This window comes from Melospiza melodia, chromosome 8 (genome assembly GCF_035770615.1).
Source record: "Melospiza melodia melodia isolate bMelMel2 chromosome 8, bMelMel2.pri, whole genome shotgun sequence".
NCBI classification, from domain to species: Eukaryota; Metazoa; Chordata; class Aves; order Passeriformes; family Passerellidae; genus Melospiza; species Melospiza melodia.
The window spans coordinates 31,143,063-31,431,420 of NC_086201.1; the positions used below are offsets into that span (position 1 = coordinate 31,143,063).

General features: G+C 38.4%; 2 protein-coding genes and 1 long non-coding RNA gene across 7 annotated transcripts; 2 read left to right on the forward strand and 1 right to left on the reverse strand.

Annotated features, from left to right (window-relative positions):
• Window positions 1–46,156: 46,156 nt before the first annotated feature.
• On the forward strand, window positions 46,157–99,527 carry TFPI (tissue factor pathway inhibitor). Of its 5 annotated transcripts, none has more exons than XM_063162551.1 (9): window positions 46,157–46,261; window positions 76,987–77,106; window positions 84,397–84,597; window positions 87,752–87,790; window positions 91,066–91,254; window positions 92,324–92,521; window positions 92,998–93,090; window positions 98,629–98,811; window positions 99,166–99,527. In XM_063162551.1, the coding sequence occupies exons 2-9, from the start codon at window positions 76,992–76,994 to the stop codon at window positions 99,276–99,278; spliced, it is 1,131 nt and encodes a 376-aa protein (XP_063018621.1). In that variant the 5' UTR covers window positions 46,157–46,261; window positions 76,987–76,991; the 3' UTR covers window positions 99,279–99,527. The 5 variants fall into 5 exon arrangements, with proteins under 5 accessions (XP_063018621.1, XP_063018623.1, XP_063018624.1 ...); XM_063162553.1 differs by lacking the exon at window positions 46,157–46,261 and adding an exon at window positions 67,218–67,361 and having other exon boundaries at window positions 91,078–91,254; XM_063162550.1 differs by lacking the exon at window positions 46,157–46,261 and adding an exon at window positions 67,219–67,361.
• Window positions 99,528–104,798: 5,271 nt separating this feature from the next.
• On the forward strand, window positions 104,799–169,833 carry CALCRL (calcitonin receptor like receptor). The gene is made up of 13 exons (XM_063162555.1): window positions 104,799–105,168; window positions 137,999–138,098; window positions 139,115–139,259; window positions 140,748–140,858; window positions 141,775–141,887; window positions 143,939–144,030; window positions 149,014–149,140; window positions 150,486–150,639; window positions 151,835–151,895; window positions 152,009–152,075; window positions 159,665–159,883; window positions 160,241–160,282; window positions 166,044–169,833. The coding sequence occupies exons 2-13, from the start codon at window positions 138,048–138,050 to the stop codon at window positions 166,263–166,265; spliced, it is 1,404 nt and encodes a 467-aa protein (XP_063018625.1). The 5' UTR covers window positions 104,799–105,168; window positions 137,999–138,047; the 3' UTR covers window positions 166,266–169,833.
• A 1,643-nt stretch (window positions 169,834–171,476) lies between these two features.
• Window positions 171,477–215,096, reverse strand: LOC134421507 (uncharacterized). The gene is made up of 5 exons (XR_010028608.1): window positions 215,069–215,096; window positions 187,347–187,405; window positions 183,188–183,433; window positions 171,895–172,064; window positions 171,477–171,798 (listed from the first exon to the last, which is right to left on the reverse strand). It is a non-coding gene; the product is annotated as an uncharacterized LOC134421507 (long non-coding RNA).
• Window positions 215,097–288,358: the final 73,262 nt, after the last annotated feature.

The following is a 288,358-nucleotide window of genomic DNA, read 5'->3' on the forward strand; positions in this document are numbered from 1 at the left end:
GTTCTGTATAGCTGAGAAGTCCCCAGTGCTCCAGTCTACTCTTCACAAATTCAAAAAAGATTGAACTAGATAGGTCTGTTTGTGAGAATATAATCTGGTTTTACATGTGGGCAATTTACAATAAAATGGGAGATGGAATCCTATTTTCTCATGTTCTTTGAAATTATGCCATTAGACTCTACAGGAATCTTGTTTCGTGGAATAGAATGAATTCTCAGTTATGATGAAATTTGTATCAAGTTCAAGCTTGTAGCTATTTTGGTCTGTACTTCAGCATCTCTCAGAGTTTTCTGAGAATAAGAGGGGCGGTGGTGATATATTATTAATGCTATCCCAGTGCTTTAGTTTGTGGAGGTTTATTTTACGTTTCATATGTTGATGGGCCTGTGTGGGCTGTAAAAAAAGAAGTTCTGATGTTAAAAAAAACCACAAATATCCAAACCCAAACGTTTTCATCCTTTGATTCCAAGGCAGCTGGTTGTGAAATTTGGAGCTGCTTCCACAATCACAGTTACAAATCCAGAGGGTACAGTCAAACTACTTAAATTGCAGTGAGACTTATAGAATATGTATGGTTTTTTCCATTGAATATGAAAATCTCTGTTATCAGCATTTCATCTCATATTGGTTGTTCTCTATACCAAAGAGCCCTTCTATTTCAGCTTGTAGGCTAGGTAAAAAAAAAAAAAAAAAAAAAAAAAACATAAAAACAAATGTGTCACAGCAGTTCTTAAATGATTCTATTTGGATTTGTATTGTTTTGTTTGCCAAGAATTTGCATTGGAAAGAGCAAAAGAGTCGGGAAGAAAACCCTTTATTTGGCTAGGTTCATTCATGCTGATCCCTTAGGAGGTTTCCTACTTTCTTAGCCAGATTTATTTTGTCAGAGGTCTCTGCTCTGACCCAATTCTGTCTCAAGCTGGTTGAGAACCTCAGTGAGATCTTCTCCAGGTTTGTGCTGTCTTTTCTTCTTTGCTGCCATTGAGCAATCCCATATGGAGCCTAATCCAAGTGTCTCATCTAGTTGGAGTCAAGGGCTCTTTGATTCCCGTTAGTTTCTGAGAAACTGATGATTTTTCATGTGAAATGATTTCAAAACAAGTTTTGTTTGTGTGGTTAAGAACATGGACAAGACAAGGCTCATCTTGTCCAGAATGTGCTTGTATGGACCTGAGATTCTCTGAAAATTCCAGTCACAGAAAACATATTTCTTGAGTGAATGTAACCCTACTGTTCATCTGTCTGAGAGAATGTCTGTTATAAATAAAGGCTAAACAGTGCAATTTTTCTTTCTTGTCAATAGACACCTCATATTTTTCAATCCTGTGTGTTAAATACTTCAGAAGAGTTATAGTAAAAAAGTTGCTCTTTGCATGTCATGAGCACAAAGATTTACTTGAAAAAAATTTTGAAGGAACTTAGTCTAGGCATTAGTAGAAGAGGTTTGGCGGTTTTTTGTTTCTCAAATGAAAATTTCATAATTTTCACTCTGAAATGGATGTCAAATTTTTATGAGTTTGAAGTTCCCCATTTTATAAAGAAACTTCTGCCCTGGCCTGAAAATGTCTTTCTTAGTTAACTAAGTGGCTTAATTTGAGTTGGAAAAGGAAGAATAAGTCTGAGGGACTATCCAGTTGTGAGGCTTGCCACAAAAGTGGGAGGAAAAGCATCTAACTAAGCAATAAAAGTCTAATAATGAAATGTGTTTGTGTACTACATTTCTGCATGGCACTGTAAAGATGTAAAACACTGTGTAATTGCTGTGATTTATTAATGCATTTGAATACTTTTGTAATAGCTCTAGTACTTTCTATTAACAACCAATACATATATAAACACGTTGTTGGCAAAGCTGTTTTAGTCAACCAACCGCTTCTGAATTTATCTAATTCTTGAGCCATAATTTTAGTATGCACTTTGGAGTTTTCTGCATATAAAAAGCTCCTAATTTCTTTTAAATGGGACCTTGAGGAATTCAAGCCTAGGAACAAGTTTATTTAATGGCTTAGTGAGTTGCTAACACACACTGGTTTATAGCTACTTGAAAGTAGTAGATGATTTCCCTTCTCTTTTATGAGATGGATTTCAGTTGTTTTCTCGTGTGGAACTCAAGGTTTAACAACCACCAGGTATCTTCTCCCAAAGTGTAACCTCAGAAAGGGGAAATTGTTCAAGTGGAATAAACCCTGTATTCTGCACAGACTGAGCAGAGTTGCTTTGCCCAGTTTCTCAATGGAACTGAGCAGGTTTCAGGCTGCTTTCCATTTCTCAAGCCCAGCAGGTTCAGCCTGGCACCAAACCCTGCTGTGGCAGCTGGAGGGTTTGCCCTGAGATGCCCAGCAGCTCGTGACAAATCCATTCCCATCAAAGCTGTGGTCACAGCACAGAGAAAAGAGCCAACTCTTCAGTATCTTCTTTACCAGTGAGTTAAATTTAAACAGAAGAAAAAACAATACCAAAACATTTTGGCATGAAAAAATGGAAGCAATATTTCTGTTTTGAGCATTAGCCTTATTGAGAGAATCTGATTAATGCATTTGTCAGGTGTTCCTGGTGGTTTTTGCTGTCATGTTTATTTTTGGTACCTCTAGTATCTCCTTTCTGTAACATTTCAAATCTTGTTTTTCCTATGCAATATTAGCTTTAAAACATGACCCTATATTTCTACATTTAATCTCATTGCGAACTCCTCCTGTGATAGAGAAAATCCCTTTCTTCCCCAACAGATCTCTTGTAGAAGAACTTATACATTTTTTTCCTCTTGAAAAATAGATTGATGCTTCCTAAAGCAAGTTTACCAATCCATTCTTCTTTGGTCTGTGCTTTATGTTTTGTTTTTGGGTTTTTTTTCTGGGGAATGGGGTTAGCAGGATGTTAACAAAAGCTTAAATATTATCTCTAAAGGCACTTTAACCTAGAGATTTAGATCAAAGGACATTGTAGGTTTAAAAGGTGTATTGGAGTTGTGTTTTGACTCTTAGCTTGGCAATATGTAATAGGCTTATCAAAGTTGAATCCAAGGAAAAATATCCAGAGGCCCATGTGTCTCTCTTTAAATATTTCAAAATGAGTCCTATTTCTTTTCACATAAAGGTTGAAATGGGAAAAGAATTGAGTCTAGATGGGAAACTTGATTTAGACCATAAATTGAGATTTATTTTTTTGTTCCTCTCCCTCTGTTCAAGATCTTGAATGTTCAACTACATTTGCTACAGGAGGCTTTGATTACTCTCTTTCACAATAGGTTATAAAGAATGGTAAGGGAAATGGGATGTGATGTGTATCACAAATTATTTAGAAATGTGAAAAGCAGAAACCATTAGAAAATTCAGCCTAAATTGTCAGCTAGAGAGGAAAGAAGCTGTCCCAAAGCTGAGAATGATCTGGGGTTGACAGGCATGGCAGATGCAGGGGGGCCTATCAGCTGCAGTGTGCCAGTACAAGTTGCTAATTCTAGGTAGATTAGTCTGGAAGAGCAAAGGGCTGTGAAGTGCTAATTACACTCCAGGACACCTGCTCACACTCAGATAACTTCACCCCATCCCCATTTGTGGGATGTCTTTTTGCTGCTATGCAAGTGTGGCTAAACATTGTCACAGAACATTCAATTGCTGTTTAGTGCTACCTGACATGATGTCATCTGACAGGATCTCCTTTGGCCAAGTGAGGATTTTCTGTGTTGCTCAAGCCTCAAAATAAAAATTCATCCTGTGTATGTGCTGTACCTGCCAAGTTGGCTCTTCAATCTGCGTTAATAGTCCCTTCATACATAGCACAGTAACCATTCCATTTCAGAGACATTGGAGCTGGAGCCAAAAGTTAATGCATTTAAATTACATAATGATCATTTTTCAGTGTACAAAAATGACCTTAACGAAATGGGATGAGTAAGGAGTCTCCTTAACACAGTCTGTTCCACCCCAGTTTCCTGCACAGGGCCCAGTGGAGGGCCAGCACCCCAGGATGGGATCCCCAGGGCCAGGTGTCTGCCCCAAGGAGGGTCCTGGCAGCTCCCTGTGCAGGGATACAGAGGGTGTGGAAGTCAGTGCCCTGCTGAGATTTCACCTCCACTCCAGCAGCAAGAGCGGGGATATTTACCCCCCACCTCTGGCAAGGACTCCCTTACTTGAAGGCTCATCTCCTTTCTTCCAAAGTAGGTGGTTTATAACCCTGCTTCTGAAGAAGATGCAGATGGAGAAAGAGCAGAACTCTGGGATGAAAGCTCTATTCCAGAGTGGAGGGAACTTGGCTCCTGCACCCACTAGGGGTGCTCAAACCAACCCCTCCTGGCCTCTGAGCCGAGCCCAAAGGGCTGGATGCTCTGCCTTTAGAGTCGAGCTGGGGTAAAGAGGTGCTGTTTGCTTTCTTTATACTTTTGTGTCTCGAGAACATTTCTTGCAAATGCATTACTTTAGAAATTTCTTGTAAAAATATGCTGAAGATAGCCTGAAGGCTCTTGGCAGAGACTATAGCTTTATAATAAATTATTTTTAAGACAAGAGGTGATATTGAATGCCATTTTAATAAATGTCAGTGAAGGCACAGCATCGTGACAGAGGGGCTCTCTTGAGGTAAATGCTTCACCCTATGGAAATGTTGCTGTAGGAGTCCTGATGATTTTCTGCACTCTGGAGGGACTTGCAGGCAGTTCTTTAGGGCTGAATGTCTTTTCCAGCCCCAGTTAGTACAAGCAAAGGTTTTCCTTAGCCACAATTATCATGTTCAGACTGCAGTGTGATGATACTTGAAGCTGCTGATACACTGAAATATATTTTCACTGATGAATTGCTGAAAAAGCTGAGCAGGTGGGTGGGCTCCAAACTTCTCTGTGTCAACAGGACTGACAATAGGATCAATAGGATGTGACTAGGACAAGAAAAAATAGTGTACAGAGCTTTCCTTGGAGTATTTAGATAGTATTTGGTAGCAGTCCTCCATTTATTTTATGTATTTCAGGTTCAAGAACATTTAGCTCCTGTCTTTGTGAGCAGAGGGCTCTTCTGCTTTTTGAGCAATGCCTGATGAAATGGTGCAATGGTTATCACAAAATGATAAAAAGCACTAGCCATTGCAGAGCCCCAGACTCAGTTAATAAATGGAACTGTGAATAATTACAGCTTTATAAATGGTTTCTCAAGAAAAACAATTGTCAGAAGAATGAATGCAGGGAATTGCAGCAGAATATTCAAGCGTGTTTTCAATTTCTTTAGAAGTTATGATTAATAGAGTCAGCCCACAGAATCTTTTATATCTGCTCCTGCAGAAAAGCACAAGGCACCAGCATTGTCTGAAGCCATTTGAATTATGAGAACTGAACTTTGCATTTTACAAGACAAATGAACTTTACTTTTTAAATTGCTTTCAGTCTGAACTTCTTGTGTTTAACCACTCACTGCAGTGTCAGGGAAACAGGATATAGAGTTTGCTTCTAGAGTGACACCATGAATTTAGCAGAATTAGGTAGAGATTTGATTTGGTATTTCAGTATTTATCCTAAACTTGCATCTCCCAGTGGTTTTCTCCACTTTTCTCCCCTTGTTTTGAATTGTTTTGAAATTCTGAGCAATTCCCATTGATAGAAATTTGAGTTTCGAATGCTTCTTTTTTTTTTTTTTTCCCATAATGTTTTGCTATTGACAGATAAAAATGAAAGAACCATTTCCTAAAATATTTTGTTTCATTTCTATTACTGAAAGGCTGAAGGGATTTGATTTAAACTCAAAAAAATTTAAAAAGGACATTGGACCAAAATTTTCCCTGTTCAACCATGAGGTATAGTTTAGAGAAGAGTAATATACAGTATAAGTTTGTACATGCTGAGGAGGAAGTTATTTCTTTTTCTTCATTAAAATCAAGAAGAGACTTTGTTTATAGTCATACGCTTGATTCAGAGACTGAACTTCCTTCCTGATTAAATCACTGGGATTTGGCAAGTATTTGCAATTTCTTATCCAGCAGGTCTGTAATATTCAGAGCTGTATCAAAGTAATTAAAAATAAATGTGTCTGAAGCTCAAGTGCTGCTATGTATACCTGAGTGCATGCACACTCTCAAAGTGAAAAACAGGTCATGAAAAACATCTTTTACACAAAACTCTTGGTTATCTTGTATCTGTGTCAGTTTTGTAAATCTTTTTTTCTATAACTTCAATGAGAATATGGAGCAGTCTACTATGAGAATGTATTCATCACTTACTCTGTACACAGAAAAAGAAAAACAATCCTAATAACTGATAGCCTGTTATTCTCAGTGGCAAAAAAACAGGGTACCTGATTGATTTCACTCTATAGTTTGCTGATCTTTCTAAAATGAATGAGCACTTTGGGCAATGTGCTGGCTGTTTAATGCATTTGGAAATGATTATGAATTGCAGCTTATTTTGCTAAAAGAAACAAGCTTGTGTAATTCTGTTCAGATTAGAGTGATCCTAGACCCAGTAGTTTCCAGTTAAGGAATTCACAGAAATGTTTTCTTAGTTTTGGTTTCCAAGCATTGCCTCTATTTATCCTTCCCTCAAAGTTTATGTGAGTTATGAATTCTGAAAAAAAACAAATCAGAAATGGGTAAAAAACATAATTCCCTCTTCCAAATAGGTAAGTTCTGTTCCTCCCCATCTTCCTCCAGGATCAATTCTCTCATACTCCTGATTTTCTATTCTGATTTGGGCTGACCTTTTCCTTCTGTTCCTGGCTCATGTGGACAAACAGAGCCCCAAACATTGCCCAGCTCTAACAAAATGCTGGTCCTGATTGCCTCAGAGATCAGCTTTTCTCCTTGCTCAACCAAGAGCCCACAAGGCTAAGCAGGCAAGCTTGGTGGCTGTAAAATGGGACAGGAAAGAGGGCTGTGACAGTCCAGGGACTTCACTGAGAGCATTGAGCTCCATCCTCTTCTGCATCCACCAAAATCAGAACAGTTCCTGCCTTGGGTACTGCCCTCCTGGCCACACCACTTGTTCCCTTCCACCAGGATTTCACACAATTTCCACAAGTCCAGATCTTGGTTTACACTTCTCCCTGCAGTATTTAGTCAGGACATCAGTGGTTTTTTGAGCAGTAGCATCAAAACCAGGTGTCATTTCTTGTCATTTAGTGTACGCTTAGTGCCCTGAGCTAGAAAATCTCTAGAAAATCAGCAGCAGGTAACAGAAGTCAGCAGCTCCTGGCTCAGGGAGAGAACCTCAATGGAGAAACCCCACCCTGCAATGCTCTGCCCTAGCCCAGGGAGCTGAGTCACTGCCTTCAGTCGTTCCTGCTTTTCATTTATATTGTTTTCCTTTGTAATGCTGCTTGAATTCTCTCTCCCAGATGGGTTTTGAGACACAGTTTGGAAAACCCTGCTTTCCCAGCTGTTTGGCACTGCGGGAGCAGAACTATCTGCCCTGGGGCTGCCTCTGTTCATCTGTCACAGACCCCTGAGACCGTGAAACTGAAAATTTCCATTCACACAGACTCTGTGTGGGGAATGCTCACATCAAAAACAAGAAAGAAATCTGGAGGAAAAAAATTAATTTAGCCTAATGGTGGCTGTTTATGTGAAAGGAAAGATCAATATTTGTTAAAGACACAAGCTCACAGATGTCAGGTGAATGGCAAAAAGATTATTATATTTAGGATATTTCTGCCTTTCTTGACCCTTGCCACAACAGTAGGTTTTCTAAACCCTTCTCTCTTCTTATTTACTTCTTCTGAATCAAATGAAATTTATTTAGTTTCCTAGGTCTCCAGGCATTCCCAGGGCTGACTTTGTATTAAGACAGATGCATTATATACAAAAAAAATCTTGGGAATGAATACAGATGCATGAAACACTTCCTGTAATACAGGATCCCCTATGCCAAACCAACACTCCTTTAAAACTCTGAAATATCCAATTAAATAGCCTAATTCTGTCTAGTTTCTGTCTCAGCCTCGGGTCAAAACAGAAATGTCATTGGAGTGGCTTTTCTTAAGATAGTTAATATTCCAGTTTATTGGAGTAATGAAGCTTGATACTGGGTATAAATTAAACCTTAATTCACTACCTTTTAAGCTAAAGAAAACAGTTCTGAAGTTTTTAAAGGCTTGTTTCGCCTTTTTTTTCCCTGTTATTCAAGAAATCTGTCTTCCCCTCTCCTCCAGAAAAGAGAATTATTTAAAAGAGAAATATTTCTCTTTTTGGCATATTTCTCCACATTTTTATCATGCATACAAAGCTGAAAAAATGTATGAATGAATCCTCTAGTAAGGAATATCCAATTTTTTTCTGGTTGACTAAAATATATGAATCTGTGAGCTGTTTATTAGTGTCTAGTGTGTGTTGAATGTGTGCCCAATAGGCTTCTTTTCAGTGTCCTGCTTTTTGGAGCAGATGGCACTGTTTTCATTTTCCCTTTAAAATAAATGAAGAACAAATTTGAATGTAAAAAATTGGTTATATTCTCATAACAAATTAGTATAAATCATCCTAGGAGGTATATTTTCAGTTTTTCATTACATAGCTTTCTCATTACAAATCAGACAGGGATAAGATAGCAGTAGGATAATTTTCTTTTAAAAAAATACTTAGGATTTCTGTACTTCATAGTCTTTTGATCTGGGGAAAATTAGAAACAGAGATTCTTTTCTTGATGTCTCTGAAGCAAACTGATTTTGCAGGGAGCTCTCTCAAGGTATTAGTACTGTGTTGCCCCATCTCTTGAAATTGCTGAAGGTGTTCTGGTGAATTTTACTTTGCCATGGGCAAAATTAAATGCACTTGCCCACCCTGAGGCTTTAGAAATACTACCAGTATTTTTTGGTTCAGTGTTCCCTGTGGCAGATATATTTAAGGATAGTACCTAAAACAGGTACATTTGTCACTGTCATATTTTATGAAAAATCCCTTTGCCAGGAATTTTCTTCTGAGAAGCTGAGAAGCTTCAGAAAATAAATGAAAACAATAATTATCTGATTGCTTGGAATGTGGTCTGGAGGTTGCTTACCAACAGGTACATCTTTGATTGGTTCCATATGAACTGTTTTTATTTAATGAACAACCCCAGTCCCGCTGTGTTGGACTCTCTGAGTCTGTGACAAGATTTTATTATTCAGTCTTGTCTAGCCTTCTGATGTCTCCTTTCTCTTTCTTTAGTATAGTTTTAGTGTATAATTTTCTTTTAATATAATATAAAATAGTAAATCAGCCTTCTGAGAACTTGGAGTCAATTCTCATGTCTCACCTCGTCCTGGGGACCATCATATCACTGCAACAATTAATAGCCAAACATTTTGAAAAAAAGAAATCTATGATTTTATCAAGGGCTGGACAAAACTCCTCTGGAGTCAACAAAATTCTTTTGTATAGCTCAATGGGACAGCAAGGTCAGGCCTTCAAAGAATAATTTGAATTTCTTGCATGGCCAGAAAGGCTCAGGGGGACCGTGTTCTGCTCAGTTAGGTTTAATGGGGGATGAGTAACTCTCCTGTTTTGCAGCCAGATATCTGAGAGGATATTACAAACTGTGGTGTTGCAGTGGGATGGGGAAGTTTCTGTGGAGCATGTGATGCATTCCAGGACATCAGTGCTTCCCAGATATGCACAGATATAATTGATGCTCTTTCTTCTGTGGATTTTGTAGCTGTGGTGCTGCAAGGGAGAGGCTGAGTGTGTCTTTACTTCTGACCTTGCAGAATCTGCTCACAGTAAAGAGAGGGAAATGGCAGGGTCAGAGCCCGGGGGAGCCCTCTGTGCAAGAGTTGCTGAGGAGCTGTTTCCTTAGCTAGGGGACAGAAGCAATGGAGCAGCAAGGGCTGGAAGCAAGGCCAAAGCACTGGAGACTGCAGGATGGAAATCCTTCACTGCCTGACAGCTTCTGTGCAGACCTAATGCTCAGGACAGCAAGTACTTTCAAGGATGGTTTCCTTACAAAAGAAGATTTGATATCACTATAGATAACTTCTGCTGAGATCAGTTCTGACATGAATCGGTGTTGGCTTTTCTTTTTCCATACCAGCAGGTTTCCTTTTTTGCCTCTATTGTTTAAGAGCAAAGTGCTGCTTTGGGGGATTCAGTTAATGCTGGCACTAAGAGCTCACCATATGGCAGTTCCATCACAGTTTACATTCCCTCCTACAGAACTCTCAGAAGAGGTGTTTTAAAAATTCAGTATTATGCTGTTATTCATCCCAAACAGCATTTTATTGTGTTGTCATGATAGTTTAAAAGAAGATATGTGTTCACTTATAATTAATGAAGAATCAAATTAATTTTTTAGCAGCACAGCAGTGAGAATCTTTCCACAGACTGCAAAGTTCTCTCAAGCAATTCCACATTTCAGTACTAGTTTGTGGTACTAGTTTTGCCATACTAAACCTAATGAGCAATAAGCAGCAGAGAACTGAAATTTTTATAAAGCAGATCTAAGCCATCTGGTTCCTCAGACTGGGAGAAAATGAGCATGGAGCACTCCTGAAAATTTGTTATTCACAGAGCACAAGAAAGCATGGGCTTTTCACATTCTAGAGGCATGAAAGGTTTCATAGTGAAACCTTTCAGAGGTTTTATAATGAAAAATCTTCAAATAATTACAGCTTCTATATACACTAAATTATTGCAAAATGTTTTTCACATAAATAAACCTCTTGTGCATGCTCTGTTTGCTTCAAATCTCCTTGATGGAAATACTGATATCTTGAGGCCTAAATGTCCACTGATGTGCTGTAGCCTTATCATTCACAGAGAAATCTAATGGAATCCAAACCTCAACCTCTTATTTAAAGAATCTACCACAAAGTTAAGGCAGCAGACAGAAGAACATTTACACTGTAGAGAAACTTCATCTGTCACATACAGAGCAATGTGTATTTCATTAATTTAACACAATAGTTTTCAAAGACATGATAGTCCTTTATTGACCATAAAACTTGGTGTATATGTTTTAAAAGGGTAAATCTATGATTTATTTTTATCTCGCTTGGTTCCCATCGTTTCTAAAGTACATGGTTCTTTTGTGGGTATTATTTTTCCTGAACATCACTATTGGATATGATCCATAAGCAAAACATATGTAAATTAAAGCAGAGCGTGTTCTGAGGTGTGTATGGTTTCATGCAGCCTTCTGAAATCAGGAATATACACTTAGAAACTCTGTACTAGGCTTTTAATTAAATATAAATGCTTTAGAGTAACTAGGAATAGCTGCTTTATGTAAAAATGAGAAAGTCCATGATGTAGTTAATTTGGTTACAGGGCATATCAAGTGTGTCTGTAAATCAAAAGAAAAAATTGCTAAAGCACATGTATGGACAGAACTTAAATCACAGGGAGTGATCAGGTTTAGAAAGTTGATTTCTCTCATTTTTGTGTTATGTGTACTCTGTTGTTTGCAAAAAAAAACCTCCAAAAATCTCTTTTCATTCAAATAATTTACTAAAAACAATATTTCTCTAAAGTCTTGGCCAATGCTAATGGATGGGTTATGTAAATTGTCTAGGGAGGAAAGGGGGGATTGGAAATTTATTTGCTTAAAATATGTTGAGGATTGAGACCTTGACAGGTGGTGTTATGATCTGGATTTATTTGCTGGTCTTTGCACATATATCAGTGATCAGAACCAAAACAACTTTAGAGTAAACTACACTTTACAAAGCATTTCACTCTTTAGAGAAAGGCCAAAGCATAAACTGCTGCTATTCCATGTTTTTCAATCAGATTTCCACATACAGGGTTAAATCATCATTTCACACTGGCTTCCTAATTTTAGAATGATGGAGTGAGAGGGGGGTGGAACTGGATGTTAAACAGAACTGGGGGTAATTTTTTGACAGCTGTGTACTTTCATCTTGAAGCCTTTTCAAGTGATCTTTCATTTCTTCTGCCTCTGATCTTGAATTTAAATCTGAGTAGTAGAGTATTAATACATCACATTTGCAATGGTAGTGTCCAAACTTTTGCATCAAATAACCCTCACATTAATATTGTTCATTTATATATTTGCCCTTGAGGCTATACCATGAGAGATCCATATGAGTCAGTGAAGCACTTTTCAAAGTATTTTTCAGATTAATGCTGAAATTAATTAGCAATTAATAATGAGATCTCATTTCCAAGGTTTCAAACAGCAGAAAAGAAAGAATTACACAGAAAAGAGGAAAGATTCAAAATTTTATAGACACAGAAACCTCTTTGTTTCCACAGTGACATGGCAGTAGAGCAATCCAAAAAATAAGGAGTGTTAGACTAAAAGAAATGAATGAAACTGGAAAAAAAAAAATCCACAGAATGTAAAAAGGGTAGTAAAATAGTTATATAGAGCCTTAGCGTAACATCATCCCACAAGAGTCCAAAATTTAGTAATGCAATAGGTGCTTAAACAGGAAAAAAATCAAGCAACAGAATAATATGAAACCAACGCTCTGATTCATGTTATGCTTGTAAGCAGTGACTAAATTTGTATGAACATCTTACTTGGGTGTCATTATGTAATAAATCATGAATTTGTCTCCTTGGAATTACATGATGATTTCTAGATACAGCAGAATCCCCCTTGTGTTCAGGGGAAATAAAATCCCCAATGAGCCTCAGATCCAAACCATCCCAATCCACCACTTTTAACCAGGTGAGTCTGAAACCAATTAGGAACGACAGATATAATTGAGTAATTTAAGGTTTGCCCAGAAATTTAAGGGTAGGATTAATGAAAACAAAGTTTAATCCTTTGTTTTAGAAGTGACTTGGGTATGAATGCTGTAAAATAAGGAAAATATAAAGGCATGAGTTATATTTGAAATAACCAAGAAATTTTAGTACAGCCTTCAGGGAATTGTGACAGCCTTTTAGATTAGCAGAAGTTGTCTAAACACTGAAAACAAGACTGGATTTTAAATTCTCCATCTGAGAGCACAGCGTTTGTGCATCATCAAGAGGATGGCCAACCAACCAACCAAAACCCCCCACAACCAAAATGAAAATAATATTCTAAATCTGGAGATAAAAGTGATAGTGTACCTCAAAAATGTAATTTCTTTCAGTCAACCATTATTTAGTAAACTAAAATCAAGAAAGATGTAGTTAAATGTCCTTTAAATGTAAGGATTGTGGAGGAAAAACACCACCAAAAAAGAATGTTATTCTTTCCAAATAGAATAGTGCGTGCTTGTTTGAAGAGTATGGCACCCAGTAATATCCTTCTGGGAAGGCAAGTGTTGTTGCCCAATTTAACAGAAGGAAAATAAAATCATTTCGTCGCAGAGTGCACTAATCCTTTATTCAAGCACTAATTCCAAACCCACAAGAACAATTCTTTTCAGTACATACTAAAACTTGGAGTCCTAAAGTCTTTGTATAGTCTGTGCTACATAAGCCATAAAAGCATCCCTTTTTTCCATGCTTGTGTTTTTTCTTAGCACATCCTGCAACTAAACAAAACTGAAAGTATTCTCCAAATGGAATTCAAGCCTGACTCTTTATTGACATTTTCCTGTCCTGTATTTATTCAGCAGAAATCCTAGAGAAGCTTTAGAGCTGAGATGTTTAAATTGAAGACAGTTCCAACTTCCAGGCGTTTTCCTATGAAATGGTGTGTGTTTATGCTGCTGCCCTCTTGATTAGGCATGGTTTCAGAAGGATGAAAAAACTTCCCAAAATATTCTGATAAGAATATTTCAGTGCAAATGTTGCCAAAAGCTGACACTAAGGCTATCAAGTGTGAAATGAAAATTAGAAAGTCATTGGACATTGATTTGAATTAACTCATAATGACCTGGTTTATGTTTTTGGCCTCTGGAAAGATGATTGGAACATAAAAACAACTTTCTGTGAAGGGCATAGGAGTATTAATGAACTATTCATATGAATATGAGCAGGAAATGTCTTCTGTTAAAGTCCTCAGGAAACAATCACCTTGCTAAAAAGTTGAAGTGGACACTGGAATGGGATGGAAACACCAGAAGAGTCTAAAAGGCAAATGCTTGAATTTCAGAAGCAGGAACAGTGGCATATCTACATCAAAAGCTTTTTCAGCTTTTAAAAGTGTAACTTAATCATAAACTGGGAGATAAAGCAGCATATGGTATTGTGGATTGTGTCATGTTGGTGCCTCTGCAAACTGACTGAAGGTCAGGTGTAGGAGAGAGGCAATGAAATTCAGTGGTTTTCCATTTTAACACTCTTGGGTGCCCCAAATAAACATTTGTGTTGTCAGTGGAGCTGTAACAGTTGGTATGGACTGAAAATCTGTTATGTCATTGTGGCTGTGAGAATGTTATTCTTTGGATATGTTTTGTAGGAATTAAAAGCTGAAAATCATTATGTACTCCTGGAGGTATTCTCAAGAACTAAATAGGAAATTGAGGTTTATTTATGGGCTGCACCATAAATTGCATTTCTTCAGTTTCATTATCTTTGCATTTTTGTAAAAATAACCAGCCTGAATGTAATGATAATCTAACTCCAAGGGCAAAGTGTCTAAACTGGATTTCTTTCTTCCATAGTATTCTAGTTTTGAGATGATAATGCTCTCAAGAAAGGGAGAGACAATGGAGAATTCAAATGCTGAAATAAACATGTAGTTCTGATTATTTAAGTAGTGTCAAGCTTAGTTCCTTAAAAGCACCATCAGTTGTATTCTTAGCTTCTTGTTTGAGGGATGTTACCCTAATTATTCATCAACAGATTCCATGAAATAAGATTTTATACAGACCATATACAGGCATTTTAGAATTCTATACATATGAATGCTTTCTTCTGTGTTTTTGGTGGATTTTGATGTAGTTTTTATAGGATTTCTTTATAAAACCTATATATTTCAGGAAAAAAAGAAAATGTTTAAATTAATTTTAAATATGTGTAATATTTAAAAGAAAACACATTATGGTATGTGAGCTACAGTATATTTTGAAGGAAAAAACCCAGCAGCTTTGAAAAGCAAGCCAATCTTTGTGGGATATTTCTGTTTAGATATTTGGCATTGAATATGCTGTCACTAGGAGGGTCTTTATTTGAAAGAAGAAAAGTTTGGAACTAATAGCCAAAACCTCTCTAATTGACCCCTTGTAATTATAATATTGATTGAATGTTAGTCATGTTAGTCGTTCTGCTCTTCTTTTATTCATGAGTTGTATGGTGAAAACAAGTGTGCCGTGTAAATTTCTCCTTAAATGACAGTCCTTAAGGTTGAAGAATTTATATCTTATTAAGAGCATATCTTTTTAGTACTTGGAAAGGATAAAAGCCCTTAGCTGGCAACACCAGCTGGAGTTTTGATTCTTGTGCTCTATAATCCTGAAGACCTTCTGAAATATTTCCTCTATGTCACAATTCCCAACCAGAGCACTGGTGAGAGAACTGTAAAAATCCAGGGGTATTGCTGAAGCTTCACTCTATAGTGAGCTGGTAAATCTGCCCTTCCTGTGATCAGAGCATCTTTAATGGACTAAATGATGTTTTAGAAAAAGTACCTGGTTTAAAGTGACGAGAAGTTCTGATATTGGGGAAGTTCTTACCTGCAATTTAATGAGATTTGTGCCTTTAGCACTTGGGGTAGAATGGAGGGAGCAGGTGATTTGTAAGAGAAAGGATGACTATACAAACATTCCAAATTTGGATTGAGAATGTTTCTATCTTGTGCTTTCCTTCTCTGGATTCAGATTATGGCTCAGGATCTCTAGCAGAAGCTGACAAAATAATTTTACAGGTGATAAATGTGGCTTAGTTGCAGTAAAGTCAGTTAGCTTAACTCAAGCTGCTGATGTGCATTAAATGAACTAATCCAGCAGGATTTTGCATTGTTGTGGTGCTCTTGTGTTCTCCACTGCAAGCCTCACCTGTGGGTGTTGTCAGATTGATGAGCAAGTAAATCATGAGCCAAGTTCTCATTTTTCTACCTAAATACTGCATAAAGCATCTATAAATGCTATGATATTTAAAACTACTTTGGGAATGTCTGTTCTAAGAAAAAAAACATCTTTTGAAGGCGAAGTCAAGATTTTAAAATTTGTTTCTTTTGTGCAAGCCTCCTAGAAAAGAACATTCCAAATAATCACAAAAATAGAAGTAAGTATGCATTATGAATATTGGAAAATACGTGGAAATACACACACATAATATATATATATTGTGTGTGTACACCAATACATGTTGAGGATAGTGTTATGTGATGGGGCATGAATTTCTCAGTGTAGCATTGTAAAATTAAAATTTCTAGAAGGGCTATTGGGAAAAACTATTCTCAAAACCAAGAAAATTTATTACAGACTGCACAGGATATTTCCATATACAAACATTACTGCAGAGTCTATCTAATCTTAGGCTCACTGTGCAGCATTTTATTAGACTTCTTTTAAAATGCGTAAGATCTTGAAAATGAAATCTTATTTCAAGACCAGCCAATGGTGCTTTGTTTGTGATAAATAGGAGAAGAACACCCTGGGATTCTCTTTCTAGCACAATTTCTGAAGATGTTGTGGCTGAAATTAGCAGGTGAGGTGCAAAGGTGGGCTGGACAGGTGCAGGGTGCCCAAGAGCTCTGAGGCAGCAGCAGGGCTGCCAGGGCTGCAGGCATTTTGCCTGCTTGATGTCTCTTCATTAATAATGCCCAAAAACTTAGGGAGATTCTGATTTCTCAAAGGTGAAATTTGTTACAACCTAGAAATTTCTGCTCTGTAATTCCTCACTTCTCTTTTTGGTGATCCTTTTCTCTTTTTAAAGATAATAATAGGAAGCTGATCTCTATTTCTAGTTAGATTTTTTGGGTGTTCATTTAACAATGCAAGATGGCAAACTCTAAGAAACAAAAGCAATTGTAGGTACATCTTTGGGGGTTTATTTAACCTCATTTTCCATGGTGTTAACTCCTTAGTAAAGGCATCTCACCCAAACAGTGTACCTTGAAGAGAAGTTTTCAGAAAGATATAATGTAAAAACCAAGTTTCTCTATTAGAGCAGTGACAAGGATGGGTGGAGGAGGTAGTTTTGTACTTTGGTTTGAGACCAGTAGAGCTGACAGTTCCTAGGGGTCACTGTTCAACATGAGGGACCTTTAAAGAAATTCCTAGAATTCGCCTCTATTTACTCATATGGCATGTATTTAGATCATGTCCTTGGATATTTATCTAGGAAATTTCCTCTGATTTTTTTTTAGGTATTTTCCTTTGCTGTTTATTTTAAAAATGTATAGGCAATATTTTTTCTTGTGGTGCAGAACTGCATGTAAGTCACAAATATAATGTTTAAAATGGCAATGGACGAATAACCTGAACAACCTTTTTCCCTGCTGTGCTAGTCAAGGTTTTGTACTTGGACAAAACTGAAATAAATACTGAATGTCTGCTATGAAATGAGGTCTAGGACCTAGAAGTACTTGCAGTAAAATATAAATTCAGTACAGTCTAAATTATGTTCACACGAACTTCTCTTACTCCAGATCTTCTCGCAGTGAAATTTCTTGTGCATCCTGGCTGAATTTCTCTTGAGAATTTGATCAAGCAACAAACTCACTAGAAAGACCATGAGTTCAAACTGAAATGGCACCTTCTGTGCAGATGTTAATGCTGATTCAATTTTAAGATAAACTGCCTGTTACATTAAAATAGCTGAGGGATATTTGGAGGAAGCAAAATACAGGATTTCAGCCAGGAGGAACAGTTGGCTGCAGCATCAGGTGCGTGATGGTTCAGAGCTCTTGGCCCCGTGTAGGAAAGGCAGAGGCACTCCTCCAGTGTGAAATAACAAAGGTGGAGCTCTGAAGATGCAGCTTCGAAGAGTGATTGTGGCTGAGAATACTCCTAACCCATCAGGAGACTCTTCCACTGCAGGTCATGGCAAAAAATTGGGGTTTTCTCATTTTACGTGCAATAATGCTGTTTGTGCTCCTTAATGGACACCATAAGGATACAGCCCCTGCACAGAGATTGTTCTCTGAAAGAGAAATTTCTATTTAATATAAAATACAACTGTTCTAATGAACACTTGGGAAACTTTCCAGGTGCAATTTACTGTCTTTATCCTGATGCAGGGAAAGAGAGCAGCTGTTTAGTCTGTAGATACTATTTGATCTGGCACAGCTGGGAAAAGAAAGGTCTGCAAACATCTATCCTTATTTATTGATAAATTCCTGTCCTTGATAGTTATTTTCTTTTCAGAAGTCATAGTAGTATTATAGCAACTTTAATCTGAATACTGTTTTTCTACAAAGTGAAAAATTTAAGGGAAATCTTGTTTGCAAAAATGGAAAACATTATTTTAAAAAAGACTTTTCATTACTGAACCTTCCAAATGCAGCCAAGAATTGTTAACTCACTGCTGGATGTTTTATTCCTCCGAATTCTTTAAAAAATATATGTTGTCTAAATTATGGTAATTTTTTTGGTGTGATGGATGATATTGAGGTATCATTCTTTTATTTTTGTTTGGCTATTATTTCAAGGAGTAGACTTTAAGTAGTTCTCCTTTTTCTCTTTTAGAATTATTCAGTTGTCCAGTCAAGAAACTTAGAGGGATTTTGCAACTGCTATGAGTGACTCATGGCAAATATTTGTGGTGGGAGCATAGCACTGAAAATAACCCATTTTGTATTGTATTCCAGAAGGGAGTGGGAAGGCAATGAAGGGAAAGGAACTTTGCCTGAAGGGAACTTTCCCTGAGGGGCAGAGTGCACTGAAAAATGGAATGACTGTCTCAGAAAGGATATAAGGAAAAGTACAAGCAGCCCACAGAGAAAGATGTATCCCATAGAAAGCTAGATCTTAAAGGTTGAGGGACTATCAGACTTAAGCAATAATTGTCAAGAGAAAAACACAATTGTATTTTAGGAGGGAAATTAAAACTGGTTAAATGATATTTTAGTCATAAGAAAAAATGATGAGTTCATGTTTGGACAATAAGGGTGAAATTGGAGATGATCAAGATATTGTGCCTGAACTAAAGGAATACATTACCTCAGTTTCCAGCCAGGGTAATAATGTGGAACATGAGGATGGAGGCAGGAAAACTGCTGAAATGAAAATAAGCATATCTGGAAAAAATAGGAAATTAAGTGTCATAATAAGGATGAAGAAGAGATAGACAACTCCTATTCCAGAATACTGAAACTGCAATAAAACTGCTCTTTGAAAAAGATAAAGAAATTAAATAAATCTATCAAACTCGATATAGTATTAGATAAAAATTTACTGAGGTAGGAATTTATTGACCTGGCTTATTGAAACCTGTAATACTATAACAAATACTCCAAGAAAGAAAACTTAAAGACTGCAGTAAAAGATGAAAAGAGAATTACTGGAAGCTGATGATACAAGACTGCATGGATTGTAGATTGGACAGAAAATTAAAAAGTATGAATCTCATGCCAAAATACTTGACCTGCATTTTTCTGCTGAGATTGACTCTACCATCTAATAATATCATCAGCATACAAATCTGAAGAGAGGAATTCATTACCTAAGTAATGCACTATTTCATGTATACCTTCTCCCCCCATGTCTTTTAAATTATCTTAGGCTGAAAAAGAAATAGGGCCTTAATATAGTTACATTTATGAGTTGTTCTTATGGTTTGCAACTGTAGAACATAAATTTGTTCTACATTTTAATACTGAAACTCTTTAGTTATTAAAATTATTTTAATTTTTCCAGGCTGTACTTATATATTTTTCTTTAGCACAGAGGGACTTGTAGTTCTCAGAGCTGTGCTAGTGTAGAACTATCTGCAATTATTAATTGATGCAATAATTAGATTTTTTTTTTTGGGTCCCCATGTCAGTTTAACAAGTATGAAAAATAAAAGTGGTTTTCTGGGGATTTGTAGAACAAGTGTAGTACATAACATGCAAAAGCTATTTTACATTTTTTTGTCAAAAAAGGTGGTTCCTCTCCAAAGGGAACAATTAGCACTCTTGTAACACAGAGCCAAGAGCGAGTCAGGCTTTTCAAACGGAACACAGCTGACTGCTGTATTTATTGTAAGAAGTATTTTCCAATTTTTTCCTCTTATTTTATTATTAAATCCACATTTTTTGCAGGAAGCTTTACTTTTCTTCAGAAAGAGAAAACCAAAGGAGTGTATTTTCTTGATTATATCTCTTCTCTTTTATGCTTGATCTTACAAACGCTGATTTTCCTTGTTTTGCCTTACAGCTTTTCTGTTTTGAACAGACTTGTGGATTTTGTTTCTTTCAGAAATTAAGATTTTACTAGTCAGAACAAATCAAAAGGGGGTTTAGCTGTCTGATAGTATGCAATTCTCTCCTTGGATATTTCATGTACCCAAGTGCTTGATTTTACGGTACCTTGGCATGTTGCATTGGGCACTCATGGAATTAAACCTGTGGGGAGTGCTGTGTGTCCAGCACATCAATGCTTCTCCCAGGCTCTCATTCCAGAGCTGTTCATTTAACCATTCCATTTGCTTTGAGCTGCTGCTTGTTTGTCTGAGAGGCTCCAGCATGAGCCACTGCAGTCAAACATTTTCAGTTGACCTTAAACCACATCACTCCTCATACTCCTTTTCCCTAAATATGTGGTATTTTATTTCTAGTTGTGCTCAGTGTTCAAAGAGAGCCTAACTCTGCCAACCACAACACTTCTGCAAACATTCTGCTGCACAGTGCAAGGCTCTGGTCCTGCTGGAGCCACCACCACGGTGGCAATTAATGGCCCCGTGATGTTGCCTCAGAATTTGCCAAAAGGTGGGCTCACAAGGGCCCAGGACTGAGATATGGTGATGCACAGCTAAATATTTAATCTGCTCAATAGTTTATGCCTGCTGCAGAGCAATGGTTGTCAAGCAGACTCACTGCAGAGCAGAACTGCTGGACACTTCCAGTATATTCCTGGCATTTGTATTCATTTCAGCTCTCTGCACAATTTTTATTACATTGTCACCTGCTGTTTTTCAAATGACAATTTATTGGTAAGAAATTCATGTCCTGCTAAGCACCATGTCTCTCTCTCTTCCCCCTCCACACTTGCACAACTTGTCATTTTTTTAATGTATCTTTTGCTGTAATTTATAAGTTACATGTACATGTTTGGGAGAGACAAACTGAAGTGGCTACAAAGCAGCAGCTGTAGCTGCAGCTGTTTCTTTCCTTATTTACTATTGGTTTTTAATCTAGTGGAGTTTAACTCAAAAAAATTGACAAATTAAATTAAATCTCCGTTAATGAGTGCTGTATACTCACTTTCTAGTTCAGAAGGGTACATAAATATTCCAGCACATATTTTAAATTACTGCCATGCATTACTTTTTAATTAATGACTCTGCAGCTGTTTAAATTTGAAACATCAGGTTCATGATTGTTTGATAGAAGAGTGTTAGCTTCAAGAGAGAGATCAATACACAAACAAGATTAGCCAAACCCAGTATATCAGCCTGCTGGTGAAACCAAAGTGGCAGCTGGTGGCTGGGTTGATTAGCAGTGTTCACAAACCATGACTCCAGAATGTGTGTAAAAAGGATGAAGAAACCATCCACGGGGCAGATGACCAAACAATTAAAACAGGTTTTGGTTTTTTGTTTCCCTCTGAAAGAAACCCAGATGAATATTGAATTATATCTGTTAGACAGAGGGGGGAACAAGGGGAAACAGGAGTTTATTTTTGTTTTTTACCATATGTGCACAGAGGGACAGCTGACAAGGTGCTCACAGGATCTCTGTGTAAAGCAATCCCTCAAGTTATGCTTTTACTCAGTTATTTATACAGGATTACTAAATCCAGTGTCTGAACAGCAAGAGAGTATCAGGGAAACTTCCAAGTAAAATACAGACTACTTATAAATAGCCAAGTTGTAGGGGTTGTTATCCATCTAGAAAAATCTTAGGAAAACGTTTGTTTTGTGTTTTCCTAATGCCACTTCCCATGCAAGTGCAATTCCAAAATTCTTATACTCATATGGGAGATTGCCACAGTCCTTGTCCCAACCTAGTTTTTAGTGAAAAACGTATCCAAGTAACTCAAATATCAATATTTTTCTGCAAAGAGTGAGCAATAGGAAAAATTATTAAATCTTTTAATGTACATATGTAGTATTTCTATTCTTCCTGGATAAGATACCATGAAAATTGAACAAATCATGAAAGTGCAGTTACCTGTTCAACCACCATGTAATGTGTGTCAAGTGAAGAGACTTTGTTCCCATTATCACGAGCTTGCAGAGATTCTATGGCCCTGCCTAATCTGTGATGCCTTCAGTTTTCAAAACAATATTCTAGACAGATAAAGATTTGCATTCCTACTATAAAGAAAAAGATGGCCTAAGTGTTCTTGTGGTATTTATTTTGCTCGCCACATTTGTTCCAGTTGAATACAAAACTGAGGAGAAGGAATGGGATGTAGATTTTGGGGATCCAACCCCCATATCCATCCATACCATAGAGAGCATGAGACCATGCAGAGGCTGAAGTTTTTGGTTTGTGGCTTTATAGAATTAAAATCCATTCCATTTTTTAGTACTGCTTAGACACAGCTCTCCAAGCTACCTTCAGTCTATAACACGGGATTCTAAAGGGACTGAGTAAATGTGAATTGAAGTAGGAGAATTTGAGTTTGGTTTATTACAAAATATTAATGGAAACCAGCTCATTTAAGAATTTGCATATCATTAGACTAGTGCTTTCCTCTAGGCAATAGCCTGATTTTGCTGTGGATTAATAGCACAGGAAGCCTCTGCCAGTTTATCCCTGTTCCAAGTACCCCAGGTTAGATGAAACACCAGTCATATGCAGAATTATAAATCAGTACCTAAACATCTTCAGTTTAAAAAGCCTAAGTTAACTTTAAATTTAAGTAACGCATTATTCTTTTTAGAGTTAGAATTTGAAAAGGGGAATAACATGATAGAGTCCAACAATGTAATGTGCATCCCAAGAGGAATTACACAAAAATTTAAATTGTGGAAAAAGCCAATCTGATGAATTGTTTAGGTGCCTGGGTTCCATCTCTCTGCAGCTGTGTGGGTTAGATGGCAATTTCTATCTTCTGATTCAGATGCTGATTCCTATGGCCTAAAGTGTGAATTTAGCTACAGTTTTTCTCATGTGGATCAGCATGAATCACCAGCATGAGTAAATTAATACTTATGGCAGAAACACTCCAATTATCTACTGTGTGAGCTAAATATTTAATAATATCATCTGTCAGTAAAGGACTGCTGTATCCTCACTGTGGAGTAGCCTAGAAAAATTAATATATAGGATGTTAATTTGCTGAGTAAATTCACAGATATAACTTAGTTTCACAGCATCATATCTGAGCACAAAGGTAAAACAATTACTTCTTAAGAAATTAAAATTAAACTGGTAAATCTACAGACGTTACATAGCAGATACCAGGTATATATTTTTGCTGGAATAAATGTCAGTATGCTTATTCCTTTTTCTGTACCAAAATTATCAGTAGCATCTTAATGTCCATTAAAAGAAACGGAGAGAACAGGAAACTGATAATTCTTGTCTTAGATGAAGTAGATAAGAATTTTCCTAGATTATAACCAGTGAGATTTAATGATCTGATTAGTTTGCCCTACACTTACACCAATTACAGGGAAAGTGTCATGTGTTGAACACCACTGAAATCAGTCTGAAAGCATTAAGCCTTAGACTTTGGTAATGTTTTGTTTCAGAAGTATTACTTTTGCTCTACAGGCAAGAAACAATCCTTAGAACCACAATGTGGGAATGGTTATATGTAAGGCTATATCTTAAATGTAACAAACAAACTTTAAAATTACTTTATTTGACTTAACTAATCAGTACTAAGATGATATAGAGTTTTTGTAACCTTGTCATGGAGAGATAGGATGTGTCTTTCAATGCATGAAAAATTACTCTGCCCTGGTTTGGTAATAAATGTTATAGCTTTACTGTTTTCTTGGTATAGCTCAGCTATAAATGCTTTCAGCTTACCTTAAGCTGTTAAAAAATGATTGTCTTCCAGGGTTGGTAATCAACCCTGAGATTTCCTGCAGCTTTGGAACATATCTCATGGAGTGGAGATTTGATCACATCCACCTGGGGTTTGCTGCTTCTGCAGGTATGGACACAGGCAGTAAGGCCACAGAGAAAGGGAATCCGGGGTACCTTGCAGGGAACAAATATTTTTGGTTTGTTTGTTGTGGTAGGGTGTCCCTTGGCTGCTATGTAGCCCTTGACATGCAGCTGTAGTTTTGTTTTGATTAAGATTTTTTAAGCTTTTTGATGTTTAAATTCTTGTAGCAAACTTTCTTGCACACTTTCTGTAAATAACTTATTGTTTTGCATTCTTTTATAGAAGAGGAGAAATTTGATAGGCTGTTAGTTTGTCCAGTGTCATTGGAGAGGTGGCACTTTCACCCTCCAATCCACTGTCGCTTTTGGAAAACCATAAATGTCGGAGTCAGAAAATAAACTTCCCTTTTTTCTTCACCTTGAGAGCAGCAGTGTGTGCACTTGTGTTGTTTCGTGTCCTATAGTGACACTGTAGTTCAAGATGAGCCCAAGATCCAAACTCTGTGCAAACTTGCTGTGTTGGTTTTGCACTGGCCTTGCAGCAGCCCCAGCTTCCTCTGGCTCACTGAATCCATCAGCCTGCTGCAGCACAGAGTGCCCTCAACACAGCTGAATTAATTGCAAAATTCAAATGATTAGTTCTGTTTACAGCAAAACCAGAAGAGTCTTGCCCTTGGTATGACTCTGAGTTCCCAGTGAAAAACAAGATTGATGATTTTGTAGAAAGGTTGAGTGTCTGAACAGAAGTGGTGGCCTGTACAGACACTCTTTTTAAGGAATATCTCTTCTGCAGACCAAAGCACATATCTGGACTCTTTTACTCAGAAGAATTATTAGCTTGTTCCTGGAGTGTAGTTATTTGTTTGGAATGTGACTGCACATATATTACATATGACACCTGCCAGTTTCAGGTCCCTGCTGGATGTTCACAGCCCTCAGAGCCTTGGAGTTATGGTACAGATACTGAAGTGAGAGGTGTGTATTATTTCTCCATGAGGCTCTTCTGATCCACTGTGATGACAGGAACATTAAATTAAATTCTCCTCTCACTTTCAGTTTTCTGAAAGCTGTTTGAGAAACCTCAGTTATTGTCCAGAAAATTGGGGCTCAGCAGACAAGGAGCAGCTACAACACAAGAACATGCCAGAAGGTTATTTAAAAGGAAGCTTGTGATGGAGGATTTTATTATTATAAAGTACTTGCCTCAGAGATTTTTCTCAGCTCTCAAAATTGCAAAAAAAGGGACTTATGCTTGAGTTCATCCAAGGTAAAAAAGGACAGCTTTGTGCACTTTATTTGCAAATAGTCTCCTTTTCCAGCTTGAAATTTGGTCAATAACCTCATTATTTTTTTTATTGTGCCCACTTTATACTTTTACTCATACCTTCTGTTTAAAGTGCTGTGTGGAAAGACTGCTATTTATTTGGAAAACTGCATGGAATATAAATGTGGTAGTCCAAACTCAAAGGTTATTTTTAAACTACTGAATACATGTATTTTCAAACAGATATTGGTTTCACAATATCTGGCACAATTACACACAGAATTTCCAGTAAGCAAGTTGCACTGGTGTCACAAACTGTAGTTGTATGTGGGCATCAAAAAATTTCCAAAGCAAAAAGTCTCTTCTGTAAACTTATGTTCCATAGCAAAAACATTTTACCACCATTACAAGAATATGACTTGTGGAAAAGCTGTTAACACATATCTGGAAGAAAAATTTGCTCTTTAAAACTGAAGGAAAAAAAATAGTGCTAAAGGACTTTGAAAGCTTAAGTGCAGCAATACATCATCCAGCTTGCCTGCATATTCTCCTTATTTAACGAAGGAAATGAGAAAAAAAATAGATCAGTGTAAACAGGAAGATGGGAATTCTCATATATTTCATGCAGGAAGTTTGTAGAGTCATTCCCAAAAGCATTGTGGGCATAATTCTGTCTATCTTTTGTGATCAAAAAATGTAGGCACTTCAGTGAGAGATTTGCTGGCTCACAGCACAGGGCAGAATCTGCAATTGTATAATTTCAATTTAAATAGTAGATATTTTAATCTTTGTGTATTTATGGTTCAAGTTTTTTTTCAGAACCAAAACAAAATGTGTCATTTTCCCAAATAACTTGAAGGACCAGCAATTAAAACAGTCATAGAGCTTATGGGAGGAAAAAAGTGTTGTCTCACAGGGTGTTTTGGGAGTGAGAGAGTCATACCAGCAGGGATTCTGGCATTTCCTTTGATATGTTTGTTTTGTTTGCATTTAAATACATTTTAAACAACCTATTTTTTCTATACCTAACTATGTTTTTCAGTTTGGGCACTGGGAGGTGAATAATGGGCTGAAATTAAGCAGGTTTTCTATCCTAAGCTATCTTTTTTGAGTCATAAATTGCCTTCTTGTGTATAGCAGTTTTATATAATTTGAATAGTTTGTTTTCTGTGCATGACTGTTTGCGCACATTTTGTAGGTCAAAAAATTCAATTTTTTTCTTTTTTTATTTTGTCTAAGTTTGATTTCATGTGCAAGCCCTAGTCTTTTATGTTGTTCTGTGTTCTTGGGATAGACTTGGATATGTGCTCTCCCTGACTTCATGGGAAAAGTTCAGCTTGAAAAGTGAGAGCTGCCCACACGTCAAACTTTGCCCTTCAGGCAGGCAATGTGAACACAGCCTTTTTCAACCTCCTGAAAAGGCTATTTCCACAATCACAGGAAAGAATGAAACCAGCACATTGGGGTATTTTTCTTATATTTTACTTTCCAACTTTCACGTTAGTAAAATGAAATCTTCCCTTGTGAATTTGACAGATTTTTTTTTGTTTCTTTTAGGACCGATTTTCTCTTCTTAACCATGTGTAAATACTGTTCTCTGACTCTTGACTTGAAAGGTGTTACTTTTCTTATTTAAGCCGAGGTGCTATTTTCAGAGAACTGGAATAAGTGCTGTGTCTGCTTATGTACTAGTTTGAACTCCTTTAAGAATATTCCAGGCTGACGTATTTTCAGAAATAATAGAAATCTATGAGGAAAGCAGTTGCTGTTTTGGTACATGGGTGAATTGGTTGTGTTTTTGTTCTAGCCACCAATCTGCCTTGTTTTACAGAATTGTGGAATGACTTGGCTTGGAAAGGACCTTACAGCCCTTCCAGTTCCAACCCCTGCCATGGGCAGGGACACCTTCTGCTATCCCAGGTTGCTCCAAGCCTGTCCAACCTGGTCTTGAACACTTCCAGGGATGGAGCAGCCAGAGCTCCTCTGGCCAACCAGTTTCCTGAATATTTCTCAGAAGTCTGACCTACTTCTCTTCTTGAAGAGGTTTTTGCACCTTTTGTGTGTTCTGTCAGCTCAAATTGATGCAATAACTCTCTGTAACCTAAAGTATTTATATTTTTTTAAGGTTTTTCAGCTCTTAAGGCAAAGTAGAAACAAGTCTCCTCTGAAATGACAGTACAACTAGGCAAACTCATAGAGTAAACCTCTGGCTGCCTAAAAATAAATAAATAAAATAATTAAATAAAACTGCAAAATGGAGAGCTGCATGGTGGTGCTGATGAGCCAGTTGAGTGCAGTGTTTCAGCACTTGTGTGCTGCAGATGAACCCGATGACTTAAGGCTTTTCTCAGACTTGCAGCTCTTCAGCTCTATACAACTTTTTCCAGTAGCCCAAGACAATCTTTGTACAATTTATAAAACTGCTCTAAAATACTTCTGTGTGCCACACAAATAGGGCAGTTGCTTAACTGTCTCATACGGATTTCCACCAAAATCTGGCCCTGAGATTAGCTCAGCTGGTTAAAGCATGGTGCTACTAACAGGAAATTTGTGAGTTTTTGTATATGGGCTATTCACTTAAGGGTTGCACCTGATGATCCTTGGTAATCCTTCCAACTCAGAACATTCTGTCATTCTCTTCTGTACCAGCTGGGCTGTGTTTGTGGGTTTGAGCTTGAACAGCAGCTCCTGAAATCCCTACCAGTTAGAGGAAAGAGAGCTCCATTTGCAGTGCTCGAATTTCATTTTCATGGCCTGTCAGCAATGTTGTTCAGTCTCACTGCACACAGTACATGTTGCTTTGAGAAAAAGGCTGTAAAAGCTTCACTACAGATTCTCATCCTCTAGTGTGAAATCTGGTCTTTCAGGTTTTTTATTATGTTACTTCTGTCTTGCATGGAAGTTGAATGATAGCTAAAATCCATTTTTATTAAATCTTGTGATTTTCTCTAGAGCCAGATCCCTGGATTTTCCTGCCTGACCTCTTTGTAAGTTGTTATCTGGAACATTTGATAGCAGTCAATGTTTTTTTCCCTAGTTTTTACAAAGGGGTACTTCATCCAGCTTCATTCAGCTTCCCATTTGTTTCTGCTTACAGAAAATCAATTTTTATACTTGCTCAGCTTTAAATTAGGCCTAATCTTAACTCGTTCGAGCGACTGCTTATAGGCAAATTCAGATTTCTCTATTCACCATATTCTGTCTTCATCCTTGAGACCTATGTAGTGTTGGTAAACACAGTATTTTCTTTCTTCAATCTGTTTTGATGCCAAGACCATTACCAGAGCTGAGTTCTGGGGACTGGCAAAGAAATATTGGTGTCTCTTCAACATTTTTTTGTATCTCTTTACCTTAAAGTCTGAACCAATGTTAGAGTGAAAACAAAAGTATACTGCCTTGGTGTCTGACTTTGGTAGCCTGGATAGTTTTGTGCTATATTTGCACTTATTCTGTTTATAGTGCTTGTGATGCAGTCATGATTCAGGGATCAATAACATTATTTCAAATCAGAGACCTCAGAAAAAGCTAAAGAAATAAAGTGAAATACAGTTACTGAGCATCTAATGAGTTGTGCAATTCTGTATTAACTACCAAACCAACCAATTTAATTAGTATCTCTTTACCTGTGGAGCACATTCTGCAGGTGATTGCAAAATATCCCAATATTAGCACCTAAAATTAGCAAAACCAGAAAGACTCCAAATAAAGTGGAGGTTTCAACCCCAAGTAATATGCATAATTTAATGTGGTACAAATATATTCCAGTAATTATCCTGATCATAATATTTTAATCATTTTTAATAAAATTATTTGGTTTTGTCTTCATAATTATTTTTAATTAACCATCTGGTGCTTGGCCTGTGCTCTCTGCTGATGGTGCTCTGTTTCTATTTTTAATTTTTCTGCTTACTGTAATGGGGTCTGGCTGTTTGTGAAGAGTTATAACAGGAGAATCGCTTCGCTTGGCACAAATAAATCACAAGTTCAACAAAACATGATGTTGGTGTTGACTCAAAAGAAAAGATTCTTGAATTGTAAAAATTTTTAGAAAAGTTTGCAACTTAATTTAAGAGGTCAGCACTACTTTCTGGAGTGTGAAGTAGTCTGTGGAGACCATGGAGATGTAGATTTCTTATCACCTTCACACAGATCATTGCCTCATTATAGCCTTTGTAGTACAGTGCTCTCAAGAAATCAATGTGGGTTTAAAAATGAATGTCCATACCTTAATGCATCATTCAACTGTGTTTTAAAAGTTGTTTCACTTTCTTGGTTTTTTTTCAAAAACAACTGTGTGATCTGAAACAAGAATTGTGGAGAAAAATAAAGTCGGCACAGGGAAGACTTTTATCATAAAGTTTTCAGAGTCCACTTGGCTAAAGTAGGACAGAACTCCCCCTTGGGAGAGACTTGGAGTTATTTCACAAGGTCCATGCTGACTGCAGCTCTGCTTCTTTATGAGCCAGTCCTCATCAATCATGTTTATTGTTAGCAGTCCAAGCTGTGTGTGTAGTAAATTAACCTCTTTTCAATCTTCTTTGGCTGATCTTTTGCAACACTACCTCAATGCATAAACTGGGTGTTAAATAATATATATTTTAATTCTAAGGCTGAATCCTTACAAGATGCTGCTGTCTTAAATCATACTTCTGACAGTCTGCTGGAAAATATGTGATTTTTGAAAAGTAACAGAAAACAATTGTTCCAATTTGCCTTCCCATATCACAGGAGGAGACAGCGATCATCTCTCTTTGGAGAGCACTTTCTGATTGCATTGGCTCCTGAGCACACCAGATGTCCTTTTGGATACCCGTGGCAATAAAAATTAGCTGTTCACCTGCTTGAGAGAAAAGAAGTAAAAAATTGTGCTCCCAAGTAGTATGCTTCAAAATATTTTAAAAATATTTCTGCATATCACAGACCTCTTAGTATTTTCTCCAAATTCAAGACCCCCTAGGGTGGGTATTCCACCAGATTCCCATCAGTGAAAAAAGATTTATGATCAAGATAAATTCTTACAATAGCACTTGAAACCAAGTCAGGAAACGCATGGAAAGCCTTCCCATTCAACAAGTGTGCATTCGTGTGCCAGCAGCAGCTTTAGCGGAGCTTACCTGCCTAGAATTAGACTAAACTCTGAGTGATCAAAAAAGATCTTCAAAAAAACCCCTGATATTCAAACTTGAATATCAAAAACTTGATCTTCAAAAATATCAAGTCACACCTTGAAAAGGCAAAACTGTAGATAGGCCTGAACCATCCATAACTTCCAATGGTCCCTGAGCTCCCTTTTTACATTGCCTCTGTGTATAAAAATGGGCTAACAATTTTAATGTGGAGATTACTTTTAGCTCCCTCACAAACTCTTTCTCACTGTGTGACTCAGATTTTGTTTCTCCCTCTCTGTTACTTGCATGGATTAATCTCTAACAAAAAGACTGAAAAGAGCAAGAAACTTTTCTTTTTGTTCTAGTAGGTATGGAAAATTCATCTTCTACCCTACTGAAAGCAGCTGAGATACATGTACCTGATATCACTGAAGGATCCTGTTAACCTGCCAGGTTAACTTCAGAAGTGTTCCTCTGTGTATTTCATGATCCAGGCCATGCCTATAGGGGGATGAATAAGCAGAAATACTGTGGAACAACACCCACAGGTCTAAATTACAATTTAAATTAATTTTAATTAAGTCTGGATAACATATGCATGTTATTTTTTTAATCAATAGAAGGATGAGCAGGTGAATAGAAATCAACTTTTACTTTCCTTTCAGATGCAAAAAAAAACCCCATGATACATTATGAATGCAGCTAATGGGAGATCCAACAAATGGAGTCTGGTGGTCTTTAACAATACAGATCTTTACCTGGGGAGGTCCATCTGGTTTGAGGGCTAGTGTTGAGCTAGCAGATTTCCTAATCTAGTATGCCTGTTCTCTGTGACAGATAACACCAACTTTTAAAGAAAATTCCATTATTAATTAAAAGTCCTTTTGAAGCCCAGACTCCAATATCAAAGCTGCAGTTTCTTCCTATTTTTGTTTTGAAAGTACAATTATATATGATATTGATCAATTCCAGTCTCTCAGTAACTGACATTTAATTTCTTTTGTGTCTTTTGCAAAAGCACCAATAGAGTGTTCAGCTCTGAAGAGAAATGTAGCTCTTCAGATGGACTCTGTTCTGCAGTTCTGAGCTATATGAGGTATTTTAGACAGCTTGATTTTTAATAAGCACATTTTGCTCAGATATGGCTGTAAAGAAAGACATTTTATAATTCATGGGAGAATCATATCTCCATGAATTTGATAAGCTCTTTAGAGTAACGGAAGATACTCTGTGACTTTTATATTTTAATTAAAATAAGGAGAGACCAAGGTCCATCCTCCCTCTTGAGTCTTCTGTCAGCTGCCAGGTTTCATGAGACTAGTGAGGTTAACCCTTTCCCAGCCTCTTGAGGGTGTCTGTGTTCAGTCTTTCTGAGTTCCTGAAGGGGACAGCTTGGGGCAATAACTCACAATTTGCTTGAACTGCAGAACTTGCATCTCTCACAAGAGTTTTCTATAAGTGAGCCTGAAGTGAATGTATTTGGAAAGTGTTGGAAGAGGAGAGGCATAACTGCCCACAAAAGATCTCTGCCTCAGAGTACCCAAACATTCAGGTTTCCTGTTCAGAAAGGAGCTGCCTGACCCCACACAGATATGCTGTGCAGCAGCACTGCTACTGCCAGACATAAATGAACACAGTGAAAAATGTCTGACACAAGCCATGTAATTAAACTCTGACGGTCCAGATTTATTCACAGAAGGAAAACATGCATCAAAGAATGCCAGCTTACAAGGCCACTGTCTCTGCCTGAGAATGATTGAGCTGAAGTTTGTCCAGGGCAGGAAATGCATCCTCCTGTATCAAAGATGTCATCTATTGAATGTCATATCACAGGTGAGCACTATTCAAAGCAGTGCATTGCATACATTATTGAATTAGGACAGATCTTATTTTTCACTTTCCTATTTTTCAACATAAATGAAGACAACTATGAGACAAGTTATGTGGCATTATCATACCCGAGGCAGGCAGGGATCTCACAGTCATGGGTCACCATCCAAGGCAATAGGGACACCATTCCTCACCAGTGTAAGCCGACTTGTGTCCTGCCATGAATTCATGCTCACTTTCTCCAGAATATACACACTTCACTGTATATGTTCTCCACTGTATATACTGTACTTTATGTACTGAAATCAGAAAGTTTCATCATCTCTGTGACAGTGAGCTCCATATCACCACTTTTTCTAACAGCTGGGAAGTTGAAGAGATGCAGTTTGATCCCATTTTATCTCTGCTTATGTCAGTGAAGGGTATTTTGTCTGATAAATCAGCTTCAGAGTGAGACCTCTAATGTTATTTTCTAGTGCAGTGTTTCATACGTGCAATCACTGAAATGTGTTTTTACATTTGATTAATTAGCTATTAAATGTACCTGAATAAATGTACCAATTTTCTCTGAAGCTTGAATCACACTCATTAAAAATCTGCAGTTTTCCATTAACAGTTAGCAGGGATAGGTGAATTTACAAGAAGCCCTTACAATAATGTTTTGCACAGAACTGGTGACTGATAGCTGCTGCATAGAGGAATGTTTTTAGTCCAAAGTTGTGACCAGTGCTTTCTGTTTCACAGGTTCTGAGAAAAACAAGATTATATGATCAAATAGAGGAAGGAACTGTGTGTTTAATTCAAGCATAGGAGGTTTTATATCCTTATTTATGGAAAGCCACTGTAAAGTAGACAAAACCAAATTCAAAAGGGATCGGGCAAATCCTAGAAATAGAGGTTATTTTGCAGTATAAATTCATGATTTAAAAGTTGAATGTAAACCTCCAAGTCTCTTAGTAGTTGCACATGCAATCCTAAAGCAATAAAAAAGTTGTTCCCAAGTCCAGAGCTAAATGTAATTTCAATATATAAATCTCACTCTTGGGGAATTTGCATGTTCTAATTGTTGTTATGCTTGCTTTGGATGAACAGTGGGCAACTGATGGCAAGATTTGTCTTCATATTACACCAATTAAAAGAGAAAGGTTTTGGTGACCTAACAAGAATTACTCCCCTGAGTCTATACATACATTTGTTTATGCTGAATATGGGGGAAAAAATATTTTAATATAATAAACAGAATTTCTGATGTTCATTCTCTTCATTACTAGAAGATAGGATGGTGAGAGAGACAATTACTTGTAATGTGATTATTTGAAACCACCACTTTTGCAGTGTCCTTAACACTGGAGCATCTGATAACACACAGTTTAGTGGATATGAAGTTAAGTCAACTGAGTGGTACTTGGGTGAAAACAGCCTCTTGAAAAGCCATAGCACATTATAAAAGCGGTAGAGTCAAGGGACACCTAACCAAAAAGCAAAGCTGTAACAAGTGATGTTAAATTCACTTACAGGCTTTCATTACCTTAGAGGAGTTTAGGCTCAAGAACAGAAGTTAAAATGCACAGGAACAGAGATTTGCCTGCCGTAGGACATCGGTTTCTTTTTAAGAGTCACCCAACACACCACACTCAAGCCCTTGACTAAAACAAGACACTTGTCATCCCACAGGATCAGGTCTTGCACAGGCACTGTCCCATCAAAGCCACTGTTGCAGCAGACAAAAAAAGATCTGCTGAGCATAGCTGAAATCCTTCACGAGAGGGAATCTGGAGATGTCTGCCTCTGTGAATATTGTCTTTCAGAAAGCTTTTGGTGTGTGAATTCATGTGCTTACAGAATTTTCATGGTGTTCATTATGTTTAATGAAGTTTAATTTTACTGTCCAGAAAAACAGAGATCAGTGTGAACTTTTGGCTTGTTCTTCAGTCATTAGGATTTTGCTTGATCTTTATGCAAAGTACTAGCTCTTAAATTTGATGCCACTGATGGTGATGTAAGATTTTAAATTACTTGGATTCAAACTATGGCTACTCACATTTTCTCTGTGATTCTAGGGAAACTTTCAACTCTCTATCTCAAATAATAGTCATACTGCTGGCTCACTGACTTCTGAGGGATTTTCAAGCAGCATCAGATCTTCTGCTTGTTTTTAAAGTAGTTTCACTGGAGTAAGAACAGTCTTCATCACGTGAGAATATGGTTTTGTGTTATTAACCCTGTGCTGGGACAATGATTGAAATGCCTTACTTTGAAGTGGCAGTAAGATATCACCCAGCAACTTAGAAATGCATCTAAAATGATTCTAAGTGCATTCACCTTTCCATTTCCTTTTTTTTTTCTTTTCATACAAATCTGGGAATGTGCTCATGAGATACTGTCCATTAAAGAGGCTTTGTACTATTTGATGGTAGAATTCCACTTTTTAAAAAAGCTTACCTAAATGGAAGTGCTGGCATTTTTCTGATAGCTCTGGTGATGTGGAAATTGGAGCTGTTTTCTGCTCTCTCTCATCCCCTCAGTATTCTAGTTATGCAAGAGCTAATTTGTGTGGAAATGAGAGAACTGATAGTCTAGCCAGCTCATTAGGTGCAATTAAAAGAAAACCATCCCTCAGGGCCAGTGAAAATCACTACCAGAGAAATAATTGTTCATGTTAGAGGGCTGTCCTCCCTTAAGCACAATAATATTATATTGGTGTGTATTATTCATGCACTTCTTATGGCTCTACATGAAATAAAACTCACCTTCTTGAAAGCGTCATTTGAAGCTGGCCTCTGTCTTTTCTTATAAGTAGATGTTAACTGCCACAGATTGGCAAACTTCTTTAGAAAGTTGATTTTCCAGTGTCACTTATGTAATTTGATAATTCAAGTTTTTTATTAAACTTTTCAATGAAAAATTCTGTTACAGAAAATAGAACATTAAGGAGTATAGTATAATAGCTGGGTGAAGTTAATGACTGTGTAGACTTATAAAAGATAAACTTTTGCAGTATAGATTGTATTGCAAAATACCCAATGCAATGATTGTTGAAATCATTAATCTGAAATGATTCTTCAAAACAAAATTATGGAAGCTATGCTGGGATCAATTATATTGAGACTTTCTTTTCTTCCAGCACAGGAGTATTTTGTAGCAGTGAATATTTCTGGATATGCAGATCAATCTGCTGCATCCATCCTTGAAACTCTGATGTGTGCCACCAGTGGCTGCTTATTTCTCAATTTTCTCAGATATTTAAAAACACAACACTGATGCATTTTCATCCCTGCATTCAATATTGACTTGTTTGCTGTGATGTGCTCTCAAGTGTTGATATTCTATCAGTTCCTGTTGAACAGGCTGCAGCCTTTTCTTCAGGGAGACTCTCTAGAATTTAGCAGATCTCAGCATTAGTAAAACATTCCCCATGATCATCCTAAATGTTTCATTTATTCTCTGTCACACTACTGCCTCAAAATTGCCTTCTTAGACCTTTGTTGGTGATGTCCAGAGATCTCTGGAAAAAGCCCCAACTTTTTGGGTTTTTTAAGTCATAAACGATGATACTTTTCTCTTATGATTGAAGATAATAATAAAGACCATGATTCTAATTTCAGATTCTCCCCTCTTTCATGTTGTAAAGCAGTATTTCAAAAAAAAAATGATAGGTAACTTTGAAGAACTGAAAATAATTGCTGTGATACATTAAATACTTCAGTATAATTGCTATCTGAAAGCCACAAGCAAACCTACTACATTAGTTTTTTCTTTGCAATAAAAGACTGACACTTTCCAGAGCATCAAGATGACTTAATTTGCTGTAGAATAAAGAAAAACATTTGTAAATGACAGATTTAATTTTTTTCCTATTGATCAAGATTGCAATTACTAAAGCAATTAACTTTTTAGGTCTCCATTAGGGTGCAAGTGAAATCTAAAAAAGTTTTTAAATGACAGGGTGTTATTATTTTGCAATAAAATGGATTAGCAGTAGTTGTCAGGAAGTTTAGCAGTGAATCATCTTCTGATACACAGACAGAAATCATTCTGTCCTTCCAAAATGTATGTGTGCCAAGTACAGGAAATAGTATCTTGACACACTATGTTAACATTTTTTGTGTTCTTCTATTGAAACTGAACCAATTGATCTTCAGAATTTTAGCTTTTTATTCAGGTAAATCAGTTAACAGAATTTTACACAGCTGATGAATGGTCACACTTGACCTTAATTTGCATTCATCAGTATCACTGTGCAAAAGCTAAGATTTGTGATTAATGTTTTATAAGGCCAAATGTGTATTGTACACAAGTGCTACACAAGTTTACAAAAATTAGCTTTAAAGGAGCAGCGGAGGGAAAATCAGAATGCTTTGTCCTGTATTTTGTCCAAGGTAAAGTAATTTGAATTTAATATACTACTTTTGCTTGTAAGCATGAGGTTTAGTTCCACTGGCTCTGATTATCACAGATTTTCTCCTTCCAATCCTAAATGAGGATTATCATGGAAACACTGAAACTAAGAAATGAAAAAAAAAACCACCTTCTAACAGAAATATGAATTATGCCAAGAATGTCCATTAGCATCATTATCTTAAGTAGTTCTGAATCAGTGGTTTTCAGAATTAGGAAGAAATGTCAGCAGAATGTCTCATTCTGCTACATTATAATTACAGATTAAGAGTAACAAGGTTACCCACCTTTCCTCATGCCATGATGCCCAGCAGGACTGTCCATTAGAACAATAAATATTAAATTAATGGAGGGAGGGGAGGAGAGAAGAGAACTAGAGAAAAATTACCCAAGGATAATAAAAAAAATGATATAATCATATGGATCTTATATGACCTTATGAGTGACACAACCTTCTATCACCTCCCAGCACCCAGGGGAATTTTTTGGTCAGAATCCCTGAAAAATAAGAATGTCTGTCTGATTATCACATATAACTTATTAGGAAATATAATGGTGGCAATTTTTCTGATACCTTGATCACTTTTTTTATACCTTATCTGCATCTCAGATGAAATTCATGGTGAAACTAACAAAATTTAGCACTTGAGAAGTTTGCATTTAAAAGTTTGAGATAGAAAATGAGAACTACAATATCCAAATACAAGTAGAAAATGCATCTAGAAAGGCAAAATAGTTGTTGGGACTGGAATGTGGTATTTTGTGCTGTGTCGGTGAACTGATTTGGTTTTTGAAGTGTTTCTTTAAATTCTTTTTATTAGTAACCAAATTCAATTTACGTCACAGATATAAACCCAATATTTTGGCCCAAGAATAAATCAGTCAGGAGTCAAAAAGATCACTGAGACAAATGCGAGGGAAAATTGAAATCCATTTAAATTATTTTTTTTCCTCTAAAAAATTATTACAGTACTAAAGTGTAACTGGAAGCTTTATAGTTTTGAGAATTCAGGCTACACCACATTAAAAGCCTTTGTAGTCTCAAATAAATGAGAATGAGAAAGAGGAGGAAAAGATGGGTAAACAGCAGCAGTAAACCTGAAAACAATTCAGCTACAGTAATTCAATAAATTAGTGGCAAAATGGAAAGTACAGATCTCACAATCACTAATGAGTCATTCATTAAACTCAACTATATTTCAATTTTTATTGTTAGGTGAAACTCGGACCTGAGTTTTTTGTTGCTGTCAGACCTGTGCCTGCGTTCATTTCTGGCATTATTTTGGTTGAGCTGCCTCAGCTTTATCTGTAAGTAGTTTCTGAAATAAATGCCATTCTTCACAAACAGAGATACTGAAAGAAATGAAAATGCACAACTCAAATTCCTTGAGCTGCTGGTGCTGGTAGACAAAGGAATGGGAGGGAAGAAGTATATAATGTATAAGGTCTTTGAATTGAAATGACTCCCCAGTTGCTTAAATCTCTCTGGAAACAGTCCCATGTATGAAAGAGATCAGTTATAATCTAAATGCTAAGGAATGGTTTCTATAAACAAAAAAATATAATTTTTTCTTTAGTAACTAGGATGCTAAAGAGTAAAATTCCTTCTTATCTACTGGTTAGCTACTTTGCCTTCTAAGTAACTGTTTCTGTACTGCTAAGCTTTGCATATTTTAGTGAGGAAACAAACAGTACTCTGATAGCAGTAAGAACATTTTGTATTTCTATGATATTCTGTATATTTTCTTTCTGTGGTATCTTGTGGTTGGGCTTAAACTGCAACAAAGCATTATCAGAACTACCATTATTAAAATGCATGCAAGCCTTCAGCTCTCAAGAGATGAATGAACCAGTTTCAGGAAAATGCTGAAACAAAGCAAGGAAAACTCACATGGAAAGTAGTGCTGGAGGCTCAGCATATGTCTGTGACAAAGGGTGTTTGGATTTGTTACAGTGTGTGTTACCTCTGCCTGGAGAAATTTATTGCTCTCAGGTAATGAGAGCTCCTTGGGAGCACAGGTTTAGTAATTGAGCCATAAAAGATTGAAGCATGAACAAACCCAAACCCTGGTACATTTTGTTTTCTTTGTGACTTCCACGTGACTGCCTCAGCAGCAACTGCCTTTTCCTTTCCTAATCTGAAACAGTTTCTCAAAGATAAATCATACTAATCATCACATAACCATTCCCTGCATCCACTTCAAAACCAGCAGAGATGCTTTGATCACATTCATGTTTGATTAAGGTTTTTGCATAACAATGAAGAATATTAAATCTTTGGTGAAGCAGAAAGCTGAGACTTTTAGATCTGTTGCCAAAAACAAAGCTTGGCATTTACCTATCTGGGGAATCATCTTGTACTGGATATAAGCAGTCACAGGGCAAATGGTGCTCTATAAATGATTTATTTTTCCAGACAGTTTCAACGTAATAAAGGTAAAAGACTGAGTGGCTTGAGGGAGAAGCTGTTGGTGCATGATCTATGTGGTTTTCATCAAGACACTAAAATAGTTGTCCTATAGATGCTCATTAAATGTTTTAGAAGATACTTTAGAAGAATTCATTTGGGTTGAACTTTGCAAATATGTGGATACTTGAGAAGAAACTCTTTTAAAAGGGAAAAAGGTTGTTTGTTTGTTATTGTATTCTCATCTAATAGTATCAGTCATGTCTTGTTGAAATAGACTCTGAGTGCAAAAAGTATAATGTAATTTCTAGTTTTTTCCTCACATGGATCTAAAAAAAGTCTATTATTTTCATTCTGACTGGCTTTCTTCTCTTAAAGAAGTAAGGGATCACTTTACTTTTGAATCTGTTCATGGGAAGTGAATCTGCTTTGGCTACCTATCCCATAAGAAAAAAAATTTGAAGTTGTTTTCTTCTGTTCATTATGGACAGCAAATTAAGAAACAAGTAACTACATATTCCTTATAATTACAAGAAAGATGATTTTTGTACCGGGGTTTTCTCATGTAAGACATAATTCTACTGTGTTTATTTCCTGTCCTCAATTTGGTTATTTTCTTTTTCTTGTTATCAAAACAGTTCAATTGTAAGTGAAGAAGAGTCCCAGAAATTGCAAGGTCTATTGAAGAGAACTTGCTGTGCTTTAATACAACAAGTAATAACAAGCAGTGCTTGACCTGTTTGTATATAGCACAAGCTGGGGCAACAAAGTGGTAGCAAGAACTATGAATTATTGATCTTTTTCCTGCTCTTTTTTCTCCTCTTTCTATTAAAGCATTGATCTCCACACAGGGAGAAGTTCTGTTACTGTTGTATTGAAGGCAAATTACTTAAGAACCTGAAACTCTCTAGTTTGAGTCAGTGTTTTCCTTTTTTTTTGTTTTTAATTAGTCATTGCCAACAAAGATAGGGAGCAGGTAGTTATGACAATGGAAACCACTAAAATATCTATTGTTCCTTTGTCCCTGTGCCAGGATCAACAATTGCAGGTACTATTAAGAAGCCCATAAAAATATTTGCTCTGGGAAGAGGTTAGCAGTGAGAAAATATTAAGGTGAACTTTAAGCAGTGAAGAAACTACTGAAAACCCTAAAATTATCCTTAGTAGAACTGGAGATATTTTATGACTTAGTCTGTTTCTGCAGCTTGTTTCCACTAACTTTGTCTAATAACATGCTTAACTTCTCTTCCCTCATCTCCAGTTTTAATTGTTACAGAACACAGATGCATGCTCTAATAAATAGACAAAATTGATGCATGGTTATATTTCCTTTCTTATGTAACCTGGTTCTCCACTTTTTGCTCCATGTCCCTGTGCTCACCTCTAGTCATATATAAACAGCACAGAATTTAATACACAACAAAGTGGCTTGTGTTTGTTAAAAGTATTTCAACCAATACACAATCAATTGAAATTTTCAAGGTTAGACGCAGTTGAGCAAAGAGTATTTATGCTACTCACTGGGCTAGGAGCAGGAAGTGCCCTTGAGAATTTACAATATGATTTCATGGAAGATTAGGAAAAATCTCTCTCTTAGGGTAGCCACAGTATCTGAATTCACCATATCCTCTATAAATTTAATGCAGATATAACAGTCTTTATGCTATTACTATCATTTTCCTTAATAGAATATTTAATTTAGTTATCCAAATAATACAGTAAAAAAATTAGGAAGTTTAAATTAAAATTTAAAAATTTAAAATTTAGTTTAAAGTCTTGATTGTGTCAAAAAAACTCCAAAATGTAGAAAACGTGTCTTAACTTACGCAAAATAGTTATGATCTCAGTTAATAAGTCTGTGATGTCATCCTGAGTACCACAATAATGATTTACTCACTGCATTATCTATCATCTTGAAATACAATAAGATAATTCATTTTCTTGGCTTTTGTTTTGAAGTAAACAGTTTTCCATTGCAACAAAAGAGGAACTTTCCATTGATCATGAGTTATGGTCATTGGAGGGGGCCTTAAAAGATCATTCTTATCTCTAATTGAGGAAAGTGAGATGGCTACTGCTGTTTTCATGCAGCATAAATACAGGTTTACTTCAGTCTAGACAGAATTGAGGTTACACCAGATAAACAATTTTGCACAAATTTGACCTATCCATTTTTCTTAATTTAAACTATTCACTTCAACTAGTTATTTAGTAGCTGATAATCACTTTAGAAAATGAAATTTTTACACAGTGTTTTTTTCCACCAAATAAACTCAAAGCCATATCAATTTGTACTCATTATACTGCATTTCTCTGCAACTGTCAGAAAGTTCCTTAAGCATTTCAAGTTATACCAGCATTATGGTATTTAAAAACTTATTCAAAATATGTACCCTAACGGACTGTCATTCAATCTTTGATTAAAACTCTACAGAAGGTTTTTTTTTTTTTCCATGAGCTTACCAATGCACAACAAACTTTTAATGCAAATTTTCCTAAGCTCTGTCACCATCAGCTGCTCTTAGTTCCACGTAATCTCAAAGGGTTTTGTATGGAACCAAGAAACACCTCAAAATCAGCAGTTACAGGGCCTGTCCTGGAGGATGTTTCAGAAAAAGTCAATAAAGAAAGAGAACTGGTCAGCTGGTGGGATGAGCCCTGAGGAAGTGGCCTCCTCCAATCTGAGCATCACCTAATAAAGTCAAGGAATATCCAAGGGTAAAAAAAAAATTGATCAATTAATGAAGCAATTGTGTGTCTCAAGAGCTCATGCTATCAAAAAAATAATTTCTGGGGAGATGACTTGGGGAATAATTCTGTAACAGCTGCAATCTCATCCTTCATATACATACTCTAATTATACAGGAAAGCAATAACAATTAAAGGGTTATCAGTAGTTCCTATAAAATCAATTGGACAAAAATGAGGAGTGCTGTGAAAACAGGGTGATTCTCCCCCTCCATCATCTTCACAGACAGAGGAGTCCTATTCCTTAAGACTGCAAATCTAGCATCTTTGTGTATTGTTTTCATTGCTGTTTCAAAGCACGATATGAAAATAGACAGTTCTATCTCTTCCCTCTTGTAGATTGTTATTTATCACAAAATTAGATGATCTTGTTTTTACAGCACATGCCAAGGAATTTTATAACAACATTAACTCATCTTTCTCCCAGTGAAATATATGAATGGCAAAAGCATTCTCTTCAAAGAGATGACATTCTCAGAGTAAAAGCAGTAATATCCAAACAATGCTGAGAAGGAATATGAAAGAGACCATTTGTATTTATTATTCTTTGTGTGAAATAAAACCAGCAAACACAGCAAAAGCAGCCAGCTTAGTGACAGTGTCACATAATTAGGAAATGCTTGGTGAATTAATAAAATACATTTATTTCCATTATACTCTGATCAAACTCTTCTGATGGTGAGCTCTATGCATATAGAAGAGGATAAGTAAATTAAAAATGCGGTTTTTCTTCAGTCTTTTCCATGTGCCATTATTATTTTACTAGTAAATAGCCCTTACATTTTAGTACTAGTCTGGGTCCCATTGCAGCATTCTTTTACCTTTATTTCCACAGCAGTGTTTCCACAAAGATATCAGCATTAAGCCACATTTCATTAGCATGAAACTACATAGATTTTTTTCAGATTTGGAATAATGTGTGGGCTGATTGAGTTTAGTGGCTTTTAAACAATTTGGTTTTGTGATATGTCTTCTAATGGAAACAAAATTACTGTTATGCTCCAGCTCAAAATGCTGGAGGCTGATAATCTTTCCTGGTTGTAATACCATTTAGGGATTCCTTGGATACCTCTCAAGATACCCACCAGTTTTTAAGAAGCAGAATGTTAAGACTATGGACTCAAACTTGCAATTGGATTTGAAGAGAGGAAAGTGTTGGTAACTCCCTTGCTACTGCAGATATCATTAATACTCTTCCCTGAATTTCTTTGTAGATGTTTAAAAAACACAGGAAAAACACCCTCAAAATAAACAGGAGGATTACACTGGGTGTAAACTCAGGTTGGTAGCATAATTTTCATTAAACTGCTGGCCAGACTGAAAATAATTACATTATGCCACTGGTTCCATCAGAGAAACAGAGTGAGACCACATTGAGTGAGATTTTATAAAGATAAATTAATAAAGCTCTTAGAACTCTGCATACTTTGCATACACAAAACCAACCTGGATTTTTTTCTTTGTTTTGTTTATTCATATGTTCATACATTATTTAATACTAGGACTAACAAGAATTGATGAATCTTGTCATGCTTTTCAGAGCCTGAGTTATGGGAAGTGACATGACTGAGAGTTATGCTTGTTTTATGCGGCCTACAGGCTTTATGCAGAGTGCCATAATATATTTTACTCACATTTCTATAATATGACTGTAAAAAAATACTAGTTATGAATGTGGTCCCTGTAAGGAGAATTTGTACGGAGTCTGTGTGTGAAGGATTATTGATTCCTGCCAGAGCTGAAAGTGAGTAGTAGGTATGGTATATAAATCAGGAATCCATTATACAGGTGCATTACTGCCCAAAACACTTGCTGGAATTTTTTTGTTGTTGTTGTTTTGAACATATGATTACTACCATCAAGATATTTTTCTTGTTGCTTATACAGTGTTTTCCACTCCTTCACCTCTGGGAGCAGCTGCAGAGTCCCCAGAGCAGGACTTCATCTGCTGACCAGGGATAAGGCAGAGAACAGAGGTCCATGACTCTGAGCAAATTTTCTAGGACTGGAGAAGTGGCGGTACCAGAAGGAAAAATACTTATTGACTTTTTCCATCCTTCCAGAGTCTTCCTTCTGTGCTGCTCATTAAAGCAGCCAAAACCAAGGCACAAAAAGGAGGCATCTCTCACCCTGTATAACAAAGCTGTCCACACTGCTCTGTCCTTCAAAGGGCTCCTCGGGTCCTGAGTATCGACTTCTTTCTACTTTTTTGCTCTGTTTTCTTGAGCATTTTCTCTCAGTCTCAGTCCCATATTTGTTCTTGTGCTGTGAGGATACAAAATAATAAAAAGGTTTAAGCTGGGAGCTTAAGACTTGCTTTCTCAATTTTTTAGGAATTACTGCTTTTCTAAGTGTAATTCAAAACTCTTGTTCCCAGGTGGTCTTGTAAACTCTGTGAAGATTGTTTTCTTTCCTTGATGCAATGCTATTTTTTCAAACCATGAGGCAGAGCCCTTGACTCAGCTCTAGTGAAATTTACTTAGCACCCAGAGCAACTGTCAGCAGTGGTCAAGAAAGCTGCTTTGGCATTTCCTACTGGGATCTTCATCCTGTCTCCTGCTTCACACACTTACCAGCTTAGACCTAGCCCCTCACACAGTAACCTTCATCTTTTATCAGCTTTTCAGTGAAGATTTTCCTCAGCTTTTTGCTCCTCCACACACTGCTCTTCCTTCAGGTCCTCTCTGTTTCATGCTACTCCTTCACTCAAAGGATTTGCTGGATTTCTCACCTGATTCTTCAGCCCTTTTTGCCCAGGGAATCAGCTGTCACACTCTTTATGTCTATTTGTACCAGCTGTCCCCCAAAATGCTCTCGTGAATAATTCACTGTTTCCTGCCCAAACAGAATAGTACCACCTCAACTCCTCCTGCTCACTGCAAACTCTTCTGGACTCTGCTGAGGAAACCCAAACCCTTCAGCTCCTCTCACTGACATAGCTCAGTGCCTTACCTAAACTCTGCTTCTGGAGGTAAACCACAGCTTCCCACCAAAATCTTCACAACAATCTGAAAATATTTCTGTTTGTGAACATGGAAATCAAGCCTTTGTTCAAGACCAAGGAACTTGTGAATGTTCTCTTTTTTTGTAGACTGAACTAGAGGATGTAGGGTAAAAACAGAGAAGGGAGTGAGCGAGGCAATTTTCTTCTTCACATCATCTCCAGTATTTTGGGGATCATCCTGCATAGGCAGAAGAAATGATCAAGCGTAGGCAATGGGGGAAGCAATAAGTGCAAAAGGGATTTTAAACATGTAGTTCAGGCACTGGATGAAATTAATTCTACTGAGTGGTGTTTAACTACCTCTGGAATAATCCTCCACCAATCTGCTTCTAATCAGAGCTGGCCTGCATCAGAGTGTGCTTGAACACTACGAACAACCAGAGCACGTAGTGAGAGTTCCACCTACATAATGGAGCTAAACTGACTGCAATGATGAACATAATGAGGTATTACTAGAGCCCCCAAAAAATGTATGAAATACAGTGATTAGAGCACATTAACATTAGCACCAGTGTTTATCAGGCAGTGCAGGGCTGCAGCCCACTGTGCTCAGTGCTGTTACCTGGGGTGTGTTTGGAGGAGCAGCTTGTGCTGATTGGGGTGTCCATGTCTTGTCAGGTGAGCCCATTGTGCCTCAGGCACTCAGGTGAAAGCAGTAACACTGAGTCACACTGAGCCACATCCAGAGCAGGGTGACTGCAACTGGAGTCTGCTCTCTTATTCTATGTAAAACCTCTTCTCCACCTGTTTCAAAACAGTTTTATGGTGATATTTGAAACCTTGATTCTTTGGAAAGTGACCCTTAATCACGTGAGAAAGAGGTGTCTGGTTTGGTTTCTTTTTCTTTTTTTCCCATATTCTCTGCGATTTGAGGACCATCACACCCTGCAGGCGAGGCAGTGCCGGTGTGTCCGGGGACGGGGGGCTGTGGAGTCCTGGCTCCCTCAGGGTCGGGGTCTGTCCCATCGTTCTTCCCCGAAGAAGGCGGTGCCGGGCCGGCCCCGGGCTAATTGCGGTAATTGATGGCAGGTGAGCCGCGCGCGGGCTAATTGCGGTAATGAACTGCAGGTGAGCGGCGCGGGCGGTTTGTGAGGCAGGAGGGGCCGGGCGCTCCCCATCAGTCCCACAGCCGGCTCCGAGCGGGGTTCAGCGGGAGCTGCTGCGCTTAATTCCTCATGGAAAGGTTCGGGTTGTGTTCTTTGTGTGCGTTTGGGTATTTTGTCGGGTTTTTTTTGTTTTTGTTTTTTTTTTTTGTCTTTTTTTTTTGTTTTGTTTTTTCCTCGTTTAAGTTAAGAATGAGGGCGGCTTGAAGCTCAGCAATCCCCAGGTGAGCGCGGTCCTGTGGGAAGGAGCGGGGCTGAACAGTGATTCACCAATATCGCCATCAGATTTTTCCTAAGCACCTGAAAAAACTAATAATTTACTCACGTGTCTTTATTTATTATCTTTCCTCAGTGTTATCACCCAACACGTGCTGGTGGAGGAGCTGCCGGAACAGCCACGGGCGATGGGAAAAGCCCATGGAAACTGCAGGAACGGGATGGGCCGGGCCCGTTTTCAGGTCAGGTGTGCATGGAAATACTGCAAATTTTGGCTGCAACTTACTTTTACTGCCCTTTTTTCACCCTGACAGACTTTGCTAACTGTGTTCAGTGGCTCAGCTGATGAGGGTAGTAACTAATCAAATTCTTGAATAATTTGGAATTGTAGCATCTGCTGCATCCTGATAGGAGAGGAAGCAGAACTGTGTGTGGCTGGGAATGAGTTATTAATGAAGTGATCACAGAAACAATGGTTTTGTTCTGCTTTGTACCTCATGAAAGCTGTTAGCTTCTCTGAGGCAGGAGGAGGAGGGAAGAGATGTTTTCATTAGTAGCTGCCAGCAGCCCAAAGTGTTCCTCGGGTATTGCAAAGCAGAGCAGTGTGAATTGCAGCAGAGATAAGGGATGGTAGAAGCCACACAAGTCTGCTCTGTGCTTCTCTAGATACCATCACAGTGTGTTATGAGTAAATTAGGGTAGCAGCATCTGTTTGCCATGTATGTAAACTGCTAAGTAAACTCTTTGAAGGTAAGGAAAAAATGTTTCTGTTTTGAGTATGAGAACACCTTTTTGTCTAGGTGTTAATATATTAAAAAAAAGAAAAATGAACAATAACCCACATGAATATTTGAACAGTTTAATCGCTTTAAGTAGGCTTTGGGGAGCATTTCTAGTAAATAGAGTAACTTTTGTGTTCATAAGCACAGTGCTACAACAGTCTGACCTCAGCCTGGGTTAATGGGAAGTGATAGAATGAATGAAAATCTCAGTTATAACACCAGATGCAATATATGGAGTGGTTTTATTCTCTACCTAGTCCTGAGAGACTAGATGTGAATACTGAGTGTGTTTAGCAGAACTGTGCATTGCATTCCAGTTAATCATTAGAATAGAGCAAAGCATTTATTATTTTCCAAGAGTGGAAGTAAAACCATTCATAGAATATTGATGAGACAATGTGTTTAAGGCTCAGGATTTTCTTTCCTGTGCAGATTCTGGGGCAATCCACAAAACTCCCATTCCCTCCAGTCTGGCCTGTGAAAGTCACTGCTGCTTAAACTTTCTCTTGTTTCTTGTGGTTGCTGATGATCAAATGATTAGATAATGACAGATTATTTTAGCAGAGTTCTCATGAACTGTGCTGGACAAAGTTGTTAAAGGACAAGTGTTGCAGAGTGCTCCTTTGTCTTTACCTATTTTTCTCCCACTATAAAAATACACAAAAATTGATAAACGTTGACTTAATCACTTCTGACCAACCCCAAGGCCTGAGTATATGGACTGATTCTTTCTTTTGTTCTCCCTTGATGGAATCTTATTTAGTTAGGATACTAGTGCTTTGCAGAATTAGGCACCAAAGTTGGCCAGACTGACTAAAACATGGATTTGTGGAGTAGAAAGAAAAAAGAAAAGTTTTTTCAGCAGCTTTTATCTGGCTACATTTTTTGTCTTGCTTAGGTTTGGCATTCTTTTTGTGACAATAACCTTTTCAAGGCCTTCCAGAGAAAGGGCACATGAGCATTGGAAAGAGTTATTTGTTCACCAGCAATTACATTATTCAAGAAAAATAGGTATGTTACAGTTGGAGAGCAGAATTTTATGTGTATTTTAAGATAATGCCATGATAATTAATATGAATAGTTTAATTTTGGCCTTTCTTCTACTTCTGTGCTGCCCTGCCATTAACAGGCAGGATTGTGCCCAGTAATTTGGTTTGAATGAGTTCAAACTTCAGTCTGAGATTAACCCATTGGATAGGAGTGAAAACTGTCCAGCTTGTAACTTAATGAATAAATTCCATTTTTAAATTTGGTAAAATTGTTCTGTAGTGAAGAGCACTTTTTTTGTTCTGTAATGACTTAGTAGAATGGTTTAAGAGGATTCATTGTCAAGCAGCCTCCCCTAGAAATGTGGTCTGTTTTTCCTTACAGTCAGTTTGGTGTTCCCCTGCCTGAGTAATGAGAGTTTAACTCCCATGCCATGAATAAAATTGTGAGATACTGTGAACTGGGGAAAAAATGGCACAACATTTCTATCTCTTAGCTAATATGTGGGTTTTTTAAAATAAATACACGGTGGTTGTGTCACATTTCGAGAGCTTTTGTACCAGCTGATAGAGATTCCTTGACTGAGCAGCTGATTTCTATAAACAGCCCATGTGTAGGCAGGGTAGCAGGAGGGCTGATGGGAGGAGTAGGTTTCAGGTTTTATTGCTGATCATAATCATGCAGTGACTCTGGAGTGTGGGGGTGTGCAGAAAAGGTAGTGGAGAGTTACATGATATTTCTGAAAGCAATAAGGGAGAAAAAACCTCCAAAACCACTGGGGTAGTTAGTATGCAAGAGGGAACAAGAAGGTGAGAAAGGCAGGTTTGCTGGTCATTTCCAGCTGCAATTGCATTTAAACCACAGGTGTTTGTTTTTAAAGGTTTTTATAGTGGCAGATGAGGGCTTGCAAATTTGAGAATTATCTAAATTATCTACATCTAGATGTGCTGTGAAATAAGGAAACTGAAAGTGATGCTGCTGGAGCCTCACTATGTGATCCTCTCCCTTTTGTTTGAAGAAGATTGTTGATTATCTCTGCTGAGATCAGAGTTGAGTGAGGACAGCTGGGTGCATGGAAACCACGGGAAAAAGCAGCGTGTGGGAGGCTGGGAGATGTAGGAGGATGTCCACCTTTGGGAGGCAGGGAGTTTTTAAACTGATGAGCATTTGAGCTGTGAAATGCAGCATTGCCTCAAGAAAATCTATTGCCTTGTTAGGAGAAGGAAAAGGCATTTTTTTTCCCAGAGTGAAGAGAAACCAGGTGCAGTAAGGCAGGCAAGGGAAGTGACAGTCCCACATTGCTGCCACTTGTAAGCAGGTTCAGAGGACATTGAAAAAGCAAGGAGTCAATGGAATATCCTGTCGGAGCTGTTGGCAGTGAGAATTTCACAAATGAGATCACTGGATCTTTTATAACATGAAAAACAACAAGAGTTTAGATAAAGCTTCATCTTCAGTGCTGATGGCTCAAATCTGGTTGCAGTTCCTGCCTTGTTCTCCCTCAGCTTCTCAGATTAATGGCTACATATGTGCCAGCTGTTTCCTTTTTCCACCCTAAATGTGTCTGGAGGTACAAAATGTAGTCCCCCGTCAGAGACTGTGTACACAGAATGGGCCAAATGAGAGGTTTGGGCATTTCACATTTTAGGGTGGACTTGGAATGTAGCTGCCAGCTCAGAGTTGGCTTGTTGCTAAACTGATAAAATACATAATTGAGCCAGGTTTCCAGCCTGGCATGGATGGTTTGGTTTGGAAGAGAAAGATCACCCAGTGGCCACTCCCCTGCTAGAGGATCTTTCACCCTGTGTGTGTGGGTATGAGCACTCCACCCACCAGGTCTTTGTGATTACCTTACTAAACCTTCAAATGCAGCAACTCTGAAACATGCCTGTTGTGAAATGAACCTGTCAAGTACAGCTGCAACTCTGAGTCTGTAGGGTTTTGAATTTATTTACTTTTTAATAATTTTGTCTTAGATGTTCTGATTCTAGAGACAATATTGAGCCACAATCCCAATACAAATACATCATTACAAATGCCTGCATTTGGATTTGTGCTGTCTGCCTATGGAATGGTTGATCTGTGTCAGAGCATTCTCTACCACTATACTTGGACATTTTCAAGTCCTTTCCCTAACAACTTGAAGTAATCAAAATGTTGCCAAATAATGCTCCCTTATCTAATCTAATGACTTGTTCATGTTAGCTTAAATACTCCCTGTGTAATCAAACTACTTAACAGAGATATAATTAAGTATAACTTTAAACATTAACCACAATGTATGATTTATGCTGTCTACCTTTTGCTGGGGGAGATTAAAACTACTCATATTCTGAGGAATTCCGCATTCTTTCAGCTTATTTAAGCAACTTAAATCAGTTTTCTGTGTTTATAGAAATTTTCCAAAGATAAGAAAATAGACAGCAGATGTTGCTTCTCTTGTTTTTCTCAAGAATTATTTTTCTCTACTACAACCAATTTGTAGTCTAATTTTTCCTACTAAGATATGTGACCCAAGTCTGGGAAGACATTAGGATGCAAAATTTAAGACTAACAATGCTCTCCAAATCAAAAAGAATTCTGAGGAGAGGTGGATGAATATAGGGAAGGATTTTCTAAAGGAAATAATTGAGTTGTTCATCCTATGCAGGCTCACAACTTTTTTCAGTGAGATGGCCCGGAAAAAAATTAATATTTGTTTATATTTCCATTTCAAAACTAGGCCTGAATATCCTTGTATGTGTAGAGCAAGAGTCTGCCTTAGCTGTGAAGCAGCATGGTCTCTGTGGGTTTCATATCCTGTTTTCAACCTGTCTATGTGTGCTGCACTGTTTTACTGCATCCAAATCATCTTACACTGGGTTTAAACTTCTAAATTAGCCACAAGGAAGCTGGAATGCCTGGAAGATGGTAGGGGGAGAAGAAAACATGGATTACATCTTAACCAAAAGAACATGCTGAGTGAAAGGGTGATGTTCATCTTGTAGTGATGTACACCTCTACTTCCCATGCAAGCTGGTTTTTTTTGTTTTCTGAAAGTAGCTTAAATTGGCAACTAAAGGAATGCAAGAATAAATAAATATCAAATTTCATACTGATTTCAGATTTTTTTTCCATTCTTTTAGGAACTTAATGTATCTGTCTTAGTTTTTTTCTCTTGTTGAGAGAAAAATTGAGGGGATAGACTGGAGGGGTGAGCATAGCTTCTTGTGTTTTGTGGGTTTTATAATGAACAGAGCAAAAACACTTCTGTGACTTGCAGTTTGGGATGCAAGATGGAGAGGAAGTTTGGTGTTCTGCTTGTTTTGACTTTTAAAATGGACAGAGATGTGTTCAGGTACTAAGTATTCTCTTAACTTTCATGTTTTATGTCATTCAGTTGTTTTACATGATGTACATGAACCTTTGTTCAAAAACTTTGTAAGCATTTAACTATTTATGCAAATTTTTATTGCCACATTTTTTCACTGTGCACTATTTTTTTTTAAATATAGAAATATTAAATTTATTTTATTACTGTAACTTGTCTCATCTTTTACAAGGCTGAATAGAATTTGGAAATTGCTCAGTTTTAGCATTACAGGAAATGGCTCAAGCTATGACTTTTACCATAAACTATGTTTGTAATCATTAGCACTTCAGTTTCTCTATTAATAAGCACCAGTGTGGAATTACTACGCATTTTTTGAGATCAGAAAGTATGGATTCATCTGGTGCTGATTATCACGTTACCACATGTTAATTATGCCTGGCAAAAATTTTGTTCTTTTCCATTATATGTTTGTGGAGAAGCCAGTTAGTTCTGCTTCATTTCAGCAAACTGGGCTGATGCCCAGACAACTGTTAGCAGCTTCATTGTCATTATTTATACTGAATGGCAAAATTTGTGATTATCGGGGTGAACTGTGCAACCTGAAAGGGAAATTCTTGGACAAACATGTTTATGTTTCTTTTCCTTTCTAGTTATGCCATGGTCAGGATAGCTATGTGTTCACAGGTCCTGTTGTTTTTATTGGGTATTTCCATCAATTAAAAAAAATAGCCTCATTTTTTGCCACTAGTCTTGGTTATAAGGCATCATGGCCATGTGAGGGAAATCTGTTCTGATAAGTACCTGAGGAAAACACCAGTAATGCACTCAAACTGTGATTCAGCTGTGTTTCTCTGAGGTAAATCTGCACAGCCAGGACTAAAACCCATTTTAGTGGATAGCTGTGCTACAGTGACTTTGTGATTGTTGCTTTTTTTAAGGAACAGTTGTATTTCAGCACCATCTATAGGTATTTAAAGGAAATCTACTTAGATCCATGGCAGGATTCACAAACGGATTCTGCATTATTGAAAGTGAGGTTGTTTGTGACAATTGCATAACTGCTCTTACAAACATTTTTCATCTTTCACCTTGGTTCAAAAATGTAGTAGCATTCTATGTAATATCTATGACATATAACAATAAATTTGCTTTATTGAAGAAATATTTAGCATGAAACTGCATGATCAGAGAGCATGAGAGGAAGCTTCATGAGATGCAGTCTTCACAAACAGTGCAAGTTTTGCAGGCTTTGCCTCTTCCTGTAACAAGGGACTGGGAGAAAAATTAAAGGTTTTTAATAATGTCAAATTTTTGCTCAAAATAGGTGGGTTTTCTGTACTTTAGAAAGTGTTTTTATTGATTAAAGCTGCAGAATCTGCCTTCACCCTTAAACTTACTCAAATCTGGCTAAGATTTATAGGTGCCTGGTACATTTTTGGATCCAGTGTCTCTTTACATGGAATGATTCAGGTTTTTGAATTGGGTAAGAGTGTCAGAATTACTGGCCTTTTGAAAAAGAGAAGATATGAGATCTTAGGTTTCCTGGTTTTCTCAGAGAAAATATCCCAGAAGTCAGAAATGCATGAGATCTCTGAAGGAAAATTGTCCCATTATGCCAGTGCCCACTGAATTTCATTTTAATATTTTATGCAGAACTCTAAATTTACATATAGCTTAAACAAAGGGCTTTTGTTAGGTTTTATGGTGGTTTTTTTTCTGTGTTTTTTTTTTTTTTAATTCTCTGTCCCTAATGGTTGCAAAGAAGAGGACAGAAGTGTTTGTTCTTCCTAGTCAAGCACTATAGGCAGTAGAAAGAGAATTTGTCAGGACCATAGAAGGAATTGTCCTTTTATGACAGTGAACAGGACTGGTGGCAGATGATATGAGGAAACATCACTGGCAGATCTTTGTGTTTTGTAGCAAGTTATATTTAGTTATAATAGCTGTTCCTGCAGCTTTCTGTAAGAGATGCCATTTGTTTCTGCAGATATCTTTACAATTGTACAGACACTGTTCTTGTGTTGTGCTTTATATTTGCCTTTGGACAAAAATTTTCTGCTGTAAATATTGCTACAAGATCTTTTCAGTTGGTAAGGTATTGAAGAGACAAGGGAGAAAGGAAGAAACATAAAACCATGAAAAATCTAAAAGAGGGATTGGCAGCCCTTCCTTGTTGTGGTTTTGTTTATTTTTAATGGATATGGCGACAACGAGAAGTTAAGTGATCTCTGCAAGAACAGTTTAAAAAGATGTTATTCTCCAGAAAGAGTCTGTGACACTCCTGCAACCCAAAGCAGAAGCAGTCCTTTTGCTCAAACCCTCTAGTGCCTGGCTAGGAGCAGATGTTGCTGTGGGTGGAGTGGAGTGGGGAGGGTCCCAGTGAGGAGCCTGTGCAGGATCAGACCTAGGTTATAAACCTTGGGCTGCAGTCCAACGCCGAGGAAGAGCAATGTTGGAGCCTTGGGCAGGAAATCTGCTCTGCTCCTGCTTTAATGCCTTGGCATGAGCAAGGCTTGAAAGATGATATTTCTGTTGTGGAGCTCCTCATGGCTTTGGGGCTTCAGGAGCCATAAACTGCCATAGATTCCACACTCCCTCTTGGTGAGCTTTAGCTCTATTTCTATTTAGGATTTGTCAGTGTCTGCCCTTCCCTCAGATCATGGCAAGCAATGGTGCTTGTCTAATCACTCTGTGAGGGTCACTGGGGCTCGTTATCCATAATGAAATGCCTAACAATTAAAACGTACACAATTTTAAGGTCAGAGAGAAGTAAGCTGGTTTTTGGCCAACAAAGCTGCTACAGCAGTGATTAGAGGAGTTTGCTCTCATTAATGGTGACAAGCAAGAACCACAGACTTTACTTCATAAAAGTAATATCTACTGAAGTTTCCAGTATTTTTATTTACATTATGTGAGAGATCCAGCAAAAGAAATTACCTTATAGTGTGGTTGTGTGTGAAGAATGTGGTTCTTGACATCCAGCCAGCAATGTGAGCACATTGTTCCAAACATGCTTTGTAAGAAAAGCCAGTTGGGGGAAATGGCCCTGCTTCTCTGCTCTGTGTTTCTGGAATAGAATGTGTGTTTTATGACCTTGGGGAGCTTGTGGAAAGGAATAACATACTGGTCCAATGAATAAAGAGTGTTTCCTGAAGCTGTGCTGCAGCTCTCCAGAGCTGTATCACTGTGAGCCTCCTCCCTTGGCTTGAGAGCTATGGGGCTCCAAGTGCCTTCACTCCTTGGCCATCAAACTGGTGTTTCTAATCAAGGGTGCTGAAAGCAGTGCAAGGGCTCACCCTCTGCACAGCAGCAGAGTTGAGTTGCCTTGCTTTGGGCTCAGCTCCATCTACGTCATGTCCTGTCAATGAATAAAATTGCTTAATAATGACTTCAATTTGCATGTTTCACATTGATTGAGAGCCTCTGGTACAATTCTCACTTTCAAATCCTGTTCATGCAGTATAGGTCTGTTCTGTACTTCCACAGCAGCAGATAATGCTTGAAGAGTTAACTACTTAATTCCTCAGAGGCTATAATTTCTACTTACCCTCTTATCAATGGTTATTTTCTTTTTTTATTTTCTCTCTCTGATTTATTTTGTCTTATAAAACTTTATATTGTATTAACAGACCGGATAACTTGTTCTATAGCTTGTTAAATAACTCTATCTTGCAGAAGTTAATCTTAATTAGGTCTGGAATTCAAAAGCCCTAAATTGATACAGTTTCCAGCATTATCCCTGGAAGCAAGGAATGCTTAAGCAGCTCATTTTGGAAAAAAAAAAAGGAACATCAAGAAATGAAAATGGATTCTAACTAAATGATTCACTTAATTTGTTACTTCTTAAAATAGACTGCTGCGGACCCAGTTTTTTTGTGGTTTTTTTTTTTTTTTTTTTTTTCAATTACAGTATTTCTTTTTGCTTAGGTTGTCCACAGAGATGTATCTTTTCTGGAAGTTTACTCTGTGTATCAGACAATCTTTATGGCTATAACTCAGACTTAGAAACCTGAACAAATAAACAAAAGAAAAACTAGTCAAAAATTACAGTGACTGGGCAGGAAGAGGTTGAGCACTTAGCAACTAGGAAAACTCGTTCCTTGATCCCCTCTTTTTATGTTTCAGTAGTGAGTTGGAAGTAGCATGAATTCAAGCCATCATTGACCTTTTTTGGAGCAAATAGATTGAAATCTTTTAGCTCTTTCTTATCCTCAGAAAATAAGTTATGCCATACATATGCACATACATTTTGGGGCATGTTTTCTGTTTTAATCTGGCAGCTGTGGATGAGCAGAGCACCTCATACAAAATAAAAAAGATTCCTTCATTCAAGTATTTATTTCTTCATCTCCTGTAGATCCAAAACTGTGGGTAGGAACAGTTAGAAAAAGGTCATTCTACCAAGAGGTTTCTCTCTTCAATTGGAACAATCAAGCCTTTGTCAGCTACCAGATGTGCAGGCAAACTGAGAGGTGACCTGTGGATTGATCCTGCAAGACAAAAAGGGCTTGTTACCTCCATTAGCTGCACCATTCATTTACAGTTTTCTTTCTGTTGTCTTGGATTGAAATCACCATTTTGGAAGATGAATTTAACTAATAATATGCTGAAAAATCCCATCTTTTATTCTGTACAGTAGGATTCAGTATTGTTAGACTAAGAAATTATTTTCTTCTTTTGAAGTGGTTTAAGTGGTTGACCTAGTGGATGTTCCATATGAGGGGGGTTTGTGTGTGCTTTAAAGAGCCATGAATTATAATCTGGCATCCTTTTGTAATTAGTCATGATGTGTGCTTCATGTTTTCTTGTGGCAGATTCCAAAGATGAAGTCTTTATAATCAGAAGCATTTGTTCAGATAGGAAACTGCTCTGTGTAAAAAGCATTGACTGTATTGCAATGACTTTAATAACAAATAACTAATGCAGAGACAAATTTAGGACTGTGGGATAAATGTTTATGTAATTTTGTGGTGGTATTGACCAAAGCAGTAACTGTTGTATTTCCAAAGAGATACAGAAGTTCCCCTGGGAAGCTTTTTAAAGCAGTAAATATATTTTTGAGTGCTCCAGAACTCCAAGCAGAGGAAATCTGAGTTCTCTACTACTGACATCTGCTAAGATACCCATTTTTTAGATTCTGGTTTTTGTTTTCAAGGCCTTAAAGCTTATACCAACAGCAACAAGTAAAACACAGTTTCTTATCAGATTGTGTTATTTGTGTCATCCCACAAAACAAAAAAATTGTGTTTTAAATCCTGGTTAGAGCTTCTGCATTCTTTAGGCTTTGACATTAATAGGAACCCCTTGTGCACAGAGAAGTTGAACCTCACAGGTTTCTGTATGGTCCAGGTTACTGAAACACCTCTGTAATTCAATTAATGTGTTATTCCAAGAAAGTATAGAAAAAGCAAGTGAAGAAATGGAAATTAATGAGCACGTGCTACTAAAGTGTAATGCATCACATGGTGGCCATGCAGGGACCACCCTTGGGAATCCTGCTTCCCCCTCTGGTGGTTAAACTGCTTTTCTGAGCTGTGGGCTTCCACAATCTGACAGAGCCAAACACTTGCAGATGTGCCAGAGGATGTTGGAGTATCTCCAGCTGTGAGGTGGCAATTATTCAGCTCTCCACTTTGTGTCAAGTTTGCTTCTTTTGGAGGAGAAGAGATATTCTCACAAGTAGCCACTGTAATACCAGAGAATTAGTGTGGTTCTTTACTGTAGAAAAATATAATCAGTGGAGGACTGACCTTTTTCCCCACAGCCATTGCTTGGTACCACATACAGAGAATATTTTCTGTGTCACCTATAAGTGGGAAAAACAGTTGGCAGTTGGCGCTATGAGGTTTTATTTGTTGAGGGGTGTTTTTGTGAGTTTGTTTGAATCCTTATATTTTAGAAAATCCGAGCATGTGAACAAAACCATCTTCAATATTATACAGTGGGTAAACAAATCACCAATCCTATTTTCATCCAGAAACATATTGCACTGTTTAACCTCAGATGTGTAGATTGTATTGGGGCTGATAATGCTACACTGAGCAGGCTGGCTGCTTTCAAGGTGGTTTTGAAATGAGAAGTAAAGGGGATCTTTGCAGGCACATCCCAGGCATTGGTATAAAACATCAAGGTCCATCTGTGAGCTGGGGGAGAGCTCCAGGCTTGGTTTATAACCAGCCCTGCTGGTTATTGCAGAGCTGAAGGAACTTCCTTGCATTTCACAGACACAAGGAGTAGCTGGACACAGCAAAGGAATAAATGCCATCTTCCCTCTTTGATAGCAGTAAACACTACACCTAAGTCACAAATGATCCTGAGAAATCAGCAGCACCAATCAAATGGAATATTGCTAAGTTTAACCTTTTTCACTAAAGAGCAGCAACAAGTCACCAAGAAACTCTTTCCATGTTTGGTGTTTCAACCACCTTAGCTTTGATACGCCCTAGAGACATGCCAGGTCTTGACAATTGATCATTAATTGATTAATCAGCACTCCTTAATTTCATAAGCAGAAAGAAGGGGTAGTTCATTATTCACACAAATATTTGGGTTAAAAGTTTACTGCTATCTCTTGTGAGAAAAGCATTGATAGTTGGGAATGATATTTTGGTCAGGAAAATGAGTAATCTCTTTAAAAATCAAAGAACCTTCTTTCAATTATGTGCATCATCTGTGTTTTACAAAAAGAACTTTAGTTTCAGAATTATTTTTTTTTACTGAGGGAAGACATATTTTAGCATGATTTTTTTCCCCCCAGAAATACTTACAAAACCACCACAGGGATTCATCTTTAAATAAGTGTCTCTTGCTTGGAGCAATTAAAACTTTCTATTTTTTCTTTTCCTTCTGTTTTCCAGCTGGCCTGTCCACCTGCCTACAGTTTGTATCCAAAAAGCAAAATTCAGAAACCCATAAGATCTTTCTGTTTTAAATGGAACAAAACAGTGATAATGCCTGTGTTCTTCATTTATTTCTAAAATGTTGACATAATATGAAAAAAAGCAAACTAAAGCACACAAACCCAAAGAAAAAAGCCCAAATTTGTATCCTGATTGATAGCACTAATTTAATCAATGGTCATTGTGTAAGAAAGAAAATTGTATAGTAAATTCCAAGATGCCTGTGTTGAAAATGGTTAATTATAATAGTATATGTTCTCATGAATATTTTTTTTTCTCATGAGGAACTTATAACTCTGAAAAACACTCAACTTTGCTCTCTTGTTATTTTTGACCCTATCCTCTGTTCCCTGCAGTACAGTAATAGAAACTAATAAACACCCTGAAATTTAAAAATATTTTTGCCCGTTTATGTATGACTTCATATTCTATGGAACAAGTCCTGAAAAACTTCATTTTCTCCTTGCATTTTGGTGTATGAACAATTCCAACCTTAGTCTGGGTCTGTAATCTCTTCAAGCCTCTCTTGCTTACAAAGCTTTCATACTCCTATTTTTGTCAGTTCAGTGGTAATGACACAAAAATAAGAGAGAAGTTTGCCATTTGTCACACTTGTGAAATTATTTAACCTCAAAACTTGGCATCCTCTGTCCTGACCAAGTAGGAAAGGCTCTGTGTGCTATTACAGCTCATTGTAAAATAAACCTGGAAGGAACAACTGAATGAACAGAGCTCTTTTAAAGGAGGCTGGTAATCACCATCTGTCTTTCTGCATCTATAGTTCTTGTCTTAGTTTCCATTCCTGGCTGGAATCTATGCCAGTGCATTCCAGAACTGCAGGGTGGCAGAGGAAGGGTCTACCTACTGTAGATCTACCTACTGCAGATGTTCCTCAAAATATTTAAAATTGGAAATATTTCAATCCATCTATTAATTGCATGCTTTCTTTTGCATCTAGCATCAAAGTAAGGTGCTTCTATTTATTACTTTTGTTGTTGTTGTTACTATTATTACAAAGCATTTAAAGGAAAAAATTAATTTGGTCAAATTATATGTGAATATCTTGAGAGGATGAAAAGCCCCCGTGAACGCCTTGTATCTATATAGCAGCTATTTCTCCAAAAAGCAACAATTTTTTTAAAATAGAATTGGAGGAATAAAATCTGTTGGGGGGAATATTTAAGCATCTTTAATTGAATGTGTTCCAACACAGCACTCTGTAAAAAATCTGTGTTCAGCTTGTATTTAGCTATTGAGAAGAAACTGTTTCTGTGTTTGATTTACTGCAAGTAGCTTGTATTAAAAGCTTTGAAACATAAGTGCCAGAAACTGTAACTTGTTTTTGTGAGGGTTATCTGTCAAAGAAATTTATATCTGTCTTTTAGAAGAGTTATCCGTGAATTAGAGCAGGGTGTGTGTATTACAATGTCTTAGCTCTGGGCAAATTTTCTTACCCTGTGGTGTAAGCAAGCAAAAAATATCACCCCAGCTATCTCCCAGGCTGGAAAGTAATCAAATAAGCTGACAAGCTTCTGCCAGAATCTAGTGGAGATTTGTATAGTGCTAGAAACAGATTGCAGAGGATCAAAGAAAAATATTGAGTAATTCTTAATCTTCTTTTACCAATAGCACACAAGCTTTATGGAAAATCCTCCTTCACTGCCTGTTTTCTTATTAAAACAGGCTAATTCAGGAGAGATGGTGAGAATATTGCAGTGAGAGATTCTTGCCAGTTAAAAATTTGCCACTCAGCAAACCAGGATTTTACTAGAACTGTTTGGATTTTCCCACAGGATCCACACACTTTTCCATATGTTGTGAATACAGCTTTTGTAAGCATTCTGACCAGTCCTGTTAAACTCTGCTTTACTAAGGATGCACTTAGCACCCAGGAAACACCCTTGAATACTGGGTTTCTTTGTAGTGACCCAACCAGGATGATCGCGTTGTTCTCAGTCCTCCAGACTTCTCGGATTCCTTTCTGACTTATCCTCGGGTAGCACTCTGAGTAACCCCAGCATGAGAGCCATCATTAGCTCATTTCTGTGAGAGCTCTGCTGTGGATACAGTCTAAATTGCTTCATTCATCCACTCACTGAGGGGAGCAGCACGTCCGAACTTGTGGCATGAGATAAGAACGCAGCATCAGGAAATTCCTCTGCAGCAGCCTGTTGTGCTCTCCTCCTCTTAAAAGCACTGCCTTATTCCAGAGCTGTGTTTGGAGTTAGGCACACACTTGGGAGACTTTGGCTGCTCAGCATTCCGGATGTTTACTCTTTGTTTTGAAACCAAAATGAAAACTCCTGTGGAAGGCATTATGTTCCATTTTCTGTCTCCTGGGGAAGGTGATCTTGCCAGGGATCTGTTTTGGTTTGTTGTTGTTTGGTGTGTTTGCCGTGAAACAGTTGCATGGAAGAGATGTTTTGAATCCCACATCTTCCTTGCAGTAATTTTGCTTCTGAAGAAAGGAGGAAATTATTTTACCACTGACTAATTTGATGGATATCAGCCATCTAAGGTGGCTCTTGCCTAATGAGTTGGGAAGGGCTTTCCCACCTGGAGCAGTCTGACAGGACCTGTGACACACAACTTTTATCATGTCACGAGTTTCAGTACCACAATGTACACAGTATTCCATGTTTGGCACAGTCTTCTCTTGATTGATTAGTTTTAGACTTCATACAAGATTTTTTAAAATTAATTTCTAATCCAGCACTTCTCCCTTTTTTGAAGTGCAATCTGGTATTTACTCTTCTCCCACATGTCTAATCTCATTATTTATTACTTATTTGCTATTACCAGAAAAGTAATAATAAAAGAATAAAAATCTTTTTCTCACTGCTAGGCAACTTAAGCTTTGCTGAAGATGGATGAGTACTCTGTCATCTGTGAAACAAAAAATTGCTTCCAGTTTCTTGGAGGGCAGGAACTTGATAAAAGATGGGCAATTGTTCTGAGAGTTGTAAGCTGTGAGAAATGGATTTGTAAAGAATTTTTAGAACTTGATAGAAAGCTTGTGCAGTTTTGAATATTTGTATGTAAATATTGAGATAAGGTATGTTGATTTATGAAGTAAATTATTTATGCTATTATTTACTAATAGCAGCATTGTGTGGCAAAAACTAATTGGCTAAAAACATTTTATAAAGTATTATAACCAAAGAAATATGTTAGCTTCTGATAGAATGGCATTGAGTTTTACATCTCTTGTGTCTCGCTCTTCGTCGAGACTGATAATGGAATAAAATCTTTTAAAACACCTCTCAGTTGCCCCATCTATAAAAACTAAAACCAAAGTAAGCACTGTGTAAATGTCTGTTCCCTGGTGAGCGTGTGCACTGCAGTCACTCTCACAGGAACAAGTGGCTGGGTTTAGCTGTCTAACGACTTCTTCTGAGCACACTTGAAATGTTTGTTTTGCTTAGAGATGCTGGCTTAGATACTGGATAGCAACTGATAAGAGGCAATGTTTGGGTGGTGTTTTCACCACCCAAAGGACTCTGCTGTCTCTGTGATTCCTAGAGAAGCCTTTTCCTCTCCAAATGGAAGACTGAGAATCAGTGGTCTGGGAGGCAGCAGCCAGCCTCAGGAAGGGCAGGTCTTTATCACAGTAGTTGTTGATAATGCTTTATTTTGGATTTTAGCAGATTGGAAAACAGATTTCCTGCTTGTGTGCCTGAGTTGCCTTCCTGTGAGTGGAGCATGAGCAGGCAGGAGGTGATGGAGCAGAAGTGACAAGTGGGGCAGGGGGGCTCCAGGGTACCCACGGTGGGCTGGGGGGAGCAGAAGGCAGCAGGTCTGGCCCTGGGGCAGCTGGGGCTGGGTCCAGCTCTGCCTGCCAGGAAATGCTGCTCAGGCTCCCCAGAGCTGGCAGCGCGTGGTGGTGTCCTCATTTGCCACCTCCTTCGCTTAACCAAACCCTTAAAATGCTTCCCTGAAAACGTTCTGTGGGACTCCTGCTGCTGCTCCTTATGGCACGGCTTGCGCACCTCCTGCACCTGATTTATTCAGCTGCCACGCCGCGGGGGAAGGCTCAGCCTGGGGAAACTGGCACGGTGCAAAACCCAAAAGGACACACGAGGTGGCCTGGGTGCAGCCTGGAGGAGCACCTGTGACTAGTGCCTCCCAGTCACCTCCTCTGAAGAGAAAATAACCTTCATTTCTATTCATCCTATGCCAAGATGAAACACAGGCGTGCTCACAGCTTTCTGAGAAATCAGCAGGAAGTCCAATGAATGGGAAGTTCTGCTTGTTTTGTGGTTTTCTATCTAAAAGTGCACTCCATTTAATTGCAATTTGTTTAATTTAACAAAAAGTTAGAAACAGCTAAATAATACTGTAATACTACTAACAATAAATTAGAATATACTTCTAATTGATGATTTTGGTGCTGCTAGAATACATTTCAAGGGGGGTTGGAAAAACCCATGTAAGGAGTCTCTGACAATGTAAGCCACTTATGTGCATGCTTAAAATAGTCAATTTTCAATATTCTGAGCATGTTGAGTTGTGTTTCTTGCACTGTTTAGCCTTGTCTCACTTTTGTTAAAGCAAGAGATAGGTATTTTAGATATTGCAATAGTCAATCATTTAAATTTACAGCTTATGTGAACCTACCAGGAACTATTTTTGAATTATTAAGGAAATATTATATCAATTTAATATGTGCATTTGTATTCATAAATAAGTATATTATTCTGGTATGGTGTGTGTATGTATATAAGTAATAGCTGAAATATGTATACTTTGCATGCATAAAAAGATATTCAGAAATAAATCTCTCATCAGAGCAGTGGCAATAAAAATGGGCACACAAATTAAAAAGGAAAGAGTTTTAAAAGTTTAATGGAATATTTCCCCCTGAAAGCAGAAATTATCCTCAGGCCTGAATATTTATAAATATTTAACTTGTGATAAAACTCACACTGACTGTGGCCTGAACAGGAATGCAAACCCATGATAACAATAAAGAAGGAATAAATACAAGTGTAGTTGCTGGCTGTTTCCACATAGGACACCAAAGCTCTCAGTGCTGCTACAGTGACATCCAGTGACTGAGGCAGCCAGTCCTGGGCTCAGGCTGCTTTTGGAATGAGCACTAAAGGACATGGATGGAAAGGGATGTTTGTTTGCTAAGATCTTTAGTGCAACACTGGGCTCATTAAGAGGATAATTGGAAATGCCATGGGAGAATGAACAGGATGATAAAAAGGTAATCAAGAAAAATGACGTGTTGAATGAATCCATATCTGTTTCAGAAATAGGCATTTGCTGAGCCAAACAAGGAATATATTATTTTAAAACAAGTGCTTTGTCCAGTGAGGCAATTTGTTCCATGAGCTTACACACACCCTTTTTATTATTTAACAGAATTCAGTAGGTAATACTTCTACTCTATTTTGCTGCAGATATGATCTACCTCAGATCTAAATGCAGCTGTATGATGAAAAGTTCTTTCAATTTTTCAAATTAATGAAACAAAAAAACTAAAAAGAAAAAAGAAACCTGCCTTTTGTAGGGAAGGTAATAAAAGGCTCACTGTCCTTTTACATAAGACATCCCTTTCTCTGTTTTGGTTGAAGATATTGAGGTTTAATGAAATTCACACTTCATAAAGCTGCTGGCTCTAAAAATGAGTGGCATTTGATTCTGACCTGACCTCCTACTTCCTTAGTTATTCTTTTTTTTTTTATTGAGTATGAGTCTTGAAAATCTCCGCATTATTCCAAAATGTCACATGGTATCTGCTGTACTTTGATTCCTGTAATTAACTACAGAAGTAGCTTATCTCTGGGCTTTTAAAAGATGTCGTAATGGGAACTAATTTTTTAGGATTTCCACTTCAAAGCATGTTCCAAGCTGCCCATATTTTACTCTTAAGAAACTGATGAGTTAAAAAAAAATATAAAGTATACGAGTTATATAAGGTCATAAGCAAAAAGAAATGCACAGAAAAATGGATTAAAAGAATTACAAGGGAAACAACTGCCCAGATGGAAACAAGAAATGGGAAAGTTTCTCACATACATCTGTCCTCTGGCAAGAAGGAAAATAAGAGAAATTAAATCCTTAGGGTTGCATTGCTTCTCTCTGCTTGTTCTAGGATACTCAGATTATTAATTATGCTGGGTGTTTAACCCCTGCTTCATCTGGTATCAGCACAGAGAATGTTATATTCTGGTGGTAAGCTAATACTGGGTTTCTATAGGATTCAAGAGGACAAAGTGTTCTGCCTAATAGAAGGAGAGCCCTTTTTTTTAAGCCCTGGATTTGATGGAGGGAAAATTTTGAAAGCTCATCTTCTTTCAGGAAAAAGAACAACAGCACCAGCTGACTGCAGAACCTCTGTACTTCTGCTGGTCAAAGCAGAAGTTTAATTTCAAGAGAACCAATTTCACAGCTGGGATTAGCAATCAGAAAGGCAGATGCGGAATGTTTTCTTTGCTGCTGCTTAAACAGGCTGGGTAGCTCAGCTTGGGAAGATTTTCAACTAGTAAGAAGTTGATCTGATAATCACTTTCCTCTCATCCATCATTCAGTTCCTTTCCTCTTCTCACCCCTGAAGAAAAAAAGCACATTAGGATAGTCCACTTACCCAACTTACCTTTGATACCCCTGTTAAAGATTTGACTTTCAAAGCAGAAAAGCCCAATGAAAAACCCCAGCCAAAATAAATTTGGATGTCAAGTGTTGAAGATTCTTCCTTTTAAAAATGTTTAAATATTTAGATGTCTAAAATATTTCTAAAGATGTTTAAATACTACATTTCCATTAGTAATGGTATGTGTTACTTAGTTATCGCTAGTTTGGAGTGAGGACAGAAACAAAGCCTAAATTTTTGGAGTTGCCACAATGTGCTATCTCAATGTTCTGCTTTCAGGAAAAATAGTGACCTTTTATGTTCATTTCAGTTTCAGTTGTTAGAAAACCCTTGAGATAGCCATGTTTTTAAATAAGATCTGTGTGTTACAGGAAAGAAACAATAGGAGGGGAGAGAGGAGTGCATCAGAGAGACAGCTCTTCAAGTGACAGCTGCTGGATTCTGATCTTCCTCTCACTAAGGAAGGTCTTTCACTTCCATTCACATGTTTTTAGTCAGCATTGAAATATTTAATACTACAGAGACACTATAATGGAAGAAGTATAAACCAGTAATAGAGCTATTTGTAAAACTCCTGCTGAAAGGAAATTAAACTATATTCCTCTCTTTCTCTATGCTCCCCGTTTAGAACCTAGCTAGGATTTTGTGTGGCTGTGGTGACAGTGACTACCACATCTTAGCTCTCCCTCTTAGGCTCACTGGGCTGAGCCAGCTGTGCTGGTGGTGGATCTCCTGCCAGATTGATAAGGATTCTTTATCCTTATGAGGATTCAGAAATGCCCGTGCTGTCCCGTCTCCTAGCACCAGTAAAAGCATTAAGTTATGACTCAGTTTGTTGGAGGCAGGAGGCAGACAGCTCTCAGCTCTGAGACCTAAGCAGCAGGAAAATCAAATGGCATCGCTAGAGGGCAACAAGACATCACAGACTCTGTTCAACTCTGTTAAAGCTCGGGCAATGTCACACCCTCACCGAATTTAAGAATAAGGTGTCAAATGTGTTTTAAACTGTAGCTCTTCCCTTTTATTTTTTAATGTCTGTGTGGGCCATATCTTTCAGAATTCCTTTGAGTTACCTGTGTAAAGTCTTGTGAGAAAAAGACTGATGTTAACTCATTGACACAAACTATGAACATTTGTTTTTGTGTGTGTTCACTAAAAAAAAACCTCATAAAAACTGCAACAAAAATATCCACTTGAATTTATGGCCAGGCCCAGTCCTTAGATTCAAAATAAATTTGCATGAACTTGTAATTTCAGACCATTCAGCATCCAGTACAACTAAAACTAAAGAAACTTTCTTTGTCAATTTCATGTAGAGTGGAGCAGGTTTGAAGCTATCCACACAGATTCTTGTTCATCCATCTAGGTGCATTATCAAAGTGGAGATGTATGTACACTTTCTGAAATCTATTAAGTTTCTGTTTTGTTTTGTTTCTGTTGTAAATGTACAGACATTTCTTTAAGTCATGGTGTAATTTTAGTGCATCTGCTTTGGACTGTCTTTGTTGTGACCCTCAATTAGATTTATGGATAGCACTGATAGACACTAATTCTTACCACAATGATTTTCATTTGCTGTGCTGTGACACAAACGACAGAGTGCCCATTTCCTTTTCACTGACCTCTGCAGCTGGCTTGCCTCTTGCTTTATCTGAGCTGGTAATTAGTAACTGCAGAGTAGAACCTGGCCCCAGCATTTGAACTGTCCCTTTGCTTTGGGAGTGTTTCCAGTCCATTACAGGACGGTTAATCCATCTGATTATTGACCCAGTTAATAGTAAGTAGACTCAGCTGACTACTGGCTTTACTCTGAAAAGTATTACAGACAGATTTTTACAGTCAGCAACAACAGCCAGGAGATCCAAGGAGCTGCCAGGAGCCCTTCTGTTTGTGTCAGAGATAGTTAATCCATTACCTGGCCAGGACAAACTGCCAGTCTCATTCAGGATGGTGATGAACAGCTGAACATAACCTTCAATGAAAGTGATTTAACTACCTGTTTGTCTTTGCCTAGAAATAATTACAATGAGTTACAGCTACTGACTGTGTAGGTTATTGTGCTTCAGCTGCTATTTCTGTCTCTCTTACTGGGAAATTCCCATCCTGTGTGTCCAAGACTGACATTTTGGCCGTGCGTCTCTGCACACATGAGTTACAAGGTCTCTGGGGTCTCCCCATCCCTATCATCAGCCATGGTACTCTAATGACCCTAAAACTCGAGTTTTGGCACGTACTGGTGTGATGTTTAAATAGATGGGATGTTGTAGCTGCCGGCAGAATAACTTTTGTGAGCAGCTCCAGACAGCCGGCTGAGCAGCGTGGCTTTGTTTAAAAAGAACAAAACACAGCATCACACCGCATCCCTTAAACTCGCAGGGAATAACAGGGCATCCTCAGGGCCATGCCAGAGCCTGCCTGCCGGGGACAGCGACTGAACCATCCCACAGCCCCTCACTCTGTCAAGGCGCGTCTCGCTCCAGCCCGTGGTGTTTGGCAGCAGCTCTCCCAGCCCCGGGCAGAGGGAGCATTCCCGCCGCTCCTGCCCGGGGATCGCTGCCTGCTGCCGGGGCCAGCCCGTGTCGGAGCTGCGGCTCCACACCGAGCAATCCATCCCCGGCAGGCAGCAGGCAGATCCCAGCTCGCAGCCCTCCCTGTGCAGCTCCACGCCACACCCCTCCCACGCGGATCGCTAGGGGAGGATCGCACTCAGCTCTGATTCAGGAATTCCCTCTTTCTTCAAGAGCTGTTGCTAGGAGTTGGGTGAGTACTTTGCAACAGACTTTCGGTTTTAACGCAGTAATTCTTTTCCCTTTAGCTGCCGAAAGCAGTCTCGGCTGGTGGCTTTTCGTTACATGCAGTAGTCAGATGTTTAGATTCAAAGTCCAGCCAAGAGTGCTGCAAAAAGGGAGAGACTTCTTTTCCTCTCCAGATTTTAAACAGCAGAACAATGAACGATTGCACGATTAATACAACTATCATTTGATTGCCATAATCTCAGTCTCAGGTACTTTAAGCTCTAAATCAGTTCTTGGAAAGGAAGCTGTGTTAAAGCTGAATAAGTTAATTCTGATCAATAGCTGGAGTTTGAAGAAAAGCTCTTGCTTTTTTACAGTGGATGCAAGAGAGGCTCGATCCAGAGTAGTCTGCCAGGCTGCTTCAAATCAGCCTGAGGCAACTAACTTCTGAAGCAATTCATGTTTTGAGAAGTACAGGAAGATTTTAGGACAATCAAATAAAGCTGTTAAGACAGAAGCCAATTTCACTCACTGTATATTTGAAATGTACCAGAAACTAGTGAATGAGGCGTCCAGTTGTTTCAGTATAACAAACACATTCTGCACTCCAAAAAACCAGAATGTTTTTGGTGACTTCTCTAATATTTTACTTAGAACAATTGATGTAAACTTCATTTTTAGTAACTTTGTAAAACAAAGAAGTGATTCTAGCCTGTATTTTGAAATATTGCTAGAATTGGCTAATATGTTTAAAAAAAATTCAATTTTAATGAAGAAAAAGCCCATAACAATGGGAAATGAGAGGCAGGGAGAAAAACAGCAATTTGTTTTGGGGGAGGAGTGTGTGTATGGTCAGTCTGACTCAGTGCTCCAGGAATTAGCCATGAAAGTGTCATGGGAAACATGTAAAGATATGAACCTTCCTTCCTGAGTGTCTTATGGGCAGACACAGGAAATGCAGCTGTCAGTGCAGATAGGGACAGCAAGGGCGTGCTGGAGGAATTGCCAGGCACCTACTTGGGCAAAGCTGTCAGCCTTTGCCCTTTGGAACCTTCTGCCCATGATTTAATTTCACTAGGAGACATTTATTACTGTCTGTGAGGGCAGCAAGTATCTGTATCCACCGCAGATTCCTCTGAATTATTCTTTAAGCTGAATTTCAGAATTATGATCAAGTTTACTTTGGAGGTAGTGCACACAGAACAGTGCTGAGGAGGTAAAGGTGATTAAAGCACATCCTGCTCTGGCCTTTTCCCCTGTCAGATGATGCCTCAAGTGAAATGGTTCATTAAAAAGCAGACATGGGGCCAATTGCTCGATGAATCCATTTATTTGAAAATTTTATGACTTTTATGCCAAAGAGTCACAGAGTGCCCTTTAAATTGCCTTTCAGTAATCTGTGTGTTTGTCCTCCCATTGTACATTACCAAGTTTGTAATTTCTGGGTTTTAAAGCATTTCAGCTCTCTGGTGTAGCTATGTGACATTTAAGGAGCATTAACTTTTTAGTGCAGTGCCCACTAATATTGCTCATGAAAACTTAATTGCTATTCATTTAGTAATATTCTAAATGCTGAATTAGAGTTTTATGTTTCTGACTAAGGACAGATAGAAATTTAATGACATTGAGGTTGTCTATCCCTAATCTCATTGGAGAGTAACTTTGAAAGCCCAGTGGTAAAACTTTGACTCTTTGGTGTGTATTTTAGATCTAAACGGAAGTGAGGGACAGCATTTAAAAAGGAGGCAGTTTTCTAGGAAGAGGAAATGTCAATAAATAGAAGGAAAAGTGATCTTAGAAACAAAGCAAGGGTGTAAAAGAAGGAGCATCCTAGCAGACTCAGAACGTGTCCAGATCCACAGTTAGAGAAGGAGAATTCCTCAGCTCCAGTTCTGCCTGCAAGGACTGTTTGTTTCTCAAATAACTCTTCCAAGTGCATAAACAGAAGTAGACACTGGTACCCAGGTGTTCACCTGCATGGGGACACTGATATTCTTTATGCTATTCTGATTCTGTGCATCTTGGATCACTTTTAGGGCACAGAACATAGACTTTTCCCACTGATATATCAGTGGGATTAGGATTGTTTGTGAAAAAAACCCAATCTCCTCTGGGGAAAAAACATACCGTTACACAATCTTTCACATTCTGGAAAGTTGCTTTAATATCTACATTTACTTTAAAAAGGTGATTCTGGCAGTAATTTTAGCTTGCATTGTAAAATAAGGTGGTATCTGCTTTAAGGGCTTTTTTACTTTCATGATTTTGCTGTCATTCAGTTCATTCTGAGAATGTCTGACAGAAGGACTCAAAGCATTTGCATAGGAAAAAGAAAATAAATTTAAAATTTAAAAAAGGAATATTAGTAGAACTTAGTAGCATTGAGTTTTACATGACTGTCATATATCAACTGTTGAGCAAAGTGTTTAAAATCTGTCAAATTCCATTAGTTACTGGTGTTGTTTGTTTGGGCTGCATTCTGAACAGACATTTTCCCTCTTGAGAATCAGGACAGGCTGATGGGCTCTTACCTATCTCCAGTTGTTCTTCACACTGAAACCAGAGAAAACTGTTTTTAAGAACAGGGACAAATTACTCACTTCTCTGTTTGTCTTATGAAACCAGTTTAACTTAACAATGGGGACATAGTACCCCTGGGGACAGAATGAAGCAAAACCATATGGAGAATTGTATAATTTCTTTCCCCTCGTAGTTACTTCACAGCCAAATAGATTTATTTTAATCCTTTTCATTTTCTCTCACCACTCTTTGTTCAGTTTCTTAATTACTTCCTGTGCTGTTAATACAGATATTTATTTCCCATCCCTAGTATTGCTGCCACCTTCCCTGATGAATAACTGAATAAAGCTCTGAATCAGGTAATTAGAGTTACAGTTTAGTAAGAAATTAAAACTAGGCTTGCTGTAGGGTATGAGTTGTATCACAAGAAAGTTCAATTTTCTGAAAGAAAATTGAACCTTCCTTCAGAAAACAAAGCATTCCAAGAGAACTAATTTTAATGTAGCTACATTGAAAAGAGTAGTTGCAGCAAGTAAGTTAGAAATACAGATTTTATGTAAAGGAAGTGCTCAATTGGTGTTGTTTTTATGAACTTCAAGAAAATATTGGCATTTGTTTTGTGTCCAGAGGATCTGGCACTGTGGGAGATGAAGGGAATACAATCCTTTTTTTCTATGGCATTGTTATTTCATGTTGGTTTAAAGTGGCTGTAGGATGATAATCTGAGGCAGTCTGAGTCCTGGGTGATTCCCACTGAAGGCAGTTTCAGCATTTCTAACCTTTGTGACAATCACAAATCCACTGCAGGAAAAGTGGCTGTGGTGACTCCAGCTGGGAAGCCAGACCAGGTGAGCTCAACTTGCCTGACAGATCAGGGAAATTTGTGTTTTGAACCTCTGTATGTGTGAAAATGTGATTGATGTGATGGTGAGGTTACAAAAAGTGAATGGGTATGACCAAAACCAGCCTTAAGAGGCATCACTGGGGCAGCAGTTTCCTCCTGTGCCTGCCTGTGGTATTTTCAGCACCTGAGCGTGTGCAAACGGGAAATTACACACCACTGGATTACCTATGTATAATATAGTGCTGAAATTCCTCTCCCCACTAGAAAAGCAGGTTGTGCTAAGTTAATTGAAGTCTAAATTCACTTCTGTTTATCCATAAGGACAGCTGAGGCTTGAACACGTGGGCTGGACTTTTCCAGTCCAAACTGCTAGGAAAAAAACTTTATAGCACTTAGGTGTAACTAATATTGCTGCTTGTTTGTTTTGCTAGTGGATCCTGTGCTCTGCAGTGGTTTTTATTAGGATACTGAAAGCATTCCCTGTTTGAAAATAAGATGGCCAATATTTTTGCTACCAACGGGTAGTTTACGTCTGAGCAGTTCAGGCCTGAGTGTAGTGGGGTTTTTTTGTTTGTTAAGATTTATGAAATTATGTAAACAAGTTGTTCACTTTATTCCACATGTAAAAATATTTTGATAGGAGCAAAGGATTTCTTTTCCCTGTTGAAAGCTATATCAACATGAAAATGAGATAGTTATGTGATTTGCTGCAGACAGACCCAGTGGTCCTGTGAAAAGTGCAGTTATTTTAATAAATCAGTCTTAATTTCAGAAGTTGTAATTTGCTTTGACTCTTGCATCACGTGCTTGGTGAGGGAGTCAGGAAAATTGTTTGGAGCCTTCTGCAGCCATGGCTTACTGTCACTACAGCTCTAGTTGATTATATGCAGTTCCCTGCTCTTGGGCCATGGGTACCATGGATGGGACCCCTGACTGAGCCAGGCAAGAAGGAGAGCTCAGGGGAGGAGGAGTTTAGGGTCTGCAGCTGTGTCACACCAGAAGGTGAGTGGAGACAGGATGGTAGAGGTACTTAGTGCCAGATGTGAACAGACCAGCAGAAGGGAAAAACAGGCCCTGGATCTAAGCTGGGAAAATGGAAAACAGTTTTAAAGCAAGAGTGAAAGAAGCTAACAAGGAAAATGAAAAAGCAAGACATCCACAGGCATATAAGAAAGAAGGGACTTCTTGTGCTGGGTTTATTAATTAACTTATTTTTTTATATTTCCATTTTAAAATATGACAAGGTTTTTACTTTCAATTATTTTATCACCTGTTCTCGAAAAGCAGCATTTATGACCTTCATAAAAGCAGAAACAAGGTGGGAATTTACATCTGAATTAGTGACATCAGGTTATACATCTTTTTAGCATAAAAGCTAATAAAAACATTAGTTTTTTCCAAATTTTCTTCATAGTTCCCAGTTTGCACTTCACTTTCCAGGTCTCACTAGGTAATTTCAGAGACTGGAATAGTGCAGCAGCAAAGCATTTAAGCTAAGTGGTGAAAGGTAGGTAACCAACCAAAATTCTCTTTTCTGATAAGAAGGAATTTGAAGTCCTTGGAGGAAGCAGATGGAGTTCCTTGTCCCAGGACTGACACAGGCTGAAAGCTGCCACAGCAGGGCACAGAAAAAAGGAAATAATTTGAGATGGGAGTGGGATTTAAATAGGTTTGCTTTCAGTCAGTAATGTTTGCATGCTCATGATTCACAGTGCACTGCCTGAATTTATAAAGCTGCTGTGCCAGCACAAGGCTCTGGTGGCAGTCAGTTAAATTGACAGCTCATCACTGACTCAGGTACCACCCCCAGAACAGAGGTGGTGGAATTCCTGCTCACTCCACTCTTCATATTTACAGCTGAGGGAATGAGAAAACAGCTCCAGACCAGCACATGTAATAAAATAATATTAAAGGGAACACTGACTCTGCCAGCTGGGAGACAATGCTGCAGATAAGACTAATGAAACCTGTGTCACATGAGTCCTAGGAGGCCGTGCAAGATATCACAGGGCAAAGACAATGCCTCTGAACTGCAGTGAACTGAAAAGGTCTGCTTTTATATCACAGGTGCTATAATCCTGTCTAGTTAGGCCTTTTAATCCTTCATTTTAGGCTGTGCTGAAATGGACCTCTGGCCATGCACATCCTACCTTCTGCTATTAATTCCTCTACTTAATTACATCCTCTGCCTTTTTGTGTGTGTGTGTGTGTGTGTTTCTGTTTCCTGGACTGTCAATGTGAATGAGTCACTTTTACCATCATTGCAATGTCACAATGTCACTTTAGGCCTTTTTCTAAGGATGTTTTTTTTTGGCTACTATGGGAAATGCTAGTTTTATTTTTCTTTTTCCAGTTAGTGTGTTAGAGATAAATGCCACTCTGGAAAAAAAAAAAAAAAAAAAAAGCTTGTGACTAAACATTCAGGGAACTACAGAAATTGGTGTTGAAGAGACTGCTTGGTTAAAAAAAAAAAAAAAAAAAAAAAAAAAGTCCTGTCTCCAAAGGCTGCAATGGACAAGATGCTGGGTTTTATACTTTTCTGGTTTTGGTAATAAACATCTTGAGATCTTCCTTCTATTTTTGTTTTGGGTGTCAGGAGGAAAAGTCTTGGCTATAAGGCCAGGTAGTGAGGATCTGTTATTGGGAGCTTCCTTGATTGCGGTCTGCCTTGGCTACCTGTGTTTCAGCCTGAGGGAAGCTAATGGCACTAAATGAAAGCATTTAATTAAATCAGTAAATAAATCAGTGCCAATTATTATCAACAGACCTTTGATCTCCTTTGTCAAGTAAAATTCTTGTTGTCTGTTATAAAATGTCTCATTAAAAAGGGAGGGAGCTTGGGAGCAGTAGAATGCCAGTTCCTTAGGAATTGTCTGTATGAAATATACGCTTATGACATGATGATGTAGAATATTAATGCTGGACTGATACCTGGCTGTCCTAAGCTGGAATCCTTCTGGAGGAAAAGGCTTTATTTACTCTCAGAAGTTTTCAGAATGTGGCTGAAATAATCAGAGAGTTAAACATGACCTCTTTAAAATGGAAACATTTCCTGTTTTTCTCATGACACACAGTTTTTCCCCATTGTGTGCATTTGACATTTTACTGAGCCAAATATCATAGTTTAAGTATTTTGAATTTTTCACTCCATACAAATACAACAACAACAAAAAAAATCAGAGTGCTTTAAAAAAAAAAATAAAAAATTACACCAGTATCGTAAGAGGCTTACAGCTTTAAAATTCTGTTACTGGGCAGCTGAACATCCAGTCGGAAAACCTGGACTTTTTCTAGAGGGTTTGGGTTTTAATTGAAAATCCAGTGCCAAGTACACTTTGATCTGGGATTTCATCCTTCCTTCAGGAATAATAAGAAATAATTAGACTACGGAAGGATTTAAGCATTTTATGACCAAAACCTTCGCCCCGCTCATCCCACCTCCACCCAAAGCTGACCCAGTGTTCTGGGACTGTGTGAGCTCCTGGGAAGGGCAGCAGGAAGATGAAGGAGGTTGTGTTTGCTCAGGAGGCCTTGCAGCAAGGCAGATAGGCTGCTGCACAGCCTGCATTGTTCCTGCTGGGAACTGGCCCAAGCATGGGGATGCCCAGCTTTTGACACACTTTGACCCTTCCTTTTAAGGGAAATGTAGGAGTTGAGTGGAAGAATAGAAATGCTGTGTCCTGGGAAGGGTGTTGTTCTCTGTACAAATGCAGTAATTTGTCCTCATAAACACACAGTGACAGTGCTGTATGGTAGCTCACGATACACACAATTCTATTTCCAAATGGAAAAGAAAATAGGAACTTATTAAGGATTTCCACTTCTGCCTGATAGCCTCTCTTCTGCTTGGGGAAAAGCTTTTGAGAATATGGGATAACTCGCTAAAAACCGATTGCTACATTTTGCAATCTAAATCTATACTCTGCGGATTCCTGGAAGAAAGAACCAAAGCTTCAGCTTAAGTGATAAAAACCCAAATTCAAATAGAGTTTTGCTGAACTAGTGAGAGTTTTGATGGTATGTTTGGAAAAACTCAAACATGGAAAATGAGGGCTCAGGGACAAACATGGGATTAATCCATGTGGATAATTAGCAACTTCCTTTATGAAGAGCCACAAGTGGGCCAATGATTACTTCTAAGGAAAACAATTTGCTAGAAATTTCTCTTTCCCATGTAATTCAAAAACTATAAATGTATTTTGTAATTTTTTATTCCAGTGACTTCACTGGAACCAGGCAGTTTGAAAGTTATTGCTTTATATCTATCTAAGTATCCAATCTGAATATTTGGTGGTATTTTTGCTTTAAGTGAGCCTAGACAATGTCAAATGATCACCAAAATTTTTATATTGTAATGATAATTGTCTGCGCAGTTCTTTGAGTTTTTTTACTTAATGTTTCTCTCCATATCATCTTTATTAGTTGTGGATTTATTTTAATTTCAGCTGATGTCAAACTAACATCACAAATCAGACGTCTCTCAAATCACAAAGACAGTCTTGGACAACTTCAGGTTACCGTGCACAGAGTTATTGTCTATTTCATATTACAAAACTGTGTATAAGGGATTGTAAAACTGGAGTTCCAGTTAGAATTATGATAAAGGATGCTATTTCTATTTCTTTGAAAAATACTCTAGCTCTTGCTCATTTTTTCCATTTAGGGATATTTCAAAACTTGTGCATTGGTTTCTAATCCAAGAGAAGTTGTTCTATCTCTGCTAGAAAGCAATAATTTCCAAATCTGTTTGCAGAGTTAAAGAATAGTATTTGAGGAAAGATTTTAAAATCATGATTAAAAGCAAAATATTAAAATGAGATCTGTATTAGTTTGCAAAATGTTTTGCCAAACTATATGTGGATAAAGCCTTTTAATTGTTCCTGTAGAAATTAGGCTTAATAATTGGGTCTAGAAGGAATCAAAGACATGCAAGTTTTTGTTTGTTTTGGCAGGAATGCATTATGAGGTGGAATTTACCATGGTCATATTTTCTGGCTAAAAAAGAAATTCCTTTAAAACCAAAACTTTTGTTCCATTATAAAAAAGGAAGAACTCTCAGTAGTTTTCTCTACATTATATAATGACGCCTTCTAAAGGGCATTGTCAAATTTAAAAATTACCTAAATAGTGCTGCTCATGATTTCACCAAGAGTTGTTTTTAAGAATTAATTTCCTTTTTATGATATGCTGCAAGCTGGGAAAACACTGAGTATGCAGAGGAAAAAATTGCAAAGTTTTCTAGAGAGAAATGAGAATTGTGGCTCTGATTTGGTGAAGACCATGCTGTCTTCACAGGCATGTTAACAAAAGCACTCAAGACCAAAGAGTGTCTGAAGGTTAGAAACTTCCTAGTCCTTTGATTTTAACTTTTGTTTACTTAATTAACATAGCAAAAAGAAATTTAGTACTGTACTTTAAGAGAAGAGGGTAGGGAACTCCCTTCTATTCCCTATCATGAACAGGGAATTAATCTGTTGGTAACAAAGAAGATATTGGGTCTATTTTCTGATTAAAATCCAGAGATCCTTAAGGAACTTTTAGTTAGTTGGAAAATATGTGTTTCTAAAAAAGTTAAAGCAAAAGTTTTCTGGAGTTAATTTCATGTGTGCGTGCATAACCTCATGTTTAGCAAGCTGAACATGCCAGCTGCCACGGAATAAAAGCATTTTTCTTCTGTCAATGATTGCACTGGTTCAAAGTGAAAAATAACAGCTCTGAACTTAAGTTCAGAGGTGAAGTTCTCAGTATTAAAGAGATGCACAAGATAGAAAATCCTGCTGAAGGTGCTGAAGCCTGTACTGCAAAAAGTTCACTGATTCCTCTGAAATGGTATTTAGTAATTTGGGAGCTTGCTAATTATAAAATGATTAAACATTTGTTTGAAGATGTTGTGGTAATGAATCTAGTTTCTGCAGATGGAGTAAAACTTGGAACGATTTGACTTGGCGAGCAATGCTAATTGTGCAATTAGCATCAGGACATTAAAAGTACCAAGTGTTACATTTTCTGTCACGATGTGTTCCAGGAGGTGATTTCAGTTGGGGCTTAGATTGAAAGCAGTAGCAGTGCCTCTAACCTGGACTGGCGCTGGGACAGGAGACTTGCAATCCTTGTCTTGTGTTTCATTGTGCTTGCAAGAGGTTTATACTAAAAGAGCTCACATTATCTCCAAAGCTCCCAGTTTGTCTGTCTGCCCACAGGGCTGTGCACTGCCCTGCTACTAACTTTTGCAGAATGCTCAAGGAATCTGACTGAATTTGTCAATTCTCACTTTTATGTTACACAGGAGAAATGAAGGGAAGAAAGAAGGGACGTTCCTCACCTTCACCCTTGATCTTGCTGCTCTTCTGTATCGCCGGGCATGCAACTGCTGAGCTGGATGGCAGCAAAGAAGAGCATGTTGTGGGTAAGAGATCCTAGAAAACACCTAAAACTCAACCTACAAATCCCAAACACTCAAACAACAATGCCCACTATGTTATACTGCACTACAGATGTAATTCTGTACTTGAGAACTTTTGTGGGAAACGTTTGAAATTGGTACTAAGTTAAAAATGGTGTATAACTAGGAGGGATGCTTATAATTATCAATTAAGCTTTAGCAAAATTGCCTTCTGCTGGGGCTTCTGTTTACCAAGCTTTTTGGAACATCTAATCCTAATCAAACACTGGGTTAGATGTCAAGATGATTCCTTTGAAGCTCTGCTTTAGCAGCATGGAAAAGTTCAACGTTCAGGCAAGGAAACATAGAGCTGGTTACTCAGGCTTTATTTCCTCACATAGAAAAAGCAAAAATATGATTAATACCATTGTAGATTGATGTTGCTCTGTTCCATGCACAGATCTCTTGAGTCACAGTTAATTTGCAAAGTTGGATTTAAAGATGCTACAATTACTGTCCTGGTAGTTTTTTGGGGCCTTAACTGAAGGTCTTTGTATTGCCCAAAGGATTTGATATCACTGAATAAATAAAGGAGTTGGACTTGATCCTTGTTAATCCCTTCCAACTCTGGATATTCTACAATTCTATGACTGAAAACTCACCAGTCGAAAATTTTTGCTAGAAAAGCAGTGTGACTGTTAGAAATGGGGAGGTTCTTGATTTTTCACCATGGTAAGATCATTGTTTACTTCACTGAAATTAAGATCTCTCAGAATTCTAGACTGGATATCATTGTGAAGGGTATTTCAATTTGTTCCCAAACAATTCTGAGAAAGATGAGGGAAACATACTCTGCTGGGGCCACACTAAAATATTCCTTTTTCCTTTGAGGAAGTGACTTGAAACTGTGATCACTTCCCTAAGCTGCAGAGGATTCTGGAGTGGATGCTTTTGTCTGATAAGTCTGATTTTGAAGCGCAAATGAAAGTGAAGCTAAGGGGAACCTTTTTTGCTATTTTTTTTTGTCCTATTTCCATCCAGATTATTTCTCTCTATCAGACTTTTGCAGCAGTGTTCTTTGAGCCAGAAATAGTAGTTGTGCACAGTCATGGCTATACTAAGATAGGACCGTGTCACAATTAGTCACTACAATTTAATGTATTTGCTGTTCCAGGTGAAGTGTTTGACTAGAATGGCTGTGTAGTAAAGACTGGTTCATGCAGAACAAACTTGTTTCCCTTAAACTCTGAAGTACAAAAATGCCCTTTTTGTTTGAGGGCCAAGCCACATTTATCTTTGCCCCACAACTCTTAGTGCTGTATAAATTCTTAGCCAATCTTGCAGGTTGTGAAGGCCAAACCAGCTTGCACATTTTGTCACCATAACAAGAAATCTGATGGCTTAATTTTTTTCCTCTATTTTCTTTGTTTATAAAAGAAAATAAGTAAATAATCTCAAGGAAATTAAATAGTCATTTTACTGGGGATTATTTTTTCAATGGTTATTTTGCAACTGGTTACTTAGGATTATGTGACCACTAACTGATTTAGCAAGAGAAACAATTCTGAACTTCTGGCTTTAATTCTGAAATAAAAATCCATCAGATGTGAGGTTTAGATATTAAACTAGGATCCTGTTTTTGTGACTACTGAGGACTCAGTTGTAGTGTTTATAATAAAAAAGCTTTTGCTGTACTGTTTTCACTAAATATTTACATTGTTGTTAATTAAAATTTTATTTGTGGTTTCTCAAGATTTAACTTCTGGACTCAGACTTTACATGTCGAAATTTTGTGGGCTGCAATATCATTGATAACATTTGTTTTTTATGTTAGATGATTATAAAGCAATGACATTTTACCCCAGCATTACATAAATTTCAGGTATTAAAGGATAAAATTAATTCTGTGCATCCATTATTTTTAATGTCATACTTTTGGATCACATTGAGTATAAGTGCTTTGTGAATTTAAGAAGTGGGCTTTTGTCTATTTTAATCACAGTAATAATCAAGATTGCAGGGTCAAGCCCAATGTAATAAAAATATTTTTAATTTGTTCTCTTCCAGCAAAATCTGTCATTTTTTCCATCAATAGATAAGTGTAATAACAAAAATGAAAGGTATAAAAATAACCAGGTTATGCATATTGTTCATCAATCCCTTATGTGGTAGGCAGCACTGTAGCTGATGTTCCAAAGCCTGAAGAAAATGACTCACAAATTGAATGTGCTTTTTATTCATATGTGAAAGTTTGCCAAGAATAAATGTGCCTGCCTATAAAAAAATGTAGGAAACACAGGGTAGGAAGAGCACTGAACAGTGTGTGGGTGGGAAGCTGTCAAACTGACAAAGATGGAGAGAAAAGAAACAGCTATTCATCAGTGACAAGGTGCTTAGTATTGATACCACTTATCAAAGGGAGACATTGCCAAGGAAGGCTGGAAAGATGACAGCATATCTTTATAATTAAGGAAAACCATGGAAATTCTTATAAAGTTAAGAAGACATAACCTAAGCAAACTAAAACAAAGTATTTTTACATAAAAATTCAGAAATACTTGTGATCCTTATTCTCCCAATTCATATCTCTCTGTTCTGAAAAGCAGCTCCTCCATAACAATGACCTTTCATATTTATTGTACTTCAGGTGCAGTATAGAAATCAGTTCATTTTCCTAATTACAGGGAAGTCTTTTTATCAAGCAGCCATGCAGATTATCCACAAGAGTCTGAAAACCAAATTAGAGTCTTTTGTTATGCCTATATTCAGAGGAAAGGTTTTGTTTTCACTGGTACTAATGTAAGAGGATTAGAGGCATCATTCACTACTGCTTTTGTAGCACTGCCCTGCTTTCTAGTGAAGTGATAACAGAGCCTTGCCTGGATCACCTGTGCTCAGGTGAGCATCAGGGCTGCCTGCAGCCTTTTGGAGCTCTCTCAGTGAAATGGCTGCACTGAAATCAGGAGTGGTGTCCCCTTGAGTGGCAAAAGTTGCTGTGAGAGTGACAAAAAAAGATGGGAATGGCTGTGCTGTATACAGGAACAGCCCTGGCACCATCTTGTTTGACAGCTGCAAAAAGCAGGAAGGATGAAGGACTGGAGGAAGAAAGGAGTGGCAAAAAATACCTGCAAGGAGCTCATTCTCATTGTCAGCCATTTCTTGGGCTTTACTTTGGGTCTTAACACAGACTGGGGAGTGCAGTGGCTGTTAAACAGAGCAATGGGTGTTTAGGGCTCATGCAGCTCATGGAAGGGAGCCATTACATTAAAAAGTTTAAAACAAGGGAGAGGAGATTTTGCTGGGTGTTTTTCCAGTTTTAGTATGGGAAATAATAACTTCTGTGTGACAGTGAACATCAGCTGTAATCATTATTTAATGTATTTATAACAAAATGTCTTGGTCTAGGCTAGTACAGTCCTACAATTATACCGGAATTCTTTACATATTTGGACCAGGTGTCTAAATTGGATGAGTAATAAATATCCAACAGAACTAGATCTAAAATGGGAGGCTAAATTATTTTTTTAAAATAACACATGCAATGCGCTATACTTAAGGAGAATTAATGCAATCATAAATACAAGATGGAATATTAATGTTGAAGCACCTGTGTAACAAGGTTCTATTTGCTGTTAAGTCAATGGAAGTTACAGAGCATTACAAAATTAATTCAATGTTAAAGTGATTAGTATTAAAATCAATGTCAAAAGGCAAGTGATTTTGTGTTGGATTAAGGAAGAAACCAAAGGACAATTATTCCACTCTATTTGCCACTAGTAATGTGTCAGGTAGGGGATTATATTCAACTCTCAGCAGCACATTTTACCAGGAATCCAGACCAATAGGAATCATCCAAATAAGAGTTATGAGAGGATTAGAAAGCAAGGCCAACAAAAAGACGAGAAGAAAGGAGTTTATTTAGCATGGAGATAATTAAGAGGAGATAAAATCTTCCAATCAAAAGAGAATAGGTAGAGATTTGGGCTACTGAGCTGATGCTGTGAGTGCAGGGCAGCTGCTGCACCACCAAGGCTTCAAGCAGCCAGGGAAGCCACTGAACTTGGAGAGCCCAAAATCAAGCTGGAGAGTATAGGAAACAACCTTCTCTCCTGCAGCAGCCTTGAATTGCAAGACACAGATGGTGAATTGGAAAGTTGAAACTGATTTACCACGTGTATATATATATATGGGTTTAAATTATTTTGTCTATGCATGAAGTAAAAATTATTTAGTATATAATGAAGAATATTTAGGCAGCATATTACCAAAAAAAGGGCTGTCTTACACAAAGAGTAGTGAAATCCTAGCGCTGACTGCTTCAGATTTCTTGGAACTTCACTTGGATGAGAAACTCCATTAACATTCATTCAATTGTTATCTTCCTCTGTTTCTGCTGAGGAATTTTCACTGACTTTCCTGACAGACATCTTCAGTAAATGTCATATCCTATGCCTTTCACACCTAAAATGTAATAACACTTTGTCCCAGTGTTCAAGAGCAGAGGATGAGTCCTTACACTAAAAATTAATTTTGTCAAGGTATATTCCACAAATGAAACAAGTACAGGTAGATGTGTGTCTGTGGGCAAATACTCCTGCTTGCCTTCTCATCTGCTGCTCTAATCTGAGCAGGAAAGCTAATTTTATATCATCTGTGTGAGTTAAGTGCTCCCAGGTGTAAAATAATGGGGAAGAATTCTTTCACTGCTTCCAGACAGAAGGATGATTCAGTTCCGACCAATCCCTTGGAGAGCTCTTTCTTCAGAGTCACTTGGTTACTGTTTGGACTTGGAGGGTTTGGCCCCTGGGGCTTTGACAGGGTACAGATTTTACTCAAACTATGGCAGCTTTCTAGCATTCCTAGGAACCTGAGTGATTGCCAAGAAGTGTGACACAGTTAGTCATTATGCTCTCAGCAGATGTCAGGACATCTGACAGTGGTTAGCAGCATCCCTGTGACTGCAGGGGAAAGGCCTTAGGAGGTAACCAAAACAATGATTTTGCTCCGTGGGTCTGGTGGGAAGTGGGCTAGGAGTGGAGAGCAGGAAGTTCCCAGGATGAACTCTGCTAAGCCTTTTGTTCATCCTCTTGGTGTAGTTTTGCAACAATGCCTGCATGCTGTTTTTGTTTGGGCAGCCCACCACACTGGGGTGGTGCAATGCAGCAAGAAAACCAGCTGACATAACTGTGTGTCTGAAATCTCTGTGGTTAGGAAACCTGGTCAGTTTTCACAACCTCTTGTAGACTGAACTGGGTCATTGGCAGGGGTCACAGAGGGGATCTCATTTCTGGGTGCCAAGAAAATGACGTGTTCATAAACCAGCTGCCAGCCCTCACCCTCACCACATCTGAGTTGGATTGGTTTCTGTGGAGCTCTGAGTGTTTGATTTAACATTTCAGAAGTGAGTTCATAACTTACTGAAAACTTTGGTGTTTTGAAGGCATTTTTTTCCCTGGTACTGAGCAGGGGAAATCCAAAATTTCATTTTGCAATGCAGTATCCTCTCAGCTTTTTAAGTTGAGCCTTTTAAAGTCCCTTCCAAAGGATTCCCAAGCCTTTTGGAGAACTTTAGAACATCTGAAGTCCAACTTGGCATTTATCGTGACTTCTAAGTACCAAATCTTTGTGGGCTCTGGAAGACCCAGCTAATGAATTCTGGAATCTTGTTTATCAAATCTAACATCTCTTATAATTATTATTTCATCAGTATTTCCTATTGTACGGTCTTCAATAATATTTTCAAATCTATTATACCCAGCTTCAAAATCCGAAAACGTGTTTTCAGCAATATGGCATAAGTCACAAACTATTTTGGGGAATATTTAAATATAATTTTTAATTAGTCCTTTTTATATGTATTTTAACACCAAATGGTCTACTTTTGGAAAATTTGATTGTGTGTTATGATTGTTCTGCTGGTAGTAATCATGTAATAGAGGTTGTTAGTTTTTCAAGGACTTAAATGCTATTCTTGAAAAGATTTTAGTGCTGAAATTTGTTTCTTTTCTGTAAGTTTGATAGTTATAATCAAATGTAATAAAATAAGTAAACTTCCATGGACCTCAGTACTTCTAAGGATTTATCACAGCTCTTAGAATTTAATTCAAGAATCGTATAATAAGGTCAATTTTAGATGCTAAAATTAGATATCCACAGAGCAGGGGGGTCGTAAGTACACAAGTTCCCTTTTCACCATGTCATAAGCCTGATTTTTGTGGATTCTTTTAATTAACACCGGAAAGTTAAACTAGTAATAGTAGGAATCTGTAATGATTATGTTATCATGTAAACTCTTCTCCTCTTCCTTGTTTAATTCTCCTTCCTGGTGCACTGCAAAGAGCACAGACAGATATGTTTGCATGTATGTTTGGAGACATCAATGTTCTAATTAGCTGTAGGAGAATGAATGAAGAACCTTAGGTCTGTTCTGGCTCCTATGGCAAGCCCACAAAGCTCTGCAGAGCTTTCAAAACCCTCTAGGATAAAATACTGTCTTGGAAAAGCAAAACAGAAAAAAGCAAAAAATAAATGTAGTCAACCATATATTTGTAAGGGAACGGTATCAGGAACTGGATTGTTGGTCAGAATTTCCTTATAGACATTGACAGGGTGAAACTTTGGTAGTGTTCTTCACAATGCCTATGAAAATTTATATAGACCATTCCCTGACCTAATATATATTGAGAGACAGAAATGACACAATTTTAAAGTGTTTTGCCCTGGCTTTCTAGTTGTTTGCTGTTGAAAGCTGAAATGCAAGAACCGTGGGATGAAAGGAAAAGGAGTCCGGTGCCTGTCAGTGGTGCCAGCAGGGTTTGCGTCCCAGAGAAGTGCCATCTGACAGGAGAGGGATGCCCTCTGCAGGCCTCTGGCCATCCCACACTGCTCCCTGGCAGCTCCTTTCCGAGCCAAGTTCTCTGGGAGCAGTGCATGGAAGAGAGCCCAAGGAAACCTTTCTGCCCTGGTGGTCTTCGTGTCTTTGTGTGTTTTTGTTATTCAGCGTTGCACCCCAGCTCCTGTGACTCAGGCACGCTCCATGACTGTGTAGAGGTTTGTGATGAGGAGTTGAAGTTTATACTGTGAGCTGTTTTGGTGGGAAATTGAAGCCACACATTTGAATTGATCGAGTGGAGTCTGTGTTCCAATGCAGATGATGTTTTTCTTTTGACATCTGTTCAGTGTGCTGGGAGCTCTGCAGGCAGATGTTGTGCAGTGCCTCTCTAGCAGAACACAACAAGCAACCTCATCTGGGAGTTACACCATGCAGTGTGCAGCAAACTAACTCAGCTGTTCTGCTTCTTCTCTGTGCTCCAGGTGCTGGTTTGCCTCCACTGAAGCTGGTGCACTCCTTCTGTGCCATGAAAGCCGACGAAGGCCCGTGCAAAGCCATCCACATCCGATATTTCTTCAGCATCAAGAGCCGCAAGTGCGAGGTGTTTGAGTATGGTGGATGCCATGGCAATGAGAACAACTTCCTGACACTGGAGGAATGCCAGGAGAAGTGTGTGCCAAAAGGCCAGTACCCATGCTCTCACCCTTCTACCAAGCCTTCGTTCCCAGCTGTTATTTCTCATTCACAAACCACTTGAATTTGGGGAGTAGAAGCCCTCCTCGGTTCCTATTATGACAGAAATACGATTCCTCTAATTATGTTCCCAAGTAGGCTGTAGTCATCTGAATTATTTTATGTGGTGTGGAAAGACAGGTAGGTTTTGTAGTGTACCTCTGGAATAGAGACACCAGGGCAAAGAATCTTATTTTCTAGCTAGAACCTTGTTTTGGATGAGTTCTTAAGTGAAATTGATTCTGAGACTGGGTAAAACTGGTGGGTAGCAAACAGGTTCTTTATAGCTTTTGGAATATCTAACCCAGTTTTGTCCTTGAGCAGCTGATAGAAGTTGTCCAAAATTTTGGCCGTCTTCTCTGTTTTAGCATAATTACTACTACAGTAGTAGATAATTCTCATTAAAAATGCCAGTTATGGCTATTTTTCAACTTTGGTTTATTGAATCCTCCTCAGTTAATCACTGGAAAAAAGAAAATGAGATCTAACATATGATACACAGCACAATGTGCACCAAGGGCTTTGTGAATGCTGGTTTTGCTATTGGAATTCATCCTTGTAATTAAGGTTTTTTTTAGTTGAGTTGGAAGGGACCCAGTGTTACTTTGATTCTGACACACATGGTGGATCTGGAAAAGATCTTCTAGACCAAATCCTGTACTTGCATATTTTTGCATAACTCTATAGTATAAAACTGAAAGTTATTTAAAATGAGAACTGGCTTAGTGTCTACATCTTGGTACTCAGCCCATACACTTTTCTGTCTATGAGTAACAGTGATCCAAGACTCTCCTAGAGCTGGATCTGCTTGGAGGAAGAGGAGAAACAAAGGCTCACGATCTCTGTATTCTCTGAGTGGATAAGAGCAGATAAAATTATTTAGTGTTACATGCAGTGTGCTGCAGACCATCAGGCATAAAGCAAAGTAAACCCTTACATTAATCCCTTTTGCTAACATAATACAGCAAAACTCTGTATAATTCTGTGAATTTTTATTAACTCTAATTCAGTCTGTGCAGTATTGTAGTATGTAGTTGTATTCATCTTACTTACATTTCCAGCATTTATGACTGTAGGAGATCACTATTTAGTGACTGTAGAAATGAGAACCGTATTGATAAAAATAAGCTCAAGGGCAGCTATCTAATATATGCAAAAATTCACAATAAATAATGCGGTCAGTCAAAGTTTTTGATTTTCAATATTGAGCACAACTGCAAGAATAAATGAGCCAACATGAAGGACTTACCAGATCAGGATAACTTGTTAACAGTTTGGAATCAATAAGCCACCAGGCAGAACTGATTGATGTCAGTACAACAGAGTTGAAAGAGCCCAGCTGTGTTCTGGCCACTCTAAGGCTCTCCAAGACAATGCTCAGATTCAAGATGAGTACTTCTGAATCAGGCTTCCTAGAAATGAGCTGTATTTTTTGTTTCTTGTGCCCAGTGCTCACAACTTCAGGGAATGAAAAGGTACTTTCTAAGGGGAATTTGCCTATGGGTGTCATCGTTTACTGGATATGAGTATAATCTCAAATGTCATCACTCGCACAAAGACCTTAATTTTCAAGGCCATGAATATAAATTTTAGGCTACATAAGCTTGCTACTGTGAAAATACCTGCTCTGATAAATGGTTCTGGTCATGATAGCAATTCTAATGTCTATTATTTAGAGTGGATCTGCTAAGAAATACACTCTGTTTACAAAAAAGAAACCAACTCAGATGAAGATTTGGATTTTTGACTGAAACCAGAAGCAAAAACCCTGTTGACATGGTACCAGGAGTAAGATATTCTAGGCCTGTATAAACTCACAATGAAATTTTCCTTTTCTCTGCCAGAAGAGTGGAAATCACATGCCAAAGTACGATTGCTGATTTTGCCCCAAAGGGGACAGCTGAGTGAGATTAGTGGAACGGCCTGACGTGCGTGTCCGTGTTTAGGTCATGGGTTTAAATGCTGAGGGCCAAGCCTCCTACTAATAGGAAAAGCTGGAAACCTGTTCAAAGAAATGCTACATCACTCTGAAGTGCGTGCCATGCCTTTAATATTTTTTAAAGGGTAACAGCTGCATTGTCCCAGAGGTGGAAGGAAAAATGTGTCATGACAGAACTTCTACCCAATAGATCTGCTTTGAAAATATAACATCAGCACGTTTCCAGAGAAAACTAGGGTAGAATTATGATCCAAAAGGGCAGTAAAGTACAAAACAAGGATTATGAAGCAATGCAAATAAGGTGACTAAGGCAGAGTCCAGAAGCTGCTGGCCACCTTTCTCTCAGCTGTCAAAATATTGTTGGCCTTTCTCAGACCTTGTACGGTCTGCTCTGCCCTTGGACTTCTTTGCAGTTTTATGATTAGACAGTCTTCTACGAGGAGCAGAAGGTTTGTTTTCCATCTCTAAAAAGGAATTTGGGGTTGAATTAAGATGCCCAGTTTCTCGAGCTGATACAATAAAACCCAGGCTCCTGCATTAAAAATGACAATAACAACTTCACTGCAGATTGTGCAGGGAGAGAACCATGCAGACCAAGTTTTCATCTACAGCACCCTGGGATACCTGGGGGTAATTGGCCGGTTGCAGTTAATTCATATCATTAACTGGAGGAGAAAATCTTCACTCAGGCCCTAGATGGCAGAGCAGAGGGAATTGGGTAGGATGAGGGAAGTCCTGCTGTCTCCCTCAGCCAGCTCCACAGTATGAGCAGTATCAGTAACTACAGCAGTCAGGTTCTTAGTCTGATTATTATTCCTCTTATTATTCCTCTTTTGAGGAGTGAGATGGCATGATGTAGGACCCTGGATGCAGTAGCAAGAAGGGTAATTTCCCTGTTCAATTCTAAATTGGCATAATTGGATTTCAGTACTTGCTATGCTGACAAGTTTCCAATACAGCAGATCTTCCTATACAAGGGAATTGATGCTTCAGTTCTCTACAATGAGCTTTTGTGCTACTTCCCAAATAAAGAGGAAAAAGAAAAGGAAGAAATTCTGGTTTCTTGCTTCTCATTGCTCACTGTCACTGCTAAACACACTGGTATCACAAGTGAGACTTAACATGTCTGCGTTTGCTAAATACTTTTACTTTTATTTATGTTGCAGAATTTCCTCAGAAGATGGCATTAGCAAAAAATAAGAAAGGTAATTATATTTACATCATAATTTAAGATTCCTCTACCACAATAAGGAATGTATTTTCTTCTTTTATTAGCTCAGAACAATACATAATTTATCTTCTAACAAAAAAAGCAATGTCAGTTTAAAATGAGTTAGACCAAATCTTCTTCTGTCTTCATCAAAGAATTTGAGGACAGTTGTGGTCACTGAAGATGGTAGCTGCAATCTCTTCTCCACAAAATAAATACATAATTTCTCTTTTTTCTGTAAAAAGAGGAACTCAGCAGAGGTTCAAGCATGGTATAATTAGCCACGATGGGGAGCTCTTATCATGTATTTTGAGAACAAGCTAAATGCTTTCTACTAATGCCTTTTTATTTTTCTAAAAGGAGGGAAAAAATTGCTCTGAAACAGAAGTCTTTAGCATTGTCTGTGGAGGAGCTACCAGAGGTTAGGGCTACCAGAGGTTAGATGTCCTAATTGCAAATCAAACAGGGGAGCAAGTTATCCATTCCTGAAGGGACAGACTTTTGACAGAACTTTAAATTCCTGATACTCCAAGCTTCCAAAATAGCCAGTGCTAAAGAATTGGGAGTCCCTTACTGGAACACTGTTGGTCTGTTGAGAAAACTGATGTTCCTAATGAGGATATTTCACTTTAACACTGAGTAGAGCTTGCGAAGACTTACTATACCCTTCCCCTTTGCACATTGGAGACTCACCACTGTGGGCAGCCAGAGCTCCACAAACACAGACTTGAGTACACTTTTCCACGAATCAGCTCCTCTTTTTCTGCTTTTTCTCCTTCATCCCTGAATGGATGTGCACTTGTCAACTTGCAGAAATGCAAACATTTGCACTTACATTTTGAAATAGACTATAATCAAATCACCTATCTTTACAGAATGGTATTTGAAATATTTTCATATGAGATGATGGTTTTCTTTTCCTGTTTTCCTGTCTTTTTTATTCTTAATGTGTTACAAAAAGTCATGATTATATGTGGAAGCTACTAAGGTTGATTTTCCACATATGCTGCAGACTTTGGCACTACTTCTTGTAAGGGCTGACCCTAATTCCCTGCTTTTAATGACAAACCAGAACACATCCTGTAAAATTCAGCCCATGGCTATCATCAGCATTATTGCACATGTACCATTGCATCCACTAATGTAGTTCTGAATATTAAGCCTTTAGAGAAAGATGTGGCATTTAGAAGTAGAGTACTGGTTTGTGTGGTGAGGATTATATTGCCTTCATGAACTTTCTCTTCAAAAGTGGCTATAAAAGTTAGCCATGAGCTCATCTAATTTGGACTTAATTTCATTTGCAAGAACCTGCAAGAACCATTTTAATATAAGGCTATTCTAAATTAAAGACATCCGTTTTTAAGAATCTGTCATAATCCTGTAGCCTACTTTGCACACCCTTATTTTTACTTGCCTTCCTTTTTCAGTTGACATCTATCTAATAATCCCTTTGTGTTATTTCACAGTATTGTGCAAGGTTGGATGAGAGAATTTTTTCTGTAGCTCCTGTTGTCTGTGAGCTCCTAGGAGATGGAACAGATACTCCTGGTGCTGCTCCCTGTCTAGGCTCCTGCCTCACCTCTGTTTCCAGCTGGGAGCACAGCACATGCCTTGCACATATTTCTCAAATTTATTGCTCTGTGTGGGCTTAGCTTTCTGAATTTGTGCACATCAACAGGTGCTGCCTCTGTGTAGTGAGAGGGGTGAAGCGCCTGAACTGTGGATTACACTCACTGGCAGAGCATGACACATTTGTAATGAAGAATCAAAATTAAGCCATTCAGGAATGCTAAAAACAGTTGATTTGGTTGCTTTATTCAAGAATATTTTAGTGATTTAATTTTGCATATGATCTCTGAAAATTATTTTTTGCTGTTCATGAATTATTATAAAAATTGAAATACAGTATATTGCCAATTAATTCTTGGAAAAGCACTTGTGAGCTATTATAATATTTTGTATAAATTCAACATGGGTATCAATAGCCTTTAATAATCATCCTGTTCTAGCAATGAATTTGAATATATACCTACCTAAAATAGGTGTTATAGGATTAACTTCTTTGCAAGTGGATACATACTTCTAAAATGTTAGGAATTTCAAAGTAATTGTTTGATATATTTTTATATATATATATATATATACATACATATATATATATTTTAATGACAGCTGGCTGCACACCATTTTAGTCTCAATATTTTGTGAATTTTCACAGCTAAGGAAGGCCTTTATATGTTACACCTGCCAGGATTTTCTTATATGATGGTTTAGTAGACTTTTCTCAGCAAGTGAGCTCAGACAAGAATCATATTTCAAAAAAACTATTATCAAGAATCTGAGAATTCCTCTGCATATATATTCCGTTGCATATATACAATCTGTATTGTTACCATGATTTTAAGCATACTATTTCAAGAAAAAGCTGAATATCGTGAGGAGTTGACTTTTGGGGATTGTCATATGGCTGTGTGTTTTTCTTCCCTGCCAAAGGATGTGATATGATATCATGCTGTGATATTCAGTCAAATTATGCAATATTTATTTGTTAACTTTTCCTTGGTTGATATTGTAGTTACTGATTGCAAACTCAGAGCCGGGACTGAAATAATGTAGGATAGCTGCTCTGTCTCCCTCTTTCTGGTATCCTTTAACAAGGATAAACTGAACTGCTAGATATTTTTTCTATTCTATTTTAAAACTCCTTCCTTTTTTCTTCTATTTGAGCATTGCTTTGTGTTAACATTGAGGGACACTTAACTTACAAGGATGTATATTTAAGTGTGAGTGATCCAGCTGAGGTTCAGGTCTCCTTTAAAATCAGAGTAAAAATTAATTTTCAACTTAAAACCTCTATGTTTTGGAATTTTAAATGACTCATTAGATGACATTTTTCAAGATGTAATTTAGTGGCTACTTGAACAAAGCAATAAATACCCCTATAATGTTCCAGCGTAAATATAAATGATTAAATATAGAATAAAATAAATAATTACTATAATTAAATAATATAGTATGATACAATATATTTATAATTGTATTTACTAATTATTATAACATTTAGTGCATTTAACAGTTTATTCATATAATTATTCAATTAAATATTATTATCATTAAATCTAGAACAAAAACAAACAAAAAAACAGTAGTTATTTTCTAGTCGGCCTTTAGCCCAAAGTCACAGGTTTATTTTATAAACTTCCTGCAGATCTCCTGTTGTCTTGGGATGCATTTCAGTTCTTTTATTCTCTCACCCTGTTCATCATTTAGCATTGTTTCTAGGACAGCCTGACTTCTGCTTCCACGCCCAAGAGCCCGGGGTGTGCCGAGGGTATTTTACCAGGTACTTCTACAACAAAGAGACAAAATTGTGTGAGAAATTCAAGTATGGTGGGTGCCTAGGAAACCAGAACAACTTCAGGAGTTTGGAGGAGTGCCAGAAAACCTGCGAAGACAACTGTGAGTTGATGCTTTTAATCACTCTTAGTTTTACTCTTGTATAAAAAACTGGTGTGTTTTGAAGGTATTTTGCATGGAAAAAAGGCAATTTAGGGTGCCCTGAGGTGGCAGTAATTGATATATGAAATTTACATTAATTATACGTATTTTTAAATGAAAGTACCAAAAAGTAAAGTATGGAGTAAAAGATTCATGGGTACAATTTAAGGAATGTTACATGACTCCTACATTTTTACTTTTCTCGTGACGGCTAACCTAAAATCTGCCATTTTTTGGGCTGTATAATACCATTAAACACTTGTGTATGTTTTTAACCCATAGGTCTTCATGTACTTCCAAACCAAGTCTTGTAATGACAAGAGGTGCCCATATAGGAATTTTTAACTCACTGTGTATTGCTAGCTTCCCACCAAAGATTCCTGTAACACCTGAGTCCCTTGGGAATGACTTGGCTGTGCAGCTTAGGCTACCAAAGCCACTCAGACTGACCACAGATCAGTCTTTTGCTTCCTTGTCCTGCTCATTCCGATGAATTGTTCTACATCAGGACATACAGTGACCTTCAGATCTCCTCTCCCTTCACCAAATGCTTCATGTTATTCATAATGTGAATACATTTTCCCACCAAGGGCCTCCAGACCTTTTTATCTTGCTTGTCTCTAGTGGGCCTTTTTCCAGCACTGTTTCATAAGCTGTCATTTTGGCAAGGGGAACTCAAGCTTATTCACACTTAGAGTAGAAAAGACCCACTATGCTTCTTTCTAAAGATTTTTTTTTAAATTATAAATATAGAGCCATGTGGATTTTCCCTACTTTTGCTGAAGCATTTCTTCCTGGGCTGTACTCCTCTTTTACCTTCTGGACTAAAAGTTGCAGAGTATTCTTTTTCATGGCTTTAGTCTAAAATAACACCTTCATGTACATGTGCATTAACATCCAAGAAGAGAGGGTTGCCATGGTCTAAATAGATTAAAGCTTTTTATTTTTTTATCTATTGAATCGTTACCGATTTTTGTTTTTTCTTAGCAGTTTTCGCTATTTTTTTAAAATTTAACAAATTTATTGCCAGCTGTTACAGCTGAAGATCATCCCAGCACTGTGAACAGCAGCTCCCCAGCAGCAGGGCATCCCAGCACTGTGAACAGCAGCTCCCCAGCAGCAGAGCATCCCAGCACTGTGAACAGCAGCTCCCCAGCAGCAGAGCATCCCAGCACTGTGAACAGCAGCTCCCCAGCAGAAGCACCCAGCCAGTCTCCTGGGATTTTTGGTAAGAATTTTCTTTTGCTGTTTATAATCAAGCCTTTGATGCTCCTTGGTTTGTCCACTGATTTTTCCCCATTTATTTGTGTATCACTGGAAATATCTGAGCACAGGGAAGTCTTTGACATTAAAGTAGCTTCAGAGCCACTTTCCTGCCAGCAATACTTATTTTGCAAAAGCCTTACAATTGCAAAGGTTAGAATGTCTGCTGGCAATATAAAAATAACCTTACCAAGCTGTGTACAATCTAAATTTTACGTCAGTAAAATGAAGGAAGAAAAAAGAACTCATTGCAGAGTTGTTTCAGCAGCCTGAGTTTCCCGAGCCTTTGGGCCTTAGAGATGTTGCTTGGCAACTGGCATCAGCAGTGGGTTTGAGCAGGGCCAGCAGGTACCAATCACAGGTGATTGCCAGAGCTTGGATGTGTCTGCATGTCCCACCCTTGACTCTTTCACACCCACTGTCTCTATTTTTTTCTTTTAGGTAATTCACTGCCAGCTGCTCCAAATGAGGAGTCCAACACCCTGAACAGCAGTTCCCCAAAGGAGGAGCCCAACCAGTTCCCCATTTTTTTTGGTAAGAATTAGCTTTTGCAGTTCTTAGCTCTCAGTCTTTTAGATGGATTGCATTTCCATTTCAACCCATTTTATAACATTCCTGAGACTAAAGAATGGGTTTTGATCTTTGCCAAAGGATTTGATAAGCAGAGAAAGCCGAAGCAAAAGAATGTGTCACAACTTATGGATCTTTCATAAATATCAGCAAGTGGAAGACTGACCACTCTCTTTAAAAAGTGTGCACTTCCTAAAGGCCTGATTAATACAAATAGCAAAAGCAGTGCTGCATAGTTCTTTCAGTCTAAATTAATATTTTTATGAGAATCTAATAGGGAATTGATTTAAATTCCTTTCATCCACTAAAAAACAAGGACATTTGGATTTTAGAACATAGCATAGTATAATATATTTAATACCAAAATGTTTTTATTTTCACTGTGACTATATTAACCTCACTTTTGGATTGAGTATAATCACAATGAGTATGAATTAGTTTAAAATGCTTTAATTAATGTAATTAATTTTAATTTCATTAATTTAAAATGTCTCTCCAAGGTATTTTTGCACTATGTATTATAATGCAGATGGGACTCTGGATTCCCTTTCACTGAGGAGGGATAAGCTTTGACAGTATCAGCAGCTGGACACTGTCCACTGTAGGTGGCTGCTGCTTGCTCACACTGTGCAGGGTGATTGAATTTGAAGTGTGCCGTTTTTATGATCCACAGTTGTGCAAGAGGAAGCAACAAACAGTTGGAAAGAGCCTGAGCATTCTCACCAAGTATTTATGTTGGTTTTTTGCTTTTGCACTTGCTTGCACTTTTGAGGACTGAGTGATGACGTAGAGACTCGCATTTTATATGTTTCTGCATTTTATATGATCTGTAAGATAACAGGTGTGTAGGTGGCATTCCTGTGCTCTTTGCTTAGAATGGAGTGTCCAATAAAGCATGACTGTGTGCTGTACTCTGATTTTTGCCTGCGCTGTAATCTATAAGCACTGCTGGTCTGATGTAAGTTTCTGTACAGTTGTGTTGTTTGCCACGTGCAAAGCATCAACGAACTCTGTAATTTAAATGAATGAATATAAAACAGTAAAGATTTTGGCAACCTGTTTTACTGAAAACTCTGAATTGCGTAAGGTCTGCTAATAAGTCTAGGGGCATTAAGGGGCAAGCACATTCCCTGAAAGTTTTTAGTCATAGTATGAATAATCCTCCAAACAGCTGACCTATACCAGGAAAGGAGCATGCTTCACTATGTTTTCTTAGAGGAAATGGAAGGGGTTTTGACTGTGTCAGCAACAGGGAATTTTCCTGCACAGCAGACTTTGAGGGTAAGAGAAAGAGAACTGAAGACTGATGGAACAGAGTCAGTGTAGCAGATGGGTTGGGTGAGAAGCGCAGCTGTGGAAGGACCAGGGAATTTCAGTGGAAAGTCTGAAGATCCAACAGGTTCTTCCTAACTGTGTGACCTTTGTCTTGCCCTTGTCTGCCTCATGCAGCCTTCTGCTCTGTTTATCAGCTGGTACCCTTCAGGCTGCTGGAATGGGCTAAAATCAGGTGATTTTGGCAATCCCACTAGAGAGGAAAGCCAAAGCTGACCGCTGATTTCTCCACAGAGACCTGGAGAACGTTGTCTCCATTGTTGCTCTTTCTGGAGGTGCAGCTATACAGTGAAGCTCCAAGGCAGAGACAGGTCACACAAACGTGCAGGGTGACTGTCTGTAGCTTTCTGTGAGGGACAGGAATTTCAGTGAACTATTTGGGATGGAGTGGCTGATGTCCATCTCCTCAAGCATAGGCAAATTGATCTGCCATTGTAATATCTATTTGCTATGTAAATTAGCCTGGCTATGTATCTTTTTCAAAGAACATTTAAAAATTAAATGTAATTTAGTTAATTTACACTTTAAAAAATTACAAGGAGTTGTCTCTTAATAGAATACCTCACCTTACAATTGACAAGCTATTTCATCTTGATTTTAAGAAAAAAAAAATTGGCATGTGTAACTCTGTAACAATATCAGTTTTTTAGATTTACAATATAGTTGTTGATTTTCAGAAGAATAAACTGTTCTATAAATAAATGGCCAAATAAAGCAAACCATGGATAGAGACATGAAGTTTCTAGCACTCTCAGTAATGAACTTTCTGCAGAGATTGAAAATAGTTCTGGTCTCCCTCTGCTGAAACATCTGTAATAACTTTTACTCTGTGCAAACTAAGAGAGAGTGAGGCTAAGAATCAAAGCTTTCATTTTATGTGATTTATGGTAGAAATTGCAAGCACTATACCTACATTTGATTTGGGAGATTTGAGTGGGAGACAGGATCAAAAGTCAACTTTCAGCTCAGCGAATTTGGAATAGCACAAGGATGCAGGTTCTGTGAGTACAGAGTCAGGGTCATCTTCTGCTAATATAAATTGGCACAGCTCTATTTGCTTTAATGGATCTGCACCAATTTATACCTGTGGATTACTGTCAAGTGCAGCTGACTCATTATTTTTGTAATAGCCTGTCCACTTGAAGATTCTTTTATTTTCGCTTTGCTGCAACCAGAAATGAGGAGCTGAAGTCTGCACATATTGAAAATCTGGCAATAAACCTGAAGCTTCATGAATGTCACACACTCCTGTCTGGGGAGGAATAGTGCTCACTGCATTCCCTTTCCTCCCAAGAGAATTTCAAACTTGTTTTCTAGTGTCAATCATTATTAGCAGTCCATTGTCACACAAGCCCTGCAAAGCCTGGGGTTGGGGTTCTCTCTGATAAATGTGAGTCTTTATCTAGATGTGCATTTTTCAGAGATTCTGAGATTGATTAATCTCTGATTTTTCAGAAATTATGATCATGTCATCTGTTTATACCTCAGGGGGATGGCATTCAAGAAAGAGCTGTATTATAGGAACTGAATCTTAAACCATACAATGTGTACCTCTTCTTTTTTATGTGGTTTTGTGGCTTGGGGGACTTCTGCTTCTTTCATTTTCTTTTTTTTCTTCATAATAAAACAGGAGAGAAAACTTTTCAACAACTCAGAAAAATGGGGTTGTAAAATGAAAACTTTAGGGAGAGAAACTCAAGAATAGGCATAATAGCTCAATTTTCTGTTCCATCACATCCATAAATACACCTTGAGGAACTGGAGGTGAACAGAGACAACTCACCTGCTGTAACGTCCTGATGACACTATTTACACACTGCCTCACAGGCTTTCACATTGTCCTGCCAATAGACACACTGGGCATGACACAGGGAATGTTTTCTTCTTTGCTTACCTGAAGTCGAGTATTTCAGTAATCGATACATTCAAAAAAATTCAGGATAAATTTTATGATCGTCATGATAGAGGAAGTTATGATAAGTTATTTAGTTTTTATTTTAAAATACTGTTTTTCTTGAGAAAAAAATGGCTCTAGGTGGCAAAATTAAGGTTTTTCTTCATGGGCTGGTTGCTTCTGTGAGTGAGGAACATGCAGGTGTTTTGAAGATAAACAAGGACAGTGTTTGGTATTTTAGGCATTTATCTGACAATGGTAGGGGCAAGGAATAACATAATTTTTGGGAATAATATGAGAGGGATTCTGAATAGCACCTGGCTCTCTGGTGCACTGTACATACACAGGCAGTCCTTGTTACCTCATCACTGGCTCCATGGTTCCCCCAAATCTTGCAGTCATTGTGGGAACTCCTTCCTGAGGGGACTGTGGACTCCCTGGAGAATTCTACATGGCAGATAAGTAATTTGCATTACAAAGTGTGTATTTGCATTCTCTCTTATAATTAACAAGCCTGTGCTGTCTGGCCCTTTGCTCACTGGCAAGCCTTTCTACTCTGTTCTTTGTGGGCTCAGAAATTAGCAGGTTTAAATAGGCAAGCCATGCTGCTGAACATATGCTTTGGGAACTACCCTCCTCTCCAGCTAGAGAGAGAGATTAAATTAGTTCCAGGCTCAAGAGTTCTCAGAGCAGTGCCAAAAGCCTTGCTTTAGTTAATTTAACTACCATCTTCATTATAAAAAACCAGTAGGTTTAATATAGATTTTATCACATTGTGGACTTGTACTCTGGACCCAGAGTGAAATTTCGTCTTCCAATTATGAAAAGAAGTTGAGGTTCTCATTTTATAACTTGAAACTAACTTAGTCTATATCAAAAAAGCAACTCATTACTCAGTTTCTAAATTTCAGAATTTATTTTTTTAATAGTATGAGGTTGCTGACACACCATTCTAATTCCCAGCCATTTTTCATACTTTTTCACCACAACTGTTCAGCTATTTTACATTTCAGATAAACCTTTTTTTTTAGCAGCTGTACCATATGTCAGACACCTAAGACGCAACATGGGTTTTTGAATATTTTTCAGCCTCCTGCTTTGCCCAGGTTTTAATGCATAACTTCTTGCTTTCAGCAGCTCATCTGCTTCCCACTTTTGTGACCACAGGATGTCTTCAGCTTTGCAGTAACCCAAACGATTTCCTCAAATTTTTACTTTGTTTTTCCACTGAACTCCTTCTGTGTGGCTTTGTATGTTCAAGAGTTCCATCAGAGTGGCTTCACATTGGCATTTATGCATTCATTTATTGAATTTATGCACCCAGTTCTGCTGTTTCCTGAGGAAAAAATGGTGCTCTTTTGGGTTCCACATAACTGCTCCCATAATGGCTCCCATTCAGCTTCTTGCAGCCTGTGCAGCAATTTTACCAGTTCCTATTTTCTTTATTAGTCACTCTGGGCTGATAGATGATGGAGCTCTTGCAGGTTTGGGAATTCTGGCATGGATTTGCTCCTTGAACTTGTTCCAGTGCCCAGGTCCTTTGGCTACCCCAGGTTCATCCTCCAGTGTTTCAGTTCTCACTTGCAGCCCCCCTGAAGGAGCAAACCAGCAGCCTCTCCTCGGAATGGTAAAATCCTGCCAGCAGCACTAACACACCAGCATCTCCATTCACTTGTGCACTTGCTCTTCACATTCAGGGCTTTTTTTATTCTGCAAGTTGCAAGCTAGTGTTTTGTAGCTGCTCAAAGGCTGCTGACAGACCCTGTGACTTAGGTCAAGATTTCTGTAGTATTCAACAAACTCAGCACTGAGGTTTTGAATCTTACATTGGAAATGCTGGGTACTTTTACCTTCTCCTTGATTTCAGAATGTCTAGCAGTGATTCGCTCTGTTAATTATTAGAAATATTTACCACATTTTTAAAGCTGTCCACGTTTAATTTATTTCACGTCGCTTTCTACAAATGCTTCACTTGAAACTCCTTAAAATGCATTTGTGTTCTCTCTCCTATGGCAGAAATGGCAATTTTATCACTAACAACACAAGTAAAGGTATAGCTTTCAGGTAAGCTCCTGCTGGCAATGCAAACACAGGATGGCATTTTACTGTGCTATTTTTTTTTTTTTTTTTTTTGTAACCATAAAAGATGCTTATGCGAAGTATCTTGGATTTTCAGGAGAGCAGAATTAAATTTGCCAGCAAAAATTTCAAACAATATTGGCATAAAACTGAAACGCTGCAGCGTTGTCTCACCTTGTTTTTCTTGGTACTTTCAGAACCCCCTGCCATCCCTTCCTTGTGCATGACCCCCATGGACAGAGGGCTTTGCAGAGCCAAAGAATTGAGATTTTTCTACAACTTCTCCACTGGAAGGTGTCGCCCATTCAGCTACAGCGGCTGTGGCGGGAACGAGAATAATTTCGTCTCCAGGAAGTCGTGCCTGAGGATCTGCAGGAAAGGTATGGGAAGTGCTACTGCCCCCGGCTATGGCTCAGAGGTAAATATTGCGCGCGTCAAAATGTTCTCTCGCCACTTTTGGTAGCAAGCATTGGACTGATCAAATGTAACAGCTGCAAGTCTCAGGAAAGTGAGGATGGAAATCAGGAGAGATACAGAGCTAGAGAGAGAAGGAGGGACAGTAAGTGCAGTGTAAAGGAACAGCAATAGCACAGCTTGGCAGTGGTCAGGCGTATGAAGATTTTAGGTAAGACAATGTTCTTTTTTTTTTTGTTAATTAATTGAAACAAGCCTTGTCTCTTATTTCTGATAATCTTGGATGTCTTCTAATGTTACTTTGTTAATTTTGCCTTTAGGATTCAATAAGAAAATAGGTGAAAGAAGACTAATAAGAATCAAGAAAAAAAGAAAGAAACAGCCAGTAAAGGCCCTGGACCTGGAAATCATGCCTGAAGCAATGCAACTTTGATTTTTATGGAAATGTGATGTAAACCTCTCTTCACCTGTGAATGAAAACCTTCAGTGTACACCATTAAAATATATTTACTGATTATTTTGATTATATATTACTAAGCTGCTCATATTTTTTTATGTATTCCTCAACTATGTTAATAAACATTACCTCTTACTTTGCTAAAGGTTTTTAAATTGCTGTTTGCTTGTATATAATTGTCAGAGCTGCAGCAGGACAATAAACAGTGGCATTGAATGGTTAAAATGAAGAGAAAATTTGGATTTAATTTCTTACCTTATTCTTTTTGAATTCTATTTTTGTACTAAAGAAAGCACAATACTTGTGAAAGAATAATCACTAGTCAAGCATGATTGTTTCAATCATCGATTAAAAGATAGGTGTATTGCTATAAAAAAGGAGATAGGTACTGGATTTGTTTTAACCAGATTTATTTTAGGTTGTGCAGGCCTAGATTTAACTCCATTGAAGTGCATATAATTACAGTACTGTAAAATGTATTTGAAATCAGAACTAACCCATGAAAATCCATAAAGGGAGTGTTAAAGCTGTAAAGGTGTAAAACAGAGTGGCAAATTTTTTGAAAGATTTAAAATTGTATGTGTTGTGGTCATTGATTTTTATCCTTGTTACTGATCCAGACTCATGGCTAAGCTTTACTGCTGAAATTGTTAAAAAATTATGCATTTTAAATACTAGAATGGAGGGGATAAGTAAAATCAGATTTTTTTCTACTGAAATTTTATCCAAATCTCTTTCCTGGTGCTTAAGTCCTTTCATGGCTCTTTCAGTCTAGGATGCATTAATTCTGATTTGAAAGATTCTCAAGGAACAGGAGTGCACAGCAGAGAGCCTCTGCAGAGCCTTGTCATATAAAATGTATGAGCACCACAGACTACCACTACAGTAACCCCATAAATAAAGTGCAGTTCTGCCAGGGAACATATAAACTCCACAGAATTAATTTGGCACTTTTAGTCCCCTGGTTTCAGTTTTAATTTGCTGTCTTCCTGTTCTGGTTCCTGACTGTGCCCTTTCTCTCCAGGTTTGGCTGCCCTTCCTGCAACAGGAGTGGAGTGTGCAGGTGTGGGTGCCCTGCAGAGCAGCAGAGCACTAGGGGAAGTACTCAGGCCAGCTGGAATCCCTCCCTGCAGATAAGTGTAGAACCCATGGGTTAAACTGCTCCCAGACCTCCCCACTCCTCCCATGGCACCTGCCTGAGCACAGCAGGTCGTGTGGCCTCCCCAGGGACACTGGATTTAGGCACATTTGGGTCAGGATTTGCCCTCACGCCATGGTTACCCTGCTTGTGTCTGCCTGGCCAGGGATGCAGGTGAGGGCACAAATGTCTGCACCTCCCCTTGTCTGCGTCTCATGGTCAAGCCAGTAAAATATCTGATCTTCCACTCTCAGCTGTAAACATTTCCCATGGGCTGCCAATATTACAATTTACATAATTTCTAGATTACATGTTGCACCTCAGAGGGAGGCAGAGCTGAAGTGACTCCATTAAACTGAAACGTTTAGGGATTTCACGTAAAAGACAAGGGAAATCATTAAGACATCCCACCAAGAACATGAAAAAGGATTTGTAAACTTTGTGAGATTGATGTGATTACAAACTAGAATGATGAACTTTCTAAAACAGAATGTTTAGAAATGAGACAATAGGTATAGAAGGATAGGAGAGAAAAGATGGATTTGTGTGCAGATTGTCTTGCGATTCCTGTGTCATTTCATGACAGTGTCTCTCCTTCAGGCTCCCTCTTGTTCCAGCAACTTGTCCCTGGCTGCCTGGACTCAACACCTACAAAACCCACATGGGAAAAAAGATCTAGGGAAAAAATCATCCTTTCTGTCCCAGGAGAACCCTGGCTCTGTGGCTGCTCTCCATTTTATAAGTTTCCTTCTTGCTGAGCTCTACTGCCAACTGACAGGGTCTCCTCCCTGAGAGGGATCAGTTTCTCCAGGACTGTGAGGCTCCTCCAGGGCTGCTGTAGCTAGGACAGGACTGACAGGTACTCTCCCATCCTCTCCTACCCCACTCACACTGCACTGAAGAAACTTGTGCTGCCGTAGCACACTCTGTAATAACAGCAATAAAGGTCTCCAGTGAGGTCTCTGTTGTGTCACTGCTGAGACAGAAGGGAATTTGTACTGCTAGCATCTCAAGAGTTGCTCTGTTTCAACTGACTAAGAAAACATTTCTCAGTGATTCATCTGTCAGGCTTGTTGCTTAGTGCAATGAGAATCAAGGCTGCAGTGTCACAGACTGTAGAAACCTGATTATAATCAGGATTTGATCAGAGAGTGCAGGCTGCTCTCAGCTGTGTGTGCACTCAGCTTGGCCACCACACCAGCCATCCAGCTGTTTCTGGTTTTGTTTAGCTCTACAGGACATAGAGCTATTTTTTTCCCATAAAAAGTCCAAACTGCAGTGTGATATGATCTTCAACATAACAAGAAGTTTCTTTTATGCCCTTTTGCTTCATTCACTTCCTTTTGCTCCTGTACTTTCCATAGCTGCAGAACTATCAAATCCAAGAATAAGAAAAAAAGATCTACGCATTTCCCAAAGACAGCTAAAGGATGAGCAGGGTCAGAATTGAGGCACAACACAAGAAAAGGTATGGACCAGGTGCCAGAATGCTGAAGCAGTCAGAACATGAGGCTGTGCTAAGTTGTTAGAGTGACTGTACAGTTCCACTTGACCAGAGTCCATTCACCCAGTCATTTCATTCCAGAATTTTCTCCAGTTGCTTTGGAGGGGAAATGCAGAGTGCTGTGAAATTTCTTCCAAGCTGTCTGAAAACAGCCAACAAGCTGAAACAGTTTCACAGAGGTTTTGATGAATTTCCATATATCATCTGACCTGCAATAACTTGGTATGTGCCCTTAATCCACGCAAATGGTAAAACAAAATATCTTTGAGAAATAATTTAGAGTACTTTTCTTCATTCTTTTTTTCCTCACATTTTTACTGGTATGCCCTCCTTTCTCTGCTTTTTATTTTCTACCTCCTGCCTCACTTGAGCCAGCATTTCTCTCTGCATCTCCAGTCCACTTATTCTCTCAAAGCTGATAGTTTTTTATTTACACTTTGAGCAAGTCTCCATCTTTCTAACTTCTACCTTCTCAAACTTAGTGAAGGGGACATAAGGGTTACATTTCCTAGCCAGTTGTTTCAGTGTTTCCCCAAAGAAAGAGCGAGGTTCAGGGAAAAGCAGAGTTGTACGCTTGTGGTTAGTGGGTGTTCACACAGGATAATTAATTTCTGAATTAATTAATTCCTGCATTAATTAATTCCTGAATTCCTCGTGCGCCGCTTCCGCGCCTGCGTTTATGCCGCGGGTGGCCGCGAGAGGGCGCTGGCGGCGCGGCGAGCGCCGGGCGGGCTGGCTCTGATGGAAAAGGAGGAATTCCCTGGATTTACTCTCTTTTCTCGCTTTTAAGCCTTCCTTTGGTCCCAGTGCAGGTGGTTTTGCATATTTGAACTGCTCCCTCCTTCGCTGTCAGCAAGCAGGGCAGCCTGTAGGGTGTGATTTATGCTCCTCGCAGCCAGGGGATGGGGAGATGCAGGGGAGGCACCGCGCTCAGGAGTGCAAACTGCACCAGCTGAGGGGTCTCAGGTATCTGTAGAGTACGAGTAATTAAGTTTTAATGTTACCTAAATCAGTAGAATATAAAACTTTGTAAAAATAAACTCCAAAACCCCTCAGAGCAAGCAACCAAGTGAAAAAAAAATCCACAAAAACGCTCACACAAAACTCCACTGACTTTGACCAGCCAAATCAAACATGGCCTGTGTCATGCTAAAACATGTCTAGCTAATTCAGGTGCCTGTCTTGGAGCTGTGAGCTTGGCTGGGACACATGGATTATTCTCTAAAGCAGAGTGTGTAATGTACCTTGTTACAATCTACAACCTAGACCAAATTTTTCTAAAGCAATGCTACCAGGATCACTCCTGCTGAAGTTCCTGTACCTGAGATGACACCACTTCTTTTAGAGAAGTTAATTTCCATCACTGTTCAGAATCACAGCTAATCCCCAGTTTGTATGTGTTTACATTGCCTAGAGGTTTAGAGTGCCAGTCCCTAGTTTTTCACTGATTATAAAACTCCTGTTGATGAGAGATGCTAGAAGCTCATGTGCCAAATGAGTATTCAAGTCTGCTTTTTTGGTAACCCTGGAGTGAGATTTCACAAACTGTATTGTCTAGGGGCCATTTGGATGTAAAGTATTCCTGGCCCTCTTTTCTCTCTTCCAGTTTTTCCTGACCCTGCATTGGGGCTGGGTTTTGTTTGAAGTTTTTTGTTTATTTTATGGAGATGTCCCCCTTAACTTTGTGTTTCTTGCTGTTTTCCTTCTTGAGGAAAATGTTTTCAATGCCTAGCTCACAGTGTGTTCCACAAATGATGCTGCTAGTAACAAAAAAGAAAAAAAAAAAAAAAAAAAAGTGGATAAGTGACAGGTGGCAAGAAACAAGCAAAATATTTTATGTTGGTTTATGAGCAAATTTATTGGTATAATTCTGATAAATCTTTGTCACAATGTGACTTTTGGGAAGCTCTTGTGGGGTTCCCTAAGGGAGTACTGGTGTTACAGGTGTTCATATCATTTGAGTTTGATGCTCCATGCATTCCCCATTTGTTCAGCATAGTGTTGTCCTGTGCATACAGTAACTCATTATTGGTTTAGAGGGCACAGATTTAGTCCATAGTACTGGGAATTGATTGTATAAAAACATTTTTAGTATCTGGTACAATATTCTTTGAATATTCTTTCAAGAAAGAAAGTCCTTCTTGTAGAAAGACTGCTATTCATTTTGTTTTATCCTCTCTCATGGCAGTTTTCAAACCATTCATACTTGTGCTTTCAGATCACCAGTGTTTAGAAAAAGATAGAGAGCAGCAGTAACAGTGTTCCTGTTGCTTTTTTTTCCTACTCTTGATACTTCAAAGACTTATTTCTTTAATGCATTGTTTTGTACCCAAGAAAAAAAATAATGGCACTGTAAATTATGCACCTGCTTGTAAGTGAAAATTTGAATCTGACCTTTGCAGCTGAGGAATACAGGTATTTCTGTGCAGAGCTTTTCAGCCCTTAGCGTATGGAGCGTCATGCAGCCGCTGGCAGAGGAGCTGGGCCGGGTCAGTGTCACTGAGGAGGAAAGCAGCTCTCGAGTACCCTTTGAATAAAGGTCCAAACTAATCTGTTTCTACGGGTCTAGCTGGACGAGGAGGACGAATCTCAGAGGCTCGACACGTGAAAGGACAGCTCCCGTGGTCTCTCCCTTACCCGCAGAGCAGCGAGTGTTTTGCGGGCGGAGCCGCTCCGGGCCAGGTGCGGGCAGCGGGCGGGAGCAGATGGCAGCGCCGGGGCCGGGATGCCACGGGAGCCCGGCTTCCCCGGGACACGCCATTCGGAGAGAGCAGCAACTCGGGGCGGCCGCAGGCGGGGTCGGTGATGTAACAGGAAGCTCTGATGTTGGGCTGCTGCCGCCGCCGCTCCGCGCTGCCCTCGGACACGCTCCCGGCGCTCCCGCAGCTCCGCCGGGACGGACGGACCCGGCCCCACTCGGGAATACCCGCACCGGGCTCGCTCTCCGCTGGATAGGGGGGCACTGGGAGAGCTTTGTCTGAGACAGCTCCGCACACCGAGACAGCTCCGCACACTGAGAGTGCTCCGCTCAGCTTTATCTGAGACAGCTCCGCACACTGAGACAGCTCCGCTCAGCTTTATCTGAGACAGCTCCGCACACTGAGACTGCTCCTCTCAGCTTTATCTGAGACAGATCCGCACACTGAGACAGCTCCGCTCAGCTTTATCCGAGACAGCTCCGCACAGCTGTATCTGGAAGCGCTCTGGCAGCAGGAGCCCGGCTGGTGAGTGCGGTTTCATTGTTTCTTCACCCTCGGTGCCGCCCGAGCGCAGCGGGAGCCACGCGTGTCTGTCTGTGTGTGCGTGTGTGTGATCTGGGTTCAGCCCCGGCGTGGGATGCGGAATCCGCGCCGACACGGGCTGCGGGGAAAACCTTCCTTTATTTATAGCGAGCGAGGTGTTGAGCTGATTTTATGACTGGTTTTGTTATCGTCTATGCATAGATGGATAGATAGATGGATAGATGGATGGATAGATAGATAGATAGATAGATAGATAGATAGATAGATAGATAGATAGATAGATAGATAGAATGCCCAAAGCAGCGCTGTTAGCATTCTGCCTGAAACCTCTAATGTTAACTAACCAAATTTCTGTCTTTGCGTCTGGAGAGAATTAGAGGCTCATTGGCTTGGAAAGGGTCCTTAAGACTAATTCAACACAACTGCAGCTCTTTCAATAGAGGCTGAATCAGGTGATAAAGTGGTGTAGGTTTGCTTACTCTGAGTATTTCTCTAAACTTACAGTACCGGAAAGAGGTCATACTTGAGTTGTTTCATAATTAGGTTTTGTGTTGTAATTACACAACTTGAAAGATAAAGCTATACTGTTTTGTTTGGGCTTTCTGCTTGCTTGAGGAAAAGTTGGGCTGCTCTGAAGCCTGTACGCGTGCCGGCGTGTTGCTGTTTGAGGTTTTTAACCGCGAGCACCGAGCTGATTTATTGACAGCTGATTGCCCACTTTTCCTTTCCTCGAGAAACCACTGAACGGTGACAAGTGTGTGATTCCGTGCCTTCACTTGATAGGCAGTTTAAAGCCTCGCCGCTCCTCAAGCTTTCCGAAACAGATGTGATACCCTCTGCTTTTACAAACGCGGTTGCAGTGCTGGGATTGCCAATTCTAGTCATTCACTCGTGTGTGTAAGCAGTGGAGCCATAGAACCAGGAAAATAAATCTTGTTAGGCTATAATTCACACGTGGATTTCATCTACAACGAGTCCTTCAGTTATCCGTGCAATTTATAAGGGAAAAGAATGAAATAATTATAAAAATAACTGAGGTTTTTTTTTCTCTTTGCCTTAATGAACTTATGCCAGGTACCTTGGGGATGGACTTTGCTGCTCTTACAAGTGTGCCAATGCAGTTTTCCCAGTCTTGCTGTGCCTGCTGGGGATCTTGTCTTCCCTTGCACTGATAATGCTTCTAACAGCTGAAACCTGTTCAGAGATGTGCTCTGAATCTGAGCTCCTCTTGCTCACTGCATTCGAGGGAGGCACTCTAGGTTTCGATCAATATAAGACCACATCTGAAAACAGATGTGTTTTAAAGTACACATGCTGTGGTACTGTCTGAAATTTTTAATTAAGAATAATAATCTGCATTCGCATGATGTTTTCTTCTCTAGTTTGCTTGAACTCTCATTATTTCACTGCATATAGGAGCAATCCCAAAGTCTTTATCCAACTTTGGAAATCAAATCAAAAGTTTTGGCAAAAGGCACTTGGTGACTAAGTCAATGGAGATGGCGCTTCACATAAAAGGTGCTTATGTTGTTTTAATGATCAGTGCAGTGGGAACAACTGTGTTTAGAAGTACACCAGCTAAATGATTTAGATTCTTATTTGTTGTTCTTTACAAGCAACTGGTGTAGGTTGAGGTGTGTGTGCCTACAGAGGATGTGACAGACACGTGCGTGTTTGCAGGCTGGGTGGCAGAATCTACATTGTTTGCAGGTTAAAGCAGAGACAGGCAGAGCATTGATATAAAACACTGTGACTGAACTTTTCACTGGACAAAATGAAGTACCTGGATATCTAAGATAGATTTCAGATCCAAGAATTGCATTATGTGTGTCCTTTCAACTTCCAATGTTACTGCACCCTGAGTTTCTGATCAGTTGGGGTCTTTCTCCGTGTTAAGAGATGGAGCACTTGTCCCTTTGAACAGGCTTTTCTTGCTAGAGCACTGCTGTTGAAATCCTGGCCCACTGAGAGCCAGTGGGAACTTTTCCACTGACTGTCAAAGGGCAAGACATTCCTAAATGTGGGTATTTTTCTTTTGAAGGAATTATACATAGATGGTCATCCATCCAGGCACGCACGTTCTGCTGTCTGTTGGCAGCGGGTTTTTTTGGTACTTTGTGTAATTTTTGAGTACTTCTGTTGAAAAATATGATCTGAAAAACAGATGATGCCTGTGATCATTTGAAAAACAGATCTGCCTGTGTCTCACTGGGTGACCAATGTCTTACCTGGGTCAGTAAAGGTACTTATACAGGTTTGTTCCATGGGCTATCTCGGAATTGCTGTTCAGATTATAGACCAGGATGGAATTAAGTACTGAGGGGAGAAAGCACACTAAAAGATTTCCTTTGACACCTGTATAATTTCTAACTTGCTGCTGTATTCTGTGCATTTGAGGCAATCATCTTTCTCCAGTAGCATTCCTGGCTTGTGCAGGAGCTGGGTAAGATTGGACCCATAGAAGTCCATGAAGCCATGCAGTCATGAAATTGAAATGGGTTTGTGGTCATTTGGAAGAAATGATATGTTTTATACTGGTATGTTTTCAATAATAACATGTATTCAGTGACATTTAAAAGAAGTGTATCTAGTCACTGCTGTAGTAAATGCTGGGCATAACCTATCTATTAAAGCCATTGAGGAAAGTCCAAGTCCACAGTTAGGAAAACAGTTAGGAAAAGCAGGATTTCTCCTTTAGAAGCTGTTCCCATCTGTTGCCAACGTGTTTACGATGTTCTTGACTTGGTACCAAAATCCCTTCAGTGCTGCTGCCCAGCTGCCACCCCTGTGCACACACACACACACAGCATTTACCTCACCTCGGTGCCCCTGCCACCTCTGCTCTGCAAAGCTCTGTCACTGTGTCCATGTGCAGCGGCTTCCTCAGCCAAGCTTGTTGAAAACTTATTGAAAACAGCCTTCACTTGCTCGTGGAACTGCTCTGTCCCTGGGAAGTATTTTTAGTGTTTGGTGTAGCAAATTGTCAGAGCTCTGGAATTAACTATATCCTCGGTACTGCTGTGTCGAGGAAGGAATGAACACTGCTACCATCAAAACAGATGTGAGCTGGCTAACAAATAACTTTTAGCAGTAAAATAAGTGTGGTTTTATATGTGTTTATGTGTATTAGACATATAATAACATATTTGGTATATTATTTCTGCATACAATGCACGCAGGTCCATTTCATGCTGATTTCCATTATTGCCAATGTAGCAACTAAAGAGAGAATTTAAGTTTACAAAGAAACTTTCAAAGGAAATTAACTCTAGACCTTATCCTTTGTTTGGAAAATGGGGAATCACACATGCTAATATTCTGACTTGCATACATCTAATGTTTGAAACAAAGCAGAGAAAGCTTTCTGTATGTGGACACAACCTGTTGTTTTTACTTTTTGTATTCACGTTGGCAGTTCTGATGTTTTCAGTGTAAGAAACTTGTACAAAGAGCAGCAGAAAACAGCCTTTTTCTTACCTGTTACCTTATTGGAGAATTCCACAGCCAGTGTGGTAAAATAGAAGATCTTATGAAATTGGGTTCCATGAGACCATTTGTCTTTAGCTACACTTTTTGTTCTATTTTAGAATCTGGGCAGAGCTGAAAGGCTAAACTTTCACATTTTTAAAGTTTTAACAGTTGTCTCTCATGCTTCAGTCTCCCAAGTTTGTTTATACTGTTTACATTTTCCCAGCAAAGTCATCCTTTTTCTGCCCTAGCTCTGTTCAAACACTTTCAATCATTTCTGCAGTATATGCTGTCCTAAAGTCATCTATTTCGAGTTGCTTTTCTTTGGGAACATGCATTTGAAATGCACTTAACTCGTTCTAATGCATCGAAAAAGACTTTCCTTGAGAAAAGCCATGTTCTTCCTTCAAGAAAAGAAATCAGACTCTTGTGGTAAATTTGCATGTTTGTCTGAGGCTGTTGCATTTTAGTATATCCTAAGTGACACTCAAGCCGCTTCTGGCAGTTTTGGCCATTTTTAAGTTGTAGCTGACCATTCTGACTGGATTTTAGAAAATAAAACAATGTTGCATTTTTGGTTTTATATCTGGGACATACAGGCTACATTTGGATAAATATCCCCCCAAAAGTTAGTGATGAATTTGTTTAATGAAGCCCATACCAGTCTGACTTCCCCTGTAATACCATGAACAGAGAGCCAACCAAAGAAATTAGTAATTTTTTTTCTTTTGATTACTATGTTCAAAGCACCTACACCTAACTCATACACTGTTTACTGAATGTTTAGGCTGAATATCTTGGGTTCCTAAAAACTTCATCATCTTTTCCACCTATTCTTTGATATTATCAGCTTGAAAACTGCACTGTCTTGAATGTGTGTATGGGCACAAAGCATCACTCTTTGAATTACCATTTTGATTTTCTCCTTTCTTTTTTCCACGCCCATTACACTGGTAAAATCTTGTCAATTAATTTTCATAAATTTTATGTACTGGCAATTCTGGTAGAGTTTTAGAGTTTCATTAAAGTAAAACAAAGGATGTACTGAGAATGTTTTTGTTATACCTAAAATCATTTGTTTTAGTATTTAAAAGGATTTTTTCCATGTTAATATTTTCATCAGTTAATGTAATTTGTCACCAAATGTTATGTCCTAGAATCCTTCCTAGATAGAAGTTAAAAGACTTACTTTTCAGAAATGAGTAAGACTTTTAGACACTCTACTTCCTTTTTCTGTGGTTGCATCCATGTGTTTATTTAGTACCCTAAATGGAGGGAAAGTATTCTACTCTGCAGCCTTTTATTGCTAAAATGGCATGCTTTTGCAACTATTATCCTGAGATATTCTGTATAATGGCAATATCTGCCCTTTAGTTTCAGTTAGTGAAATCCAGCAGGTGTCACTCTGGGGATTAAATAAGAAATATTACACAAACAGAGATAATATTTTTAAGAATTTAGAAATATTTATTCTAGTATGTTTTTCCAGAACAATTTTTTGACCAGGCATGCCTTTTTAAGTGTGAAATTTGGTTTTTTGAGTTATATGATTTAATGTGTCTATTCATCTTTCTGTGTGTCCCCTTGAACATGAAAAAGGACAGACAGAACTTGTACCCACAGGTGACGTGGCTGAAACATAAAGAGCTGTGACTCAGTTCAGTATTGCCTTGATGATATTAAAAAAATGTTTTTATCATCTTCTTTGGGGACCGAAATTGCTCTTTGTGTTGGTGAACATTCTCTTGCATTAGTGATGTGTTTTCAGCTGTGATGAAGTCAAGGAGGTGCTTCTGCAAGTGACTTACATTGTGAGACAGTCTGCACACTGTTTGTGTTTTACTTACCAGAAATTGATATGTGAGGTGGCTGATCATCCAAACTTCCACAGTAAAAAAGTTTGGAGAAGAGAAACTTTGCCCTGTGTCACAGAGTTTCAAGTAAAAGCCAATGTTGAATTTTTTTGTGTGGGGAAAAAAAAAAAAGACTACTTTATTTCTTAGTGTTTCTTTAGAGAATGATGTAGTGATGTCGTATTGTGGTGGATTTTTACATGAGATTGGAGCTCCATATTCTGAGAGTTTGATATTGTGTGGAACAGGAATATGATCCTTAAAAATGTGTGGGTTTCTAAAGGGGATTGTTGTTTATTTCCCAGACCATGCTAATTCCACCTTAAACAAGTACCTCAGCAGGCATCTTTGGAAGGCAATCCACAAATACAGGTCTCTCTTTAAGTGGAAAGAAACTTTTTTTACCAATACATGCATACATTCATGTATTTTTATATAGGCACATATATTTTTACAGATCTGTCTTTTATATATGTATTTTAAAAATAATCTCATTCCAGAATTTGTAACCTCAGCCTACTTTAAACAATCCAGTTTCCTTTCTCTCACTTCTTTCTCCTGTTTAAGCCCCCATCCTGTTCCGTTTTTGATTCTATTCAACTTCCTTTCCTGTGATGACTCTGAGTGAGTCACTTTGCCAGGCATTAAGAACGTGGCTTGACAGTATTTCCAACAGCTTATCCTATGCTGCCTCATGCAGATGAAATTAACCTCTGCCTTATCCTTCCTCTCAGAGAAATGTCTGTCTTCACACGTCCAGTTTCTTGGAAGGGGAAGGTGGGGGTGGGAGCCCTTTCCATAAATGACCCTGTTGAACTTCAGAGCCATCATCCTCGTACCGTAACATCGCCGTGGGGAACCTCTTCAGCATTGACTCACTGTGTTCTGGGCAAAAAGTTACCTCCAGCGAGCTCAGGAAAGCCAAATTAAGGCTCTTTCCTGAGCGCTGTTCAAGCCCTCTCTGCGTGGCTACCGCTGCACATTCTTCATTCTTTATTAAATGTGTTGTTTATTGCATTAAAATGCACGGAGGGCCACTGGGGCTGCGCAGGGTTTGTGTGTGGCTGGCAGCAGCTGGGAAAAAAGCACATGCTAAGGAGGCACTTCAACACTGAGCTGAGCTGCTGCCTTTCTTGTGGTTATGTTCGTGCCAGCCCAGTGTGGGGCTTGCCGGGGAGGGTTTGTGTTTTTCCTTTGTTTTGGTTTGGTTTTTTGGTGGATTTTTGTTTCTTTTTCCTCTCCAGTTTTAGAAGAAGTGGGTAAAGAGGGATTTAAAAAAATGGTTTCAATCTGTTAATTGTGTGTGTGTGTGTCAGGAAATGAAAGCCTTTCTGCTGAAAACAAATGGGAAATTATAGTCCTAGAAAAGAAGAACTTTAGAAAGCAATATGCAAATAAGAGTAAGAATTCCCATCAAGTTAAACTCTGCTGTTGTAGTCTTGTCCTTGTCCTAGAGAGCCCAAGGATGTCACCTTCCATCGTTTTTCCCTAAGGAAGGTGTGAAAGATTGTATCAGATGTAATTTTCTGTGTGTTATGTCTTAGGTCCAATTAACATTGCCACGGATTACACACAAGTGAAAACAGATTTTTGTTTCATATTTATTTGCTATCACAGTGTAGGCTTTATCTAAAACAGGAGTAGTGGTTACAATTGGAAGCTCAAACAGTTCTGTCTGGAGTACAGTTGTATTCATTTGAATGTATTTTTAGTTTCTCATTCTGGAAATTCTTAATTTCTGACTAAAGGAGGTGATCTTGGTCCATCTTCAATTCTTTAAAGTGTCATTATTGGGTTGATGATGGAAGTCACAGCATGGTCCTTTCAGAGCCTTTTGTTCCCCCAACCCGGTGTGCTCGATGTGTTCTATCAGCATTTAGAGAGCACCTAGGAAAATCACTCAGATGTTTTTAACCTTTCAGCATGATCCACTGGCATAGCTGCTGGGCCTGGGTTTTCTTCTCCCTTTTCTCCCTCAGTTATTTCAGCAGAGCTTGCACAAGTAGAAATCTTTCTTTACAGAAGATCGCTCTTCTGAAAACTGTGCATGCAGTCCAGGGGGAGAATTCAGACAATGTAGTTTAACTGGACACTTTTTATTTAGGGCTGCAGGGATATAAAATAGTCTGCTGACATGCTAAGCTTTTCCTAGAGTCACATTACAGCCCAGTGAAGGACATGGCAGTAATTCAGGGTTTGTTGGAAGGCTGGCAGAATACTTGTGCTGTCTTTGTGGGGGCACTGGGGCACCGGAGCATGGCAGGGGCTGCTGCCACCTCCAGGGTGCACAGCACCAAAAGAACCCTGGTTCAAAGCAGATTTTAGGGACCAAAACCCTTTCTAAGTCAGCTTAGGCAAGGCAAGAGAAGTTTATATTGTCCAATGAGGACAAACTGGCATGACAGAGTTATGGGTGATAACTCAGCTTCCTCAGGGAATTCACGTGTGCCAAACCAAAGTGTTCAAAAATAGCTTTACACCATACAGGAATGTGGAAATTGTTAAGCCAGAGTTTTGTTTTGTTTTGTTTTATTTTTACCATTTCTTTATCCCTTGTGTTTCATAGAATTCTGAGCTTTTATATTTCTAAACATTTACAGATTTTAAGCAGGACATTGTCCAACTCCTCCTTCCTTGAGTGCTAATTAACAGTAAAACAATGAAGCCTGGTAGCAAGGAAGACAAAGTGATGGAAGGAATAACAAATGCACAAAGGGAAAAAAAAAGTCTGAACCCTAAAATGTTGTTCCCTTAGGAAAGTGAACTGAAGAAATCAGTAAATGGAATGATGTTGCCTTTAGCATAACTCTCACTGCAGGGACAAGGCTCAATCAGATGTCCTGTGGCCAGTCAGAATTTGATAAACAGCAAGATTCCTGTAACCGGTGAGAAACCACTGCTTGTCTGTGACATGAATTCACAGAATGGTTATGAAATCAGTTGTCTATTCAGTGTTTTAGTTAGACAGCAAAACCAGATGCTGGGTTTCAGTCCGTGGTCTAGTTCAGGTGTCAGTAACTGCAGTGCTCAGTTAGCTCATCTTTCCCCACACAGAGAGCAGGTGAGACACCCAGCTGTCACACTTGGAAGATCTTTATTACCACCTTTCCTATTCATCTATGGAACAGGACACCTCCTGTTTCTTCCACCATGTATTGTCTAAAAGACTCCACAATCTCTCAGAATTTATGATTTTTCCACTATTAATTCCTGTTGTTCCTGTAATTTACCCTTGACAGGTAAAAGGATTCTGCTCTCTCCTCAGTTCACAAACCACTCAGGCACTTACAGCTGAATATTGTTATTTGTCTCATTTGAGTTCTGCAGAGGTGTGGGGTGGTTGTGCGGATCTCCACATGCAGAGAGCAGCTCAGGAGTGCCAGGGCTGTCTGCTCACCTCCAGGATGGGCAGGATTCGTGCACGTGCAGTCCCACGTTGCCTTGGTTCCTGCGCTGCCACGCATCCGCTATTAAAAAATCTGCTGAATGACAGTAATAGAGAGGAACAATGGGCCATTACAGGATGTTCAGACAGGGTCATTGCAGTATATTTTCTTGTGCAATCTTGTTATGCACAAGATTCATATTTACCAGCTTGTTTTATTTGTCAGCACCCTGTTACTAATTGGTGTTGTAAGGCTATGAACTGCTCATTTTCTAGCAAAGGTCAATTTGATGAAATGAAGTTTTTTTCTAACAGCTCTGTGGAAAGCTGCTTTTCCATATTTATGATAAATGTATGGATTTTTAAAGTATGGGGTAACTATCATCATTGAAAAAGTAAAGACAAAAGGAAGTTTTTCACCGTCAAACTGCAAATTAGCCTTAAGGTACTTAGCAAAATGAAATCACAAAATCTTGTGATGGGGCTGTTGTACTGGAAAACTTAGGTAGACCATTTAAAAGAAAAATGTGTTGCTTTTGAATTTTGAAAAGAAAACGGCTTATTTGCAGCGGTGCTTTTTGACATCTAGGATATTTTCCGTGGTTTGCAGCGCTTGGAATCCAAATCATTTCAGTTTTATTTAAAAGGTAAAGATGAAAAATAACACCTGGTTGAAGCAACAATTGTGGGCTGTTTCTGTGGGCAGTTGAATTAACTTTCTGCCTGAAAGACACCTGCTCATGGGCACAGTTGGAAACATTGGAGAAGGTTTCCAGCTAATGTGAAATAAGGAGATCAAGCAAGAGGGAATTCAGACAAACTTGGGAAGACATGAATTTGGCGTAGACATCCAGAAATTAGTAAAATAGACTAGAAACCAGTCCACAGGGATTTGGGATGCTGATGAAAACTGCATTTGTTTTCGGCATTGTATGAAAAGGCTCAATTTTTTTATCAAGACGTGCCACTTTGTTAGCTGTGAAAACGGTTGTCTTTGTGTTCCTGGAATAAACACAGCCCAATTTGGAATCCTGGGCTATATTTGCGTAAGAGAGGCTGAGGAATGGAAAACTGAGGGTACTGCAGGTCAGGGCTGGGGTTAGCAGGGCCGAGAGGGGAAGTCTGGCAGCCGAGGATCCCTTTGCACGCGAGCCGGCACCTTCCTGCAGGGGAGCAGGGGACACGTCCACGGACACGAGGTGACAGCGGGGGACACTGGCATTAATGCTGCTCCTTGAAAGCTCTTCTAAGCTGTACAGCTTTTGTCCACTTTGACAAAGGGCTCGTTATGGACCAGTCATTTTTCCTCAGCTCTCTGACTCCTTTTGAGTCTTCAATCCTAGAAAACCCTTCAGGTTACAAGGAGCACGCTGACAAAGTCCACATCTTAGTGAGACTGTGTGGATGATGCCCAGAGCACAAAGCAAGGCCAAAGGTATTGTAAATGCAGGCAACCCTGATGGGGGGGGGGGGAATGATGCATCTGATTCGATGTTCTCAGAAGGCTAATTTATTACTTTATTATACTATATTATATTAAAGAATACTATACTATTCTATACTATACTATACTATATTATACTATAGAATACAGAAAAGATACTTACTGAATGCTAAAAAGATAATAATTGAAAACTGGTGACTCTTTCCAGAGTCCCAACACAACTTGGCCCCAATTGGCCAATGAGCCAAAACAACTCACACCAGAGTCCAATCAGGCAATCACCTTTGGGTAAACAATTTCCAAACACATTCGGCATGAGCAAAACACAGGAGAAGCAAATGAGATAAGAATTGTTTTCCTTTTTCTCTGAGACCTCTCGCTGTGTTTCAGCTTCTCAGGAGAAAAAGCCCTGGGCGAAGGTGTCGTGTTCAGAGCATGTGAATGCCACACAAAGGTTTGCAAACCCTTTAAAAGCAGTTTAAAATGCAGAGGGAAAAACTAGAAAATATTGAAGAGTAAGTATGTGATGCTGAAAATTTCTTGTACATTGGGTGCACAGCACTCCTACTATTGAAAGGTGAGATACAGAGGATGCTCAGTAGTTATTTACTAATGTTACTTGTATCTATTTAAAAAAAAAAAATATGTATCACTTGGTATAGGAAGGGCCATGTGAACTGCTTAGTGTAAAAATAAAGAAACTAAAGAAACTAATTAATGCCAATCAACAGTATTTCTGTCTCAATTAACTGCAGAACAGTAGTTAAGATGTTCCTCCTAAAACACCACATGATCTTATGTGGATGAAGGCAAGCAGTTTTATTGAACTTTAAAAGTTCCAAGCTCCAAATCTACAATACATGTGGATTTCCAGAATCCACTGGTAACTTTTTTAAGCAAACATTTAAATACTCAGAGCATTGAGCATGACAAAAGGATTACAGGTGATGATTTTTTACATCAGTTTTCCTAGAGAGTGACCAGTTCAAAGAGCACTAGTTTTTTTGGTAAATATCATTCCAGTAAGGTAACCACAAAGCAGGTTAAAACCAATTTCTTTTGGGTTTCCAGAGGGGAAACCTGCAAGTGACTGCTGAAAAGCCTTCTTTTGATGAGAGAAGAGAGAGAAAGATTGTAAGCAAACTTTGATAGAAAATAAATTAGTTACAGTCCCAGAGAGAGGGAAGACCTCAAGTTTGTCACAGACAGATGGTTGTTTCCTGACACTGGGCATTTGGTTAACAGCTTCCAGTGTTTGATGATGTCATGGGTCATATGGATTCTGTGTGTTTGGGGCCCTTTTGGCTTAACAGGAAGGGCACCAATTTATCTAGCAACTTCTCTGTTTGAAGAGATTCAGCTGCCCTTCCTGCCCCACTTTGCAGAACCTGAACTTTCAAAGACAAACCAGTGCTGCTCCTGGGAATTTAGATTATCTAGACCTTTATTCCCAGCTGAAAAGGTAAATGCCCCAAGAGATGGAAGTAATTATTTTCATTCTGCTTTGTGTTCCTCAGATGTATTGACTCTTCATCTGCCAGAATCTCTGTGTAATAACCAAATGTGTCTTCATTCCTTTCCCTATGCTCCAAGAGTCGTGGGCTTTCCAAAGCTGCATTTCCAAAGCTGTCTGTTTTCACAAATGTCTAGATAAAGGATTTCCACTTTTCTGCACCCCTCTGGAGGAACTTACTGTTCTCTCCCCATAAAAACAGAGTGTATATGTTGTAATAAAACAAAGCATAAAGGCAAACTTATGTCAATAACACAAAAGGTGTTTGAGCTAGGAATCTCCTTTCCCAGAAGCCTTTTTAGCTTATTTTGTCTTGACTGCATGAAAGCATGGTTTTCACAACACCTCTTTCTAAGCTGCATCTCTTGCAAAGAAGTGCAAGATACACGTGTGGAAGTTGTGGTTATGTCATTGTTTTCAGAAATTAAACTGCCTCTAGTATTGTTGCCAGCATTGAGGAGTAACAGAAAATCAGTTGTTACATTGCTTTTTCCCCCCCATCTCCAAAATGTAGTGAGCATGTTATTGTTGTTGCTGATGGAAGATCCCTTTTCTCAGTCTTCCAACTGCTTCGATATTTTCCTTGTTTTGTGTGAGGAAGGTAACCTTTGCGGCATCCTGTTTTATTTACCAGCCATATCTGTAAGCTGCAGGGATCCTTCCTGTTCAGCTCACAGCACAGTGCTCAGCACGGGAATCCTTGATCTTCATTGGAAAACCATTTGGTAACAAACTGAATAGCGCTGTGACTTGTGACTCCTGTCAGGCATTTGTTTTAAGTAGCACCAATTAAAGCTTTTTTTCAAAACTGGAAAAGTCTGGAGTGAGTTGAATTAAATCAGACTTCTCTTGCATCTTCCCTAAAATCCAGACTGTACCATATTGTGCCCTGGTCAGGAAAGTGGAAAGTTTTGTGACCGATCCCTGTCTAAGTTTACACATCTCTGCAGTTCCTCCTCTTTTGCCGCAGTTGGAATCCAAGTACAAAACTACTATGGAAAAAGGCTGCTCTTGCGTTTCTTCTGGCAGGCTCATAACCTGGGAGTATCTAAAATATCATCAGAAAGCCTGTTCTCATGAGAGCCCTGTCCAGATTTCCAACAAATCTGGAACATTTTCCAAGGAAGTGTAGAAATCTACACAATCACACAGTTACAGCGGAGCTTGTGGTTGAGTTTCTTTGATGTGGTGTGGCTTTGTTGGGTGTGTGGTTTCATTGGTTTTCTTTTTTGGCTTTTGGGTTGAATTTTTTTTTTTTGGTTGCTATTCTTCCTTTGTCACTTTGTCTAAAAGGACTTTTGTGTAATTTTAGCTTGTTTCTTTGTCCCCTTCCCTTGTTAATGTTTTTGTTGGGTTTTTTTAAATTCAGATTTATCATTTTCCATTCTCTTATAAACAAGTGTAATCTTATGAACAAGAGTCTGTTAAATTGGAGGGTGATGAAAGTTTTGCAGAATGAACTATAGAATGGTTCATACTAATTTTCTAATTAGAACTGGATCGCTAATGAAGATTCACTCGAATTAATGGGTGGATATTATTAGATAAAATTGGGTTTATTGCTTAGTTTCAGGTAGATATAGTACAGAGCTTTATGCTAGTGGTAAATCAGATTTTCCTTGTCCACAAATCCTTTCTAGATGTACATATTTCATAGTCTGACAGGGTCCCCTCCTCAGTTCTAATGTTGCTCAAGATGTGCAGTGCATGCAGAGCTAATTCTGGGAATCTCTGTGTGGAGGCAGAGAGCACCACGAGCAATGCAGGCTGTTTGCTGGGCAAGGTGAAGCAACTGTCAGTGCTGTGGCTGAGTTAATTACTCACCAGTAATTAATTCCATGGCCTGAGCAAGAGCGCCCTGAGACCATGTTATCATTCCAGCACAGCCCTGCCAAGCAGCTGGTGCTGCTCCTTGTTTTTGTTTTCTTCTCAGGGAAGTGGGATTGAGCTCACTGGAAATGTTTGTCATTTTTCACTGATGGAAATCAGTAAACATAATCACTCAAAGAAAAACACATTTGCCACACATTACCTGTGTGGACAAATAGATGTTTTCCAGTAGTGACTCCTATTTATGGTTCCTGGGGTCTGTAATAGGTAAACTAGTAAGATATGTGTGGTTTAAATTGTATTTATTTATTAGCATCCATATTACCCTTAAATAAAGTTTGATAATCTGATAAATTTAAATTAATTAGCCTTTTAGGAGGAAACCTTTATCTATGTGATGAATGGGAGGGGGGGGAAAGCATTGGTCAGCATAACTTGTGGCTGCAGAATGGTGTACGGTGCTCTTTTAGAATTCATCATTATTTACTTACAGGTGTTTTCCTGGGGAAAAAATGTAGTTTTCTAGCTCCTACATGCTGTTGCAGTGGCTCATGACGAAATGTTAACAGCATAATATACTCATATATTCACTTCTGAGGGAGAAAATCCAGCTCTTGGTAAACTGATAAGTGTTTTTGCACTGAGACCTGTACTAGCCTCTTCTTATTATCCTTAATTCAGCAAACATTCATAAGCTTAGTTTCAAATTGCTCTTACTAGATAAATTATTGTGCCTCTGTGCACTCTGTTCATAATATGATGGGGCTTGGATAACATTAAATATACAGAAGGCTACTTGGTTTATCCAGATATTTATTTGAGAGCAGCTTCCTATTTGAGGAGCTGAATTTGTTCATCCATTCCCAGTCTTTGGGCACCAGCCTCAGCACCATCTCACTCCTCCTACTATAAATTTGTACAGAGTTTTTATGTCCCAATCTGCAGATCTGCAACAGTAGAAGCAACACATGGAAACCACGTGTCTCCAAAATAAGTCAGGTCAGAGAGGACTTGCTACTAATAATCTGGTCTCAAGTCAAAGGTGGTTGTATTTGCTGATGAACTTGATTTTGTTTTCCTTTGCTCCTAATTTGTGAGTTGGCTCTTGACTATTGCAATTGAGAAAGTAGTTTAGCTTTTACAAATTTTAAGTGATTATTAGGCAACTTTTATAACATGAGGGCCAGAAATGTTCAGGCTTGAATGGTTCCAAGGGGTCAGTGTATGATCATGCTCTACATTCATACCATGTCCTGTGCATATTTGTACCTTGCAGCTGCAGCTGGAGAATGTTGTAAAACTGACAAATGTACCAGGTTTCCAATGAGCTGAAGATAATGTGCCAGTTTGTTTCTAGATACTGGGATTGAAATCTTTTCCTCACTGTTACCTTCTGTCCCATCCTGAAGATTTTTTTTATTCTTAAGTTTTTCAGAATTTTTCTCCACAACAAATTACTCTTAAGACCAATTAATGTTGTAAAAACAGATGTTTTTGATTTGTTAGCAGTGACATGTTGTTTTCAGGGATCCGAATATTTCAAGGGTCAGGATATTATATTTTTATATTGTAATGCAATTCATGCTTTTCATTTATTTTAGAATACTTAGTGTTGTTTCACAGGTGTAATTTAATTGGAACCTTTTTTCTCAGGACATAGGATTTCCCATCTTGAATCACATATAGACCAGTGAGCTTTTGTATCCTCCTTTTGATTTCTGTATATACCCTGTTCATGGTGCTTCCTGAAATGGAAAAAAAAAAATGTATATGGCACATTAAGAAACTGAATTTATTTTTCAATTACTTGTTTACAGAAAAAATAATTTCTCCCTAATGGTCTTGGGAACTATGTAGTACTCTGAGACTCACATATCTTTAATCTAACTACACATTTAGCTAACAAGATAGTATATAATATTATCCAGACTTAACTGAAAGGAGTTGAATGTAACATCTTCAGTGTTTATGAAAGCGATATGCTGCACTATATAAAGTAACACAGTATTTTTATAATTATCAGCCATTAATTGTGTTGACTTCCTTCTCCTCCTAGAATTAGCACAGAAAGGAAGGCATGCTTGTGTTTTGTTTGGAGCTTTGATCAGCAACAACTCCCTAACTTAGTTTTTTACTTTACCAAACTTAAGGCTCAAAGAGAGTCAGATTTTGTCCAAGTGACAAAATTTTGTCAGAGTGACAAAATTCTGATTTGCCCCCTAAGCATTGGCTAAGAGTGCAGCTTCACTTCTTCAGGAATGGTGAGGAACTGTGCATGAAGACACTTTGAACATCTGGGTTATCGAGGGCAGGATCAATACACTCCACCTACTCAAATTTTGCTACTTCCTTCATCTACAAGAAATTGGATTAATAATGTCAGCATCAAGCATTGTGCATTTTAATAATTTTGATGCCCTCAATAAGTTAGTCACACTTCAGTGACTGTGTTTTGCCTGATGATAGTGCAAAGGTCAATGAAGTATGGAAAGAATAAATGAAATAAAATCACAGTTTCTGCAATGAAGAAGCTTATCAGGGAAGAGCCAGGATCACACCCAGGTTTCTTCTGGGCAGGGAGACCTGACAAGCCAGGATGCACTTCAGGGGAGTAACTCTGCAGAAATGGCATGGAGCAGTCAGTTCCCAGTGTGCCATCAAGCTGTGAGAATAGCCCAGGGAGAATGATAAAAGTATGAAGACTCACATTTGTAGTTGTCTCAACAAGTCTGTCTCTGTAGCTAAATTAAAAAACCTTAATTCAAATTAACTGCCATGTGTAACAAAAAATGAGAGAACTTAGAGATTTTCAAGGTTTTAAACAGTTTGTAGCTCTTTGACTGTTGCATAGGACATAAATTTGTCTTAAGAGTGTAAAGATTTGCCATCAGAAATTTTAGAGTTTTATAATTTAGGCAGTTCTGCTTTCTTACTTTTATGAGCTTCAGTACGAATAGGAATTAACGTGCAATAACGCAGAAGTTACTGAAGCATTTCATCCCTTGGACATAAATGCAGCTGATTCTGAAACCCACAGCTCAGACACTGCAGTAATTCCTCAGCTGTCCCTCTGGGGTGCAGATCCAGCTGGGACAAGGAATGCTGACAGACCTTAGGATGGAGCAGCAAGTACGTCATAACCACCTCTGCCAGGAAACCAGTGCAGTCCCACGGTGATCATCTCCACTCTGTCACAGTCCTGCAGGACAGGGGATGTTGCTGAGAGAAATTCACTCAGCTATTTCATGGTAGAAAACAGCAGGACATGCAGAGGTCTGAGTTTAATACAAACTGGGTGAGGTTTTTGTCTTGTTTTGTTTTGAGTTTAGAATTTTTTTTTTTTGCCTCGAAGCCTAGAACAGACTGTCATAAAGAAAATTTCAAGTTACACTAGTCAGAGGTCAAATACAAATGAGAGTGAAGTTAGAAATAGACTTTCCACAGCCTAAATTGTGCAAATTGTGAAAATTGTTTTTCCCACTAAGTATATTAGAATTACACAGTGTACCTTTCAAAGCTCACTACCTGAGTATATTGAGAAATAAGAAGTAATTAAAAGTCATCGTTTGATTTTTGTAGAGTAGGAACCTATTACTTAAAGTGTAGTAATCTTCCATAAATAGAACAGTTTTGATAGCAAAAGTGGAATTATAAGAAGACTCCATGGGCACCCAGGGCAGTAATGAGGGAAGCTCCTGACACAATCCACACAGTCCTGGCTGTTGGAAGCTGCATTGCTGGGCTGGTGCCTGTGACTCAGGATATCCCTTTCTGCTTTCACAAAAATCTCTTGGGCCCTTAACTTCCAGCTGAATACTCACCATGGAAGAGACCTTGAGCGAAACTTAGACCTCACAGAGCAATGTGGATCCACTTTATTTATTTATCTATTTATTTATTTTTAGTACATGTTCTGTTTGAGTTTTTCAGCTCTTCCAGATGTGGTGAAACACTTGAGAGCACTTACTAATTTTTCAAGGGACTATTTGGATTTACAGCCTGGTCTTATTTCAGTGCAGAATAGCATTTCCCCTTGAGTATATCAATCTCTTTGCCAAATATTGTCTCTACAAAGATACATTTCTTTGAGCTCCCTTGGGAAGCAGGGAAAGGGGCTCCTGTACTTCTTTTGTAAGGTTATACCTTCAGAGCTGCTGTTTTTAGGGCTGCTTGGCAAAGCCCATCAGTGTCAATTACAGCCTCAGAAACAAGAGTCTAAGCTCAACAGGGAATGATATTTAAGTAAAAAATGATCTTTGATGGGAAGGAATACCACCCTTTCCTCCACCTCCTCTCAAGATCACTTGACTCTTTGGTCCCTCCAGCCTGGGAGGAGCTGTTTCCTGCAGAAAGGAGCTGTGTAAACAGGACAGAGCAAGGGCAGCCCCAGCGCTCATCTGTCCTGGGGCAGGGGCCCTGCAGTCACTGCAAAACTGCTCCAGTTGTGTTCCAGATCCTTCCAGCCCTGCTGAGGCGAGCTGTCAGCTCTGTGCTGGGAGCTCACCAAAAATTTTCCTCCTGCTCTCCTGGCTCTTGCTGGGGTTTCTCTAAGAGTTGTGCTTAGCAAGGTGCCCTTTATTTGCAGCCCTTGGAGAGGGCCCAGTGTGTGTGACCCCCTTTCCTCAGGAACTTTGGTTCTGACTTGTTTGGTTCTGCTCTGGGCATGTAATGATTCAGTGACTTCAGTGAAACCAAACAGAATGCAAACATGCAGTGTGTTTTTTTAAATTCCTTATCAAATTTTATTTTTGATTTTTTTTTTAATGGGTTTGGTTAGGAGGGGCTCTTTTTTTAAAAATGATGATTATTATTCCTGTTCCTTCAGCTCAGCTGTTTGTAGGGGAAGGGTTTGTAGTGTTGCATGTTTGGGTGGGATGGGATGATCCCGCACTCTGGCACCTGCTGCTTCCTGGGAAACCCACCAGGCCTGGCTCAGTCCATCAGGATACAGCAGATCCATCAGGGCCAGGTTTGGCAAGTGTCTCTGACACCCCCAGGGCATCTCAGAGGGCACAGGGAGCTCTGTGACAGGCAGGGAATTTAACCTTTGGTGTTGATCTGTCTCCTGACCCACACTGGGGAGGAGCAGCACTGGCAAATGTGTGCAGCCACGACTGAGTGCAACCATGGTGCAAATGGAGGCTGTAGTAGAGAATCTTTTGGTCTCAAACACCCCACCTGCAGATTTGAGCAAGCAAAATGAGAGACAGAGGTTTATTTCTAATAGTTTTGTGCTCTCTGCAATATTTGCATGTGTTGATCACCCTTTGCTATTGTAAAAGGTCAATTAAAAATAAAAAGATGATCCTGATTAGCTGGGCAGGTCCATTTCCACTGCAGCAGCATGTGCTGTGGGTGTCTCTGGGGTATTTTTTGGAGAGCAAAATAGTTGGTGGTGCTGGGACTTAAAAAGCTCAAGTTAGCTTCTGAAGTTGACACCCATTCAGTTCCTTTGTTTTGGTTGGAGTGCAGGGATTTGAGAATTCCTTGGTGTACTTTGAACACTGTGTATGAATTCCCCCAACTAAACGGATGTAGAGTTGTTCAAAGTCACTTTTAGTTTGAGTGTTTCGAAATCTAAGAGAAGGCTTGACTCTGATGTCTGCAGATTTTTAAATTGATCCTCAGTAATGGTAATTATCAGGTGCTGGATTTTGAATGTGCTGTGGTGTAAAATGGATAAATAGCACTAACATTACACATGCTATTTTAAGGTGAGTTGTATTCTATTTTGCATTGTAGTGTTTTTCACAGTTTTCTCTAGGAATACATTCTATGAAAAGCAATTTTCTCATGCTTCCAGTCCTTCCTTAACATTCTTGTCCCCTGTCAGGATGGCCTGCTTCAGGGCTGTGATTGCTTTGTGGTTATGTTTAAAGAGATTTCCAATTCCTCTTAGGTTTTGTGGGAGCAATGAAGGAATCAAGACAATCAGATGTGGCTGATAAACAATGACCAGAATCAGACATTCCAGCCACCTTTATCAAGTCCTGTCTATTGCAGGGGACTGTTACTCACTGGGAGGTGGCACTGGAGTTTCATTACACCAAGCAGGTAATCCCCAGCTTCCAGCTGGGAGTTGGAATTGCAGGTGGAACATGATGGGAAGCTGTATCGATTTGGTTCTCAGAGGCAGTACTTCACAGCTCCAGGTGAAAAACTGGTGTAGATGATAAATGACTGGTAATTTATTAGCAGAAATATTGGTTTATATTTTCCTGACTTTTCATTACTCTAGGTTTTCTCTTAACCCAAGTAATTTACTCTCTATTTGCAGTCCTTCTGATGACAATCCCAACAGAAATGAATGATAAATCCATTGCTAATTGCTGAATGGATATTTAAACCTCAGCTGTGACACAATGTGCAAAGTGCTGGTGGGCAAATCGCTTAAATTCCTTTCTTTTTGTCCTTTTTTTTTCTTCCAGCACATTAAAAGTTTTATTGCTTATGGCCTTCAAAACTGTCAGTTCTTCTCAAAAACTGTAAATCCAAGTGGACTGATCCTAAACACACTGTACTTCACACTGGTATTCACTCCTACAGGGAATGAAAATTATGTCAGAATTAGAAGCTGAAATTTGTTTATATTCCACAGACTGTCTATCAGACATGAAGCTGGTTAAAATGCCACCCACAACAGATATGTCTGTAAGTGCCACACATGCCTTAAGAATTCTTTCACAGAGCCCTTACTGAATATATCAACTGACTCCCAGCTCTTTGATTTAGGATCAGGTTTTTTTAATTCTCTTGTTCTTGTCTTTCCTTTATATTCTTTTTTGGTGCTTCTCTTTGACCTTACAGGAGAAACAGCATTGAAGGGCTATTTTTTATGATTTTCTTGCCAGAACTGAGACCATTTTCTTCCCAGAGTAATGATTGTGCATTGATAGCATTATTTTCAGTGGCTGACTTGGCTGCCACGTTTGGATTAGCCTGAACTTCCCATCAGTTTGGTAGTCTGATTCCCAACAGATCTCATATTTCACGTAATGCCTGACCCTCAGAGATCACCAGCCAAGTGGGGTTCAGAGTTCAGATCTCTGGGTGACGGCCACTCCAGATTTAAATTTTTCTGTTCCTTAAAAACACTCATCAAAAATCTCCTTCTGCTCTGCAAAGCTTTGTGAAGTAATGAAGCAGCCTGAGGATCAGCAATGATTACAAAGATAGAAGTTGTCTGGTGGCAGTGAGTGTGGATTTTACTCATTCTGGTGGTTGCAAATGGTGCTTTCTGATATCTCAGCATCTTAATTAATATTTGGGAAATTATGTCTTTTAGAGTAGAAAACCCAAATACGCATAAAGTTTTCAGGGTCCTTCTTGATCAGGGTTTTTATCTAATCCATTCTTGGCTTAGACAAAGCTAAAAGTACTTTTCTTCCTGCTCTATAAAACATTTATATGATATCTGGAATAACTAGTGCCATCAGTAAAATGCCACTAGTTTTGGAGTGATATTCAGGGAGTGTTTGGCACTGCAGAGTCAGTAAAGGCTTGGGATATCGCAAGGGAACAGCAAGAATAAAAATGATTTTGTGATTTCTGTACCCTACGCTCATCACTGAGTGTTAACCAAATAGACTTGTGTAGTACTTGTTTTCTAATTCTCTCTTGAGAAAGGGAAATGTGTTTACTGGCTGGGGAGGAAACCAACCAGGCTTTATTCCTGCAAATTTGTATTTCTTTTGGAATCCTGGAGGAATTATGGCAATGAGAAGTTACCTCATGAAATGTTAACCTTGTTAACATTAATATGAAATGTTCTTCTGGTGGTGTAGGCCTGTATCAATTGCCAGGCATTTTTGCTTCCATAAAATCACTGACAGGGTCAGTAAGAGATGTACCTGTTATGGAATTCACCTGCCAGCAAGACTTCCATACACATAGAATTCAGTACAGAAATCTTGTGTCTGTAATCTCCTTTGGAAAAACACAGCCAGTTGTTCTTAGAGCTTCAGAAGAGAACACCATTCTCTCTCCAGCATAAATGCTGATTAATTCAGAATATCTCGTTCATCACCTGCCCGTTTCAGCAAATATCCTGCTCTATCAACAGCAGGAGGAAGCCAATGCAGGAGAAATCTGGATTTCACCAAAGGAAGCTTGGCATAAGCTGCCATGATAGAAATAAACGCAGGAGATGTTTTATTTGTGAATGGTTCCCTCGCTCGGGCGATGTTGTTTCCGTTGGCTCCAGCAGTGTCAAGGCCATTGATGATGAAAGTTCTGAACTGTTTTTCCCCATTGCTTGGAAAATTGTCTCTGCCTCCTCCCTCCCTCCCTCCCTCTGTCCCTTCCCTCCCCAGCCAGATCTCTGCCAAGCAAGCAGCTGTGAGCAGAATTTCTCAGCAAGATGAATTTGAATTTTCACATGCTCTGTGGGACAGGAGGCACAAATACGGCTTCGAGAGGGTCGCACTTCAGGGGTGCAAGTCTGGAGCTTCGGCAGGTGCATTAAATGGATGAGCCTTTGAGATGTCTTATTATGGTAAAGAATACAGGAAAAAAATTAAAAATGTATGCCAAGTGCATTTCTCAGTGATTTTGGTACCTCAGTCTGAAGGAAGTAATGTCTGAAAGTTTGATGTCCCAGCTGTGCATCAAAGCCAAATTAATGCCTGAGAGTTCTGCACTGATATCTGAGACACTGACTTAAGAATGGCAGGATCTGCTCTATTCAAGTACAGACTCAAATGATTCTTTTTTAACTTAATTTGGGTAGACATCCTTATAAAAGCTTCCCATCAAATTCCATGCACTTTGTTTCTGCCAAGGATTTTTTTTCTGGAGTGTGAAATCAGTCTGAGGCTTCTGTGAGGTTTATTTTTCTCAAGGAAAATAAATGCAGGATGTGATTATGCAGAAAATATGGGCACCTATTAAAAGCCATATAATATTTTCCATGCTTGCAGGGAAAATTTTCATTTGCTTGCAATTTTGACAAGCTCAAAACCGAGATTTTTCCATTACATTTCCTGCCTTTTATATTATTGTTATTATTACATCTGGAGGGGAGAAAATGTCCTTAAATGTAAATATTTATGTGCAAATAAAATTTGTATGCAATTCATGACCAGAATAACTGTGCTTGATGCACATTCCTCTGCTGTAGCTATAGTGCCTGTAATAGTAATGTTTTATGAGAAACTATTATAAACTTGTAATGTTTTATTACATTTGATATTCTTGTACAAGTAAGACTCCAGTTTATCAAGGCAGAGATTTTTGTGTCTGATTTATGTGCCATTTTTAACATCCACAGCATTTTATTTTGGTTGTCATTCAGGTAAGAGAGGGCGGAATGCTGCGAAAGGATATGGAAAAGTCTGTTTGCAATTAAAGGAACACTAATTGCACTTCAGGGACCGTGTGCAAGATACACTGGTCTTTCCCACGGCCACACCCCGAGCATATGATCTTCAACTGAATTCATGGAAACATTCACACTGCTTCCTACAGATTGCAGCTGGCACTGTCTGTGGAGCTCTGCCTGGCAGGGAGCGTGGGGATTTCTGCGGTGGTGTGGGATGCAGGCGGGATGTGCCTGAGGAGAGCCAGGCACACAGAGCCTGCACAAGTGAGGGATGTGGCCCTGCCCCGGCTCCAGGCATGGCAGGGAGGGCCCTGCTGACCCCCAGATGTGTTTCTTTGGCTGTCAGGCTGCGCCAGAAACATTTTCAGCTCCCCCAGCCGCTGCTAGTTCAAACTTTTCACTGCAGCAGGAGCTCTGCAAGCAGGATGGTTTCAGTAGCACAGAATGCCTTCTCTGTTCACAGCATGGAAATGGCACAGGGTATCAGCTGAAGTATATAGACTTGTGCCTCTCCAGTTTTCAGCATGGCTGCTCTCTGTTATTTCAAAATGTGAATTAAGGCTTCAAGATGCAATTGCTGCAGAAATTTGAAAATTAGAAAAGGCTTAGCTTCCTATTTTCGGGTAAGGATTATATGCAATTTCAGGTGGAAGAAATTTTGCCTAAGTGGTATCTCAGAAAAGATATAGAAATTTATTGTTTCAGTTAGTGCTAAAGATTTATACTTAGTGCTAAAGATTTCTACTTAGACTAAAAGACTGAGGTCAGGCAAAAAAGAAATTACTCTTCTAAAAGTGCACATTGACAATGATAGTTCATAAAGATCAATACTCAAATATGTTCCAGGTGGTTGAAAATGGCATTGCCTGTCCAAACAGTCATAAGTGCCCTTTGGGGGATTGCATGTAGCAAAACAAACTGAGACTCTCAAGTTTATTTCTACTGGTGCCAGTTATTTTTTTGTCCTCTGTGTCCAGATCAGAATGAGGAATGCATTGGGCAAATACCGAGAGGGGTTACTGCAGCCACAGGGTAGCAGTTTGCATCTGTTTTATGGATCTAATTTTGTTAAGCTGGTTAGTTAATTGCCCTGATACTGTAATTGACTTTTAAACTGACAACATCTCTAGCAAAGTGTTTCTTTATCCCAGATGCTTTGCCCATGTTAGAGTTTTCCTTAAGTTGATATTCCTGTGGGTGTGGATGGAGCTGAAGGTAATTCCCATTTAGAATACTTAGAAATAACCATGGGTAATACTTTCCTCGGTTTGGCAAAGCTAACGTTAACTCAGATTGACAGAAAATAATGTTAATCCAAAATACCATTTGCTTTAGCAATATCTCAGAAGGAAATGTGGGCAGAGGATCGGAAAACCTCCTATCACTGCCTACTTTATGGCTGCCTTAGCGTGATTTTCTGCAGTTAGTCTGTGAGGAGAAAGAGCAATATCTCCCTGTATATATGATAAAAAAGAAGGCTCTGGTTCTAAATGTAAAGAGAAAAGCTTTGTTGTTGTTGTTGTGTTCTTAGCCTGCTCTTTGGGGATATGCATCCATCATTTCTGCCCTTAGAGGTAATTTCCAAGCCTTTGCCCTCTGTGTGGACTTCAGCAGGTGCATATACCAATTTGCAGGCATAGAAAAGGATACAGAAGGTAATTTCCTTCCATACTGCTCAGATTTACTACCTCTGGTTTAACTTTCTTGAGTCTCACAGCCTCCTTTACAGCCTGTGTGAGCCCAGCTTAAACCATTTGCTGTTAAATTGCCATTTTAGTGATGCAAAGACATAGGAAATGTGGGGAATATCTGTATCTAATTAAAGCAAAGGAGGCAAGCTGCACACCACTAGAACTCCAAAGTTTGGTTTTGGCTGCTGCTTGTTCTTGGCTTTTCTACAGGGTGGATTAGAAGTTTTGATAATTTAGCACAGTATAACATGTATTGTCTAATATTCAAAGGGTGAAATATTCCAGAGCTTGCACTTTTGACTTCTGGCATGTGAAATTTTAAATTTAAGAGGAAATGTTCTGAACTGTGGTGACTTAGCTTGACCTGGTAAAGGCTTTGAAGTAACTGGTGGTTTATTTAGTTTTAAATAAGTACACCAAACTGAATTTTTCTAAAGTTGCCTTAAATTTACCTGAAGTTTTTTGGACTAGTAAATGCATCAGAAATATCTAATGAGAGAAAATTTAAATATTTGGCATGAACTGTACATCTGAAATTTCATCCTTAGCCAAAATAAAATCATTGCCAGTGAAAGCTGCCTTGGGGATATTTTAGTTCTCTGTCCTGCATTTTGGGTTTTTGTTTGGTTGCTGTTGTTTGAAGTACTTTTTAAGTAAAAGAAAGAAGTGCAACAAAGTACAACACAAAATTAGAAGACTATAGTGCTTCTGACATTTCCATGAAGAGTTTATTGCTACATTTTGTCCCTCAGTTCTGGTCAAGTCATTGACCAAAGGTGAACCCAAAGCTGGACACCGGTTCTGATGCATTGGCTGCACCAGCACTTTGTTTATCCTGGCAAAAGCAGTTCCCTTTCCTGGCCACCTGCTCCCTCCCCATCCTGCTCTGAGCTGCTGCTGTGCCACAGTCCACCTGAAAATTAAATATTTAATTTAAAAACTTGTATTTTGAAACTTTATCGCTTTACTTAGAACTGAATGAGGATACATTTGTTCATAAATATTCACACTTCTAGATTCTAAGTTTACTGAATTCACATTTAGATTCTAAATGTGAATCCAAAGGAAACTGGTGTGAAACCTGTGAGTTTCATAGGATGTGCTCAGCTGCCAAACTGGGCTGGGGCCAATGAGAAAAAGCCTGAGTGGCAAACAGAGAAAAACAAAAGTCCTGGTACATTTTGCTTAGCCCATTTTCCCATTGCCTTGTTCTGACCTTGAGAAAAGTCTTTGAACTGTGGCAATACTGTTCTTGTAAAATTAGCATGTGTCAATGAAGAAATAGCAAAAAAACTTTTAGAACTCAGCCAGTTGAGAAAATTCCTTCATGTCGTAAACATTTTCACAAAGGAACCTTTGGATCTCTTTTGGGTCATTACTTGGTAAACAGCATCAAGCAGAGTCATTCAGATAAAAAAGGCACTGCCTGAAAGGGGCACCCAGAGCAGCAGCAGGCTCTGCAGCTCTTAAGCAGCAGTGGCTGGGAAAAACCCCACTGCAGCATCCCAGCCAGGGCTGTGACACAAGCCCTAAGGTCTGTCTGATGAATTCATAAATTCATACTGCCTTTGCTTTAATTCAAAACAGAAATAATTTTGCTTGAAGGGGGAGAAATTTTCCTTGGAGGACTATACTGTGTTTTTCACATATATTGTAGGATTTCTGAAGTTGAAGGGGACCATGAGGCTCATTGAGTGCATCTCTCTGCTGCTGCCAGGACTACCTAAAATTAAATCCTATGGCTAAGAGCATCATCTGTATATAAATGTATCTAGATAACTACACTTACATACCTAGTAACAAGGTGGGTGCTCTCCAGTTTGCTAATAGCTTGAAATCCATGGAAAAGAACTAATGAGCTATTCCCTTTTATTTAAAACAGCATGTCAATTGGAACATCCATGCCACATCACAGCAGTTGTTTTGGAAGAAGTAAAATTGCAGGGAAGTTTACTTGGATATATTTCAAACCCATTTTTAAAATTGCTATAACAGGAATATAATACAGTTTTAAAAATTTTTAGAAGGGAAGTGCCAAAACTAAATCACTTTGATCCATCAGCTGTTAGAATTTAATAATTCACTATTCTGCCATCACCTTCCTTTCTGTTAATAGCTGTTTCTGGGATGTTTGGTAGTGGATTTTTACAGATAACTTCATTCAGCAGAGCAGCCTCCCTTTACAACTGCTTTGTGCTCGAGTGATTGCTCTGGAATTTCAGTGCTGTGGCTCCCAGAACTCTGAAGTGAACCTGGAGAGTTCTGCCTGGCAGCATGTGTGTGGCTATGCTGATGGATTTTAGGCACAAGATACAGCTGGGTTAGGGCTATGGGGTAGAAAGGGTTAAGCTTGTAAAAGAAGGATAACTGTGTGCTTACACAATAGTAGTCAAATAGCACTGGAAACTGGAGGCATTAGGAGCTATAAACTGCTGGAAATCACAATTGCATGTCTTGACAGCAAAGCCACAGCAGTCTCATGGTAAAGATTTTATTTTGCCAGAACCTCTCTTGCCTTCCTTTAACAACTAGTTTCTCAGGAGACACAAATAATTTTACTTTGCATCAATATTTTTAAAATTCCTATGCTGCATCTCTTTGGCAGGGTTAGATACCCTGCTGGCTTGTACCTGTGACCCTCAGTGAGTCCTGGCCATTCTTCCACATGGAAGTGCACCATCTCTACTCCTGGATTCATGTGTCCTAAAGTCAGTAGGAAGTTCATAATTTTGGACAGGGAGAGACAGAGCCTTCATAATTTATAGGGGTGGAATGGAAAGCACAAGGGCCAAGAGAAGACTTTTCAAATGTAAAATTGAGGAGGAAATACTCTTACTGTTTTTATCAGTGGAAATCCTATTTTAAAGAGCCAAAATTGGTGTGATGGATAAAACCACAAAAAATCTGCTCTGCAGTCTGATGTGTGGAGAGGACTAATGTTGACCAAAGGCAGGGATTGCAGAATATGCCAGGGAAAGAACCTTGTAGACATTCCCTCCTCCAAAATGTTATTTGGAGAGCTTTGTTGTGGTGGCACTTTTTGCTCAGGTTTTTTTGGTTGGTTTGGATTTTAACTGGACCTCCTCAGAATAACTTGCAATGTCATCCTCACCTGTGAACTGCTCAAAAGAAGTGTCAGAAAATAGAGGAAAACTAGCACCACTATCACTGTCATAGGTTCTTGCAACTTTAGGTGTTATTGGAACTGGCCACGAGTGTTGCCAATTACTGCTAGTAATTTCTGTTGGGTGCAGGTGACAAAACGTATCTGAATGGTTGCCAAGAGCTATTCACGGGAAGAAGCACCCAGGAGTAATTTAATCTGTGTAATCTCATATGCAGATGGTTCTGCAATCTCTGTGAGGCCTCTGACATGCAGCCAGAGTGATGCAAAAGCAAAAAGTGTGCTAATAAAGAGAATGCAAGATGTGAAACATCCCAATGAGCCAGTCCAAATTTCCTTCTTGCACAGACCATGTACCATGAGCCCAGCACATGGCCCAGGAGTAAACAGTGAGGACTTTCTCCTGCTGAGCTGAACTGCCACCTGCACAGGGAACGTGCTGCAGAATAACTCAGGGATAAATTGGGATATGCCACTGTGTCTCTTTATTTCTTTTAATCCCCAAGAAGGCAGTAAATGCCATTGTGCCTCAACTTCTTCCTAGGAGAAACTCCTGGAAAGGAGGGTAGAGAGAGAATGTTTGTGTTTTATGAGGGAGAATGTTGTATTTTATTTACCTTTACTTCTTTACTTTAAAGCTCCATAATTATCAGGAGAATGGAGTATTTCCCACACATACAGCTGTGAGCAATTATGGGATACCATTCAGCAGTTTGTTCAAATCCTGGCAGAAGTGATTCCCTCAGAAAAAAGGCAGATTACCCAAGCAGGAAGATTTCCAAACTGCCTTGCATTGTTCTGTAATGTAAGTGTGGAGATTTTGCAGCCATCTCCAGGACTCAGCAGATCTGGTGTGTGTTACTGCTTGGCTGGTGCTGCCCGCTTGTGAAGCCCTTTTAGCCAGAGAAGTATTTCCCAGAAAGTTTGTGTGAGTGAATATGTGGAGGCTCTATCTGGAATTCCATTTGAGGCTACTAGTTTTGTTTGGTTTTTTTTTTTTTTTTATTGCCAGTGCAGTTTGAACAGAAATTCAAATTAGGGACACTTTGAAAAGTGTTTTCCAACTTGTTTTTGCCTTTATGTTGGGCTGAAACAACCAAACAATGCCTGAGGTTTTAAATACTTCAAGTTGTATGCCTCCCTCCAAAAAGAACCAGAAGTAGCAAAGTGCCAAGAAAATACCCATCCTGACCCCATTTTCAGATGAAGGTTATATCTCTGTATGCAAACATGTTCAAGTCCAGTGTTACAGGGTTACAGCACTCTGCAAGGTAAATAATTTACACTGCACAAGTTTTGTGGTTTTCTCTTTGTTGTCTTTGGGAATGGTTGTGTTGTTGGCTTCTGGGCACATTAAAGATTACCAATTAGTGAAAAATATTTGGGCATTTTTGGATGGGCCTGCAGTGCCACAAGAAGGCTCTCCCTCTTGTCCCACTCCCACAGAGTTGCATTCTCACTTGAAGCCAGATTTGAGAACTGCTTGGGGTGGAAGCTGCCTGTGTTTTTTGTTTTTTACAAAATGTGGTTTTCAAGTTCAAAAAAAAAAGATTTTATTTTCTTTTTAATGACTGCTTTTTTTAACCCTTTTACTGTATGGTTGAAAGGGGAAATGTCTGGAGCTCAGCAAGGGTGCCACTTATTCCTGGGAGGATGGGGAAAAGTTATAAGTAGAAACAGCTGATGAGGCAGGATGGCTCTGTAGAGAAAGCAGGAGGAAGAGAAATGGGAACATCTGTTAAAGCTATACCAGTGACTATTTTGGCTAAGTCCAGCTTGCAGTTCCTTTTTAATTCCTCATTCTGCAGTAGGTGTCACTGCTATCAGTGACAAACACAACCTAGGCCTTGGCAGTATCATTACAGGCAGCTCCTTTTTTGTTGTTGTTTTGCTTTAAGTTATCCCAGTCTTCACTAAATGCATGAATATGCACCACAAATAAAAATGATATTTCAAAGATCTGGAAGATCTGATTTACCATTACAATTCCCCATTCTTTTCTCTCTGATGTTGCCTTTTAGTGGGAAAATACTTCAGCCAGAGGACTGCCAGACTCAGTTTCAGTCAATGCCTGCCTTGTAAATCCCAGCCCTACTGGCTTTTGTGCAGATTCCCACTCCCACTCTAGTGGAGTCGAGGGATTCATTCAAGACACTCAGGTTAATCTCAATCCAGAGTTCTTTTCTCTGCCCCATGGTGGATTTATCAGATTTACAACAGCAGAACAACTTGGGAAGCATCATGATGTGAGGAAACCTACGAATGGTCTCTTTTCACTATTAATTTCTTGTGTGCCTAATACCTCCCAGCTCAGAGAGGGAAAGAACTTTCAGAGAATTAGTTTTGGTTTGTGTCTCATCAGAGCAGATGATTAATAAAAGCAGCCTGACTTTCTTAGCAGCACTGGCTTGCTGCCTCAGTCGATGGAATATATTGCTGTCCATCCCTAAGTTCTTAATTTTCTTTGGAAAGGTCTTGTTCAGACTAACTGGAATAAATGTTGAGTGAATAAATTCATGTAGTGATGCAAGAAATGCTTTCCTGCAGTTCAAACAGGCATCTGAATGACCTTCATCCTGCATTCTGTAATTAAGTCCATAAGTAGGGATGTCTAGAACAGGGCAGTGGTTGGGGAATTTTTCTCTCTATATGTTAGCAACTGAGAGAAACGAATGGAAAGCACAGAGTGCATAATAGGCTTGACTTGACATCTTATCTCCTGGGAAGAGTTAATAATTTAGCAGCAGATCCTGGAGCAGTTGATGGGAAATGTCTACAGAACTACTAGGTATGAAAAGACTTGGACCATTAAAGGAACTGAGCTAAGGGATGACTTTTGATATTGTGAAACAGAAATAAACTTGGACTCTGAATCAAAGCAGATTATTTCTGCCTTTGTTTATATGATGTTGTATCTTCTAGATAAATTAAAAAAAGCAAGGCTAAGTGAGAGCAATATACAAACATGCATTTTAAATTTTTCATCCAATATTTGTTTTAGCATAAAGATTTTTGGAACTATTGTAGAGAAAATTACTTTGAACTCTTGTTTTTCTATACATGTATAGAAAACATACACTAAATTATTATTGCTATTTTCTACTTGTGGTTCATCTCTTGGCTTGTCCTGTGTGCATCATTTTGTGGGTTAACCCTGCACAGATGTGCTTTGTCGTACTTGGGAGAGAAAATATTGGTGAATTATTTTACAGTAAGTTATTAATTCCTATTTCCCTAGAAGGTCAGGGTTTTTTCCCCTAGGAAAACAGACACAGCTGTAAATGAATAAAACATGGGATAAGTTTGAATTAATCACACTTGCCCCCAGTTTTCATGCAGAATTGAGCTCCTATTGCCCTTCTGTTAATTTAGATATATTTTAGATACCTGGTTTTAGTGAAGTCTCAGTCATTACACAAAGATATTTATTCTTTAGCTAGCAGATCAAGGTCTTTAAAATTATCTATTCACTTTAGTTCTTATCATGTGGATTTTCCAGGCAATTAGTAGCTCAAACCAAGGATGTATTTCATATATGCTAATTGGTCTTCCTCTAAGTGTTTTAAGATCCTTCAGATTTGAATTTCAGAGTCTCACCTGTGCAATTTGCAGCAGTGTTCCAGGATTGCATGCCACTGGTAAAAATAGAAGGGAGATTGTGGATACAACTTCAGTCTGGGTTAAACAGGCACAGCTGATTTTACAGCACATTTCTTGTCTTTGCAGCAGGCTGTGCAAGAAACAGCAGTGATTTCATATTTAGTAGTTCATATGTCCTACAAAAAGCTGTTTATTGTACTCTAGTTGTATTAGGAGGACCCAGTCCCGGCGTAGAAGCAGAAGAGTTTGATGTTGAATGCTTGCTTTTTGTGACTGGGACAGGGGTGAAATGAGCTTTCTGTGCCATAATCTCGGCCTGCCTGTTTGTCCTCCCCCATTCTCTCGCAGCACGTCACTGCTGGAAGGGGAAACGTGCAGAGCCAAGCAGGGGTGCTGTGAGGGGGATGTGGCGTGGCCAGGGTGCAGGTCTGTGTGTGGCTCAGCACCCACTGCCCTCTGGATGCTCTGGGCTGGGTGAGGACTTTGGGCATGCAAGGATTGTGTCTTACATCACATCCCGAGAGTTGGAGTGAACTCATCTGTACCAGGGAGCTAAGCTCATGCACATGCTTATTCTCAGCTAAAATAAAAGCAACTGCTGCTTTTATTTTAGCTGAGAGCAGCTTCATTAATGCTGCCGCAGTGAGATACTTGGATCTTTGGAAAGGTGGTGTAGTTGTAATAACTAAGCTGGATGTGCAGAGCTCTTTTGTTACAATGCAATCAGAAGGTTTTATCTCAGCTCCAGTCTCAGCTTTGTGATCTTCTCAGGATACTTCAGGACACTGAAATATTAAAAGACAAGGACACTGAAATATTAAAAGGCAAAACTCCTTGACATTTCCCTTCCTCTTGAGGCAGTAGTCATGGCAGGGTTACACTGAATAGATGGTCTATGTGCTTCATAAATAATTGTGTATATTTTATGCTTTGGGTGAAATTTTCACTTCAAGAATCAATTCCAAGAAGAGTCTGCAGTGTAGGGTGGTCATAGCTGGCTTGGGTATTTGTGTTTTCCTCGCAATGACAGATAAACTACATCTTCTGCACATACAGAAACTATTTTACAGCTCACAGTGAATTCTTGCTCATCATCCTTGTGAAGCTGGAAGTTCAGGATGAAGTGGCTTCTCACTAGATCAATTATTTCAGAAATGGCAAAATTAAATATCAGGAGCTCTGAAGAAAATGGGAAGCAAATGTGTGTGTTTGAAAGTCTGAGTGTATTTGAGGGAACTGACCTGCAGTTTGCAGTGGGCTCCAAAGGCAGAGGTGGCCAGAGTGCAGTTTGTGCCTGGGGCTGTTTGCTCTGGGGGTGGCACAAACCCTCTGAAGGTGTTGGTGGAGGCACTGGAGGCAGCAGAGCAGGAAAACCCTGCTGCTGGAGCTCAGTGTTGGAAAACTGAGTGCCTTGTTTTGGTGCATCCCTGTATATTTCACATGGCATCACTGTGTGTGAACAGAAACAGAAAGGACCTCCATCAGTTTGTTTTAGTTCAAAAATAAAATGTGAAACTCTTTTATCAGTGTTGGCTTTCATTAATTCCTAAATTTCTTTCCTTTTTTTTTTTTTTTGCTATTGCAGTTTGAGTTCATTCAGCTACAACATAAGATTGGCTGCACCAGATCTAAAAATGACAAAAATCTGGATCACATTTTTGCTGCTCTTCTCATTGGTTACTATGGTAAGTCTTATGAATTTTTAAAATCACTTCCAGCCTTAACAACCCTGTAGAGGGTACCACAGAAATTATTAATATTGAAGCACAGAAAGAGCTAATCTTGTGTTCAGATGCAGCTCCTGCACAACAGGATCTTTATCTGTCTTCTGTTATCTGTTAAATTCCTTTGGCAAAGGAACAGATGTAGTTTTCACCTGTGCTGAATCCAGCATATTCTCTGCTGGCTCAGAACAGTAGCAGTGGACAAGTGACACAGAGTCAGTACCCTCCAGACCCCAGGAAGAGCAGGAGGAGAAAACTGAGATTCAGAGACATCCTCAGAAATTCTAATTTCATCCCTTGTACAACAGTGGTACTGTATTTCTGCAGCTTTGTTTTTCTGTGAGGCTTAGTAACTTCCCATAAAATATTTAATTATTATTAAAAATGCACTTAAAAAGTTCACGTTATGGTCAAGATCAATTTTTTAAAGATTTTTTTTTTAATTTTAATACCTATCAAAGTGGATGTCTTGTCTTTTGAATAACATTCTCTATTCTGAGGGTTGACTTTATGGTTCACCTGACTACAGAGAAACCAAATAGCTCTGAACAAGCTAAATGCTTCAGTGCAAAAAATATATGGAAGATCATTTTTTATAAAGGATCACTTTTGGCCTGACTGAAATGTCTTTTAGATTAAATTTAGAGATATTTCACTGGGTTTTACTAAAGCTGTTCATATGCTTCTGACGGTCTTAGTGCTTTCTATGTATGCTCTTCTTTCTATGCCATTCTTATTTACAAATCTTGCCAATTGTTCCTACCCTATGCTCATTCAGGAGATGTTTATCAAGATTCAGTAGTAAGAATTACCAGAAAAACATAAAATCATATTGTCAGTAGTAAGATTGAAAGATCACTCTCTTTCAGTAAAATAATATTTAATGTACAATATTTGAAAAGATAGATGTTAAAAAAGTGTGTGTTGGAGCTTGCACTTGTGATTTGCTAAAAGAAGTGTTTTGTTTTTCCTCTTAGTTCTTTGCTACTGCATCTCCTGCTGAGGGACAGCAGAACTCCTCAATGGACTTTGCCCAGCTGAGTGTTACAAGGAATAAAATCATGACAGCACAGTATGAATGCTACCAGAAGATCATGCAAGACCCTATTCACAAGAAAGAAGGTAGAGATTGCTTTCTCATGAGGTTTTACTAATAAGTTGTCAACAGATATTATTACAGTAATTCAGGATCCTGTTGTTATATTAATTTCTTATCTTGCTAGCAATTCTTTTTTTTTAGGTTGTAACATTATTTTCCCAATTTTTTTATAAACATCACTTTGGGGTGCATGAAGTAATATGTTATGCTGTCTGCCCATAGCACCACTTCAGATACAACACAAAGCTTTTCTTTCTGATGAAATAAGAAAATGTTAATTTAAGTAGATAGCTACATTAAAAAATCATGACTAATTAATCTTACCACCTTATTTCATTTCATTTCATGCTCTTTTTATATCTCTGTCTGCCTGGTCACATCTGCCTTTAAAAATTGTAAGTATCTTACTCCACACAGTTTCCCTGCTCTGAGGGTTGTGCTGGTGTCATTACTGCTTTTCCTGATAAGTCAGAGCTGACCTCAGCCACCCCACCTGCTGCTGTATTCATTTGGAAGCTTCTGGAAATGCTGAGTGGATTTTGAGGCAAGGAAAGGTGAAATTGTGTTCTTGTACAAAGAGATTTTTCTCTTCTGAAATGATTCTTTGGAGGAGCTGAGTGCCTGGAGGTCAGGACTGGATGCAGACATGGCAGTGTAAGTTCATGCCCACAGCATAAGGGGCCTCACAGCTTCAGAATGATCTGCACAAATTGGAAAATCTTCACATGAGGAGGAACGACAGGACATTTGAGAGCTGCAGCCTTTGAGATGGGGACGTTAATCAGCCTTTAAAAGAAAACTGAAGCTCTTCGTAAATAATAAAAACATCTTGAAATTTGTAGGGAGGCACACAGAATGACTGTGTCATTGACTTTTGGGAAGGAATCTGTTTGTAAAATGCCAGCTCATTCTCAAGGAGGTTTATTTAGACGTTGAAATGTGTGTGAGCGATGAGGCATTGGAACAGGCTCTTGAGGCTCACTGGATTCCCTGTTCCTGGGGCTCTTAGGGAAGTGTTTGTCCACAGTGGCTGCTGCAGGCTCAGCCCAGCCTGAGGCAGAGCAGCTGGGGCTGCCTCCCAGCCAGCCTTTCTCCTGGCTTCTGTGTTTTCTATGAACAAGCAAACACATGTACAGGCTTGGTGTACATCCAAAATAGAAATAAATTCAGTAAAGCAGCCTTTGAAAGAGTGAGACTCTTGGCTAAGGTACATTATCGACTACAAATCAGTTTAGGGGGTTTTGCCCACCATGTTCTAGATCTGAGGTTGGCCAGTTGTAGATGCAGGTCATTTCAAGGTGAAGGAGAAAAGATTTTGAAATGTGTTCAAAGAAATGTATGCATAAGGAACTGCTCTCTCTGTTAAGTGAAGTTTTAATCAACCACTGCCAAATCTTTTCTCTTTTTTCCCCCATTGCTGCAAACCTACCTTACCCTGTCCTACACCTTACCTTTGAAAGCCCATTCTGAAGCAGGAGATGTTTGATTCCCAGGTCTCTCTCTGTTTGCAGGTCCTTACTGCAACAGGACCTGGGATGGCTGGTTGTGCTGGAGTGACGTTGCTGCCGGAACCGTGTCGGTGCAGCGCTGTCCTGACTACTTTCAGGATTTCAACCCATCAGGTATGACTGCATGGGCTTCTACATCAGTGTGTTTCTCACTGAAATCAGAGTCTGGGGGCTTGATGTCTCATGTTTGCCTCACTCAAGTCATTAGTGCTCCAAGATTTCAGAAACTCAAGATTTGTTATTTGCATTTTCCTTTTATCTCATAGAAAACTGACAAGTTACTTACTTTCTTTCCTGAGCTGTATCCCCGAGGGATTCTGTAGATTAGCAGTAGGAATTGAAGTTAGATCACACTTTTTTCTTCTTAGAGATGAGCATTTCTGACAGACAAGAAGAAATATGACTTACTCCTTTACCTCAATTTAACAGTTGAAGTTAACAAAGAGGTTCTCCCACTTTGAATCATTTCCTGTTTCTATGGGCTAAGCTTTGTGAGCATGTGGAAAATGTAATGGATTTCTTTGTATTTCCCAGGGTCTTTTCATGCCTATTTGATGATAGAAATCACTGTGTTTCCAGCAATTTTCCAGTTTGGTTCTTTGAGCAGTTTTGCTATTTATGTTTTCCTGCCTGTCCAATACTAATTTATAGTGGTAGGATGTTAGTTAATTCAGTTTCCATCTTGGATGTTAAGCAAGCCATTTAAATATTCTTGTCACTTCATCTGGTAGTTCTCTGACAGTTAGTTCAATGTATTTTGATACTTAATGGATTGGAGAGGGAAAATCTATTTGTTTTCTTAAGGAGAATCACATCATCCCTCGCCCTTGCCAAGGAAAAGCAACGGCCTCAAGTTTCTCAGAATTCATAGTAACAAGCAAAGTCTCTCTAGTCATATTAATAAAGCTGTCATGTGTTTGCCAATCTTTATTAAATGCTTGGCATCAGGAAAGAGAATTTCAGTGCTGACTGTTGTGTTTTTCTTTCACTTTTCTTCTTTTGTTTTTCGTTCCGTCAACTTTGATTGCAGAAAAAGTTACGAAGATCTGTGATCCAAATGGGAATTGGTTCAGACACCCAGAAAGCAACAGGACCTGGACAAACTACACCCAGTGCAATAGCTATACTCATGAAAAAGTGAAGGTAGGACAGGAATGAGTGCGTGGTACCCACGTCAAGAAACTGACCTGAGAATCTTTACAAGTTTCTATATGTCAAAAGTAGCGGGTCTGTGTATGAATGCTATTTCTATAGATTTCAGTTTAACTTGAATATTCCCATCCATTACAAGATTTATAAAAAGAAAAACTAAATCTCTAAATGACCTCTTAGAGTTACTTTGTGATATGTGAGAATACAATGGGCAAAACTTCATATTTTGCCCTGCTCCCCAACTCTATGTCCACTAATACCCCTTATGTTTATGAAACATTCAGTCATGGGAAGAAGCAGTAAATTGAAACTGTGAATTCCCAAGAACCAGGATTACAAACCACAGACCAGGACAGGCTGTAAGTTAATTTGGATCTCATGTTAAAGGGCTCAGTAGAAGCAGACTGTGTCAAAAAATCTGTCCTGTAATAGTTTCTAACTGCCTGCACCACTGCTCTTGAATGCCTTAGGGTACTTAGTTAAAAACCATACTGGGCGAAAGATGGTTACAGAGGATAAGGCGTTTTATTATTGCTTTTTCTCAAATCATGAGAGTCTGATTTTGGTAATGGCAGTTTAAGTCTGTTAGCAGAATTACCATAATTCATTGGCTCTTGCTAATATTGTGCTGGGAATGGAGGATATTATTCAGAAAGGAGCAGATCTATGACAATCCCTCTTTATGAATAGTGAGGTGGTTCCCCTCAGGCTGTTTTGCCAGCATATTCCAACTCTGTCACAAATCTGAATATTCCACTGTATGGAATAGCAGCTCCAAGGACAGCCTTGCTGCAGTTGTGTGTTGTTTTGTTGTTTTGCTCAGCAGCAGCATTATCTCCTCACTGTGCCTGGAAGGTGGGTGGGACACTGCACAGTAACTGGGGCTGTTGTGCTTTGTTAATTCTCATTTTTAGTGCCCTCAGCAGTACTCCCTGCTGTACCATGCTCTTGTGCCTGTTCTAAAGTGTGGGGCAATCTCTAAATCCTTAAAATGCCCTTCTGCCTGGGTTGGCCACTGAGTGAGGGGGTGGTACAGGATATGGACCTGTCCCAGAACAGCTGCTGTCATTTATACATCCCAAATTTTAGCATTTTGGGGTAATGCTCGATTTTTCTCACTCACAAATTGTTCACTTTCTTAATTTCACAATAAGTTCCATTTATACCTATTGCATTGATGTTTGGTTTTTTTTTTAAAGGAAACTATCTCATTTAAAAAAATAATTTTAATTTGAAAATTTCTAGTGCACATTCAAGAGTTACCCTTGTGTCATCTTACAACCTTCTTAAAGTTTTACTTGTAATCGTTTTATCATTTTTTTAATCTCAAAAGTCAGTATATATAGCAAGCTGCTATTACTCTGTTCTAACTTGGAATAATAAGTTCAGGGGATGCAGTATGTGAGCATTTGGATGTGCTCTAACTCTCCCTATGGAACCCAAATAGTTGTGCTTTATTGTGTGAGTATAAAGTTCAACCTGAAAATCTTCCTTTCCTTATGTGCCAAATTACACCCTTACATTTAGTGCAGTAAGGGTTTTTTGCAAGACAGATTCCATGACTAAAAGTAAAGGTTTGCTACTTTTTGATAATTCTTATTAGTAAATAAATATATTAGCTACAAGAATTAATGATAACATGAACATATTCCAAATATTAAATCACTAGTCCCTTTTTTTTAACCTTTTTTACCTATCCAGAGTTTCATAATACCATAATTGGTAGCAGGCTTATTTAACATAACATAATATTGAAACATTATTATGACTATTTAACATAATAGTCTTCACTGGTTTTGAGTTATTGTCAATTTTTTCATGCCCTTCCTGAAATGCTCAATAAAAACTGAATTTCCAGTACCATAATCATAGCTCACTTTGAAAATGCTGAGAAAAGACGTGTTCCATCATTACCTGAAATGGTTTTGTTTTGTTTTTTTGTCCTTATTAGTACTAAAGTCACTTTCATTGCAAGAAGAGATGTATAAATATGTGCTTTATCAGCTCTGTCTGAATCACTTGGCTTTGTTTTTGTCTTGCAGACTGCTCTGAACTTGTATTACTTGGCCATCATCGGACATGGACTTTCAATTGTATCACTTCTGATTTCTCTTGGCATATTCTTTTATTTTAAGTAAGTACATTTAAAATCCTTCATCAAATCCCAGTGGTTGCCACAATCCTGGTTTCAGTGCTTTGGAACACCAGCCATCCAAATAAAATTAGATCGAGCAGGAAGGTGAAGAAAGCCAGTATATAGGTTTGCCATTGGACTTTATATTGTAGTAAAAATGCAGGTTTCTTTTCTCAGAAATCTAAAATCAAAAACCTGTAGAATATATTGAAAATAGGAAATGGGAAAAGGTTTGTTCATTTTGGGTTTGTGATGTCTGGAATTTTTTAGTGATAAATGACAGTATGATACTGGGAACTGGACACAGTGATCCTTGTGGGTCTCTTCCAAGTCCGGATGTTTTATGATTCTGTGTTATGCCAAGCATCAACTGGACTAAAGAGCAAGTGGAAACCAAAATAGTGATGACATTTGATAGGTACAGTAACATTCCAAAGTGGTACTCACAAAACATGGCAACTGTAAGGGAAGAAAGGCTGAGAGCTACAGTAGAAATGGAAATAATAAGAATAATCCCATTTTTTGATTCACAGTATTGTGTATGACAGGCTTGTCATCTGCTGACTAACAATTATGTCACCTTCTTGAAAGGAAGTTTGAGTAGTGTCACCATTGTCCCAACAGCTCATATTACACTACACAGGCCTCTTAAAATCAGTCTTATTACTTTATATCTGGTGAACTTTTTTTGCTTCCCTATGAAAGACTTGTTTTCTTTTCTTCTTCCTTTAAGAAGCTGCTGAGGCCTGGTGGAAAGGTGAACCCAGGAGGGTTGCCACATGGGCAGAGCTGAGAAAGACGAGTTGTTCCCTGTGCCAGCTGCTGCTGTGGCCAGAGCAGGCTGCCCTTGTCAGCCTGCTTTAATCATTTCATAAACACCTTCTCCTTGGCACTGCACATCTGCCCCTGCTGCCTCCCTCCATTTCCTCCTGACATTTAAATAGCAATAGCAGGTACTGCCAGTGCCCGTGGATGCTGCTCTTCTCATGCTGTGGGCTTTGATTAGGTGGAGGCAGCTGATAGCTGATTAAAAAGAAAAAAGTTCTTTTTAGTCTGTCTGAAAGCAGCACTCCCACTTTAGCTGTGCATTATTTCCCCAGGCTTCCACAGCATTCCTGCAAATCCCCACAAACAGGAGGGTTTCAACTTTGTAGCCTTTCCTTTGGAAATCCAGTATTCAGGATGGCATTTCAGTTTTTTCTGATCTTGTTTCATGAGGAAAACACATATAATTGGTTTTCAATCAATTTCTTTTGTATGATTTATAAAAACAACACTTCTTTCCAAATTCACTTTCCTTCCACAAACTCAATGTGTGAAATGGCTCTGAGTCATCATAAGAACTTTGATTTTGCATAAAAATGAACAGTACTGTTGCAATAAATGACACAAAGTTTAGCAGACTAAATCTCTAATGTGATGGGAAAAATGCTTTAACACATGGGAAAAGAAAAGGATTTGGAGTAGGAGATGATTTTATAAGTTTGCAGAGAGTCAAGCATGATTTTTCTATACGATAATATGAAAACCAAAGTAATTTCATCTTTGCTTGTGGCATTTACTGCAAAAGCAGGTGATCTGCTGTGCTGCCATCCTGTGTCGTGTTTGTCTCACCATCCAAGGATTTTCTTCTCTGGGAGCAGGATCATCGTTCCTCAGAGAACCACAGGGAATGAATCCAGACCCACAAACCACATTTTCTAGACCGTGGTTATGTTGGGATATAAAAGGAAATTACAAAATTCAAAGGAAGCTGAAGAAAGTCCTCTGCAAGCTGTTCTCTTGGGATGTACAGTTCCTCTAAAGTATTTTTAGTAGCAGAAGGGTATTTAAGGACCTAGATTAATACCAGGATGTATTATGTATCAGCTAAGGCTTGGATAATTATTCATAGCTTTAACAGGTGGACTTTTTTTTTCCTATTGTGGGGGGTGTCTTTGAATTTGTCATTTCCAAAACATTTAATCTGTAAGTCAACTGACAGTTTCCAGATAACATTTTCTGGATTTCTGATCATTAGGATATCTTTAGATCTGGCTAGGAATTTGGAACTTTTCCTCGAATGACATATCAACTGTTTGGGATTTGAATTATTTTTTAGGACTAAAATTTTTCTGCGTTTTAGGTTTTGTTTTTTCTTCATAAAATTTTCTCCTTAGAAATACTTGTCCAGCTTGTGACTTGTGTTCCCCCAGTGCATTGGAGTTCTTGGTTTAACAGAATGAGATGGGTCATAGCTTGGAACTCTGAACATCTCTGAAAACTCATCTATGAGACATAAAAGACATAAAAGTAACTCTTTGCAGTGTCTCTGCTTTGTCATTCTGTAACATACTCGAGATCATGCAAATGTTAAAAATAATTGCGTGGTTTGCATAAAGAATGAAAAATGAGGCAAGAGAGTACTTTAAAAAGCAGTGATTTAGGATAAAGGGGAGCTGCAGTTTCAAAGGAGCCCCCACCTAAAATCAAAGCAGACAAAAAAAACCAACAAACAAACCTACCTGAAGCAATGCAGTTGTTGATCAAGTGTCACATCAAATCCCATGACAGCATTCACACAGGAGAGCAGCAGTGTGTTAAAGAAAGAGAGAGTGGGCAAAGCGCTGATTATTGGATTGTTATGGAGACAGAGCTACCTAAATCACTCAGTTAATGTCATCTGAACAGATCGTTCCCCTAGGTGCTTATGTGGATCTCACAGGCTGAGTTTTGCAGTATTAAAATGCCATAAAAACTTAGATCTCAAACCCACTTAGGGGCTTTTGAAAATGTCACCCGTTTTCCTGTTGGAGAAATTAATTGTTCCCTGATTCCCAAGATATACAGGAGTCAAAAAAAAAAGAAAAAGAAAAAAGAGAAATAAATAATATAGTAGGAAGTCTCTCTTTATTTGAGGTTTAATTGAGGGGTTGGTCATTCAAATGTACTTAGATCTACTTAGATCATAAACATGAGAATTAAGTGATTAAAGGATATTATGTCATTAAGATAAACAGTGAGAATAAAGGACTATAGGAAGGATAACAGGAGAGAGAGGGTGGGGAAGCTTGGGAAGCTTAGGAAAAATCTTTTTATTACCAAAAACAGTCTTAGTTTTTAAATGTCATCAGTCTTGCTTTCTGTTTCTTGTCCGGTGATCCTCTCAGTCCTTTCATGCATGGGTGGAGGTGGGTGTGGATGGGTGTGTTTGAATATTCAACAGGAACAGCTGCGGGATGACCCGGAGCGATGGCCCCATTAGCTGTACGTGCTCTTCCTCGCCTGAGCCTTGAGTCTTAACAATAAGCAGACAGAATTCCAGAGCTGTTCAGGACTTGTTTACACAAAGCCCTTCGCTGCAATCTAGCATTGTCTCTCTTTTCATATATAAAACATACAGGGGGGAAAAGAAAACACAGAAAAATACATTTGCAAAGAATGTAAGACCCTGTATGTTATAATAATAAAATTTTGTCCTTTTTTGGGTATTAAAACAAGACTTAAGTAAAATCTTAAAGAGCCTAATGGAATATATTTTTCCTCAAACTCATATGCAACCCTGTTTTCCATATTTTGAAACTTTTTCTTTTGTGTTTTCTTCAGCCAAATGACACGTGGCAACCAAAGTTTCCTGTAGGTCGCTGTTAAATGGCAGCACTGGTTAGAGAGGGGTTTCCTTCTCCTTGCCCTGTTTTTAGTGCCATGGGCTGGGAGTGTCTCGGGGCAGTGAGTACTGTGAGCTCAGTGCAGGGCTCTGTGGGTGCTTGGTGCCCTGCCCTTGTGAGAGCTGCAGAGGGTGCAGCCAAGGCTGCCCTATGGCCAGGCCTGTGGGGCTCTCCTTTTTTCTCTTTGGTCACCTTGGTTGTTGTTTCATCTGTCAGCAGTTTTCAATGTACTCCTCCAGCCTTTGTGAAGATTCCATATCTGCATTTCTCTGAAAAAATATAAAGGTGTCCCTTCTATCCTCTCAAATTAAAAACAAATCACCGATGTCCCTCCTTTATCTTTTCTTCCAGGCATGCTATTTGAAGAGGCCAGAAAACTTGACTTAATTTTTTTTCCCTTGAGTGACAGTTTAGACATGTCCCCTGCTGCCCTTTTGAATGTGTTTCTGATTTCTCTCAGTGGCACGTGTGTAAGTGGTAGATTTTCTCCCCCAGTTGGTCATTCCCAAGGGTCAATCAGCTGCACTCCATCTCTCTGGCCATTACCTGGGGACAGGCTGGTGTGGGGACTCTGCAGCAACTCAGTGCTGTCTCTGAAGCAGCCCAGGAGTTCACTGAAAAACTTGAATGAGAAGCAGTCCCTCCTCCTTGATTACACTGTTATTCCTGCTTCCTCTAGAATGGCAGAAAAACGGAAAGTTGCTGCACCTAAGTTCAACATTCTTTGATATAGTTGAATTTCAGTTTGGTTTTTTTTGTTTGTTTGTTTTATCTTCCAAAGATATTCTCTCTTTAATTTTATTGCAAGATTAAAAGCAAACTTTAGAAATTACCACAATTAAATGCAGTTCTCTAGGGATTTTATGATTATGTCCTATAAATTGTTTATAACCTAGTTATACACAAAAGTCGGGGGAGATTTGCATTACTTTGCTTATTTAGATAATTCTCTAGCTTTGGGCTGAAGAAAAGAGAAGAAAAGGATATGAAAGGTCTGATTTGGGTAAATGGAAACAGGGTAAGACAGCTTCATCAAATACAGGTGTGATAGGTAATTGGGAAATTCTTCAGGTACTAACCAAAAGAAAAGTAAATCTTCTGAAAATTATTATCAGCATTTAAATAGTTTTCAGCTGGACACTATAAGCATATTGGATCTAAATGTACTTTCTTTCTTCCCTTTGCTGTATTAAATTTGCTCTGGACATGAAGAAAGTGTTGGTGTAGGACTTGTTAGTAAAATCAAGAGCTCTAACATTTTCAAATGTCAGAGTTGTCCCCAAGTACACATAGCTGTCCTCCCATGTACTCATTTGTTCTTGTTTCTCCTTTCCAGGAGCTTGAGCTGCCAAAGGATTACCCTGCATAAAAATCTGTTTTTCTCTTTTGTTTGCAACTCTGTTGTAACAATAATTTCACTGACGGCCGTTGCCAACAACCAGGAATTAGTTGCGACCAACCCAGTAAGTGAAAGTCTGGCAGAGTGTGTGCGTTTGTAGGTGAGTGGCCCAGAGAGTGCTGCAGCAGAGGTGGGAGTGCACAGCTGATGGAATGCTCTCTGCAGATGCCTCACAGTGCCTGGCACGCTGCACTCTCCAGGCTGTGGAATGGTAAAAGTGGGGCTGAGCTCACTGGATGCCTCTTCCCAGCTCCACAGAGTGGTTTTTTGCCCTGAAACAGCTGCATCTATTCTAGATGGCTGTGATTTACTGTGAGAGTATAAGGGTCAGGGAGGCTGACAGCTGAATTCACCAAGGTTTTGCAAGACGTTTTGGATCTGTCTTATGGCTTTAGCATGGCCATCTTCAGTTAAACTAAGAAAAATTTTTATTTTTGCAACACAATATTCTAAAGATGAAGTACACAAACAAACAAATCCCTAGCTCTGGCTTTATTGTTTTTTAGACATGGAAGATAAATCTTAATTCTGAAGTTAGGTTAAACACTGCAGAAGTTGAATTGAGTAAAAAGATGATTTCCTTTTCTCCTGTAGAAGCAGTCATCAATGTGCTGGAAAACATACCTGAGATAGCTGCTAATAATCATCATCAAGTGAGTTAGGTAGCAGAAAATGGTAAAACAATATTGGGTTTTGGTTTGTTTTAAGCCAAGTGGCAGAAATAGAACAATCAAACAGGCAGCAATATTGGAAGGATGGGAAAAATGTTTTAATGTGACCAAATCTGCAAGTTAGCTGTTGGTCCTTGTTCACAACTTCACATACTTCCCAATGAATTATATTTATAGCATTTGAACTGTAGAATATATTTTGAAGCTAAATACAAATAATAAATGTCAGGCTTCTCCCGAACCTACTGTGAGCTCTCAGTCCCTATGTGCAGTTATGAGTAGGTTAAAACTGGAAGTATTGTAAGCATTTTAAAAACATGAATTGTTCTCTGAGGTAGTTATATGTTGTGATGGGTAAAACTGAGAGGGGATTACCCACATCAAAGTACATTTCTTGTGGGGTTGTTATCAGATAATTTAAAGATTTGGAATGGTTAAGTGTGGTAAGGTTTGCAATAAGGCAAAATATCATAGCAGCGTTCTGTCACGCTGGAGGATGTCAGGGTCCTCGTGTTTGAATAATAAAAACCCAGACTCAGTTATTAGTTTTATGTCACCACAAAGTAGGGGATTGTAATCTGAAGAAAATTCTATTTAAAAAAGTAAATAAATATGTAATTGTATTGAAAAGCAGAATAAACATTATTTCCAGTGATATTTTTTCCACTTTGCAAATAAAACTCTGAGATTTCTGCAAATTATAAATTTATGTTATACCCTGTTTCTTTTTCCCTGCAGGTTAGTTGCAAAGTGTCACAGTTCATCTACCTGTACCTGATGGGTTGCAACTACTTTTGGATGCTGTGTGAAGGCATTTACCTGCACACACTGATTGTGGTGGCTGTTTTTGCTGAGAAGCAGCACTTGATGTGGTATTACCTTCTTGGCTGGGGTATGTGCTTTCACCTTGTGCATTTTCAGGTCAATGCAGCCTCTTCCTCCCTCAAACACCCCTACCTTTGCCTCTCTGAGCTGTAGCTTTGAGTGACCATGGCACACCCCAATTCTTTGTCTGGAGTGTTTGAACAAGCTTAGAAATATTAATGTAGGAAGTTGTGTGTATCTCTGCTGAGAGAGGGAGATTATGCATCTCTGGAGTCAGGAAGTGACTCCTCCTTTGTATAGAGAAAATAGTCTCCTATATAAAAGAGACCTTAAGAAGTAATTATTCATTGTTCCTCACCTCAAAGATGTTTATTCAGGAGTGAATGTTTGTTTTCAGAGCAGTCTCGCCGTGCCGAGGGTGGAGGGTCAGGAGTTGGAGATGGCTGAGGATTTATTTTTCCAGCACTTCCATTTGACCTGTATTGTTCACTAAGCAAACACAGAATAGCAGTAACTGGACATCTCGAGCAGTATCAGTATCAAAACCAACAAGCCAAGCCCACTCACCTCAGATAATGCACAAGGGCTTGTTCACAAAGTGAAAGTGAGGGCTCTGGCAGCCTCCCTGCACTGGCACACCCAGCTCCAGTGTGATGGGTACCTGGGTCACTGCCCCACTGCAGGCACAGCTGGGAGCTCACAGCTGCTCAGCAGCTCCTGAAGATCAGGCACCACCAGAGGCTCAAGGGCCCCAGATGACTAATTTACTTATTCTTTTCATTTTTTTTTCATTTGGCTTAATTTTCTGAGTCTAATTTCAAAGCTGGTTTTTTTTAATACAGCAAGGTGTTGATACTTTGTCCTCATACCAGTGAGAACATGCTCTCCACTGGTGACACTATTGAAGCTTTGCTCATTAATGCAACCTCCATTTTAATATTACCTTCCTATTGCTGGAACTGCAGATTGCAGCCTGAAAAGCCTCTGTTAATGCAGATAACTTGTATTCTAAAAAGTTGATTTGCCTTTCCTGCTTGTTGCTGTGGATTTCTTGGCAAGTCAGTGGGAATAAGGTTTCACACAGCCCTCAGAAAGAAATCTAAGGAAAGAAAGTTTAAATTGGTCCATGTTAGTTTATTTTCTCTGCAGGTATATAGTTTGGGTGAGATGAAAATACAGAAGATTCCTACAAAATATGCAAGTTTGCTTAGGTATTAACCAGGTTTTACTAATGAAGAAAATGCTGGCTTTTTTCTCCACAGGTTTTCCACTGATCCCTGCCTGCATACATGCTGTTGCAAGAAGCTTATATTATAATGACAAGTAAGTAGCTTCAGCTTGCTTTGCAAAACTTTTATATTTTCTTTAAGGTAAAAAAAAACCCAACAAAGCTAATAAATACCGTTTTTTTTTCTTTTCCTGTTTGTTTTCTGTAGTTGTTGGATCAGCTCTGATACTCATCTGCTTTACATCATCCATGGCCCTATTTGTGCTGCTCTCTTGGTAAGCATTTTTCAAATAATATTTTGTTTTCTTGTTTTTTTTCTGGCTGCTCTTGATGGGCTTACAAAGCTAAGAGCCTTAAGCCAACATTTAGAGGTCAGTGTCACTTGTGAGTCTGCTGCTTCACCCAGCAGGTGCTTCAGACACACAAGATACAAGAAGTCTTGGCCTTATTAAGGATCTGTGCTTCTGGTCCTTGGAGAAACTCAGGGTTTGCAGTGTTGATTATCATTCCACTTAAATGCTAGAGACAAAGAAGGACTAAACCTTACCTGGAGTAGTGGAGGGGAATTTAAAATCCTTCCTTGAGCTGAGAATGCCTCTCTTTTGGCCAGACTAATTGCCTGGTGGACCCTGCCAGGAGCCTCACTGAGCTGTGGCCAAGCAGCCACCAGACTGTCTGGGGTTCAGGGAGGGGCTTTGGGTGCCAGGACTGGCTGTGGGTGGGAATATGGGATGGAGAGAAATCACAGCAGGTGATTGTGAGAGAGCCAGTGCAAATGGTTCTGCCAGTACCTGTGACTGGCCCTGTTCTGACACTGACTTAGCACTCTCTGCTTTGGCCACTGGGGTATTGCAGCTCCTCTGTTTCTGGAGTGCTCAGGAAATCTTAGAGCGCAGTGTTCTGTCTGACACCCCAAGTCAGTGCCAGCTCTATTCAGTGTTCACTGCTAAATGAAATTCTGGGTGAGTAACTGAGGACATTACTGCATAAAAATCGATCTTGTAGGTCAGTTGCACCATGGATTTACCCCATGGAATTCAGGCAGTGGATTGTTGCTAAATAGAAATAGGTGTGCACTTAAACAACTATCATAATTAACCTAATTAGCATAGAAGCATTCCATATGTCATTAGCCCCTGACGGTGTCTGACAGTCATTTGTTTTATTGAAGCAAAAACCTCAAGCTGATCTGGCCAAACTGCTGGGTCCATGGCTGCTGACTTTGCTCCACACTTTTCAGTTCACAAAAAGAAGTTGATAGGAATAAAAACCTTTATGGAATTTCCTAACTTTATGGAAATAATTCCCTTTCTGATCTACACTTTGCCCTTCTGTTAACTTGTTAATGAATACCTGTGGAGGGCATTCAGTGCATGGAGGATTCTCTCAGAAGACCAATGCATAAATCCTGGGATTCTTGTGAATCCCTTTTTCATTCACAGTGAAATTAACTAGTGAACTTAAATTTTGAAGACTGTGATACCATGACAGACCTGAGCCCCTGTGTGTGGGCAGCCAGAGCAATACCCATGAAGTCATGGAGATCTGTGACCCTTGGGGTGTGAATTATTGCTGGTAATCTCTTGCCCTGTCAGACAGGTCTGCTGTATCTGTTCATGTACGAATCTGCTATGCTCTAATCTGTAAACTTAAACTCAGTTCTAAATCCTTTCAGTTTTTATTCCCTCTGCTTTACACAGGAGATGAAACCCTGTTTTCACAGAAAAGTATTGGGGTTTTTTGTGGGTTGTTACTTTCATTGTTCTGGTGTCTCTTCACAGATATATCACTTAAGTAGAACTCTTTGAAGCTGAACAATAATTAGTATTAGAATTTGCTTTAAATAGCAATGTAAAAATTTGTGTAAAAACTGTAAGACTGTACTATCTTCTATGAAGTGGCCTCATTTTAGGATGTAAGGTCATTTTTTTCTCTTTCTAAGCAGTGGCCTCCATAAAATCACACTGCAAGTGGCCAGACTCCGGTGGGATTCAAATGCTCTGGATCCATCCCAAATGACCAAATCTTGTTTCTATTCAAGGCCACATTCAGAACGTTCTTTGATTTTACTGGAGGCATAATAATCATCTCTGTGGGGTTGGTCTGGGCAGGGTCTTTGTCCATCCTCTTTGCAATTTACAACTTTGTTCACCTGATATTCATATATTTTTCATGACCGAACTAAAAGTGTTTCTCTTGTATTTTTCTTGCCTCAGTACAATGAGGAAATTTATTTGAAAATCATCTAGGAATAACAGATTAAACTGTGCATCTTGCCTGTAATGTGAAAGTACTTTAAAGGAGTTGTTTTCCTTTCTGGAGGCAAAAAAAAATATTTTTTTTTTGTTTCAATTCAGAAAAGACAAGGCAGGGCTAAAGATGTTAGATTAAATGCATGTGTTTAGGCTTTGTGAACAGAACCCTCATTTGCTTAAGCAGCTTGCTTGCCAGATACAATTTCCACACTTTACTAAGCATGACCTGCTTTAGTAGACATTTAAGCAACAACATTAAACTGCAAATTAGATAACGAGGGGGAAGACACTGTTTCTATTTGCAGGAGCAGATCTCAAAGAACGTGAAGGGGACTGTCAAGTGGGTGCCAGGGAGAATTGGCAGAAACCAATGGGAATTTAACTCTTGTACACCACTGAAAATCCTACAATTACATAAAGTTAAAAACAACGCTGCTTTTATGGCCCCTGTTGTTACGTAACTGTGGTCAGTTCTTCTGCCAAAGAAACAGGAGCAGACATAGGTTGCACTTTGATTGGAATTGTCTTCAACTGACCATTAAATTACAACTGTCTGCCTAAGCACTCACAATTAAAGAAACAGAGTGGGAATGAGACAGCAGAGGGTGATGTTAGTTTGCATGCTAGACAAATATTGATCAAAATCGAGGGGGGAGGGAAAAGGAATTGGTTTGCACTTCAGTGAAAGCAGTAGTGATTTCATGTAGACTTCAGATGTGCCAGTGCTCTTGTGGTTTTCTTTGTTTGGGTACCACTGGATTACTTAGCTATGCCATTTTTCATATAGATATTGTCACAGGGATGTTCCTTTCTCCCTGCAATAATGTTATTTGTTGGTGTTGCAGTCTGACAGACCTCTACAGATGCAAGTTCTGAGTGAAGGTGTGCTAGAATGAAGCTCAGGTGCTCCCCTGTCTTTTATGTCCTTGTGTTTAATGATTTTAAGCTCAACTTGGTACCAGGCTTAGAAGTTTAGAAGTTGAATGCTCAGTTGTGTCCAAGCAGGCAAAGAAATGGAGCTGAACAACTGTACTAAAAGCCAGGCAGTGGCTACCAACTCATAACTAAAAATATCTGAGTGCCTTGAGTGAGAATGGTCTGTTTATATCATACTGAAGAATTGAAACAGAATTTAAACTAAAAGGATTACTATACTACTTAGTGCAAACTCAGCATGGAGAAAAGTCGAAATATCAGGGACATGAGAAGAGTTTAATTCAAAAACTGCAGCCCCTATTGACTTAGGAACTCAGCTTCAGTTCATTGTCACTCTCAAGCCAGACTCTAAATGTTCCTGAGTTTCCAGTATAGGCACCAACACATTTTTTTGTGTCTAGGATTGCCTTCTCTGCCTTTGTTTCTATTTTTGCTCAGTTGCCTTGTTCAATTTTCAGGTCACTGTGGGGCTGTTGCTATTTCACTCTGTGTTCATTGTGCAGATAGCACAACAGAGCTCCTTTGGGCTTTTCCAAACCATCACAATCAATTTGATGATAATGTGCATGCAAGGAGTTCCACTGCCCTACTTTTGCTTAAATGTAAAAATCTACTCAGCACCTTACTTAAAACCAGGACCTGCTTTCATGACTTCAATTAAAAATTCAGTTCATCCCAATCTCGCTTTTATTTTCTGACAGAAGAGATATTCATCAGAAACTAGTGCTACATACTTGTACTGACACTCATCCTGTTCTGCTCAGCTTTGCCTCCTCCCTTTTTGCTGTTTGCAAACTCATTGCATGCTTAATTTTGTGCATTTTGGTTTTGGTGGGTGAAACAAATAGAAAAAATCCATGCATATTTTAAAAGAACTCCCTCATTGGGTACTGCAATTTATGCCTGGCTGCTGCAGCTTTCATCTTCAGCTAGCACTTAAGGACCGTGTTATAGGAATTGGCCACGCTGCCAAAACATGAGAGGACAGAAAACTCAGTGTTTGAGATGTGTTAATGTTGAACAAGTAGATTTGAGAAGGATTAAATTTAGAAATGGAGGAAGGACTCATTGTCTGCATGTACAATAGGAAGTTGGATAGGGATCGTGGGCTACATAAAATCCAAATAAATCCCTTGAGAAAGAGTCAGAAGACCTTGGGTGTTTAAACAAAGCTTAAAGGTAGCTGGAGGCTTCCAGGAGAACTTCATGCAGTAGTTTCCTATGTAAAACAGCTTCCTGTTAGAGTTATTTAAATAGCATGTAAGTAGAATATAAATAACATCCCATATCTGTAAAGGACCGTGTTGCTATAATAGCACAGAGCTATTTATCCTGAAAGCCTGAACTGACAGAAAGAATTCTGCCAGGGCTGTGGAGCGTGACAGCCACAGTCTGAAATGCCTTCCCTGCTTGCACTTGTGCTACAGCAAGACAGAGAATTCCTCCTAGAGCAGAAATTCTGATGTATTTTAGAAGGGATTTGTCTGTCTGTCTGCCAGATTCTTCCCCTACCCCCTTTTGTGTGTAACTGTTGGCAAGGGCAGACAGTCCTGTGGAGGCAGAGATGGGAGCAGAGCCTCTGTCCCTTCCATAGCAGCTCCCCAGAGCACCTCTGTCCTGTCTGAGCCTGGGACAAGGACAGGGACTGGCTGAGCTCCCAGGGTCTCATCTGCCTGCAGCTCCCACCAGGGGCTGCACAGGAGGTGAGGGTGGGCTGGGATCATCCCCAGGGCTGCTGGGGCTCTGGTTCCTCATCCCTGGGGGTTTGTGTGTATCCATGCACATCCCTGTGTGTCTGTATCCATACACATACCTGTGTGTGTGTGTATCCATACACATAAATGTGTGTGTGTGTGTGTGTGTATCCATGCACATCCCTGTGTGTGTGTATCCATGCACATACCCGTGTGTGTGTGTGTATCCATGCACATACCTGTGTGTGTGTGTGTATCCATGCACATCCCTGTGTGTGTGTGTATCCATGCACATCCCTGTGTGTGTATCCATACACATCCCTGTGTGTGTGTGTATCCATGCACATCCCTGTGTGTGTGTATCCATGCACATCCCTGTGTGTGTATCCATGCACATCCCTGTGTGTGTATCCATGCACATCCCTGTGTGTGTGTGTGTATCCATGCACATCCCTGTGTGTGTGTATCCATGCACATCCCTGTGTGTGTGTATCCATGCACATACCTGTGTGTGTGTGTATCCATACACATCCCTGTGTGTGTGTGTGTATCCATGCACATCCCTGTGTGTGTATCCATGCACATACCTGTGTGTGTGTGTATCCATACACATCCCTGTGTGTGTGTGTGTATCCATGCACATCCCTGTGTGTGTGTATCCATGCACATCCCTGTGTGTGTATCCATGCACATCCCTGTGTGTGTGTGTGTATCCATGCACATCCCTGTGTGTGTGTGTGTATCCATGCACATCCCTGTGTGTGTGTGTATCCATGCACATCCCTGTGTGTGTGTATCCATGCACATACCTGTGTGTGTGTGTATCCATACACATCACTGTGTGTGTGTGTGTATCCATGCACATCCCTGTGTGTGTGTGTATCCATGCACATCACTGTGTGTGTGTGTATCCATGCACATCCCTGTGTGTGTGTATCCATGCACATCCCTGTGTGTGTGTATCCATACACATACCTGTGTGTGTATCCATGCACATCCCTGTGTGTGTGTGTATCCATGCACATAGCTGTGTGTGTGTATCCATACACATACATGTGTGTGTGTGTATCCATGCACATCCCTGTGTGTGTGTATCCATGCACATCCCTGTGTGTGTGTATCCATGCACATACCTGTGTGTATCCATGCACATCACTGTGTGTGTGTGTGTATCCATGCACATCCCTGTGTGTGTGTGTATCCATGCACATCCCTGTGTGTGTGTGTATCCATGCACATACCTGTGTGTGTGTATTCATACACATCCCTGTGTGTGTGTATCCATACACATACCTGTGTGTGTGTGTATCCATGCACATCCCTGTGTGTGTGTGTGTATCCATGCACATACCTGTGTGTGTGTGTGTGTATCCATGCACATCCCTGTGTGTGTGTATCCATGCACATACCTGTGTGTGTGTGTGTATCCATACACATACCCGTGTGTGTGTATCCATGCACATCCCTGTGTGTGTATCCATGCACATCCCTCTGTGTGTGTGTATCCATGCACATCCCTGTGTGTGTGTGTATCCATGCACATACCTGTGTGTGTGTGTATCCATGCACATCCCTGTGTGTGTGTGTGTATCCATGCACATCCCTGTGTGTGTGTGTATCCATGCACATCCCTGTGTGTGTGTGTGTATCCATGCACATCCCTGTGTGTGTGTGTGTATCCATGCACATCCCTGTGTGTGTGTGTATCCATGCACATACCTGTGTGTGTGTATCCATGCACATCTCTGTGTGTGTGTATCCATGCACATCCCTGTGTGTGTGTGTGTATCCATGCACATCCCTGTGTGTGTGTGTGTATCCATGCACATCCCTGTGTGTGTGTGTGTATCCATGCACATACCCGTGTGTGTGTGTATCCATGCACATCCCTTTGTGTGTGTGTGTGTATCCATGCACATACCTGTGTGTGTGTGTGTATCCATGCACATCCCTGTGTGTGTGTGTATCCATACACATACCCGTGTGTGTGTATCCATGCACATCCCTGTGTGTGTATCCATGCACATCCCTTTGTGTGTGTGTATCCATACACATCCCTGTGTGTGTATATCCATGCACATACCTGTGTGTGTGTGTATCCATGCACATCCCTGTGTGTGTATCCATGCACATCCCTGTGTGTGTGTGTGTATCCATGCACATCCCTGTGTGTGTGTGTGTATCCATGCACATCCCTGTGTGTGTGTGTGTATCCATGCACATACCTGTGTGTGTGTATCCATGCACATACCCGTGTATCAGTTTTGTGTTTGCTCACAATGACAGTTTGGGATTCTTTTTCCTGGTCAAACCTGGAAAAAAAACAGAGAAATACCATTTCTTACAAAAGAAAGCCTTAGTAACTATGGAAATAAACAACTTCAGTAGTGTAAGGGAATGACATGGAGCATCATCTCAGTGCTTGCCCCATTGGCAGCTCTGCTGAAAGAATAAAAGATCCAACCATTGGCTACTGTAAGAATGCCAAATCTACTGTTTGTCCAGAGGAATATACAGTTCCTTGTAGCAGCGTTTTGGTGATTTTTTTATTATTATTCAGATTTTACCTGCTTTTTAGTTTACCAAATTCATGTTTGAAAAATAAAAAGTAGGGCTTTGAAGAACCATATTTAAATGCAAGGAGGGAAAAGCATCTTCCTCTCTCTTGACCAGCTAGAAAAGAATCAGTCCTTTACCCATGCACTGTTACTGGCATCAGAGAGAAAGGTGAGTGGGTTATTACCACTGGCAGGTACTTTGCTTAGAGAGTTTGAGGAATGGGTGTGGATAGTGGAAGTTTGAGCCACATCTCAGTTACTTTAAGGTATTTTCAAAGATGTTTCTCTGATATCTCTTGTGTAATCCCAGGGTGATTATACAAGCAGTGTGAGTTTGTGTTGTCTGGTTTCCAGTCTCATAAGTCAGTGTGTGGGATTATTTTCCAGACCTCTTTCTCAGTGTCATTTCCTTTTCTGACAGGTGAACCTTTTCTTCCTGCTGAACATCGTTCGTGTTCTCATAACCAAGCTGAAAGACACCCACAAGGCTGAGTCCAACCTGTACATGAAGGCAGTGAGAGCCACCCTGATTCTTGTCCCTCTCCTTGGCATCGAGTTTGTGCTGTTCCCGTGGCGGCCCGAGGGCAGGATCGCAGAGGAGGTGTACGACTACGTCATGCACATCCTCATGCACTACCAGGTGGGGACAGCAGGCAGCCCTGCCTCCCTCAGCTCAGAGCAGCTGGCACGGCAAGCAAATCAAGAGAAATCGTAGTGTATTGGAGTTTTTAAAGATCTTCATCCATAGTTTTTGATTTTTCAGTATGCTGGATGTTCATTTACTTACCTTCCAATTTTCAAAGGAAACGTCGTGGCAGAAAGATGGCCCCATGTTTTTAGTGGTCTATTTGTAGAACTAGTTCATCATGTTTAGATTTGTCCTGCATTTTCTGTGCCATCTATATCTGAAATTGTATCACAAACCTTTAATTATCTCACACCTGAAATAGCCTACATGCATATGAGTTAAAGCAGAATCTTTGTTTTTATTTTACAGGGTCTACTGGTGGCTACAATCTTCTGCTTCTTCAATGGTGAGGTAGAGTAACAACTTTTACTATATCTATAATAATTTTTCTTTTTTATATGCTTTTGTTTCAGCAATAAAGGAGGTGGTAATATTTTCTTCCTGGTTTTTAATTTTATGTCTAAATTTGTCTAAATTAAAAGAAGAAAACAAGGTATCAGGATGCCAAAAGCAGAGCTTGGAAAGGACTGTGGGATCATTAATGGCACCATTAAGTGTGTTAGGACTGATTCTTGGGTGCTGAGCTATACACATTTGTCTTGATTAAGAAATTGAAGAGAGTTGTCACTTTGATATAAATTCCAGATAAATTTCATAACACTGAAAAGCAGTTCAACACCCAGAAGGTTTTTTTGTCTGTGTTGGAAGCTGTCCAAGATGTTATCCTGGAGAATCACTGCTCGGTCCCTCTGTAGCAGGAACAGGACCACACTGCACAGGTGTTGCTGCGCTGGGCTATGGCTGCACCCCATGGCAGGGGGCTGGAATTGGATGGTCACTAAGGTCTCTTCCAACCAAACTCCTTCTACGAGTCTGGGACTGTTTTATGAGGCTCCCTGGGAGAATTTTAGGCTGAGGTTTGGAAAAGTGTTTTTTAGCACAAGTGAAAAGCAGCATTCCAACAGTCAGACCTTAACAGCTTGGTGCACTTAGGGCAGGAATTTGTGTGGGTCACAAGGGCATGTTTAAGGCACCATGATCAGCCAGTTCCAAGGACAGACCTCATTCTGACATTAGGGGATTGTGCCAGGTGTCAGCAATAGATGGTATTGATCCTGTTGAAGCTAACAAGCTTTGCTGTTATCTTGGCTAGCTCAAGGTCCCTGGAGTGCACAGGGTGACTTTCATGTGGAAACTCTTGCCCCAGGCTGTAGAGACTACACTTTCAGAGGCTTAGTGTCAGAGATCAAAGTAGTAGGAAGGCTAAAAAAATATATCTGAAATTGTTGATGTTGCTCTTGCTTGCAAAAAAAAAAATCCCAGCAACCCCAAAACAAATGAACAGAACTACCCCCACCAAAAACCTAACTGGTAATTTGCCAGCACTTTTGGCAGAGGAACAATTACAATGCTATAGTTATTCCTACACATCTGTTTGCTCATTTGTTGTACATTTAGTGTGGTTACAGTGTAGGCTGTAAACAGAAAGTTGGGAGTAACCAGATGTTTTCCTCAGACTGAATTGGATTTTTTTATCTAAAATTGTGTCAGTGTGTTTCTGTAGTGTTATTGGGGAGTAATTTTTACTCAAAGGTAAATATTTCATTAATGCTAGAAATGACTAGTGTAGATTGGCCTTCCTTCTCTTCCCAAGTCCAAAGCTGACAGAATTGCAATGAAATTACTATGGGCTTTGAAGGTTTATTTGTGTGTCTTTGTTGTGTGTCCCCCCACCCAAATGCATGAGTCTCACTGATTTTATTTTTTGCCAAGGAGCCAGAAAAGATGAAGAAAGGCTTTGTCTGGGGTAGGGGCCTTGATCTGATTTTACCATAGAGCTGATGCAGGTTCAAGTCTCTACTGATACATTTATTTCCAAACAAGAACATCATTAAGTGTTCTGGATTGGATCTGATCACTTGCCCTGACTCTGCATTGACATCTCACTCATTGACACTCTTTCCCTTGTACAGAGCAGAAAGCTCAGGATGCCTTCATAATGCCATGGTATAGTTCAGAATACCTTCTAAAAACAGATATTTTGAAAAAAATCAGATTTTTCTGTCCAGCAGAAAATTAAGGAGGAGGAGTGGAAAACTGTGAAATTTCTGGAGTTTTTATGAAAAAATATTGTCCACTGCTCAGTTCTGTCTTCATCCTTGTGCCTCTTCCAAGGCTGTTTTTAATTTTAAATTATGATTGATTTTGGAATCTATTCCTGTAGCTGTTAATATTTCATTGTTACAAACTCATAGTTTTTAACATATCCTTTTCTGCTGTGTAAGAAAAACCAAACCTGAGTCATGCCCTTAATTCACCATGGGCTCATCAGTGGTAAAAGATGAGCTCTTCCACAACTCCTGCTAATAAGCGAATCACTGCTTGAATATCTACTGGCAGAATAATATTTAAAGGAGGATGGAGGTATTTTAACATTTATTAATTTAGGAGTTCAATTTTTAGACCATAGACCTTGACTTAGTTAAACATAGATGTCTGTATTTGCTCTCTAGAGAGTGGAAATTTATCCTTTTTAAACCAGTTTTGGGTTCAGTGCTTCAGTGACCACCATTTGCCTTTTTAAAAATTATTTTCAGTACACCTTGCTCAAGAAAGAACTTAGTGCTTTATAAACAACTGTATCAGTAAAGAAATGCAAAGAGGGAGAATGTAGGTAGGGAAAAATGCCCAGCACAGAAAAAATGTCTTTCCTTTTTCTCCTAAAAGGTTCCAGCCCCAGCAAGTGGAGGCTGCAGGCTGGGGGTATTAGCAATTAAAAATTGCTAAAAGCACTAGTTTCTTTCTAAGTCTTAGCCTGTTACTGTACATTTTAGTGTGTACCACATATCAGGAGCCAAATCCTGTTCAAGCAAGACACTTCTGGCTAAAAAGTGAAAGAAAGTGATCTGCTAAGATAGAACTTCAGTGAAGATGAATTAAGAAGTGTAAGAAAAATAGCTGGTATGTGCTGCTGACTGCAGCCAAGGAACATCTCCAGTTTGCTGAGCAGAGCAGCCAGGGATGGCCTGTCAAATCCAGTTCTTGCAGGCACTGCAGCTGCTGGCCACAGAGCTCCTCCAGCCAGGGTGGATGTGCAAGCCCTTCAGCTTGGATGCTCTGTGGCAGGGCTTCCCCAAGGACACTCACAGCCAGTCTGCTCACAGCACATCAGGTTTGCCAGCTTCAGATGGCCTGGAGTGGCTTTTGGGCTCATACAGGCTGTGCTCAGAGCAGAAGCTTGTCCCAGATCTCTGATAAACCAGTAGGAAGATTCCTGTTGAAATTTTTGTAGCAGGTGCTATAATGACCTATTTGATCTGTGTAAGCCTTGAGGGGTTTGTTTGCTTTTTTCCCTTCATTTCACTGCTCACAGAAACGTTGCCATGAATATCATAGTCTCAGGTTTGCAAGGTTACACAATCTGTTGTACAACAGATGAGATAGATGAGGCTGTGTTGTGGTTTGCTTTGTTTTTTTTCTCCTGGTTGGCTACTGAGCTGTTTAATTTGTCTGGTATCCAGCATCAAGCTACCAGTGTTATAGGGCTGAATGGAAGGAGTCCTTCCTGCAAACTCATCAAATCCAGCTGTTATTAAGTTATAAGGTGAGAAAGAAAGAAAGAAAGACTCTTCTGGCTAGGACCAGCATCTCTGTTAATAACTGAGAAACACAATTATATTATCATAATATTTTTTCATTCAATGCTTTCCTTAATACACTTTCTTGTAAGAAATTTACCAAGTTCTGCCCCTCCTGAGCTGAATTTACAGCTCCATGCCGCTGCTCAAAGCTGAGGAGAAAGTGGTGCAAGTTCTGTTCTCACTTAGTGGGCAGACACACATTGTTAAACAGAGCGTAATTGGTTTTTCCCATCATTTTCTATAAATGATTGGAAAGTTAGAGAAGACTGAAAGCCACTCACAACAGATGAAGGATGTAAAACCCTCCAAGAAGAGACACACAGCAGGACAGGGGTGCAGTCCTGATTCAGCAGTTATGGAGAGGCTTTGGGAAGAATGCCAGGAATAGTGGCTCAGTCAGAAATGCATGGAGAGAGCATGATGGGCACTGGGGCAGGCAGGGAGGAAATGCTCTTTGCCCATGCAGGAAACCCTTTTATAGCTCTGTCCTTGGCTTGGGGCAGCTGGACTGCTTTCCCCTGGCACTAGCCCCAAGACACTGGTGTTGCAGGGATGCTGGTGGCTCTCAGGAGCTATGGAATCCTTTAGAATTGGTTAACAAATGCTATTAACAAGCAAAAATAAGATGGACAATTGTTACTGAAGGAACCAGGAGAAGTGTGGGAGAGGAGTGGAGTGTGTAGCTTGGCAAGCCTAGTTAGTCTCCCAGCTCTGCCAAGAGACTTTTTTGACCTTGTTAAGCCATTTAGTTCCAGTTGCTGGCATTTTCCCCACCTCCAGCCTGTCTTGTCTAAAGTGAAAATTGCTCAATGTGTAATTTTTTGCATGTGTGTCTACGTTCAAACTCTGAGCTTATTGAAATAACTGACTGTGAAAGGAGAACAAATATCACATATCTTAGTGATGAACGCAGATTGATTGATTCCAAACTAAATTCCAAGCTTCCCTCTTGGAAAAGCTGGAATTTTGAATATGCTCCTTGTCTTGGCTTTATGATAGATTACAGGAGATGGATTCAAATTGTGCAAAGACTTAAGGTTCTGTATTTGCTCTATTCTATGGTTCCATGCAATGCATATAATGATTAATCAAAAACTTCCTATGCTGAATCAAGAACTCACCCTTTAGGCTCTGAAGAAGTGCACAATTTTTATATGAAAATCAGTAAGGTCTGAAACTCAAAATTATTAAGATAATTGATTTCTCAGTGTTTGAAAATTTGCATTTAGATGTTTAGAGTGGATTAGAAAGGTTTTGTGAACAGTTAGAAAGCACTTCCTTTGCTCTAAAATGCTAATCTATGTTACTTGGTTGATACTTCTTTCCTTACTCTAACATTTCCTTGTGAAGGATTTGAAAAATACGAAGTTGTCCTTTAAACAGAGGTTTCTGATACCAGACTGCAGGAAGTCTAAAAACTACATCCCTTTTCTTGTATTTATTTTTATTTTTCATTATTAAAGCCAGAGTAAAATTAGACAAAAGGAACCATTGTGTGAGGGAAATGGAAAGCAAACATAAACCCTGAAGACATATGGAAAATCCTAAAAATATTTACCCACAATATAAACAATTAATTGGAGCAGTCACTGTTCACTGGTTAGCAGATAGGACTGCTTTCTGTACAAAGTTTGGATGAAAAGGAAATTAAATATTCATGACCTGTAGTCAGTTTTTTTTTAAAGTAGAAAAATGTTTGAAAAAGCAACAACAGGAGCTGTTACCATTGTTAGCATTCCCCACTTGGCAACTGCCCTGAGAGACTAATTCTGTGGGAATTTCATGAATGTTACACTTCATGGCTGCACTCTGGACAGGTGTTTAACCATATTGGAGGGGAGGAAGGCCATGACAAACATCACATCCTTTCAGTGCAGACATGTAAACCAGTGGGGCCTTCAGCTATTTTATCAGCTTTATTTTTAACTCTGCTAGAAATGTGCAGTTCAGGAATTTGTCCTTCTTGTCATTTGCTTAAGGTACGGCCAGATATTGGAAAGACTGACTTGAGCTAAAATCATGTAATGATTACAGTAAATTATGGTTTTTTGAGAGTAAATGGATTTACAAATGCTGAGGATGTAGGCTTTTGAAAATAAGGATGAACAAAAATTAGCTTTTTCACCTCTGTTTCTGATCTGTCCTGCACTGGACGGCAGCTCACAGGGGAGGATGCAGAAAGTTGTGTGGCTGCTGTTCCTCCTGTAACCTGTGCTTTTCCTGAGCAGCTGGTACACTACAATTGTAAAGTGCCATTACTTCACACCAAATTTGCTGAAAAATGATGCTAAGTGGTGAACAATTCAGAATTCAGAACTTTTAGCCTCAAGTGCTAAATGGCCTGTAGGTGGGTATCCTTGCCCAGGATTTCTGGGCCTTGCTCCCCATTTGCTGAGACACAGAATGAAGAGACAAACAACGAAGCCCCTGAGCCGTGGTTTATGTGCATTTTGCTTTCTCTGTGGGCACAGGTGCAGGCAGTGCTGAGGAGGCACTGGAACCAGTACAAGATCCAGTTTGAGCACAGCTTCAGCCACTCGGACGCCATGCGCACGGCCTCCTACACCGTGTCCACCATCAGCGACGTGCAGGGCTACGGCTACGGCCACGACTGCGCCGGCGAGCACCTCAATGGAAAGGGCTACCACGACATGGACAGCGTGGCTCTCAAGACTGAGAAGCTCTATGGCTGAGGGGCTGCCCCCTGCCCCACGCCTTGTGCCAATCCACAGCTGATCCAGTGACTTCATGGCCAGAAGATCTCAGCTACCTTGGGGTATGTTCTTCTCCTAAACCGACACGTTTCTCGTGTGTATGTGTGTGTGTATATACACACGTGCATATATACTGCTGTTTGTGTTTGTGTATCTATCCAGTATGGACATCTGTGCATATATATCTATGTATGTATGTGCATTTATACAAGGATACAAACTTTGCCTCTTCAGTTTCTACTGTGTAGACAAAGTTGGCAAATTTTTGTACAAAGGGAATCAATGAAGGATTTCTTATTTTCTTGGAAGTTTGTATAAGACTGTGCTGTGTTGAAGCCACTTCTTTTACCTATAGAATATTAGAGTGTAAATACCGTACTCTGTTGTCTTAATTCAACCTAAAATAGAACAAAGCAAAATGGTTTAAGTAGGTGCAATAACAAGAAGTTTTCCAGGTTCTTTTTTTGGTCCAGTATTCATTTGGCTGTCAAAAATCCTGACAGGTAGTCTGAGGTAACAGATTCAAAGATAGATACTGCTGTTTTGGTTAAAGAGATTGATGTTTTGCTTTGGTTTGGCCAGTTTGTTTTCTTCCCACTGTTTTACACCAAGCACAGAGACACCACTTCCAGTGTGAGCCTTCATGTACTTCTGTACTGCAATGTACTATCTTGCACCAAGATTTGAGCAATTTTATTGAAGCTATTTCAGGATATTCAGAAGTGTCTCCTTCTCCTGCATTGTATGGAAGTTTCTTCTGGATTTAACAAAGACAATACTGATGAGGCCTCACTGCCAGAGCAAGGAGTAACCTGAGTCACTGTAAGTCCCTCCAGACACTCGTAGTAACTGCAGCTGGTGGAACTTCACTGTGTGCTTAAGGAATTTACTCAACTGGAGAAGATCATGTACAGAATTCCTTGTGGCATTGTTCTGATTTTACTTTTATGTATTTCCCTGGCCATATGCTTGATAACTTATTCCTTCATTCTTGGGGAAAAGTTTTGGTTAATTTTGTGGCTGTTTTTGCTGTCTGAGGTGAGCGTGCAAGACTGAGCACAGTGCACATGTTATACTACCTTTAAAGCCAGTATAAGACTCAGACCAACCAAGCAAACTAATGTTAGTTATTCTCATTATCTGGAAAATCCAGTATAAATTTTGTATTACAAAGGTTCAAAACTTTATGGATTGAGAATTTCAATATTATTTTGGATTGGTTGAATCTGAATCTCTGTCTCAGTTAATTAGCTAAGAACAGAAATTTATATGTTGTTTCTTTGGTTCTGCTGGTGCATAAAGGTCTCACTGAAAACTAGGAGGTTGTCAGGAAGGTCTTGAGAAAATGTATCTTTATAGAAACTTATATTTTTCTTAATCTTTATGCTTTAAAGGAATAGTAGCTTTGTTAAGTGAAATAAAAATGCTCAAGAATGAGGGCATGAAACGAGGTGAGTTCACTGAAAAGTAAAAATGTAAGAAAAAAATTTATGCATTTCATTTGCAGATAAGTCTACTTGAAAAACCAAAATTAGGCAGAAGAAAAAGTAGATGCTGGAACTGTAACAGAGTATTTTGCTAATGAGCATATTTCTGATGCATGTAGTCCAGTCAAAAAATTGGAAGACAGTTCTCTCTGAGACCAGTTTGCAATAATTTTGCATACAAAATTATTGTATACAAGCCACCTTGACTTTGGCATTTAAACATTTTTGTCAGTAACTTTTCTCTCTGCTTCAGTAGTGTCAAGGTAATTTTCAGTGTTTATTACTTTGTGACTTCGTAAAGTGTTTAATACTTTGTACTTACAAAGAAAACATTAGGAGGACATGGCAAGGTCCTACCACTTGCACCTTTCTTTAGGTTTTTTTTACAGTTCTTTTGTGTGGAGATTGAACATAGGAAGTGTTTTATTAATGATATCGTTTCACAATATAGCATTTCAGCTAGGATGCACAAATGAAGGTTTCTCCTTTACTGCAAGGCTGTCTGGTCAGTTGATGGGGATGATTTGAAGAATCTGTTGGATGATGCAGAGTAGTGTGAGATCTGGCAATCAGATGTCACAGTCTCTTAACTGTTAAGAGTGACAGTAACAATGTCTGCTACAACATGACTACAACACGACTAGAGGTTTACAACTCTGCTTGCTGATCTTTGTAGTGTTACTTAACATTTGTGCCACGTTCTGAAGATATCAGTGGTGCAGAGAATCCCTGCTCCAGCTTTACATTTGTGGGACCAGATCATCAGCTGGTATAAATCTGTCTTGAGTTCCCTTTGCACAATCTGCAGGTACCACTGAGACTCAAAGCCCAGACAGGGTCTGTCCATTTAAATGTGCTGTAAACCATTTATGGCACATTATTAGACAATTATTTCATGGTACCTGGTGGATTGTTGCTGTAATTAACACATAGATGTTGGTTTATCGTTTGATACAGTATTAGACTTTAATTAAGCTTCAATCTCAGAGAGACAGTTCAAATTTAACAGGCTACAGATTTTGTCATTTAATATATATTTCTATTAAAGAAATGTGTAATTATAATTTAGGAGGGAAAATTGTTTTTATTTGGAAATTTCCCTAATTCTAGGTGGACAATCACAGCTTCCTTCTAGGCACACACTTCTCCATCTTCACTTTGGAAAAGAAACACAGCCAGCTGGATGTGCAAGAAAATCTTTCTGGCTGTGAAGGGTCGCATGGTATAGCAGAGCTGTATTTCCCCTCTCCTCCTGAGGTTAGATAATCTGTTTTCTAATTTACATTGGAAAATACCAATTCCTTATTTTGTCTTCCTACCTCACCTTTTTTCAGTTTCTACATAGCTAAGAGAAGAGTCTGATTCTTAAAATGTTTTTCTGTCACTGTAAGTTAAAATCAAATTTTTATGCTGATTTCTCATGTCTCTCTCTACTTTACAGAATGTTGTAGTCCATAGCTGTCTTCTCTGGGATGGAAGTAAACTCTCTTTTGGTGGGGCTGTGAGATTCCTTTGAACATGCAGATTATTATTTGTTTATTACTTGTTATTTGCTGTTTCTTTTTTTTTATTTACGGAGGATTTATTGTACCAATCTACAGGGGCTACAGCAATAGTTGTCTTACATTTTTTCTCTGTAACACCAGCATGTTATGATTCAATGAGAGAAATGTCTATTTTTAATGCTACTGTCTTCAATTAATAAATGGCTGCATTGCAGGGTCCCTCAGTTTGTTTTTTAATGTTGGCATTTATGTTATTCATTTTTTCATGGTGGTGATCTACAAGAGTATTTGGCTGTAGAAATGCTGCAACATGTACTCCTTTTGATGTCAAGAAACATTTGGGCTGGCAACCAGGCAACATTCATTTATTGTACTATGTAAATAAGATTAATAGAAGCTATGGCATTGTATTTATTGCTTACACTAGGAAGAAAATGGAAAAAATGTGAAGTTATTTTTTTGGTTGTTTCATTTTTTCACCTTGTTCATATGAATCATGCATTTTAATTGCTGAGAAAAGTATTGTTTCTGATCAATAAAATATTACTCAATTTATTCATCTCTCTTGTGCTGTAATATAACAAAGCTGATCTAAATTGGCTTTCACAGATGTCTTAACTCTGTGCTGGTTAAATATTAACCCAGGGAGAAAGTAATTACATAGAGTTACTAACAATAATGCTGGTTTTAAGTGTTTTTCAATACTTACATTTAATACTAGAGTGCTGAATTTCTGGAGGAAGTTTGTACACATTATATAAGATGACTGGGCATAAAATTATTTACCTGAAAGTTTAATATCCCTATTTCTTGTCTTCTGAATCCACCTTTTAATAAAAAGTTGTTAATAGTTACTTACCTTAAGCCAAAATGTCTGTTTCATCAGGAACTAACAGCAGAGACTAAATTGAGTGTATCTGTCTTCTTCAGCCCCTCAGCTGAGGAGGAGTTAGATAAGCAGACCTGAGCTCAAATAAAAACCCCAAGGAATATTTAACAACACATGGGGATCTTAAATACTGGGTGTTAATACTGCTGTCTGCCTGTTATCCCTATTTAAAGTGTGCCAATACCCATCCAAAAAATGCACAATATCCTGCCTCTCTTCACGACTTCTAAACAGCAACCTGTAATTGCAGGTAGGTTTTTTTGATTTCCAGTTCCTGGGACCAAGTGTCAGGCAGTGGAAATTGTTACAGACTCTAAGTTATGTCTGTTCCCTCAGTTCTTTACCAATATTCCCCCTTACTGATTCTCTGTAGGTACAGAGTTGAAACTGGTCCATTTAACAATTATTGTGTACTGTAATGCAATTAACTGTAGAGAAGAAGTAAATCCAATTCCCCAAATCCAAAAGCTGCTCCTTACAACATTTTATTGTAACTCACATGGCAGTAGAAACATAAATGTAGGAACATAAATGACAGTTACAGTAGCATTTTCCAGTGCAGTATATGCAGGTTCCCAATAGCAATTAAAAAGCAAAATGAAACCCAGCATCCTAACCCCCTCAGGCTAAACTGTGATCCTTACACTTTCTGTATAATTTTAAAAAACTAAGTGTCCTTATACACAAGTAGCCTCACAATAATTGAAACAAGCTTACCAGTATTCGATCAATATTGGCACAGAATTCTGTTCCACTCTCTGCAAGATACAAAGATTACTGCCTTTGAAAATATTCCAATTACTCCAATAGTGTATCTTGCACATCCTTGTCGTGGCAGTCACCATTAAAGTCACAGTTCTAAACCAAAGTTTTAGCTTTTGAAAATTATCTGACTCTGAACATCCATTTGCCAAGAAAATACGAAATTCATTTTGAACTAGAAATCCAGTCCAAAGTGAGTCTGACTGCAAGTGCAGCAGTGACAGACCCCTGTTTATAGTAACAATTATCTATCAATCACCCTGTAGCTGGAGCTCTTTAACATCTTTTAAACCATACTCCCTAAATGAACAACTCCAATTTATCCACATGGAGTTCACGCTTCATTTGAGGCAAATGAAATACAAGATTCTTTTTAAATTAAACTGAGTTTTATCACTTCCCCCTAAATATTAAATACATTTTCAGCCACTACTTCTAATGACTACTTCAAAGTTTTCTTCCCCTCAACAAGATTCACCACTCTAAATAAAAACTCTTACAAAGAGAAAAGATCATATGATTATTGCTAATTCCTTTGAAGCTTAACTACAAATACAAAAAAAATTAAAGCCAGTTTTCTGAAAAGTGCTTGCACACTATTGTTAATTCCTGATTTAAGATGAACGATCTTTCCTGGAAATTCAGATTTCACAATCAGTATCAAGATGAAAAATTGCCACAAGGGAAAAAGTGCCCAGAGGTGCTGGTGCTGTGTGGTGAATCCAAGTTTTATTGGTGGATTCAGGCAATCTAAACTGAGTTCTCCCTGTGAAGGAGCCAGGAGCAAACCCTTCTATGCAGAGAACTGGTTTGGAGCCAGTGGGCCCTTGGCCAGTGCTTGGGGCAGAGTCCAGCAGGGAATCCCAGAGCTGTACAGCAAACACATAATCATAAGCCATGCACAAATTATCAAAGGAGAAAACAGGCTTGAACACAAGTATCCATGTATTTGCTTGGTTCCTTACCTTGATATTTGCAAATGAAAGGTGACAAATGTTGGCCTGTAGCAGAGAAACTCCTCCCAAAGGTTCTCCATGCATTGGACAGGGATCACTGTAAAGTAGTGGTATCTGACCCAGTGTAGTCCACAGACAGCTGTTCCATTTTGTCACAGCCCACTGTATCTCCAGTGCCTCTACAAATAAATATTTAAGAAAACAAAATACTGAATTAGTAGGGAACAATATTTAGATGCTACACAAAAATAAATTGCATTAAACAGTAATAGCTGTCACAGAGTTAACACAATAAACATGATGATGATAAAAAAACATTGCTAGATATGAGGGAATTAAAGGGGACAAAAAGCAGAGTAAACTGTTCTGTGCCTATTTTTTTTTAATGTGGTATAAAAAGTTTTCAAAGCAGAGCATTGCTACCTTTCAAACCACATATTTATAGACTTAGAGAAATTATAATGACTTTGTCCCTTACACTCCCCTGGATGTAGACCTAAAGCAGAGAAGAGCTAGGAACACAAATACACAATCCCATTTTCCTTAGCTAACCTTGAACAGGAGCCAGAAACTGCACATTTAGTTGAGATTTCCAAAGTGCCTTTGGCAGGGTGTCCTGGAGAGGTCTGCAGCCCACAGCTGACCTGTTCCTGTTCCTCACCAGGAACTCCCATCCTGGGATGCCAACTGCACTCCAGCAGCTGTCCTCAAGCACTGGCTCCTTCTGCCACAGTTTGGGCAGATGATTGCAGTAAGAATTTCCTTGCTCCAGGGTTTGCTTCCAGAGCATGCAGGCATTCAGCCACCAGATATACTTCAGGAAATGAGTGAGGTAAAGCCTCTCTGGGGCTGCAACAAGAAAATTCACAGCAAGAGCTCTCAGTCTGAGATGACCCAAAGATTCCTCAAGTTTATTATTTATTTATTTATTTATACTATTTTGCTAATTTTTTCACTATTTATTTTTACTAGTTTATTATTTATATATATATACTATTCCATGGGTTAGAGCACACTGCAGTGACAGTGTCTTGTTGTTCATATTCCCAACCCTCTTACAAAAAGCATCTCCATTTAATATAACTGGGATACTCTTTATCCAGATGATAATGGACTTGCTACAAGAATTTAGAAAGTTAGAATATCAAGGCCTTCAAAATCTTCATAGCAAATACCTGTAGTAAAACTAGTTAAATTTCAGATAAATTCAAGGTATGGACTCTGAGCCAAACGCTCCTTTCCAGTCCAAGTGTGCATTTGCTATGAGGTGTAGAAATTGTTTTCCTTTCCTTCTGTCAGTGGAAAATGACAGCAGCTATTTTTCATGTACAGCTAATTACCTCTTATTTTTCCCCACATGGACTTGTTTCTAACAGTCAGGAGTGCTCTAAATAGGCTTCTCTAGCTGTAATTAAATAGCTTATTAGAATGATCTGCAATTCATGTGTAAAAAATTCTGAGAGAAGAAGGTTCAATCAGGAAGCTTTCACAGAAATAATGAAAATATTGAAAGCAAAAATAGAAACATGCTAGTAGCAAAACTCTCTAAATGTGTTTTTGTTGCAGACAACAACAGCACTACTTATAATTATGTTTTCATTATATAATTATGTTTTCATTATATAATGGAAAAAGATTTTTATCTTTTAAGCCACGTAAAGTGGGTTTTTTTAGAAGTACAAGCATTTAAAGTGGTAAAATATACTTCCTATTTAAAGTCCAGCAAAATATTGTGAGTTTTACACCTTACTGTCTGTCCCATCACCTCAGGTCTCAATATTTCTCCAGCACTGGCATGATTTTTATTATTTCCAATAAAATCTTCCTCCCATTTCTTAGTATTCACCAAAGGCCAGACCCCAGCAGTAATCTGTGCTCTGCAAGATGCTTTGCTTTCCACCTGCCATCCCCAAAGATGGAAACCGGAGATGGAAACTGCTCCAGCCCAGCAGCCTTTGCCAGCTGTGCAGGAGCAGTGCAGAGGGACAGACACCAGCACTCCCTGAGTTTCATGGCACAGGGATGAAGGAAGTGCAGCCCCAGAGAGCCTTTACCTCTCTCATTTCCCAGGCAAAGTTGTTCTGGCACTGGGAATAACTGGCATTGCTCCTTCCTGCAAGGAAGAATGCACAGAGCTGGCTTCTGGCTGGACTCTCCCTGCTGAGCTGTGGAATCTCTTGACTTTCTCCTCAAGCGCTCCTTGTTTTTGCCTTTTAGTGCTGTTGAAACAATGATGGGAGCAGGAATCCCCAACAGTTCCTAATGCAGTGATGGCTGCAAAATAAAAGCCAGACAAATCTAGGAATTTATCCTATTCCAATCCAGCAGAAGCATAAAATAAAGCATAGAATTACTGAAATACAGAGCACACTGAAAGCAAATAACACCAAGGTCATGGGCTCAATCCCTGGACAGACCACTCCCCTTGGAGTTGGACCCAATGGTCCTTGTGGGTCCCTTCCAGCCCAGAACATTCTGTGGTTCTGACCAGAGACAACATCAGTATGCAGAGCTTATAGAGCAGTGTTACAAAGACAAACAAAACAAACAAACCGACCAAAAAAAGCACATACCAAAGAGAAAGTGAATAAAAGAGATGCTTGTACAGAAAGGGACTGTCTCTGATTGAAGAATTCCAAAAACACTCTTTCTTCTGTCCTAATTGCAATTTAGAATAAAGAAAAATTTCACACCCATCTATTTGCACACTCCCCACTGGTTTTCCAAACACAGACATGCTGATGAGAGAAAAAAAAAATAAATTAAGAGGGAGCCTGGGGCTTCCTCCATTAGCAGCAGTGGACACAACCCACTTAGCAGAAAGGAAGGAGGAGAAACCTCACACATTTCTTTTGCCTTCTCTTTTTTTAATTTCCTTTCTTTTATGCACAACATTATATCATCTGGCCTTATCTACAGAGATTCTACATGATGAATTCCTTAGCCATCCAGCCCAGTTTTCAACGAGTGCCAAGACAAAGGAATCATTCTTATTTCTGTTAAAGCAATACTCACTGTCAGAGGTATTTAGTGTAGAATTAAATACTATCTCTTTTGTCTAGGCTAGATAGGAAAATTCCCATAGACTTAAGTGAAGCAGTTTGGGTAAGACATCCAGACCATCCTGACAGTCCTAAACTGAGCATGACCTTTTTAAAGGTTGAAAATTCTTTCTTTCTCAATAGTGTCTCCCTTGGTTGCATCTGAAGGCAACCATCTATAGAATGATTGGCCTAGTAGTGGTTCCCTCTGAACTGCAACTAACTAACTTATAGAGGACTAGTGTGAGTTTGGGTTAAATACAGGTGGGTGTGCACCATTAAATAAATAAAAGTTAAGAAGCAAGTTTTCCCTGCTTGCTTCCACCTACTCCTTGAACTAGCACTGTTGTCATTTTCACAAACCAGCAGCATCCATGCAGTCTGCCCATGGAACACCTTTCTGGTGTGTTCCATTCACCAACTCCTTAACTGCCACTGGGAAGAAGAAAATTACTGTTCTTCTTAACAACCATATGTGAAGTCAGCTGGTCAAATGCAAAATGAGTTGGAATCTCTGGTTTTTCCAACTCATTTTGCATTTGACCAGCTGACTGTTCATTCTAACTCTCCTGCATGAGCTCTGTGCTATCTTTGCTGAAGTCCTGTACATTTCTTTTACAGCACTTATTTGAAGCAGCCTCTGAAAGTGCATTTATCACCTACAGGCAGGAAAAACATCAGGTTTTAAAACTCTTCATAGGGGTGTGTCCTCTAATCAAGGGCAAGGTAGCTGTGCACTCTGATGGACATGCTGTGTGTTTAGCAAGGAACACTTAGAGAACCAAAATTTTCTTTCAAGTCTCAAATAATCGACATCTACAGGAGAATGTGAATTACAACAAAGGGAGAAAATATGCCCTGAAGTACATTAAAATACACAATGAAAGAATCAAGTTAATGGTGCCTTCAGAAAACTGACACTGAAATTATTACCTTTTCCTGGCCTTTTGTGTTATGTTCTCAGGCCCACAATGAACTGAAAGATGTGATGTACTGAAATCATTACATGTGCATCTGGCTTCAGGGCACAATAGGAGAGAACAGAGGGGTACCTGGCAAAAATGGGTTCCCTTGTTGCTAAGATTAAAGGGTTTTTATCACTGCTGCCTCATTGCCATCATCATCATCATCAGGGTGCTGCAGTGAATCTCCTTTTCTAGACCCAGTGTGATTTTGACTGGTGCATTATCTGCACTGTGTGATAGTTGCAGGTCCAAAATTACATTTCCTTGCATAAAAGAGATGTTTAAATTTAAAGGAGGATGCTGGCAGGTATTTCTGTATCACCATTATCATACTCCATTTTTCAAACAAGAAAGCTCAAAGGACATACTAAAGATACATGAAATATCACCTAATATGTTCTTTTGAATGCAGAGGAAGGCCCAACAGACTTTTCCTCATGTGAAGTGTAAATAACTGTTTAAAAATTGGGAACAGGAAGATCCTCTCACTAACAAATGCATGGTGAGAACAACATGTTCTCATTTTAGTGATGACAGAAAATTCAGCAAAAAAGAATTTTGCTTCTCCCCATTTGCTTTAATCTTGTCACCATATTTTTGCAAGCTCCCTTTCTTAGTTGGAAATGACAATATTTTAGCCTCTCCAAGGATGTGTCAGTAAAATCACAGCGCTCTGAGGCTCAGAGCTTATTCACTTGCAGATGACTGTGGGTGCCTCTGAAGGCTGAGCCCCCAAGGAGCTGTGAGGTCCGGAGCCACCCAGCCCTGCAGAGCTGCATGTGCCCTGCCAGAGCTCAGAGAGCAGGAGCTGAGCTCTCATGGCAAGAGCCATTTTTACCTGTCAGCTCAGTGCAGGTCTCTGACCACCCAGCCATCCTGGAAATAAACTTCTTCAGGGGTCCTTTTTTAGCTGACACTGGATTATTCTCTTCTTTCTTGTAAGCAATACAGGAGCATCTGCAAGAGAAAAGCTCCTTGAGACCTTCACCTCTCCTGTGAATCTGAACAGGGCCAAACATATTCTGCTCTTTTATTGTTGAAATATTTAGTTTATTTAGCTATCTTGCCTCCTTTGTGTCTATCTTGGCTCTGTCCTTTTCAATAGCTAATATAATTTTTAATGTTTTGGTTTATTTAAATCTGTAGCAGTACCCATCAGCACATGCTCCTTTCATACACTAGAAGTTTAGCTATTCCAGACTAGCTACTCCCATTGAAAACACTCTTCCTCCAGAATAAAAATAGGTTTGTGGGATTTTTTACTTAAATTGCTTTATTTCTGTTAGAAGAAAATATTTTAAACCATGAAGTATTTTTTCTGGCATATCTACTCTGGCAGATGTCCAAGCACAGTTGTCCCATCAGTAGCAAATGAGGAAGTCAAACAAAGCTCTCCAGCAGGCCAGGGCATATTTTGAATCAGCATCTTCTAGTATTAGGTCCTTGTTTAATAATTTTGTGTTAAAAACTACTGTTCTTGTCCACTTGCAACATGCCTTCATATCTGGTATGGCCCACCATTCAGCAAAGAGTCACAAATATAATTTATCTAGGCAAAGACACTGAAGATATCTTGAAAGAATGAAAAATAAAAAGGTGCTACAGGAAGCTTATAAGCCTTCAATAACTGTGTTGCTCAAAATCTGAGTGGGTGAATGTGTATTTTGCAAATGCACAAAAGCACAGATATTGGCAATAAAACAAATGCTACAGACTAAACTCCATTTCCACCATGAAATACAGTAACTAAACTCCCTTCTAGGAAAATCAATAAACTACCTTTTTTAAAGTTCTTTACAGAATTACAGTTTCCAAATATTAAGGAAATAGTGAAGGAAATAATTGTTCACTTTTACAACAAGTTGAAAATATTCATTAGGAAATTATTTTGTAAGGAAAAGGTTCATTATTTTTAAAAGGCTATGATAAAATACAGAACAGCAAATCAAAATCTTTTGTACATCCAAAATATAGAATATGAAAAGCAAAACTCTGAAATGCCAAAATTTATCATATTCTTCTCTCTCTTGTCTTTTGTCATTTAGCCCAATATAAGTCACATGTCATTTAGACCTATATATACAGGGTTTATTCATCCCTAACATTTTCCTTTTGTCAACACATAGCATCATTCCAAGCACAGTGGATTAAATTTACTCTCATCACCAATTACTGGTGCAGATCCCGGTTTTCATATCCCTGCCTTGCACTGTGGCTCCCCCTGATACCAATACAGTCCTGTTAGAGCTCAGATCTGCTCTGACACCAACTCCAGCTGCCTCCTTCAGCTTCCAGAGGCTCTGCCTGGAGCTGCTCCCTGCCCTCCCTTCCAGCAGCCTCTTGGAGCTTTAGGAGCAGCCTGGGACAGCAGTGTTGAGTCAGCTCTGATATCGAATCTAAACTTGCCCTCTGTCAGCTGAAATACCCTTCAAGAGATAACAGCACAATGACTTAATATCTTTTATATTATTTTGTATCTTCTTACCTTGAATAATAACCCTAGACTTTTAAAAAATCATTACAATGGCATTCATATTTGGGGCAAAATAAGAAAGCTGCAGGGTTTTTTCATGTTTTCTGATGTCACACAAAGCAGAGAGATGCTTTGGGCTTTGTCCTTTTAGTCAGTACATTGAAATCCTTAAAACATTCCAGGTTTATATTCAATTTGTGAGTCATACTTTATATCTAAAACACTCATCTGTCTGCTCTTGGAAATGAGAGGAATTTGCCAAGATAATTTTTGCAAAAGAATTTTTTTTGTCTTTTCAGACAATTTCAAACAATGTGGCTTATCCATGACTCCAGACTTTCCTTCCCCCAGCCCAACCTAATTAGATTCCAAATATTTTTCTCCATCTGATCACAACAGCACTAAGATTTGTTCGTGTCTGTGATGCACAAGCTGCACAAGACAATTCTGCTCCCAGCTGGACTGTGCCAGTACTCTCCTAGGAAAGGTCTGCGCACAGCTGAAGTTTACCCCCGTTGTCCCAGTAACAAAACCACTCAGCCTGCTCACCAGGAGCTCGGCCCAGCTCTCATCCCTCCAAAGCAGCAGTGGCAGATTGCTGATTCATGCAGCTCCCTTGGGCACAAACCTCCACCAGGGCTCCCTTCCAAGGGAACCGCTGTGCCGGCAGCCGGGCAGCGACACCGCTGGCACCCGCCACAAATCTGTGTGCTGAGGAATCTGCAAACCTGCATGCTGAGAAATCTGCTTGCTGAGAAGTCTGCAAATCTGCATGCTGATAAACCTGCAAGTCTGCACGTAGAGAAATCTGCATGCTGAGAAACATGCAGAGAAACATGCTGAGAAACATGCTCAGAAATCTGAAATCTGCACACTCACAAATCTGCACGCTCAGACATCTGCAAATTTGCATACTCACAAATCTGCAAATCTACATGCTCAGAAATCTGCAAATCTGCACACTTAGAAATTTCCACACTCAGAAATCTGCACACTCAGAAATCTTCAAATCTGCACACTCAGAAATCTGCATGCTCCCCAGATCCTGATATTCAGTAGCACCAATTCCATTATCCTTTAGGTACATGTTAGAACCCTGGATGCTGAGAATTTCGGGCTTTCTGTGCTGAGGGACACAGACTCCCAGGAGAGCACTGCATTTGACCTGGGGCTGTAGAGAGTGTTTCCAAAATTCATTGATAGCACTGGGATTCTGTAGTAGGTTAGAAGCGTGTAATATCACAGGGTGGAATACTTAGAGTTTGGGGTTTTAGAATATAGTAATAAATATGAAGCAAGATGGAAGTTTTAGGGTGAAGACAGGTTGTTCTTCTTTACCTTCTTCTTCTTTCTTCTTCACCTTCTTCCTTCTTCATGGGTTTGGGTGATATTTTGTAACTGGACAGAAAAGTCCACACTGTGGGCTTCAAGTGATGAGTTTTTGGGTTAAAAGGAAAATAATTTAGTCATTTCTTAACTGGAAAATTTGGCCTTAAAAGACCTTGTAACAAGAGATAGTTAGCCATTTTGTGCCTTGCTAATGAAAGACTTCAGAAGGCTGTGAGGCTGTGACACTGATAAGAAATAATAAACACCTGAGTCTGAACATGAACCATTATCTCTAGTGCCTTCAATCCTGACCCCAACTGAGGTAAAAAAAGCAAGCAGAGAACCCACACTATGGGGTGACATTCCTGTTTCTTTCCTATGTTGCCCTGAGTCTCTGTGATGATCTGTTTCCTCTTTTAGGTTCCTGAATAAATCTCCACATTCTCATGGTACTGAGCACAGGGCAAATGTATCTGAAGTGGAGAAGTTGGCAAATCACAGCCTGCTGCAAGAGAGAGTCCAAAGGGCCACAAGTTGGTATTCTGCCTGGTTCTTTAAATTGGTACAGAAGAACACCAACTGTTGGAAAAATATCTGACATAGCATCTTACAAATCCTAGTTTTAAAGAAGATAAAATATTCCCTTTCTTCCTTATTTAATTATTTTGAATCTGTTCATACAATACAGCCCTTTGGATAAATTTATTCTCTCCTACAGCTAAGTGCCCTTTCTTGTTTCTCTGTATTTCTGCCCAGAATGATCAATGTCCAGCTGTGGACGCAGGAGTTCTGGGCTCACTTACAGCTTTCTTCCTGTTACCTGCAGCATGGCTACTTCACAGACCTTGCTGGCCCATTGCTGAGCACACATGGAAAGCACATTGGAGAGCTTATGTACTCTGAACCACAAAAACCACTGGAGGGTCCCTCTGCTATAAATTGATATTAAAAAATAAGTTCTTTCCAACTTTTGCAATACAAATGGTGATCTTCCATCAGGTAGTTGCATGTTGAAGCCATGCACAGCACTCAAAGCAGAATGAAGATGTCTTGTCTTCCTGAATAAAAATGCAGCTGAATTTGACACTGGTCTTTTCCAACCCAAAGTATTGGTAGTTCTTTTTTGTGAATTTATATGTGTGAAATAAAGACAGTAAAGACCATAAAAAAATAACTCACAGACATCTGAAGTTTTCTACAAAGATAGGTTTTCTCTTAGGAGTGATAATTCTGTTGCCTGTTGTGCAATGTTGTGAATTTAGTCTTATATTACTTTTTTCCTTCTCACTGACAGCAAGAGAGTGTGAACTTTGACCAGTGACTGTGAAATGCTCTGAACACTCTTCAATCCTCATCATTATTTCAGTTTCTTAAAATGTATTAACAACAATATTCAGAGGACACGTTACAATTTCACCAATCCAAATTGAGTTTTCACAAGGAGCAGGAGCTGCCCTGAGGGCAAAACAGTTCCCCAGGTGGAGATTTACTAATTGCTTGTCTCAAGGTGATCAGAAACAAAAGATGCAAGGCCCAGGGGCTGAAGGAATTTCCTCCAAACAGATAACTGAGCTATTCCTCCTGGAAATGCTCTCACTGCCTACATGGCAATGATATATTTTAGGTGGTGTTAGAATTTTTCCTTCTCCTCCTCCCACCCTCCATGACAGATTAGCATTCTGGGGTGAATCATGCTGCATGTAACATAATGAGTTATCACAGACAAGAAGCTGCAAATAAATGTTTTTCTTACATTGAGTTCATATGCATTTTCTTGGAAGGGTAAGAAAAGGAGTGCTTGATAATTGAATTACTGTGCCTCCTTACTGAAGTCACTTCCTGATAAGCAGCCAAACTAATTGGCTAAAATAAATGAGAGAGCTTGAATAACCCAGTCATGGCCAGTCACAACTGGTGCAGTATTATACTAAGCCAACATACGTACTTCTAAACAATATGTACCAGCCCAATAAAACTATTATGAATTTCTTGTAGTATTTGTATTTCTACATTCCAAAAGGTAAAGTCATTTACAAGAAACCACTGCCAAAGATCTTAACACTATCTTTAAATCAACCTTTGTTTTTATTTTCTTTCCCAGAATCAAGTGCTCACATGAGCAGCTTTTACACTGTATTTTCATTAAAAATGCTTTAAATCACATGTATATACATGAAAACCCCAAATCCCACGATCTTTCATCTGAAACTCACAATGAAATAAGCATAAGAATATTCCCATGGAAATTAAAGAGTTCTGTTATGCTATCTATAGACTATAAGGCTAAGTAGTACTGAATGTATTTGCAGAAACTTTTAATATACCTTAAATGAAGAGAACATGCATGTTCCAAATATCCCAAAAAGCTTTTTTGAGAGTTCTATTAAAGTCATTCCAGCTGTGTTATTGAAAGTAGCTCCAGTCCTCAATGCAGTTCTTTCATGTCCTGCCACCATGTCAAGGACCCTTTGTAATCTGTGCTTTGTCTTCTATAAGAAACCAAGCCACAGAAAGCAGCTTGCTTTGTTCCCTTTTCTAGTTACTACTTTTTCAATGTTCTGACCTTAATTCAGAACATTTGGTTGCATTTGAAAAATGCTCATTTAATTTAGAGCAACAAGCTTGAAAACTTTCTCAGAAGTTCTGCTGACTAGAAATTGTTCTGTTTCTGCCTATTAGAGTTCCTAGCTACACAGTTAGGACTGATAAATAATCTGATGCTTAAAAGTTGTCTATCCTTTATTGGGAACGTCCTTAAACTGACAACTTTTGTGCAGCTGGAATTTATGAATTCTAGAGTAGAAATAATAAGATTTGCAAATGTTCTTTACCAAACCTCCTAACCTCTTGGCCCTTTCCTGCTGAACACGTTTCACTGGTTACCTGAGACCCTTTGGCACAAAGTCTGAGCCTGATTACACAAATTAAACTTCTTTAAACTTACCTTTGTTGAACAAATGACCAGACTTTGCTATGAAGTTCTTGAAAAGGGTATCCACATGAGCAGAATGCTCCATGGAGGGGCTGTGTGTGTTTGAGACAGTACAGTAACAACATATTTTATTCTCATTGCAACATGCAATGCTGGAAATCTTCACAGTGTAAATGTGGGGCTTTGTTAATGAAAATACAAACATGAGAGGGGCCTCTCCATGGCATAAGGCTGCAGTGAAAACAGCTAGGGGTCACTGGTCACCAAAGCCCCTAAATGATTTTGACTCAACAGTTTTTATACAAATTATTCCCTACTAAACAAGTGTTTTGCAGAACTAAAAAACTGATATTCCATGAAGGAGCTGGTTTCACTAACAAAAAAAATTTTAGGCATAAAGCTCTTGGAAGACCTACAATATTCATGCTATTTGGTATAGTGGACCTGATATCAAACAGTGCATGAAAACAAACACTGAGTTTGGTAGTGGAAACTGAACTCTGAAAGAGGCAGCAGCATCCCAAGTGAAGTTAGTTAAGCCTTATCCTAAAATAGCACTTACTTTTGGTGATTACTTTGAAAGATAAAAGGCCGTTTCCCGCTTCTTCATGGGCTGACCAGCTTGGTAGTGGAAATTGGAGGCTCTGAATGTAGAAGTGTCTCTGCCTTCAGCATGAATTTCAGGTCATCCCCAGCTGCCTTGTGCTGGCTGTGTCTCAGGGGTTATGGTGAAAGCCTGTGGGCAGCTTGCAATGGTTGGGGAATGGTGTCAATGGAGTTTTAGAGAGAGGATGACCCTGTTAGGATGCTGCAAAGTAATAAAGCATATTTCAGAGAACATAAAGGAATGAACAAACCCACCAACAGATTTCATGTAGAAATCTCTGTAGAAAGAATTTCCTTCCTAACCACATGTGGAAGTCTTAATGACTTCACTGTGTATGAAACAGTGGGATATTGCCAGTTATGAAACAGGATATAAAAATCCCTATCAATGAACACCAACATCCTGCATGAATGGCAGCCAAGGTGCACAGGGAATTCTAAACCATCAAAAGTTAAAATATTCTGCAACCAAGTTCATGCCTTAAAGTTGATGAGCACTTAACATCGCTGCACAGAAAAATGATTACCCTTGAATTCATTACCTTCTCATCTAAATTTCAGACCACTCTAAGATAACTTCACAAACCCTATGAATTTAATTTACTAAGACTGCAAAGTAGATTTTAACATACAGAAAGTGCAGACTCTTTATGGCAAATTTTAAATTATTTTTCCATTCAATTGAAAGTACAGAGTGTGAATTTCTGTTTATAGAATGCAATTTAATCCATGACATCATTAGTAGTCTAGTAGCCACTCTGTCACACTGTGTACTGTGACTAAGAAAAAGGAACTAACCCAAAAATGATACAAACCTCCAGTGGCAATTTTCAAAATTACACCTACATGTGATATCTGAATTACTCTGAAACTATTTCCATGAATATTATACACATATGCCGGAGCAAAATAATCATTGCAAGGTAATACTGTGCAATAAGCAATAATTACTAAGCATTTCTTGTACTTTCTCCTCTTTCCTTTACTCTCTTTCTTCCTGGGGCAAAAGTTCACAAACACAGGACTGTCCCATCTGTTTGCAAGATGACTGTTACCACTTACACTCTCAGCAACTTCAGTTTACAAATATTTGGCTGCAGTAAGAGATGATGTGCTTTTCATTGTTCCATCTTTTTTCACCCAGACTGAACTCTCACACAAAACTCCACCTTAAGAGTGATAATTGGTGCTTAAATAACTAGATTATTTAATATAATGTTTTCTTTTTACTCTGCAATGTTCAAAACTCCATAAAGGACTAACTGCAGGAGCAATCTGGAGAGGCACTGCTGCCACACTGAAGGGTTTACACTTTGACCAGAAAATAATCTTCCCCCAAACACCACCCTCTCTTAAGAAAATAAAGAAATAAAAACCAGCCAGCACAGAGTCTTGGAGCCCCACAGCAGCACAAAGCAACAGCACTGAGTGCTAGGGAGAGAGAAAAAGCTCTTCTCAGTTAGGATGCTCAACCATCAGCAATTGGATTTCTTGATGGAACGCTCTGAATGAGGATGTATCACAGCATAAATTGCACATTTCTTTCACAGTTAGTGGAAATATTGTTTGTGGCAGAAATGATCACAGTGTGTGTAAGCACCAGGACATGAAACACACCAAAATACCTTCTTTGGTGTAGAATGTCAGTGCAAAAATAGATTGCTTTGGAATGTTCAGGGAAGTGTCTTTAAAAGGTTTGGATCAAAGGTACTGATCAGAGGATTTTACCAACCAACATGTGAAAGGCCAGAGTTAGTGCCTTACATTAACCCTGTTAAATTTACATGGGGATTCCAAATAATTTAATTCTAAATATATGTACTGCTCAATATGTAATGAGACCCAAAATAAGCATTAAGTGTTTCTGTCAAAGGAACACCAAGAATGTACACATAGCTCTGAGCAATGTTTGAAAAGTCTCTCCCTTGCTGTAACCTTGGGCAGGAACCTGCTGAAGATTCATGAGTTCTTAGTGACTGTGGGAAACTCACCAAATTATCCCACAATAAAAAAGGGCTTTATGCACCATATAAAGTTCTCAGCCCATTTTTTGACAAAAGCCAGTAGGGTTTGTTAGATGGACTTTTTAGCAACTGAGTCACAGATTTTTAAGGACTTTAGGTGAATTGTTCCCTAGCCATAGGTCTAACTGAACAAAAGTCAAGGTGAATTTTTATTTGCTATCCTACTTAAAGAGGAAAATGTAATTTTATTTATAATCAAGACTGATCTTCTATCATCTGACAATTCCCAAGTCTTTCTTCAGAATTCATTTAGAAATATGATTGATGTGAAATACTAAATCAACTGGAAGCCAGCTATAAAGTAAAAAGGAAGCCAGGAATGCTATAAAAAACACCATGGTTTCTAAACTCCAATTTCATCACTTGCTTTCACAGCAGAATTGTTGTATTAAAAAAATGCACTTCTCAAATACTGGGATTTGACTTTGGGACTCATTTCTCTTTGTCAAAAGTGTTTTTATTTTGTGCAAACTTTGCCTGTTTGCTGAAGAAGAAATTTGCAAGATTTTTTCCAGGAACCAGATGATACTTATGTTTTTGGAAACTCAAAACTGCCCAACATAGAATTCTTAGGGAAAAAAAAAATCTTTTTACTGATTCTCCTGAGTATTTATTAAGCAACAAATTCCACAGATCAATTTATTTTTCCTGATAGGAATAAAAGAATAATTTATAATCTTAGTTGATTCAATTAATAAAAAGTAAGGGAAAGAAGAAGTAAGGTACAACAAATAATTACAGCATCTCATGCACTGCCACCAAGGCATGTAACCCATTAATAAATTTGTTATTTAGTATTTAAATAGTTACTATAGATTTGGAGAGAACAGGACTCAGATGAGGAACCTGAGTGTTGGAGTAGCTGATGAAAGTGGCATCAAATGCTGGAATAAGAAGAAGAAAGCTGTTGTGGGGCTCCAAGGATCTTGTTTAGAAAAACCCCAGTGGAAAACAAGAGATTTTGGACAGTTGGTCAGGAGTTGTGCTCTCGAATACACCCAAAAAACATACAGTGGGTTGGTTATTTCTTGTATTCCTCTTTATGTTGCCCATTGTCAGACATTTTGACACACCAGAATGAGAAAATTGCTAACAATATTATCTCCAAAAAATCTGAGAATTAATCACTGTGGTTTTGAATTATAATCACAAATATTTCCTCTGAACCATTCATCAAAAAGACTGGGAATTCTATGGCTGTTGTGATTTTTCCAGTTCTTTAACTTTTACCCCAGCAGCTCAATGTGCCTCTGCATGAGTTGTGGAGACTTTTCAAATAACCTCCAAAATTATAAAATTTAATGGCATTTATATTCTGCTGAAAACAAGAGAATTTTTTAAAAATAAGAAAAAGAAGGAAAGCAAAAATTTCACAGGTGATTCCTACTCATATTAGGTTGATGTATATATATATATATATGTATAAGATTAATCTAACCTGGAACAGCAGACTTGAACCCTGAAGTTTTATTTTTATCATTTTCAAATCATATAAATCAACACAAGTTTTTAGTGAATAATCCTAAACAATGAAAGCATATATTATTAAATAACAGAGAAAATATCTTTGAGCTGATGGAACAGGGGGAAAATTGAACATAAGAAATTTCATCAAAATCCAACTACTGCAAATAGATTCCTACTGTGGTCTTTTTTCTACACAGTGGACATGCAGGAGGGAGAGCTCCAAACTGGCAGCACCCTGGCTCAAACCACAGACAGTGGTTTGCAAAATAGCCTTTCAAAGAGGTCTCCCACATTTTCCCTTTTCGAACCAGCCAGCACAACAAGGACCCAGCTTTAACAGCCTGATTGTCTTCTCCTTCCTGTTACCTGTTGAGAACCTCGTTCCTCATCTCCTTTTGTCATTGGCTCCACAACCAAGCCTCCAGCCAAGCACTGAGTGGAATTCCTGCTGCCACAGGATGGTTTCTCCTCTCTCAGTGCCAGCCAGCACCATGAGGGATGGCCAGAAGGGTGTTTGAAGCAGATTGTTTCATGGCAGTAACATTAAAGAGCACAGAAAAATCTCTCTCCTGTTCCTTATCCTCACCTTTTGAGCTGTATTTACATGGTCAGGGTTGCACCCACCTGCACACGCCGTGTCCAGCCAGCAGTGCCTGCCTGACAGCAGCTGAGGAAGCAGACTCCTAAAGAAAAAACAGAACATTCTGAAACAGATTTAGGTACACATGGCCAGGGTAAGAGCTTCCCAGTATGTTAAAATATCAGTTTATTATCCATAGGCTTGTTACACTTGGATATTAAACTAATGACATTAAGTATGACTTTTTCAATTTTTTTTTTTAATTTTGAATTTTTTCTTAGACACAAAGAACTATACAATTAAAAATGTAGTTCCAGTACAATATTAAATTTTGCATCATTTGTATTAGACAAATATGGTCATACAAAGCCAGGCTAGAAGCCAGATTTGCTGAAATTCAGTTATTTTACATCAAACAATATTTAAATCGAACTATTTTTCCTGGTTTATTAGAAAAACAAATTACAGATGTATGGGGATTTCTCTTGTTTTAAAACAAAAGAAAATCCAGAGTTGTTCTCATTTTAAACATTTTTAAAGAGGTCACTACCTTGTTGATTTTGATGCACAGAGGTAGAAATTCATTATCAGATGTTACATGTTCACATCACTTATTCTTCTAAAGAATTAAGGATTCTAAAGAAGAATTAGTGATAAAATATTCTGCTAAAATATTTCAAAATATTTCAAAATTAATTCCTATTTAATCACTTCTCTACCAGATTGACATAAAATGTCACAAAAGCAAAGCCAGCTAAATTCAGATTATAAAGAGGTAGAAATTCTAATCTTCATAATGCTTTGGAGCAATCTCCAGCAAGAAAGCAGACAGGTTTTTTGGTTTCCTATTAAAGCCTCTGAACTTCCCTACATCTGAAAGTTTTTACAGAAAAATATTTCAACATGAGCTGCTTTACAATGCTGGGTCACTCTCACATGTCTGCTAAAATGGAAATTAGAGATAACTGACAGTAAACTCAGGATTTAATCCAGGGAAGTTATTTAAATGAATGAGAAGAGTGGTAACCCTCTGCACAAAGCCAAGTTTTGGGCAGCAGGTGTCCGAGTAACAAATATGAAAAGTTCCTGAATTCACCAGCAGAAGGAAGAAGGAATTTTTCTCCTTTGCTACAATGTCCTTGAAATGATGTATCACCTGCATTCATGTCATAGTCTCCCCAATGTTCCTCCTAGTGAATTACTGTGGTCCCTCAATTTATTGCTCCCTTACTGCTGAGCAAGGACAAAACAAAAGGAGAGCTCCTACCCCAAAAGCTTTAATTACCATAAAGATGAAGTCTCTGCTGGAAGACAGTAGGCCTTAGGAAAATCAATTTATAGTCCTTCAAACCCGTGGTCACTTTCCTCCTTTGAAGAGCAGTGAGCATTTCTCTTTTCTTTCCCTACCCCCTCTCCCCAGTGCTGTTAAATGCATCTCTGAAAATTCATATCCCTGCCTTGAATTTAACAATTTATAGCTCTGCTACTTCGTGTGGAATAACCAGAGAGCCTGCTTCTAAATTAAGAACTTCTTCAATTATCTTATTGCTAGCTGCATGTTGGCAGCATTTAAATTAATGAGAAGAGCATTCATTAAAGATAGCTCAGGGACATGTCTGGGAATGCATAATGTGCAAGCTCCAGCTTTTGTCACAGTTACTGTACTAAGTAAAGAAAGTTCTGCTTCAACCCCCATTTCTACAGATTGTACTGTTCACCATTCTATACACCTTCTGTGGAGTTGAGCAACAAATTTATTTTATTTTGTGAGTCTTAGTTTGCTCTAAACATGGTTTGGTTTAATTTTAGGTAATTTCCTTTTACCAAGTTGTGTATCTCAGGCTAAAACCTACCCAGTTCAGCCTCCAGCAGGACTGGGATTCTAATTTACAAATGAAGAATGGATTTTATAGAGGAAAACTGGAGGAACATTTCTTTAGGACATGCACTGTTATATCACTGTGGTTGGTTTTAAAGGAGTTTTCTGCAGTACACACTAGATAATGCTAAATCCAAAAAGATAGAATTTTGCATATATATTTAAAACCATTTTAGAGGCAACAGTTTTATTTTTGCTCCTTCAGACTTAAACCATGTGTTTTGGGGTTAAATGTTAACAAGGGCTGCTTAGAAAGAACAGAAATCCTGTGCAGCATTTTCTGGTGCTTATTCCCTGAAAGATAAACACCAGTGTCTTCTGACATGATACAGTCACTTTGCTTAGAAAGAAATATCATTACAGTAGTGACACTCTGAACCTATAAACCATTTATAATCAGTGAGTTTCACTATGGATTCTTTTAGAAAATACCATCATGGTGGTAAAAGACAATTCACTAAATCAAATACAGAGTGTGTGTTTCACCAAATCCAGGCTGTTAGACAGGTAGCCCTCAGTTATCTGTCAAGGAGGAGAGAAAGGCAATCTGTTTAATGCTCTGCCTGGGGAGTCAGGCAGTCTGGATTCTGTTCCCAGCTCAGACCTACACCATTAGTCAAGTCACATCATTGCTCTGCTCTTCATCCCACATTCTTAAATGAGATAATAACATTTCTCTTATTATTTGGTCCCTTCCAAGTATAAGTTCACCATGACAGAGGCCCATTCCTACTATATATGTCTAACTCCCCTGTGCCTTGGATTTTGTTTGGGTTTTCTACATGACTCCTTGTTTTACTAATGACAATGGAATTCATTGCAGCATTCATTTTTAAGGCTAAAAATTACAATAAAGTCCCTAAAGCTGCCTAAATAAGAAAGAAGTAGATACCCATAAAAACAAGTTAAAGAAAAAGGAGAGAATTCAAACTTAGAGGAAAATTGTCCTCTTCTCAGCAAAATTATTCACTTTCTGTTACAACTTGGCAGCCAAAAGCATCAAAGAGGACAGTAAATCAGTGTAATTATGATCTGGATTTTCAGAACAATGAGGAAACAGATTTACTTTCAAAATTTAAAATGCTTAAATAAATTTCTGGGTTTTTTTTTTCTTTTTTCTGCACCTGCTTACTCTTTGTTTCTTAGTTTGTTTTGGTTCTCTAGTTGTTTTTTTCCAATTCTGCAGGGAGTTTTGCTTTTGCTAACAATAGCTCTCATTCAGGCCTCTTATTTTAATCCCTTCATGGTTATACACGTTACAAACAAACACAAAGTTGTATTCACTCTCAGAATTGTCCTCATCATCTGCTTTTCTTCAGAGCGGGCCTACTTTTGCTTCATGTGAACCCTAGTGAGGTGCTCCTGTCTACACTGAAAAGCTGTAAAGAATTGAGGACCCCTCAGGATTCATGGGAATCTTAATTCTGCTTGCAGTTAATGTATCTCCACTGTGGATCCTGCCTTAAGAAACATCAGAGTGAGCACACAAAAAATACCGGTGTCTTCGTGGGCTCACACTCCCAGTGGGAAATCTCATTAAAATTAGTGGAAGCTCCAATTACGGTATTTCATTAGAGCCTTGTTCAGGGCATTAGTAGAGGTGTGTACATCAGCTCTTTTTACAGCTGACACACTGTCCACAAGCAAAGCCAAAGCAGTGGAGCAGCAGCTGATCTGTATTCTGGGCCAGACACTGCGTCAAGGATCAGCCCTGCAAGGCTTCAGCACAAAGTCACTCACACAGGTTGTGGCTTTCAGGCAGGAAAAAGGGCTCATGGTGATCCCTCTGTTGTGAGAACATTCACTCAGTTTCTCAGACTGCACAAGCACACAGGCAAGTTTAACTTTTGGTGAAGAAAAGGGTGTCAGTCCACCTTCACAACTGGGATTTTCAGGTTGCAGATGGACTGACTTTAGTTTATATTTTACTGTTTGCTCTGCTGTCCTACTGAGCCAGCAGCTTTCTTACCTGCACCTCTGTGCCTGAGCAAAGTTCCTGCCTGACAGGACACAAATTCCCTCTTTAGGAACCACAGCTTGGAGCAGGGAAGATTTGACTTTTGCCCTCTTGTGCCAATTTAAGCACTGCCAATGCAACTTCACTGCCACACATAAAATATTAAATAGGAATTGAGATGAGATCAGGACATAAAATGATAACATACAGCCCAGTGCAGGAACAAGTGAACTGGCCTGCTAGAAACTGGTTTTAAATGTGAGCACAACAAATTTTCTCTGTCCAGTATCAACCTAGGAGAAGGAGGTTTTTGTCTAGGAAGCACTGTTTCCTAGCAGGTTACTGTGTTTCTCCCTTATTGCCTCTGCCTTTCCCTGGGATTTGCTTACTGTATAGTGTGTGTTCCACACTGGGAAAACTCAATCAGAAAGGAAAAAATGACAAAAGCTAAAATCAGCCACAAATCCAAAAACAACAGCTGCATAAAAATTGTTGGAATTTGTTTTCTGTAGCAATAAAATCATTAGCTTCTCTTCCAAAACTTAAAATACAAACCAAAAACCACAAAAAACAGAGTGCAATAAATACTACAGAAGCAAAATCTAATTCTGGGGGAAAAGAATCCTACCTAATGCAGTGAAGAATTTGAGAGCAGCACATTTTCTAATAAACAGCTTTACTTCAGGATAACTTGGTGAACTCCAGTAGGGATTCTAAATTTAATGTCATTTTTAGACCATGACTGGTCTGGTCTAGTAAGTCTCCAGAGTGAGGAAACAGAGCATGAAAAGGCAAAGGAAGGAACTGTTCTTTCCACAGATTAAATTCTGTGTCTGCAACTAGAAAGAAGATTTAACTCTCTCCCCAGCTTCTGCATTGCCTTTTCACCAGCCCTATATTTAGATAAAAAAAAAAAAATAGGAAAAAATGCCATGATATTTAAAAAAATTAAAGAAACAAAATATATTCATAAAACTTGGTCTGTTCTGTTTAGGAAGTTTCAGGGAGTATGTGCAGATTTGTTTAATGTTGCAGCACCACTGAATTCTGAAAATTAACTTCAAGTTTAAAATGCAAGTTTTTATCCATAATAAGAAAGTTGAAAATATTATTTGAATTTACACCTACGTTATAAATTCTAAATTTTTTACTCAGCCTTCCTAATGAAGGGGAAGGTGTCATTTTCTTTATAAATGATATTTTAATGGAAAAGTACACTATATTACTATTAATCATGCGCTGTTATTTTTAAGGCTGCAGAAAATGTAAAATATTTACTTCACTGACAGTAAACTGCTGTAATAAGCAGTTATGAATGAAAAAGATTTCCCTTTATTTTGGTCACAAGTCAGACCAAACCTGCATCCTCTGAAAGTTGTATTCACTTTGAATAAATTCATTCATTTCAGGAAATTTTTGCTCAGATTAGTAGGATTTTCACAATAACAAAAATAAAGACAAACGTTGCTATATTTTCACATATTTGGTTGGACCAAATATGTTTTTTTCCTAATCTTTAATGTCGAAAATGCCTTTAACATTGAAATGATGCAAATAATCAAATGACCTTCTAGTAAGCCTAGAAAAATTACAATGTTAATATGTAATTTAGAACACTGGAAAGATTTTCTGAAACGAGTTCAAAGAAAATCTCTAGAGTCAAGAGAATTTTATGGAGGAAATATTTCTTCCCTTGTTTTTAGCACAAGATCTATACATACTTTGGGCAACACAAAAACTACCCTGTGACTATAATTTATGCTAAAAGTACAAGTAGCATGGGAAACTCTCCTCTTTTTTTCTATGAAGTTCAGAAATTATAAAAAAGCAGTTTAAGAAGGGCAAATCATATATGGGTGTGTGTTAGTGGAGAAAGATAGAGAGACTGAAGCAGGATGCAGAAAAACTTTGCTGGAGAAATATTTTGAAAAAGAAGTTTTGATTAGATTGATTCCCTTGGTATATTTAAAGCTTAGTATAGTTAAAACTCATGCTTGTCTTGAATCAGTTGCAGCTGAGGTTAACATGATTTTAAGTCCAGATGTAATAAGAAATGCTAGAAACAGAGGAATAAAAAATCCCAGAAAGTGACTGAAAAATCCTAATTTTGCGCAAGCCAATAAAGGCAGGGAATTGTTAATACCACTGCAAGAGGACTGTACAACTGAAATTGCAGGAAAGGAACTGGCACTAGAGGAAAATAAATCAAAGGCTAAACAAAACCTTTACATAGAAGAAAAGAAAAAAGAAATCAATCTAGAAGCTGTCAAGGAACTTGGAGAATGTAATGTACTGAATGAGGCAATGGCACAAGGAAACAAATGTGGAAAGAGATAAGAAAAAGTGATGAGAATGCAATAGGAAAAGCGTCGAAGAGTGACATAACTGATGAAGTAAAACAAGAAAACATGGGCAATAGGATGGGACACGTCAGCTGTGAGATCATCAGGGAATGATGCAGATCCTTTTCATAGCAAGAAGGAACCTGCCCCAAAAGCAAAGACTTCACAGATTCACATCTTTAGTCACATATATTGCATGTATTTGCCAAAATACCTGAGAAGTGGTGCTCTCCAATTACATGACAATTGTCACACCTTAATGGAAGTCTCTGCATTCTGAATAAGTGATTAGTTATTTAGAAACAGAAATATTATCAAGGAGGAAAAGTTTAGGATTCAGTTTGGGATGAAGAGCTGCTACTGATGTTTTATAAAGCCAGAACAAACCAAATAACACGAAGAACTTGTCAGTTCCTATGCTATTTAAAAATAGCTCTGTGAACCCTGTGAAGAACTGTATGTAGTCAAGCAATTCAAATTTACAGCAGAGGTAGGAAATACTCCATTTTGTTGCTGAAATTAGAGGGGTTTGCACATTGACACAAGTGACAGGTTTCTGTGTCCATCTCCAGAACATCCACAGTTCAGAGCTTCCTCTTCACTTCCAACACAGCGTTCATCTAACAAAAATTAGGAATCAGAAATTAAATGCTTGCTCTCTAATATCTGACATTTGGCTTTCATTCTGTCATTTCTTCAAGATGCTTTTATTTTGTGGTAAGTTTTCCTTATGGCTAGAGTCTACTTTGAGAATTAATTCTCAGGCAGAACTAGTGCTGTGATCACTTTAGCCCTTACACATGTAAGCTAGTATTAAAAGCAAGTCTAAATCTTTTTATCTTCTCAGAAATATCAATGTAAATTTTTCCCTTTGAGCTCAAAGGCTAATTTAGAGATGTGAAGACTTACTTCTGCTTGTTTTATTTCCAGTGAGATTAACTTTGACATGCATATGCATCCCCATAATCCCATGTAATAGAGCTCCAGATTAGTCCTGAAGTTTTGTTAATACATATCATTTGTCATACAATAAATACAATGGTGTTTTGGAAGGAGAAAAGCTACTGCTTGGCTTTGTTTAAAAGTCAGAAGTAATACCAGAGAATTGCAATTGTCTTTAAAGAAAGCAGAGTTCCTTCAGACAAGAGTTAAGAATAGCAGATGAAAAAGACAGTGGAATTGGAAGTCAGCAAAAAAGGCAGAGTAATGAAAAACATATTTAATGTGCAGAACAGCAAATTATATCAAGCCACAGAAAACTTTTTTTAAATAATTAGTATTTTATACATTAAAATGTATTTTAATGTATAAAATACATTTAAAAATTAATGTATTCTATACATTAAAAATAGTTCCATTCATTAAAAACGGTTGGCTGAATTGAGTTTAATAAAGTAATATGTTATTTTCTTTTAGCACACGGAACTATGCCTTGAAATTTTCTTGACAACATGTCCAAATGATAAGTTTGTTCAGGTTGTCTGGTTTACTGGTGAAAACAACAAAACCCATCAAGTACCCCAAGATCTGAAACTCCATCTGTGTGCAGTCTCACATCTTTCAGAACTAATAAAGGTGCTGAAAATAAAAATGTTTTTCATAGAAATATCCCCAGTGTGTTCTGATTGCTAACACTGTAGATTCCAATAAAAATAAAATCTGAAGAGCAACTATCAGCTAAAATTTGGCACTAGAGTGAGCTACATGAGAACAAACTTCACATTCACTCCACCCTACATTGCCTTGGATATACACAATACACACTGCTCTAACTGCATTATTTTATACATACATATCTATCTATATCTATATCTATATCTATATCTATATCTATATCTATATCTATATCTATATCTATATCTATATCTATATCTATATCTATATCTATATCTATATCTATATCTATATCTATATCTATATCTATATCTATATCTATCTATAGATCAGCACAGGCCTACAGTGGAGAAGAGATAAATTTAAAGACCTGAGATGGGAATTCTATTATTTTGAAAGTATAACTGTTCTTATTCTCTGGTCTTTGATAGGTGTAGGAGCTCCCAGTATTAGATAGACATTAAAGCATTGGCATGAAATTAAGTTTCAATAAAAATGCTTTTATTTGAAAGATATACTCTAACTATGTGTCCTTTACCAACTATTAAAAGAAAAGAACAAGTGTTCTGCTGCATTTATCATCATTTGTGCTAGAGAATAAATACAAAAGCAGGTGGTACGGGTGAAGAGAAAGTCAAAGCTGAAAAACCTTAATAAAGATTCTTAGCAAAGGTGTATTTAAAGAAAAAAGGGCTTAAAAACTTCATATCCACAGGCTCATTTAAGTGCCAGGGCAATTTGCTCCAAGTGTACAATTGAATGTACAAAATCAATATGATGGGAAAGGTACTGAATGAGAGTAGATACAAAAAGTGAAATAATGTTCTCATATTCCTCCCACACACTTACATGGGAAGCTGAACTGAAATTTCCCATAAAACCCCACACATTATATTTGCAGGCTGAATCATAAAGACTTAATTGCATTACAATGAGTATAATAAATAAAAGCCACATATTATCTAATTTCCTAGTAAGCCTCAGTGTGCAATAATGAAATAAAATGCTAAGACAAGCAAAGGAATCTGTAAGAACTCAAATTCCAAGATTCCCATTAGCAATTTGAGGGCCTTCTGCAGTTTATTGCCTCAGCAAGAACTCCTCCAGCTCTAACAGTAGCTGTAAGTTACAAAGCATGTCTTTGTACACACCTTTTCCATCCTCAGAACCTCACATGCTCAAGATAGATTTTTTATGTCACAGTAAAATCATTGTTTGTGAACATAAGGACATCTTCTAATCAGAACTTCTGCTGGCAAATCTTAAGGCCATTTTTGCTGGAACCAAGTAATCAGGGCATAACATACTAGACACTATTGTGACTAGAGCCAAAGCAACTTTGAACAAGGAATTAATAAAAAAAAATGCTACCTACAAGAAACTGGAGGATTTATTTTTCTGTAATGCATAACATAATACGTTGCCTTGAGTTAAGTAGAACAACTAATTATTTTTGATTTCCAGTGGCATTCAAACCCTCTCTACATTTTCTAGGAAACAAACTAATTGCAAATATTTGGTCAGTTTTCCTCATGAAGAATGTATAGCAATTACTCTCCATATGAACTTCTAAAGGTAGTTTCCATATGAACTTCTAAAGGTAGTTTCCATCAAAAAATCAGGTTTCCTAATAACTGCATTATTGGTGATTCTAAGATTAGGACAAGGCTATCAGCAGCTCTGAGCTTTAGGCCATACGATATTGGCTTTTACAGCAGAAATATAATTTAGTTGTCTAGCTGGAAAGACAAAGCTGTGTCTTCTGAATGGAATCTGGTTGCAGATAAAATCTGCAATTTCATCTTCACTTTAGAAAAATAAATACACTGTAATATTTCCTAGGTGTGTCCCACAGGGAAAACAGAACAATAAAATGCATTCTTTTCTTGTCCTTAGGTTTTACATCTGAAAAAAATAGAAATGTTCTTGTATTCATTGTCCCATTGTATCTCTGCTAGATCAGATAAACTGGGCCTGTTCCTTCTGCCTTTGAAGTTCCACCACTCATCTCAGTGATAGAGGGATTTGAGCTGTTTATTTAGACAGCCTCTAAACAAAGAGCTTGAAAGGCATTGTATTCAGTTTACGCAGTAATACCCACCCTTCATTTATAAGTACAAGATATCTTGTTCTGTTATGAAAGTACATGAATTAATGGAATGATCACTGAAAAGCTCACAATCATAACATCTTTACCATTAGACTGCATTGTTTCTTATCAGCAGTTTTTTCCTGTCCCATGGGAACAATGTTTAGATTTAAACAACCAGCCATTGAATAACCATGGCAGGGGTTTTTAAGATACATTAGAATTCCTATTCTTCCTAAAGGCGTTAAAATTTTGCTGAGACACAGCATCCTGGGGAAAAGAAAATCTGATTTATTTTATTAAAGAAAAGGCAAAGTGGCTCAAGCCCGGTATCAGCTGATCCTCAAGGGTACTTAAAATTATAACACAAGTCTGGCCAAAATGAATGTGTGGGAACTCACTCATTTAACAAATATAAGGAAATGAACTTCTTTGCTGTACACTTCCTACAGTTCCCCCTTTCTTTCTTAGTCCCATTTGAGCCTCCACCTTCTGCACCACCGCCTAAAGGGATTTTCCTATCTCTGAACACATATTCTCTTGAAAATCCAATGATGGAAAAATTGCAGGGCTCACCCACCAGGTGTTGATGCTGTCAGGATGTGGGAAAAAAATTATTGCACAGCCTGGTGAAGAAAAGTGGTGGAAATGTTCCTTGGGTAAAGCAAATTCAAATGTTTTGTCAAATATACTTCTGCACAGTATGAAGAGTTTGTGTACACAAATTGAGCTCAGAAAACCCTCACCAAACTCCAATTTTATGAAATAAAAATTTAGGTGAAAATCCTGAGTAATTAGAGTGCTCCTGTTGTCTTAATTGCACTCCAGGATTTGTTGTATTAAGGCAAGTTTGCACCCACTAATGGGAAATTTAGAAATTGGAAAGGAATTTACCAGTATAACTGCATATATACTCTCTCCTGATATGAAATATGTTGGGGATTATGTTTTTTCTCTTTAGTAACCTTTATTACTCTAACTTGAAATAGGTTTGGGCTCCAAAAGCACCTGAAATACTGAACTTTGATTACATGCATGTGAGTACCTTCCAAATATGGCTGTTGAAGGAGGGAAGAGGGAGAGGAAATCTCCTCTAACAAGTATAACATTAACCAATAAAAAAAAAATTTAAAATTGTAAATTGCAACCTACTTTGAAATGCTCAGATAGTCAACAAACCATCCACAAAATAAAAGAAAAATCTTTACAGAGTTTGAGATGATACAAAATAGCAGCAGTCCCCAATTTTATGTACCTGTGTTTATTGTCACCAGAAGGATGGGTATGCACATTAGAAGGAGACTAAAGCTGCCTCTCTGGGCTTAGTCCTCCTTTCACATGGACTTGTGTGAGCAGAAATAAATGTATTCCAGAATCGTGAAGTCTCCAAATCACACATTCACCACACCTCAAACTAAAGATTCTATTTCAATGAAAAACAAGACTTCTCTTGGTTAATTACATAGACATCTCAGGAAAGGGATTGTTGGGGGGATGGGAGGAAATTGGGGTTTTCCTCCCTTTTCCTTTGATATATTGGAATATAATACATGATTTTTCATCAAGAGCTACCTATTCTTTTGTCTCCCTTAGTAAAGCAATTTACAGTACTAAATGAGCAACTGTAGACTGTAACATAGAAGAAGAAACCTCAGGGACACACTTTAGCAACCTGATATCCTGCAACACGTTTTGTAACCTAATTTTATCCTGTGTGAATGCGTGTTAGGGGAGAAGCCACTGCCTAAACATTCCTAGACCATTCAAGAGGCCTTTGCTTTGAGGTATTAACAAGCCTAACTGCTCTCAAATATGAATACAAAAACAGCAATCCTGGTTACAGCAGCGCACACTAAACCCAAAGGCACCAGGAAATTCTGGTTTTGTGTCCCTGAGCAGTGCTGGTCACAGGACACACGTGGTGGCCCGTTTGTGTCACTGCACAGCCCCAGTGACTGGACACAGCCACAATGCACTGCCTGTGTTATTTTGATTTCTTTTCACCTTTCACAGTTTTACGTGGAATACAAGCTTAATGACCCCCTCCACCCGAGCCAGGTATTTCCTGGTAATTAATTAATGGCAGTTAAGGGATTTTAGATTTTCTGTTGGCACTCAACTTAATGAATTATCCACCATCAGGAAATACCCTCCCTACTTGTCCTATCTGCCAAACCACTAATTAAGCATCTAATGCTGAAAAGCAAACAACATTTTTATGTTGTTAGTTTCATGCATTTCAATTAAATTAATCAATTAAATCCTGTAGTGCCTAAAATCTGAACAATAGACAATTTGCACTGTGTAGCAACGACCACTTTTATTGATGGAAACAGACTATAAAATAACAAAAATATAAATGAAGTTTATAATTTTAACCCATCTAATAAAAGAGATGGGTGACTCTGCCTTAAACGCCTGTCTTTATTAAATTAACTTTTCACTACAGGTATGTATAATATACTCATAAATATTACTTATATTCAACTTCTCACAATAATTTTACAGTTGAATAAAAATGCTAAAAGGCCAAAAATTTAACTGAAAATATTCATGTGTTTGATTTTTAATTGCTGAATATAGAGAGAGATGCAAAGAAAATGAGAGAGAAGAGAGAAAGGAGGGAAGAAAGGAGAGGAGGAGTGTAAGGAAAGTATTGAAATGTGTCTCATTTTGAGGAACTAATTTCACAAAACTATTTTAAAAAATGAAAGTGTTGCTGCTCACCTTGCACATTACAACTCAAAGATCAAATGGCACAGCCAGAATATTTGGGACCTCAGGTCAGTGCCTCTCAGCACATGAGTCAGAACAACTATTTCAATAAAATAATCCTCTTGGGCTTTGGTGTCCTACAGGAGATTCTTATACTCTGCAGTACACACTCAAAGAAGTAATTATTCTATTTTAGATAAAATGAAAATACATTCATTATACCAAAGAATAAAAGCAGGAGCATTAATGCAGACGCAGAATCTCAGGCACCCCAACCATCCCATCAACCACCTGTGTACCACGTTGAAGACAGAAAAGGAAGAGCCCCTGACTGCTTGGTTTTGAGCAGCATCTTCATTTCTATTGCAACTGGCTGAACTGAGCATTAAAAAAGATAGAAACTTGAACAAAACATCGACAGTTTTGAGAAATAAACTTACTTTTTTTGTTAGATATTAAAATAAATTGCTTTCATAAAAACAAAACCAGTCTATGCAGGATTAAGTCATATTTTTACAGCCCACTCACTTAAAGGAAGCTACTCTCAGGTCTCCCTGTTGTCAATGTCCAGCCCACTTTACTTAGGCCCTGTATTTATGTCTCCTGCAGAGATCAAATCTGCTCTTAATTCTGATTGCCCAAGAGATGTGCTCAGCCATGCTGGGGACTGGGTGAGAAAATCCTCAACACTTCTCTGGATTTTCTTACGACCTTCCAGTCTCTTTCACACGTGTGGGGCTCTTGAAAATGTTCATCATGCCAAGCCTTAGTGCCAATCATCACCTGACATCAGCAGCAGAGCAAGAACAATGGGAGCAGTTTCCGGGAATGCTGAGGAAGCCTTTGTTTGGATTATCCTTGGTGCAGTGGCTGCCATGGCACAGCATCTTAAGCAGTAGGTAATTGCTCATTTTTAGCCTCTTTAGTCCTCTAAAATGTCATTACAAGAAATGAAGCCTTAAAACAGACACCATCTCTTGCTTCAGCATCAGCTTGGCTTACTCCAAATAAAGTGTTACAAGACAAGTTAAAGAAAGAGGTATATTTTATACATTCTTTTTGCAAAAATTGATAAGAATTAGATTTATCAAACATTACTCATTTCCCTTAGTTATCCAACATTTCAAAAAGTGAGATCTCCTGCTAGAAAAAGTACACTTTTTTATAAGATTGCCTTAATTAATTGTAAAAAATACTTTCTAAGCACAAATCATGTGTTCTTTACATGCTTAATTAGTAGGAGCCTGCAACAGTGCCTAGGCAGTCAGTGAAAGACCTTGAACTGAAGGCACTTAATGAACCAAAGCTTTTGTTGTTTTTCATCAAGTTTAATAGGTTTTTCAAGTTGCAAAGGAAAAAAAATGAGGGGATGACAGAACATAGAATTCTATTTCTTTTAAATAATTTTCTTTTCATCTTTCTAGAGAGATTTTCAAAAGCTGTTGACAAGGTGCTTTTTATATTTCATCTTAAATAGGAGACAAACTTCCTTTCAGCTTCAGCAGCAGTGTATTTTTATTAACCCTAAATTCTCTTCAATATTCTGGCTGTAATTTTATATTTGTGCCTTAGCTACAGGTCAAGCAATGTTTTGCAGCTGCAGTAACAAAACCTCTGAGTCAGTGGAATTGGAATTGAATCTTTTGGGGCCAGCATGTACTGTAATAAGAACCAATATTATGTTAAGAAACAAAGCTGATATATAGGATATACTAATATTTAACAATTTTACACTATAAAGACTAATAGGCATAAATATTAGGTTGGACTGCAGTTAATTTTTCTGTTAAAATGAATTCTTTCCTGCGTTTCATTCTAGAGTAACTGAACCACAGAAAATGCCTTTCTCAGAACTTCTTTTCATGTCGAAATCTGCATCCATCTACTTTTTTTTTAAGAAGAGCCATGTCCTTCTAGATAACGAGTTTCACCTTTAAAACCACCACATGAAAGTAAAGCTACAATTAACGGAAGCCAAGTTTTAAATTTTTCTAGAACTCTACATGCTTCTAAATGAAAGTTCTTACTTTCAAATGTATTGGAATTCATTTTTGAGCACTTTTTTTATGCACACTGAGCAGCAAGGTTTTATTCAAAGCATTTTTATTATTAGGTACTCTACTACTCATTATGATGATTCATGTTATCATTATGATATTATGATTATCATGTCATTATGATTCAAAGTGTTGTCATTATAATTAGAAAGTGGAGCCACACACAGAATAAAACAAATATCTCTATCCCTATTTCACATGACTACTGTCCTTTTACTTCAATCCAAAAACTGCTCTGATTCCCAGCAGCACTCAATGGCTCCAAAGAGCTGAAACTGCAGGAAAAACAGGATGAAACATCCTGGCCATTTTCCTTCTGAAGATTAGCAAGGCAATCAAGAGAACATAGGGAAAGGAGACGTCACTGGTGAGGTAAAAGGAGACACCATCTCGGAGGTACAAACAAGTGCAACTTGTCTCTGAGGCACAAATACAAAAAAAAAGAGTTACATTTAGCTCCAGAAATCCTCCCATTTACATCAAGGTTGCATCTGCCTCTGCCTCTAGTACAGGATTTTATATTAAAATACATCAACGCCAGAACTGACAGATCTAAATTCCTATGTTAAACCAACTTATGTCCAAGTGTAGGCACATGGATGAACCCAGATTTTATTTTTCCTTTCCCAGCTTTAGAGAGAGCTGTCAGGAGCCCGTGCATGCAAGCAGCACATACCTGAAGGTATCCCACACTGGATGGCAACATTAAACGCAGTGACCCACAGACAGTGCCTCGACGAGGCTTTCAGTGCCTGTGCACTGCTTGCTCCAGGCTCTGCCTCAAGCCTGTGCAGGGAGCACCAAGTGCATGTTCTCAGGACTGGGTAGGGATGATTGTGCACCCACTCCACCCAGCCCACAGGCTCTAAGAGGGCTCCCATGGCGAGCAGCATTCCCTGGATGCTGAGGGGCTCATGCCACACAAGTGAGGTTACACAGCTCCTGGCCAGAAGTGCCTCACATCACCCTGCTGAGCACACGGGGAGGGCAGATAATAACAGCTTGTTCTTGTACTCTCACACAGGTAGGCTATTTCAGGTTTTCTCAAAACACTCATATGACTTCCATATCTCTTCAGGCTCTGAACCTGATAAAAAGATGATTATAGGTAGGGAGGAAATAGTTTTAATGAGCAATAATCCACTTTCTCATCAATAAGGGTTCACAACACTTGTTTAACTGCTTGAGTATCTGCTGAATGTTTGCATAGGAAACCAGTGAATCAAACATTAATCAAACCCAACAATCAAAATGAAATATCTAGTCAAAGACATCTAGATGTGGTAAAGCACATCAAAATGCATATATATATGTATATATTTTCAATACAGTAATTGCCCATAGCACAAGTTCAACACATGATCTATTGTGGCTGCAATAAACAGATGTGAGTTCTAAGCCCTATAATTGCATGATTTTCAGATGGGCAGAAACATATAAAGTCAATATAGAAACAAGCAGCAAAGCAGTGGGACTGAAAACCTGTGAAATAAAGACAGATATTCCCACAATATTTGCTGATTATCCACTTGTTTTTATAAACATTTACCAAGTGTAAGATGTCTGTAAACAAAAATCTTTCAACACCAGAATTCATGAAGGGGCTAGTGGGCTGCAAAAGCAGTCTACAGCACTGAGCCAAACATTACATGATAAAACAGTAAAAAGAACCAAAGTAAAAGTGTGCACATACAAACAAGTTTCTTTGCTGAAAAATGTCCTCATGTATCCAGGCTTTCCAGAAAGTAACTTAAAAACACAGTCCTAGATCTTTTGGATCAGCCTGTAGGACTTCAAGGTCAGAGAAACAAGCTGCAATTGGAAAGGGTGTAATGAGGTAAGGTCGTGAAAAATGAATAGGATGATGACCTAGCAGCACAGAGCAGTGAGGTACAAAAACAAAGGGGATGGGAAGGCGCCAGCCGGCAGGCTTTCCTATCTAATCAGCTGTGCCTCTGATAAAGGAGGAAGTAAGTTAAGGGAGGGAGTCTTCAGCACTTAAAACAATCCCCAAGATTTCCATTTCTGCACTGGTAATGTAGTGTCTTTAGGATGCAGGCCAAAAGCATAACTAAAAGGAAGCTTAGCAATCACAAATTGTCAGCTACATATTTGTTCATGGATAATAATGGCCTGTTTGAACCAGGACAGCAGATACGGCTTTTCCCAAGTTGCTCGGCACTGCCAGCACAGAGCTGCAGTCTCTGAAGCCTCACAAAACAACATGATACCCATTTCTACCCTGGCAGGGCTGTGCAGGTGCATTAGAGCACCCACTCCTGTGCTGATTTTCACACTTCAGTTCTCCTTAAACATCCAATGACATTTCAAGCACGCTGTTCTCATTCGTCACTTTGGTAACATTCACACGGTCACTCTGTTCTCGGAGAAATCTGGCTGAATCTGAGCTGTGAAGAACTAATGTTTCTTCAGATTTCTCCAAATGCTGTGAAGAGATCTCAGATTCCATTAAATTAAGAGGTGATGAAGCCAGCTTTACTGCAGCTATGCAGGTTAACTAAGACCTGCCATACACCCTGCATGAGGATGCACAGGCAACAGAGCCTACAGACATACATTTGCTATTCTCTGTGGGCTAGCATTTAGGGCAAACTGACCAGTAACACATTTCCATGGCTGACTACCTGTAGTTGTACTTTTGTAACAAGAAAAAGTCATTTCCAGAAAAAATCCCAGCAAGTCTTGCCCTGTAGGAACAAGTGAATGGAGAAATCATTACTCATAAGCTAATTTGCATTTAATTTTGCTATTAATTTTTCCCTTGTCAGCTACCAGATGTCATGTTTTGCTACACTTATCTCTTATTTTAGTGTCTTTACCCTCCTGTGTTCCAGACAATCCCTGATGCTCTTACTTGCATACTGAAACCCAGGATAGTTACTGTTGCCGTCACTGGGCTTTCAGCAGTAAGCATATATAATATTCAAATGATGGCAAAGGTCTTCAAGGTCATTTCTTATTCCAATTATGTCATAAAAAGCACAATCTACATAAGCCTGCCTATGTGCAACTCAAGTGTTTCTAGACTGCTACTATCAAAGCAGGAGGAGTAATGAACGACAGAAAAGTTAGGGTATGTCAAAGACTACCCAAAGAACTTCCTTGTGAACATTCTTGCTTTTTCTATATATGACTTGTTTAAGACTCCTTATCTCTTTCAATATTGCCTATAAATCTGAAAATGTATGACTTAATTCCACATGCTGTTGTTGGGTGTCAGTTTCTGAACTGTGTGCTTTGGGAGAGGCTGATTTCTGTTGTCAGGGAGCAAGTTGTTTTGTTTCTTGTGTGGAGAGGCATAGTTTTCTATTGCTGTACAAATTAAACAGAGCAGTGTAAAAGAATGGTCCATCTGTGTCCTCAAACTTCTCTTCCCATCATTTTAAAGGTGTCCCTTTGCTGGGATCCTGTGCCTATTACCTGGCTGGTTTTGAAGAGGAACGGCAGACAAATTTTTTCCATCCCTCACAGGATGTTCTCCTGCCAAATTGTCTGCATTCAGCACCTGAGGAAATTTTACCCAAACTGTTGCAGTTTGCTCTGCATCTCCTCAAAAGAGACAGAATCGTTACCTGTGGTGGGCAACAGGAAACTTTCTTGCTGCATGGCCCTCCAGGATCTCTGCCTCAAGGAACCAAAAGTGACCAGCAAAGGAAGAAGGGAACTTGCAAACAAACACAGAACTTGTGTCCAAATGTCCTGATGCCTACAAGGATTCTGCAGGCAGCCTCCAAATTCTTTTGAGAATTCATTGGTAAGTATATTTCAGTGCTCTGCTGCATTGATTCTGAGCAGCACACCAGAGCAGAACTGCAGCATATTTGAAACAATTGCCTTGGCTTTGATTCAATAATTACTTTAATGAGAAAAGTGAGCTGTTTATATTAAGATATCTTGCTTACATAAGACAAGCTGCTTCACCACAGCCAGAATTCATTAATCATTATTAAAGCTGGTATACAGAAAATTACAGGCTCCAGCTTCCCAGGATTAGGTATTTTTTAAAGGCTTTTAAGCAAAGTAGCTCATTCATTTACATGCAGAGCAAACAACATGTTCATGAACGTTGATTTGAAAAACACTAATGTATTTGCCTCTTCACCTCTAAAAGCAAGTTATAGAAAAAAGCTATTTGAAAATTTCAAAGTTAATAAAAAAAGTGGTTCAATTGACTATTCCACTAAATTCCAGATTATATTCACATCCCAATAATTGTCTTCTGTTGAAGCCTGGATAAAAACATTAAGAGATGAGTTCTGTGGTTTGTTCAGTTCCATGTGATCCATTATTATCATTTTACTCTCAAGTGTAAAACATCTTTTGAAAAACAATCAACTTGACAGTATTCCACATTTCAAAATAGCTTAAAACATGCTAGAACAACAACAAAACTAAAATCCAGACAAGAAAAAACTTTCAAAAATTAATAATATGGTGAATAAAAATGTTAGGAAAAGAGTTAAATACATTATTTTATTTCTTTATTATTTTTAAGTCTCAGTATGAATTTTAAGAAGACTTGTTGTAAATATTTACTTGAAGTGTAAAGGCAATATTCATAAATTATTAGGCTGCATGTGAGGCTGCTCAGCCCTAGCATTTCTCTTTCAGCAAACGAGCCTCTCCTTTCACAGGGAGGATTATGAGCTGGGAATTATCTTGGGAAAGGCTTGCTCATGTGTTTTTATTTGTTGCTACAGTCATTTTATTTATTTTTCTTTGCCTTCCCAGCCAAGTAAATGACTGCCTTGATGTTCTCTGGATCACTTCACAACTAGAATGTCTCAAAATATTTCGACAGCAGAGCTATTTTTTTCTTTCTTCTTATTATAGGGAAAGGAGGAGCCCTAATATTCCTTAGGAACAAAAGAGAAATTTCATAAACTGGAAGAGGAAATTTCAGATTGTCATGACATGTCTATTCAAAGGATGTTTTGAACCAGACAAAAGTCTCTACTGTTCATATTCTGACGTCCTTATTATTTCAAACGAGGAAGGAAAATGCACGCGAAATACTAGTTTCTCTGAAATGAGATTCCTGGAGAGTAAAAATCAGGCAGTGAAGAATGACAGCTGTAATTTCCATACTTTAAGCACATGGCATAAACCAGCTGACGTGCTGGAAAGCCAAGCTCTCCACTCTGGGCAAGGAAAGGGCCAGGCAGGAGAACAAAAACCAGTCGCAGACCAGGAAACAGACTTGCTTTCTGCCTCTGGCTGGATCACAGGATGGGGTTAATTGTGTCAGAAAATGTGGGACTGTGAGGCACTTCCTCACAGGGTAAGAAAGGGAATCACTTCACCAAAGAGGGAGGCAAAAGAGTTAAGCTGCTTTCATAGCTGTTGGCTTCTAGCACATGTGATACAGAACGCAGCCCAAAGGAACAAAGTAGGGTGGATTACTGAGGCACTGGTGCTGGAGAAGCCTTTTCAGTCTGTCTCCTGTTCACTAGAGCACCTCTTCCACAGTTCCTGCTTCCCCAGAAACTGCAGGGACATACAGTACAGCCTTCTTGCAACAATCACTACTAGCTTGTTATTTTTGACCCCATTCATTCATATTTACCAATCCACTACTCCTTAAATAATGGCTTGCCCCAGACAAACTGGTGTGATTCTACAGTCTGCTTCTGAATACCTTCCTTGATTAACTCCTCCTGGTTTAAAACCTTTCATCACGACAGAACTGATGTGTTTATTCCAAATGGCAGCTCTTGGGATCATAATCTTCAGAAACTGTGCTCAGTAACTGAGGTTTTAATGCCTGCAACCAATGCATAACTATGCCAGCATTTCCAATGATATGCAATGTAATTTATGTAATTTTTGGAAAAGAAACAAAAACTACTGTTACTTGATTTACTGCTTCCTTTGATAACCCCTTGTCTATGCAATTAATCATCAGTCATGAAATACAACCAACAAGCTACAAATAATGTGATGCAGACACTTCTCCAAGCATATGTCACTTTTCTAACAGTAAGTTCTTGCTTGGTATGAGGTTTTTTGGCTTTTCTGAATTAAGATAAAGAAAAAATAGGCACTTGACCTGTCAGCCAAGAGGCCATGCAACCCTTGATTAAACAAGCAAAGATGCAGCTGGTGAATTTGCTCTTCATATATTTCAAAACAAATTAGTCAAAGGATTATTTAATAAGAATTGGTTTGTGAGCCTTTTCTACATTATTTTTTCCACATGTGCCTTAGTTGTGGTTCCAAAAGGAGGCTTTTTTCTCAGCAAGAGCACATCTGCTCCGGGGGCCTATTTCTCAACCAAAATAACAGCCCACGATAAGCAGTATTAAAATTAATTACTATGTAAATGATTCTGTTTTGACAAATATGATTTAATGAGGGGAATAAGTAGTCCTCAAGAACTAATTGCTTCTTTGTAAACAGACAATTTTCATTCAACCAAACATAAAAAGAAGAATTAAATCTGAATACCTAATTTTGATTTCACATCTAACATTTGTGCTTGCTATGTAGCTATTCTCCATCTCACTTATGCCCTTCAGGGATAAGAGTTGGGTACAGAGATGCTCTACCAAATTAAAATTAGGTGTAAATGGATTTTCAAAGTTTTTTTTTTAAAGTTCCAACAGTTTTTTTACACATTTGGATTACTAAATATTGAAACGTGCATTGGCAATAACTAGCACACCAGAATATTTTAGAAATTCATGGGTTTGCTTACATATAATAAATTAAACTGAAATGTTAGTGGGGTGAAGGTTTTAAATCCACCCCCTTGCCACTATAATTTGTTGGTTTTTTTTAAATTTAGATAATAAGAAGATGATGAATAAGGAGGCCTTTATTTTTTCCTTCTATTTTCATCTATAGAACTCCCACAAATTTAATCAAAATTGGACTCTGAAACGGCATATTCCATTCAAAGTAAAATCAAAATACATGTCAAAAGCTGTCCTAAATATACAGAGACCCAAAAACAAAGTTTCAGGTCAGAGCAGCAAACCTCTTTTTCCAAATATTCAGGATTTTATATTATTGTTCAGTCTGGAGACAGTCAGCTATTCTTCTGGGACCCTTCTTAGAGCACTGCACACAGTGTGATGATCTGTAATTATAAAACTGCAATGCTGAGGGTGATCAAATCCTGATTGAATATTCTTGAACCATCATTACAGAGAGGCCACTGAGGCCTCACAGTCCTGAGGGGCTCAATTGTCTGTTCCTCTGCTCACTAGTCCTTTAAATACACCCTTTTGTCCTTCCCATATGTAATTCTATGCTGCAGGCTGACAGCACACACAACCCTCTCATGAGCCTTGCTGGCTATTACCACTAAGGGATTTTTCCCCAGGGAAAGAAGAGACCAATTTCTCATATGTGAGATTTCTGAAATTTCTCCTCTACCAGGATGGCACAAACTGCTGGAAAATCCTAACTTGACATTACAACCTTAGCAACATCTTTGTGACCACAAAATACAACAGGCATTTTTCATTGTTTCACATAACACCCACAAAACCAACAGTCAACACATTTATTACCTGCAGAACTTGAGTTTTATCTCCCAGTTTGCTGTAATTTATTTTGCAGGTGCCTTTTTCAAAATCATTTACCTTGGAAAAAACCAAACCAAACAAACAACAAACCTTCTCAGTCACTGGTTTGTATATTTGCAAATGTGGGGCTTTGCAAACCTGATCTCATAGTGGCATAATTATAATATTGGTTTCATGACTCATTCAGTGATTACATGCTAAATGCTAACTGGCCACTCCTTGTCACTCGCTATTTGCCAGCACAGTGTTTATCTAAACCAGAGTGTGCTGACCAAAAAGCACATGCTGTTAAAAATGCACTTAAATTAAATCATGAAGTTGCTCTTTCCTTTTTTTTTTTTTTTTAATATCCCAGTGTAATTTTTTGCATGCGTAACACAAACACTGAAGTTGTGCATCCCTTACGCTGTAAAATCAAAATGGGATTTGGTTTAGCTTCAATTATTTTCTATTACATTTATTGCCAGAGGGAAGAACAACCATAAAAAAGACTCGGTGCCTTCAGATCTGTACTGCCTTTGCAGCAATAATATCTTCCTAAGCCCAACCCTGAAGTGTGTTACCACAGCTCTGACAACACAGGGTGAGATTCTCCCTAGAACTGACACAAAGCTCTACACACTTCCCATTTTTCTGCTGAAGGAGAAGGGAAGAATGAGAGGAGAGAGAAGGAGATTGCTGGACCTTTATCAAATCACTGCCACGATTTCCCTGCTGCGTGGCAGTCCCCACAGGGTGGGCAGCTTTTCTTCCCTGCTCCCTGCTTTCCTCAGGCTGTGCCAGGTGAGCTCAAGTGCACAGCAACAACTCAAGCTCTTCTTGAGCAGAGCCACCCAAAGCTGTCCCAAGCCAAGGCCCTCCCCTGGGACATTCCAACCTCCCTTCTGTGTGAGGCCACACAAGTGAGCCCCACAGCAGTCGCGCATTAAGGACTTCTCATGTCCTGTTGTATCAGCCAAAATATTAAAGCTTAACAAAACCAGTTCTCATGTTTATAGTACAACTGTGTAGTCTCAAGATACTTGGAAAGTAGTTCACATAATGACCAAGTACAAATAAACAGCAAAATCGGGTGCTTTTGGGAAATTAAATTCAACTTCCTGTAGCTAATAAAGCAAGTCCAAGCTGGAGCAGGAAGAAAAATTTTTAAAAACCCAGAAATATTGTTCAAACAATACTTAAATACTGAAGTGATTGATGCAAGTGGTACAAATGGCTGCTTGTAAAATCATTTAACTTAGGCCAGTCTACTGACTGCATATAGTTGCCATACAATTTTATTCACACCATACGTGTGAATGTTCAGCTGCAGAACAGAGCTTTGCTACAAATATATGCTGACTGGTACAGAATCCATGTTCTTTGTCAAGAGATTCACAGATGGAGACCAGCTCCCAGCATTTAGGTTTAGTTCCTTCTTTTCAGCCACCTGAACACTGGAACAGTTGCTCACAGAGTTTGTAGTCTCCATCCTTGAACACAGTCAAAGTGGAGCTGGCTCTGCACAACCTGCCCTAGCTGATGCTGCTCTGAGTGATGCCTTTCCCTGTTCTCAAAAACATGAGAGCCAGACATGGTTAAGGGATAAGGGGTTTTTATCTCAGGATTTTAATAAGGATCCTTATTGGTGCACCACTTGGCCAAGGCAGGATGCACCAAAAAGCACACACAGGATAGATCACCTCTACAATTGATAGACCTCACAAATTAGCAGATCTAACAAGAGTGCCCCAATGGGAGGCCTGGATGAATGGCAGGATAATCCCTCATCTGTAGAACTCCCCCCTGGATGGGCCAAATCTCTGGTTTACGGGATATGTTCTAGAGAGGACCTAGCTTTTCCATAGGTAGTGTAGGGTTTTCCAGCCTCCTACTAGGAGGTCTTCAGGATGTTTGGTCTCCTGGCCTAAAAGAATACCAGGACAATGCTAAATTATCAGACTTAACAAATTACAAGTATGCATGCTAAGAATACTGAGGATACATTAAAGTTAAATTAAAAAAAAGGTAAAAAATCATCTTTGCATTATGAGCAGGGACATGTAACTAAGTAATCTCAACAGGTCCCTTGCAACCTCAGCCACTCTGCAATTCTAAAGGAAGGGCTCTCAGACACCAAGTCCAGAACAGTGGAGACTTTTATGTTTTACTGAGTCTTAAAAATGCTAATATCCTCTTTTTTTTCCTTCCCATTTCCCTTTGGTCCTTTTTGAACTAGAACTTTTAGACACAAGTATAAAAACCCTAGTGAGACCAATCTTTGTATTTGATATGCCCACTATAATGATAGTTTTATCTTCATTTAGGATCTCAAAATGACCCTGATTTGCATTAAAGTATACTCAAAAATATGTTTCTCTAAAAAGTTTCAGGTTGGGGAAAAAACAAAACACAACATGAACAAAACACAAAACACAAAGGAAATGGTTTCTCTTAAATTTCCATTTTTAGCACTAAGCTTGACATGACCTTGAATTTCCCATGTTATAGTCAGACATAAATAAGCACATTTACTGATGAGATTTTTCTTATTATTGGGAGGACAAGTCAATTACAAAGCAAATTAAATAGGTAATAAAAAAATTCTGTTCATGGAGGCTGTGTCTATGCAGGAAACTTATTCATCCACATAAAGAACAAAACACTTCTGGTACTGTCAAAAACAGGATGCTGGAAGAATAGGATGTAATATTTTGGACATGTGTCTAGGGATATTCACTTTCATTTGAACAACTTCCATGGAAGCAGAAAACAGAGAGGTTGAGATTGTTTATAAAATACCTGTGTCTGAGGCTCAAGTTTAGACACAGTTTGGAAGAGTCATGCCATGGCATCAACAAATCAGCCATGCCTCACCTAACTAAGGCTGCTTAAAACTCATACCTGCTCCCTTATCAGGCAATCCATCCCACCAGGAGCCATCAGGGATGTTGATATGAACCAGAGAGCTCAGCCCCATGAGTCACATCGGTGACCAGAGCAGCACCTGCGCCTGAGGATTTTACTGCAAGATCAGAAGTTATTCAAAGCACTTCTGGAATTAACCAGGAGAGACTTTAGCACCACCATAAGAGACAATGACTCCATACACAACAAGTAATAAAATATCATTAACAAAATGTAGAGCTGAAACCATTCAGCTATACCTGGAAAATATCTGAAAAATACTATTAACCATATAGTTATATATATATATATATATATATATATATATATATATATATACACTTTCTGCTGTAATGTTAGGCCTGCATAATTAAAAGATGTAGTGAAGTCTGATCAAAAGAACTGTTCCTTCTCTCCCACACACCCCATCTTGGTCCAACTGACCATTTTAACTGCTAGTTTCACTTTGAAGTTTAGGTGGTTTATATTCCTCAAAGTGTATTTCTACTCTTTAGATCTGTTCTACAGACACTGGATATTATAGTGCACAATTCATTCCTTCCTTGATTGCCCACTTTCTCTAAAATACTAAAAAAAGGGAAAGCATTAAGTGCATTTGAAAACTGACTTATCAAGAAACCAGCAAAAATTCTTGCCATCTTAGGCAACACAAGCAAAGTGAAACCTCAAGCTGTCACTTTTCTTTGCAGTTATGGGATGGAAAGAAACCAACTTGTCTGTTAATTGTTATTTCACACTTTTTGTCAGGTTTCAACAGTTGGTATCAAACCTAGAGGAGCCCACCCCAGCTGGCTGTATATTTATTTTCCTGTAACTCCTTCCCTCCAAGTATCCTCATTTGCCTCATCACGCTCATTTTGGGTAAGGAAACCAAGAAGATGCACTCAGCTCCAGGCTCTTGTGGGGAAGTGTGATCTGTAGGATGTTTTTGTTAGAGATTTTGCAGGAATAACTTCCCTTTTCCCCACTCTCTTTAACTTTTGCCTCCTACCACTCTGCTGTTGCTGGCATCAGCCAATATTTCCCTGAGCAAAGCCTGGGGCACTCTCTGGCAGAACTTCTTGGGCAAAGGTCTGAGCCTAATCTGTTGCAACAGGCTGAAAATTCTGTAGAACTTTATTTAAATATATCTCCATGTTTCCCAGTCAATAAGTCATCCTAAGAGAAATGTATCAGACATTTCAGAAACCACTGAAAAAGAGAAAAAAGGCACCTCTTCCTAACTTCTGTATTTCAACTCCTTCGACTTTTCTCATTCCAATTAGAAGAGACATTTCTCAGCCCTATTCCACTCCAGTCAGTCCATGGTTGTAGAAATTTAAGCTTAGCTCAGAAACACCATCTTTATTTAAGAATCAGTGCAAACCCTCATGCTTTATCTGTGCAAACCTCTCATGCAAAGCCCAACCAAGAAACCCACACAAGACCCAGAAGCAAGATGGTTACATTAAGCATTAATCCTGAAAGTCCAGGCATCAAAAATAAATTCAAAATACTTCTGAATAGTCTATTTGTCTTACCTCATGAGTTCTGACATTGCTCACATTTTGCCCACAATCTGATACTGAAAATAGGATTTTGGAATGGGGGACTTTTAGAAAAATAAAATTAAAAAACAAAACATCATGAAATATGTTTCTTATTTCAGTGACACTTTCTAGAAGAGGAATGATGAAAATTAATATTTAGCTGAGACTAAAGACAAGCGATTATTGTTTTAAAAATAACTGTTCCGATCTTTAAGTGTACTGGAACTCAATATAAAAAACTGCTTAAAATTTTAACTTTTTCATATTCTTGAAAGAAAAAAAACCAGAACCAGCATCCTCTTTACCTAAATTTACCAGATACAGTGTAACTGTTACTTTTTAATGGCCATTTAATTGATGCAGAGCTAAAGTAACACTTCAACTGAAGAGACCATTTAAAATGCATGCAAAAAGAAGAGTGAAGGATATACTAAGAGTAAAATTACACCAGTGGCCCAAAAGACACATTGTGAAGGAATATTAAAATTATTGTCATTAGTGACAAGTGGGAATCTGTCATTTCCCTCTTTTAATACTGTTTATACAGGTCACAGAGTTTCCACTGAGACATCCAACTCACAAGGTAACTTATCAAACTTTTAATAACAGAATTATTAAAAAAAAAAAGGACTAACATCAAGATCTCACATTAAAACATTATATTCAGACAACTTAAATGCTTAGGTTCTAGTCCATAAATTACATGCATCAACCATTTTTGTTCTATTCCTCCTGGATTTAGTATTAAATAATGAACAAAATGAGACCAATTATGACAATGAGCAAATAGCACCCTCTATTAGTACACTTTTGCTTTCCAAAGCATTACTGAAAGACATGTCCATTATTGCAATTTCCAAGGTCATTTTTACAGGCTCTCCTTTTGTACAAAGGTAAGTCACTAATTATGCTTTTTTAGGGTAGAATTTCAGGTTCAAGGCTAAGCATTGTTAAAATAGGGTGTATGGAAACAGGTGTTGTGGCCTTCATGCAGCTATGTCTGTATTCAGGCCCCTCTGAGAGGATAACATCACCTCAAATATCTTGGACATTGAAACCCTGTGAAGGTAAAGAAGTTGGATGGTAAAATGTTACCGTGTTTTACCAATGAACTTTTTACTTACTTCTCCATCTCCATCACATATCTTTTAAGCATAACACCAGATGCAAGGTTGATGTGTAATGTCACATATTCCTGTGCAGGGAAAAATAATAATTTAATTATACAGAAAAAAAAAGCTCAAAAAAACCAAACCAAAACAAACAAACAAAAAAAAAAAAAAAAAAACCAAAAAAACCCGATGCACAAGATGCACACAATGTTTGAGGCTGGAAGTGACTTCTAAAGACCATTCAATTCAATTATCCTGTAAAAGTAGCATCAACAGAGTTTTCTGCCCAGGGCCTTGTCTGGCTGGGTTTGGCCATGTCCAAGGCTGCATAAGCCACAGATTCAACATTTCTCTTTACTCAGCTAAACCCACCTGCACTTGGCACAAATTTAGATTTAAGATGCCTATAATTCAGCATTTTGCTCTGCTAAGTTCAAAGCTTTGACAATGGCACAGCTTCACAACCATGGTCTGAGGAGTAAGTTCTGATGAGAAAAGGACATTTCTCTAACTCTGGCTACTAAATCCATCAGCTAAAGGAAGAATTATGTGAGTTTGTAGGTCCAACTTCTTTTGCTGTGAGGGCTCAGTCTGAGACAGGAGCATTTGCACAGCTTATCAAATAAGTTAACTTCAAGCTGCTTTGGGGTTATCAAGAAATCAAATTCTCTTAAATGATTTTAAAACAGTCATAAAAAATTCTTTGTTATTTGGGTGGTGTGTGAAGAGTTGTTAGTTTTCTTGTTTTCTGAAAATGAAACATTACATATGGGACTAAGATCTGCTCATAGCAACAGTTCCCACAAATACAGAAAGTAGTTGTGTCATCGTCAGTCTTCTGTCCCTACACATTGGGTGGAAAATTTGGAAAAGAAATCTCTTGAACCTGAATAATCAGTGCATTGGGTGGAGCAATCACTTTGCAGCACTGAATATTCACCTCTGGAACGGAGTTCAAATCCAAGTCAAACTGATGTAACAGAAAACTCTCCAAACAGAGCATTAATAACAAAACATCTTGTCAGAAATCAGCTTCAGAAAGATAATGCCTACAGCAAATTTTGTTTGTTTTGTTTGTTTTTTTTGTTGTTGCTGTTTTTTGGTTTTTTGTTTTTTTGGTTTTTTGTTGTTTTTTTTTTTTAATTTATTGTTGAACCTTATGGTCAGGGTATTATAGAGCTGTGGTCTGAAAGATAAATCCTTAATACTTTGTTGTGCCTTTCAAGATTGCAACTGCTAAATTAGATATTTTGTGTTGAAACTTTAGGTCTCTGTTTAGATCTCTGAAAGATTTATCAACTGCAAATTCAATTTCACAGAGAAAAGTACCAAGCCAAGAGGCCAAAGAATAAATATTCAAACCAAATTCCCATAAGACCAGGTTTTGGGGCGCTGAAAAATACACCAGTATCTCATCCTTTTCTGATAGTGATAATTCTCCCTATCTGGAGAAACCAGTTCTGAGTGAGACTGAGGAATCCCAATGGGCAGGAAGGTACAGAAATGCTGCTGAGTGTTGCTTTGCCATACTTTTCACATTTACTGGATCCAAATAGTATCAGCAGTGCAATATCTTGAGAGAGGTGGTACTCTATGTATGTCTGATTTTGGCAGAAAAAAACAATTCTAGAAATCCTGCTGAATTCCCAACCAGAACTGCACAACCACAGGCTCTCAACAGTTAGCTGTACTCTTAAATGCTAACCTGTGATTAAATATTCATTTTATATTCATTCAGCTTCACAGCAGTAAAATGTTTGGTTTGCTTTTGCTAATAACAACAATGCAAAAGTCACCATGAGACTGCTTCAGAGGAATTCTGAACAATGGGGCAGCCACAGGTGACCTCCCTGAGTACTAAATTTCTCCAAGTCTCATCACTACAGGAACATACATTGAGAGAGATAACAGACATGCAACATTCAACCTTGAAGCAAGCTTTAGGTCAGCACACTGGCACCTGTGAGACAATGACTTCAGTCTAACAGGTGACACAGAGGTGTATTTCCAATCCCCCAGGTACAATGGTTATGAAACAAGATGCCTTAACCTCCAAAATTAACACATTGGAGGAGTTTCATCAAAATTAAACTGCCCCCTCAGTGATATTTGGTGCCCCTCTTCTGAAATTTAAAGATAAAGAAGCTCTGCTGTAGAACAGTACTACTATCAAAAAGGACTTGTGGCACCACTGTTCATATTTGGCCTATAGGATGAGGAAATGAAGTATTAATCTGTGGTATTCATTGCCTATATATTGGGAAATGCTCTAGGAAAAAGATGAAATAACCCAGTTTCTTCCTACTGTCTACTATAAGGATTTCCATTAACATAATTAAGAAGAAGTGGTTTAAAAATCTTTGCCCCTTTCATCCACCTTATGGAGGCTTTTTTTTCACTTGAAGCAGGAAAGAAAAATAGGAAGTGAATACCTTTTGACAAATAGGAAAGAAAAATAGGAATTGAATATATTTTGTGATAAAATGAAGCATAAGGCAAAGTAGTGCTGCAGGCCTGGCACAAAATGAGCCCCGGTGACCCAGCTGAGCTCCCAGAACCATGCTTTCCCTCTGATTAATATTAAATGTGGCTCTAAGGAAAAGTACTTACCTGACCAATTGATTTTCTATGACAGGGGACAGTGCAAACTTGGGAAGAAAATGCTTCAATTTCAGAAAAAATATTTTCCAAGAAGTATTTTAGAAATAAATGTATTTTCTTAGGAACAGAAACTTTCAGCTCTGAAAGAGAGCCTCAGTGAAAAGGCAGAGTTCATCAATAAGCCACAGGCTTATCCTGCCAGCAAAGATTCACATTTCTCATTCCTTAGTCTGACATTTTCTTACTAGCTGTCCTCTGAGATAATAAAGCAGCAGGTCACAGTCAGATGATTTCAATTCTGTGAAGGATTTGGATCAGATGCTGCTTCTTAGATGCACCATTTCACATTTATATTAAAAGGCATTAGAGTTCACAGCAGAATCACAAAAGGCTTTTTTTTTTTTTTTAAGGTACCAATTTTCCCATGAATGTGAAGCAGTGCTAATGAATGCAATAATTAATTTTAAGGCTCATTTCAATAACCTCTGTTCTGGAAAAATCTTCTATATTCTTTCATTATATTCCTGCCTAGAAGGACAAAGAGGAATTAAAGAATCCTCAGAAGCTGCAGCAACAGGTTTTTAAAATTTATTGCTATCCACATTTTTTTTTCAAAATTGTTCCTGGTAAGTTACACTGGCAGTGGGGTTATCCTGTTAGCATCAAAACTTTGATGCTTGACAAAAAGAGATGCAGAATGTGTAAACATGTGAAATTATACCTGACATTTTCAAGTTATGGAGGATCCCTAAGTTACCATTTCATTTTCCTTAGTTTTACTTGACACGTGCATTTTGAAAATAGTGCCTGTCAAGATATTGTAAGGTTCACAGTGTTCTCAGAAAGTGTGATTTTTCCCTGTGCAGAGATCCTTGTTAATAAATACTGTGTAATGATTTAAACTGCTTGGTACAGCACAGAGAGCAGGCAGTCTGACAGCTCCTGAAATCACCATCAGGAACAGGGTTCAACTGTTTGAAGCTCTGGGAATCATCTTCTAATAGCCTGAACCTATCTGCCTCTTTCTTTTTGTCAATACCTACTCTCAATCAATCTACAAATACATCATGAAATGCTTCCATGTGTGAAGTCACAGATTAAAACACATTCCTCTCTATGGAAAACAACTTGTCTAAGGCTACAAAAATATTCCTACAAGCACTGTGGAAACAGACTGGGAAACACTTGAGATCAACAGGAATTGCTGTTATCTCAATGAAAACAGGATAAAGTCCTAAGGAACATTTGCTTGCTCTGATCAGTGATATATCCAAAGAGTATGAAAAACCAAGATACTATAAAGGGCATTTTTTATGTCCATCAAAATTTATTCTGAACTAAGTATGTTCCAAGATCTTCCATTTTTCTGACTGAATGATTCTGGGTGCTATTGTTTTCCTCATTTGCATTGGTTCAGCACTTTGTGCATCTGCTCATTAATGAATTATAACTAATTAAATACATGATATTTGTTAAATATGTTCTGGGAAATGCAAACATGCAACAGAGAAGACAATTTGTCACAGTTAAAAATGTATCAGTGAAGATTCCCAATGTCAATCACATCTATTAATAATTGAAAAAACTTTAAAACACTTCAGTACTACTTTCATTGTTCATCTTGCACTAAAATAGCAATGAGGACTTTGTAGGATTTAGGCTTATTTCAAAAGAAATACAGCAGGAAAAATAGCTGGACTTATAGAAACTTTGATCCAAAAACATGATCAACTGTGATTAGTTATATGTTTCTGATTTCTACAACCCCCTCTCAACATAGTCAAATACTAAATTAACAATTATCAAAATTCATTTGTACAATGAAAGTACCTGCCAAGAACCCTTCTTGTCTAAGGTTTAATCGTGCTGGGAAAATTTAAAAGTCATGTAAAAAAGTTTTAAACTGAAAATTACATCTGTATAACTTTGTAATTAAAAGCTATTTCACAGCAAAACAATCTACATTTCAAAATAGACAGAAACAGTGCTAAGAGTTTAAAAAAATATAATCAGAGTATTTTATTACAAAATTAACCAACACTAGGCTTCTCCAAGCTCACTACTGAAACATCAATAATTACAAAACTCAAATATCACACAAACTGGATGGAGAGGAAGAAACTAAATATGTTGTGTGACTTCCAGAGAAACTGAAATCCTCAGAGTACAGCTCTCACTGTTCTTTCATAAGCAATAGATTTTAGTGCAGTCACTGATTTACAAAAGAATTTCCCAAGTAAGGCAAAACATCTAGCTAGTGATTTATGACAATGGTAGGAAGTGCACTTGGAGCTGGGGCTGCTTCCAGAATTTTTGCAAGGGTAGCACAAAAAAGTCTCTTCGATACAATTGACTTATATGGGTGAGTATATCATAAACACAGCATTCCGTGGCCCCATAAATTGAGAACAAAGAGCTGACTTAAATAACTTTAAAATTTTTGGAAAGATTCATTAATATCTTAAAATATGCAAAATTGATTACAAGAGTAGTTAAGATTTCTACCAGAAACTAATCTATTTCTTATGGCCATCAGTTTCTGACAGTGATTCATCTCTTTGATTATAGTTTACTTTCTGGTTTTCATTTTCCATGCTTTCCATGGTAAATGTAATTAGCTCAGCCCTATGACTGAAGAGTATTTTTTTCTTTATATTATTTGGAATTTATATTCCTTATAATCATACCCAGCTTGTCTTTGTTTAGGGAAACCATGAGAAAAAAAAAATCTTATGCATAAAGCTGGAATTTTTGATAAATAACATTCATCTGATATGTAGATCTTCCTCATTTCTCTTACAGCTGTTCCCAGGATCACTGCATCCAACATTTCTCAGGATCAGAGCCCTAGTGACTGCACCGTGACTAAAATCTGCTTGCTAATATTAAAAACAAACATTCAAGTAGGAGACAGCAATTAAACAGAAAGAATACCCCAAATAACACCTATTCAGCATCCCAGTAGTTGCAGTCTGCACATGAGACAAGGTCTAGGAAGAATTCTCTGGAAGCAAAGGCCATCCTCTTATTCTGTGATTACATTGACGTATCAAAGTGAATATGTAGCAGCCACTCACCAATGCTGATGTTGTGCCAATGAAGCAAAAGATGAAATAACAGCAACAAAAGTTTAAACAGAGTGTTTTTGAAAGGTTCTTAGGATAACTAACTACAAAGGATCCTGCAGCAAGGACAGGATTTGTAAAGACAGTAGGGTTTGTAAGATATTTTAAAACATCCCCTTTTAACTCTGGTATTAAACAGAACACTTGATTAGTTTGTGGTTTATCATAAGGATTTCTCCCTCGAGATTCAGAGTGATTTCATCACTTATCAGCAAGAAGATGCATCAGAACTGTTTTAATAAAATTAACTTTCTCAAAGGCAGAAGTTTAAAACTGAAACAGGCAGTTCACAATTCACTTTCAGGAAAGAAGAAACAGTAATAACATTTAACTAATTTAACTTTGATCACAAGTTGTATAAGAGTTTTATAATGAAATAATACAGAAGAAATCTACTCTTGGAACTAAGATAAGATCTTAGTTGATAGATTATACAGGATTTATAGAGGCATCACAGAAATATGACATTATTCTTTTTAATGAATGGTCCCAACAAAAATTAGGAAAGCACAAGACAACGAGAAAATCCTGTATAAATTCTGTTAATGTCATTGATGCCTTCAAGAAATCCACTGGCATATTTATTGTTCTAATTCCAAAGTGATGTTTCAAAGCAATTACAGTAGTGGATTCTTTATTTTCCTGTCACACATTAATTCAAAGCAACAAGATAAAGTCAGTCAGAAGCATCATAAAGTCTTCACACCATTGTCAGTGGCTGAAAGGCAACAAGTGGCAGCCACCAGAAACAGTTAAATCACTACTCTTGAACAGCAGTGGAGAAGAAAACTTTGAGGTCTTTTCTCTTACAAAGGGTATTTCAGCAGAACACAGATTTACCCATGGGGCCTGGGTGCACAGAGAGCAGAAGAAGCACAGAGAAGCTTTTGTTTGTGAATCATGGTGCAGTGGGCTCTGGATAAAAGCACCCCAAGAAGCCAACTCAGCACAGGGGGCACAGAGAGCACTGGGCAGTGCGCTGGGGCACAGAGAGCACTGGGCAGTGCACAGGGGCACAGAGAGCACTGGGCAGTGCACTGGGGCACAGAGAGCACTGGTACTGCACAGGGGCACAGAGAGCACAGCTCTCCCAAAGCACTGGGCAGTGCCCAGGGGCACAGAAAGCAGTGTTCTCCCAAAGCACTGGGCAGTGCCCAGGGGCACAGCTCTCCCCAAGCACTGGGCAGTGCACAGGGGCACAGAAAGCAGTTGTCCCAAGTACTGGGCAGTGCACAGTGGCACAGCTCTCCCCAAGCACTGAGCGGTGCCCAGGGGCACAGAGAGCAGAGTTCTCCCAAGCACTGGGCAGTGCACAGAAAGCACAGCTCTCCCCAAGCACTGGGCAGTGCCCAGGGGCACAGAGAGCAGAGTTCTCCCAAGCACTGGGGAATGCTCTGCCCTTGGGGCTGCCCACTGGAGTGCACCAACGCAGCTGTACAGCCCCATGCCTGTCCCCAGATGCAAAGTTCAGAACAAGCTATTATGCAACAAAGTACAGCAGACCTCATGTCCCCATGAAACACTCACTAAAAGAGATGTCCAAAATTTACTTACGTAGCAAACTGTTCACACTCTGGGTTTTGGAAGGCCATGTGAGGTAGAGCAAAGGTAAGGAAACACTGCCCAGCACTTGGCTTCTCTGATGTATTATTTGACAACTGAGTCACAAAGATGCTTTATGCCTTCAAAACTGCTGTTTCAGCACACTAGAACAAAAATGAAAAGGGGAAAGGCAAAAGAAAATTCAAATGTTTTCCAATTATTTTTAAATCGTTCTGTAATTATTCTTTTCTTTCTGAGCCAAAACACTTAGGTCAGAAAAGGATTTTTTTGGAGGTGTTAGAGTCAGATGCAAACAGGATCTCTTTAGCACAGAGTATTCTCAACAAAGGACTGGTGCTATGCTATATGTGAGGATCTACACAGAGAAACAATTCAGACTAGGGTCATATAGGTTTCTTTGACCCATATTCATAGTTACATGGCAAAGGAGAAATAGTACTACTACTGAGAGTAGGTACTGCTAAAAGTGTTTCATATTTCCTTAATAAAGTCCTATCTACAAAACTTGTTTCCCTGAAAATAAACAACAGAAGATATTTATTACTCAATGTTCACACCACTTTTTCAGCCTTTGAATTACCTGAAAAGCTGCCAGCTTTTCCACGAAAACAGAGCATAGTGTCTCTGTGCTATTTTCTTTGAATAGGCTCTTGGTTTATCCAGTAAAAAAAACATGTACCTCTCCAGAAAAATATTCTGAGCCATTTGCTGCAACTTTGGCTGAAGCTTTGGCAGCCTTCCAGGGTTATCCACTCAGCACGTTTCAAAGCAACCCAGAATCAGCAAGCAAGTTGAAAAGTTCTCAGCCCCTCCTTGGGTTCACATATTGGCCTCAAAATGGTTATACAAATGTAAACACAATAGTAATTTTTTCCAGTGTGCTTCTGGAGCACGTTTTCCATTTTATTTTTTGTTGTTGTTAGGCATTGGTTGCTCTGCAATGAGCTATTGCACAGTAAGGGTGAAAAAGGGAGATTCACTTCAAAACCACATTCCTGATCTAAAGCAAAGACTTGGTGAAGATGCACTGTAGTTTTGTCTTTACAGAGACTTGAATACTTGTACCAAGTTTTCCTGTTAGAGCTGAGATTATATCTGGTTATTTCCTTGAATATTTAGCAAAAGTGAGAATCACCCAACATATGGGCTGTTGTTCAGTCCTCAGACCAGTCAGCCAGTGTGAAGCCTTTTCCCGTGATAGCACATCAAAGAAATCTGCAAGACTCTCACCTGCTGAAGTCAGGGACACCCTTGCTGCAGAAAGAGAGAAACTGATCTAAATAGACATTATTTAAAGGTAGAGAGATAGGACTTTGCCTACCTTTCCACAATAAAGTTTTCCCTTTTTTTATTTGAAGTATAACATTTTCTCCTCTTTCCTGAGGGCACTTTTTTACATCTAGGGAGTTACAAAATTACAACTGATCAAAACACCAAGATTCTATTTTTACAATTAACAAATCATTAAATTATAAGCTATTTTTACAATGGGGATCAAAGCAAGAAGCTAAATAGCAGAAAATTTTTCCTCTTCTGATATTTCAAAGACCTGGTGATATTTACTCCTGTAAGTGCCAGTTTTATGGCTGTTCTGACTAATTAGCAATGAAACTGCATAGATACACTTTACATTTAGCAAGATTTTTTGTAGATTTTATATCATTAAATCAAAGATTACACAGTTCATTCTCTAGTCTTTTAAATGGGGATCAATTGGTAAGAAATCTTACTCCTTAAAACCATAACTTTATTAGACCTTTAAGCCATTTACAACATTGCTTATTAAAGATTTCACACTTTAAATTCTTGTTAAATATACTCAATTTGTGAATTACTGCCATTATATTTACTATGGTCAGGATAAAAATCCTTTTTCAGTGGGAAGAAAACAATCTGACACCTAAGGAAATATGCATTCATGTTAAAGTTAAGAACTCCCAAACACAAACAAACATTCAAATCCTATCATCACCTCCAACTGCACTGTGTTTCCAAGTCCTGGGAAAGCTTCCTCTACTTCTGTCAGCATATACCAACATTTATTTTTCTGCAGTGCAGCCTCCTTGTATTGTTTATCTTCTGCAAAATGAAGTTATTATTTTTTTTCCTGGATAAGGAGTCTTTATGGAATCTTAAGGAATAGATTAATAAATCTATTTTAAAGTCAAGTGTATTTATTTCTGTTTCTAACAACCATCTGAGTTTTAGTGAGTAGTGAATGTAATAAATTAAAACTTGGTAAGCAAAAGGTTGTGTCCTGACTGAAAAGACTTCTTGGATTACTTTGACTGTGTTCATGCTTTTCTCAAAGGCTTTTCATCATGTGTCTCACACGCTGAAGACTTTTTAATCTTACTAGCTCAATTTGTTCCAAAAAATCTCAATTCACAAAAGACTGTAGCCAGTGTTGCAAGACTGAACAATACAGATGAGGTTTCTAGAATGGAGCAGGTCATATGAAGCAGAACTCCTGGTTTTGTACTTGCCTCCAGGCACAAGAGCACATATTTAATGAACAGATGCTGAATTGCCCAACCACCCTCTGTCTGCAAGAACAAACACAGATTCATGTTCTTTTTTTGCAGGTGCTGTACTATGAGTTTTAGCCAAATCAAAATTCAGTTTTTATAATCTTCAACACAACGCAAAGTTCTTTATATAATGTTGTGCCTATCATAAACTTAAAAATCAAAGTAACTGACTATCAGCCATAAAATTAACGTTTCTTGAAGCCCTTCATTAAACTAAATGCTATACCATTGTCTCTTTTAAATACTCTACAATGAATATTTCTGGTGGCTTGGAAAATTCTGTATTTCAAAACTTGAGATTTTATTCTAAAAAGTAACTTGACAAAGTTTTTTGGCTTTCTGTTCTAAATGTATTGGTGTTCTATGAAAAGATAATCTGCAGTGTATTTTAACCTCTAAACAAAAGGTAAGCACTGTCACGCAAATATTCTAGGTGTAAAAGCTAACCAGAATAATCCAGTTTTAATCTGGATGTTTAAATCCCACCCATTTTAAAATCTGGGGTTTAGGCTGTTAAAAACTTCATATTTAGTGCAGAAATTTTCTATTCTTTTCAAATGACATAAACCAGTCTTTTTTCATAATTATAATTCACAATAGCAGTTTGTGGAACTCAAGAGGCACTCAAATCTGCTGTCCAAGCTTTCACCGTTTTGCTCTGAGGTTTATTTTACTCTAAACCACAGCAAATAAAAGAGAAATACTTGGAGAACACATGCATGGGAACACACACACATATGTTGCCTTTCATCTGAACTTCTTAGGGAAACTTATAATGAAACAGATGAAAACAGTGACAAAGGGGAAAATGAGGATATATAATGTAGATTTTCTCTTTTTTTTCCTGAAAACGGAGATAGCTCCTTGATGCCTTGGCCCTTCTACAAGTGCCCCTCCCCATCTCAGCTTATGCAATAAGAGAGTGAAGGTTATGAAAGCTTCGCCCATGTCAGGCTGCGAGGCTGAGCTCATCCAGTTACACTGAATGCACAGATTTCCCTTTAAACCTCCTGCAAGCCAGGAGAACACCCTGACCAGCCACTCTTACTCCCTCCACACAGCACAGCCAACAAATGAAGGTGAGTGGTTTGTGACCTTTAACAGTTTTTGGGTTTTCTTTTGTCTAAAACAGAAATTTCTGTGAATCACAGTCACATGAATATTATTTTAGGGAAAGCACCATTTCTGGCACAGGCAGCCTCCCAAACAACAATAGTTCAGTTTGGGTCTTTTTTATGACTCTCTCAGAACAGTGCTGTATTAAACAACACAAGCAAAGACTGACACTAAACTGTAGAAAAAATGTTTCATATCTGCTTGGAGCTGTGATACCCAAAATTTGTCTGGACTCTATAGCCAATACAAAATGGCTTAAAATTCTCCTAGTTTTAAGACAAAATACTTAAAAACTCTGAGAGCTAAACAAAGTTCCACATCTTCTGACATAATTCCCCTTTTTTTTAATATTGCTTATTTGGTTTTTTCTGAGTGAAAAGGTCATTGTCTCTTTTCTGTCTGTCCCAAATGAATTACAGTAACCAAGTAAAATCTTAAACCATCTTGCACACCACACACATCCATCATAGAAAGATCTGAATGTGAATTAATCCCATGTCAGATTAGGAGAAAAACAACCACAGATGTTCTTAGGACACATGATACAGTGAGAAATGTGCCTGAATACCTGTCCAGTATCAAATATATTTGGAAATATTCTGGAACAAAAGTGAGCACAGCACTGAACTCATGAGGCTTCACCAAGGAAGCAGAATTAATTCACAGCAACCTGGTATATGTTCCCTTAAAGAATCCAAGTGTCCCCATGGAGTATTTAACATTTCTTAGACATTCTTAGCCTTTAATGGCAATTTATCCTGGAATTGTTCAAACTGCTGCAGCTACAGATCTGAACCATATAAAAAACAGAGTCTCAAATAAACAATTAAATCTAGATAACTAAATTTTTATAGTTTGTGTCTCTAAAAGCATAGTCTATGGCTAATTCTTTTTAACTTCAACTTTTCTAAAGAATGAATTTCATAATAAAAATTACCCTATTGGTGAAATAATTTGAAATCTACCTGGAAACACAATTATCATAGTTAAGGAAGGTGAGGGTGGGAGAGCAGCTCTCCAGAAGTAGGAAATACTTGACTATAGAGTAGAAGTAACAGTATGTGAAACATGATCAATTTTAAAAATAATTTTGTCTTTTCCATCCATTGTGCAGTTGAAAATTCTTATTTGTGATGTTATAAGGCTATAAATCAAACAAAATAGGAAGTGTCTCCTCAAGCCCTCAACAAACAGAGAACCAGCTGCAATAATAATGTTGTGGAATTAAAGCTTTGCTGTATTCAATTAAAAAAAGCTTCAAACATTAACAGCCATTATTCTAATTGTGTTTTATTGTGCAATAATAAAGCACTGTTCCACTTGGCAGCTCCCAAGTTTAAGTAGATAAATTAAATATATTTTAGAATTGTTTACATTTAATTTTAGATTAGCCAAGATTGGTTGTGTGACCCTAGTCCCAGGTCAAATAACAGACCTTCTACCATATTATGTGATTTAAAGCAAAGTCCCATCTGACCTAAAATAAGGAAGCTGCAAAGGAAAAAGGAAGCAAGTTCAGGCACCCTCCAACACAACTGATTGTAATAAATTATCTGAACAGAAAAGTGAAAAAATATTCTTCCTAAGATACAGGCAGGATGTTTGTCCAGCTTCATAAAACTGTGCTTGGTTACTGCATGAGCAGTTTTACCCTTGTGCATGTTAACTTTTACTTTTAATGGGTTTATTCTTAGAAAAAAAGATTAGACAATTATATCTTTTCCAGCTGGTCTATAGTTTAAAGATCAAAAAGCAAGTGACATGCTTCTGTCATTTGAAACTCATCCCAGTAATCATCAGTGCTCAGCTGCCACACAAGGAGAACAAAGTTCCACCCCAAAGCCAAGCTAGGATTTCCTAGTGAATTAATTGGGAAGAGAATGAGCAGTTACTTCCACAGAGATTTCACCTGGAATGGGGAATAAACACATGAGAAACATTTGAGAGAGAGAAGACACAAGAAAGAGACAGATGGCAGTTATAGAATAATTCTCATGGCCAAGCCCTTAATAACCTTATTAAAAGTAAGGCCCCTGGGCATGTTACTTGGAAGTCATTTTCCTTTTATTTTTTAATTTTAAAGTTTGTTTGTAATTTGGCATTGTAACTTCTCTATTCAAGAGAAGTTTCTTTCCACTTACGATGACCAAGTCCATAAACCTAAAATCTAGATACAGATTTCAAGTCCTCTAATCCAGATTCTTTCCCCCCCCCAACTCAAAATTACCCAAAGAACTTTGATACAAGCCCATTTTCAACATCAGGCTGTCACAATATGATGCTGTTTTCATAAGATCCCTGAAATATCCTTTAGGAGCAATACAAAATAACACAACTTTTCAGTATGGAATACAATTAAAGACTGAACAAGTTGGTCCATTCTGTGCTGAAATAACTTACTAAGAGCTGAGATACCAAATATGTTGTGCCATGAAGCATGAAAATGAATTAATGTCTTCTTTCTCTGACACTTTAATGACTATTCTTGTCTAAATCCTTCAGAAATGATTGAATCAAAAAAAATAAGTGTGTGAATAAAATATCATGGCAGACACACATTGCTTCAAAGTACAGAGTAGGCTTTTACTACAGGTCTCTAGAGAATTCCAAATGTTCTGAAAAGCATCAATCTTATGTAAGTTATTGTCTAGGAAACAGCTGCCAGATGGGTGGTAAATATGCCTTTGTACATTTATATTTCACATGTCACAGCCACATTTGATTTAGAAATGCTGTAAACCTGTACAAAATAGGTGGGTTTTTTTTCATGCTCAGAAGGTTGCCACCCCTGGGTAGATATCCAAAGTAAATGCACACAGTGTTCAATATCTGTATAAACGATTGGGATGATGGAATTGAAAGCACCCAACAAATCTGGATGTGACACTGAGCTAGAAGGAGAGGTAGATACAGCAGAGAGAAGAACCTCCTTAGGAAGAGAAAGCAGAGCAGGAGGGAGGTCTGGCTTAACAAGAAAAGCACAAGCTTTAGCAAAAGTAGGTGTAAAGCTTAAAGTGTTCAGCAGATCAAGGGAGGCCGTGATCCCATCCTGACACACCCAGAACGCTGGGTCTCCTTGGAGTTACCCCACCCTGAGAGGCACTGGCAGCCTGCAGAGGGCCATGGAGGGCCACCAAGACACAGAGATGGTTTGGAACTGAGGCATGGGGAGACACTGAAGGAAAGGGGTTTGCTCAGCCAAAAGAAATGAAGGCTTGGAGGCTCTGATCAAACTTGGGATATTTCAAAGGTTTTATGGAGAAGGTAGAGGTGGTCTCTTCATGAGGATAATGGACAGGACAAGAGGAAACACAAGTACTTTCAGGAAGAAATCCGTTCATGCTTAAGGAAAAAAACTCATCATGAGAAGAATTCAACATGGCAATATACTGCACAGAAAAGTGGGAGAATCCCTTCAATTCAAGCTGCACCCTATAGAAAACCTTTCTCTTGTTACAATACCCTCTCCTGGAAAAACTCTAAATGGTTTTAAAAAATAAAACCATCATAATTTCTAAATATTAATTTAAATTTTTTTTGCTACCTAAACTTTTGATGAGACTGGTGGACTGTTAATTAATTCTGGTGGATGTTTAGTTAATTCTCTGTTTATGTGTTTAAAGTGTAACCTTCTTCCTTCACATGAACTACTATTAAGTTTTTTTCCATTAATTCTGTGGAGATCTAAACTGCAATTGAAATGCAACATTCAAGAAATACAAAAAAATAAACTTCCCCAAGAGATTTCTAGATGAAGCAGTCATGTGAAAGTCACTCAACAGAGTTCAAACTGAAATAATTTTTTTTCTCCCAACATACACTCTGAGGCTTTTCAGATGTTTACAAGATATCCATGGGGTTTTTTGTTAATGAAAACTTATTTATGTGCTGGCAAAATGGATGTATTTAAGCAGCCAGGCTTCAAAATTGAACTTCATGTCATGAGGTCCATCGCTTTTTATCAGCATCCATTAAAATAACATTTATTTAAATCATATAGTAGTGGCTTAACAAGCTGAAATAAATTAAAGTCAAATCAAAGCCAAGCTCTGCTGGAAGCATTCCAAACACACTGTTTGGCCATACATATAAAGAGTCCCATTTGTCCTGTGCTCTGGGGGAATCCACTGGTCTGCTCTACAGCACAGTTAAATTTGTATCCATTTTTTAAGTGACATGTTGGGCTTTGGATTAGCCCCATGTGTATTTGTTTACATCAATAAATAATCCAGTTTCGCCCATGTTAAAAAGGAAATTATACTTAATGTAAAGAAATGCTCTGCACCATTTTCAAATGATATCAAATCTAGGCAAGACTTTGTCTTTTTCTGTAAACCAGCCCTCTAGCATCAGCTTTTACTGTATTATAAACAACTTCAAAGTTCAGGAAACATGAGTAGATATTAGTGAATACTTCAGTGTTCTAATTAGTATTATATTGGTTCATGGTTTCATGCTGGGTTTTATATATCCCTTTGAGAATTATCACACTGTATTCCTGATTTTGTTTTTAATTTCCATAACAGCTTCAGAACTGGAGGCTGAGATTTTTCAGATTTCATTTAATCAGACTTTCAACTTTCAATGATACCGAGCAGCAGTTTTCCAAACCTTTAATTTGGTTTTCCAGAAACTGCTTTTGGACTGTCAGAGTCATGCCACATCCAGATTTGGTTTCTATCCAATACAAATATGAAAAAAACAACAACAGAGATACAAATTGAAAGCAAAGCTGAAAAAAGATCCTTCTCAGTGACTGACCATGCCAACAGATCATTGATTTAAATGGATACAGCCTATCCATCTGCAATCATGAATCTAACATTACTGATAAGAAGTCTGGAAGATCCAAGTTAAAGCTCTGCATTTAGCAGGATGGGGAAGAGAGTAAAAAGTGATTAATAAAGTTACCAAACCTTGTCTCATGTAAACAATCCTGAATATATCCCTGTTCACTATAAACTATTCCTAATGCATCTTAAGAACTAAGTTGGGACATTCTCTCTCCATTAATTAGATGATGGTTAGAAATTAGCTAAATTTAGAGCTGAAATTTGTTAGTGGATAGGACATTTATCTGACCATTATCAAAAGGTAGTTTAGTTTAGATAATACTACTCTCAACAGCTACATGAAGGGAGAAAAAGATATAAACTAACAGGAAAAGAGAAACCCCTGCATATATTTTTCCAGTTTAAGCTTCGGTGGTCTCTCTTTGTAGGCTAGAATATATCAGACACCATGAAACTCAACCCTTAAACAAATTTTTCAAACCCATTTAAAAGTTAGTCATGGTATTGCATGGTTTGAAAATACAAAATACATGACCTAAAATCCTGATTGATAATTTAAAGGAAGGGAAACCCAAAATCTGTGGGAGAAAAATGCAGCTCACGGAGGAAGGGCTTTCTCCAGTAAATTAAGAGAACTGATTTCTCTGATAACAGAAGCAGCTCCAGTTTTCCAAAACATATTTACCAACAGAATATACATGATGTTTTACACCAGTAAAATTCCAAGACTCTTGTTTTAATACACAAGGCCTTCAAGCCTTGGTTTACTGAGCTTAATAACCTATGGGGAACCAATACTCCAGGTTATCAGTTAGGTAATTTGGGAGCAATGAGTTTAGGGGCTAAGGTGACGTCTGAATCAAATATATTCTAAGCAGCATGCAGAGGTAAAACAAAAGTTCACTTACACTCTTAAAACTAAATAAAATAATATTCTGCAAGCACTACACATTAAATATTTGTGAATCTTTGGCTTGATGTAATCTCAGAAAGCCTGGTCTAAGGTCTCAGCATTCAAAGCCTCTTATCTTAAAACCTTCTGTAATCATAAGTATATAGGTCCATAGAGATTAATCACATTTGTAATCTCCGATAATTCTGAAGAAATTGATTTAAAGCTACTTTTCATTTTGATGGTGAATATTTCTCTATAGTTTTTTCCCCTGCCCTTGTGTATTAAATCCTACAATGTGTCCAGAAGCAAACAAAAGTATATTAGGGAGGTTTAAAATGTTAGTATTAAGCTCTGTGGGATTTCACATTAGATATTTTTGTCTCATCTGGGGGCAGTGTCAACACAATGATTTGTGGTTAGGGTACAAAATTAGCTCAAAGATTTGCTGGTGAAACTGCTGGAAATCAAGTCTGTCCTTGAACATTGCACAAAACATTTTCCTCCTTCCCTCCCAAAACCACAGAAGCAACAGGAAAACTTGATATATTAGACCCCTTCTAGAAATACAATGGCTCAACTGAAATAGGAGCTTTCTGAACTGAAATGTTGCTCTCACTGCCTTTGCAAAGAGGAAAGCTGGATCGGAACAGCAAACAAGCCTGAACCACTCTGATCCACTGTTACCCTGCATCATGTGCCTGGCAGCAGCAATTGGGCGTGACTCCTCATGCCCAGTTCCAACAGATTTAGGGATCTTTTCAAAAAGGTCTATTCTGTCTCACATCTGTCGGATTAAATCACATTCTATTCATAAAAATTAATCCTTCCTTATGCCTTTACTTCAGATTTTTCCTGTGCCTTGCTTCCATGTCCAAACACACCTCATTTCAAACCTTACTGCTGAGATTTCAGGAGTTTGATTTCTTGGGAATTTAATCATATTCTGCTGCTCCTCCCACTTAGGAGCAGCAGAATAGGATTGAATTCCTAAGAAATCAGCAGAGACCTCCAAGAGTTAGCAATGCTAACAAGCACAGTGATTGTGCTTCTTGCCAAAGAATCACTGTATATTAATTTCTCAATGTCCCCACCAACTACATTCATGCATTACTATCACACTAGAAAAAATATGGCTTTGATCCTAAGGGCCTTGCATGTGACATCTTTAAAACCTGACCAGCACTGAAGAATGATTTGAACATGATTTTTTATTCAGAGTTGTATAGCCACAATTCTGCCTGTGAAAAATTCAGCACGGAATATTGTGCCGCAGAAGAATTTCAGGAATATAACAAAATATATAATTGGTCATGAAACACAAACCAGTCTTATTTTGGTTATTCACTAACCAGGATTAAAGAGCTCCTCAAAATTTTTGTTTCTTGAGAAAAAAACAAGCCATTTTCACTCAAGGAGCTCCTTGTGCCTATACATAACTGCAGAGGGTCAGTGGGCCTCCCATTCAGGCACAATCAGCTCTGCCAGCTAAAGCAAGACCTATGTGCTCCTCTCCTTTTGAAACAAAGCTCACTGCACTTCTTTGCTGTTTTCACTTGTACCTAAATAAAAGTTAAAGGAGCACATTGATGTTTTGTAATATCTGGGACATCAAATTATTCTCTTTAGGAAAAACTGATTCTGTATTATGTGTCTCAGTCACTAGAGTGGTGAATAGGCTACTTGAAAGAGCAATAGTCCAGGCCTTTCTCTGAGACCAGCTTGGGGCCAATTGAATTTACACTGTACAGACACCAGGCTGGTAGGGCAAAGACCTTTTCTGCTTCTGAGTAAAGCTAAAGATATTTTTTTAAAAAATTGTTACAATATTAGCTCAGGATTTTCCCTTGCATGAGCAAATAACACTAGTCTAGGTACAAAAATCTTCTGATTTTGTAATAGAAGTACTTAGCACATTTTTTCATTACTTAAATTGGGACTATCACATGTAACTTTATTTATACCATATTAAATTAAAATCTGTTATGCATCATCTGATTTTTATAGCTCATAATGCACCACAAACACTGTTTAATTCTACAATTACTTATGCACTTTAATTTTTGTTCTTTCAGTTTAAGGAACTATTATATTCTAGAAACCCAGACAACTGTTCAAATGATACAAATAAGCTTAATTTCCATTACATTTGGAAATGCTGTCCTTTGTTACATTTAAATGCAATTTCAGACAGCATAATGAGGAGTGAATAAATCTTTCAGAAAATGGCAACTGCTTTTTTATTTTAAAAATCTCCCTCTTTTGGGTGGACATCTGGCACTTACTTCTGTTTAAATTGTCTTTCAAAGCAATAATAACAATAATGCATCTGTGTTTGCTAATAGGAATCTTATAATTCCTTCCTGCTATTGTAAAATGTTTCTGTTAATTTTTCTCTACAAGAGCTCTACTGACATTTCAAAGGTCTCAGCATAGTCTGTGAGCAAAAAATCAGGCCTAAGATCAGCCATGAGCTTATCAGGGCCCATTTTCATTTCACTATGGAACAAATCCATCCAATTTACTCAGAGAACGAAGAAAAGACAAAACTGGGGCATGCTTTTTAACAGTAGAATGGAGTGATTCCAGAATGATGTGGTATGACTGTATATTCACAAACACCCAAGTTTCAGGGCTACCAAGTAATTAGCCCAATGTTTCTTTGACTTTGTTGTTTATACTGGAAATTTGAACCCCTCTCACTCTGGCATTTCCAATGCCTTCATTAATTCCCCCACAGTTTCATTTCACAATAATATCCCTCTGAGGTTCAGAGACTCACTTCTGCTCAGGCAAGTGAAAACCCATTTGCCCTACACTTACTCCCTTGCCTATGTCCTCTACCATTTTCCATCTCAACAGCTCTGTCAGCTCACCCATCATCACCATGATTTATTAGCAAGCTGTTGCTTCTGCCATATCTTACCTTGGTAAGAACCTCTTAATGTAGCTAACTGCCTCTGATATTTTCATTATCCGAATTACCAACCATATCATCAAGAAAGTTCTAGATTTCCAATGAATATACTAGATATCCATTTTTACCCACTGGGAAGCAGCATTGAGATTGGTTAAATCTGTAATTAAATCTTTGGAGCTAAATGTGGAACTACCATTTAAGTTAGCATAGGGTGCATGCAATGCAATTATCAAGAGTGGTGCCAAATTAGGAAGGTATCCTTTAGGACAAGTGGAAAAGGTCAGCTATTTGGTACCAAGAAAACCAGCAGTCAGAAAGTTTAAATACCAAATTGCAAACAGGAAACATCATCATACCTCAGCATTTCAAGATTTAATTCTACAGAAAATATGTGGAAGAGAGACAGCATCCTTGCAAATCAGAGGACAAAGCCTTGGCTTTTACTTGAATTAAAACACAAAATAGCAAGTTTGGACATTATTCACATGAAATGTTTGCTCTGTATTTTGACATCTGCAGAGGGATTAATATGAAAAGGGTGCTGCCTTTATTAACCTATATTTCTAAGGATTACTTGGTTTTGAAACAGTAGAAGAAACAGTATTTAAGTAGCAAGGTCATGATCTAACCAGCACTATCAAATCCAAAATAGAGGCTCTGTTTTGTTGTTACAGGGCAGAGTCAACAATCAAAAGACAGGAAGGTAATTAAAGATTTGGCTTTAGACCAGGCCTACAGCAGTTTTAGGAGCCTGGAGATATTGTTTTCTAGGACACTATTGAATAAATGTAAGGCTACATTCACACAGCCAAGAAGCTCCAAATTCAGGGAAATAATTTCTCCTGTCTCGACATCAGGGCCCTTCTGCTTCTGTGGAAGAGACATCCAACAGATCTCTTAGGAAATGTATCCAAGAAGAAGCTGCAGTGTCAGAGCTTTTCCCCAGCTCCCTGGGAACCAGCTGAAATTCAACTGGAAGAGTTCACCAAGGTCTTCCTTCAGTGTTTATTCTGGACTCGGGGAAGCTGTTGATTCATGTACCAACAGTCCTGCACTGCAGCTGATCAGTGGCTGTTCAGGAGAACATCTGATCAGGATTTCATTTGGCCTGAGCCAGTGCTAGTGCCTGCTCTGCTCCTCCCTGTCTGCTGCTTTACAGGCACTGATCTCACCAGCACGCTGGAAATGCTGGTAAGGCAGGAAAAGGTAGAGGGGGGAGCACAAAAGCAAAATTAAAATAGCACTAGAAAATTCCCTTTCCTACAAATTCTCAGAATTTGCCATCAGCATATCTTTTCCTACTTCCCCTGATTGCCACCTTCTTGAACAAAGAAGCTAAACAAAACTCTTTTGCCTTTGGGATAGTTACCTATACTTTTAGGAAGGTAAAATAATTACCTTTGCTCCCCACTATAACTTCTTCACAGAAAAGAATAATCAAACATGGGATTTCAAAACTGTCATTGAAATAAGAGAAAAAGAGGTTTAGCATTGATTGGAAAGGGAGGGGAATGACAGGCAAAAAAAGAATACTAACAAATGTTAAACATGAATACAATAAGAGGTGAGAGTGAAAATAAACAATTAAGATAAGTGTAGGCCAAGACAAATAGAGGAGAGTGATCAACAAAGAAAAGTAAATGAAAGAACCACAGACAAATAGGAAAAAAGGGACAAAGGGATGCAGGGGTACTAAATGAAGTACCACAGGTAGAGAGAAGGAGAGGGAAATCCCCTCCATGCTCATCAGTTACAAACTAAATAAAAAAAAAAGCAATCTAAAGATCTAAATTTGAACCCTCTACTTCACATCTTTCAAACCCAGCTGCTTTAATGCAGAAAAGTGGTTATTTTCATTTCAAAACTGGATCAAAGGTTCCTCAGTCACTGCATTTTCCCTATGTGGTTTTTATCATGCACCTATTTTTCAAGCAAAAACAAAGAAATACTCTCTCACTGGTATGCTACAATATCATAGACCTTCAAAATTGACAGCATGAAATGGTTAAGATTATCTAGCAGTGAAAAGGTTAAGGCAGCATATATGAAAGGGTTGTCAGAGACAAAAGTAAGCAAGCTGGGAGTGAGGAATTTTAGTTTTCTCTATGTTTAAAGTATTGTTATACGTTAAAGCAATAAGTTAATGCAATATTGGGGAGAAAATACACAATCTCAAATTTTTGTTCTGTTAATACTGGTGAAGGAATGAACCTACTAAGAGAAAAAGAAGAAAAATAAAACCAAACTCAAGTTAAAATATGAACTTTTGTTTGTAAAATCTGCTTTAAATTAATTTATTCTTTCCACTGTCTTCCTTTAACAAGGAGTAAATCCTTGTTCATTTATTAATCCTTTAACAAGGATTAAAAAGAGAAACATGCTTCAGATCTCACAGAAATTACCAGCAGCAGCTTTGCATTTATGCTTCATTCCTGCCAGCCTCTACACCTGCAAGCATTTTAATCAAGGAATCCCATGGGATCGCACTTCACAATTAACATCATAAAATCCTCACTTCCTACAGGTAGCGGGGTGGGAGCAAACTTAATAATAAAAATAATGCCACATCAACTTCTCGAAAAAAATGGTTCTGTTTTGAATCTCCACCTGTTCTGCTGATGTGCCAAGATGGAATCTGCTTCTCATAATGGCAATTTGTTTGTGAGGATATCTGCTTCCAAGTGTTCACAGTCCCAGAAACAGAAAGGGAGCTACAGTGCACCCAGCAAGTGCTGAGAACATAAAACCAACGCCAAGAAAGATGCTGCTCCCTACTGGCTCATCTAGATAAGAACAGAGAGCAATTCCCTCACATATTTCTCAAAGTAAAAAGAATCTTAGTCCACAGATAAACCATGGTTTTGAACTATAAAACAAGTATCCCTTAAAAGAGTTGCTAGACATTAATTTTAAAAGTTGATTAGATGAAGCAGACTTTTACCCAAAGGAAAAAAAAGTGAGAAGAATGGCAAAAACCTTCAAAGTAATTCTTCATTATCTCGAAGCTTTATAAAGGTAAAATTAAAAAAAAAAATCCACACAAACAGTAAAAAATAAACAAAACAGCTAGGATATAACAATGCTTTCTGTCCCACAGTAAGGATCCTAAATCCTTAGCAACACTTACAGTTCTTTTACTTATTTTTAGCTTTGTCTTCATGTAACTTTTCACTCCCCTCCCTAACTTTGACCAAGATGTGAAAGCGGAAACCTGGAATTGTGCCACTGCAGATTAGCTCCGATTCCTTGTGTTTCAAAGACTTTGCACAGAAAAACACCAGCAGCAATCTCAGGGGCTTGACAGTGTGCAAAACCTAACAAGATCCATACCTTGATTCCCACACATCAAAACAATCTCATTTACGGGCTTGCCCAGGCAGAGAGATGCAAAACAAGCTGGAATGTCAGTCTTGAGCTAAGAGCTCTTCTCTACTGCCATCCCTCAGGGTCACTCACTGAGAGGTGAACTGGTCATTCTGTGGCTTCAGCCTGGCATTCAACCACATGGAAATGCTTGTGCATCGCTGCTAAGATTGGAAGAACTGTCAGCTTTCCGTTAAGAAACTTGTGCCATTTTCTTTTGCAGACTATATATTGATTTAAGTTTTGGAGGAAAAAATCAAACCAAAACAATAGAACTTCTGAGCATTTACCCAAAGCACACTTGAGATATTTTAGTTGTCCGGCTTGGATAGGCCTCTCACTTCTCGTACACTAAGAAAGGCCTGGTTTTCCCCAGTCTGTGCAGACAGGAGAGGGGATTTTTCCCTACTTCTGACTATAGACCTATTGGGTTTGCTTTCCAAAATTCTGATCTGTGAACTCTAGGCTAAATTTGGCACTGAAATCCAGAAATTGTGTTTAGATTTCTGCCTAGAATTTACTCAGTCAAATAACTCTAAGCCCTATAAACATACTCACTCAATTCTAAATACTTTACACTAACAGTATTACCTCAAGATACCTTCAAGGTGAAACAGAATTGTTGCCTGTTTGCTATTTTCAGTAGTGAGCAGCTAAAAGGATTTGAGCTGTGTTTTATTCCCTGCAGCAAGATGACAGATATCCCTCTTGCACCGTGCTTTGGGCACACACAGAAGCTACCAACAGTTCAGCAGTGTTTTCAAGTTGCTAAGCAAAAGGAGGCTAAGGAATGGCTGAACACCAGACACCCATCTGATAAACTTTAATCCTTGTGTGCAATTGTCAAAAATAACAGTGGGTTTGCAGGAGAATGGCAATACAATTCTTCTTTCACGAAAGGAGAGATATTTAAATTCTTGCTGCTCAGTTGGCTTGTCCAGTATCACATACTCCTGTAAAATTCCATTATCAATGAAGATGTCACAGCTTATCACACACTCCCTCCCTCTGGCAACAAATCAGGTAACAAAGGCAATTAAGAGTTTCAGGATCCTGCCTTTTCTCAGCTATGCACATATCTTCTTCAGCTTAAGGTAGAACAATTGCAGGAAATGGTGGAATTAGAACTTCTTTTTTTTTTTTTCCCTAGAAGGGGACTTTGAAACTTAGAAAAGAAACACCTATCAGTGCTCTACTTATACAACCATGAATTGGAGGAAACTGGTTGCATCAAGTGGATTTAAGCTGACTGACATGACAGAGAACTAGATTGTCACTTCCTAAAAGGGATGGGCAAATACCCTCCCCGGATGCACCTTCCTCTAACATTTCCTGTGCTTTTCCCGATTAACCCACTCGTGGTATTCCACAGAAACTGTACTATGTGAGCATGAAACAGGAACCCAAAAATCCTCCAAACACATTCAGTGGAACAGATAAGAGCTGTTGCATGGAAATGCTATAAATAGAGGAAGGGCAAATGTGGAAAGGAGATATATAAGACACCCATTATGGAAATCAACTGAACTAACAATCTCACTGCCTGAAGATACAAAACTATTACTGAATACCCCAGTATGGGGCTAAATTCTTTAGAGTTAACATAAACCCTCAACTTCACAGGTTACTTATAATAGAAATGTCATTATGTGCTAAAAACACAGGGATCAAATGCTATATTTTATTGCAAGCCATTGCTTCCTATGGAAAAGTAATTATTAACAAGATCCTAAGGCACAGTTGAAACCTTAACAAGAAAACTTTTAGCTAAGGAGTAGTGACTGAAGGGCAAGGCATTGCCTGGGGATTAGTGACTGTCTGGTGAGAGCTGATGGCACCTGGCTCAGCTTCAGCTGATCCCAACTGATCTCTGAGTCCCAGGAAATGTCTTGAAACTCAATCATTATTCCTGTTGTAATATGACAACTAAATATGAACACACATGCACACACACTACAGTGTTCTAACATGAGACTTGCAGTTTCCTCTGGTATTCTCCAGGACATTGCTGCAGAATTAGAGCTCTGTAAATTAGCCAGCTTGAATCATTTCTCAACATGCCATTCATCTTATAATAGATTACACATGGTATTGCCACTTGTCAGGCTGCAGCACAGACATTTTGCATCTATTTCTACATGCCTTCCTGTTTTAAATGTCTGCTCACAGAAATAAAATCTCTGGTCAAAACTAGATTTCCTCCTTTAATCACATTCAGCCAGACATACCAGTTCTGAATTTGGCCTGGAAGTTTAGCTGAGTTTGCTTTGCCTCTTAAATTGTTGTTTCCAATACATGTAATCTGCTCTCTTTCTAAATTTACACTGGTCTAGAATATTAGTATCATTATTATACTCCCAATATTAATATTTCACCTTTATAAACTACAGAGGCTGACACTGCAATGCACAAATCCTCTTATGCCCACAATAAACAACAGACTACTTTGGATGTGTATATCCTAAATGTGACTTCAACACTCCCTAATTTAAGGCACAATCCAAATCAAGGAGGAATAAAGCTGATAGTTTTGTTCAGTTGTCCCAGGCTCGGCACTATGCTGATTGACTTTTTCTACTAGAAACAAAAATAGATATTCAAGATGGAATAGCAGACTTTCGCCTCATCAATGAGCTTTAGGGAGTCTGCAGCAACACTTCTCCAAAGCTTTCATATAGCCAGGCTGTGCTCAACCAGAAGGACTAATAATATTTATATGCTGCAGGCATTTAACAAGTGAGCACAGCTTAGTTACCAAACATTAATAAATAAATGATAGCAAAAATAATTAGGCATTAGCATACTTGGCATATTTATCAATAAAGTCACTTTGCATTTTAGCAGTACTTTTGCATTCTGGTCTCCAGATGCACTCTCATACCCGAGAAAATCTCATTTTTATGCTCATCATAAAGACTTTGATGCAGAAATGCAGAGGTTAAGTCTCTGCAAGGCCACACATTAAGGACTGGGAACAGAGGTCAACAATTATGATTTTCAGTCCCCTTAAATACACAGCTCCTGGAGAGCAGCTCGTTCCACAGGAATTCTCACAACAGCGACCAGCCAGAAACTGCCTTGAAAATGAACTTCACAATCTACTGGTTCATTATTAATTGTGTGACCAACATGGAACAGTAAAACAACCACAAAATGAAGATATTTTTGTGAGTTCATGGTTATGTTCCATGACAATTAAAACTAAAATATACCAATAATCCAATTGCTTTTTCTTCTCTTTAATTTTCACTAAACACTCACAAAAGGATCCAACTGAGGGACTTCTTATATTCCTATTTCTGCATTGGGAAGAGGCAGCAGCTACACACACTCTTCTAAATGGGCAGCACATTGCTCTCCCAGTCTGTTAGCAGCGATAGGGCACCTGTGGAATAAGGCTACAGCTACACAGCCCTGCTCAGAGCTCAGCCTTCCCTTCCTCCAGTGGCTTGGGTGGAGTTTTCCCCCTCTTGGCCAGAGCTTAATAGCCAAGCATAGTGTAACTCTCCCACCAGGTGTGGCCCAGAATGCTGAAAAAACATCTGCAGACAAGATTTGTCTCCTTCTTATGCCATGAGCAATGAAGTGAAATGTTGCCTTTTTGCTCTCTGAGGAGAGCTCTGGGACTAATTCAATTGCAGATTTTCCCTTTTTCTCCTGCCTAACACAGACCCTGTTCTAATCTAATGACTAATACTTGGGCCAGAAAGAGAACAAGTTTATCCCAGCAGGAACAAAACCTCAGGATGAAATGAAGGAGCTATTTTGTACAATGCTATGCAACTAAGGAGTCAATTGAAAAAAAAAAATCATGTTAGCATTGGTTATTTCATACACAGTAGTCCTGTTTTGTTCCTGTCTTACCATATTTTATGATTTTCTTATGTGCAAAGAGCATCTGAAGGGAAATTCCATATGAATATTTGTTGCCAAACTTCTTTTCTGCTAGTATCTAATAAACTATAAACTACAGAAATCCTATAACACGCTGTGCTTCAAAGAAAAGTCAAGAAAATTATTAAATGAAATGAGAAAACAAAAAAAGGTGAAAACTGGAGGATATGAGAAACAAAATCACGTGGCATTGCACTGTTTGTCTCTTCTTCACAGCCAAGCAATCAAACCAAACTGGGGATATTGGGTCCAGATTTGACATCTCTCAGTGGTAAATCCAAACCAGATCCAAACTAAAAAGCAATAAAGGATGACAGAGCACTGTGGTTGCTGATGGATTTTTTCATGGTGTTGCCCCACCCTCTCAGTTTTCAGAGACAGAAGTGAGATTGTTTTGCTGCCAGAAGCAGCAGCTGCCAATCCAGCATGCACAATAAACTGCAATTTACAGAGAAGAGGATGGCTGTTACCTGTAGTATGCTGAAATATCAGATACGACAAAAGCAGAGGGAGAATGCAGACTAAGTGGTTAAGGATGCTCAGAGCTGTCTGGGAAAAAGCTGGGTGTTACTAGAATACATTTGTTTTCTGCTTCAGAACAGTCTTTCCACAATCATAACTACCTATTGATTCTTGGAATAAAGTTTTCAGTGCTACGGCGCCATGCTCTCTGCAAACACTAGAACTATATATCCAAATATTCTAGCTAAAAGGAGCCACCAAACTGCTATCAAGAGAGCAGTTTTTCCAGAAATTTCAGCAGATACAGACATCTACCACCTGGGTAGCAAATACATGTCAACTATCAGCATGAAAATCTCTGAAACTAATGAAAGTAACTGTGTAAACACTAACATCCAAGAAGTTTCTGAGTTTCCAGGATTTCTATTTAAGGATTTATTGAGTACTCCATAGCCTTCCCAATTACCCAGAAAAGAACAATAAAGAACAAAGTAGGTTTCTCTCTTGTGTGCTTTTTACATTGTTACCACATCCTTTGGCATTTATGAACAACAGTGTAATGCTCCAGTTTGTTCTCATATAGCCCCTCCAAAGCACCGGGTATCACACTTTTTTTAGTCAGATAAATCTCACTTCAGAGTTCAGTGATTCAGGTTAATCATCCACTGAAGGAGATGGTTAATCCATTTTATGGGGGGTGCAAGCAGCTGTTGAACGAAGCCTCCAATAACCACCTTTTATGAAGGGATATAAATAAACAGAGAGGCTTCTATTTATAAGCTTCTAGTTCTGAGCCAATGTTCCTTTCAATTCTGCTGCCAGGCTCAGAAAGGAGACGCAAGAATTGAACTGACAAGAGACAAAAGTCGACCTTCAGCAGTTGTGGGAAGTTGGGATGCAGGTCTGAATTTGAATGCCAGGGCTTTGGAGATTGTTTTATCTGATTCATATATTGAGATCACTTCTCAGAATAAACAGGACCTTCAGGTAACAAGCCCAATCAGAGTTATGGATTTTTGAATACTAACAGAGATCTCTGAATATCAACCCACATTTATGCCAAAGGATGGCAACCAGATGGTGATTCTGTGAATATACATGAAGCCCTTTTCTGAAATCCAGTGTGGAGACAATACTTATCCATGCAACTGCACTGATTTCAGTGAAAACTGGGGTATTAAGTCAAAACAGAAACCATCAGAATCAGAGTTACAACTGATTTCTTGACACTGCATATTTTGAAAAATATTTTTTAAAAATATTCCTTTTTCTGATCAGTCCATTCTTTGTGTGAGGGACATCAAGGGGAAAAAACCAAACCCCCAAAACCACAAATGATACATCAACTACAGTCACAGACTAAGAAAATCATTATGTTCTAGAGAAACATCTATATTTACTTACAATTTACTATGCTCCGTGTGAGGTATGTTATAAACTCCAGGCTGTGTACCTTTGCTAAAGAAACAGAGGACAGATAAACTATACAAGTCATGGATTGTAAAATGACTATAAAAAAGGCAGCCTGGACTAGACAGGAGGGAAAAAATGACACCCGGTCTGTCATTAAAATATTTGTGCAAAAACAGCAGGCTGTATGACTTTTTAAATTCTGTGAAAAACTATGAACTAAGCTCTAATGAGAAGCAGATAACCTGACTCTTTATCACAAGCCTGAAAGTCTGAAGAAACAGACTCTCTTGATACTTTCCTCTATTTATTATGAACTGCAGTGTTCTGAACAGCTGATGTTTTTTGAATCCAAAAGGCAGACACGTCAGCAGATGAACTACAGTACACCCAGTTATGTCAGTATTTTGCATGGCCTTTATCACTGGGCGTGAGCAGTAACTTCCAGGCGTGTGAAACTCAGAATCAGATGCAGTTCTCAGACAATCATAGTAACAAAAATTCTTCATGCTTAAAAAGTAATTTACACATGGGAAATTACTGCCTTTTTGTTGTTGTTGTTGTTTTGGTTTTGTTTGTTTTCTATTTTTGTTTTAATACTCTGTATAAAATCAACCATCTTTGCAAAAGAATTGTTTTGATGCTCCCTTGCTAAAACCAGAATTGTTTTACCATGTTGCTCATTGTATGTTCAGGGAAATTTTGCTTAATGAAGTTCCCTTGGTTGTTTTCCTTTGAAATATTGCAATCCAATGAAAAAAATACTTTCAAATTTATACACTTCTGTGCTTATTCATGCTTTTACTAGAAATAAGAATTATAAATTTTTCATAACACATAGCCATGTTTCAAGATTATTATTCCATTTTTCAGAAAATTAGTAACCAAGTGAGAAGATTTATATGTTTAAGTAGGAATAGTCTCTTTAATAGGCACACAACTCCTCTAGGCTGTCCTTGTGCAACCTTAGATATTCTCAAGGATTTGAATTACAATCTGTGTCAATGATTCCCAGATTTCTTTCCTTCTCACTCACTTCCCTTTTGTTCACACTTGTAATTCAAACTGCTTCTACAGAATCTTCTCCAGATGGCCTCTTGCCAAATGAAAATCAATGTGTCAAAACCATCTCTTCTCTCCTCCCAGCTCCTTCCCTCCTGTTTTGCTGTAACTGTCAACAATTCCACCATCCCCCTATCCCACAAGCCTTTTAATACTGGTATCATTTACAGCTCTTCTCCACTTGCAAAGCTCCACACACCCAAGCACATGTTTAATGTTAACTCTGCTGCCTGCCCTAAAATCTCTCTGCAGCAAAGTTTCAAAATAGACATCAAATAAACATCAAGTGCCACTGACTGTCTGAAGGAAACGAGGATTTACCAGCCACAGAAAACATTACCTAAATCTCATAGATGAGAAAATGAAAATCCAGCCAAAACAGGCTGTATTTGCTTATTCATATCAATTATTAATCCTCTGGTTTTCTACACACAGGTATAGAAAAATGGGAATGATACCTAATGCAAAATAATCATTAGCAAGACAACAAGAATTTAGGCACTTACTAAAAAAGAAAATGCCATCTGTCTTAAGCAAGCCTGCCTCCTGTGAAAGTCTTAACACAATATCTTACACAACTCCTATTTCAAAGTTTGAAGACAGTTATGTCTTTATAATAGAACACGTGTCTAAACTAGCCCCTATCACTGGACTTGTTTAGTCACTCATCTTAGTTCTCTTTACTTTTCACACAACTTTTCTTGGCACATGGGCACAAGCCCTTTGATTAAAACCTTTAGGTTTAACCTTAGAACATAAGTAAGAGAAAAGCCTGTCTTTCAGATGTGATTTCCAAGGTCATTCCATCTTTTGAGTGAGAGGAGAAAAAAAACCACAACAGAAACTTAATTGTATTTTTATTCCATTTTAGAATGCCTGAACTTCATTTCAGTGGCACCTTCTTAAATATTCTCTTAGGCAAGAATAAAATGCACTTGTACATAGTAGTAAAGAAAAAAATTACACTGTATGCAGCATGAAAGAGGAGATTTAATCTTTTTTGTTTCCTCTGGTCCATATTAATTCAACAGAAGCATGTGAAAGACACTTCCCTCTATTGAGGCAATAAAGGGATCCATTGTGATCTTTATGATTTAAGAAATTCTCCAAAACAAGAAAGTATATTGTGTGTTGTATATTGTGCATTATGAAATGTTAAAGCTGAAAGAGCCTATCCTAGTTTTCTCAGATAAGTAACATTTTCAAATACAAGAGACAATCTCCTATGTATATTTTAAATTTTAGAAAACCCCATTTCCTCAAGCATCTTATGAAAATTGCCTGAAATAAGTTGACCAAGCCTTAACACTGAATAAGATTTTCACTTTTTACAGTTCGAATTTGCTCTCGTCTTCCAATCTGGCCACTGCAATTTTGCATGCAGCACTGCACTTCAGAACCACAGCATGAAACAGAGAGGGGTTTTATGAAATTAACAAACAAAAAGTGTCAAGAAATTCAAATCCACTCTTCAGGAAATGGATAAAGACAAAGAAAGCAAACAAATACACACAGCCTCCCAGACAGTGACAACTCATTTTATTTCAAATAAGCACCATCAAGCTTGTCCCAAATTCCTTAGTTATTTTTATATAAAACTGTATGTTATTCACTGACCGTCAAGAAAGCTGAAATATGTTATAGATATGTAAAACTTATCTAGTATCAATGGGAAAAATCTTACCTAATCTCAGTATTTCTCAACCATTAAGCAATATAATTCCCTCAGCACAGATTACAAAAAAAAAAAATCCACGAAAATATTTTCAACTTACAGGATATGATCACTCCTGAGTGGTGCACTTGACTGATGATTTTTGACTGAGAAAATAGTTTCCAGAAGGAGATGATTCATGTAAACCCAAAATTTCATGGAATATAGCACAAGGGTTTTTTGAGGGGGGGAAGAAATACATTCTCAAGAGATTAAGTGTTGTTTTCACTGCCTTTGAACTTATCATTTCCCTAGTTAAAGGATGTTTTCATTGTCTGCTGCTCACATCTTTATAAGGACCATCTGAGATGTCATTTTGCAGGCTATCTTCCCCTCCATGACTCAGTGAGTTCTGTCTGACAGTTCAGCTCATAAATAGGGCAAACAAGAACAGAGCCATATGGGAATATAAGTACAACTAATTACTGACTTGTTTTAGTTTCAGCCAAACCTGGATTTCATCCTAGTGTTTTCCTCACATAAGCCATCATGTCACATGTTACAGCAAAGTAAGGAACATTTATTTTCTAAACATTAAAAGGGCCTAATAACGACTTAGCTGTCCAATTCCCCAGTTTTTACTGCTGGCATTTACACCCACATTTCCTACCAGGGAGCTCAAGCATGATAATTTGTGGCATAAAGAGGTGGGGGCAGAGCCAGCCCCAGCCCCAGCCTGCACACAGGCTCCATTTTTTTGGAAACAGGCAGTGGTTCAGAAGACACTGCACTCACTCCGTGTCAGCACAGTGATGAGCACAGGTCAGAAATTGATCTCTGCTCAACTGAGAAGAGCCTTCCTTCAGGCACAATTGCTCAGGCAGCAGTTCCACACATGGATCTTGCAGCAGAGCAGGTGTAAGGGACAGCACACTAAGTCACCCTGGTGAGATGATGTGCTGGAAAACCACAACAGCAGCCACCAAGAGCAAAGCCCTCACTAATACAGTTTTAAAAACCCTTTGCATGCTGTTTCTGGTCAGTCTTGAAGACTCAAAGCTACTATTTATTTAGGGTGGTGAAGTTGGCTTTCTGCTGCTTCCCTGTTGGTTTTGGGGCTCTTTTTGAAGACAGCTCTTTGTCTTGCTTTCCTTGCAGGTGGTTGGTACAGAAGTTAAACAAAAGCTTTTTAGAACCCTCCTACCCCATTTAAAGACCATTCAAAGAAAATCCAAAGACACAACTGTGAAGGATATGAAGGCAGTGCACTGAAAAAACCCAAAACCTCCTTAGACAAACTAAGGAGAATAAGAGTACTAAGACTTCTAGAGAGAAAAATACAATTTGCAAATTTAAAAATTTCCATAAAGACATAACAAAATGAAGAGTCACATGGAGTAATTATTCTTTTACTACTTTGCTCCACTGTGAAGACAATGTTTATATCTACATGAAGCTTACTTGTGCTTGGTTTTGCTTGTTGAATTTTGGTTTCTTCTGCAGGACATTCACATGCTGACAAAGTTTTAGAGCCTTACATTTTCCAATTTAAATAATGGTCTTATCATACAAATGCATTTTAACTTGCTGTATTTTTAGGCTTTATATACTAACAACTCTCACAACCATTTCAAAGTTTCTTTAACTGAGGCACAGAGCCTGTATTGGGGGAGTAGAATGGCTAGACAAGCTGGAAACACGTATTCTCCTAAATATCAAAGTCGTGTTCTTTTATTCAAAATCTTTTCAGTGTCAGCACAAAGAAACAGTCCAGCTTTCTCAACTTCGATCATCTGGACAAGCTCATGATTTCACTCAGCACAATAGCATCCACATTAATAAAAAAAAAATACAAATCCCTTCAAACCAAGTACATTACAAAATCAAGGAAGAGAATAGCATTTGTGTAGAAACAAACAACTGAACACAATACTTGGCTTTTATTCCTTTGCTAGATTTGCTGAAAAGGTAGAAGCCAAAATTATTTTCTTGTTGTTGTTTGTTGTTGTTGGTTTTGTTCTAATTTAATGCCAATATCTAGAAAAAACATCTGGTTATTCTACACAATATTAAAACTAAAATTGCCAGAGAACAGAACATCTTTCATAACGAGTACTGAATGTACCTCTCAACTTTCTCAGGTTTTATTTTCAAAGTTATTTGGGCTGTTTGCTGCTTTCTTTAATGTCTTTGCGTAGAGAGGAAATTCTTGTACAGGAATCAGTCTTGGATCTAAATCACTTACTCTTACCATCCACTCACTAACACTAAAGCCTCATTTTTTTTGAGGGACATAATTACTGTTAATTTACCCAGATTGCAGAGAATCACTTAAATATCTAGGCTTTGAGAAACACCGAGATCTGAAAGGTGTTTTGAAGTATGTTTTCTTGGCGGTATTTCTTAATTCATATGCCATGGCAAAAGAAGAACAAAAGAAAAAAAAGGAAAAAACCCAAACCAACCAGAATTATCCATCCTGGATTTTCATACAGGATGCAGCCATATCATGATCAGTCTAGTTTTTAAACAGCAATTGAATTCATCTGGATCATCCTGTAAGATTTTTGTGTAACTCAATGCTTACACTATTTTGTTATAAATTGTGACAAATAAATGATGAATTAATCCCAATTAGATTGCAAAGTAAAGCTCAAAATTCCATATGCATGATAAAAAAAATCACATACAGGAATATATTTCCTTTTCATTATGTCAACATTGATTACAGATTGCAGCTTCTAAAACATGGAAATTGCAGCACAATTTTCAGGATTAGTATCAGACCAAAAAAAAGGAGGGAAGATATCTAGAGATCACAGTTATTTCAGCCATTTTTTCTAAAACATTCTGGGGTTTACTATATTAAACAACTTTTATTAATACTTTATTATTTTTTCTCTTTTTTCCTTACATTCAGCCCTCCATCAAAATGAATTTTAAAAAAAGAACATTAGCTTGAATAACTTGATTGTAGGTTCCTTTGAATGCCTGAGTACAAGTAGTTTAATTTAAGACACTCATTCCCCAGCTGGTACCCATCATTAAAATACTACTGATTGCACTGGAGCAATGCCATTAACATCTAACAAGTCCTTGAACTAGGAAAATTTATAACAAATGAGAAAGCTACCAGATTAACAAGCAGAGTAGGTCAGTGAAATATTGAAGAAAATCTGTACAAATGGTCATGCTATATTTATTTACAATTTGGCAAAAAGTCCTGAGAACTTAGAAAAACCTGACAGCCTGTGCTGAGGGACAAGTTGCCCTTGGAAGTAAAAGCACTATATTTTATAAGAAGTTCTGCAGTGTTACAAGGGCAGCAAAAGCTTTTTGTCCTGGTAAGCTGTTGCTCCAATGCAGCATCTGCTGCAAACATGCAAAAAATCAGATGAATATGGAACAACAGCAAGGCAGCCCATTACACACACAAAGCATAAAACAAGATAATTCAGTAGCTACTATGTCAGCAGTGTCTACACACCACATGACTCCTTCTGAAGACTAATCCTTCTTGACACAACTCATAAATAAAATAATTCTCCTCTCTCTTTTGCTTGAAGTTGCAGCAAAGTACATGTTCAATTTATGGTAATAATCCTTTCATCTTACAACCTAACACTGTGTGTCCAGATGTAAATACAAAAGCAAATGCTAAAGGAGTTTCAGTCTGTTTGCCAGTAGGAATTGTAGCTAAGGGGGTTTCACATTTGCCCAATACTAGTTTTTTCTATTAGCTTCACATTTTTAAGAATTTGATTCTAAAACAACAAGCTGATAAATCAGGAAACAGATAATTTGTATTTATGTGCCTACCTATAAATGCTAGCAAATCAGAGGGAGCAGAGAATAAATTAAACTTGGGTGTGATCCTAGAATCCTTCAGCTGAAATAGCAAGAGGACAAGGGAAAGGCATCACTGTCCTTGGCTGCCAGCTCTCTGTGTCTGGCAGGGTATGACAGTGGTCTCAGCACACACGGACAGTCAGCATGATTGTTCCACTCAATGGCCAAACTTCTTTCAGCTTTGACAGGCTAACTTTTCATCTCTTACCATACCTGGATACCTCTGATGTTGTATATAATACCCATGTGAAATGACTAATTATAAATCACAGTTTAATGTGATTCAACAAAAGTATCTAAATGAAAATGGTTTTATGAAAGGTACTTCCATGAAATGTTCTCTCCCCTTATTCATTAGTGTACATCACCACAAACATTTTATGTGACTGAGGCTTGTTCCAAATGTGACAGGAAATTTTATTTGCTGTACCGTGCTATAACTGTCATCACTTAATTAATTCTAAGGGAAAGGGGGAAAAAACCCTCTAAATATATCCTCCTTATCCCACCTTAGTCAGAAATAGTTCCAGGAATGCATGCATTAAACACTTCAACTATTACTTCTTCAGGGATTTTGCTTCTTGTTTTATGCCCATATGCTCCCTCTTTTGGCAAACATCACAAACAAATCTTAGTTGTACTGACTACACAGCAAGCACATAAACAATTATATTGTGGCTCTACAAGTGGATACACAAAGATAAATCTGCAATTTGCACAGGTCTTGCTTTATGTTGTTAAGTTATTTAAGAAATAAAGCAGCCACAGGCCTGGAGTTGTGTTTTACAGTCTTTCCCTAAAACATATTGACTAGAGGCCAATTCTCAGGACAGAAAAGGGTCAGAGGTATACACAACTGAGTGGGCAGGAGAAGGCATTTTTCTCTTCTTGGTCCATGACCTGGAGAAGGGAGAGTTTCCCGGTCTGTGGATATCACCATACTCTTTCATGCAGCCAAATGCCATGCCCTGCCAAGCAGCTCAAAACACCCAACTCTTAAGAGGGGAAAACACAGCACAAAACGTTCCTTGTAAATAAGGGGAATAGAAGACACTGCAGGGAAGGGAGTGCGAAACACGGATGGGGTGGAGGCAGAGACAATCTAAACCATGCCATGATGACACTGAAATTGGGACTGCCAGTTACAGCTTAAGGAAAAGGACACTGGAATCATCACTGGTTCTTCTGTGAAATCAATGACTCAGACAGTGACAGCCAAAAAAGCTAACAGATCACCAGATGTCATTCAGGAAGGGTATGAAAAACAAGTTCTTCATTTTGTGACTATAAAAATCTTGCTATATCCACATCCTGAGTGTATGTCTGGTCATCTTGGAGAAGAAGAACTAAGAAAAGGGTGCAATAACCTTAGAAGAGGCCCATGAAAGGCAACTGAAAATACCAAATGGATGCAATAACTGCAGTATAAGGACAGACCTAAACAGGCTGGGAAAAGTTAGGGGGAAAAAGGAAGACTGGAAGGGTACAAATATAATCAAGGTTTGGAGAAATCTTCAACAAATTTATGATGTGCAACCCAGAAACAGAGATAGGACAGAGTGGTACTCTCCAAGATGCCAAAACACAGTTCTGAATGCTCAGGAAGGATGGAGGACATTCTGTCATAGGAAGAAAAGAAAAAAGGTTGGGGAATTCCAAACAATTTAATTGATTTTGAATTAAAAACAGTTCATTTTTCTTTGCTGCTCCTCAGTTCTTAATCCACTTCTTTGGTGTTCCTCCACTGACTTGCCACTGTCACTTTGCGCGTGGCACCTTCTCCTATGTTTTCCCTGAAGTCCTGTACAGAGAGATTTTCATTCCTGCCCTGCTCAGACACCCCCTCTAGACCTAGAATCTCTCCTGTTTCTCCTCCTTTCCTTGACATCTGTTGTTCTCTACTCCTCCTGCCCAGTTGTGCTTCTCGTTTCTCCTTTGCCTCTGCTCAGGAGTCCCTCCTGCCCTGGCATTGTCTCTTGCATCTCATGGTTCTTTTGCCAAGGGGGAAGTGTCTGGCACAGACAGCCCCTGACCCACACACAGAGAGATCTCCCTGCTACCAAACTCCTGTCCCAGACACAGGAATTATCCCATCTGTGTTCATTCTCAGTGGACACTGCTGTGTCCTGTGAGAATCCAGTCCACTCCCTCTCCTCAACACTGTTGGAGGCACCCAAGGCTTTACACAGTAATTTTTTGGGTTTGACTATGCTGTCAGCCATGAAATATGCCAAGGCTCCTTTAAATCAAAACCATGGCCTGAGGCAAATATGAATATATGTATTAGTTCAGAGCTTTGATGACATCTTGATTTCACATGTGAAGTTTCTGCAAAATCCATTTATCGACATTTGCCTTACCTAAGTGTGCATGCTGACCCCACAGGAATTTTAAATGGCTGGGGAAATGAGCATTTTAAAAATCCAAAAGAAATGGTTATCCATTAAAACAGAATTGTAATATTCTTTCTTACCAAGTTTTGAATATCTTTATTACTATTCTCTAGAAGGATTTGTCAGCTGCCAGCCTTGTGATAGCATTTGAATTTCCACCAGCACACAACCTCCATTTGCACTCAAATTAAATAAAAATACTTTTGTAAAGTAGCGTAGCTAAAACCATCTTATTTTTCTACCTTTTAAAATAGTTTAACAAAATAACTTGCTTCAATGTGTATTTTAAAGATTTACCAAAGCACTCATAATGGAAGTTCCCATAGCCATAAATTTCCTTAAGATACTATTTCAATAATTTTCTCATCTAAAAGAAAACTTGCAGCTGTTGTGTTTTGAAAAATTTTGGCAGGGATGTATTTGTATGTTGTGAATGATGTCACCATCTTGTGACAAGCTACAGAATGCTTTTGGCTGGGTCAGATTTTGTCTAGGCCACAATTATCTACATTTATTTTAAACTCTTAATTGAAATATGTCTTTGAAACGAATGTGCATGCAGACACACAGCAATGAGAAGTGATCCCTTTCGCTTGCTGCATTTGAGTAATTAATTCATGATACCAAACAATACCATATGTTTCTTCTCAATAGAAGCATTTAATTAACACATGGGATCAGACAGATTTACATGGAAGCTGAGTTTTCATCTTCACCTCCTGAGAAATATTTTCCCAGCACACATTGTGTCTCAAGTAATTGTTTTCTGCAAGGAGAATTTTGTTCTAAACAGGGCTGATCCGCTGTATCGGTTTTAGCAGTCAGCAAAGACATTTGCATAAGGTCTCAAATAGGACAGGAAAAATCACCATAAAAGCAGAGGCTGTGTGAAAAGCTCAGGGGAAAAAAGACCATGCAGCTGTCAGGCATCCCTCCAAAAGGGCTGGGCATGAGGAAGGAGAAGTGAAGCACAGAGAAGGGGAGGCTGAAGATTGACCAGGCTGCCACCTCTGCAGAATTGAATTTTGCCATCTCCAGGCCTGAGGACTAAATAAGTTAATTCAATCTGTTTAATGAGCTGGAAAGCTTCTAACAAACCCTGCTTTTAAATGTCTGGTCAGGAATACTGAAATCTCCACAAAGCATTAAATCTACTACTTGCAGAGAAGAGGAAACGTTCCCTTGGGATAACAATTAAGGGTGGCAAGGGACAGAAAAGGACAGAGTCCTGCAGCAACCTTAGCAAGGCAAAGTGTTTTTCATGGGAGTACCCAGGGTTTCAGAAATGTTAATTACCTTTCCCGTCTCCAGACACACTCTGCCCTATTTGGGAGCGATCCAGGTAGGAGGCCGGAAAACAAGTTTCCACTTACAAGGGTGTTTACGGATTTTTTTCCCAAAGTTTTGATTTATTTTCTTGGAGAAGTAGATGAGGATTCTGCCCTCAGACTATTTTCCCTTTAAAAGATAACCAAGAAGGAAAAACATAAATCAATCTGATGTTGTTATGTACAAGGAATCCCTCGGTATTTTTCTCAGTTTGTTTCTGCCCAAAAAAATTCTAATCTTTTTTACCTCAAAAGACATTCATAGTGGCTTTAAAACTCACTGAAGGTATATACTAATCTTAGACTTTGAATAGAAGCTTTGCTTCAATTCTATTCCAGCTATTGTATGAACCTTGACAAATACAGTTTTTGAAAGCATATAGAATTAATATTATACAGAATTGTAATAAAATGTTCTGTATCTATTTTTTTTTTCTTTCCTGAAGTGAGGAACATTTAAGCAGCATATTTGACTCTCAGGAACTTCAGCAAATTACAGTTCCAAACAGAATATTTGATTTCCATCTACTAGATTATGTTACTCTCTGCACATTATCTGTTGTCTTCTAAAACAACAAATATTCTTGAAGAATTTATTTTCAAATATATTAAACTATCCAAGTTCCAGTTTTATTTGTACTCTGTCAACTTGGACTCTTTTAAATTGGCACAGCAATAGGGAAAAAAGCAGACTCCACTATATAATTCAAAATTAATTATCCATACAAAAGAAAAGTGATAATAGAGAACATATTTCATATTCCAACAAATACTCAATGTCCTTGAAACTTTTTTCCAAGAGAGTTAAAGCTATTGGTATGGGTATGAGCAGTGCAGACTGACTAAAATAAAGCTGAAATACCTCTTTTCCCACCCCCAAAGAAACAAAGCAAGTTCTGTGCTGTAAACCAGCAGGTGCACTTCTGGCAACCATATTCCCAAATACTTTGAGTTTCTCCAGTGAAGAAGCACCTCAAGAGAAAAAATGGAACCCACTTTCTCCTCTCTTTTAATTTTAAAAATATATTATTTCTGATAATAACACACTTGATGAGATGGAGAAAGAAAACAAAATCCAAGTCCCATTGTTCTTAATAAAGAATCCCAAATGCAGCATTTCTAGGATGTCAGGATTATTGAAAAACCAGCCCAGCTAAATATTTACAGGTGATCAATAACACTTCATTTCTTTGTACATTACAAGTCAATTCTGTGGTTCTGCAAATGTGCAAACCATTCAAAGCTGCCTGCTCTTCCTTTTCAAAATTACTAAGCCTCATCTCCGAAAACACTGTAACAGAGTAGCTCTCAAGTCTTGGAAGCAGCATATAGGATCTTTTCCATAAATCAATTCTCACTTTCTGTGACATGACTTTCCTGGTAACACACTACATCCAGGAGCTGGAACCCAACAGGAATTACAACAGGACACTGCCCAGTGCTTTTCAGCAAATAGGAACTGGGCCACCTTGGTAAAATGGTCTTCTGGTTGCTGATACAGCCCAAATTCCAAGGGGAATAACAATAACAGGGCTTAAAAAATGCTGCATGAGTAGACCTTCTGTTAGGCATTTAACTGAGAAAATGAGCAACTGATCATCTCTGCTGAAAGAACAAGTTGAAAATGCTCTATTTTTATTAAACTGCCTGCTATGATAACAGCCCTGATAGAACCCACTGAAATGATACCAGCCCTTTTTTTCCTGGCCAGATGCAAGAGAAACCATTCCACTTGGATCTGAGGCTGCCAACTGCTTACCTCTGTTGTCTCTGATCTACCTGAATTACAAGAGGATTATTAACTGCTGTAGTAAAAGAAAGGGAAAGAAAAAACTGCTTTAGAATTCTGTTGCACGACATTTTAGCTGTGAATGCTATTACCATTAGTAACCATGATCATTAAAATTTTGCACAGAAAAATGTACTTCTTTATTAATTAGCTAAACAATTGTAATTGATGTTGTTCATGTCATTCTACTTTAAGACTTCAGATAGAGATTTGATAAATAAAATATGAAGCCCTGCCCTACAAACTAACTTTATTTCCTACATTGTATTTTTTTGAAGCTTAATTCCACTCTGTTTTCCTGTAACCTATGGACTAAAATCATTCCTCATTTCAGTAGTTTCCAACTTCGGTCTCATTGTGCTTGCTACAAGAACTATAACTAATCAAAGTTCAACCCTCTTCATCACCTTCAATTCTTCATCAAATTGTCCCATGAGGGTAACTTATTTGCTCCAGTAGTGTTGCCGGGAAGTATGGAATGTGTGTAACTTTACTATTCAGTCAGCATTAGGAACCATTTGTTGAAAATTGCTACATCAAGATATTCCTAAAAATAAAACCTTTTCTAGAAAACAGAGCTTTAGAAAACTAATACAAAATTCTAAAAACCCAGAATATCTAGTTTTTTGAAAGTGAAAATACCATTAAGAAAAATTATTTAAAGCTTTTGCCTTTTGTATCTTCTTATTCTTTTTGCCTTTTCATTTTGCTTGATGCCAAGTAGCACTTTGAGACTTCACAGTTAAAAACATTACTAGCTTTCAGTGCATTCCACCTTTTTTTTTCCCTTTTGGATTGATTCATTTTTCTGATGCCATGGGAAACCCAGAACTGTAGTACCAGGAATTTGTCCTTATTTCTTATTGTAATACAGAGAGAACAATGGCTCAATTTCTCAAACACTTAAACCACTTCAGAGTGCTCTGATCCCTTATTAAATGCAGTAATTAATCCCCCAGATATTTTGGCATAAGCAAATATTTTTAACTTCCAGCCCCTTGTGGGACATTTGGCATTGACTTGGGGAAGGAAAGGGCACAGGCGGGGCAACTCGAATCACCAGGAAATCTTTGAAGGAAAAAAATTCTCTATTGCATAAAAAGAGAAAAGCTGCTTTCTGGTAAAACAGCTTGGAAACTTGAATTTTCTTCTCTCTTTCCATGGCAGAAGCAAGGGCTAGATGAAAGCCTAGGTGTGATAATGCAGTCTGCTAGAGCTGCAGTGCCATGAGAGAAAAGCACGCTGCTCCTAAGAGTATCCCTGAACTGCACTGGGCTCGAATGCAGCATTGCATTTAAAACACAGCAGAGATCTACTCTTGGCTGCAATAAAAATCATGGCATTTTCATCTGTTTGCTGTCCAACACACACTGCTGTGGCTCTTTGAAAATACAGAATAATAACTAAAATAAGAAGACATTATTTTGAGGGAAGATGTTTGAAAGCGCCAGCTGTATGTTGTGCAAGTTGAAAATTTACTGACCTTAGTTCATTGATGTTCATATCTTCTGAAATGTGGGGGGAAAGAAAACAAACCCTAAAAAATCACTTTCCTCCCCACATCTTTCACCTGGTTTTCTTTAAACTTGAATCCATTTTGAAATATTAAAAAAAAAAAGTTATTATCACAAATCTGTTATGTATCAGAACAATTACTGTCACATCTGTTAACATTTAGTTTTCCCCAGCTCTTCATCCTGTCCCCCTAGATTATGGTTTCTTTGATATGAGACTAATTGGTTATGATGGGTTTTCTCTTTGCAGGTGTTCCTATGATGCTCAACACCTTGATCCAATTTTCTTAGAGCAGGCAGCCTTTTGGTCATGAGGAAAATTCTGCTCATGATGATTACATGTGCAATGCACTAAATTGCTCCAGACAGCTTTGTTTGGAAATGCATGAAAAATCAGGTCTCACTTGGGAGAAATGCCAAGAAAAACAGTGTCTCAGCTTTTTCACTGAAGTGACAGACATAAAATCCACAATGAGGATCAACAAATTTCTTACAATAATGAAAATCACTAACCACTTAATTTCTCTGTGCAGTTGATTTCCTCCATGTTCCCTATATCTCTAAATACATACCAGACTTTTCTGGCTTAAAAAACTCCCCCCAAGAAAACCCAAATGCCCTACAAAAATACTCCAATTGGAAAAACAGTAAGAATTAACTGATTTCCCCTAGAATTTTAGCCCAAATATACAATGATTCAGGTAAGCATTAAAGAATCACCAGCTATTTCAATATAACTATATATTTTGACACACAAGTAAAACTTTTGGTGGGTTTTGTTACTGATTTCCATGGGAACAAAGTATCCTGAAATAGGTATTATGATTGTTAATTAGACAAATTGAGGGGAAGAACTTGTTCCATACTCACAAAAGAAGCAAGAACAATTATTAGCCAAGCCTAAGCTGGAAATCTGTAAGAGAAGTCCAAATATCTGGTAAGAATAATTAGGTTAAGCCAAATATAATTTATTCCAAAAAAATCTCTTATGTTTGTGATGCCCACTGCTTCCAGTCTGAGCGAATAACATGAACCACAGCTTGTAAAAGGTGCAGTGTCCATCACAGGCAAATACTGTGATGAGAAATTTTATTTAAAAATGGATCTTATTTTGAAATAAGGCAATTCTATAAGCATTTATATGTTTTTCTGTCATGCAAAATTATTTTTAAATAGTATGGTTTTATTATCAGGCTGAAGTTCATCATAAGAAGCCAAAAATATATTAATAATGACAAAAGAGAATTGGTTACAGATCTTGTCCTACAGTGAACTACAAAATCTTAGGAAATGCATCTTCATAAAGTTAATGCATAATTGATAGCCATATGAGGATCTTTTGTTTTTTCTGATCTAAGTTCTACATATAATTCAACCAATGTTAGTTGTTAGTCTAGAATCCATTCAGGTTAAACACAAGATTAACTATGTGAATGTAATTAGGGCAAGGGAACTGGCTTGAAAGAAATGTCTATAATTTCCCTCAGTTTTTCACCCTGCAATCATCCTCATTCAAGCGTCAGATACTGCCAAATTTTACAAAATATTTATCATACAAATTGTGAACATCAGGAGGTTTTGTTAGGTTCTTTATGCTTTTGTTATATTTTTGTTACTTGGATGCAATAAACACGACTAAATTTTCGTGATTTTCATATGTAAGCTGCCTGTTTGAATCCCATAATCTATGATTTTTAAACTTAGTTGAAAACAGTGCTGCCCTTTGTATCTATCAAGTTCAGTCACCATTGTAGCACCAGAGTGGCTTTCTGAAATTCATTACAGTTTATCCTCACAGCTGCCCAGCAAGGTCAGGGTATACCATCCTTATTTTTAAAGCGGCAAACTGACATCCTGAATAAACTGAATTTTTGGGAGGACTGGAATCCACCATAACTGCTCTGGCATTGTGCTGCCAAACTAGCAAAGGCAAACCTTTCTCATCCTGGGCAGCCTTCCATCTCCTGCCCTCCTCCAATGTGCTCCTTACACATTTGAGCCTTGATCACCAGGTGCTGACCATGTGCTTATTCTGCCATGTGCACCAAGATCTGTCACTCTACTAAACCATTCTTCTCATCTTTAAGAGGTTTTTAATGAATTTTAGGAGTTATTTTATGAGCTACAACAGGTATTGCTTAGCTCTAGTCATCTGTGCCTTTATTAAGCAAAGGCATAAAAAGCCTGACTATTACTTTTGTTTTTCTCTCTAGTTTGGGATTTTTTGAGTGAGAACTGTGATGCACTATGAGAAAGACTCAAACTTCCAGTAATTCTAAAAGCAGGAAATACCAGTGAAAACCTGTTTCTCGAGGGACACCCAGCCTAAATACTTGGTTCTGAAAAATTCAGATAGTCAAAAAAGAATCTATTGCTGGGTGTTCAGCTATACTGGGATTTTTCAGCACATTCTGTACCATATATTTGATAGGTTATTGTCAGGTCCTGAAGTGATTTAGAATGTAAATTAAAATATACAATATCTACATTACACTGAGGCTTTTATCTCAAGTAGGACATTATTCTATTTACCTTCAACTTTGTAAACTACTGAACTACCATCTTAAGCAGTTCAGGCTTCAGATCCCAGGAACAACTTCTTGACTCTTATTTCTCTAATAACAATTCTCCAATTTAAAAAAAAATCATTTATTGCAGAAATGTAAAACAAAATTACTCCTCTGGTATCCAAGAATGCTCTGTACTCCAGAGATGCCTTTTCCTTCATGAGGCATTTCATTTTTCCACCAAACTCATCTAGTGTATCTTAATTATCATCCACCCATTTTCTCATTATATTCTCTGTAATGGCTGAAGGAGACCTATGATAGAAATCTTAATTTTTAGTTGAACCTAGAAGCAGACATTCAGACTCTCCTGTGCAATAATGGAATTTCTAGATCATTATGATATTCATAACTTCTACAATATCTCTAAAATTTTATTGCCTATTCTGAACAGCAAATATATAAGTTGATTTTTCAGTGAAACACTGGAAATGTGACCAGAACTTATAAAATAATAGGAGATCAAACTGAGATGGTATTGATTTGAGTTCTCTTTTCAGTAAAGCTATTTCAGGCTAATCTATCTTTATCTTGGCACACCAGGAATTGGGGCATCCTTCAGTTTTTACAACTCACTTAAACAGCAAAGGATTAACAACTAATATTATATACTTCAAACTGCAATCAGCCTCAACTCCTCACTCCAGAAATATTTCCTTTAACTATAGAAAAATAATTCTGTGCATTAAAATCAGAAACCTGCAACACAATCATTATTAATTACCAGCTCCTTTCATGACTGAGAACGTGTTTTTTATTGGCTATTCAAGACTGGACATGGACACAGATAAGTCCCTTACGTTGTTCCCTTTCCACAAAAAAAAAAAAAAAAAAAAGAAAAAAAAAAAAACCAACAACAACAAACAAAAAAAGCTTTGATTTCTTTCACTGTGCATTGTTGAAACATAGAATGTGTGTTCCTCCACCAATTCAATGCAGAATTTATAGTCACACTGTACTTCAGAAGCACAAGGGTGAACAACACCTCTTTTTGAATGCATCCAAAGGAATGGCTAATACAAACATGTTCAAATGAAGGAATGCTTAAAACAGATATTTAAAATCTACTGAAATCATGTGCATTTTGCTTTATACTATTCAAGTGGATTTCAGGAACTCCTGTTACAGCTTTGCACAGGAATTCTCTCCTAGGTAACTTGTAACTTGCCCCTCTATCCTAAGTAATTTGGGCAACATGTTTTTATCAGACACAGGATTCACTTTATACATCACATATATATATATATATATGTGTGTGTGTGTGTTTGTGTGTGTGTGTGTGATTTATATACAGCTTATATCACAGGATATAAATTCCACAGGATTCACTTTTTAAACCAATATTTAACATCTATATTAGTCCATCAATTCTACCTTTGAAGTCTTGCTTTTAAAATCTGGCATTTCTTTCAAATCAATTAGTCCCTTAACATCAACTTCTTATTAACCCATCATGAATAAATAATTCATATTTAGTATTTCAGTAATTCACAAGGATCTACATGAGGAATAAAAAGCTGTTGTCTTGACTCAGAGAGGGCAGTGTGTCATGGCCATGAGTACTTGGCTTATCTACTCCCAACAGGGCAGCTAAAAGCTAGATGGGAACCTTTTTTTTTGGCTTTTTTTCAATTTAAAATCAAGTTTGGCCCACTCACAGTGGACAGTTATGAAGCAGATGGTCAATGAAAAAGCATGAATAAAGAAACAATTTTCTAATATTGAACCTAGAATCGTCTGCTTTGTTTTTTGTGTGCCAAAAAAATGCCAGAGTAGACATTACCTATCAATGCTCAAGACAAGCTCTTGATGCTAACAAGAAGGCACTTATTCTCAAGATCTGGTGAATTACCAGTCATTACCATCATTTCCACGTTTCCATGGATGTTCTGCCATCAGCAGTCTTTTCCTCTGCATGCTGTTCATTCCCCATGGCACTGCAGCCCCTTTGTGGCATTCAAGAGAAGCTCCCACTGATATTCACAAAGATCAGCCCACTATGTCAGCTCCTCAGCCATTAGTGCAGTTTCTTGAGATTACTCCAGCTGAGCAAGCACTGTTTGGTTTAATTTGGTTTGTACTGCTTTTCAGAAAAACAATATGTGAAAAATAGTTCTATATTCAGGCCAAAGAATAAAAATTTTAGTCTTTAGTCACTCATGCTTAGGCACAGAGGTATAAAAAGGGAAAAATTTTCAAAGGAATAGAACAGTGGCTTAAAATATAACACTCATTCTATTAGCATTTTTCTCTAAGTAGGAGTCCAGTTGTTCTAAGAGTACAACACAGCTAGTTTCATGTTTTGCTCGAATTCATCATTGCTACTTCATATTAATTCTGCATAAAAGGACAATTAGGGGGGGAAAAGGGGGAAAAAATCACTTTTGACTGAGAAAAAAGACTTTTCTCTAGAAGAAAGACACATCAATAGCTAAGTTTCAACCTCATACTGAAAAACTTAACATTCTGCTTCAAACTATTAAAAACCTTGTGGTTTTTGGAAGCTGTTGGCCTAAAAACTCCTGCACAAATCATCCAAGTGCCAACAAAGCAGACAAGCAGAGTAAAAGCAGTGAGGCAAGATCTGGGAGCCCCAAACAAATGAAGGGTGAGCCATGAGCCTTTATTAGGAGCAAAAGGCAAAGCTCAGAGCTGGCTCATATCACTAGATTGTCATAGCTGGCACTGGCAGGAAGGGATTCCACTTTTTATTGGGCGACAGCTTATATTACAGAGGCTTTACTGACTACTATCTATAGGAAGCTATGGCAGATTCCATCAGCAGAAGTTGTCACAGAGCCAGCCTCCAATTTTACACTTTGCCAGAAGTCAAGAGACATCAGACACCTACTGACAAACAGCAACTCTTTGGGAGCTTTAATACACTTAAACTCACAAATGCTTCTGAGATGGTTTATCTCTTTTGGAAGTGTAAGAGACATTTATGGCTCTTCAAGACAGTACTTTACAAATTCTAGTAATGCCACTTGCCTTTTAGTCTAGATTATTGCCTTTCTGCAAAGAATACAAGCTGGTGGTTGACAGTATACTTCCTCTATGCATTTATTTCATTCAAATTCACAGAGATTCCTTGTTTGTTCACGTTTCAGAAAGTAATTAAGTATTGGACCTCAAAATAACAGCAGAAAGAATGGGATTCTTTGCTCAAAGAGGACTTCCTGTCACCAGGAAATTAAATGTTTCTTCTGGCAGACAGTAAAGTACACACAGAAATAAAAATTAATCTGTAGGCTTACACTTACATGCTTTCTCAAAGTTAATTAAGAAGGAAGGTTACCCAAGGTTCAATGAATGAGGCAATGCCAACTTAGGAAGTGATCTCAACTTACGAGAGAGCAAAAAACAGAAAATTTCAATTGTTGAGAAGATGGAATAGATGCTTGTATTCTCTGATTTTTTGAAACTGTGATTTTGAACTCCTGTATCAGTGCAGGTAGGGTTTACACAAAGAAACACACTCCCAAAGATGAGTAAAAAAAGTGAAAAAATATTGCATAATAAACACAGAAACAGAGTAGATCCTGTCTGCCTATTAGCCTGACTTGCCTAGATATCAAGAACACACAGAAGGAAAACCAGTTCCCAAATCATGCACAGGCAATTCAAGAACTGAAATTCCACAGGTGCAAAAATTTCCCAAGTTTTCATGTCAGTAAAAAGAGCAATTAATAAAATATCAATTACTTTAACACTATCAGTGCTATAAAAAAGGGGGGAAATGGATAATATTTTGGGGGTGACAGTAGTTTCTCAATCATCCTGTAATTAGTGACTTTGACAAGGATTAACTTGTGGAGCTGTTTTACCATTTTACTTGCCATTTTCACGCCAAGACAGGGCTTAGGAGTGACAGTGCAAACCTAGTAGCAGATGTTACTTGATTTAAGGGAAGGGAAGGAGGATAAAGACTTCAAAATTATTTTTCTGACAGTCATTCTAACTGGCTGAACTAGTAAAGCTTTGGTCTTCAAATGAAATCCAAAACAACATATTTATCACTTCTTGCAACCCCATTTTTGCAGAAAGAACATTGATACTTGGAGAAGTGAAGAACCCACTTCCCAATGATAGCTTGGACTGTGCATCTTAGAAATTGGTAGTACAGAAACAACTTACCTTCTGGGCATAAATCTAATTAGGAAATCAGGACTAATATAACCCTAGAGACTAAAGATACCTGGGATGTAGGATTTAGCTCTTCTAAGAACAGTGTGACAGGAGGCCATGAGGGGGCATTCTGCCAGATTTGGTCACACAAATGTAGCCAGAATAAAAAATTCTGCACTGTAACATTTGCAGTCCTGTTTCAGTTAAGGTGCTTTGTGAAACACACGATTACTCACTTTCAAATCTGTCTCTGTCACCATCCAAAACATTGGTCTAGGGAAAGCATTTGAAATACCTATATTAATTTCACTTAATTCCAGTAAGCAATGACTAGCAAAGAGGAGCACACACCTTCTGGAAATCTACATCAGAATTACTCTTCAATGCCATACATTCTTTAAGTCTAGGATAAAGCAATCTGATAGATTACCAAAAAATCCCTTAAAGTATCATTGAAGTTCACATGTTTTAGAAATGCTATAATTAAAGTACCATCCATGCAGAGAGACAGAGAAACAGTTCATTGCTTTCAAATATAGTCAGGGGTCCAACTAGACATACAAACTTTCATATCCCCTTTTCATGCTCACAGCCCTGGGATGAGGACTCAATTGTTAAGCAAACTTCTTCAAAACTTTACCAGCTTCAACTCATGACAGAGCTGCACAACTCATTCCTAGATTCATTTTCCCTAATGTTTTTGTATAGTGCATAGGTTCTAAAAATACCCCACAAAAGCTGAAAAGCATAAAAAGCTAGCTAATCTTTATGGCAGGACGAGTTATTTTTGCCATACACTAAGAAAAAGATTTATGCATGTGGTAGAAACACGAAATAGATTTGCTTTAGTGTAAAAGACTTTGCTGTTTTATTTTGACCTTTTAAAATGTTTAGATAAGATCAGAGTAAAATTAACGGGCAGTAATCACCCCCTCCAAAGTAAGCCTAAGTAAATCTATAGTGCTTCTCCATTAAGAATTCCATAAGCCACTGCATACAAATTTAGGAATTCCAGTGGGTCATTGAATGCTTGCTCCAAAAACCAGTTTGGAGCCACTTTTATCAAATGCCAGGAATAAGGAGTGAACTCCTTCATGTTTACTCCATGCTGCTCTGGCAGGAAGCTAACAATAGCAAAGGAACTTGGAACTGCAGGACTAAATCCCCATTTGTCTCACCCTCATAGTCATAAAACTGTTTATGCAGATAAAAAGACTGACAACCGTATCAAGTGCTGTGCACTGAATTACTGAAAGCTTCCAAACACCCTTGCTTAAAGAAACTTATAGCCTTAAGTAATCAGCTTCTTAGCAGACAGCATGAGAATTTTTAACACAAGTAAAATATAGGTAAAATATGGTGAATTGTTGTTCTTAGGTAGAGTATGATTCTTTCTTACTTTGCATGAGAAATACAATCTCAGAGTTACCAGCCTTATATTACACAAGGGGAAATATAATCCAGAAGATTCAGTGTTTGTTTCTAGAAAAAAGAAATTATGCATGCAATGTGGAAGGAAAAAATAAGAATGACAGGTGGCAGACTCAAAATTGTTTTAACACAAGTTGTGTAGCTACACCAACTGCTGTGGAGAAGGCTAAAACAAGCAGCGAATAGAAATATGTTTTAATTGCTGCACTATTTACTTTTGTAAGCAATGTGACAGTAGTCACATTTAAAGCATCAGACTAAGTAAAAGCAAAAGGATTTAGAAAGCTAAGTTGGAAGAATTTCTGATTGATTCTTCACATTTCTCCTTAACAGTTTTTTTCTCACATCAGAAACATTATTAAGAATGGCCTCTGGTATGGTCTTCCTATGCAGAGCATACAAGAAGTGCTTCCATGGTTTATTTGGTACATTCCAGACACATGGTTTCACAAGAGGAAACAGTAGGGAAATCATCACAGGGTGCTCCTGCTCTCCACACAGCCCTTGATCCCCTTAAACCAGTTGATTTTGACAGAAGCATTGGCATATCATGTCACAGGGCAAGCAGCAAGGGCAGGATTGGCAGGTGGAAAGAGGGCTTTAAACTGGTACTAGCACTAAATGCTTCAAAATTAATGATCCAGGCACCCAGCAGGTAGATGATAGAAATGCCAGCTTCAGCAGCCTTCCCACATGCACCCCATTTCCTTACTCTCACTTATTTATACCACAGTAACTAGTATAATTAAAGCCTAACATGAATAGGGTTAAAAAATGTAAATTCTTCTTTCTCAATGTGCTGTTTTCACCCTGAATTAATTCAGACATTCAATTTACAAAGTTCTACAGAAACACTTTCTCTGTCAGACCTGGAGCAAGGAGAACTGTGGTCACATTTTTAAGACAGCTTTGCTACAAGAAAGGCATCTCATGGAACAAAACAGACCACAAGGGAGAAAACAAGTCCTGCATTACAGCTTTGTTGCTCTGCACAGCTGGTGACATTTCCCACAGATGTCCCTACTAAACATCAATAAAATGGAACAGCACAGAAAAAAACAAAAGATAAATTACATATGTCATTTGGCACGGGTCATACCTCAGGTGACAATGCTTCAAGTATCAGTGCAACAGGAAAATAATAGCAATGAACTTGGAAGACATAAAACAGAGAAGAAAATTCTAAGTCCCATGAACACACATAACAATCTACAGGATTTTGTCAAGGACTTTCAGCCTCCAGTAGTCTAAAAAAATCAAGATTCTAAATATGGATTTAGAAACCTTACCAGAGAATAGAATAAGCAAATATATCAGCATTCAACAGCTCTTACAAGTTTAAAGACTGCAAAGAGCCTGCAAGGGCCCTAAGAGGGTCTGTCCTGGAGGCTTGTCTGCCTGGGCTGGGGGCCAAGGCAGGGAGTGCAGCTGCAGCCTGTCCAGGCTGTCCCCCTCCCTTCCCTGCACTGCCTGGGCCAAAGCCCCTTCCCGTGGGAGCTGCATTTCAGCTGAGCCTCAACCATCAGCCCTCCTGCTCATCCTAGGTCCTGTTTATGCAGTGCCCCAGCCTGGCCTGGGCTCAGGGGCCCTGCCTGGCCATGCCAAGGCTGTGCTTGCCCTCTGCTCCCTCGCTTGGGTGCTGCTGTCTGCTCTGTCACCCTCATCTCCTGCCTCAGCCTCTCTCAGGGAGCAGCCAGCCCTCACTGCTCCATGTCTGTCGAATGTTCTTTTGCTCTTGTATTCATGAGGGAATGGAAATGACAGGACATGATTTATACTGGTCTAATTACAACTGAAATAACTCTTATCCAGCTAGCTTGACAAAATGAAGCTGGAGGAAAATATAGAATAAAAATGTTATTAGGTCTGTCTGGCGTTTGTTACAGGCAAATATTCCTTATGAAAATTAGACTCTCTAGTCACATGATTTCAAGATGAATATGGAAAGGATGGTGTCTGTCGCCACTGACATGACAGGAAAACTTGACATTGGACTAGAAATTTAAATAACTGGCTGGCAATCCCTGTATATGGTTAAAATCAGCTGTGATGAAACAAGAGGGTATCAACTAAAACATTGAAGCTTAAAGAGAGCAGATTTTTTAATAAACTTTATAAACGTAACTTGAAAATGGTTAAGATTTAAAATTCTAGGATGAACAGTAGACTAATCTGGACAGCTTTCAAGGGAAAGGTGGTCTTTTGGTAGTTCTAATCATAAATTGTTTAAATTTATTCAAGTCACATAGCTCTTCCCCAGGATATTCTGTCAAGTGACAGGCCTGCACTCACTATCTCAATTTCCCATTCTTTAGAATGGGACCACTTCTATTACACTGCCAGATGCAGGTCCATCTGTTACAAATGAAAAATCAAGATACTCCATGGAATTACTTTCCAGAGAATCTTTGTTCTGCTATCAGGTTATTTTTAACACATTACCTTTCTTTAAAGTTGCTTGCCATCAGGGACACAGTCCATTTCATACAGTTCTCCAAATGGCAATACCATTTTTCCATTGATAGTTATTTGTGCTGAAAGAATCAAGTTCTTTAACTAAGAGTTTCTCAAGACAAGACAAAATGCAAAGCAAAGTAACAACCCAGTACTTGGCCTGACATAATCCTTCCAAAAGCAGCCTCTGTTGCTAGAGGCAGGGAAAAGGAAAGGCTGTATTTGCAATTAATGAGAAATTAATTTTCCAATGAGTATCATTTCATGCATATCCCTAATCTGGGAAAAGTCTGATCTCTCTTCATCTCAGAAGGAATTACACATCCCCAAGGCCAGGCTATCTGCTGGATCTAATAATTGCTGGGTAACCAGAGACACGGGATTAGAACAGAACTGTTCCAAACAACTTCTGTTGTGCCAGTTTTCTGACAAAAGGAGCTTTTCTTGTAAATTACACTGGCAACTAATGGTGCTGGATCCCTGTACCAGCAGGAATCATAGGAAAGCAATGCCACAGCTGTAACTTGTTCTTCCATTAAAACCAACTGGGACCATGGAAAGCTGATCCTGAGCTTTTGCTCAGCACATATTATCAAATTAGCAGGGTTCTGATGTACATAAGCATCCACACCATGATACAGCAGAAGAATCCAAAACAAGGGGTTGAAAAATGGCAAAAAAATAAGAAACTCTTCTATAGATGCTCAGTTCTGCAGCAAGACTGAAAAGAGGATAAGTAACCAAATACGGACAAAAATAAAGTGAAAAATAGAAGGGTGGGAATATTAAAGTGATTAGGAAACAGAATGCAAAAGAAATAAACTATAAAGGAGATAAAAGAAGTTCATGGAGCAAAAAGTAAGAAACGGAACAAGCTGAGCATGCATAAACATTAATTATGGAGAATTCAGATTCCTTCAGCTCCAGATTTTTGTTAGCGATAACATTGACTGATTCAGTTACAGATATTAAAAATTAATTAAGAACTCATAAACTCAGGCAAAACTAACAAATTCCTGCCTCTGACTGAACTGGGTTGAGCATATAAAGCTGGTAATCAATTTGACCCTGAAAACTTGCATGGTTAAACACTGTCAAGAATGACCAGCTTGACTGCTTAGGGGTGATTCACAACCAGTTTGACTATCATTCCTCATTTAAATTGATTAACACAAGTAGACATGAAAATGTCTGCAGCTTGACAAGTGAAACATGCAGTTGTACATAAAACTTTCAAGGGATTCAGAAAACATGTGTGTGTTGGCAATAAAACACGTTTTCCATGTAGAAGTACTATTTGCAGTCCTCTAAAGCCACAATAGAAATCATGTCAGGCTGCACACAGAAAGATGTAGCTCAGCAGGCAAATCCTTAAACATGTAAAACATACAGTGGATCCAATTTCTGCCATAACAAACAGGATTTACCTTTGGTTCTGCTTAGGAAAACTAGCAAAAGAAGTCTTTCCCAAAAGCTGAGCTGGGAAACTGTTAGAAAGTCAAAAAATAGAATAAATAGTTACCTCTTGATCCAATTGATTCAGCAGCACAAAAGGGAATGATTTGCAGCTGGGGCAAGGTGCACCACTCTTTGCCACACCCAGAGAGAGTCCTGACACACCTGGCCAGACACAGGAGTTCTTAATAAGTCCTTAATGAGTCAGCTTCATTACCTGCGGGCAGAGACCAGAGGAATGAGCACCTGCACACTTCTCACAGTTATAGACTCATCTTAGCACTCCACTATGAAAAATGCAGGGTAAACAGAATGTACAGGAATAGCAGAGCTACAGGTACTGCAGGGCGTGCTCTTACAACCATTTGTTTTATCTTCACTGCTTTCTGTTTTTCTGCTTTGTATTTTAATTTAGAAGGAAAGTTAGTCCATGCAGATTATTGGCGTTCCACAAAAAGCCTACCAAAAACACACTGCAAAAATCCCCACACATGCCAGCAAACAAAAAATATGAAGAAATAGAGGTAACAAGCGAACTTCAAAGCTTAAGCATATTTAATTTGGTTAGAAATGTAAGCCATTGTGACAGACAACACAAGAGATTCTGATACTGTTTAAGAAAAAAAGAATGGTATGTTTTTAAATTTTAATCACATCTCTCAGGATCAGTGTATCTACATACAAACAACATGACTTGAATATGTAGTTTCAGTACTGAGAGGTTCAGCTGCCTAAAAAATTAGATCAATTTACTGTTTCTGAGCTCCTCTTCATCTCTTCACCACTGTGCCTCAATAATTTTATAACTTACTAACCATAATAGCACACTTATGGACCCATACATAGTCATTTCAACAAAAAAGCAAACACAGCTACTTCTATATCTAAAATTTTGGGCCTGAGCATTAAGCAAGAATTTACCTTTGGACACTTCATGTTTCCTTCTCAAAAAGGAAGGCTTTCTTTCTACAGGAAAGTGGGCAAAATTACACATTAATTATTTCCAAGGATTCATCTTAGTTATTTTTGCTTCTGCAAAATTTGAAGGGCAAGAGAACATACAGGGAAGAATTTTTCAAGTTTTGATAACATACGGAGAACTCACTGAAACCCTCCAACCCAAATTCTGAAAAATAAGTGTAATAATTACATCAGCTTTTCAAAAAATGTTCTTTTAGAATAATTCCACTTATACCAGCGCACACTCACAAAACAAAGAAATATCTTACTTTGGTGAGATATGAGTATTTGAAAAAATACTGTAGCTTCCCATCCCAAGCATTTAGATCAATTTTTTAATCTCCTTACCAGTAATACCTGTAATAAAATACATTCTTTTGCTTTCTTTCTTTTTCTGGTGTGCTCAGCCATTCCCCAGCTCCTACTCCAACTGCAACCTCTCCCTGTGTGAGTGGAAAGAACGGTGTAGCTCCCAGCAGGTAATTAATTGCTGTGAGGGGTCGTTTTCAGAGAGATTGAAAACACCTGAGTGGGAGGAACAGCTGTGGGGCTGCTGGCAGAACAGACACTTGTTCCCACACACTCAGGGCTTAAATGACGGAGTCCTGAGAGCTCTGCACTACCTTGGAAATTCAAAATGCTTATGTAAGGCAGGACTAAATGTCTCATGGTGCTCTCTCACCTTGTTAGAGGCAGCCTCTTCTCTGCAGAAAGAGGGAGAGAAGAGCAAAGAGGGTCTCAGCAGGAGCACACCCCTGTAGCCAGCATAGTCAGGTGCCCTCCTCCACTTTTCTTCCCACTCTACTCTTTTCAGGTGTGATTTATCTCTTGGGTGAAAAAATGGCATTGAGGGACTGAAGCAAATGATTTCAAATTTCCTGTGTTCAGGAGAAAACAGGAGACTCAGAACCTCAATTATAAGAACCGTGTTGGAGAATAAAAAAGAAAACATTGGTCTCCATTTTGGAAAAATGCACAGTCAACCCCTCCTGACCTCAATAGTGGAATATTACAGTCAATATTTTTATCTGTGCTTTTTCAAGTTTATTCAATTTATTTTGGGAAAGTTCACAACAAAAATCACGTTCACTTCTCTTGCACGTGGCTCAGACAAAATGTGCATTACTCCAACACAGGCACTACAGGTAACCTGGAAAATTTAAATAATCAGAATGATGAAGGAACTGATACTGGCTCATGATGCTGGTTAAAAACTTCTGATGATCTATTTCTGTCCCCTCACAAATTAAAACTAGAAAGCAATCTAAATACAATGCAAAATGGGTCCAGTTAAATTACTTTGCACAGATGTCTATATTTTATTTTAATGTATTAATAAACACCATATTTTATGTGTTTTTCTGCACTCTTTTGTCACATCAGTACCATGCTTTATACATTTAAATTGCCTGCAAAGATGAGGATTAAAAAAAGTGATAAAATATGACTGGAAGCCAAAACTAACTGTCAATCCAATACTAAATATAATCTTAGCATGCCAGAAACAATGTCTTTTCTTGATATTGCATTTATTCCCCCTGGAGTGGTTAGATTTTCATTTCCTGAAGATAAATATGAATTTTAGAAACCTGCATTACTGTCCTGCTTCAGAAAAAGGAATCAAAAGAATTCCATCACATTTCATGTCTATTCTGTGTTAAAGTGCCATAACTACTTTTATCTTCCTTATGAAAAAAAGGAAACCAGACATTCCTATTGGCTAATTTATTGCTACTCTTTTTTTCTTTTCATTAATGATTTACATATAAAATGTTCTTTGATTTCTGCGCTGTTAAACTACCCAGGGTAAGGAGACTTGGAGAAACAGATCAGATTGAGCACTTGTAAATGATCAGTATATTCTCTTCCTTCTAGAAACTTGCATATGGACAAGGAACCAGCTCGATGGTTATTTTAAAGTGAAACTGGTCATATTTAAAGACTTCCAGAAAAACAGATGGATAGAAGGTTTAGTGAGGAAATATTTAATCAGAAGAGATTTGGTAAATTAATCTGTAAATGAATCCTTGCATGTGTGCTCTTTTCATTACAGAGAAGCAATATCTCTGCCAATCATCTCCCAGCTTTTCCAGTGCCAAAGTGCACCTTACCCCACACTGCCCCACCAGACTTCACTGTTTTAGCAACAGCCTCCTACACTTACAGGCCAGCTAGTACAACCTTTTACATTAAAACAAAACCCAACCACCATTTCTTCCTACCCAAACTTCTCATTTTGACTCCTCTAAGGATTCCCAGGAAAGATTCAGCTTCTGGAGGTTGCTGATGGGCAAAATCTAGAGGTTACCTAATATGGGAGTTGGAGTGTGATTTTGATGTTCCAGACACAAATTATTTGGGGGTATGTGTCTAATCTTACAATCCAGTGAAGTAAGCAAAATAAAAGAATAAAGGTCAGTTTTTAACTGGCTGTATTGTTTTCCAAAATAAAATCTCACCAAACTATCATTAAAAATAGTCTGTTATTAATATTATTATACTGCTATATATTACTATTGTACTACTGGTTATTTTCAAACCAGTTCTATAATGGCCTAAATTCACATCATAGCAATACCTTACAAGCCTCACCATAATGTTAGCTTTTGAGTATTTATAGCTCCACTCTTTATATCACAGGAAAAGTATGCAGGGTCTTATACTCTGGCAAGCAGAGATCACAGTGTCAGGAAACTCTATAGTCACTTTGCTATAGTGCAGGAGCTTCAACAAATAATAAAGCACAAGCCTTAAAAAGGCAAAGCATCCAGTGTGTGGAACATCTTAATCTATTTCAGAAGAATTATTTAACCAAGTGGTAATGATTTCACACTGGTGATTCTTTTTTTCTCATGAGCATAGTAATAATTTATATGTAATTCTGAATAGAAATCTAGGCTGAAAAGACTGCTTGAAACTCTAGACAACTTTTCTTTCCAGTCCTTGCTGAGCTTATAAAATGGAACAGGTGTTGCAGTAACTGGACTTGTTCCTTTTCCCTTGAGGTAACTCTGTGCCACAAAGAAATCAAGAAGCCTCTTGCTTACATTTCTCCAAGCATATTAAAGAAGGCTTCACTGTGAAAATATTTGATAGAAATAATAACACTAATTTACTGCTATTTACCACAGCTGCCTTCCATCCACTTCACACTGAAACATAATTATGCCTGTGACATGCCTTTGGGGGAACCTCCCTAACTCACCATACCTATAGCATTAAAGTAACTTATTTTTGGGAAAGGTACAACATAACTATTCCAAGACAAGCAGGTGGTTCTATGTCTAAATTGCTCCATTGTGACAACTGCATTTCATCATTGTGTGTACTACTTTAAAAAAATATTTTTATATTAGAAATCCAGTTGAGATCTAAGGGGTTAAGTAAAAAAAATGTATATCCTTTCTTAGACTTCCAAATCTTTAGGAAGGATGCTCTTTATGCCTCCAAAGAAAGAAATGTAGTTATTTAAAATCTTGTTGGGATTTGTTTACACTACTATAAAATTTGGTATTTTGTATACTCCAAGCCTGGTATGATTTAAACAAACAGTGCAGTCGCTGTACTTCCCCACCTAAATATTATACCTTATCTCTGATATAAATATAAATGTATATTCATGGTGAAGAAGAACATCTTCCATCTCTGCATGTTCTTGGCACACAAAGCCTACCAGAGGCAGTGCAATTTTGCTGCCAGTTTATCCTCACGCTCTTCAGAAAAAGGGAAATATGCAGATCCTCAGCTGGTATGAATTGAATTTTCAAGGGTATTAGAGTAACTATTATAACTATTCATATCAGCCTCTATTCCTGTCCCTTTAAAATCCTTAATACAGCTTTTTAATGATAAAGTTATCATCACTCTTTAAAGTTTAAATATGTTCAATGAATATCATATCATACCTGCAACCCCCAGATATAGTCCTTAAGATAAGAAAGCAGAGAGCCAAACAGGCATTAAAATGAACAGTGCTTCATCTTTTAAAAAATAGCTCAGGCTCATTTGCAGCATACACTTTCTGGAATTATGTATTCTTAGCTCTTCTAGAGAATTCTCATTAGATGAAGCTAGGAAACTTTGGAGTATTGGTATTTTACTTTAAAATCCAGGAGCCTGAGCAGCTCTGAATCACATTTCTCCATCCTATTGCCAGCTGTGGGCTAATCATTCATACATTAACCTCAGTTTGACTTGTTATACTGACAGCAATGTGGAAATATGTGATTTATGAGGTAAAGCAGGTTTAATCCATTAGAAGAAAACTACTAAGTCAAGCACACCACATTGTGGATTAAGAGGTAAAAGGCTCCTTCCCACTAGAGATTCATTCCTTTCTGGATTAAACCCTTTGTCAGCAACTGCCCACCCACATTGATTATAAAGGATTGTGTCAGCCTAAATCTTAATGCAATGTTAAGAGAGAAAATTGGAGGTTTTCTGCTAGCTTCTAAAAATTTCATCCAGAATGTAAATCAGATTTTTTATAAGATTCATTTTTTTTTCAGGCTATTACTTAATAATTTCTAATGCTGTCAGAAAGATTATGGAACAAACAGATTTTGTCAGGGGGATAGCCTAAATGGTTTCTTCAGGCTCCTTCCAACCCTATTTTTCTACATTCCTGTAATTTTGGAAAGATGCTAAAATTTTCATACTGTAGCTGGAATCTGAACCAGAGTATTGCTTCACGGCCCTGAATGGCAAATGTGGAGCCTGAACACCAGACCATCAAAGCTGAGCATTAAACTCCATGACATACAACAGAGGACATGTTCCATCCAACTCCCCTGTGCCCTTGCTGGAATTCTTGAAAATCCTGGCATTGTTTCTCTTTTCAGACAATCCTGTCAACATTAAGAAACCACAGAAGTCCAAAGAACCACACAGCAATATGACTAGTAAGATACTTTTTACACTGCACAGAGAGTAAGGAACACAGATTGCAGTAAAAGCAGTGTTCTAGTACGTGTGTCCTTGGGGCTTGGACAGAGGAGAGGGAACAGAGCTCCTGAAACTCCTGGGATAATTTTGAGCAAATTATTCAAGCTGAGTCTAGAATGCTAATTTGATATTTTGGAGTAGTTCTGTGCTCTTAGTGAATTTGCTTTCTTTTTCCATGTTCCAAACCCATCCCAAAGGAGAGTCCACACCTCTATACCTTGATCTTCCATGGAGCCAGAGCCACCAGGAGTATCCTCACTGCTCATTCTTTCATAACAGCCCTGGGCTGAGACATTCAAACTCCAAACCTGAAGCTGCAATAGATATATTCACTTGAGACATAGAGCTAAAGAGTCCTGCAGCAGGGCTGTAACAAGACAACTGTATCATTTCCAAGACCCCAGGTGGTATTTCTAACAGCTTTATGCTGCATATTTCTATAAGACAATTTAGTAGAGCTGTCTGGGGATCTCAGGACTGTTCTGTACTGTGTAATGTAACCAAACCCTTTTATAGTCTAGTTCTCCTTCTAACACAGGACTAGTATTTCCATCTTTATAAAAATGTAACTGCAAGAAACATTCACAAAAAATATTGTGACTCCCAGGTACTAAATTATTGGGAGTGAACAGAAATACTCTAGAATGAGGTAACTGGGATACTGTCATCAAAAAACCCATAATTTTGGGTGGGATAGGTATGTGTCCACAAAACAAAGCAAAACCACAGCAACTCCACAGCTCTAGATAAAAGAGAGACAGGTTCTCCAAAAGAGTATTAAGAATGCCTTTATCAACAGAAGATCAAATTATCACAGAGGGGAGACAGGTTGGCCAATTATTGCTAGTTTAGTGTATCATAAAGAATGTTCACATCTAAAGCTCTGTTTAGTTTACCTCTGCCACAGACTCTGGAAAAACAGGTGATGTGTTCATTCCAGGCTTATGTTTTACCTCTAGGCAAGAAAACAATGCAGAAAAGTTTCTAAAGCTGAGCAAATCTAGAAAATGCAACATTTTGATCAAACTAGGCTCACTCTAACCACAGCTAAAGCCACATCAATCTTAAAAACCAACAAAGAACAAAAGAGGGATGAAAGAAGGGGATGGGGCTTTATATGAATGTATACACCTCTAAAATGAGATAGAACACCCACCTCTGATTTCTGAGACTTCATAATGCAATATTAAAACTGTAGTGTTGTGAACAGATTGATAAAGCTCTGCTGGGATTGCTTACAAAGTGTAAATACACTGAAATAAATCAGAATTTCTTTGCACTTCAAAATGTGTTTCTCTGCAGTGTAGACAGCCCTAATAAGTAAAGCAGCCCATCCCAGCTGACATACTTCAACAATTCTAAACCACAATTATCCTTTTGTGTAACTGGTATGTGCATAAATGACTTTAAAAAAAAAAAACTTGCAAAACACAAAATACTCCTTCCCAGAAGGGAAACTGTATAGTCAGAACATCTCATTGCTCTTCGAAAGAAGACAGTTATGAATAATATGATGGGAACTTTCAGAACATACTGCATCAATCAAGTTCTGCATGAGTAATTATAATAATGTTTTGTAACATCATTAATTTTGTCGACAGAACATGTCTCATGTTTCTGAAATACAAGATTTGTTCCCCCAAAGGACATTGGCCCTCAGCATAAGTTCCTGGCTAATTTCTGTGATTCTGCTGAGAACATCTGAGAAGTAAAGAAACATTTGTTTTCTGGGCTAGGATTTGGGTGTTGAGGTCACAGAAGGTATTGTCTGCAAGCTGGTTTTTTCCTTCTATGGCAATTGTTGTTTTGAAAGATTTCACAAAAGTGTCCAAGCTGTTAGGTGTAAGAAGGATTGTGTCAGTAAGCATTAAAATTCCTTCTTCTTCCAGTGGGAAGCCAGCTCACTTCCTTATCTTTACTGCTTCTCAAATGAGAATCTGTTTTATGGATTTATCTTCAGATTTCAAGTGGGGTTTTTTTGTTTTTCTTTTTGATGTTAGTATCAAAAAGAAAGGTATTGATTTCTCTTCAACAGTCAACAGGTTGAGAATAGCTTTACTGTTATAAAAAGGAAAAGATTAAGGCTTACCTTGAAAGGGCAGAAATTGGAAAAATGAGTTAAAGAACTAGTTTGTTACTCATCACATAAACTAACAGTAAATTCAGAAATTATTACAAGGGTTCATATAAGAAATGATCCATCAAGCATTTTATAAAAATAGTGAGAAAGAAAAGACAAACTTTAAGAGAAGGGCAGCAGTTACCCAGGTAAGACATATGGGGGGAAACAGATGCAGAACAAAAATGGGGAAGAGAGGACTAGAAAGGAACTAATTATTTGAACTGACAACATCCCCATGGGAGATACCAGAAATGTATTTTATCAGAAATTGTCAGTAACAATACGACCCTAAGAAAGCTTCTGCTTACTTTATGTGGGTCTGTCTCACCACACAAGAGGTACAGCCCAGCTTCCAGGACACTTGTGAAATTAAATTCCTTTTTAATGAGGAATCACAGTAAGTCTTTTGTAAATTACACTATTTTGAGTTAAACCAGCTCTGAATTAACAATTTCACCAGAGTTAACAAGCAACACTTTACAGACCAAGAAATGTTTACTGCTATTTTTTTGTAAGAAATTTGAGTGATCTTTTTCAAATGCAAAACAAGTCAGATGAGATGGCGAGAGTTGTCCCAACCTGTTGGCAAGGAATTCAGTTTGAATATAATATTTTCTCCTTTCAAGAAAATAATTTACATGATTATTTTTTTCCTCAATTTTGTTGTATTTCCCTGCCTTCCCATCTATTCTTACCTGTTCCTTGTCTCTCCCCTACCTTTGCACTGCATCCCAAAGACATCTTATGCTATATATATTAAATTGAAAGTTTACTAACATGACAGTGAAAAATCTTTATGCCTTTTTTACTTTTTTCATTTCAGCCATAAATTTTGCTGATGCTCACACTGATGATTTATTAGACATTTCTCTACTAACCATGATTTCTATCGCTATCTTCCTACGTGCTGTGCTTCACAATTGTCCAAATTCTTCTTGAGACATAACTGGTGTGTTGGGAACAGAATGCATCCTTGCATTCTCTATGCCTTCAATCCTCCTATGCATCACAAAGAAATCAAGAAAATCGGACTCTTGTGCAGCTGTATAACAAATATATTCTTCATGGATCAGTGTGTCCTAATAAATGACAGCGACATGAAACCTGTCTCTGATTATGTGTAAGTCTTCTGTATTCCAAGCTCATAAGAAATTCAGCTCTGCTCTTCTTAGGTAAGTTTGAACTGTAAGATTACTAGTGCAATATTTTAAAATAATCTAACATTACCTTCTGAATGTAGACTAGACTCCATAATTCATAATGCCCTTCAATTGCTTTCACTTGGAAAAATTGAATCACCACATGAGCTAATACTATAGCATTTACATGCCTCTAAGTCTTCTCTTGGTCAGTATATTGTTGATTGTCTTACACCAAAACAAGCTTTTAAAATCAAATATTGAGGCACCTGTGTAAGATGAAAAACATAAATGTTCAGGTTTGAGGTTCTCCATGTGACAGCTGATCACTAAATTTAGAAAAGGAGGAAAGACAATTTTCATATCTGCTAGTCACCAGGTTTTCACATTGTCTATCTGCTTCAGCTGAGCAAGAATAGAGATAGGAGATGTAAACCAAGCAGGTGTGTTTGTATCACCTTACTGCCCAGGCTCTGGTCACAACCCCTGCAAGCAAATAATTTGTTAATTAAATAGTTCCCTCAGAATGCACGCTGGAAGGCAATACCAAGAGATTCAAGTCATATATAGGCCTCATATTTTCCTTAAGATAATATGAGGCTCAAAAATCCTTTCCCAGGTAAGGCAAGATCCAGTCTGATGGACAAGCTGAACAGCAGCCTCAGAATGCTTACTTAGTGTATTAGCCCCCATAAAAATTACCTTAGGATAAAAGAAATGAGGACATTTTTTCAGTATTCTTTTCTATTTTTGATATTTATTATACAAATGTTGGCAGCAAAAGTGTTGCATTAAATTTTTAACATTAAAAATTTAAAATAAAACTTCCACTTGCAGCAATTCCAGGGATAATCTATACTTCTGTTTGTAAACACCTCCTGCAGAGGTGTCTGACTGCAGCTGCATAGGAAATACCTTCTGAATGAGAAATACTTGGCCACATGGCATGACTGTTACCAGAATAACATAAGAAGAGATAACTGAGATTTTCAAAAAGGGTACAATTTCATATACTCATCATCATTCTCCCTGACAGGCTCTGAGACTTTATGCTGTAAAGCAGCTCATCAGTCTCAGCAAGACATGAGAAAAAACAACATAGTAACAATAATAATGATAACAATAATGATAATAATAATAATAATAATAATAATAATAATAATAAACAGTCACAGGTTTAGGAGGTTTAAGCTTGTAAAATACACCTCCCCAGTGGAAGGGGTATGATGCCTCTCATACAAAGTATTCAGACATCTAAACTTTGCAAACAACCCTGGTGTATCTTAGAAAGAATGTTCCTGTCTTCCCATTGGACTTACTGAGGAGAAGAAGAAAAAAAAATAAAAGGCATATCTTGGTGTGTTTTGGTGAAGCCTGACAAAGGTTCCATAAATCCACATAAGGAGTCCACAGAGGCTGCATGACAACAACGTGGCAGCTGGAATGGGTGCTGTGGTAACATCAGTGACCCAAAAATGCATGAATCTGCAGACAGCAAAGGCACACACACAAACGAAAGGAAAGGAAGAGAAACATCATCTCGGAGACTGAATTACTTTAGCCTATAGTGGACTTGATCATCATCTCTGTTTTGTCAATGACTGATCTACTCTCCTGAGCATAGAGAGCTTTTACCTCCTGAGAAAAGCTTAGGGTGGGAGGGAGCCTGGAAATACTCTGGTTTAATCTGTTGCAAATAGGGCTTTAGGTTATGTTATCCAGGGCTCTATGCAGGCAGGTCTTAAATATTTCCTGTGAGAGACACTCAGACAGTTCTCTGGATAACCTGTTCCAATGTCTAATTGTTCTCATGAGAGGAGTGACAAAAGAACCTCAGTCTTGTCTATAAATACCCTCCAGTATTACAACACTGTGATAAGATTCTCTCCCCTGACCACCCTTTTCTCTAGGTTCAACAAACCTGTTTTCTTCAATTTTTCTTCATTTCTCAAGTTCTAGAACCCTCTAATCATCCTGGTAATTCCCTGCTGGGTCCTTTCCAGCTTTAAAATGCCTCTTGAGACGGGGAGACCAAAACTGGACAGTGTTCCTTCCATGTGTGGCCTAACAAGTGGTTGAGTAGAGCATAAAAATCACATCCCTTAATACCTTGGTTACACTTCTGCTGACACAGCCCAGGCCACGGATATGTGGATGTGTACACCAGAGACTTAACTCCATAGAACTATGTTTACATATATAAAAATTCCAGAAATGGTATTTTAACATTCCCAGCCTGCCTTATTCCTTACTTGGTCTATGGCAAGCACTTCTATTTTTTGGTCACCATGGCAATTCAGGTTGTTTTTAATTAGAAGGTTGTTACAGTATCTCCAGGCTGCATTGTGCAATAGTAAAGGAAATCAACTTTGAAAACAGAAAAGGCTTGTGTTGACTAGATTGAGCAAATACTTCTTTTTATAAAAAATAATTTTCTCCCTGTCCTAAATTATAATTGCCCTGGGTCTACTGATTCTATATGAGTTCTAGCTCCTAGTTTTGTAGGCAAACCACAAAGAAAATGACATCAATAAATCTATCTGCTGTGTATTGAACATCTTACCCAGGGGTTGAATAGAATATGTGCACAAACTAAGGGAAAAATGTTCATCCTTTTAGAACTACTTAGTTTTGAATCAATTGCCAGCAATACTAATCTAAATTACACTGGTAAGTAAAAGAGTAGGCTACAGTGACTTATTTCCAAAGGAGCATTTGTGCCACCATGGTAATCCTAAATCATCATCATTCACAATCAGTGATTAGTTACTGATAGTTACAACATGGAACAGCAGCAGCAAGTCTAGGAGGCTTAGACTAGAATTCAGTACAAGATATGGCTAGGATATTAAATCAGAAGCTGATTAAACAGAATTTCTAGCTGATTAACAGAATTTCTAGTAATCTCTTAGACCATCAGATTTATAGAAATTTACTGTAAAGCCTAGTCACACAAAGAAAACCCTTCACACAGCACAGCCAAAAGTATGCAAAGTGTGTCCTTGGCAGAGGCAGTCCTTTCCATTTCAGCACATCCTGAAGCAGATGGAAGCTCTCCTGATGAGACTTTTCCTTCCTCTGCATAGGAGTCCCCCATAGCAAAACAGAGTTGCTTCTTTCCTGTCACTCATTGTTCTGGCCCTGCAGGGTTAGGAGATCATTCTGCAGAGCTGGGCATCTCTTTAATTAAAGATATCCTTTAGGAGATAGCTCCACAGCATCTTCACAAGGGCTAGACTGGGTGGGGTTGGATCAGATGTGGCTGATTTTAAGGAGCATTTCTCCTTCAGAACAGCACTGTGGCATGTCAAAGGAATGCACTTCAAGCTATTGCAGCTCTTGGAGGCGTGTGATTACTAAACTACCCAATTGTGAAAGTTTTATTGTGCTGATACTCACATAAACATCTACTGTAAGCCATAAACTTTGACAGGAGGAACTCGTAGCTTACACTTAAAAATCTGTATTTCAATAAACATAAAAAGTGGAACTGTAAATCTAAGAGCTCCTCTATAGATAATAGAGATGTGTTTTTATGTGCTTGCTCAATCTTTGCCTTTAATATTTATGCTTAAATTTGCATTCCAAAATTTAATAACCATCTTTTTCCTATACATAATTAATAGATTTCCTTTTAAATAACCTAACATTTGTTGGAAGAGAGACTCTATTAATTCACTAGTTTAGACTTTCCTGAATTTAAGTGACTAATTTGAAAGACAGCTGTCTCAGACAGAGAAATGGGTCAAACAGAAATTTAATATGCACTGCAAGATGGATTTTTTTATGACTTTACTAAAGATTCTCTGAATAGTTGATCAAATTCAAAATGCCACTATATTATCATAATTAAAAGTTTTTTACTACTGGAGTTTGATGCAGAATTTTTAGTTACTCAAGGATTACTCAAAAGGCTTCTCATATTTCAAGGTATCTGCTTTTGAATTTCGTGCTTTTCTAAAAAAATTAAAAAATAATTAAAAACAAAACAAAACAAACCACCAAGAAAATAAAACCTCCAAACCAAAGCACAACTGAGCCAGCTTTGTTTGTGGTCACAAGTATTTTGTAAAGATGTCTTATTTAATTAGGGAACCTAATCAGAAAGAGATTGTATGGCTTAATACCTAGTTGAGCAACAAAGAGCACAGCCCATTTTTTGTGGTATGTTTTAAGATAAAAGTGGTTTGAAAATGCTGAGGCTTTGCTGAGCAATCTAATTGCATGTCTTTCATTAGCATATATGCTAACTTCACAATACAGGTCCTCAGGACAAAGCCTGTCTTAAAAAACCTCTATTCATGCCTTCTATAGAAAAAGCTGATGTGCAGTGTAAGGAATCTGCACAGGGCTTCACATTTCAAATAATTACATACAATGACATCTAATATTTTACACAATGAAATACACTGACAGCCACATTTGGAGAGCATGATGCTATTAGAGAAATTAAGATAATTGGGAAAATTAGGGAAAAAAACTTTTAAAATATTCTGATTCTCTTAACTGCTAGACATTATCACAAGTGCAATAAGAATAAGGCAGTGGAGAACTTACTGGTGAAAAAGCAAAATGTAGATGGCTGTCATTTAGGTCAAAGATAATTCTTCACTGATTGGCTTCCACATGCAATGTGAACCTATACAGGTAAACAATATTGATTGTTCTCTATGAGTGACATTTAAAATTGGCTGTTGTGAGATAAATATATAACCCTGTTATCCTTGTTGATGGTTTTGCATGCCTGTCTTTGATTTTAAAACACAAGTGAGCCTGAAAAAAGCTATGGAAGGATGTGGGGAGGCATTTAGTGCTAACAGAACCAACCATTTCAACAACCAACATAAATACATGGAAGAAGTAGTGACCATAGAGCAAGCAAAGAGCTGTACCTGACCAAGACTATACCCATTTCTCTCTGTAATTATTGCACATGCAGCTGCAGGTATTCTCTTTGGATCAGCTGTGGGTCAGTCCTCAGTGTACTCTCATCTCTGCCCCTCAATCATTTCAGAAGTGCTGATTCTATTTTTCTGTCTTCCAGGAGAGTGCAGAGGACACGTCTGTATTCTCACATCAGCCACAACACAAAATCACACACTGTGTGTGGCTGCCTGTCAGTGCCTTGGTGACAATGGCAGCACCATGCCCTGCACACATCCACAAGGCATCCCAGGAAGGAGCACCCTGGACACACCCTGGCCAAGGGGTGTCAGGAGAGGAGACTGACAGGGAGCTGCAGTCGGATCTGGGCAGCCATGCACACCAAATCCTTGGAGATATGGAACACGGGATGTACCCAGAGGCCACCAAGGGATTCTGAATCCTCAAACTCTTCAAAGAGTGCAGTCTCCATTTACAGAACTGCACTTGGAATGTGCCACACCTCTCAGAATTCTCTGAAGGAAAAGACATGGAAAATCCTTTTATTGTGGTTCTAACTCACTGTGCAAATTGCATTTTTCTAAACAGCCGGTTCAAACCATGGAAGACCACTAGTGACATTTTCAATCTAATTTAGAAAAAAATCCCCAGAAAAGAGAACCTAAAGATGGTGTGATGATCTGTAGCAATGATTTTGCATTTGGTACAAACATCATAAGGTATCTTGACAAACTGCAGGCCAAAAATCACTACAAAGATTTTTGGTATTAATGTTAGACAATTGCGTAACTTCATATTGTAACAGATTTTTTCAAATGCTCCAGATGTGCATATATCTGCAGAGTAGAAAAGAGGGTCAAAAATAATCTATAATCTTTTTGAACCTGAAATATTTAATAAAAAAAAATAAACCTTAAGGAAACAGTCCATGTGTCTAGATCATTTCAAAATCTAATTAACCAAACTTGAATCTCCTGGGGGTTTATTTTCAGATTCCTTACAAAAATAAGCCAAAGTCTTTAGTGGACACTGTTAAAAACCACCAACAGCTCATGAGAATATTTTGATTCCATTCATAAATCTTATCAAACTCATAAATTAGGACACAGGAAGAAATTATTCCCTATGAATTGGTTTTGAAAAACCATAGTTATTACTTACTGTTCACTCTACCTGCTAAGAATTATCTTAGCATAAATAGAGAACAGCTTCTTGGAAATGTCACAAAGTTTATATTTTCTCTCTAGTTTAAGAGAAGGTACCAAGCAGGCTGAAGAGAAAGTAGATACCATCTGAAGTGAAGGAACTGTTACAGGTATGCTCTCCTTTAAGGTATTATAAAGGTGCATTTCATAGGGCACTTTAGGGAAGTAAAAGGACCCTTTTTTGGTACCTAGTGATATTAATGTTTAAATAAACATAAATGATAGTGATATTAATGTTTGAGCTTTACTTTGGTAGAGAAACTAATTACACATAGATGACATAACTATGTGCATGGTTCATTAAGCAAAGAACTTAAATTATTAGCAGTTAAATTGTCAAGGAAACCAATCTAGCAGAAGTAATGTTGTTGAGCTACATCCACCCAACATACATTGCACTGTGTGTGACTCAGGAGCAGGTGGATTCTGCTGCTGCTGCTAAATAGAACATTTTAAACACAGGATGAACAATTTCTGCTCCTTTCTAAAGCAAAAGAATTCTCCTCAGAAGCCAGCACTTTCTCAGAGCATTACTGGCTCCTGGTGAGCAGTGCAGAGCATTTCTGCTCCAAGGGACTCCCACAGACCTGCAGAAGGCATGAACAGCTGGCTCAAGACTGTGGACAGCTCTCAAAATAAACCCTGAGTACAGTTCTAAGCCAGCAACAGTAAACATGTGTAGGGGGAAGGGGTCAGAGAGGCAGCTTGGCATGTGTACAGGTCACTGCACAAGCCCAGGCATAATAAGCACCATTCATACCAAAACTCACAATGCAACTCAACACAAGTTAATCTTATGACACCGTTGTTTCCTCTGCCTTATTCATTCTATTCATGCAAAAACAGAGTTTAATATAAGTTATGTGGGGCTTTTTGGTGGTTTTGGCAATTATTTTGTATCACCAGCCAAGATAAACTATTCATTATTTTAAAGAGAGAAACTTGTTAGAGACTATGGAAGATGTGCATTGAAAACCCTTCTGCTACCTCTTCAGCCATCTGCTGAAATCAACATTTCTACTTCAATGTGCTGAAGAACAATAGAGGAAAAGGCACCAGCCTGGAGAGAACAAGAGCAGGCAAGTGTGGTGTCAGCACCTCTGTTCTGCCCAGGACAGATGTGCTGACAGGCACAAGTGTCTGTCCAGCAGCATGGATACTAAACATGTTTGTAGACACTGGAGATAACATGATAACCTACTTGTGTGTGATATCTAAATTAGTCATTATATACAAGGCTCCAAAATTATGGAACTGTATCATTTACACCAAAAGAGAAAAAAATCTGAAATAATTTCCCTAGAATTATCTAGCCTTGAGGAAAATTCCAAGCCGGGGAAAGAATTTTATCATATACATTACAAATCAATTAACTGAACCATTGCCTGCCTGACTGTGAGGCTGCTTTTAGGCTGCTGTAGTAGCTCTTGAACAAAAATAGTGGTTTTTTATTCCTTATGGGATATTGATGCATTTTTATACCTCTTCTATACTCGTTGTGGGCTGTTCTTTCTACTATTGCTCTTATGAAATAGAATATTGAAATGAAGAGCTGCTAGAAAGGAGAATATTACATATTTCCAGATCTAGTATTATAATTGAAATGTGGTATTATGAAGAAAAGGCTTAATTAACAAAATCTGTTTAGACCAATGTTTTGCAGTCTTGAATAAAAATTACTTTTAAAAAGAGATGCCCACATAGAATTGATGGGGAAAAATGCAGTTTAGAAATTACTGTATGTGACAACAAATAGCTGGTTCTTAAATCACTTTTAAAAGATCCTTGAACTTTCAGAAAGTATAATGTAATAACTTCACAAGAAAGACACCTAAGTCCATGTGCTCCAACTGACTTCCACCCAGATTTCTGATGGAACATCAGGAACAGCTGCTGGAGCAATGAAAGCTCTTCCAAATTCAAAAGCCTTCTCTTGTGTATGCTGTAGCTTAACACAGTTGCTGCCAGCTAGAGTTGCTGGGCCAAGGAAACAACCACTGAAAGGAGCAGGTGCTGGTGTTAGAGTGAGATGCAAAGTCCTCCAGAAAAATGTGTGGAAGGAAGGAAAATGTGTCCCAGGGAGCAGCATTTAGATTTGCCTTTCACTCTGTGAGATTCAAGCACATTCATCTAAATGGTTGCAGAGCTTGGTTGTAAAAATGTTTAATCTGAAAAGAACTTCTGAAGTGTCTCTCATGAATGTTACCCAGATGTCAGTTTTGTATCATGTATCGTGCCAGGCATTAAAAAAACAATGTTGCCAGGAGAGAGATTAAACTGAATCTAATAATAAATTTTCATATGGATCTCATCTGTTATATGAAGTAAAAACATTTCATACAAATATGTGATCAATATGTTGATCTCCAAAGAGGGAAGGACAGGAGTGTGAGTACATGAAGCAGGCATTCACATCAGACAAAAGAAGCACAACAACCTCCATTCATGAAGGTTAACCAGCAAAGGCAAAACCAAGATGAGCCTTGTGACACGCCTTTGGGGAGAGGGCATTAGCACAAAAACATCACACACAGTCAAGAAAAATCAGAGAAGGAAGAAATGATCACCTTTGTGTCAGATGCTAAGAACCCCAAAGGATTTAATCAATAGTCCTAACTACATAGCACCAACTCTGCAGTATTGTGTGCTCAGTGATAGTTTGCTATAAACCAAACAGCTTTGTAGAATTAGTAAAGCATAAGGATTAATCATTGACAAGAAGTGTGTTGTTGATGAATTACTTTGGTGAGGTCAATCTTCTAAAGGCTCATTACAGAAATCTGTAATTCCTTTTTCTTTATGCACATATATTCACCAGCAACAGCATCATAATAAAGGTGCACTAGGTGAGCTATAGAATGAATTGGCTGGCCTCCTGTAAAGCATTTCAGTGCACAAGCTGCCAGCACATCTAGTCCCACTAAATGCAACACAATTATTTATTTTAACAGGTGCAGCATTAAGAAGTTTTGCTTATCTTGGGAAGTTTTGACATCAGATCTTCCACCCTAACATTTTGTCTTTGAATAATAAAAAAAAAAAAAAAAAACAAAAAAAAAAAAAAAAAACACGCGCAGAGTCACAGTAAACATAGTAAACTCCCACCATGGAACCCCCTTTCCACAGTAAAAACAAATTAACTCTGCCCATAGAGAAAGCAACTACAAGATCTATTAATTTTATTCTATATATCTCAAGTTACCATGATCTGTGAGATTATACTCTGATGTCTCTGAAGTCTCATAACTGTAGAAGATTTATTCAAAAACACAAGAATTAAGGAACACGTTCCCAAAAATTATAAGCATGCTTTCTGCACAATCCCTTGGGAATACTTTTTCATCTTATATTATCTCTTGAAACTTAACTTTTGGAACAGTGTCTTGCCCCAAGTAGGGCCAGTATTACAAACTGATTTGAAGTCAAAGCAGGCCATGAACAGGCAAGAGCAAAAGTCAGGGCAGCAGCAGAGAGAAAAAGACACCAAGCCCTATCCAAACCAGTCTGCACAGGCCACAGTCCTCCACTGAACTGGGAAGGAAAGCAGGGAGACCCCAGCTGGCTGCATATATTTAATTTCTCTGTTTTCAGACCTATTCTCAGGTGAGCTCAACACAGGCATTCAATATTAAAGAGCTGTGGGACAGGGTCTGATGAGGCAGGAACAGAGATAGTCACTAACTACAGCCTTAAATATTTTCAGTCTACAGTAGCTGCAAAATATCAAAATCATAACACTGTGATTTTGCCAGAG

What these genes read in the sequence shown, in the direction of transcription:
- TFPI (XM_063162551.1), top strand. Translation starts at nt 76,992, where the DNA reads ATGAAGGGAAGAAAGAAGGGACGTTCCTCACCTTCACCCTTGATCTTG. An exon ending in GAAAACCTGCGAAGACAACT is followed by an intron (nt 91,255 to 92,323) that starts GTGAGTTGATGC and finishes ATTTATTGCCAG; the next exon opens with CTGTTACAGCTGAAGATCAT. An exon ending in CCAGTCTCCTGGGATTTTTG is followed by an intron (nt 92,522 to 92,997) that starts GTAAGAATTTTC and finishes TTTTTCTTTTAG; the next exon opens with GTAATTCACTGCCAGCTGCT.
- CALCRL (XM_063162555.1), top strand. Translation starts at nt 138,048, where the DNA reads ATGACAAAAATCTGGATCACATTTTTGCTGCTCTTCTCATTGGTTACT. An exon ending in CTATTTGTGCTGCTCTCTTG is followed by an intron (nt 152,076 to 159,664) that starts GTAAGCATTTTT and finishes CTTTTCTGACAG; the next exon opens with GTGAACCTTTTCTTCCTGCT. An exon ending in ACATCCTCATGCACTACCAG is followed by an intron (nt 159,884 to 160,240) that starts GTGGGGACAGCA and finishes TTTATTTTACAG; the next exon opens with GGTCTACTGGTGGCTACAAT.